At 41.9% G+C, this 288,358-nt stretch overlaps 5 protein-coding genes across 22 annotated transcripts in view; 1 reads left to right on the forward strand and 4 right to left on the reverse strand.

Annotated features, from left to right (window-relative positions):
• Nucleotides 1–23,694: 23,694 nt before the first annotated feature.
• nme2a (NME/NM23 nucleoside diphosphate kinase 2a) lies at nt 23,695–27,723 on the forward strand. Of its 4 annotated transcripts, none has more exons than XM_026177604.2 (5): nt 23,695–23,961; nt 25,764–25,896; nt 26,911–27,012; nt 27,088–27,200; nt 27,287–27,723. In XM_026177604.2, the coding sequence occupies exons 2-5, from the start codon at nt 25,768–25,770 to the stop codon at nt 27,399–27,401; spliced, it is 459 nt and encodes a 152-aa protein (XP_026033389.1). In that variant the 5' UTR covers nt 23,695–23,961; nt 25,764–25,767; the 3' UTR covers nt 27,402–27,723. The 4 variants fall into 4 exon arrangements, with proteins under 4 accessions (XP_026033389.1, XP_026033388.1, XP_080161369.1 ...); XM_026177603.2 differs by having other exon boundaries at nt 23,838–24,002; XM_080305243.1 differs by having other exon boundaries at nt 23,937–24,031.
• Nucleotides 27,724–32,744: 5,021 nt separating this feature from the next.
• mbtd1 (mbt domain containing 1) lies at nt 32,745–69,210 on the reverse strand. 2 transcript variants are annotated; one of them, XM_026177598.2, is made up of 17 exons: nt 69,052–69,210; nt 66,892–67,096; nt 66,133–66,266; nt 65,931–66,045; nt 65,759–65,841; nt 65,562–65,679; nt 60,086–60,220; nt 59,926–60,014; nt 59,522–59,756; nt 59,267–59,322; nt 57,112–57,216; nt 54,793–54,940; nt 54,618–54,700; nt 50,846–51,080; nt 49,375–49,446; nt 34,657–34,812; nt 32,745–34,261 (listed from the first exon to the last, which is right to left on the reverse strand). In XM_026177598.2, exons 1-17 carry the CDS (start codon nt 69,070–69,072, stop codon nt 34,143–34,145), a joined length of 2,109 nt encoding a protein of 702 aa, XP_026033383.1. In that variant the 5' UTR covers nt 69,073–69,210; the 3' UTR covers nt 32,745–34,142. The 2 variants fall into 2 exon arrangements, with proteins under 2 accessions (XP_026033383.1, XP_080161366.1); XM_080305240.1 differs by having other exon boundaries at nt 65,562–65,700.
• Nucleotides 69,211–69,474: 264 nt separating this feature from the next.
• On the reverse strand, nt 69,475–104,518 carry tdrkh (tudor and KH domain containing). Of its 6 annotated transcripts, none has more exons than XM_026177601.2 (14): nt 104,394–104,518; nt 101,757–101,917; nt 101,558–101,649; nt 88,988–89,189; nt 86,658–86,797; nt 86,243–86,558; nt 85,991–86,157; nt 85,181–85,356; nt 75,013–75,077; nt 72,596–72,747; nt 72,382–72,492; nt 71,209–71,263; nt 70,118–70,200; nt 69,475–70,019 (listed from the first exon to the last, which is right to left on the reverse strand). In XM_026177601.2, the coding sequence occupies exons 2-13, from the start codon at nt 101,884–101,886 to the stop codon at nt 70,145–70,147; spliced, it is 1,662 nt and encodes a 553-aa protein (XP_026033386.1). In that variant the 5' UTR covers nt 101,887–101,917; nt 104,394–104,518; the 3' UTR covers nt 69,475–70,019; nt 70,118–70,144. The 6 variants fall into 6 exon arrangements, 4 of the variants coding, with proteins under 4 accessions (XP_026033386.1, XP_026033385.1, XP_080161367.1 ...); XM_026177600.2 differs by having other exon boundaries at nt 69,475–70,022; XR_013910847.1 differs by lacking the exon at nt 69,475–70,019 and adding an exon at nt 72,125–72,290 and having other exon boundaries at nt 89,132–89,189.
• A 7,848-nt stretch (nt 104,519–112,366) lies between these two features.
• On the reverse strand, nt 112,367–151,264 carry tmem94 (transmembrane protein 94). 9 transcript variants are annotated; one of them, XM_026177593.2, is made up of 31 exons: nt 146,126–146,209; nt 144,205–144,324; nt 142,739–142,866; nt 142,306–142,442; nt 141,877–142,082; nt 141,007–141,158; nt 140,081–140,183; nt 139,893–139,979; nt 139,545–139,661; nt 136,909–136,965; nt 135,059–135,163; nt 130,511–130,684; nt 130,187–130,408; nt 129,544–129,856; nt 128,442–128,615; nt 128,150–128,252; nt 127,831–128,039; nt 127,314–127,495; nt 126,780–126,912; nt 124,722–124,837; nt 124,517–124,616; nt 124,280–124,388; nt 123,607–123,796; nt 123,438–123,515; nt 123,245–123,330; nt 123,069–123,150; nt 122,014–122,183; nt 121,773–121,867; nt 118,711–118,804; nt 114,829–114,999; nt 112,367–114,038 (listed from the first exon to the last, which is right to left on the reverse strand). In XM_026177593.2, exons 1-31 carry the CDS (start codon nt 146,192–146,194, stop codon nt 113,966–113,968), a joined length of 4,155 nt encoding a protein of 1,384 aa, XP_026033378.2. In that variant the 5' UTR covers nt 146,195–146,209; the 3' UTR covers nt 112,367–113,965. The 9 variants fall into 9 exon arrangements, with proteins under 9 accessions (XP_026033378.2, XP_026033377.2, XP_080161377.1 ...); XM_026177592.2 differs by having other exon boundaries at nt 135,059–135,166; XM_080305251.1 differs by lacking the exon at nt 114,829–114,999 and having other exon boundaries at nt 135,059–135,166.
• Nucleotides 151,265–166,118: 14,854 nt separating this feature from the next.
• myo15b (myosin XVB) overlaps nt 166,119–288,358 on the reverse strand; it is a 133,042-nt gene continuing 10,802 nt past the window's right edge. The window contains exons 5-64 of the mRNA XM_080305252.1: nt 280,351–280,460; nt 279,587–279,661; nt 274,259–274,352; nt 274,082–274,185; nt 273,910–273,973; nt 271,857–272,222; nt 271,668–271,781; nt 268,738–268,796; nt 265,038–265,353; nt 263,910–264,041; nt 250,531–250,656; nt 250,380–250,457; nt 231,746–231,894; nt 231,348–231,393; nt 230,389–230,513; nt 228,817–228,931; nt 228,548–228,723; nt 219,211–219,304; nt 206,918–206,980; nt 206,776–206,833; nt 206,516–206,640; nt 205,952–206,047; nt 205,619–205,854; nt 199,851–200,020; nt 199,661–199,733; nt 199,370–199,555; nt 199,152–199,261; nt 196,493–196,560; nt 195,962–196,046; nt 193,982–194,014; nt 193,072–193,152; nt 192,150–192,253; nt 191,785–192,057; nt 188,480–188,555; nt 187,873–188,001; nt 185,421–185,589; nt 184,256–184,346; nt 183,912–184,152; nt 183,642–183,751; nt 181,906–181,965; nt 181,726–181,801; nt 181,489–181,607; nt 180,131–180,246; nt 178,652–178,793; nt 178,415–178,526; nt 178,006–178,312; nt 177,836–177,899; nt 173,736–173,808; nt 173,571–173,647; nt 173,415–173,491; nt 170,577–170,707; nt 170,395–170,489; nt 169,671–169,748; nt 169,474–169,570; nt 168,690–168,838; nt 168,481–168,611; nt 167,558–167,691; nt 167,344–167,477; nt 166,981–167,121; nt 166,119–166,531 (exon numbers count right to left, since the gene is read on the reverse strand). Of these exons, the coding sequence (XP_080161378.1) occupies nt 166,451–166,531; nt 166,981–167,121; nt 167,344–167,477; nt 167,558–167,691; nt 168,481–168,611; nt 168,690–168,838; nt 169,474–169,570; nt 169,671–169,748; nt 170,395–170,489; nt 170,577–170,707; nt 173,415–173,491; nt 173,571–173,647; nt 173,736–173,808; nt 177,836–177,899; nt 178,006–178,312; nt 178,415–178,526; nt 178,652–178,793; nt 180,131–180,246; nt 181,489–181,607; nt 181,726–181,801; nt 181,906–181,965; nt 183,642–183,751; nt 183,912–184,152; nt 184,256–184,346; nt 185,421–185,589; nt 187,873–188,001; nt 188,480–188,555; nt 191,785–192,057; nt 192,150–192,253; nt 193,072–193,152; nt 193,982–194,014; nt 195,962–196,046; nt 196,493–196,560; nt 199,152–199,261; nt 199,370–199,555; nt 199,661–199,733; nt 199,851–200,020; nt 205,619–205,854; nt 205,952–206,047; nt 206,516–206,640; nt 206,776–206,833; nt 206,918–206,980; nt 219,211–219,304; nt 228,548–228,723; nt 228,817–228,931; nt 230,389–230,513; nt 231,348–231,393; nt 231,746–231,894; nt 250,380–250,457; nt 250,531–250,656; nt 263,910–264,041; nt 265,038–265,353; nt 268,738–268,796; nt 271,668–271,781; nt 271,857–272,222; nt 273,910–273,973; nt 274,082–274,185; nt 274,259–274,352; nt 279,587–279,661; nt 280,351–280,460 (7,314 nt within the window). The 3' untranslated portion in view covers nt 166,119–166,450. The remainder of the gene's footprint in view (nt 166,532–166,980; nt 167,122–167,343; nt 167,478–167,557; nt 167,692–168,480; nt 168,612–168,689; nt 168,839–169,473; nt 169,571–169,670; nt 169,749–170,394; nt 170,490–170,576; nt 170,708–173,414; nt 173,492–173,570; nt 173,648–173,735; nt 173,809–177,835; nt 177,900–178,005; nt 178,313–178,414; nt 178,527–178,651; nt 178,794–180,130; nt 180,247–181,488; nt 181,608–181,725; nt 181,802–181,905; nt 181,966–183,641; nt 183,752–183,911; nt 184,153–184,255; nt 184,347–185,420; nt 185,590–187,872; nt 188,002–188,479; nt 188,556–191,784; nt 192,058–192,149; nt 192,254–193,071; nt 193,153–193,981; nt 194,015–195,961; nt 196,047–196,492; nt 196,561–199,151; nt 199,262–199,369; nt 199,556–199,660; nt 199,734–199,850; nt 200,021–205,618; nt 205,855–205,951; nt 206,048–206,515; nt 206,641–206,775; nt 206,834–206,917; nt 206,981–219,210; nt 219,305–228,547; nt 228,724–228,816; nt 228,932–230,388; nt 230,514–231,347; nt 231,394–231,745; nt 231,895–250,379; nt 250,458–250,530; nt 250,657–263,909; nt 264,042–265,037; nt 265,354–268,737; nt 268,797–271,667; nt 271,782–271,856; nt 272,223–273,909; nt 273,974–274,081; nt 274,186–274,258; nt 274,353–279,586; nt 279,662–280,350; nt 280,461–288,358) is intronic.

A 288,358-nucleotide genomic window follows, 5' to 3' on the forward strand; every position in this document is an offset into this window, starting at 1 on the left:
ATAAGATAAAGCCATAAACATGTGTATCCGAGTCTTCTATCAAAAGTTACAGCTATTCATATGAAGTTGTACAAAAACGCTTTCTTTCGCCAAGACAGTGCGTTTCTCACTGTTACATGCATTTGAATGGGGAACTCGACCGAAACAAAGTATAGGTTTTCATTATGTGAATAACTTGGAAATCTTAGCTCAAACAGCTGCAAAACCTGTTTTCCCAGCACGGAGACCTTGAGTTCTATAATATAAGGCCATAAACATGTTTGTCTGAGTCTTCTATCAAAAGTTACAGCTATTTCTATGAAGTTGTACAAAAACGCTTTCTTTCGCCAAGACAGTGCGTTTCTCACTGTTACATGCATTTGAATGGGGAACTCGACCGAAACAAAGTATAGGTTTTCATTATGTGAATAACTTGGAAATCTTAGCTCAAACAGCTGCAAAACCTGTTTTCCCAGCACGGGAACCTTGAGTTCTATAAGATAAAGCCATAAACATGTGTATCCGAGTCTTCTATCAAAAGTTACAGCTATTCATATGAAGTTGTACAAAAATGCTTTCTTTCGCCAAGACAGTGCGTTTCTCACTGTTACATGCATTTGAATGGGGAACTCGATCGAAACAAAGTATAGGTTTTCATTATGTGAATAACTTGGAAATCTTAGCTCAAACAGCTGCAAAACCTGTTTTCCCAGCACGGAGACCTTGAGTTCTATAATATAAGGCCATAAACATGTTTGTCTGAGTCTTCTATCAAAAGTTACAGCTATTTCTATGAAGTTGTACAAAAACGCTTTCTTTCGCCAAGACAGTGCATTTCTCACTGTTACATGCATTTGAATGGGGAACTCGACCGAAACAAAGTATAGGTTTTCATTATGTGAATAACTTGGAAATCTTAGCTCAAACAGCTGCAAAACCTGTTTTCCCAGCACGGGAACCTTGAGTTCTATAAGATAAAGCCATAAACATGTGTATCCGAGTCTTCTATCAAAAGTTACAGCTATTCATATGAAGTTGTACAAAAATGCTTTCTTTCGCCAAGACAGTGCGTTTCTCACTGTTACATGCATTTGAATGGGGAACTCGACCGAAACAAAGTATAGGTTTTCATTATGTGAATAACTTGGAAATCTTAGCTCAAACAGCTGCAAAACCTGTTTTCCCAGCACGGAGACCTTGAGTTCTATAATATAAGGCCATAAACATGTTTGTCTGAGTCTTCTATCAAAAGTTACAGCTATTTATATGAAGTTGTACAAAAACGCTTTCTTTCGCCAAGACAGTGCGTTTCTCACTGTTACATGCATTTGAATGGGGAACTCGACCGAAACAAAGTATAGGTTTTCATTATGTGAATAACTTGGAAATCTTAGCTCAAACAGCTGCAAAACCTGTTTTCCCAGCACGGGAACCTTGAGTTCTATAAGATAAAGCCATAAACATGTGTATCCGAGTCTTCTATCAAAAGTTACAGCTATTCATATGAAGTTGTACAAAAACGCTTTCTTTCGCCAAGACAGTGCGTTTCTCACTGTTACATGCATTTGAATGGGGAACTCGACCGAAACAAAGTATAGGTTTTCATTATGTGAATAACTTGGAAATCTTAGCTCAAACAGCTGCAAAACCTGTTTTCCCAGCACGGAGACCTTGAGTTCTATAATATAAGGCCATAAACATGTTTGTCTGAGTCTTCTATCAAAAGTTACAGCTATTTCTATGAAGTTGTACAAAAACGCTTTCTTTCGCCAAGACAGTGCGTTTCTCACTGTTACATGCATTTGAATGGGGAACTCGACCGAAACAAAGTATAGGTTTTCATTATGTGAATAACTTGGAAATCTTAGCTCAAACAGCTGCAAAACCTGTTTTCCCAGCACGGAGACCTTGAGTTCTATAATATAACGCCATAAACATGTGTATCCGAGTCTTCTATCAAAAGTTACAGCTATTCATATGAAGTTGTACAAAAACGCTTTCTTTCGCCAAGACAGTGCGTTTCTCACTGTTACATGCATTTGAATGGGGAACTCGACCGAAACAAAGTATAGGTTTTCATTATGTGAATAACTTGGAAATCTTAGCTCAAACAGCTGCAAAACCTGTTTTCCCAGCACGGAGACCTTGAGTTCTATAATATAAGGCCATAAACATGTTTGTCTGAGTCTTCTATCAAAAGTTACAGCTATTTCTATGAAGTTGTACAAAAACGCTTTCTTTCGCCAAGACAGTGCGTTTCTCACTGTTACATGCATTTGAATGGGGAACTCGACCGAAACAAAGTATAGGTTTTCATTATGTGAATAACTTGGAAATCTTAGCTCAAACAGCTGCAAAACCTGTTTTCCCAGCACGGAGACCTTGAGTTCTATAATATAAGGCCATAAACATGTTTGTCTGAGTCTTCTATCAAAAGTTACAGCTATTTCTATGAAGTTGTACAAAAATGCTTTCTGTCGCCAAGACAGTGCGTTTCTCACTGTTACATGCATTTGAATGGGGAACTCGACCGAAACAAAGTATAGGTTTTCATTATGTGAATAACTTGGAAATCTTAGCTCAAACAGCTGCAAAACCTGTTTTCCCAGCACGGGAACCTTGAGTTCTATAAGATAAAGCCATAAACATGTGTATCCGAGTCTTCTATCAAAAGTTACAGCTATTCATATGAAGTTGTACAAAAACGCTTTCTTTCGCCAAGACAGTGCGTTTCTCACTGTTACATGCATTTGAATGGGGAACTCGACCGAAACAAAGTATAGGTTTTCATTATGTGAATAACTTGGAAATCTTAGCTCAAACAGCTGCAAAACCTGTTTTCCCAGCACGGGAACCTTGAGTTCTATAAGATAAAGCCATAAACATGTGTATCCGAGTCTTCTATCAAAAGTTACAGCTATTCATATGAAGTTGTACAAAAACGCTTTCTTTCGCCAAGACAGTGCGTTTCTCACTGTTACATGCATTTGAATGGGGAACTCGATCGAAACAAAGTATAGGTTTTCATTATGTGAATAACTTGGAAATCTTAGCTCAAACAGCTGCAAAACCTGTTTTCCCAGCACGGAGACCTTGAGTTCTATAATATAAGGCCATAAACATGTTTGTCTGAGTCTTCTATCAAAAGTTACAGCTATTTCTATGAAGTTGTACAAAAACGCTTTCTGTCGCCAAGACAGTGCGTTTCTCACTGTTACATGCATTTGAATGGGGAACTCGACCGAAACAAAGTATAGGTTTTCATTATGTGAATAACTTGGAAATCTTAGCTCAAACAGCTGCAAAACCTGTTTTCCCAGCACGGGAACCTTGAGTTCTATAAGATAAAGCCATAAACATGTGTATCCGAGTCTTCTATCAAAAGTTACAGCTATTCATATGAAGTTGTACAAAAATGCTTTCTTTCGCCAAGACAGTGCGTTTCTCACTGTTACATGCATTTGAATGGGGAACTCGACCGAAACAAAGTATAGGTTTTCATTATGTGAATAACTTGGAAATCTTAGCTCAAACAGCTGCAAAACCTGTTTTCCCAGCACGGAGACCTTGAGTTCTATAATATAAGGCCATAAACATGTTTGTCTGAGTCTTCTATCAAAAGTTACAGCTATTTCTATGAAGTTGTACAAAAACGCTTTCTTTCGCCAAGACAGTGCGTTTCTCACTGTTACATGCATTTGAATGGGGAACTCGACCGAAACAAAGTATAGGTTTTCATTATGTGAATAACTTGGAAATCTTAGCTCAAACAGCTGCAAAACCTGTTTTCCCAGCACGGGAACCTTGAGTTCTATAAGATAAAGCCATAAACATGTGTATCCGAGTCTTCTATCAAAAGTTACAGCTATTCATATGAAGTTGTACAAAAACGCTTTCTTTCGCCAAGACAGTGCGTTTCTCACTGTTACATGCATTTGAATGGGGAACTCGACCGAAACAAAGTATAGGTTTTCATTATGTGAATAACTTGGAAATCTTAGCTCAAACAGCTGCAAAACCTGTTTTCCCAGCACGGGAACCTTGAGTTCTATAAGATAAAGCCATAAACATGTGTATCCGAGTCTTCTATCAAAAGTTACAGCTATTCATATGAAGTTGTACAAAAATGCTTTCTTTCGCCAAGACAGTGCGTTTCTCACTGTTACATGCATTTGAATGGGGAACTCGACCGAAACAAAGTATAGGTTTTCATTATGTGAATAACTTGGAAATCTTAGCTCAAACAGCTGCAAAACCTGTTTTCCCAGCACGGAGACCTTGAGTTCTATAATATAAGGCCATAAACATGTTTGTCTGAGTCTTCTATCAAAAGTTACAGCTATTTCTATGAAGTTGTACAAAAACGCTTTCTTTCGCCAAGACAGTGCGTTTCTCACTGTTACATGCATTTGAATGGGGAACTCGACCGAAACAAAGTATAGGTTTTCATTATGTGAATAACTTGGAAATCTTAGCTCAAACAGCTGCAAAACCTGTTTTCCCAGCACGGGAACCTTGAGTTCTATAAGATAAAGCCATAAACATGTGTATCTGAGTCTTCTATCAAAAGTTACAGCTATTCATATGAAGTTGTACAAAAACGCTTTCTTTCGCCAAGACAGTGCGTTTCTCACTGTTACATGCATTTGAATGGGGAACTCGACCGAAACAAAGTATAGGTTTTCATTATGTGAATAACTTGGAAATCTTAGCTCAAACAGCTGCAAAACCTGTTTTCCCAGCACGGGAACCTTGAGTTCTATAAGATAAAGCCATAAACATGTGTATCCGAGTCTTCTATCAAAAGTTACAGCTATTCATATGAAGTTGTACAAAAATGCTTTCTTTCGCCAAGACAGTGCGTTTCTCACTGTTACATGCATTTGAATGGGGAACTCGACCGAAACAAAGTATAGGTTTTCATTATGTGAATAACTTGGAAATCTTAGCTCAAACAGCTGCAAAACCTGTTTTCCCAGCACGGGAACCTTGAGTTCTATAAGATAAAGCCATAAACATGTGTATCCGAGTCTTCTATCAAAAGTTACAGCTATTCATATGAAGTTGTACAAAAATGCTTTCTTTCGCCAAGACAGTGCGTTTCTCACTGTTACATGCATTTGAATGGGGAACTCGACCGAAACAAAGTATAGGTTTTCATTATGTGAATAACTTGGAAATCTTAGCTCAAACAGCTGCAAAACCTGTTTTCCCAGCACGGAGACCTTGAGTTCTATAATATAAGGCCATAAACATGTTTGTCTGAGTCTTCTATCAAAAGTTACAGCTATTTATATGAAGTTGTACAAAAACGCTTTATTTCGCCAAGACAGTGCGTTTCTCACTGTTATATGCATTTGAATGGGGAACTCGACCGAAACAAAGTATAGGTTTTCATTATGTGAATAACTTGGAAATCTTAGCTCAAACAGCTGCAAAACCTGTTTTCCCAGCACGGGGACCTTGAGTTCTATAAGATAAAGCCATAAACATGTGTATCCGAGTCTTCTATCAAAAGTTACAGCTATTCATATGAAGTTGTACAAAAACGCTTTCTTTCGCCAAGACAGTGCGTTTCTCACTGTTACATGCATTTGAATGGGGAACTCGACCGAAACAAAGTATAGGTTTTCATTATGTGAATAACTTGGAAATCTTAGCTCAAACAGCTGCAAAACCTGTTTTCCCAGCACGGGAACCTTGAGTTCTATAAGATAAAGCCATAAACATGTGTATCCGAGTCTTCTATCAAAAGTTACAGCTATTTATATGAAGTTGTACAAAAACGCTTTATTTCGCCAAGACAGTGCGTTTCTCACTGTTACATGCATTTGAATGGGGAACTCGACCGAAACAAAGTATAGGTTTTCATTATGTGAATAACTTGGAAATCTTAGCTCAAACAGCTGCAAAACCTGTTTTCCCAGCACGGGGACCTTGAGTTCTATAAGATAAAGCCATAAACATGTGTATCCGAGTCTTCTATCAAAAGTTACAGCTATTTATATGAAGTTGTACAAAAACGCTTTATTTCGCCAAGACAGTGCGTTTCTCACTGTTATATGCATTTGAATGGGGAACTCGACCGAAACAAAGTATAGGTTTTCATTATGTGTCTTTATGAAGACCATTAAAAACGCTTTATTTCACCACGTTAGTGCGTTTCTCGCTATTATATGCATTTGAATGGAGTTCTCGCACGACACAAAGTAGTTTTCATTTTGTGAATAACTTGAAAATGTTAGCTCAAACAGCTGCAAAACCTGTTTGCCCAGCACGGGGATATTGAATTCTATAAGATAAAGCCATGAATATGTGAGTCTGAATCTTCTATCAAAAGTTACAGCTATTTATATGAAGTTGTACAAAAACGCTTTCTTTCGCCAAGACAGTGCGTTTCTGACAATTACATGCATTTGAATGGGGAACTCGCCCGAAACAAAGTATAAGTTTTCATTATGTGAATAACTTGAAAATATTAGCTCAAACAGCTGCAAAACCTTTTTGCCCAGCACGGGGATATTGAATTCTATAAGATAAAGCCATAAATATGTATTTCTGAGTCTTCTATCAAAAGTTACAGATGTCTTTATGAAGACCATTAAAAACGCTTTATTTCACCACGTTAGTGCGTTTCTCGCTATTACATGCATTTGAATGGAGTTCTCGCACGACACAAAGTAGTTTTCATTTTGTGAATAACTTGAAAATGTTAGCTCAAACAGCTGCAAAACCTGTTTGCCCAGCACGGGGATATTGAATTCTATAAGATAAAGCCATAAATATGTGAGTCTGAATCTTCTATCAAAAGTTACAGCTATTTATATGAAGTTGTACAAAAACACTTTCTTTCGCCAAGACAGTGCATTTCTGACGATTACATGCATTTGAATGGGGAACTCACCCGAAACAAAGTATAAGTTTTCATTATGTGAATAACTTTAACATCTTAGCTCAAACAGCTGCAAAACTTGTTTGCCCAGCACGGGGATATGGAATTCTATAAGATGAAGCCATAAACATGTGTGTCTGAGTCGTCTATCAAAAGTTACACCGATTTATATGAAGATGTGCAAAAACGCTTTATTTTGCCAAGACAGTGCGTTTCTGACTGTTACATGCATTTGAATGGGGAACTCGCACGAAACAAAGTATAGGTTTTCATTATGTGAATAACTTGAAAATCTTAGCTCAAACAGCCGCAAAACCTGTTTGCCCAGAACGGGGATATTGAATTCTATAAGATAAAGCCATGAATATGTATTTCTGAGTCTTCTATCAAAAGTTACAGCTGTCTTTATGAAGACCATGAAAAACGCTTTATTTCACCACGTTAGTGCGTTTCTCGCTATTACATGCATTTGAATGGAGTTCTCGCCCGACACAAAGTACTTTTCATTTTGTGAATAACTTGAAAATCTTAGTTCAAACAGCTGCAAAACCTGTTTGCCCAGCACGGGGATATTGAATTCTATAAGATAAAGCCATAAATATGTGAGTCTGAATCTTCTATCAAAAGTTACAGCTATTTATATGAAGTTGTACAAAAACGCTTTCTTTCGCCAAGACAGTGCGTTTCTCACTGTTACATGCATTTGAATGTTGAGCTCGAACGAAACAAAGTATAGGTTTTCATTATGTGAATAACTTGGAAATCTTAGCTCAAACAGCTGCAAAACCTGTTTTCCCAGCACGGGGACCTTGAGTTCTATAAGTTAAAGCCATAAACATGTGTATCCGAGTCTTCTATCAAAAGTTACAGCTATTTATATGAAGTTGTACAAAAACGCTTTATTTCGCCAAGACAGTGCGTTTCTCACTGTTATATGCATTTGAATGGGGAACTCGACCGAAACAAAGTATAGGTTTTCATTATGTGAATAACTTTGAAATCTTAGCTCAAACAGCTGCAAAACCTGTTTTCCCAGCACGGGAACCTTGAGTTCTATAAGATAAAGCCATAAACATGTTTGTCTGAGTCTTCTATCAAAAGTTACAGCTATTTATATGAAGTTGTACAAAAACGCTTTCTGTCGCCAAGACAGTGCGTTTCTCACTGTTACATGCATTTGAATGGGGAACTCGCCCGAAACAAAGTATAGGTTTTCATTATGTGAATAACTTTAAAATCTTAGCTCAAACAGCTGCAAAACCTGTTTGTCCAGCACGGGGATATTGAATTGTATAAGATAAAGCCATGAATACGTATATCTGAGTCTTCTATCAAAAGTTACAGATGTCTTTATGAAGACCATTAAAAACGCTTTATTTCACCACGTTAGTGCGTTTCTCGCTATTACATGCATTTGAATGGAGTTCTTGCACGACAAACTGCAAAACCTGTTTGCCCAGCACGGGGATATTGAATTCTGTAAGATGAAGCCATGAATACGTATATCTGAATCTTCTATCAAAAGTTACAGCTATTTATATGAAGTTGTACAAAAACGCTTTCTTTCGCCAAGACAGTGCATTTCTGACAATTACATGCATTTGAATGGGGAACTCGCCCGAAACAAAGTATAGGTTTTCATTATGTGAATAACTTTAAAATCTTAGCTCAAACAGCTGCAAAACCTGTTTGCCCAGCACGGGGATATTGAATTCTATAAGATAAAGCCATGAATACGTATATCTGAGTCTTCTATCAAAACTTACAGATGTCTTTATGAAGACCATTAAAAACGCTTTATTTCACCACGTTATTGCGTTTCTCGCTATTACATGCATTTGAATGGAGTTCTCGCACGACAAACTGCAAAACCTATTTGCCCAGCACAGGGATATTGAATTCTATAAGATAAAACCATAAGTATGTATTTCTGAGTCTTCTATCAAAAGTTACAGCTGTCTTTACGAAGACCATTAAAAACGCTTTATTTCACCACGTTAGTGCGTTTCTCGCTATTACATGCATTTGAATGGAGTTCTCGTACGACACAAAGTATAGGTTTTCATTATGTGAATAACTTTAACATCTTAGCTCAAACAGCTGCAAAACCTGTTTGCCCAGCACGGGGATATTGAATTCTATAAGATAAAGCCATAAATATGTATTACTGAGTCTTCTATCAAAAGTTACAGCTGTCTTTATGAAGACCATTAAAAACGCTTTATTTCATCACGTTAGTGCGTTTCTCGCTATTACATGCATTTGAATGGAGTTCTCGCCCGACACAAAGTACTTTTCATTATGTGAATAACTTGATAATCTTAGCTCACACAGCTGCAAAACCTGTTTGCCCAGCACGGGGATATTGAATTCTATAAGATAAAGCCATGAATACGTATATCTGAATCTTCTATCAAAAGTTACACCGATTTATATGAAGTTGTGCAAAAACGCTTTATTTCGCCAAGACAGTGCGTTTCTGACGATTACATGAATTTGAATGGGGAACTCGCACGAAACAAAGTATAGGTTTGATGCCAAATTCACCACACCAGGGCCTGCGTTGCTTGCTCAAGCCATCCACATTACACCGGGGCCTGTGCTATTCGTTGATGCAATCCACATTACGCCAGGGCAAGTGGTTTTGGCTGAGGACATTCAAATTACACCTGGGCCTTTGGTGCTGGCCAATACCATCCACATTTCACCAGTGCCAGTGTTGTTGGCTTAGGCCATCCACATTACACCACTGCCCGTGCTTCCTGTGAGGCCATCATCACCACACCAGGGCCTGTTGTGTTGCTTTCTGATGCGATCCACAATATACAAGGTTTCTGTACTACCGGCTGAGGCCATCCACATTACACCAGGGCCAGTGGTGCTGGCCAATACCATCCACATTTCACCAGGGCCACTGTTTTTGGCTGAGGCCATACATTTTACACCAGGGAGAGTGCTTCCTGAGAGGCGATCTTCACCACACAAGGGCCTTTGCCCTGGGTTGAGGCCATCCACATTACACCTGGGCCTGTGGTGCTGACCGATATCATGCACATTTCCCAGGGCCAGTGGTGTTGGCTAAGGCCATTCACATTACACCAGAGACAGTGCTTCCTGTGAGGCCATCTTCACCAAACCAGGGACTGTGCTTTTGGCTGAGGCCATCCGCATTACATCAGGGCCTGTGATGCCGACTTCTACCATACACATTACACCAGGGACAGTGCTTCCTGTGAGGCCATCTTCACCCCACCAGGGCCTCTGCTGCTCGTTGATGCCATCCACATTACACCAGGGCCTTTGCTACTGGCTTAGGACATTTACATTACACCAGGGTGTGGTCATGGCTGGGGCAAACTACATTTCACCAGTGCCTGTCTTGGTGGCTGATCCAATCCACAATATACAAAGGCCTGTGCTACTGGCTGATCCCATCCACATTACACCTGGGCCAGTGCTCCCTGTGAGACCATATTCACCACACCAGGGCCTGTGCTGCTGGCTTTTACCATTCTCCTTTCACCAGGGCCTGCGTTGCTGGCTGAGGCCAACTACATTTGACCAGGGACTGTGCTACTCGTTGATTGCATCCACATTACACCCGGGCCTGTTTTGCTGTCCGAAACCATCCACATTTCACAGGGCTTGTGTTGCTGGCTGATGACATTCACAAAACACAAGGGCCTTTGATACTGGCTGATGCCATCCACATTACACCAGGGCCAGTGGTGTTGGCTGAGGACATTCACATTACACCAGGGCCTGTGCCAATACCATCCACATTTCACCAGGGCCAGTGTTGTTGGTTGAGGCCATCCACATTACACCAGTGCCTGGGCTACTCGTTGATTCCATTCACATTACACCAGGGCCTGTGGTGCTGGCCAATACCATCCACATTTCACCAGGGCCAGTGTTGTTGGCTGAGGCCATCCAGATTACACCCCTGCCAGTGCTTCCTGTGATGCCATCATCACCACATCAGGGCCTGTGCTACTCGTTGATACCATACACATTTCACCAGGGCTTGTGTTCCTGGCTGATGCGATCCACAATACACAAGGGCCTCTGCGACTGGCTGAAGACATTCACATTACACCAGGGCCTGTGGTGCTGGCCAATACCATCGATATTTCACCAGGGCCACTGTTGTTGGCTGAGGCCATAAACTTTACATCAGGGACAGTACTTCCTGTGAGGGCATCTTCACCACACCAGGGCCTGTACTGTTGGCTGAGGCCATCCACATCACACCAGGGCCTTTGGTGCTGGCCAATACCATCCACATTTCACCAGGGCCACTGTTGTTGGCTTAGGCCGTACATTTTACACCAGGGAGAGTGCTTCCTGTGAGGCGATCTTCACCACACAAGGTTCTTTGCTGTTCGCTGAGGCCATCCATATTACAACAGGGCCTGTCCTACTGGGTGAGGACATTTACATTTCACCAGGGCCTGTGGTGATAGCTGATTCCATCCACATTACGCCTGGGCCTGTGGTGTTGACCGATATCATGCACATTTCACCAGGGCCAGTGGTGTTGGCTAAGGTCATTCACATTACACCAGGGCCTTTGCTACTGGCTTAGGACATTTACATTACACCAGGGTGTGGTCATGGCTGGGGCCAACTACATATCACCAGGGCCTGTATTGGTGGCTGATCCCATCCACAATATAAAAAGGCCTGTGCTACTGGATGATGCCATCCACATTGCAACAGGGCCACTGCTCCCTGTGAGGCCATATTCACAACACCAGGGCCTTTGCTGCTTGCTGATACCATCCTCATTTCACCAGGGCCTGCGTTGCTTGGTCATGCCATCCACATTACACCAGATCATGTGCTACTGGCTGATGCCATCCACATTACACCAGGGCCAGTGCTCCCTGTGAGACCATACTCACCACACCAGGGCCTGCGTTGCTGGCTGAGGCCATCCACATTGCACCAGGGCTAATTCAATTCAATTCAATTCAATTTTATTTATATAGCGCCAAATCACAACAAAAGTCGCCTCAAGGCGCTTCATAGATACAGAGAAAAACCCAACAATCATATGACCCCCTATGAGCAAGCACTTTGGCGACAGTGGGAAGGAAAAACTCCCTTTTAACAGGAAGAAACCTCCGGCAGAACCAGGCTCAGGGAGGGGCGGCCATCTGCTGCGACCGGTTGGGGTGAGAGAAGGAAGACAGGATAAAGACATGCTGTGGAAGAGAGACAGAGGTTAATAACAGATATGATTCGATGCAGAGAGGTCTATTAATACATAGTGAGTGAGAAAGGTGACTGGAAAGGAAAAACTCAATGCATCATGGGAATCCCCCGGCAGCCTACATCTATTGCAGCATAACAAAGGGAGGATTCAGGGTCACCTGGTCCAGCCCTAACTATATGCTTTAGAAAAAAGGAAAGTTTTAAGCCTAATCTTAAAAGTAGAGATAGTGTCTGTCTCCCGAATCCAAACTGGAAGCTGGTTCCACAGAAGAGGGGCCTGAAAACTGAAGGCTCTGCCTCCCATTCTACTTTTAAATACTCTAGGAACAACAAGTAGGCCTGCAGAGCGAGAGCGGAGTGCTCTAATAGGGTGATATGGTACTACAAGGTCATTAAGATAAGATGGGGCCTGATTATTTAAGACCTTGTATGTGAGGAGCAGGATTTTGAATTCAATTCTGGATTTAACAGGAAGCCAATGAAGGGAAGCCAAAACAGGAGAAATATGCTCTCTCTTTCTAGTCCCTGTCAGGACTCTTGCTGCAGCATTTTGGATTAGCTGAAGGCTTTTCAGTGAGTTTTTTGGACATCCTGATAATAATGAATTACAGTAGTCCAGCCTGGAAGTAATAAATGCATGAACTAGTTTTTCAGCGTCACTCTGAGACAGGATATTTCTAATTTTAGAGATGTTGCGCAAATGGAAGAAAGCAGTCTTACATATTTGTTTAATATGTGCGTTGAAGGACATGTCCTGGTCAAAAATGACTCCAAGGTTCCTCACCGCGTTACTGGAGGCCAAGGTAATGCCATCCAGAGTAAGAATCTGATTAGATACCATATTTCTAAGATTTTCAGGGCCGAGTACAATAACCTCAGTTTTATCTGAATTAAGAAGCAGAAAGTTAGCGGCCATCCAGGTCTTTATGTCTTTAAGACATTCCTGCAGTTTAACTAATTGGTGTGTGTTATCTGGCTTCATGGACAGATAGAGCTGGGTGTCATCGGCATAGCAGTGAAAATGTATGCTATGTCTTCTAATGATACTGCCTAAGGGAAGCATGTATAATGTAAACAGAATTGGTCCTAGCACTGAACCCTGTGGAACTCCATAATTAACCTCAGTGTGTGAAGAGGACTCTCCATTTACATGCACGAATTGGAGTCTATTAGATAGATATGATACAAACCACTGCAGCGCAGTACTTGTAATACCTACAGCATGTTCTAATCGCTCTAATAGGATATTATGATCAACAGTATCGAACGCTGCACTGAGGTCTAGCAGGACAAGCACAGAGATGAGTCCACTGTCAGAGGCCATAAGAAGATCATTTGTAACCTTCACTAAAGCTGTTTCTGTGCTGTGCTGAGCTCTGAAACCTGACTGAAACTCTTCAAATAAACCATTCCTCTGCAGATGATCTGTTAGCTGTTTGACAACTACTCTTTCAAGGATTTTTGATATGAAAGGAAGGTTGGAGATTGGCCTATAATTAGCTAAGACTGCTGGGTCTAGAGATGGCTTTTTGAGTAAAGGTTTAACTACAGCCAGCTTGAAGGCCTGTGGTACATAGCCGATTATTAGAGATAGGTTGATCATATTTAAGATCGAAGAATTAATTAATGGCAGGACTTCTTTGAGCAGTTTTGTAGGAATGGGGTCTAAAAGACACGTTGATGGTTTGGAGGAAGTAATTATTGAAGTTAACTCAGAAAGATCAATTGGAGAAAAAGAGTCTAACTTAATATCAATGGTACTAAGAGTAGCTGTAGATAATATTACATCTGTGGGATGATTATTGGTAATTTTTTCTCTAATGATAAAAATTTTATTTGTGAAGAAGTTCATGAAGTCATTACTAGTTAACGTTAAAGGGATGGTTGGCTCAAAAGAGCTCTGACTTTTTGTCAGCCTGGCTACAGTGCTGAAGAGAAACCTAGGGTTGTTCTTATTTTCTTCAATCAGTGATGAATAGTAAGATGTTCTGGCTTTGCGGAGGGCTTTCTTATAAAGCAGCAAACTATTTCTCCAGGCTAAATGATGATCCTCTAGATTTGTGACACGCCATTTCCTCTCCAGATTACGAGTCATCTGCTTTAGGGTACGTGTTTCAGAATTATACCACGGAGTCAGGTACTTCTGATTTGAGGCCTTAGTTTTCACAGGAGCTACAGTATCCAGAGTCGTACGTAGTGAGGAGGTGAAATTATTAACAAGATAATCGACCTAGTGTTGGGGTAGCGTTCAGATAGCTGCTTTGCTCTGTGTTGGTACAGGGCATTGGAGATGATAACAGTGGGTGGATTATATTCTTAAACTTAGTTACAGTGCTTTCAGAAAGACATCTACTTTGATAAAGTCTACTCTTCACCGCTGTGTAATCAATTATTGTAAAAGTAAATGTTATCAGGAAATGATCAGACAGGAGAGGGTTTTCAGGAGACACTGTTAAATGTTCAGGTTCGATGCCATATGTTAAAACAAGATCTAGAGTGTGATTAAAGTGGTGGGTGGGTTCTTTTACATTTTGAGAGAAACCAATTGAGTCTAATAACAGATTAAATGCCATGTTGAGGCTGTCATTTTTAGCATCTACATGGATGTTAAAATCACCCACAATAATTATTTTATCTGAGCTCAGAACTAAATTAGATATAAAGTCTGAGAAATCAGACAGAAACTCTGTGTAAGGCCCAGGTGGACGATAGATGATAACAAGTAAGACTGGTTTCTGAGTTTCACAGCTGGGGTGGACAATGTTAAGCATCAGGCTTTCAAATGAATTAAAAGTCTGTCTTGGTCTTTCATTAATTAATAGGCTGGTGTGAAAAATTGCTGCCACACCGCCCCCTCGGCCTGTGCTTCGAGATTTCTGGTAGTTAGAATGGCTCGGGGGTGTTGATTCATTTAAACTAACATAATCATCCTGCTGCAACCAGGTTTCTGTAAGGCAGAGTAAATCAATTTGTTGATCAATTATTAAGTCATGTACTAACAGAGACTTGGAGGAGAGAGACCTAATATTTAATAATCCACATTTCACTGTTTTACTCTTTGGTTCAGATGTGGATACTGTATTGTTCTTTCTTTGTGATTGTTTATGTTTAAGTTGTTTGTTGCTGGTTTTTAGTTTGTTTTTTGTCTTTTTGGAAGCTGACACAGTCTCTATGGAGATGGGTTTTTGGGGGGGTAGCAGGAGGAGAGAAGCTGCAGAGAAGCGTGTAAGACTGCAACTCTGCTTCCTGGTCCCAACTCTGGATAGTCATATTTTGGGGGGTTTAATAAATTTGTCCATATTTCTAGAAATGAGAGCTGCTCCATCCAAAGTGGGATGGATGCCGTCTCTCCTAACAAGACCAGGTTTCCTCCAGAAGGTTTGCCAATTATCTATGAAGCCCACATCGTTTCTGGGACACCACTCAGACAGCCAGCAATTTAAGGAGAACATGCGGCTAAACATGTCACTCCTGGTCTGATTGGGGAGGGGACCAGAGAAAACTACAGAGTCCGACATTGTTTTGGCAAAGTTGCACACCGATTCAATATTGATTTTAGTGACCTCCGATTGGCGTAACCGGGTGTCATTACTGCCGACGTGAATTATGATTTTACTGAATTTACGTTTACCCTTAGCCAGCAGTTTTAAATTTCCTTCAATGTCGCCTGCTCTGGCCCCTGGAAGACAATTGACTATGGTTGCCGGTGTCTCTAGCTTCACATGTCTGAGAACAGAATCGCCAATTACCAGAGTTTGACCCCCGGCGGGTGTGTCGCCGAGTGGGGAAAAACGGTTAGACACATTAACGGGTTGGTGGTGTACCTGGGGCTTCTGTTTAGGACTATGCTTCCTCCTCACCGTGACCCAGCCGCCCTGATTCCCCAGCTGCTTGGGACCTGCCGGGGAACAGCTAGCGGGGCCTACGCTATTTTCGGCTGCACCAGCTACAGGGGCCTGGCTAGCTGCGGGTGAATGAAGGGTGCGAAGGCGAGTCTCCAATTCAGTAATCCTGGCCTCCAGAGCTGCAAATATGCTACATTTGTTACAGATATCATTACTGCTAAAGGAGGCCGAGGAGTAACTAAACATCTGACACAATGAGCAAGAAAGTGCAGGAGGGACAGGTGAAGTAGCCATGGTGCTAATGAGTCGGCTACGAGCTAGGCTAGGCTAGCGAGACAGTACAGAGACAGTGAGTGAATACTTTGGCTATAAATTAGGTAGTGAGTACACAGAAAGTGTGCTTCGGAGGAAGCACGTGAAGATTATACTATGAAAGAAGAATGTATTTAACAGTTGTTAATTAAATCGCTAAGCAAATAAGCTACTCAGAAACACCACTGTGTTTGAGCAGGAACAGGAAGTGATACTCTACCACAGAGCGAGCGAACACCAAGTGACAGCGCCTAATGCTCCCTGTGATGCCATATTCACCACACCAGGGCCTGCGTTGCTTGCTCAAGCCATCCACATTACACCGGGGCCTGTGCTATTCGTTGATGCCTGCACATCACGCCAGGGCCAGTGGTTTTGGCTGAGGACATTCAAATTACACCTGGGCCTTTGGTGCTGGCCAATACCATCCACATTTCACCAGTGCCAGTGTTGTTGGCTTAGGCCATCCACATTACACCACTGCCAGTGCTTCCTGTGAGGCCATCATCACCACACCAGGGCTTGTGTTGCTTTCTGATGCGATCCACAATATACAAGGTTTCTGTACCACTGGCTGAGGCATCCACATAACACCAGGGCCAGTGGTGCTGGCCAATACCATCCACATTTCACCAGGGCCACTGTTGTTGGCTGAGGCCATACATTTTACACCAGGGAGAGTGCTTCCTGTGAGGTGATCTTCACCACACAAGGGCCTTTGCCCTGGGCTGAGAGCATCCACATTACACCTGGGCCTGTGGTGCTGACCGATATCATGCACATTTCCCAGGGCCAGTGGTGTTGGCTAAGGCCATTCACATTACACAAGTGTATGTGGTGCTGACTCATGCCATCCACATCAATACAGTGCCTGTGCTACTGGCTGAGGCCATCCACATTACATCAAGGCCACTGCTTCCTGTGAGGCCATCTTCACCACACCAGGGCCTGTATTGCTTTCTGAGGCCATGTAAACTTGACCAGAACCTGCGTTACTAGCTGATGTCATCTACATTGCACCTGGGCCTGTGGTGCTGACCGATATCATGCACATTTCACCAGGGCCAGTGATGTTGGCTAAGTCCATTCACATTACACCAGGGTGTGTGGTGCTGGCTGAGGCCATCCTCATTTCACCAGGGCCTGCGTTGCTGGCTCATCCCATCCACATTACACCAGGTCATGTGATACTGGCTGAGGCCAACTACGTTTCACCAAGGCCTGTGCTACTCGTTGATACCATTCACATTTCATCAAGGCTTGTGTTGATGGCTGATGCGATCCACAATACACAAGGGTCTGTGCTACTGGCTTACGACATTCACATTACACCAGGGCCTTTGGTGCTGGCCAGTACCATCCACATTTCATCAGGGCGACTGTTGTCGGATGAGGCCATCCGCATTACACCAGGGACAGTGCTTCCTGTGAAACCATCATCACCACACCAGGGCCTGTGGTGCTGGATGAGGCCATCAACATTACACCAGGGCCTTGTGTTGCTGGCTGATGCGATCTACAATACACAAGGGCCTTTGCAACTGGCTGAAGACATTCACATTACATCACGGCCTGTGATGCCGGCTTGTACCATCCACATTACACCAGGGAAAGTGCTTCATGTGAGGCCATCTTCACCCCACCAGGGCCTCTGCTGCTCGTTGATGCCATCCACATTACACCTCGGCCTGTGGTGTTAACCGATATCATGCACATTTCACCAGGGCCAGTGGTGTTGGCTAAGGCCATCCACATTACCTGTTCTACTGGCTGAGGACATTTACATTTCACCAGGGACTGTGTTTGTGGCTGATCCCATCCACAATATACAAAGGCCTGTGCTACTTGCTGATGCCATCCACATTACACCAGGGCCAGTGTTGTCGGATGAGACCATCCACATTACACCACTGCCAGTGCATCCTGTGAGGCCATCATCACCACACCAGGACCTGCGTTGCTGGCTGAGGCCATCCACATTGCACCATGGCTAATGCTCCCTGTGAGGCCGTCTTCACCACACCGGGGCCTGTCCTTTCTGTCTGAGACCATCTTCACCAGACCAGGGTCTGTGCTACTGCCTGATGCCATCAACATTACACCAGATCCAGTGCTTCCTGTGCGGTCATCATCACCACATCAGGGCCTGTGCTTCTGGCTGATGCCATCAACATTACACCAGGGCCAGTGCTCCCTGTGAGGCCATCTTCACCACACCAGGGCCTGTACTGCTTTCTGAGGCCATCTACTATTTCACCAGAACCTGCTTTTCTGGCTGATGCCATCCACTTTACACCAGGGCATGTGTTGCTGGCTTAGACCAACTAAATTTCACCAGGGCCTGTGCTACTCGTTGATGCCATGCACATTAAACCAGGGCCTTTGGTTTTGGCCGTTACCATCCACATTTTTACCAGATTGTGTGCTACTTGCGGATTCAATCCACATTGCTGCAGGGCCAGTGCTCACTGTGAGGCCATCTTCACCACACCAGGGCCTGTGCTGCTGGCCAATGCCATCCACATTTCACCAGGGCCAGTGTTGTTTGCTGTGGCCATCCACATTACACCACTACCAGTGCTTCCTGTGAGGCCATCTTCACAACACCAGGGCCTGTGCTAATACCTGAGACCATCCACATTTCACCAGGCCCTGTGCTACTCGTTGATGCAATGCACATTACACCAGGGCCTGTGGTTTTGGTCGTTACCATCCACATTTTTACCAGAGCCTGTGCTATTTGCTGATGCAATCCACATTGCACCAGGGCCTTTGCTGTGCCAATAACATCCACATTACACCTGGGCTTGTTGTGCTGACCGATATCATGCACATTTCACCAGGGCCAGTGATGTTGGCTGAAGCCATACACATTACACCAGGGCCTGCGTTGCTGGCTGAGGCCAACTACATTATACCAGGGACAGTGCTTCCTGTGAGGCCATCTTCACTCCACTTCAGCAGGGCCAGTGGTGTAGACTAAGGCTATTCACATTACACCAGGGTGTGTGGTGCTGACCAATGCCATCCATGCTTCACCAGGGACAGTAATGTTAAATGAGGAAATCCACATTACAATAGGGCCAGTGCTCCTTGTGAGGCCATATTCACCACACCAAGGCCTGTGCTGCTGGCTGATACCATCCTCATTTCACAAGGGTCTGTTCTGCTGGCTGATACCATCCTCATTTCACCAGGGCCTGCGTTGCTGGCTGAGGCCATCCACGTATATATACTGTTTCGCCCGAAACAAAGTATATTCCCCAGCACGGGGATATTGAATTCTATAAGATAAAGCCATAAATATGTGTATCTGAGTTTTCTATCAAAAGTTACACCTATTTATATGAAGTTGTACAAAAACGCTTTATTTCGTCAAGACAGTGCATTTCTTGCAATTTCCATGCATTTGAATGGGGAACTCGCCCGAAACCAAGTATAGGTTTCATTATGTGAATAACTTTAAAATCTTAGCTCAAACAGCTGCAAAACCTGTTTGCCCAGCACGGGGATATTGAATTCTATAAGGCAAAGCCATAAATATGTGTGTCTGAGTCTTCTATAAAAAGTTACAGCTGTCTTTATGAAGTTGATCAAAAACGCTTTATTTCACCACGTTAGTGCATTTCTTACAATCCCATGCATTTGAATGGAGTTCTCGCCCGACACAAAGTACAGGTTTTCATTTTGTGAGTAACTTTATGCTTTATTTCACCACGTTAGTGCGGTTTTCGCAATTACATGCATTTAAATGGAGTTCTCGCCTGACACAAAGTATAGGTTTTCATTATGTGAATAACTTGAAAATCTTAGCTCACACAGCTGGAAAACCTGTTTCCCCAGATGCTGAATTCTATGAGGCAAAGTGCGGTTTTCGCAATTACATGCATTTGAATGAAGTTCTCGCCGGACACAAAGTATAGGTTTTCATTTTATGAATAACTTGAAAATCTTAGCTCAAACAGCTGCATAACCTGCTTGCCCAGCACGGGGATATTGAAATCTACGTATAAGGTAAAGCCATAAATATGTGTCTGAGTCTTCTTTTAATAAGAATCAAATCAAAGCGTCTATTGTCATTCAAAGCTTTTTTTTGTCATATGTCACAATTATATGAAATATAATTTCTCTGTTCAATGACATTCTTCCTTTGCTGTCCATCTACAAATGCCATGGATAAGGGTTAAAAGAACAGGATAAATAAAGATATAAAATAAGCATAAAAATAGTGGAAGATAAATAAATAAGTCCAAAAATAAATAAGTTAAGATAAGTGAGGTATGCAGATGTCGATGTATAAAGGAGCTCAATGTGCAAAATGAACTTAGTGTGCAAATTGTCCTGATGTGCAAATTGCAGTTGAGGTATGTCATCTGTTCAGGAGTGGGGAAGAAGGAGTTTTGAGTCGGGATGTTCTGGATTTCACACTTCTAAACCTTCGTCTCAAGGACTTAAGTGTGAACAGTCCATTTTGGGGGTGTGTGGGGTCTTTGAGGATGGAGGCAGCTCTCCTCTGGACTCTTCATTGGCAGATGCTCTGCAGAGAGGGCAGCGGAGCCCTGATGATCTTCTCCCCACAGTTATTATCACGCTCTGCAACTGTTTGCAATCCATAGCACCAGAGATGGTGATTACCAGATCACCATCTCTGGTTATCTGTAATCTGATTACTTTTTTCAAGTAACGAGTGAAGTAAGGGATTACTATTGCAAAAACGGTAATTAGATTACCGTTACTTTCCCATAGGAACGCTGCATTACTGCGTTACTAAAACCGTGATTTTTTGCGAGAATGTCTCACGACAGTGACGTAAGCGAGTGCACCGTTAGTGACAACAGCTGTGTGCAGATCAACAATGGATCATGTATCGATTGTGGGAGAGAGTATGAGGGTGCAGCGTTTAAAGCGTGGAAGTACTGACCTTACTTTGAGTTTGATTCCATAAAAAGTGACAAAAACATTAGTGTCCATTGTGCGTGGGAAGAAAACTTCTTTTTACAGCGAAAAAAACCCCTAAACTTCCGAGCAAGCACCGAGTGCGCAACGACGTAATGGGAAACTCACAGAGAAAGTCGCGGATTCTTCAACTGACCGCGGCACACCTGCACCAGGGTAAACCTCCGCCTACCGCAGTCCTGCTTTACAGGTGAAAATGGAGCAACAGGACCACTGAGTCTTTGACTTTATTTATTTTCTGCACAAAAAATATTTTATTTTATGTGCTGGAATGTGCAGAAAATAGGTTTAAATGTTAAACTAATTTATTCAAGTCAGAGAATGCTGCATATAATTAAATTTTTGCTTGATGCATAAAGTTAAAAGATTAAAACTAATAAAACAAGTTTTAAAAAGAGACTTTTCCATTTGATTACATTTTATATGATGGATTATGCAGAAAAAGTAGAATTGGGGTGAAAGATCTATCGCTTTATCACCTCTTCAGGTTGTAAATCGTGTTTTTTAAAAAGTAACTAAGTAACTAAGTAATTAATTACTTTTGAAAATAAGTAATCAGTAAAGTAACGGGATTACTTTTTTGGGGAAGTAATCAGTAATTAGTTACTGATTACTTTTTTCAAGTAACTTGACCAACACTGCATAGCACCATGCAGTGATGCAGCTGGTCAATGTGCTCTCCACAGTGCAGCTGTAGAAGCTGCTGAGGATCTTGGCCGACATACCAAATTTCCTCAGCCTCCTCAGAAAATACAGCCGCTGCTGAGCCTTCTTGACCAGCTGTGTGTCCAGGTGAGGTCCTCACTGATGTACAGCTATCTTTATAAAGTTGTACCCAAACACCTATATCACAGAGACAATGCGTTTCTCACCATTACATGCACTCTCAGTGGGTCATACGTTATCTTTCTCGCCTAAAGAAAAACGCTTCTTCATTTTGTGAATAACTTGAAAATCTTAGATCAAACAGCTGCAAATCCTGATAGCAAACAACAGGGATACTGAATTCTATAGTATTCATGCAGAAATATGTTTGTCTGTGTCTTCTTTTAAAAATTACAGTTATCTTTATGAAGTTGTACCGAAACACCTCATTTCGCCCAGACGACGCGATTCTTAGTGTTACAGTAAGTTACGTTGGAATTTGTGTTAGACTTCGTTCTTTTTTTTCCTTTTTCTTCTTTATAATTTAACTGACACTGAAAAATTCTGATCATCATGATTGAGCTTCAGGAAAGCAATGTTATACCCAATAAAGGAGGGCTGGTTAATAGTGGTTAAAGGTTGGTTTTGATATACAAGTAAAATGGCCATGTCTCTATTCAGTTTAAAGTCTGACCCATAACTGACTTTATCTAAGTTTTAGCCACCACTGGTCTATATTTTCATTAAAATAATTTGAATAATTTTGTTCTAGCTGATTATAACAAAACTTGAAGTACAAAAAAACCCCAAACCAGCTATTCCAGATTGAAAGGATCTATGCTGACACAGTGGTTTATATGAATCTACCTCTCATACATGATACAACGTGATAATGTAAATGTGACAATGTGGCAGGTTAAGTCAGGGATGTCAAACATAAGGCCCGGGGGCCAGACTCCAATCCACCTTACTAGATGGCACTATTGGAAGGAAAATGTGAAGAACAGAAATGTTGAACTTTTAATTGTTTTTTCATGAGTTTTAAAGGTTTTCCTACTGACAAAGATTTTCTTGGCCCTTCAAGCTACACCTGAGTAATCAAATAATAGATTTCTGTAATATTACAAAATTACTTTTTAAAATTTGAAACACAAAGACTAGCACTTCATTTATTTATTTTTAATATAAACTATCTCAGGATTACATGTGTAATTGAAACATTACTTTCACTGGTCCCATCCACATAAACTCAAAGTGGGCTGTATGTGGCCTGTGATGTAAAATTAGGTTGTTGTTTTGTTTTTTTTTTTGCCTGTCCCATTTGGTTCTTTAGTCGTCAGAATTGTTGTCTGAAGACCAACAAGGATACCCAATGGATTTACTTTGCCAAATGGATCATCGTGGCATTGCCGTATTGGTCCATTTGATCGACCTTTGTTTTTATTGTTTATTATATTTTATTTTCAGATGTTACAGACGGGACAGACATGAGTGAGGGATAGGAAAGGGAGAAAGAAAGAGGAAGGAAAAGAAAAACAGAAGGGGAGAGGGACAGTGAGAAAGGGAGAGAAAAAAATCTCCTGGATCACCTGTTGAGAGAAGAAGAATAGAAAACAAGCAAAAAAAAACAAACCCAAAGCAACATACTAAACACAACACCATCGCATTAATCTAGCTAAGTGTAAACAGCAGTAAATACTGAATATTCAATGTTGTTGTGCAGCACGCAGGACAGACAGCGCACAATGTGCTTTGAAGTAGCAGCCAAGAAAGGTGTAATTTAAGTCTATGAGCAGTGAACACCCGTGTGCATACCTGTGTGGGTCAGCGTGCTTGTATTCAAATGGTTTCCCCATGTAATGGTCTGCAAGAGGATGTAGCAAAAAAAAAAAACGCGCACGCTTTAGCTCGGATTTTCACCATTTTGTCTTGACTTGTGATATTGTTATTCATATGGGTTTTTGAAGAGGTACTTCTAGCAACCACAAGGAGGAGTATTGTACATACACTTGACATATTTGTCCTAGTGTCTCGCCGTCGTACGAAGTCTCCGCCTTCGTGGATAAGAATCCGCTGCGCACCCTCTGTAGGTCTTTGCAGACGTCAACCGTGGTAACTGCTGTTTGTCCCCTACCCGGATTCTACGTGTTACGGTATTGTTAGCGTATGGGTACATGCACTGGTATGACAAATCGGTGTTAACATCGGTCGGTTGTTTTCTCAATACCGATGGTAAAATGTCTGAAGTGAGCTTTTATTAAAGTGATGTTAAATTGATGGTTTTTTTGTTTGTTTTACGCTCAGTACAGTCAAAGGTCCAGGTGAAATTTGTAAATTGCTATACTTAACAAAGTAGTATAGCACGCGGTTTCGGTACGATCCTGGAACGTAACGTGGCTTTTTAAGGTACTGCGCTGTACTGCGAACAAAAGAAACCATGTGTATATGAAGGCTTGGGCCTACTCGTGAAAAGGTGCGCGGGTTAGGTGTTCAGCTCGCTGTTTTGACATAAACTGGATGCTCAGGCATGAAGGCAACTAGTAGTTAACAGGGTGCAGTTCGCTCCTCTTAAACTTGCTTGTGAAACCGCGTCGACATGCCAATAGAGCGCCTTCCGCGTGTCGTTTTACCATTGTCTAAATTATGGCAGACATCTCGATTCGTCAAATAAAGGAGTGACATATGTGAAGCTCGAAAATTTATCAAGGAATTTTGATTTGTCAGTAGCCTATAGGAGTTAACTGTATTGTGCCAAAAGAGATTTCCGGTATTTTCCTAAAAGCGATTGCGGGAATTTAAGCTGTTAGAAGTCTCTTGCTGACCTACAATCTGTCAAAAAATAGTTTAATCCTATCTCTCACTTAGAATGTCACGTAATTTGGAGCCATAAAGAGCCGTCCTATCACAAAGTAGCTGATGCAATGAGCTTTTAGCAAAGTCATTTTTATATATCCGGGTGAAGGGTGTCATTCTTATGTCTAATATTTTTTACTTAGATTAGTAAATAGACGGTAGTCAACGGGATATTCTTAAATATTTAACATTTATTCTTATAAATGTTAAATACTTAAGAATATCAAGACATGGCCCAGAGATTATCTTGAATGGCAAAACACAGAAATGACATTAAATACAACTGTTTTAGGTTACATTCTTTTTAAAGTAATTGTATACATTTCAGTATTTAGAAAGTGTGCAGGAACGATGTATGTTTAGTTGTGTGAAACAGACAACCTCAAATACTAAGCTAACATTCAGGGGACATTGTCAGTTTTACCTGCAGAAATAATAATGAGCCTGCTGCAAATAGGCTTGAACTTGACCCTGCATTGTAGAATAAATGAATGGATCTCATTGGGTAATACTGCTCACATGAAGAGGTGGCACTGGGAGACGGAGATTAGCCCTCGATTTAGAGTTGAGCTTTAAAGCTTGAATGTGTGTCTTTGACCTGTCACACATTGTTGTAGCAGTTAACAGTCAAAACTAATATTATCTTAATTTGGTGTTATATCCAAAATAATATTTTCCCTGTAATTTATCTCCAATTATTAAAAAAAATAAAAATAAATCCCTAAGCAGTGAGTCGCTGTCACATTTTTATTCTGGCACATTCAGAGTCTTGACAGCATGATGAAGATCAATGTGTTCACTGTGTGGGCGGGGCTGCTAGTTCAAGTTTCTGTCCTCTTTAAATGATCACAGCAAGATGCATACTAAGCCAGGTTGCAAGCTGTACTAGCATTTTCTTTACAATGGGGTCCATGCCCTCAGCATCTTGTCCTCTCATAGTCAGCCCCGCTGCTGACTGTGTCAAATACAGTAAAGTGCTGTGAGTAACTTATCAGACGTGTTCTTTCTGCAGCACATAGGCTGCCTGTTTGTCTTCATCATTCTTGTCTATTTTCTTTCAGAGTCATGGCTGAGCTAAAGGAACGCACATTCATTGCCATTAAGCCTGATGGCGTGCAGAGGGCCATCATTGGTGAGGTCATCAAAAGGTTTGAGATGAAGGGCTTCAAGTTGGTGGGCATGAAGATGCTCCATGTAAGTATAGACTGAAAGAATCCAACCCTTACAGGTGAAACTGTATCATAGTGGTCAACATTTTTGCCCTTAAAACATTTTAACCATCTGCAACATATGCACAGATATTGTAAGTGTGCCAAGTAATGGGTAAGCCTGATTAGCCTACTCATCTGTTCCTGAGTGAAGCACAGCCAATTAGCTGTTAAGGTCTACTGATCCTGTAACATTTAACCTGATATGGTAAGGTGCTGCTTTATGTGAACATCAAGTTTGCTTAAGTTATAAACCTGCAACACTTAAATATTTCTGTTTAAACATCTGTCCTGTTAGCGTTGGTGTGATAAACATGTTCTGATGATATGGTACTGGCCTAAATTTCCATGCAATTTCTGAGAAATTGGTGTGATTGTTTCTACACCCAGACTTCGTCTGTTGCTTGCGGCTAAAAAGCTGGGGGTAAACATGTTGATAAAGTTGCCAATTATATGCAGTAGCGAATGGGTACTAATGCAGTTTCTAGAGCTGCATCAGTACACATATGGTGACAACACAGTTACTGTGATACTACAACAGAGGTCTCGAACTCCAGTCCTCGAGGTCTGGTGTCTTAAAACATGTGTCCCTGTTGCAACACACCTGAATTAGGTCATTATAGAACTTGACTACATGCTGAAATGGCAACCCCTAACCCTACTCGAGTAAATTTAAGTAAATGTAAGTGTTTGGAAAAGTGTACTTCTAACAGTACTTTGATTGCACCATGTTCATTCACTCATGAGCTGCTGTAACATGAATCAAATGGCTGCATTGTATGCTACTAATTGTGTGTTGCAGCAGGGGCACATGGAAAAGTTTCAGGACACCGGCCCTTGAGGACTGGAGTTCGAGACCCCTACACTACAATTAGAGTGCTTCATCTGAAATTACAAGTATTACAGCAAAGCAGCGAGTGAAATGAAGTACAAATGATGACTCACAAATTAGGATGTGAAAGTGAACATTTACGAAACTGCCTTGTTTTCTTTGCTGCAGGCCTCTGAGGACCTCCTGATGAAGCATTATGTTGACCTAAAGGACAGACCATTCTTTCCTACTCTCATCAACTATATGAGGTCTGGTCCAGTGGTTGCCATGGTAAGACTCTGTATGTATGCATGTCAACAGTTCAAGGTCAGATCTTAACCTCATTATCTGTCATGGTTGCTTCAGGTGTGGGAAGGCAAGGGTGTGGTGAAGACAGGCAGGGTGATGCTGGGAGAGACTAACCCTGCTGATTCTAAGCCTGGAACCATCAGAGGAGACTTCTGTATTGATGTCAGCAAGTGAGTTATCTTCGCATGATGGCAGATGTGAAACAATAGCGTGTATGAAGTGTATAGTCACTTTCTGACTCTGTCCTCTTCTTAAGGAACATCATCCATGGCAGTGACTCGGTGGAGAGTGCCAACAAGGAAATTTCCTTGTGGTTTAAAGATGATGAGCTTGTCAACTACACTAGTTGTGCCTTCAGCTGGCTCTACTGAGCTGCTCTGGGTCTGGAGCTCCCACCTCACCACTGCTTGGGCACAAAGTGAAACTCTTGCCTCAGATTTCCTGTGGTAAGCTGTAGCCTGGAGGGAGAAGAACTTGTGTAAATCCTTTGTCTTTCACAATTCACCCCTCTTGTCCTTTACATTACCACTGTGCTCTGATTTGGTCTCTGTGGGGCCACGTGTAGTCCGAATTCATTCCTGAGCAAGGACCATCTAGTCCTTCAATGTACATCGTTTAATGATTCCAAACCTGTCTTTGACTGTCTGTTTTGTTAACGGTAATTTGCTTTACAATAAAATAAAATAGCTGGCATCCTGTCTGTGTCATTGGTACTTATGTTCCTGTGTGTGTGGGGGGGGGAGGGGGGGTTAAAATGTGGTGACTTTAGGCAGGATTAGTGTTAATTAGCCTGACAGTCTGTATTAGCAACTTCCTAATCTGACTAGATTAGGAAACTGCTTTCATACTGTCAATAGTTTAAAGCAACTTTATCATCCTTCCAGACATTGATGACTAATAAGAAAAATCTTTTAAGACTTCCAACTATTAAATGAACCATGTCAGTTTGCTGAGGAAAGGGGATTGGGTTTTTGCAATTGGCAGTGATCATTAAAAAACTTGAATTGGGTTCACAGTTCATCTTCCAGGTCTGAAAGTGAAGCTGATCATCTCACAGTGTTTTATGGCTATTATATCCCACCGGGTCAGCCAGCAGCATTGATTCGATGATTCAGATTTTCAAATTGACAGAATCTAGAGGTACAAAGACAGATTTTTAGTAGATAGAGGTAAACTTTTCTGAAAATCTTGAGAATGAGGCAGTGCAGTTCATCTCTAATGATCAGTCTGTGCTGTGCACTTCGCTGCAGATCAGTGCCAGAACTAGTTTGTGATGGTGCTGGTAAATTGAGTTTCTGGTGTAGTTCTTCACGGTTAAGTCTGATGCAAAATAGTACGTTTCATTATGAGGCACACTAACATGCTATGGTCTATTTTGATTCTCTGTGCATGTTCAAAGATGTATTGTCCAATGGTGAAGCAGAGAGGATTGGCAGTGTTACACTGAATACAAGTTTAATAATTCAAAAAAGTAATCTTTTTATAAAAGTCACCAGAAACTTTCACAGCCATGCAGAAACAGTTGGCAACGCTTGTAAACAAAGACAACCAAATTGTAATCCAAACTTCTGGCTTTATTTACATGGTCAAAGCTTAGTCACAGCACAAATTAATCATATAAACAGAAACGTGTATACACTATCAAAAAGATGTACAAACTTGAAACTGCAATTTTGAAAATGTACCTCTAGGGTTATTGTTAATATCAATAGATTTATAACTGACAGATACTCCCTCCCCCCACCTCAATTTGTATCGAAAATAAATTTTTCACTATAACTCAATTTACCAGACAATCTCTCTCCCCATATATATCTATCTATATATATATATATATACACACACACACATAGCACCACAATATAATCAGGAGGGGAAGTGATCGCATACAAAAGACCCGTGTTAGAAGCCAGGAAAGAGGATCAAAACAAAACAACTTCAGCATTTACCTAATTATTCTCATCTAGAAGAACCAGATCAGCTGCAAGACCTCCATAACCAAACGGTTTCTATGGAAGGCTATCAGTGCCAGGAAAAGGCAAAAACAAAACTGGATTACACAAATATTCAGCAAACGCAATAAAGCTGCAAGTCTGATTTTATTTTGTTTCAATTTTGGCTTAACACCAAAATTAGGAAAATTCTGACTTGGCATACCCAACTTATTTTACCACATAGAAATTTAATTCAAAATGAAATTTGTCACGTTTGTCTTACTTGGAAAATGAAATAATATAAATTGTTATCAGGTAATGTTATTCCTGATATTATGACATATTGTTCTCACTATTACTGTTTTGGTAGAGTAACATTTTTATTATTACTGTTACGTGCCACCAAAATCAAAATCATCAACCTGCTTTCATCTCAAGCTACTGAGATTCAAAATCTTTAAATATATAAGCAACTGTGGATGGAGCATTAGGAAAGAAGGTAAATCAAAAAGTACATTTTCTACAAGAAAATATTAGGAACTGGAGATCTGAAATAACATTTGATTACTTGGGGTTTAATCTAAAGGAGGCCAGAAACAGAACAGTCATTTTGTTTTTGTACAAATACGTTTTGCTGATCAGGTATTTTAATGTTTCCTTTTGCCTTCATACATTACAGGAACATGAGCACCTTCTCAAAGGGCTCATGTCAATGAGTCTTGCACTTATTGTAAGACAATCATTTATTGTTTCACAATCAAAAACCTTTGCATTTCTTGTACAAGTTTCTCTTAAAAGGAAAACAATTGTTTTCCTTTTAAAACAATTGTTTTCAAATCTCAGGAGATGAACTTAAACATGAATGCAGAATGGTTCATCTTGAGTGTTCGGAAGCAAAAGAGTTCTAATTAAGGAATCATAACTTAATTCTTAAATGAATTTTGTTTTTAAACACAGCTTAATACCAAATGTTGATATTTAACTATCATTTTAAAGGATAGTGATGATGATCTTTTAGCAACAGTCTTCCTCATTCATATATATATTTATTGTGTGTGTGTTATTTTTATATGTGTATATGTAAGTCCAAAAGGTTTGACTATTGCTCTCAAAAGACATTCTGTAATTAAGCAACAATGGGATCTATGACTGACGGGGGGGGGGGAATCAAACAAAAAAAACATTTACATACTTTTATGATGCTGGAGATGCAAATTTCTGTTATGTCAATTAACATAAATTTATGCCCCTCCATTTTTATGTTTTACATGAATTTTTAATTTCTGGGAAGTAAGTTTTGACAGTTCTGTTTCTTGAAAATTCTGAAATAAATTAAAAAATGTACTAAATATGCCATCACAAATCAGAATCACAATTCTGGGGAGGCTTCAGCGTTCAAATATCACGACCTGCTTCAAAATTTGTCGTTTTAAAACCTTGTTTGCTTCCATACAATAAATCTACAAGATCAAAATGCCTTTGGGGTTTTCAAACCCTGCTGATTCACACAACCTTTACAAAGGATCAAAACTTCCTGAGAATTGAACCATTCAATTGAATCTTTGAATCTGAAACTTGTTAGTTTACCTTTACTGAGAAGTTTACAGATTCTCTGCATTTAAAAGCATCCTTTGGCCATAAAGTGAGCATTCTTTTTAAACCCTTTGACCATAAAAGTCACAGTTATACAACACCCTATTGTTAATTTTTCTTACATGCTAATGATAACAGTGTAGTGATCGTGAAATTTGCAGGCGCTATAAATTTTACTTAGTATAGCAAAATAAGATTGGATCTATTAATATTGCATTACATTCAAAATAGAAGACTTCCTCATGTGTTGCAATAATATTATTCCACGTTTGAAGTCTAGCCTTCAAGTGGATTATTTTCAGGTTGTTGATTTTTTTCCATTTGCATAACACACTGCAATAGTCTATTTCATGCTCTCGCTTTAGCTAAACATAGCTAGCATCAGGAGGTAGTAGATAAACGGTTGCAAAAATCGAGCTCTAAGAATAATCAAAGGTGGTCTGTTGTCTTTTCCATTTTCTGGCTAAAGATGATTTCTTTGTTTGATTCCATCACAGTGGTGGAGTATAAATATATGTATTTACATACAATATATGTTTTTATGCCACTATGCTATGTGAATGCTGCCTTCAGAGACGATAGGAAAAGCAGTGCATTGTTTAATTATCAAGAACAACCTGTCATTCTGTGGCTCAGATGAATCATAAACTAGCTTGCATACATGGCTTTATCACTCGTACGCACACCCACACACACAAACCCATATTGCATATTACTTGAAGACCTGTTTGGTTATAAGTTTGCTGTAACCAAGGTAGATTCTCCCACTTTGTCTTAACATGGGAGTCCAGCCACCTATATTGAGTGACAGAAACTAAATGGAGTATGTAGTCTCAAGTATGCCACATACAGTATTTAATCATATTCCATTAACTAAAGAATAAACCAACAACAGCCATGAAGTGAATTTACATTTCTGCCATCAACCTCCTTAACTTTCTATCCAGCAGATTAGGGTTGGTGGGGCGTTTAAAATGTAATTTTCTAATAAACTTTTGTATACATTTAATATTTTTAAGTGATTCATATGTATTTAATACTACTACTACTACTACTCAATGAATTCTATAATTCCCATTTCATTATGTCATACGTTACATTTCTTCAGAATAAGGACATTTTTTTTTCCTTTCAAGATTTTCTGTATTGCATATTATTTTTTAAAAATTAAATAATAGATTGAATATAATTGTGGCACACTGCAGATGCAGATTTGGGTAAAATTACAACTGAAATCAAAAGAAAAAGGACATGACATGTATATTGATAAACCTTTAACAGAATACCAAGATTATTATGATTATGTCCAGGGACCAAGTGATAAGACAAGTCTCTGATAAGACTGAAGTTCATCTTTTACAGCAGCTACAATCAGAGAGTAAAGCTCAAAGCATATTGTATGGCCGGGCAGTGGGGACATGTCATCATATCCTATCATAACAGTGCGATTTTTCATTTAAACTTTGCGACCTGCTGCTTACTTACACTTCCTGTTTCTTCTGAAATATTCTCATATCATCAAAATGTGGAGCTTTTTTTTTTCTTTTTCTTTTTTAAAAAAAAAACCAAACAAACAAAAAAAGCCATTTTCATTTCCACAGCTTCAGTAATCCTTTTTTTTTATCAGTACAGCACACAGAATCTGAAGCTACCCCAGTGATAACTGCTTCAACAACTGCTCATTCACAGAGGTACTGCAGGACCAAAAACTCAAGCTTAGCTCCAAAAGCAAGTCATAACCCCTACATACAATGTTCAGCTTTACAGCATTAAAAGAAAAATGTGCTTATATCCCAGTATATGGCCAAGTTGTGGTGTGAGACACACTACCACAGGCAGCTGTGGTGTGGCTGGCAACAGGCCACACCTCCATTAACTGGCGTCACTGAACTAGACTTCTGGACTATACTTGTGTTGTTGATGCCTTTTGGCATCTATTTATCTGACAAATTATCAGCCCTGCTGGTGGAAAATAACATTCAAGATGTTTGTGCTTCACCCTTGGTGAGTGAAAACCTGAGTGTTTTATTAGCAGTAATTAGGCGGTATGTGGCTGCTAACCACCTAGCTAGCATTTGCTGGTAACTTAGCCACCTGTTGTTCAATTATGTTCATTTCTGGCTCCAAGAAACAAAACAAAAAGGGTCAAAACTTAAATGTTGACAGTTAAAAATTGAAAACCAATGGTTCGTGGTAGCCATGTCCATATTTTATATATTGTCTATACAAGCTCAGTGGAATGTGAAAAAAGTGTTTTTGTTTGTTAATATAAAAAAAAAAAGAAAAAAGAAGAAAAAAAAAAAAAAAGCAACAGCTGCATAAGATGTGTTTTTGTATAAAGCTGCACCAGAAAGTGGGAAAACCCTGTAAATGTGGATTAAAAAAAAGAAAATCTACTAACAAAAAATAAGTGATAAGATACCCTAAAAGGTCAATGAAGAACTTGGCTTCTCAAATGGGCTCAAAAAGACTTCTTAGTTTAAAACATTGCAAAGTTAGTGAAAGGTTAATAATAATAATAATAATAATAATAATAATAATAATAATATGATTAGTAGGACATTGAAAAAGAATCTATTATAAAACTACTTTTGTAATGGACTCTGTCAAACTGGTCATCATTTTGTTGAGTCTGGAAAAAAAAAGAGCAACAGATTTTGGTTCTGTAATAACTAAATGAGGAATAAATGTAGCTGTGGAAATCTTCTGTTCAATACTATAAGGAAAAAGAACAAAAGGAGGGAACGACCATCATTAATGCTGAGCAGCATGGCAAGAACTCTTTGTGTAGCTCTATCTGAATAGGCCTACACTTACTAGTGAATAGTCACTTTATAAAACAACACGTTACTCAAACAGCCACCAAAACATGAAAAAAGGACATAAAAAAAATCAACCTGAAAATCAAAACAAAATGAAATAAGGAAAAATTCAAGTACTATTATTAAAATTAAAGTCCACCTGGCAATACTGCAAAAATATACACAACTCTGCTCATCTTTCTGACAGCCTTACTTTGCTCATGCAGCTGCTAAACGGCTGACTCTGACATTTTCATACAAAAACAAAAAAAAATAAACAAAAAACCCCCACCACCAACAACCCCCCACCCCTTCCCATACAACAAACGCAAGAAAACCTAAAGACCTGGCTCAATAAATTGTTGTCACAGTTTCTCCAGGTCTCTGTATGTGGCCCACATTATGGCTGAGGCTGGATGGGCTTGCAAGACATAAAATCATCCAAATAGCTCATCTGGTTCAGATAGCCAAAGAAAGGGAGAAAAAGCTGCAGGTCGTAGAAAGAGAATGCCCAAACATCTATGACCCAGGCCTGACTCTGGGTGCTTTCTATGATTAGACAGGACTTTCTGAGTGATTATGTGGACACACCCCTACAAGGTTAGAAAATTGTTTTAAGTGATGTTGAGGAATGTTATTCCTCATGTGCTGACATTACAGGTGGCCTGTGGCATCACTCTTCAAGTATCCTCTCAGGTGAGTTTGACTCTCCCCATTCCTGATTGTTGGTTTGGTGTTTCCAGAGATGTCCTTTTGTGGTTTCCTCCTCCTCGATTTTGTCACATCAGGGTTCCTGTCTAATGTAGTAACTGCCCGAGCCATTGCTCTCTTGGTCTGAGGTGCCCTGCGAGAAGGTGAATTCATCCACTTCAGCGGTCTCCTCTTTCATTCGCAGGAGAGACTCTAGAGGCAGGAACAGAATGCAGAAGAGAAGAGTAGCAAAGATGAGCCCCTTGTGTTCATGCACTTTGAACAAAAATGCAAGGAGCCTTTGCTTCGGAAGTTAATTTTAAAACCACCTGACAGGCATCAAAATAAATGACCCAGTCCCTACTGTAAAGCACCACTCTACTCTTTACTGACATGAAATATTCATGTTGATAACGAACAGAGAAAGGTTGATTGAATCAGCAGCTTCCAGCCCCACAGTGTAGCCTGGTGACCAGGACTGTCTTCATAGACAGTCCTTCATACACCACACACACACACACACACACACACACACACACACACACACGAAAACAACCCAGGATACTTGCAGTGCAGTGCAGGTTTTGTTTTTAAAAGAGTGCCATTACCTGATTTGTGGGTTAGGTGGAAATGGGTGCGGGGTCTGGGCCGAGCTGGCCCCTGGGCAGGGTAAGGGGGTGGACTCTGCTCTTCGTCCCCTGAGAAGCTGCTCCTCCTCCTGCCTGCCTGACTGAAGGGCCGTCGACCAACAGGAATCTTCCTCTCTAAACACCAAGCCAGATGCGGGTAAGCTACCAGGGGGCTCATTACAAATATGGGATGACTTTACGTTTAGATGACTTAGCACTATGAAGTTAAATAAAACCTGCTGTCTGATCATTCCTTTCTGCTAACACTGATATGCCCATCTGAATAAGCCCCTGGTAAGCTGTACTCTGAGTGCTAGACACAAGTAAGCAGATGTACAATTAGCATGATGTTATATTTATGCCATATGTGGCAAGCCATATAATACATAATCACAAGCAAATTATAGTATTACATAGTTGCACAACAGAAGTCCTGGTGCACAAATTTAACACTGCATGAAGCGGGAGCTGAAATTAAAGTTTATGAATTAACAATAACTAAGGTGACTCTGCTCTCAGACAAATTTCCCATAGGATAACATCCCTGTGCCCTACATGCAAGGGCTTGTAAAGACTATGTGGGAGTGAAACAATAATTATAATTTGCTTGTGACTATGATTTATCATGGTTGTGACATATGACATAATTATGAATCCACGGTAAACCAAGATGAATGCTACAGGAACTGTCAGTATTTAAAATAATAACTTTTCGTGTTCCATCTGAGCATCCATGAAGTATGGCAAAGCCATACTTGAAGAGTATCCAGTGCTGATATTGCTGATTTGCCAAAATCTGCAGTTTCTCAAACAACTACTTGAAGCAAACTCCAAAAGGAAGTCAATCCCCATAGACTTCCATAAAAATGTAAAATCTACAGCAGAAATAAACATGTTCAAAGCCTTGTATTAAAAAAAAGAAAGAAAAAAAGCAGGTGCTTCTCTAACTAATTCATGACAATTTTTGGGGTGTGGGAGGGGAGTTAGAGAACTTACCTGGTGAGACTGTATTAAAGCTTAAAGTTATGAACAATATTTTACACAATATCTCAATTCCTTTGGGTCACTTGGTGTTCGCACTTCCTGCAGTAGAGTATCGCTTCCTGGTCCAACACATAATGGTGTTTTTGTGTAGCGATTTAATTAAAAACTTATAGATAACGTCTTATTTCATAGTGTAATCGTCACATGCTTCATCCGAAGCAAACTCACTGTGTCTTTAGGGATTCCCCAGCTTAGCTCGCAGCCGACTTAACAGCAGGGCCTCTTCACCTGTCCCACCTACACTTTCCCACTCATTGTGTCAGATGTTCAGTTATTCCTTGACCTCCTTTAGTAATAATTATTCTTAAAATAAATATAGCCTATTTGCCAGGCCAGGATCACTGAATTGGAGACTGTTTTGCACCCTTGAAATACCTTTAGCTAGCCCAGCCCCTGTAGCTGGTGCAGCCGAAGGTAGTGTAGTGTAGTTCGCTCTCCCCAAGCAGCGGGGAAAACAGGATGGCTGGGTGACGGTGATGAGGAAGCACAGTCTTAAACAGAAGCCCCAGGTACACCACCAACCTGTTCATGTGTCAAACTGCTTTTTCTCCACTCTGCAACACACCCACCAGAGATCAAAATCTTGAAAGTGGCGATTCTGTTCTTAAACATGTGAAGCGAGAGACATCAGCAACCATAGTAATGGTCTTCTAGGGGCCAGAACAGGTGACATTGAGGGAAATTTAAAACTGCTGCCTAAGAGTGAACGTACATTCAGTAAAATTATAATTCACGTCGGTAGTAATGACACCCGGTTATGTCAGTCAGAGATCAGTAAAATTAATATTGAATCGGTGTATAACTTTGACAAAATAATGTCCAGTGCTGGCTGTCCAAAAAGATATCAAGACATCAAGATTTACAGACAATTGGGAAACTTTCAGGTGGAAACCTGGTCTTGTTAGGAGAGATGGCATCCTCCCTGCCAGATTTGTAGAAATAAGAGCTGCTCCATCCAAATTTAACCCACCAAAACGTGACTATCTGGAGCTGGGACCAGGAAGCAGAGTTACAGTCTTACACGCCTCTCTGCAGCTTCTCTCCTCCTGTTATCCCCCCAAAACCCCATCCCCTTAGAGGCTATGTCAGCTCCCAAACAGGCAAAAAACAAAAACAAAAAACCAAACAACAAATCAGCCAAAACAACATTTAAAGATAACAACAACATTTAAACAACATTTTTTAAACATAAAAAAACAAAGAAAGAACAATACAGTATTCTAAACAGCACTGGAGAGTAAAACAGTGAAATGTGGATTATTAAATATTAGGTCTCTCTCTTCCAAGTCTCTGTTAGTACATGAGTTAGTAATTTATCAATAAATCAATTTACTTTGACTTACAGAAACCTGGTTACAGCAGGATGATTATGTTAGTTTGAATGAATCAACACCCCCCGAGTCATAGTAACGATCAGAAACCTCGAGGCACAGGCCGAGGGGGAGGTGTGGCAGCAATCTTCAAGACTGAGAGTTTTAACTCATTTGAAAGACTGATGCTCAGCCTTGTCCACCCCAGCTGTAAAACTCAAAAAACAGTCTTACTTGTTATCATCTATCGTCTACCTAAGCCTTACACAGAGTTTCTGTCTGATTTCTCAGACTTTATATCTGATTTAGTTCTGAGCTCAGATAAAATAATTATTGTGGATGATTTTTAACATCCATGTAGATGCTAAAAATGACAGCCTCAACATGGCATTTAATCTGTTATTAGACTCAATTGGCTTCTCTAAAAATGTAAAAGAACCCACCCACCACTTTAATCACTCTCTAGATCTTGTTTTAACATACGGCATAGAAACTGAACATTTAACAGTGTTTCCTGAAATCCGTCTCTAGTTTGATCATTTCCTGATAACATTTAAACTTACAATAATTGATTACACAGCAGTAGGGAGTAGATTTCATCACAATAGATGCCTTTCTGAAAGTGCTGTAACTAAGTTTAAGAATATAATTCATCCGCTGTTATCGTTTTCAATGCCCTGTACCAACACAGAGCAGAGCAGCTACCTAAACACTACTTAACACTAGGGCTGGGCTATATCATACCGTTCACGGTAATACCGGTGTAATTTTGGGCAACGATAGGAAAATGAAATATCGCGATAGAATATGGGTAAAACGCGCATGCGCAGTGCCTAGGTTTACATACGCACATGGCGGCGACGCAGAATGAGAAGAGCGAACACGGATCGTTAAATGAAACGGATGAACCAGAATTGGTTTGTAAAAATGCTGCAACTTCAGTGGTGTGGAACTGGTTTGGCTTTCGTCCGTCAGATACACAACAAAGCACTATTTTTGGTAGAGCATGCTAGCGGGCCATCGTTATTACCGTGTTGTTTGGAAAATACGGCACACTTAAAATCAATCCTTTGATATTTTTTTTTTTCTGAAAATCGACAGTGCCCCTTATAATCCCGTGTGCCTTATGCATGAATTCTGGTTGTGTTTACTGACCTCGAAACGATTTTATGTACACGGCGCTCGAAAATCTGTCAAATGTTTTAGTACGACTTTGCTAAGCTACGAACCCGCACCGCTTGATGGATTGGGAGCATTACGGCTATATTAGGCAGGAGCCTCGCGGAGTGATATGTATGATATGTACTGTGCTTCAACATAATATTACCATATTGTGTGTGTGTGTGTGTGTGTAACCTCTTTTTAAGTTGTGGATATTATACATGGTTATGCTGAGGATATGTCGGCCAATTTCCACTGGAAATACCTTTTGGTTAAAATGTCAGCAAGGAATTTGCACTGTAAATTTTTTATATGACTTCAATGCACATAAAAAAAACAGCTGCTTGTTTAAGTGAAAATACATTAATGGGTTTTTTTGCACTAAAGTTGTGGAGTTGTAAAGTATTTTGTCTAGTGTCAATTATATCGTCAGTTATATCGTTATCGCAAATTTTAAAATTTATATCGTGATAGATATTTTTGGTCATATCGCCCTGCTCTACTTAACACAGGTCGATTATCTTTTTAATAATTTTAATAATTATGACTGTGGATACTGTAGCTCTTGTGAAAAAGAGAGTCTCAAATCCGAAGTACCTGACTCCATGGTATAATTCTCAAACACGTAGCCTAAAGCAGATAACTCGTAAGCTGGAGAGGAAATAGCGTGTCACAAATCTAGAAGATCATTTAGCCAATCAACTATTTATCACTGATTGAAGAAAATAAGAACAACCCCAGGTTTCTCTTCAGCTCTGTAGCCAGGGTAACAAAAAGTCAGAGCTCTGTTGAGCCAACCATTCCATTAACGTTAAGTAACGATTTCATGAATTTCTTCATAAATAAAATTTTAATCATTGGAGAAAAAATTACTCATTACTGTCTCACAGGCATAACATTTTCTACAGATGCTTTTAGTACCATTGATATTTATTTAAAGTCTTTTTCTCCCATTGACTCTTCTAAGTTAACTTCAGTAATTACTTCCGAACCATCCATGTGACTTTTAGAACCCATTCCTTGCTATGTACCACAGGCCTTCAAACTGGCTGTAGTTAAACAGTTACTTAAAAAGCCATCTCTTGACCCACCTGTCTTACCTAATTATAGGCCAATCTCCAACCTTCCTTTCATCTCAAAAATTCAAGTTGAGTAGAGTAGTTGTCAAACACTGCTTGACCTCAGTGAAGCATGTTTGATACTGTCGACCATAATATCCTGTGATTACAGTGATTACATCATGCTTTAGATTTGAATCATATCTATGTAATAGACTCCAATTTGTGCATGTAAATGGAGAGTCCTCTTCACACAATGAGGTTAATCATGGAGTCCCACAGGGTTCAGTGCTAGGACCAATTCTGTTTACATTATACATGCTTCCCTTAGGCAGCATCATCAAATTCAATCTTTATTGGCAGACTTCATGTCCATAAAAACAAAACACACACACACACACACACACACACACACACACACACACACACACACACACACCCCCCCCAAAACACATGGTATAGACATATATATTAGGGGTGCAACGATATTCGTATCGATATTGAACTGTTCGGTACAGTGCTTTCGGTTCGGTACGCATATGTATCGAACAATACAACATTTTTAATTTATTTTATCAACTTTCCTTCTGACGATGCTGTCTGTGTTGAGCGCTCAGTGGATCTGCGCTCGACAGTGCAGCCTAGGCGGAGCAGTCGAGTGCAGATTCACTGAGCGCAGGGCAAGCTAGCGAGACAGAAGCTAAGCTCCCGTTGCAACATGGCAAATTGAACCTCCCCAACCCTCATTCAGATCTGGCGTTTGGATTTTGGTTTTCATGTGACGTATGACCCTGAAGGTAAGCGCGTCATGGACAAAAGTGAAACAGTGTCGGATGTGCCACGCAATGCTCAATTACATGGGTGGGAACTAGTGCGTTAGCGTAGTTTGCTCGTTATGGTGTTGGCCGTCCAGCCCCACACACGGGGCGATCCGCGGTAGCTCGTTAAAGGAGATTTGCCGTGTTGTGGCATTAACGTCATTTCAGATTAACGCTGACAGCACTAGTGGGAACACAACGAATATGACTGCACATTTACGTCGACATCATCCAAGTGCAAAGACAAGTGGAAGCAGACGCAAAACAACAAGCACGCATGCTACAAACTTTACCAGAGTCATTTAGACAGCCGTTAGCACAGGATTCTCCTTATGGGGACCTGTTATGTTTAATATGCTGCTGAGAATATAGCCCAGAAGAAGCGGATAGTATAGCTTTTATTTTGGAAAGAGACATTTCTCTGTAATAAACTCTCTTTTCCAAAGATGAGTGATTCCTCAATCAGAGATATATATATATATATATATTTTTTTTTTTTTTTTTTTTTAATTACTTTTTTGTTTCAGCAACATTAAATTTAAAAACTGTACTTTTGAGTTAAAATATATATATATTTCTAATTTTGATAAATGACAAATTAAAAAGGCATGTATCGAAAAAAATATCGAACCGTGACCGAACCAAACCGTGAATTTTGTGTATCGTTGCACCGATACACAAAATTCACGGTTTGGTTCGCTACTTTGGTGTCACAGTTCGATATGTTTTCGATACACAAAAAAAAAAAAAATGTTCATGCCTTTTTGATTTTGTCATTTATTAAATTTTCACGGCACATTCCGCACCACATCTCTGTGCGTTCATCATTTGTTTGAAGCCAGCTCACCTCCTGCAACTACTTTTCTGAGAATACGTGCTTCTTTTGTGGTTTGGACTCCTGACATTTCTTTGGAGGTGGAGGAATATCACAGTAATTGCTTAAAGGAGCTTCTTCGATATCTTTAAGAGTTCTAAACAAATGTCTGTCCTCCTCCTGAAAATCTTATGTATGCAAACACATGTTGCAACTTCTTATCTTGTGTGCGTTTTTTATTTTGACAGCGAATGTGCACCTGCGGACCACTTATGTGCAGCCCTGGTTATTTAGCTCGTCATATTGCAGCCACACAAATTCTTTTGTCCATGAAACCATAAAGCTGCACTTTCTTTTTGCCTTATAGTCTGATTTGTCATTACTTTTCCGTTTTGTGGTAAGCTTTTCTTTGGCTGTCACTTCTTCACCCTGACCTGTCTTATTTGGCTCAGCAGAACTAAAATATATATATCCTGCTGCTTTTACACACGTACTCACATAAGCTCAGCGATTCTCTGCATGATCAACCTCTCACATGTTTAAGCTGCGGGAGATTTCACTTGTCGTGTTTGCATAGTAAGCTAACGATTGATAAGACGATGTCAGAGGAATTGGTGCGCAAATTATCATCACTCACCAATCAGTGCTGTCGCTCTCTATACACAGTTCGGTGCTGTCATTGCAAAGTGAAAGCAAAAAACAAGCGCAAATTCAAACTCAATTTCAATATGTCACATATTGACAGTAGCTCACCGATGCCAATGACATAATTACCCAGCTACATTTCCGAAAGAATGCAAAAGCATTGACATATATTTTTCCTTCCTGCGATAGCCCGACGGGCAGGGAAGAGATAGATTTTGGTAACCCGACTGGAAAAAAAAAAAAAAAAATCGCTAGCCCGGGGACGTCACTCATCTTTGGAAAAGAGAGTTTATTACAGAGAAATGTCTCTTTCCAAAATAAAAGCTATACTATACGCTTCTTCTGGAGTATACTCTCAGCAGCATATTAAACATATCAGGTCCCCATAAGGAGAATCCTGTGCTAACGGCTGTCTAAATGACTCGGGTAAAGTTTGTAGCATGCGTGCTTGTTGTTTTGCGTCTGCTTCCACTTGTCTTTGCACTTGGAAAATAAGTATTTGGTCAATAACAAAAATACAACTCAATACTAACATGTAAAATAACCTTTGTTGGCAATAACAGAGGTCAAACGTTTACTATAGGTCTTTACCAGGTTTGCACACACAGTAGCTGGTATTTTGGCCCATTCCTCCATGCAGATCTTCTCGAGAGCAGTGATGTTTTGGGGCTGTCGCCGAGCAACACGGACTTTCAACTCCCGCCACAGATTTTCTATGGGGTTGAGGTCTGGAGACTGGCTAGGCCACTCCAGGACTTTCAAATGCTTCTTACGGAGCCACTCCTTTGTTGCCCGGGCGGTGTGTTTTGGATCATTGTCATGTTGGAAGACCCAGCCTCGTTTCATCTTCAAAGTTCTCACTGATGGAAGGAGGTTTTGGCTCAAAATCTCACGATACATGGCCCCATTCATTCTGTCCTTAACACGGATCAGTCGTCCTGTCCCCTTGGCAGAAAAACAGCCCCATAGCATGATGTTTCCACCCCCATGCTTCACAGTAGGTATGGTGTTCTTGGGATGCAACTCAGTATTCTTCTTCCTCCAAACACGACGAGTTGAGTTTATACCAAAAAGTTCTACTTTGGTTTCATCTGACCACATGACATTCTCCCAATCCTCTGCTGTATCATCCATGTGCTCTCTGGCAAACTCCAGACGGGCCTGGACATGCACTGGCTTCAGCAGCGGAACACGTCTGGCACTGCGGGATTTGATTCCCTGCCGTTGTAGTGTGTTACTGATGGTGACCTTTGTTACTTTGGTCCCAGCTCTCTGCAGGTCATTCACCAGGTCCCCCCGTGTGGTTCTGGGATCTTTGCTCACCGTTCTCATGATCATTTTGACCCCACGGGATGAGATCTTGTGTGGAGCCACAGACCGAGGGAGATTATCAGTGGTCTTGTATGTCTTCCATTTTCTGATGATTGCTCCCACAGTTGATTTTTTCACACCAAGCTGCTTGCCTATTGTAGATTCACTCTTCCCAGTCTGGTGCAGGTCTACAATACTTTTCCTGGTGTCCTTCGAAAACTCTTTGGTCTTGGCCATGGCGGAGTTTGGAGTCTGACTGTTTGAGGCTGTGGACAGGTGTCTTTTATACAGATGATGAGTTCAAACAGGTGCCATTCATACAGGTAACGAGTGGGGAACAGAAAAGCTTCTTACAGAAGACGTTACAGGTCTGTGAGAGCCAGAGATTTTCCTTGTTTGAGGTGACCAAATACTTATTTTCCACCCTAATTTACGAATAAATTCTTTACAAATCCTACCATGTGAATTCATGGATTTTTTTTTCCACATTCTGTCTCTCACAGTTGAAGTGTACCTCTGGTGCAAATTACTGACCTCTGTCATCATTTTAAGTGGGGGAACTTGCACAATCGGTGGCTGACTAAATACTTTTTTGCCCCACTGTACGTCACATGAAAACCAAAATAGTTCCAAACGCCAGATCTGAATGAGGGTTGGGGAGGTTCAATTTGCCATGTTGCAACGGGAGCTTAGCTTCTGTCTCGCTAGCTTGCCCTGCGCTCAGTGAATCTGCACTCGACTGCTCCGCCTAGGCTGCACTGTCGAGCGCAGATCCACTGAGCGCTCAACACAGACAGCATCGTCAGAAGGAAAGTTGATAAAATAAATTACAAATGTTGTATTGTTCGATACATATGCGTACCGAACCGAAAGCACTGTATCGAACGGTTCAATATCGATACGAGTATCGTTGCACCCCTAATTTTTTTTCTTTTTTAAATCTCTCTCTCTCTCTGATCTGTGAGTGCTAAAGGCATAGGATATATTTTCACTGCTATACAAATGACACCCAACTCGATCTATACATGAAGCCAGATAACACACACCAATTAGTTAAACTGCACAATTGTCTTAAAGACACGAAGACCTAGATGACCTCTAACTTTCTGCTTCTAAAATTCGTACCTGCTATTAATCTCTGTCTCTCTTCCACAGCATGTCTTTATCCTGTTTTCCTTCTCTCACCCCAACCAGTTGCAGCAGATAGCCCCGCCCCTCCCTGAGCCGGGTTCTGCCAGAGGTTTCTGTTAAAAGGAGTTTTTCCTTCCCACTGTCACCAAAGTGCTTGCTCATAGGGGGTCATATGATTGTTGGGTTTTTCTCTATATCTATTATTGTAGGATCTACTGTGCAATATAAAGCACCTTGAGGCGACTGTTGTGATTTGGCGCTATATAAATAAAACTGAATTGAATTAAATTCAGATCAAACTGAGTTTATTGTACTCGGCCCTGAAAATCTTAGAAATATGGTATTTAAAAGGATACTAAAATATGTAGGACTGCTTTCTTCCATTTGTGCAATATTTCTAAAATTAGAAATATCCTGTCTTAGAGTGTCGCTGAAAAACTAGGTCATGCATTTATTACCTCTAACCTGGACTACTGTAATTTGTTATAATCAGGACATCCTAGACTAGAAAGAGAAAGCGTATATCTCCTATATTGGCTCCCTGTTAAATCCAAACTGAATTCAAAATCCTGCTCCTCACATACAAGGTCTTGAATAATCATCCCCCATCTTATCGTAATGACTTTAAAGTACTATATCGCCCCATTAGAGCACGTCTGCAGGCTTACTTGTGATATTTGACCTCCTAAGACCTGAACTCTTCCATGGAAAGCATTTTAATTTCTCTTTGATATTTGGGCATATTGGGACCCGATGAAAGAAAGAATCACCAGATTTTTTTTATTTTTATTTTTTACCCAATATTTGTTTCTAAGAAAAATTAGAGCCACATGTGAAGACATTTGTTTTAAATTTTGATAAAACAGAGGCAGTATAATATTCTCGTAAGTGGATATCAGGCCCCTTTAGAGCAAAATTTTGTATTTTGTCTAGACAACCCAAAATGTGATGTCCACATATGTGGACACCAGGGGTCCGTTCTTCGTACCTCGCTTACTACATCCAAGATCAAATGACACATCCAAGATCAAATCATCGCGCTAACTTTGAGCTCCCTATTCCGGTTCTTCGAACACACCTGTTATTGACGCTTAGTACAGCTGGATGAAGTAATGTGAGATCACCGGGTGGCTTAACAGGGGCTACGCATCGATAGTAGAAACATTGATCGGCAACCCTTTGATTGGTCGGCGAAAATGTCGAAGGAGCGCGCTCGATATTTTTCGGCAGCAGAGCAAGAACTCTTGATTGACGGATTTCAGGAGTTTCAGAGTTTAATTAAAACGTAAGGGAACACTGCAAATGCTGCAAAAGCAAGGAGAGAGGGCTGGCAGAAAGTTGCTGACAAATTAAACTCGTAAGTAATTTAATAATAATAATAATAATAATAATAATAATAATAATAATAATAATAATAATAATGGATTGGATTTATATAGCGTTTTTCAAGGCACCCAAAGCGCTTTACAATGCCACTATTCATCCACTCTCACATTCACACACTGGTGGAGGCAGCTACGGTTGTAGCCACAGCTGCCCTGGGGCAGACTGACAGAAGCCAGGCTGCCATATCGCGCCATCGGCCCCTCTGGCCAACACCAGTAGGCGGTAGGGTAAATTTATTATATTATTTTATATTACATTATATCATATTATATTATATTACATTATATCCTCTTTCACATTAGAGCCACGACAGGACCCACTAGAACATGGGAACAAGTAAAAGTGAAATATTAGAATATTCTACAGAATGGTAATATTTATCACTTATATTGGTTTTCGTCTCTTGAAAAGAGACCCTGAAATAATCTGTTTGTTTGTTCATAACAGCAACCAAGAAAAGGGCAAAGCAACAAAAGACAGGTGGTGGTCCTGCACCCCCTCGTCAACAAGTTGGTTAAGTAAATAATACCCTCACGGGAATATCGATATCTCTCTATGAGCACACTGTCGCGCTGAGCTAAAGGATCCTGTCTATCCCGCAATATACGCTGAATTCTGAAAACTCTCCTTATCAATCTTGCACCTTCCGCAATGGGTGGCTCGCGTATACGGACAGGACATGGCTGCGACAGACTTCCCAAATCCACCTTCGCTTTTATAGCCGTGGTCTCTCATCTTGATTACACGAAGTAATAGAATGATTAATAGTACATTTCCCTTTTTTAGGAAATGACCTGTATGTATCTGTATGGAATCAATAAAAGGATCAAGTGCTGCATTATCTTTAGTTACATTGATGTTATTTATTTATGGTGAAACAGTGGTAAAATATCGCTGTTGCTTTCGTATAAATGAAGCGGACATACCTGCGTGGCCGCGATCTAATCCTGTTTACATAAAGTAAACCTGCTCCCGAGCAGGTTTACGCTTACGGATATGTTGCTATGACAGCAAGTCCCGGATGAGCTTCGGGGAACCGAACGATCCAGGATCATGCGAAATCGTCAACAATCAAATCCAGCTAACTTACTTAGCGAGGTACGAAAAACGGGCCCCTGGGCCCTATTTCAGGAAGCCGGTTTAGAAAACTCAGAGTGAAAAACGATACTCAGGGTTGAGTAACCCCGAACTGTCCAACTCGGAATATTCGGTTTCAGAAAGGCTGATAACAATTAGTTCAGTCAACGCGGAGTTGCTTTAACCCCAAGTTAAGCGCGCGCACGAGGATACATAAAGCCCTGATTAGTGGAGCACAGATTAAGCGAGTCACCATGGAGACGGAGGGAAAGAAGGCGCGGACAATGTATCTTACAGCGCTTGAGGCCGAAATTCTGATGGCAGCATATGCCGATAACATGCAAATTCCGCGGAAAAAAAGTAACACAGCCTCAGCTGCAAAAGAAAGAGAGCATGCATGGCAAAACATAGCCGACAGAGTCAATGCGTGAGTGTTAATTTAAACATTGATCTAGGGATTTCCACCCATTTAACACGTTATTTTATTATATTTTATTTTTTATTTCATACATTTTATTTTGTGATGTGATTTGAGCGCAGGTGCAACCCAACAGGCCCCAAACGTTCCTGGCAGCAAGTAAAAATGAAATATAAAAATATAGTCCAAACAGGTAAGGTGTAATTGTATTATGAGCCATAGTGCTTGATCTGTTTGTCCGATGTCAATCAATTGCAGTTAGAGGCTACATTAATTTTCTTTCTGTAAGCACTTATTGAAATTATCTGAGCACGTTACAAGTACATATTTGCTTACTCTGTATGCTCAAATGTGACCCGTTATAGCCAACAGAAAAAAAGCGGAGGCCCGAAAAATAGGTGGGGGTCCTCCACCACCACCACCACTCACAGAGGCTGAGCAGTTGGCTTCCACATTTGTGATAATGTTGGTAGCATCACATATGATCTTCACAGTGCAGAGAACACAAATTAGCATCCATTACTATAATGAAATAATTTGTTAGTTTGAAATGCTACAGGGAACTATGTACCTGTACATTAATGCTGTGGAAAGACTTCCTGTTCACATAGTCTCCTTCATTTACTGAAGGAGCAATGATTGGAATGTGAGTGCCATCTATACAGCCAATCACGCCTGGGAACCGTGAAAATAAATGTAAAATTTAAGTAGTAGTTCAAGTGTCACCACATCATGAATTAAGTTTCGTTCATCCTGATACCTGCAATTTTGTGGCATCCCTCTTTGATAAATCTTGTGGGTCCATGACCGGGGAACACCACAAACGAGTACAGGAGACGTTTCAGTGCAACTGTAACATTCCTGACTGTCCGACAGACGGTAGCCTTGGAAACGTGCTCAACGTCACCATTATACAGAAAGCTCCCGTTTGCAAAAAACTGAAGTGCAATACAAATAATATGTACAGAACTGAGAGAATGTCCGCGATGTGTCACATGAGCAATATTAGGCCTGAGGATGTTATTCAAATAAATTATAGATTGTGCTGAAAAACGGTAACGTTCACACAGGAAATCATCAGGAAATGATAAAATGTCCGAACGCGCTCTAATCACTCTCTCCCGGTGGAGAGCTCTGCGGAGAATTTGGGCTTCAACATCTACTGGCTCTTCAAGGAAGGAGCACGCCATGTCTGACACTTCCTACAGTCAGGTTTCCGACAAAGAGGCGGAGAAAGTCAGGGTTAGTTGAAGTAAACCTGCTAGGTCCTAGGAGGTTAAAAATAGAATGGGAGGCAGAGGCTTCAGTTTTCATGCCCCTTTTCTTTGGAAACAGCTTCCAAATTTAATTTGGGAGACAGACACCATCTCTACCTTTAAGACTAGGCTTAAAAATTCAGAGAAAATTCTTTTTTTTTAAATTACATTTTTTATTGTAAAAGCCACAAACATGTTTAACGAATCATTTTCATAACTTGAAATGCAAATAGAAATTGTACATTTACTACACTACACACTAACTACAGCCTCCAAGCACGCTAAACGTCACTAATGTCTCACATATGAAAACTCGCTCTCTCTCTCTCTTTCGTTCGCCCGCTTTCTCTCGCAGGTGTCACTCCTAAAACTTCCCCCTCTTCCTAAAAACCAAGTGCCACATGTTGCCATATCATTTTTTTGATTGGCTGACACAGTAAATTTTAACACCAATAGGGAAGGGGTGTTTTTTCTTTTTTCACTCGCAAGCGCAGTGTTTGCTAGCGCTGTCCTTAGAAAATGCCGTTTTTAACCATTTCTTCTCGCTGTAAACACCACTGTTTTGTTCAGAAAAAAAACATTGCGTGTATTTTTTATCATAACTCTGGTTTTACGTGGCCAAACGACACAATTTAAAAACTGGTATGTGCCTTGCAGTCCGCACTTCCGAACCAAGTTGAATTGGAGACTCTGTGTCGCTGCATCTTGTTGCTGTGTCATCTTAAATTGGTCATGTGATTTTGACGCACCGGCGCGTCTGTCGACCCCAGAGGATTAAAGCATATAGTTAGGGCTGGATCAGGTGACCCTGAATCCTCCTTTAGTTATGCTGCAATAGGCTGCCGGGGATGCTGTGTTAAGTATTTCTTCTTCAGTCACCTTTCTCACTCACTATGTGTTAATAGACCTTTTTGCATTAAATCAGAGTGTGTGTGTGTGTGTGTGTGTGTGTGTGTGTTCCTGTCTAGCTATCTTTGTGAGGACCGAAATCTCCATTCTACTACTACTACTATACTTGTGAGAACCAACAGTCACTTGTGAGGACACACACACACACCGGTCCTCACATATTTGAAGGCCTTTTTGAGGCTCAAAATGTGGTTTTAGTGTCAGGGTTACAATTAGGTTATGGTTAGGTTTAGGGTAAGGGTTAGGCATTCATTTTTAATGGTTAGGGTAAGGGGCCCCCTTACTAAGATAGCTGATAACAAAAGGAGAACAAGTAGATAAAGCAGAGAAACTCTGATGCTAAAGAAGGGAATACTCACTTTTCTTTTGGCCTTTATACTGCTGGGCCTTTTTCTTCTGCTTGGGAACAGACTGGGACATTTCTCTGTTACCTAAAAAAGAAACAAGAAAGGACATTCAAGCATACAATGAGAGGAAAGCACATCCATACGACTGTCTTCCTCTTATCCAATTCAGTGTCGCGGGACGAGGAGGGGGGCCGGAGCCTTTTCCAGCTTTGGCAGGATACATAATTATCTTTTTGGCAGTTGTGAGGCAGAGGCACATGCGCAAACATTCTCCAAATGATATAGGTTATGGTTGGAGAGAAGTTCAAGAGCCCTAGGTAAGATAGTTCAGGATGTCATCCTACTGCAAGGTGGCAGACTTGAGACAGCCACCACAGCAACATGCTCATATTACTATCTTCTAGTTCCAGGTGGTTTGCAGTGACTGAACAGTCAAAACAAAAAGAGAATGTTTTAAAAGACCTACATATGAAGAGGAACGGTTAATTTGAAGATTTACATTAAGGCTGCGAAGGATATTTAGTTTTCATTATGTTGACTGCAGAGAAAATTGCCTTGCTTTTGTGTGTGGAGCAAGACATGGTCAAGATACACGGGGCTAATTTCCTTATATCTGAGAAATTTCTTTCAGTACAAACTGCTCTTTTGGGTCCACATCATCTTAGAGATCAACAAATTGCATCTGGAGAGGCCCAGCATTTAGCCACTGCTCAACTTTCACAGCACCAGTTTGTTCCTTATCTTTTCTCTCCTTTCGCCGTGTCACCCATTTGCTTTTTCAGCTTTCTCAGGCATAGTCTTCTGTATTTTTCCCTTTTTTCTATATTGCTTTCTTTCTACTGTCTTTTCTTGTGTATCTTACTAACTCTCAGTGGTCAGGACAAACACCACTGAAACAAAACAAACAAACAAACAAACAGAAAAAAACAAAACGTAATGATCAATTGAACTGCTGAAATAAATGCAGTACGAGAAATAGACCTGAAATAAGCTCACTGTAAATCTATAAATTCTAAGCAGGCATTCCTGATTGGTGGCAGTTTATAAACACCCCTATGAGACAAACAAACACATATGCACATCCCTACCTCACAATGTTTACAGGTCTAGATGTGCGCACACTCAACCGCACAGGTGGTCTGTGGGATAACAAACGATTCTCTATTTCTCAGTTATATATTGGCAAGAAAACACCTATTCTTCCTCTGGAAATGCAGCAATACCCCCTTGCACATTCAATGGCTGCGTGATGTAATGTCCTTTCTTAAACTTGATAAGCTCAACCATTTTCTCTGAGGCAGATCCCAAAAGTTTTTGGTCAAGTGACAGCTATTCGTGACCTACTGTAGTTCATTATAACCGTCTCATGTAGTGATCCCATTCTCTGCCCTACTATCTTGTCTGATCCTTGATATTAATAATTCTCTAAACGTTTTGCACTAAGACACTAGAGGAAGAAGTATGAACAGCATTATGGCATTACTCTGTGAGGCAGGCGGTTGGAGCTGGTAGCCTGTTAGCTGACACCAGCCCACTGGATAGAGGTCAGGCGACTCGCAGTCCACCCACTGATCATACTCGTCTTCCCAACCATCAAAGTGGATCCTCAGTAGGCGGTGCACAATCCTTGTCACCGTGGCGACACACACCAGCCTTGGTTCCATCAGATCAACAGCTTCCAGCTTCATGCCTAGCCGAAACCCATGATTGGGAACCTCCTAGGACATGAAAGGATCAAGGACAGTGGAAAAAGAGAAATTTAACAAACAAAACCCGGATCTTAAAAGTACTGCAGCCTGTATTTATCCTTCAGTAAAAGCTTGTGAGAAACTTTACAAATCCTGTCAGTCATAACATGAATATGACCAATAATGACATGAGTTTTTACTGCTACTGTTTAAATGGATGGGGCACGGTGACATGGAGATTAGCACTGTTGCCTCACAGCAAGACGGTCCTGAGTTCAATCCCGACCACCTGGCCGGGGCCTTTCTGTGTGGAGTTTGTGTGGGTTCTCTCCAGGTACTCCAGCTTCCTCTCACCGTCCAAAGACATGCAATTAGTGGGGTGGGGTTAGGTTAATTGGTGATTCTAAGGCTATATCTACACTAGCCCGGATAAATATGAAAACAGTGTATACGTCTGAAAACGCTCCGCGTCCACACTATAATTTTCATAGAGTTGTTCATCCACATTTAAATCAAGTTCAAGTTCAAAGTTTATTCGCCACATGCAGTGGCAGGTTGCCCTGCAGTGGAATGAACCCGCCCCCCGACCTTACACATACAACACAGACATCACATGGGGATACAAGTCAGAGAACGGTTGCATTACAGAAAAAAAAAAACACTGAAATGTACACTACAATGGGAAAGGTACAAGAGGAAAAAAAGAGACCTCTACTCATGCTGGGCTACAGGAGGACAGCATGAGAGCAGGAAACAAAAAAAACTCCTCTGCACAGAAAGCACATAAATGTCCACAGTACAACATTATAGAGCACGTGAACAGCAACAGGGTTGGGGATAAGGAGTAATCCCAGGCAACACAGCAGCCATCCTGCCACTGCGCCGACTCTCCAGCGCGGGCCCAGACCCGTCCCCAGGAGGCAACAAGCATCGAAGGCATTGGAAGGGGAAGGGAAATGTGTGAGTGCTTATCAGTGTAAGTGTATGTGTGTGCGTGTCCATAGTTCAGCTGAGACAGTGTCCTTCGCCCTATCAGGCTAAGTAAACAGTCTGCTAGCCAATCCAGGTGGCCTTGCATGGGATGGGAAGAATAGTCATCACACAGTCGTTATCAGGGAGTTTTTGTTCGGCTCCAGCCCCAGCTGGCGCCATGGTGTCCGCATGTTGAGGTTGTCAATTTTCTTTTTATGCGAGCAGCTCAGAGGAGGAGAATTTCAAGCTGTTCCTAACACTCCGACACTGGTCCCTCAATCTCCCGTTGGAGAGCCGCAAGCCTCCCCATGATGGTATCAAACTTCTGTTCCATGGTGTTATCATTCTTTTGATTCTGAGACCCCACAACTGCAGTGAGCCATTCTGCGATGTGATCCAACTTTCACTCAAGGGTCTCATTTTGAGCAGGCCTCTCTTTGATGTATCCCAACATACGCTCAATGGTGTTGTTTTGAGTCTTCACGGCAGCTGTAAGCGTCTCCAAGGTGTTAACCACACTGCGTTCGTTGTGAGAGGTCGCGCCTCATCCAGTTGCTTCGATTCCAGCGGGCAGCTTTGGGGGGGGGGGGGGGGTTGAACAGCCGGTTCCGCTCTCATATTTCTCCAATAAGTCAGGGCCAAGCCAGCTCCAATCAGCAAGAACCCTGTTATCATGGTTCCGAATAGGTAGATATCTTCAGCGTCCTCGATCGACAGTCCCGCCAGGCACATGATCTTCCAGTTCTGCCACCCATCCATCATGTATCCGGCAGGGAAAGTCCCTCCAGGGCACTCGGGCTCTCCCGAGCCCAGACTCCTCGTTGAGAAAAGGGTGTCAATAGCATTCAGAGACCAGTTGATCAAATCCATAATTCTCTTTTAGGTTTTAGAGAACGACAGTGAGAGACTGTTCGAGGGAAAGTAATACACACGAGACAAGACAAGGACACAAGAGGCTAAGCAGGGAAGATAAGGGGAAGGAGGAGAGGAGAAAAAGTGCGACCGCCTTCGCCGAGAGCCAAGAGAGAGAGCCAAATAACCGAAAACGCTTACGTTCCAGTACTGCACATGCGTAAAACCCAAGACGATTCGACCTGCCTCATTTCTGTCTGCCGTTTATTTACTTTCCGGCTCTTTGAAACGTCGCGGAAAAAAGTTTTTTTTAAATGGACTCTGACCTGGACCTTGAGGTCAAGGTCACTGATATTCAAACTTGTCCACAATTTTTAGTAGATGCACCTATGGTATCAATTTTAAAATAATAAATGGCCACTCATTCTTGGATCCCCGTGGAACTCTGTGACCAACTTTTGAGCATGAATAAGAGAAATTTAAATCTAGTAGAGATATCAAATTCAGACCACACTGACTGATACTACCGTTGTATTCTAATCGCCTTAGTAAAATACTGTTGTCAGTGGTAATTGAATTGATCATTGATCATCAATTGATCATTGATCATTTGTTACCTTACCAGTGCCGTGTCTGTGCTATGGCGCAAATCTGGACTGAATCTTTGCAAATTATCTGTTCTTTTGCAATGATTATTTAACTGATTGACAGTTAACATCTCCAAATGTTTTGAAATAAAAGTAGCTAGTAAGAACTTTTCAAGTAATAATTTAATTACAGCCATCTTAATGAGGACAGATTAATCATACTTGTGTAACACTTGTAACAACAATTTTTCGAGGACAAACAAAGATGGAGAGTGGAAAGTCATTTTCAGTCTCCATCATGTTAACAGTGAAGGAATCACTTCCTTAAACTTAGTTATCACACATGTTTTGATTGTAGTTATACACAGACAAAAGTACTGGGTCAGCTAGACTGACAAACCGATATCATGAAGCTCCCAGCATAGTGCTAATGTTAATGCTAGAGAACGTTTGTAACTCTACAGCATATAACTGACAACCGACTACATGGCTCAGGACTCAGCAACCCTGCACTGCAAATTTACGTGGTCTGTCACTTCATGGCTGAGTTGCTGTGGTTCCCAAATGCTTTTCCTCTGCAATAATACTGCTTACAGTTGATCATGGAATATCTAGGAGTTAAGCAATTTTTTAGATGTGTCCTTGATCCAACACAGCTTATTTAAATGGCTAAATTACCTCCTCAACATGTCTTGAATGTCTCCAGAGGCCTGGTAATGAACTAATCATCATATTCAGGTGTGTTGACCCAGGGTGATATCCTGCAGGACACCGGCCTTTGAGGCCTGGAGTTCCCCACCCCTGGTCTATATAGTGTAGATCAGGGGTGTCGAACTCCAGGCCTTGAGGGCCGGTGTCCTGCAGGTTTTAGATATCACTGTGGGTCAACACACCTGAATGAAATGATTAGTTCATTACCAGGCTTCTGGAGAACTTCATAACATGTTGAGGAGGTAATTTAGCCATTTAAATCAGCTGTGTTGGATCAAGGACACATCAAAATCCTGCAGGATACCGGCCCTCGAGGCCTGGAGTTCGACACCTGTGGTGTAGATAATTGCAGATGGTGTTTTTATTGCAAGTTATGGGATTTTGATTAGCAGAAGATTTTTAAACTGTTTAAAAACCACACAGGATATACATCAATAAACCTTACCTTGTTAAAGAGCCTGACAGGAGCAGCTACTGAACCTGTTTCTCTGAGGTAGTCAAACCATTTGAATGGGAGTTTAGTGTACCCTGAGAAACACAGTATGTGTCAAGGTCAGAACATAAACAACCCCAAATTTTAAGGTTCCAAAGTGAAGAAAAAAAATATAACTGTAGAGTACCTCTAGGGGGTGTGAGTTCAATGTTATTGATTTCACAGAAGCCAACAGGGAAGATGGAAGGGGAGGTGCCATGGTAGCAGAACCAGTCTGATCCATCGACTGCCTCTGAGCCATCTACCCCAATCATGAGATATCCATCTGCCAACACCTATATAGCAGAGAGTTATGTCATGTCAACTTTAATGTACAACCTAAATTCCAAAAATGTAGATGCTTTTCGGGAGGAGGTTTTCTGGACTTTGAACAAGGCCACCGGCCTGAAACTAGCTCTCAACCCCCTACTTGCTCTCTTTGGTACAGCGGGAGAGGATGATAAGCATATTCCAAAAGCAAAGCGCAGGGTGCTGTCCTTTGGTTCCCTCTTGGCTAGGCGTGCCATTTTGATTGGCGGAAGGTTGCTGCCTCGCCCTCCCATGTTCGGTGGCTTTCTTTTTTCTTTTTTTCCCCCTCTTTTTGTTTTCTTTCTGTCTTTTTTTCCCTTGTTGCTTGTTTGCTAAATAATAAGAAAGGAAAACTGTTCCAACATGAGAAGTTCTCTTTTGTATTCATTGTAAAGTTTGTGTTTTCCGTCTTTTTTTCTTTGTAAACTATATCCACAAATACTCAATAAAAATATTTAGAAAAAAAAATGTAGATGCAACTAGAAACAGAACACAATCAAATCTCATAAATCTATAATCTCTTGACACCTGAGGACAAAAAAACAAAAACAAAAACAAAACAAAAAACAACAGATTGAAGGTTTAAACTGAGAAAATATACCATTTAAAACATTTTTTTCATTTTACAGCAGGAACCCCCACTCCTCACCCCTCACCCCTACCAATTACACCCCAAAAACATTTGGCTGCTCCATTGTTCATAAGGGGTGACTCTTCACATATTTGATTTGGCAGACTTAGTTAGATTTAGTTAACAAGAGTGCTCTCATGACTCATCAAGTGATGCTACTGGCCAGGTATTCGGTGGCATGCAGTTTGATAACTTTAGATTTTTTAACCTGCTTGGATTGCTTGGAACCACTACCAAGCATACTGGTGGTACGTAACCACCACTTAATATAGTGGATGAGAAATAAATAAATTATTAGTGGTATTGAAAGTAGGTGTACACAAAGTTACATCAGTAACAGTAATTTTTTCTCTAATGATATTTTAACCTTAAGTAGTGATGACTTCTTGAATTTCTTTATAAATAAAGGAATCCTAGGCTTAACAGAGCTGACTTTTGGTCAGCCTGGCTACAGTGCTGAAGAGAAACCCATCATTCTTATTACCTTTAGTCAGTGATGAGTAGTACGATGTTCTACCTTTACGGAGGGCTTTGTTATAGAGCAATAATCTACTTTTGCAGGCTAAATGATGATCTGCCAAATTAGTTAGATGCCATTTCCTCTGCAGCTTATAAGTTATCTGTTTTAAGGTGCACGTTTGAGAGTTCTAGTCAACTACTTTGGATTTCAGGCTGTATTTTTCAGAGGTGCTACTATATCTAGAATCATATACAGAAAGGAAGTACATTTAATAACAAGACAATGTACTTCTGTGGAAATAAAGTTCAGGTAGCTGCTCTCCACTGTATTGGCACATCACATTGAAGATAACAGTGGTGCAATTATAGCCTTAATTTTACAGCAATCACAAAGATATTCACTGTGTTGAAACATTGATTCTGTTCATCTGGACGTAGTATTTTCAGTGGAAGAAACATTTCATCACTCATCCACCAAGTGACTTCTTCTATCATTAATATGCAAATTGTCATAACCATTGATCAACATATATTCAAATTTCAATTTGTTTGACCACAAAACAGTTTTCCACCTTGTGTAAGTCTATTTCAAATGACTTTTGACCCAGTGAAGATGGTAGTATTTCTATATCATGTTTCCATTTGGCTTTGCCGTTTCTTAATAGCCAACACAATGTTACTTAATAGCCTACCTGCATTTGTGTATGCATTAGTGAACCCCTTGAGAATTCTGAGAAACACTGGTTATACTGGTTACACTGATAATCATCTTAACCTGTTAAGATCAGGTTAGGGTTAGTGGCAAAATCTTCCTAAATCCGTTTCTTTTTAGTACCACTTCCTTTACCAGCCTTTTGTTGCCCCTGTCCCAAATTTGCCATGTTGCTGCCATGAAATTCAAAGTGAGCTAATATATTTCATCAAATAGTAAAATATTTAAGTTCAGACATCTGTTTTCTATGTTTTATTGTGAATAAAATAAGGGTTCAGGAGATTTGTAAATCATTGCATTCTGTTTTATTTACATTTTACACCATCCTGACTTTTGCAAAATCAAAACTGGCTTACCTTTCTTACAGTAGCTACACATATAGCTGAGAGATTGAGGGGGTCAATGGCTTCTAACTTCATCCCATCTTTGAACCAGTCCCCACTCTGGTCCACTTCCTTCGTCTGTAAAATAAAAGGCAGACAAGTGAAAAGAAAATAAGAAAGAAAAATTTATGAAAAGAATGCAGACAGTTAGGGTCATCCCCTTAGTGAACTTGATTAGAGTGACGGTACAGTAAGCGGGCCTGTTAGGTTGAAATTGTTAAATGTTGTCATTGTTTTACTTAAATTTGTAAGTTTTGTAAGTTTCTGTCCTCCTCCCCGGACTACATCTATGTGGGGGATGCAATAGCTATAGTGTTTAATTGTAGGGACATCCTATGTGAGAGTTCTGCTTTCTTATTTAGTGAGGATGTTTTACTTCCTGCGCTTGTGTATGGTGAGACTGTTAAAACGGGGTTGAGCCATATACAGGGGGAGGGGAGATGACCCTTTGTGATCAGCAGGAAGTCACACAAACACATCCACACACAGTCACTCACGTTCACGTGCACACACACAACCGAGCACACCGGTTAAAGCTGTTCGTCTTGCTTTCTTCATGAGTTATGAGTCTCTGAACTACCTCCTGAGCTACGGGGGTGGCTGTAGCTCAGGAGGTAGAGGTAGAGCAGGTCACCTACTGATCGGAAGGTTGGTGATTCAATCCGTGGCTCCTCCAGTCTTATTTATAAACCGTATTTCTATTTATACTTCAATGCAACCAACATCCCTACCTCTTTAAACTGTATTTATTATAACCTTATTTAGTATAGTTGCAACTGCACCCCCCCACTCTGTCTGTCTGTGTGTGTGTGTGTGTGTGTGTGTGTGTGTGTGTGTGTGTGTGTGTGTGTGTGTGTGTGTGTATATATATATATAAATAAATAAAAGCTATTCTAATTCAATTAAGGGTGATACATATGTGATGTTCATGGTTAAGCAACAGTTTGTGTATGTAAATGATCTGTGTACACAAACGTTTCTGGAGCTTGAAAAGGACTGTGTGCCAATGTCATGCACCAGGATGAAATGATAATTGAAAAGTCAAATGACAGAAATGTAGTATCCATCTCCATTTTACGAAGTTCCAAATGGAGTAGTCAACATCAGACACACAGAAACAGACAGACAAATCCATGCATGTATGAGCAAGAGCACAGAACACCACTGTTGGATTAAATGCTTTTATGAGGATTAACTTCAGATTTGTTAAACTACACAATAACATTTTGAATAAATAGCTCTTTCCCACCGAATCTACTACATAAGTATGAAACTTAAATTTTGGTACCCTTATAACACAGGGCTACCACGAGGCAACAAAACAAATTTTGCTCGAGAGTGGAAGAGACATATTTCTTATTATATTAACAGGGACCCCCAAGCACTTAAAAAATTAGGTTAAAGTTTTTTTTCTAAAAATAAAAAACAAAACTATATACCATAAAGGGTTATAACTTTCAATGTTTGTTATGTTTGGAATTGACAACTCACATTGAAACTGCAACATTTTATAATAGGATTGACTTGGGAATGCACCTGTAAAGGTTTGTGCCTCCAGGATCAAGGAGTAGAAAAGTAGACACTATGGGGACATGTTTAAAGTCTCAGACAATAAATAAGTATTTAGTAACGTTTAAAGCCTTATTTGTGCCATTTCAGTTAAAAGCAACACAGTATTATTTGATTGCGAGCTTTCTTTCAAAATATTGGTTAACAAATAATGTTTTAAACTTGCTTTTTTGATGCCAAAAAAAAATCCAGTTCATTAAAGGGGACATTAAAGTAAAGAAAAAGATGTTTTCAGGTCTTATTCCCCACTTGGATTTGAATTTAAGTGGAGTTTAAAGATTCATTAATCCTGTATTTATTCATTTTGATGAAAGGAGTGCTTTAATTTTTTTAATATAAATCCAAACCAGTCGCAGCACTGTTATGCCTGGCTGAATACTCATCATGCATGTACACACACATACAGTACATCACGTCTGTGTGTTGAAAATCTTCCTAGCTGAAGTGTGAAATCTGCTTTTCAAAGGGGGAAGCTTGCAAGGGAACAGGGACTTTTAGTGGTGGTTCACATGTGGGATAATAAGGATGAAATATATTCTGTTCTTTTGCCAAGTCTTACCTTCTGGAAGAGCTGTGGAGGAGCATCGACTTGACCATCTAATTTCCTTGTTATATCTAGAATATGAATACATGAAAATGACTGGTTACACATAAAGTGGGCATTGTTGTAGTCACGTGTGTCAATGAAGATTTCAAGTAAATATTGACACACGTGACCCACATTCACACCGGACTGTTACTTGATCAACTATAACAATTTTCAAAATTCACAAGTTTTGATTCCTCAGACTCCTTACAAAGTGAGTGTGCCTACCAGATCGTTTGAAGCGGTGTCCAATGCTTCTTGACCAGCCTATATTATGGATAAGAGGGCTATACATGTGGCACCAGAAGTCATCAGCTCCACCCTGGCTCTCCTCATAGACCAACCTCAGGCGACCTCCAATCACTTGCTCTACCAGCGCCACCCGTGTCCGGCTGAGATAGTTCTTATCAACCACCTCAACTCGCATTAGCTTCTTAAAGGGAAATTGCATGTTTTGCTGTACCTTCAGTGAAAAATGAGTGACAGGTTTACTAAACCAAGATGAAATTTAACAGCCAAGGATGAACAGAAACAACAACAATGTTTTATTGTAATTTTAGGTTCAGCAAGAACACTTAAAAATAAAATAAATATATAAAATGCAGCTTTACAATACTGGGCTGATGCCTTACCATATCATTAAAGTTAGGTGGCAGTGTTTTAGCTCCAGTGAGGCGCTTCACAAGAAACGTTTTCCAGTTAGAGTACTTATGTTGTATGCCTGTAGAGAGCAGCAATAATTAACCATAGTGCTAAAGAAAACTTAAGTGATTTGTTTGTCAAAACACTCACTTTTTGGAGGTACGAGGGGTTTGCCACTTGAAGCACACCATCCCACAGGGCGAACTTCAGGTATGCAGAGGTTACACCAGAAGTCTTTACTTGTGTCACTGTCAAAGCCCTCATAACGCAGGAGAGCCTTGAACCCTGAAGAACAAGAGGAAACACTGTTAATGTGCGCACTAATTCTTGACATCAGAAACAGTAGATTGAAAAATTAACCACTATCCGCGGTCAGTTTGCTTATTCTATATTCAGCTTCTTGACTAGTTGGAGAAAAAAAATTTGATACAAAGACCGTATTCACATGTGGTATAAACAGTGTTGGGACTAACGCGTTATTAAGTAACGCGTTACAGTAACTACGTTATTATTGTGGTAACGAGCACGGTAACTAGTTATTATGCCAAAACCGGGAACGCGTTACTCGTTACTGGGATTTAAATAGGCTCGTTATTCGTTACTTCGTGTGGTGGCTATCGCGGAGCTTCCACAGATTCAATAACATTAGCAAGTGGTGGAGGCCAGCAGGTGGATGAAGGAAAAGGGAGGCAAGAGGAGAGACCCGAAGCGGCCGCTGGTCCGAGAGTGTCAGGTGAACTGAACTTCAGGTAAGAAGTTATGACCTGCAGTTCATCTGGGTCAGATATAAACCAAGTTTAGGTGGAGTTTATTTTTGTTATGCTGACTTTTTCGTACTGCATGCTAGCTAGCATGACGGAGTTTCTATACAGCTGGGTGGTGCTATGTTACTGATGTTGAACTTTATTTTGTTCATAAGGTTAATTATTAGAGTTGCCAACCGTCCCGTAAAAAACGGAATCGTCTCGTATTCAGAGAAAATATTACACGTTTCGTATTGAGGTGAAAAGGAACACGGTTTGTCCCGGACTTCAGCTACAATGAAAAAGACACAAAGCTGGAGTTATTCTGTGTCTTTGCTGCACAGCTGCCTCTTCTCCCCTCTCTCTCCTGTTGCTACTTCAATCATGAAACTGATCAATGATCAGCTGATCGGCTTTTCTCTCGTGTTTATTTATCGCCCACTTTGCGCCAGAAAGAGGAAACCAGCGGATGTCGCGCTAAACAACAGCAGCACGTTTAAGCTTGATCAGCTAGAATTTATTTAAAATTACTTTCTAGTATCAGCTGATGTTTGCTGGAGCCACAGCTGTAAAGCTGCTGGTCATGATGTCGGTTTGGATATGTGGTGAGAGGGAAACATGAAGATGAAACCAGGAGATGTCCTTACTGAATCATCAGAGCTGTGATGGAGAAACAGGTTTACCTTTTAGTTAACATGAATGAGTTGAAGGGAAGTTATGAAGTAAACTAGTAAGTAAGTAAGTAAACTTTATTTATTAAGTGCTTTTCACAGCGCTTAATAAATAAGCGCTGTGAAAAGCGCTTATTTATTAATACTTAATAAATGAACTGTTTCTGAGAGACAAATAACACCAGGATCCTTTTCTAAGTAGCTGACAGCTGGTAACTGTGCAGGGGCGGGTCTAGCAAAGTGTTGCCAGGGGGCCAGGTAGAGCATTAAAAGGGAAAGGGGGGCACAAGGAAATACTTTCTTATTCTCATTTAAAATGTCTCCCTTTAAAAAAAATAATTATCTGAGTCTTACAACAAACAATTGATAGATTGATGCATGTATACCATCAGAACAGTGTACATCACTGTCACAACAGTGTTTATTTTCATTCAAAGGCTTTATGATTTTTCCTATAATGCCCGGGACGATTTTTTTGTCCCAGTCCAGCTCTGTATGCAGCTCATCTGCAGTCTGGTGTTACCTACATCTTCCTATTCAGAAGGCAGAATTTCCGAGTTCTGAGTACAATCGAAAGCACCACGACTGCAGTTTTTGTGTTGGATGTAAAAAGCAGGCTAGGATAGAATCAGGCGTGGGATTTCTCTCGTGGAAATGTGCACATTATTTTTTCCTTTCTATTGGTAGGTGGCACAGTGCACTTGTGGCAAGTAAGCAAGCTAGAAGACTGACAATCTTGCTGGGTTACGGAAGCAACACATTAACAAGAGAATTTTGAGTAAAACCAAAGTTACTTTCCCTAGTAACTAGTTACTCTGAAAGTAACGAGTAACTTGAAGTAACTGAGTTACTTTTGATAGAAGTAACTAGTAATGTAACTAAGTTACTAACTTAAAGTAACTTACCCAACACTGGGTATAAATAATGTGTTATTTCTCCTCACTGTTGGTGAGAAAACTATTTATACTGTATCGATTCCCTTCCAAAGGTTTCTTTCTAAACAATCTCAGAAAATCACTTCTGTTTCAGTGCTGAATTTCTTTAACAGCTCATAACAAAGATGTCTGAAGTGAAGCCTTAGTGAAGGAATGGAAATCAGAGTGTCCTGTACTTTACACATAGATGATAAATACATGTGACAGCTAAACATACCAATGAATGTAAACATCTTATTTTTAAGGTTTTTTCCCCCTCTGATGTCAACTTGCACATTTTATTTGTTGGGATGTGGACTGTCACATGTGGAATGGGAGAAGGGGTTTGTTGCTTATTTCTTTGTTTATGGTAAAACAAAAATCAAATACAGACTTTTATTAGCTCAGGTAGAGGGATACATCTGGTACTTTCATCTATGTGTAGGTTTGTTGTCAGTATTGTCATCAACACAATTGCTGCCAGGACAAAGCAATAAACCTTGACAGATATGGGTCTGACTAATGAGGATGATATTGGCTCAATTGAGAATGAATTTTTAAACTATTTTAGTACTGTAATTAAAAAAAAAAATAAATACAACTATTCTTGCAGCATGTCAGTGTGTAGTATTAAGACCTAGAAAAACTTAAGGCTACAACTTTACAAGGTTGGGCGATATGTAGGATTTTTCCAACCGGCATTCGTCAGTCCAATAAATGACGATAGGTGATATATTTGCACAGGTGACTTTTTGAATTTATACGTTTTTTGGAGGGAATATTTCACTTTCTTTTCTTGTTTGTTTCAGTATTAATATAGGTACGTTCTTGATTAGTCATTTGTTTATTTGAGAGGCACCAAATCGCACAAAAGACAACTTTACGTCAAAGATTTTTTTTATGTTCGCTGGAAGAAACATTTTTTAACATACGTTTTGTATCTTGTTGTTTGGTCGAGTGTGTAAGACAGATAAACATTGGAAGAGCCTGTAAACACTAGGGGTGCAACGATACACAAAATTCACGGTTCGGTTCGATACTTTGGTGTCACGGTTCGATATTTTTTCAATACAAAAAAAATGTTCATGCCTTTTTAATTTGTCATTTATTAAAATTATAAATATATATTTTAACTCAAAAGTACAGTTTTTAAATTTAACCCTAACCCTTGTGCGTGTTTTTTATTTTGACAGCGAATGCACACCTGCAGACCACTTATGTGCAGCCCTGGTTATTTAGCTCGTCATATTGCAGCCACAGAAATTCTTTTGTCCATGAAACCATAAAGCTGCACTTTCTTTTTGCCTTATAGTCTGATTTGTCATAACTTCTCCGTTTTGTGGTAAGCTTTTCTTTGGCTGTCACTTCTTCACCCTGACCTGTCTTATTTGGCTCAGCAGAACTAAAATATATATCCTGCTGCTTTTACACACGCACTCATATAAGCTCAGCGATTCTCTGCGCGATCAACCTCTCACATGTTTAAGCTGCGGGAGATTTCACTTGTCATGTTTGCATAGTAAGCTAACGATTAATAAGACGATGTCAGAGGAATTGGTGCACAAATTATCATCACTCACAGATCAGTGCTGTCGCTCTCTATACACAGTTCGCACGATTGCAAAGTGAAAGCAAAAAAACAAGCACAAATTCAAACGCGATTTCAATATGTCACATATTGACAGTGGCTCGCCGATGCCAATGACATAATTACCCAGCTACATTTCTGAAAGAATGCAAAAGCATTGAAATATTTTTCCTTCCTACAATAGCCCGACGGGCAGGGTAGCCCGTCTGAAAAAAATCGCTAGCCCCAGGACGTCGGGCTAGCGATTTTGCGAGCCCTGTATCTGATTGAGGAATCACTCATCTTTGGAAAAGAGAGTTTATTACAGAGAAATGTCTCTTTCCAAAATAAAAGCTATACTATCCGCTTCTTCTGGGCTATATTCTCAGCAGCATAAGGAGAATCATGTGCTAACAGCTGTCTAAATGACTTGGCTAAAGTTAGTAGCATGCTTGTTGTTTTTGTCTTTGCACTAGGATGATGTCGGCGTAAATGTGCAGTCATATTCGTTGTGTTCCCACTAGTGCTTTCAGGTTAATCTCGTTGAAATGACCTTAACGCCACAACACGGCAAATCTCCGTTAACGAGCTACCGCCGATCGCCCCGTGCATGGGGCTAGACGGCCAGCTAACTGCGCTAACACACTAGTTCCCACCCATGTAATTGAGCATTGCATGGCACATCCAACATACTGTTTTACTTTAGTCCATGACTCGCTTACCTTCAGGGTCATACGTCACATGAAAACCAAAATAATTCCAAACGCCAGATCTGAATGAGAGTGGGGGAGGTCCATGTTGCAAGGAGAGCTGAACTTCTGTCTTGCTAGCTTGCCCTGCGCTCTTCCTTCTGACTATGCTGTCTGTGTTGAGCGCTCAGTGGATCTGCGCTCGACAGTGCAGCCTAGGCGGAGTAGTCGAACGCAGATTCACTGAGCGCTCAACACAGACAGCATCGTCAGAAGGAAAGTTGATAAAATAAATTACAAATGTATTGTTCGATACATATGCGTACCGAACCGAAAGCACTGTATTGAACAATTCAATATCGATACGAATATCGTTGCACCCCTAGTAAACACGGTTAAAGTGGAAAAAAGAAACCAGTTTTTCTTTGTTTCCCTGCCCAACATTGTATTTTTTTATTTAAATAAAATGTTTTTGTTTTTTACTGAACATAGGATACTGTCTTTCTTTCTTTCTGTTATGACTTTGTGTAAATTGATCGCTGCATTTGGGGGCACACTGAGGAGGGTGCCGTTAAAACAGCGCTATTATTGTTTTTGTTGACTTTTCTCTTAGCTTCAACCAACATTATTAGCAAACTTACTAACGGGCAAATAAATAAATTGCTCTTGTAAAAACGATTGGCGAAAGGCTCAGCCTATCGTTGATCGTTGATAAATTCGTCCAATCACCCAACCTTACTACACCGATTCTGAGTCAACTAGCAGCTGCAAGTTCTCTTTTATGTAAAGCCAAATGCCTCTCTTGTGGTTCACTGTCTCATCAACAACAACTACTTGTTGTGGAAACAGCGAAACTAACTGTTCAAATGTTCAGTGTGACTTTTACATTGGACTTTGCATACATTTGCTATGTCGTGATGTACTTATTCAGCATTAACACTTACTCCTAACAGAGTTCACAAAAATGAAAAGACACAAACACAATTAAAAACACCCCAAGGGTTGTGTGAGAGATTTTACCTTAATTACTTGTAGTGTTTACCTGCTAGCTTTATGATTTCTGCTATCCAGTACACCTTGGTGGAGAAGTTGGTATCAGAGTTGGGCACTTCAATCCTCACACCTACTTCAATATCTCCCCAACATGTTCCCATGGGGGCCTGAGGCACAGAAGTTATCAGCTATGATAATCATAGTATCATATCAGTGGTGACCATATTCTCAGCTCCAGCTACTTACATGCTTGAAACAGCTGACAGGAGCCCCCACCGTGTTACTGCTACAGATATACTGCCCCCAGTCAAAACTCTCTCCAGCGACCACTGACGGAAACAACAATTAGTTTGTTGCTTGTGTACATCAAAAAGAGCAGAAATATGAGCCCCATCATGATTGCTTTTTCATAGCCTACCCGCTTTCAGTTTGGCCTGGTTCTGTTGACTTGCTTGGTACTGGGCATAAGCTGCCAACTTTGCCATGAGAGGCTGTTTCTGTAAGACTTTAGCCTTTTTTGTTGGTGGTTTGCCCTTGTAAAAACCAAAGCAGATGTTAATATTTACATAATACAAAATTATGAAACTACTATACTTGTTTATCAAAGATAATGCATTTACCTGGAGTCTTGCCAAGATGCTAGCTTTTTTAGAATTTGAGGAATAACTCCTAGAACAGGACACACTGCAGAAACGCTTGGTTTTGGAGTAAAAAGCATCTCGTACACCGACCATCCCACACATCTCACAGGTGGCTGTGAAAACAAACCGAAATAGATCAGCAGTCTACAAATGGTAAATGGCATTTATAGTTATCCCCATAAGTATTTGGAAATTGACACAATTGCAATTTTTGCTCTGTACGTGGTAAATAGACTGGTTTTTATATAGCGCCTTTCTACTCTGAATACTAAAAGCTCTTTATACATCTTTCCTCATTCACTCATTCACATGCAATCGCACAAGCACTTTTTTATAGGCACTTTCTACCCAACAGTCATACACATTCATTGTCCGGTGGATGCATCGGAGAACAACTTGGGGTTATTATCTTGGCCAAGGATATTTGGCATGTAGAATGGAGCAGAAGGGGACCGAGCCACCCAATCACTACAGTGGATTTTAAATTAACCAAATGTGATACAAATGAAAAATTTCAGCTTTAATTCAAAGGGTATACCAAAAGTAATGCATTAACTGTTTAGGTAATTCAATATCTTGGCCAAGGATATTTGCACATATGAATGTTGAGGAGCTGAGAATCAAACTAATAATCGTTCTACTTCCTGAGCCACAGCAGCTAAACGTAAACACTATTATTGTTCACTCACAGATTATTATTTAAGCAATACACACAAAAAATAAGCCTCATGTACTGACCCATTCCAGCCTTTCCATCAGGGTAGGTGTAGACTTGTCCATTGTTCTTGATGATGGGCAGACTAGCAGGGATAGAGGGTACCACCTCATCCTCACTGTCGTCTGAGCTAGAGCTGCTGGTGGACTCCTCGCTGCAGCTGTCATAGCCATCAAACATCCCGAATGAGTCTCGTCGCTTACGATCTGAACGTGGGGTACGCTCAGCCTTTACAGAGGACACAACAGAGAAACACTGAATGAATTCATATGGATGCTTTTAGGGGTGTCTGTAGCTCAGGAGGTTCTCCTCTCCATTTCTCCGTATAATGTAACACGTTTACTTTGGCATTGGTCATGGAGAAAGCAGTGAAATTGGTCTAAGACATAGGTGTCAAACTCTGGCCCGTGGGCCTAATTTGGCCCGCAGCCTAATTACATTTGGCCCGCAAAGCCATACCAAATTATTATTAGAGCTGGCCTACTGGTATTATACAGCTAATATATATATTCTTTAGTATTAAGCTTTGCTTGTTCCATATTCAGTTTTTCAGCAAAACTTGTTTGAGTCCATAAGAAGAGATTCATTCTTAAATCTGGAGGAAGATTTTTTTTTTTCAATAAATATTAACGTTAGCCCGCGACCTTGTTCCAGTTTTGAATTTTGGCCCACTGTGTATTTGAGTTTGACACCCCTGGTCTAAGAGAAGGTAACTGTTCAGAAAAACATATTTCATTCAAATCATTTTATTTTACTCCATTCCTTTTGAGTTATTTTACTTTAGTAAAACTCAATAAAAGAAAAATAATTCTTTTGAGCTATTGCACTTTATTTTAACGGCTCCTTACAAATGTCCTTGTTCTGTGGTTCTGGAGTTTAGCCACACAAACTAGCCAAAAATTTGTCTTTAGTGCAGAAGAGATGCCCAGTTTATTTATTTATTTATTTTTTAACAGCGGCGCTCTTATTCAAATTAAATATACCATGGTTTTTAATATTAATAAAATTAACCTTTTCTTTGAACATATAATTAATGGTAAAAGCACAGCAATAATAGTGCCTTAAAATAATTCTTATTACTGTTAATCTCAATCTCTGTGCGAATCAATACAAAAAAACGAAGATACTTAAAACAACAACTTCTGTGAGGAGGCTAGAAAGGGAATATTGCTCTAAGGCATTCTTGGGAGGTAGAAAGGGGAAGAATGGGGGAGCAGACACAGTCTGCAATAGTTGCAAAAGAAATAGTTTGATTGCAAGGTTGATGCAAAATATAATAATGGACCAGAAGAAAATAAAGATTCAAATCTTTTTAGTTCACATTTTTATTATTTTTGTAATCAATATTATTTCCTTTTTTGAGCATTTGTAAGATGTTTTAGACAAATGTCAACAAAAATCAAGTCCCTAAGCTAAATTTTAGTATTGAAGTGAAGCTGAACTTATTTTAGTTGAAAGATGCAGTTTTACAGTTCGCCTTTCATCATTAATGCATCATTTAGATTCAGGTAGGAAAATATCAGCGAACCATATCTGAGTCAGCATGACTTTGTTCGAAACGCCCAAACATCTAAATAAATAAATTCTACGTGAAAATATGGAAGTCTGATCACAGGATCCGGAACAATGCGTACATGTTGTCAAAGCTAGTTTACTTCCTCTTCACAGCATCTCAGCTCAAACATTACACTACGCACAACTGTTTAACTTAAAAAATATATATATATATATATATATATATATATATATATATATCTCAAGACACCCATTTCCAAAGACATCCTTCGTAAGCTACATTTTGCATACATATATATTAAAAAGTAAACTAATACCGAAACTAAAACAAGGGACGGCCTTATTACAAACACCTCCTAAAGCTAAACAGCACTAGCATAGCTAGCTAGCAGAACCTGTTTCTCCAGGGTTTTTTTTTTTTTTTCAGAGCAAAGCCTTTTTACGTTCGTCTATTATATAGTTGCAATAGTTAGACTTGTAAGAAAACTCTACTTGTTTTTTTTTTTCAGAGAGAGAAAGAGACGAAAGAAAGAGCTTTAGTATTATGTGTAGATGGGTGAGCCACTAGCTGGCTATCGTAAACAGATAACAACAAAGGAGGCGTACTAGCCTGAACAATCCACTGGAAACGGAGGCTCGCGGCCCAAAAATGTTTCAAACCAACTCACCAAATCCCTTGCGTTTTCCATCAGCCCTTCATATAGATGCTCTTCCAGTTACCTGCACTTCCTAATTCAAACAAATCCCCTCACCTGGGGTATAACCTAGCTTTGAATTTTAGTCTAAATACTACCAAGCAGGATATCAACAAATTACTCTGCAGCCTCTGCGCATGAGCGACCGTAACCTACTTTCGTGTGATTGGTGGATCTGCAATGGAGGTCATCGACCGATGCAGACACAAAATAGACTTCGCAGAGTAACTGAATGAAAGGGGCCTTCAGAACAACTACAGATTATTAGTCGGTGTAAGTACAGTAACGTTACAGTAATTTCAATGGTTTTGTTTTGTTTATAACTAGCTCCTGACTTTCGTTTGAAATTTTTCCATATAAAAAGAACTTCAAAATAAAATACACAAGTATTACATGTGAAGTAAAATAAATATTTTATTAGGATATAGTGACATTATTACATTTTCAAAGACAATCTTTCTTGTGAAAGATTTCTACAGTAGATGTAATATGTTCACACTGAACAAAATCTGAGAACCACATTCAACAACACTTTAGCTTTTAACTTCCAAAATATATTCACTTAAGCCTGATAATGGGCATAGTTTTTTTTGATATACATACAAGTATAGCAAGAAACTAAACAATATTAACCACAAACCAACTGAACTTTGCTCCAGTAATTCCAATCACAGTGCTTTTCAGTAATAATACTGGCATTCTAGATTTATTCCTTTCCCTATTCCTTGAACACAAAATTTAGCAAAGCAGAACAAAACATTAAACAAAAAACAAAGAATTATTTGCTGAAGTAACAACAACAAATGGATAATGGCTGGAAGAACTGTGGCACACTCATCAAGTAGGTAAGGCTTCAGGAAGAGGGTTTATGTAATCAAGTTTAGGTTAGGCAAAGCTCTATATCATCATTAGGGCTGATGCTGAGGAGTAGATGTTGAGGGCTGCTAAAGAAAAGTTAATCATTTTTAGACATAATGGTTCACACAAGAGCGTTCACTAGCAAATGTTCAGAATCAGACATCAAACTGGGAGAAGATACCTTGGTTTTTTTTAAATATCTTTGGTCTCACAGCAACTCGTCCTCCACAACATCATCAACACTTCCTGATATAGAGGCAGCTTCTGAGGTGCAAGAAGGAAACACTCAAGTTAACAATGACTGTAACAGCAGCTTCAACTCTTTTTGTTTATCCACCATGGTACAAAAGCTTGACTGAGAGTCATAGTGACACCGTTCCTTTGTTTCACTATGTTATCTTTATTTTCACTGTATTGCTTTTTCTTACGGATTTAAACCTCCCCCAGATAGGAAACTGCTTTATGATAAGAACATGTAGGATTTTCCTCTCTAAAATAAGACAAATCTTTCACGATCTTTGCTAATTCTAGTCACAAAGCAAACAACTAGAAACATTAACATAAGGGTGGCTGTAGCTCAGGTGGCAGAGCAGGTCAGCCACTAATCAGAAGGTCGGCGGTTCGATCCCAGGCTGCACCCTGGCTGCATGCCAAATATCCTTGGGCAAGATACTAACCCCGTGTTTGCCTACTGGTGGTGGTCAGAGGGCCCGGTGGCGCCAGTGTCCGGCAGCCTCGCCTCTGTCAGTGCGCCCCAGGGCAGCTGTGGCTACAATGTAGCTTGCTATCGCCAGTGTGTGAATGGGTGAATGACTGAATGTAGTGTAAAGCGCTTTGGGGTCCTATGGACTAGAAAAGCGCTATACAAATGCAGGCCATTTACCATTTCCTGATTTGTTAGAGATAAACTACAAATTGCACTGAATACAAGTATTTGGAGTATTAGGGTCAAGTTAATTGATCATAATCAAAATGTATATTGTTGTGTTCATTTCTTCTTGAGACACTTTAGAAAGTTGATTTAACAGAACTGCATTCCTGTTAATTTTCCACCACATGGGGGCATACACTACCTCTCTGTAGGTGTAAGAAGTGTCCCAAGTCAAGTATCTGATCCAATGTGGACATCACTTGGATATTCTGTTGTATTTAGAAACCTAGATAACATTTTTACTTCAACATACAATCCCAGTAACATCAGGGTATGAGGGTTACTTTATGATCGCTTAAACATAGTCACTGGCAAATCTACAGTTCCATGACAGAACTCACCTGATAAACTAATACAGGAAAGACTGAGCTCTGATGATGCTCCTATTACATCATCCTGTTGGAAGAATAAAAGTGATTAGCCGCTGTTAAACAGTCCTCCAAACTTTCAGAACAGAAGTAAGGGGATTACCTAATCTCTCAGGCATAAAGATAAATTAAAATAATAATAATAAAAAATGACAGAGTACCTTGTCGGATACAGTTGGACAGAGATTAATATACCTGACAAGCACACCCAAGAAAACTAGGATGCTAGAATTGCATACCAATAATAAGAAGCAAGATTCTTTATTATTCTTTTATTAATGTCTTCCTTCACATACAGAAGTTCATATAAACTCATCATGTGCATGAATGCCATTGTAATTCTGGACTTGACTGATGATTTCTTTTAGCTGTTCTTTTTACAAGGGTGGAATAATCATACAGCATATATATTTTATGACATTAAAAAACAAAAATTGGGTCCATCATTTGGAAATCATTTTGGATATTCTCTAATCTGCAAAAGGTAAGAATTATACATATAGTGTCAAATATAAACATACACTCTCACTAATATTTGGTTAACTGTCTCTTAGCAAGTTGTACCTCGTTTAATAGCCATCAATAAGCTTCTGGCATTTAGTTGCTGATTTGAGTCAAAGAATTTGAAGTTAACCCTTATTTTCAACATTCAATCCAATTTGTGCAACAGTACCACTGGCACAGTGCAGTATAAAGGTACATCAGACCAAGATGAAGTCCCTGTTGCAGGAACCTACAGTGCAGCACTAAGGATCTGGATTTGATCCTGATGAGATGCATGAGGAGCCTAGTCCGGAATTACCCAGTAGTAATAGTCCAAATGGTACAGGTGGAATGGGCCCAGCCAGCTAGAAGACTAAATGGTATCAGTCTTGCAGCCATGACTCACCTGCAAATCATGGCTGCAAGTCAGGGTTGTTGTCAGTCAGTGGAGGTTAACTGAGGGAGTCTGGATTCCCAAAAATGAGAATTCCACAATCATCCAGCAGTTTTGATCTATCTCTCTGTTCAGTGTTGATTTTTCCAGGATTTTTTCCCGCTGGCTTACAGACGTCCTGTTCAAGATTAAGTATATTGATACCCTATTTTTGTCCAGGAAGAAGTAAGAGACGCTGGAAGACACGAAAAGCAGAATGAGTAACTTACCAGCATCATCTGCAGACAGCCAAGATTGCAGCCCTCTTTTTTTCCATTCAAATCTTCATGGAAGATAACGGCATAGCCCAATCGTATAAGCTCCTCTCCAACATTCACAGCCTTTTTTACATGATATGCACATGGAAAGAGGAGACAGGGTAAAGGACAAACCAAACACAGGCTTATTAAAGTCTTATTATTAAGAAATAAAATCCTATCTAACCTTGCCCTCACTGTTGTCATAGAGCTTGACACTGGGCCATGAGGAGATTTCCGAGTGAGAGTAGCTGCACAGTTTGGCCTGCAGGGGTCTCCAAGAGGCACAATATGTCAGCCTCTCAAACTGATCCAGGGCTTCCTCAGTCCAAACCCCTCCTGCATGACAAGTTGGTGGAGGAAAGAAACTGAAATAATCAAGAATTCAAGAATAATGCACTGCAGAATACTAAAAGACCTAAGGGCGTCAGTATATCCTCTGCATTGATTGTGCCACCGTAACATCATCGCACAGTCAGTTTTATTTATGTTCCCCAGTAAGATGAGTCTGAGTGATATAGCAAATGTAGTTTTTTCAATTATGATGGTTAAAATGGCTCTACTGTAACCATCGAGTATAAATTGCCATGGTAATAATAAGCTGTCTGCAGTTTTTTTTCTCCCACATGCTATAAATGCATCACTAATCCCACCCCCCAACCACAAATTTTTCTACCTGGCACACTGCGCTGAGCATGCGTGTTTATATACTACCAAATAGGGAAAAATATGGTGACAGTGAGAGTCTCAGACAAGCAAGGAAATGAGACTGTAACTGAACAGGAGCCAGACAAGATGGTTCCAAAGAGAAACAGCACTGGATCAATCATCTGGCAGTGGTTTGGATTTCCCAAAGAGGATGTCGAACCTAAATGCGGAACGTGGTATTTAGTACTAGTGGTAATGTGGTCACATGTCACATGGCTTCACTCAAACCTGGAGCTTGTGTTTTTGGCACAGAACTTACACACCTTAAACACAGATGACAGTGTTCTTGTTCAGGAGTAATAAAGTCACAATTCTTGATTATACGTTAGCTTCTGTGAATTTTTTTACCGCTTTGCGTGGTGTGTTTTGTTGTTTAAATTCTAGAACAGGTAGCGCGATCATTATTTAGATGGTTTTGAGATGCTCTAATACCTGTGATATGACTGTTCTTGTTCCGTTTTTTTTGAAGGCACTGTCTGAACTTGGAACCGTTTTCCATTTTACCACTTTTTGCTGTTTAAACTTCTTAGCACATATAGAGACAATAGTTCTGAGATGCTCTGATACCTGTGACAGTTTTTGGTCAATGGTTTTTATAGACACTAACTACACTTTTGTTTCTGTAGGTCATCACATTTTACAGTTTTTATATGTTATAAGCACAGAGAACACCTTTTTAATTACAATTGTTTTAAATTTGACTTTTGCTTTCTTTTTTTTGTTAAAGGGTTAGTGTTGACCACAGAAAGACTGTGAGAATATTGTCATTTGTGAAAAACCTCTGTGTGCAACTGATGGTTAAAAAATGGTTAAAATAAAACATATTTTTTGGCTATATCGCAACACATCATGTGTTGTGATATACAATACACGACCAGACGAAAGAAATGGCCAAAATGGTAATGCCAGTTGATGTGATATGACACAGCGTGACAGGAGGTAAGCAGTGGCCATAAAAGTGCCCTTATGTCCTCATGTACCAGCAAGTGTGTGACAAAGTGTGTATAAGTATATGTGTGTGTGTGTGCGTTTGGGAAAGAGTGTGTATGTAATGCTGGGCATACACTGTGCGATTTTTGGCTCATTTTGAGCCGATTTTTCAGTCGTGCGACCGTTTTGGTGATTGGTCCGAGTTTCGCCTTCATCGTGTGTCATGTAGTATACATGGGGTAACGAGAAGCGATTAACACCTCAGGAGCAGCTCCCGATCATCAATCGCTTGGTCGTAAGAAAATCAAACCTGTTTGAAATCCTGTCAGCCGTCGTGAGGGTGTCACCGCAGCCTCTCACACTGCGCACGCGCAAACACAGAAATGAAAGTGAAAAGATGGAGCAGCACGGCTGTGCAGCGTGTGATCTGGACACAAGTGATGGAGGCACAACTTGTAGAACTTTGGCTCATCCGAGCCTTTTCGATGTGGCCTCACAAAATTATCACGACCACAACATCCGTGAAAATAATTGGATGGACATTGCTGCTCAATCACAGCTGCCTGATCAACGTTTTTCATTAGCAATTTAGCAAAGTTGATGGTGGTGGTGTGTCTGTGTGACTGAAAGACAGAGAGAGAGAGTGAGAGCGACAGATTTTCTATTATAACCTTCATGTTATGGAGGCACAGTCTGAGCACTCAGGTCGCATCAGAGCATCGGGTCATATAGTGTGACCCTGCATCGTGACCTACAAACTTCTAACCCCTGCGAGTCAATCGTGCAGTTTGAGCAGAAGCTGAATAACGCAACTGAAAAAAATCACACAGTGTCTGCCCAGATTAAGAGAGAGGAGCAAGAGTGTGTAAGAGAGAGGAACAGGGAGTGAAAGGGTAAGAGACAGTGAGTAAATGAGCAAGTGAGAGAGAGAGAGAAAGACAGTCATTGTTAAGATGAGAGCTTTACCTTTTGGCTTCACTCCTGCTAAGCTGCACTCAATAGCTTGAAATGGTAAACTGAGGAAGTCGCTCCTGAAAATTGCAGCATATGCAAAAGCTGTTAATAAGTCGTGTCCTTTTTTTATCCATATTACATTCAACATTATACAGTGTGCAGTAGCAGTATGTCACATCAAGTTCTTCGAAAGTTAGATGAAGAAGTGTACAAAGCAACACTCACTGCATGAGCTAACATAGAAATGCAGAATTTAAAATTGTGTGCTCTTCAAAATCAGTAACTCACCAGCCTCCTCCGAAGACAGCCAGAAACATTTGTCTCATGCTGATATGATGGTCACAAACAACAAAACTGCTCTTGTGCAAGGTTATCTTGTTTCTTTGTAATACTTCAATAAAAGCATTGCTGATTGTAACCAATTTCAAAGTAACGTGTTACTCTTATCATTATAATCATCACATTTGTCTGTAAAGCAGTATTATTTTTGCATTCTTGTACTAAATCCCTTGATCACGCTAAAACTACTAATCAATTTATTTTGTTTTTACTTGCAAGTGAAAACGAAATAGTTTGATAATTGTAAAATTCATAATAATCATAATAATTTAAGACTCCCATCCTGCATTTTAGTCTGCTGTTCTGGAGTTACACCTTCTAATTTTAATGCTGTGGTGTTTCCCATCTCAGATCACAAGCTTGTATTGTTTGACATTATCAAAATCTCACCTACAGCTGTCATGTCCTTTTGGAATCTCAAGTGTTAATCCCCTCATTGGTTTATTACCCATTCATATTATCCTCACTGCTGACCTGCTACATCACTACAATGATAATTTATCCTGTGGCTGCTCCACTCTTAACACTCTTAACAAAATCAAGCCTGCAGAAACCACTTCTCATCACACTTCCACGACACAGTGCACAGCATTCCTGGACTTCTCCAACAAAACAAACATATCCTACAACTGAATTCTTCAAGGTTATCATTCTTTCAGCTATCTTAAGTGGAAAACATCACCAAACTCATGATGTCCAAAACTTCTGCGTGTTCACTGGACCCCCTTCCAACTGCCTTGGTCAAAGACTCCATTCCTACCCCGTCTCCAATTATAACTGCCATACATCATTTTACACTGCTGCTGTCCCCGTGTCCCTCAAGACAGTCTCTAACATCCCCATTCTTAAAAAAACCTGGTCTAGACTCCAAAAGTCTTAACAACTACAATGGTGTGAAAAAGTATTTGCCTCTTCCTGATTTCCTATCTATTTGTATGTTTGTCACATTTTAATGTTTCAGATAATCAAACAAATTTTAATATTAGTCAAAGATAACACAAGTAAACACAAAATACAATTTCTAAATGAAGGTATTTATTATTAAGGTGAAAAGGGGGGAGGGGGATCCAAGCCTACATGGCCCTGTGTGGACAAAGTGATCACTTGCCCAGTTATAAAATAAATTACCTGTGGTATGTCATATCTTCAGGAAGCTTCTGTAGCTTCACCCAGGCCCGATTACCACCTGATTACCAAGGATCGCCACCCTTAGCAGCAACAACTGCAATAAAGTGTTTGCGATAACTGGCAATGAGTGTTTTACAGCGCTTTGGAGGAGTTTTGGCCCACTCATCTTTGCAGAATGGTAATTTGTACAATGACAAGACACTTTATTGTTGGTTTATGTGGAATAGATGTAGTAGACTATTGCATAATTTCAAGAATTAGATTTTTCAGGGACTTTTCCACCACTATATGATCATATGACCTGCTCTAAAAAAAAAAAAGAGGCTGGAGAATAATGTGAAAGAAATGTGTTAAGTCTAACTGTTGAATGTTGTCATTGTGTTTCTTAAATTTGTAAAGTCTTAGTTCAAGCAGTAGGATCAAAGCCATTCCTTTGATCCTGACCACTAGGCCTGGGTATCGTCACTCATTTCTAGAATCGATTCAATTCCGATTCACAAGGTCCCGAATCGATTCGATCCACGACTCGATTTGAATCTGGGAAATTTTGACAGTCAGAAATATTATAATTCAGATCAGTACATTTACATATGTTTGTATCTATAAAAAGGAAGCTGACACACACAAGACTTTATCACAGGCGTAAGCGTCACAGCAGATGCCTTTGTGTCAAAGTAGCTGAGGATAAAACACATTTAAACATGAAGGCGATTTTCCTGGCCTGGGATTTTATAAAAATATTCTGCAGTACATCAAAAATGAAAGAAAACCATTAATCAACACATGAACATTACCTCTGACGTTACAGCGGTTTTATTAGAGACACGGTTAAGCGTTTTGCATTTTGCATAATTTTAAAAAGTTTAAATTTGTTCAGTGTTGAACGGCAGAAATTAGGTTTTCTTTCGGAAGAATATAAAACGGAAAAAAAATGTCGGCCGACAGCGCTGTAAACTTGTGCGTAACAAGAAAGCGAATAACGAAGAAAACAGATTTTTAGACGGGAAACTGCTCTTGAAGTACAGAGAGAGAGAGAGAGAGGGAGAGAGAGAGCTGTGCATCGTGGTCGAAGCAAAACCGTAAGTCAGAGTGAATCCATGTGAAGTGTAGTTTGGATTTTCTTTTGCTGCTGGTTCGGTCAATATTGTTTGGAGAGAGATCAAACTAACAGCTTTAGAATCGGCTCATAAAGGGCGTGAACACAAAGCTCGGACCTGCCGACAGATCAGAATCAGCGAGCTGTCGGCTTTCAGCCCCGACTGTGAGAAAGGCGACATCTAACTGATTCTGATCCGCGGGTCGCGCTGTGTGTTTAAGTCTATGTGCAGAATCCGTGTACCTGCTCTCATTTACTGTCTTAGCTGTTTGGTGGTTGTTGAAATTTTGTGAGGTTTCACCAGAGATTCTGGCATTTCGGGCAAAATAAATTTATATTAAAAAATCGATTCAGGATTTTAATGAATCGATTTTACGTTATCCAAGCCAGAATCGATTTTAATCGATAAATCGATTATAAAAACCCACCCCTACTGACCACCTCTCCAGCCACTCTGTGCTGGGGGAGGTTTTATTGTAGATACATCTTATCTGACAGATCTGTTTCTTGTGTTGTAAGCTTCCTGCTTCTATGACCCTTTTGGTCAGCAGGAGGTCACACAAACGCACCCCATGACAGTGCCTTGTCTTTGTAACCAAGGGGGGTTTTACGGTGGGAGGTTCTTTTGCTGTGATGTGTATTGTAACTGTCCTGTCAATAAAAAGGCTACGAGGACAGCTACTCTTTGAAGGATTTGGGCTAGAGACAGGTGAGGAGCGTGAGCTCCAAGAGCTGGTTCTGACCAAAGCTTCCCTCGTTAGCGAGTAAAAAGCCGGTTGAAGATGTTCTGTCTTGTTTTTCCGTTCTTCATGAGGAATAAGTCTCTAAACTAGCGGGGCTTGTGGAAACACAGACCCAACAAAATGTCTTTTTCTTTCTTTAATGCCCAAACCTTTTGCCCTACATGTAAAATATATACACCAAGACATAACCATCTTGTCCTCTTTCATTCAGTGTCAATTTCTCTGAGATTTGGATCTTATTGGATTTACTTATTGGATTTGCCATTGATGTGCAGCCTCCTCCATCTCCCTCTCCTGTAGAGAACAACGTTACAACATCTCCCAAAATTCAGCTGAAAACCATGGCTGCAATCACAGCATTGTAAGATGGCGAAAGATGTAACCTTAGGCCCCCACCTCGATTCAGAGATTGTCTTTCCCTTTTCACGTAAATGGCCTTCTTGACTCTGTGCTCAAACCAGCGTTCCTCCCTGTCCAAGATGTTACATCCTCATCCTTGAAAGAGTGTCCACTGGCCTGTAGGTGTGAACAGACTGCAGAGTCCTGGCCGACGAGGCAGCTCTTCTGTGTTGTGCCATCCGCTTCGCCAGAGGTTGTTTGGTTTCTCCGATGTATAAATCCTGGCAATCCTCCTGGCACTTAACAGCGTACACTATGTTACTCTGTCTGTGTCGGGGGACCCGATCCTTGGGGTGGACCAGTTTTTGGCGCAGCGTGTTTTGGGGTTTAAAAGCCAAAGAGACCCAGTGTTTAGAAAAAATGCATCTCAACTGCTCTGATACTCCTGACACATATGGGATCACTACAGGTTTTTGCTTGGGCAGCGGTTGTCCTGGCCATTGATCAGTGGTCTTTGATCAGTGGGTTTTGGTCAGTGGTTGTAGATCAATGGTTATGAGAATTTGCATAATTAAGATTAAGGAACTGACTTCCCAGCCCTTTGTTCCTTCAGTGGGCTGGTTTCAGTCATTATGCAAATGTACTGTTTATAAGATTGGGGAAACCTGCAGTCAGCTGAGACTGAAGAAGTCACTTGGATGAGTGATGAAACGTTTCTCCCACAAAACGCTACGTCCAGATGAACAGAATCAACTTTTTGGAGATTTACTTTCCTGGATGATTGAAAATGCATCAAGGAGAAACAGCAAGTATACAGAATGAAATGGAATGGGCCATCTGCGACGCTACAGACAGATTAACAGCCTTAGAAAAAGATCATGAGACTCTAAAGAAAGATTACAACAAACTACACGACAAACGCCTGGATTTAGAAAACAGAAGCCGCAGAAAAAATCTGCGTGTGGTGGGCATTAATGAGGGGGGAAACCCCAGCCATTTCATGGCAGAGTTTTTCTCAGAAGTGCTCGCGAAAGAAAACGGTGATTCATTTACTATAACAGACCGAACCCACAGGACCCTCGCCCCGAAACCACGGACAGGAGAGCGCCCAAGAGCCATGATAAGGGCAAGGGATAGATTCTGCAACTGTCCAAGGGAAAAGGCTGCCTCTTCTACAAAGGATCACCTGTACACATCTTCCCTGACATGAACCCCGAGGTCAGCAAACTTCGTGCGACATTTAACCCCGTGAAAGGGAAACTGCGGAATGCTGGCATCCTGTACAGTACTACTATCCCGCGAAGCTGATTATAACAGTGAACAACACCAAGCACTCATTCACAGATCCACGTGAAGCAGAGAAGTTCGTCAGTATCCACATCCAGAGCCCAGCCACATCTACTGACAAGGAGGGATAGTTGGTGCCATCTCTACAAACAACATGACCCAGGAGGGAATAGTATATAATAATAGACAATCTTAAGGAGTTTAGTGGTAAGTCTGATGTCTACAGCCCATAAAAAGCTGGACAAAAATTGTTTTTCTTTTCTTTTCCATTTGCAGCTCAGTTTCACTGCAAATAAAGAAGGTGTTCAGGTTTGAGTTCAAGGGGATGTTCTTTAGTTTAGTTCAAGAAAGTTGTGAATTTCAGAGGCTCACATCTAGAAAGGTCAGAGTAAGATCCATTAACCAATTACTAACAGTTAGTAACTATTGGCACCTCTACTGAAGGAATGCCACAAAATCTTGTCAGTTTTGTAACATGGAACTGTAGGGGACTCAGAGGACCAGTGAAACGATAAAACATTTTAGCTCACTTAACCTCCTAGGACCTGGCGTCCACATATGTGGACATCACATTTTGGGTTGTCTAGACCTAAAAACACAAATTTTTCTCTACAAAGGCTTGATATCCACTTACGAGGACATTCTACTGCCACTGTTCTATCAAAAATTTAAAATGAATATCCTCATACAGTATGTGGATCTCATTTTTGTCAGAAAAATAAATCAGGTAAAAAAAAAAAAAAAAAAAGAAAATCTGGCAATTCTTTGTTTTTACATTCATGAGGTGCCAATATGCCCAAATATCAAAGAGAAATTAAAAATGCATGCCATGGAAGAGTTCAGGTCTCAGGAGGTTAAAAAAAAGTAAATGCGGATATAATATTTTTGCAAGAAACGCATCTAAAAGTACAAGACCACAACAGATTACGTTGCAAATGGATAGAACAAATATTTCACTCGTTTAATGCAGGAAGCAGAGTCACAGCTATACTAATCCAAAAAACAGAACCATTTACTGCAGCAAAAATATTACCAGACGCTCAAGGTAGATATATTATTGTAACTGGCAAAGTTTATGGTCATTTAGTTACATTAGTAAACATTTACGCTCCAAATATTGGAGCGTAAATAGAAGTCTGGGCTCGGGAGAACCCGAGTGCCCTGGAGGGACTTTCCCTGCCGGATACACGATGGACGGGTGGCAGAGGATCGTGTGCCTGGCAGGACTGTCGATCGAGGACGCTGAAGATATCTACCTATTCGGAACCATGATAACAGGGTTCTTGCTGATCGGAGCTGGCTTGGCCCTGGCTTATCGGAGAATTAAGAGAGCGGAACCGGCTGTTCAAACCCCCACAAGGCTGCCCGCTGGGATTGGAACGACAGGTGCGACTTCTCAGAAAGGGCTCACTGAAGGCAGCATGGTTAAGAGCTTGGAGGCGCTTACGACTGCAGTGAATGCTCAGAATAACACCTTTGAGCGTATGTATGTTGGATTACATCAGGAAAGAATCAACTCAGAACAACATCTCTGGGCGGAGCTGGATTACACCTCAGATCAGTTGGCTGCGGTCGTGAGGTCTCAGAATCTGCTATGTGAGCAAAAAGAGTGACAAGACCACAGAATCGACGGCTAATAACATCACGGAGAAGCTCGCAGCTATTAACGGGAGACTGAGAGACCAGTGTCGGAGTGTTAAAAACATCTTGAAAGTCTCAATTACCATCATAATGCGGCTACCCCTTCGGCGCCAGCTGTGGGCTCAAGGCCAAGGCCAAGGCTCAAGGCTGGAGCCGAACAACAACTCCTTGATAACGACTGTGTTGAGTCTGTTCCTTCCCATTCCATGCAAGGCCACCTGGGTTGGCTGGAAGACTGTTTACTTAGCCTGGCAGGGCGAAGGACACTGTCTCAGCTGAACTATGGACACGCACACACATACATATACTGATACTGATAAGCACTCACTGACGCATCACCCTCCCTATGTATCCCTATTGTGATTAATAAAGCCTTTTTTAATAAATTAGTCTCCTTAATATCCTATTTCATATGGAACAGAAAGAACCCAAGAATCAAGAAGAGTAGAGACCGACATGTCAGGGAGGGATGGGGTTGCCATGCATCCGTCTTTATTATTGGTAAGGTAATGTTCGTTCCATGTCGTTTTGGTTGAGCACTCGGGGGGCCGACTGGACAACGATGGAAAGTGAAAGTTGTTATCCCTCCTCATTAGAAGCTATGATCTATTCAGCTCTCCCTATCCCTAGACACGACCTTAAGAATCCTGTAATCTCTCATACAATTAAAATCTGAACTCAGATAAGGAAACATTACGGGTGGAATGAAGCCTCCATACTATCTCCACTCATGAATAACGCAACATTCACACCATCACTTTCAAACATTTCATTTCTCCAATGTAACCTTAAGGGGCTGCACTCAATAAAGGATTTATTCATCAGTAAGGGTTCCAGCAATTGCAAGAAAAATGTAACTTGCACAGTAATGACTTCTTCAAATACTTACAGATCAGAAGCTCTGTAAGGAGTAATTTTCTATCCTTTCCAGATCAACCCCCAGACTCTATCTTAGATAACTTATTCCAGTTCGATCCACTCAAAAAAGGACTAATAACAAAAATTCACAATGCATGGTCACAACTGGATGGAACTACCACGCTTGATCATCTGAAAGAGGCCTGGCAGAATGACCTTGGTATGAGAATCACAGATAGTCAATGGACAAAAGCCCAAGAAAATGTAAACTCTTCCTCTGTTTGTATTCATCATGGACTCTTACAGTTTAAAGTGCTACATAGACTCCATTTATCAAAGTTGAAAGTGTCAAAAATGTTCCCCAATGTAAACTTGTCCTGCGAAAGATGTAAACAGCAACCTGCTTCACTGGCGCATATGTTTTGGAATTGTCCCTGTAAAGCAACATATTGGAATAATGTCTTTCAAACCTTGTCTAAGATTCTAAAACAAACACTGAAGCCAGACCCAATCTGTGCTTTATTTGGAGTGAAGCCAGTTGTTGTAGATTTGTCAGCCACCCAAAATAATGTAATACATTTTGTGACACTGCTAGCACACAGTTTAATTTTACTAAACTGGAAGCAAAAAGTGCCTCCTACCAAATCAGCGTTAATACAAGATATAATGAAACATTTGCAGCTGGAAAGAATTAAACTCCTACTAAGGGGGAAGTTGGAATAATTCTATCCAACCCGGCAGCCTTTTATAGATCAATACAGCACAGATATAAACAATCACTGAGCCTCATTGGTAGTCCGATAAATAACATCCTCTGTCCAACTTTCTTTTGTTGTTTGTCGTATTTTATTCTGTTCAACTTTTACCGTATATATGTAATCAGTTATATTTGAATCTTTGTCATCTTTATGGAAAAGGAAAACTGGGAAACCAAATGAAGAGATTTGGAAAAAAAAATGCAAAAAAAGGTGAAAATTGAAAAATTGAAAATCGTTTTTGTTTTGTTTTTTAACATATATTTCTAGTTAGAGAAATTTAAGAGGTTTATCCCTCAAAACTTTAAATACACAAAAGTTTATTTTGAGTGTCTTCATAGTTTTATTTTTGAGACACACCAATTTTTATATACTGCAGAAAAAACAAAAATAAATATTAGAATGCAAATTTGCAAAAAAACAGCATGTGAATCAAAATAAACTATTTTCAGCAGTGCAATTTAAGTTCTAAGCATCCCAGAAACTATACAGAAAAGCATAAAGTCAAACATGACTTTTAAAAACACCAATGACAAAATGACGTCACTTCCGGTTTCGGCCAGGTAATGGCGGATATGCGATAGTTCGCGCTGACGTCTATTCCAAGGTAGGAAGTGTTATGAACAGCTGATCAGATCGTCAAAGCATGTTTCTGGAATATTATGTTTTTGTTGCTGCAAGTGCTTTTTATGCAGTTTTTGCAAAGCTATATGTGGAAGGAAACGGTGACCGAGGACAAGCTGATGGCATAAGATGTAAGTACAACTCCTCCAGTTTCATATGCAAAAAAAAATTATTGCGCTAGCTTACGTGGTTGCAGTCCTACAGGGATTTAAAAATAGTTACGCAAAACGGAGCGTGCCCGTTTTGATCGGTTTTAAAGGGTTTAGAAAAAATAAAGTAACATAGAGAAACAGTATGTGTGCAGAAAAATAAATAAATAAATAAAATACTCTGGAGGAGTCACACAAAGCCTGCTTGGTTGGGGGATATAAATTTGATCCATTTATCCCAAATTTGGTAAAACTTGTCTTTCTGGATTCCAAGAGAGTACATCAATTTTTCCATTCTAAAAATTTCAAGAATAGTTTCATACCAATCATCTAATGTTGGTGGGACTCGGTTCATCCACCTTCTTGTAATAGATTTTTTGCTAGCAGCTAGAAGAGCCTGCAGCAGCTTTATATCCGTCCTCCGTTCTAGAATTATAACATGACCCACGTATAAATTTACAAAGTCAAACGGAATCTGTACCTCAATGTTTTATGAATCCCACTCCAGTACAGGTACCGCCTGGGACAGTCCCAAAACACGTGATAATGGTTTGCCTCCACTGAACCACACTGCCTCCAACACTCTGAATTCGTATTGCTAAATTTACCCTGGACTAGAATCTTAAAGTATCTTATGATATTTTTCCAGCAATGTTCTCTCCATTCTAATGAATTAGTGGAGGACCACTGTGAGCAACATATTTCTTCCCAATCTTTTTCCAAAATGCTAATTCCAGCTTCACTCTCCCACTTTTCCTTTATATATAGAATACTGTCTTTCTTGCATAGAGTAGTGCATTGTATAACCTTGAAATAGATGTATTTATAGTTGAACTATGGGCAAGTTTCAGGATTTTGAGAAAGTTAGTTTCATTCTACGTTAAATTTATAATTTTCCATTGTTTATTAAAGGAATCTTGCATTTGAAGGAACCAAAGGTTACTTTTTCACGTTTACTTAAGGAAAGAAGACGACTCAGTAAAAGAAAGAAACCAAAGAAACCAGACTATACTCCAAACACATTACACCACACAGTAATGTGTTTGGAGTCCAAACACGCTACAGGTTATGTATTCTTAAAATCTAAAAACTTGGTATGGATATCGCTAGCTGTCTTAACCACCATCACTCACTCCCACAGCTTTTCCCTCTCCTCAGCAACCAAATACTACTGTATATTAGTACAGTCACGTCTTCCTCTTTTATCCTGAATTCACCTACCTCATCCTGCGGAGGCTGCTCCTTGGGAGTTCCCCATTGTCCCCAAAGTCAACGTAATAAAGGTCCACCAGTCCAGAGCCTAGGACTCCCAGCACCCTTGCCCTGTTCCATGTGCCATGGTCTCTGTATGGAGCAGCCACAATGTCCCCTACAACAATGGTTTCCACTCGCTGATCCTACAGATCAGAAAAGCAGATGAGTTCAAACACAAATCAGACACTGGGTTGCAGAAGGTGCTGCAGGGATAGAGGTGCCCCTATGGGCTGTGTGAGCTTATTGTTAACATACTTTTTATTCACACGCAGGATCTCAGATATTTTTCTATATCTACTCGATGAATAGTTGCAGGCCTGCTTCTTATCATCAGAGCCTGGCTTTTAGCGTTCTCTAAATCACATTTTAAATGCCATTACTACAAGTTACCCAGCTTTCTGAACTGTTGTAAGATCTGCAGCACATAATCAAGACTCTTAAAAAAAGTCAGTTCTACCAGGGTAAAGAAAAAAAATACTGGCAACCGTCAGTATTACCTGTCAGCCTCCTGGTAGGCACACCGACGGCATCAATTTCAAAATCCTATATCACTGCATTCCCGAGTTATCGCTGAGAAATCAGTGATGGTAACAGATTCTAACCCATCCAAGACTTTTGTAGATTCACCTATAGTATCAATTTAAAAAAGGGAAAATACTTGGATCTTTGCAGTTTCAAGTGTGTGGAAGTATATCGGAACTCTCAACTCTCATTCTGGCCCACAAGGGAACTCTTGTGGAACAAGAGAGACACAAGGAGAGCAAGATATGTCCTTACTGTAGAGTTTCCATTGTTGTAGAAGTGGTTCATCTCCTCTGTTAGTTTGTCCAGCTGAATGGATCGAACCCCCAGGATCTGAATCCAGAAGTGGTTTGGGTTCTCTGATGCAGAAACATACACCTCAAGGTGTTCGTCAGGCTGGAAGCTCAAGTCTGGGCTTGCAACTGGAAAACACAGAGAAAATATGAAATTACTACACTTAAAGACACATTACATGGCTGCTCTGGGGTGACTGAAATCTGAACTCACTTTCAAACTTGGACACTTCAGAGAAGGTCTTAGTAGTTGTACTGCCCTCCTTCTTGCTGGCTTTTTTGATTTTTGACTCTCCCACCTGGTCAAAAAATGTTTCTGGTTCTCCTGTGGTCCCGTTGGCAAAGACAAGCACATTCTCCTCTATGTGGGAGAAGGGACTGTTGTTGTTCAAGAACAATAGAGGTTCAGTCTCTGTGTCGTTTGACTTCTGACTCACGACATTATGGCCACGTTTCTGGCGCCGGGCTGATGACTGTGAGATTGTTGTCCTCACCATCATGTCCTCGGTGACTTTTTCTAGAATCATATCCTTTGAACAGGTTTCAAAAGCAGGAGTTAGATGTCCCCTCAACTAAAATTAAAGGATGTGGTACACACAGGAGATCCAAATCAAGGCACTGTGCGTTACCTGTGCCTTTTTCACCTCCTGCCTGGTCCCTGTAATCGTCACCATGCCCTTTGCCTGTACACCGTGTGCTGGCTCTTTGGAACACGCCACTTTGGCTCCTGTAGTTCGGGTGATCTGTTTCAAACTCTCTCCACCACGGCCTGCAATACACAGATAATCATGTTCTCCTAACAATTATTGCATATAGGGGTGAGATAAAATGGGGACTTTTTTTTCACGGGGTTCGAATGTTAGCCATTAAAACCTCATACATAAAGATAACTCAGATAAAGAGAAATATGATTAATGGTAAATTCACTTTTACTTATATAGCGCCAAATCACAACAACAGTAACCTCAAGGCACTTTATATTGTAAGGTAGACCCTACAATAATACATACAGAGAAATTCACTTTTCACACAAATTTAGTATAAGACTTTCTGGTTATGTTTACAAAGCTCACAGTGCAAAGAAGCCAAGGGACCATTTTCCCCATAAACTCTACACAAACAGTTTTTTTTTTGTTGTTTGTTTTTTTGCAATCCAAGAAGTTGCCCCATGCTAATCAACAGAAAGAATGCAGGTTAAAGTAACTTCTGCTTTGGCTTCATTTTCACAGCCAGAACCTACAGCTTTCTAACATTATTTATGAACTACAGGGAGTGCAGAATTATTAGGCAAATGAGTATTTTGTCCACATCATCCTCTTCATGCATGTTGTCTTACTCCAAGCTGTATAGGCTTGAAAGCCTACTACCAATTAAGCATATTAGGTGATGTGCATCGCTGTAATGAGAAGGGGTGTGGTCTAATGACATCAACACCCTATATCAGGTGTGCATAATTATTAGGCAACGTCCTTTCCTTTGGCAAAATGGGTCAAAAGAAGGACTTGACAGGCTCAGAAAAGTCAAAAATAGTGAGATATCTTGCAGAGGGATGCAGCAGTCTCAAAATTGCAAAGCTTCTGAAGCGTGATCATCGAACAATCAAGCGTTTCATTCAAAATAGTCAACAGGGTCGCAAGAAGCGTGTGGAAAAACCAAGGCGCAAAATAACTGCCCATGAACTGAGAAAAGTCAAGCGTGCAGCTGCCAAGATGCCACTTGCCACCAGTTTGGTCATATTTCAGAGCTGCAACATCACTGGAGTGCCCAAAAGCACAAGGTGTGCAATACTCAGAGACATGGCCAAGGTAAGAAAGGCTGAAAGACGACCACCACTGAACAAGACACACAAGCTGAAACGTCAAGACTGGGCCAAGAAATATCTCAAGACTGGTTTTTCTAAGGTTTTATGGACTGATGAAATGAGAGTGAGTCTTGATGGGCCAGATGGATGGGCCCGTGGCTGGATTGGTAAAGGGCAGAGAGCTCCAGTCCCACTCAGACGCCAGCAAGGTGGAGGTGGAGTACTGGTTTGGGCTGGTATCATCAAAGATGAGCTTGTGGGGTCTTTTCGGGTTGAGGATGGAGTCAAGCTCAACTCCCAGTCCTACTGCCAGTTTCTGGAAGACACCTTCTTCAAGCAGTGGTACAGGAAGAAGTCTGCATCCTTCAAGAAAAACATGATTTTCATGCAGGACAATGCTCCATCACACGCGTCCAAGTACTCCACAGCGTGGCTGGCAAGAAAGGGTATAAAAGAAGAAAAACTAATGACATGGCCTCCTTGTTCACCTGATCTGAACCCCATTGAGAACCTGTGGTCCATCATCAAATGTGATATTTACAAGGAGGGAAAACAGTACACCTCTCTGAACAGTGTCTGGGAGGCTGTGGTTGCTGCTGCACGCAATGTTGATGGTGAACAGATCAAAACACTGACAGAATCCATGGATGGCAGGCTTTTGAGTGTCCTTGCAAAGAAAGGTGGCTATATTGGTCGCTGATTTGTTTTTGTTTTTGAATGTCAGAAATGTATATTTGTGAATGTGGAGATGTTATATTGGTTTCACTGGTAAAAATAAATAATTGAAATGGGTATATATTTGTTTTTTGTTAAGTTGCCTAATAATTATGCACAGTAATAGTCACCTGCACGCACAGATATCCCCCTAAAATAGCTAAAACTAAAAACAAACTAAAAACTACTTCCAAAAACATTCAGCTTTGATATTAATGAGTTTTTTGGGTTCATTGAGAACATTGTTGTTGTTCAATAATAAAATTATTCCTCAAAAATACAACTTGCCTAATAATTCTGCACTCCCTGTATAATAAAAGAGATACTCTGCCCTCCCTCCTGGCCAGCTGATCTGCTTGTCACTTACTGGAACTTTTAGTTTTGAAAATGATGCCTGGTAATGAAAAAAAAAAAACAATTGACATGATCAAAGATTCAGTCTACCTATTATGCGTCCAAAAGAGGACTGTGGAACCTCCAAAATCTCTGAGACAAGTTCACATTCTGTGAGCAGGTTCTCCAGGACACAGCGGGCCAGTAAGACCTGCTCCTTAGAGCCCTGAAGCAGGAAACATACGGTCGTCTTACATTCATGATCTCCTGAATCTGACATGACCCTCACTTGAGCTCCAGACTTCTCAGTCACCTGAAAAGTTAGCATACAAAGAGAAAGAAAGACTAGCTCAATCTGTGAAACTAATTTAAGACCTGCTTGTAAAACGTGGAACTCCAAAATTGCAATTGAGAAGTAGCAATGGCATACTGAAAAATAGAAAAAATCTTATATAGGTATGCAGGGGTGAGGCATTAATTCAAGAGAGAATTTCCTCAGTGTAAATATATTCAGCTGCATACACACAGGGACACTTAGACGTTATCATATCTTCATGGTGCTAACAATCAGACTGAACTCTAAACTTGAGCTGGGAGGCAACTGAATACAGCTAAAATACAACTGAGTGAAAAAAATAAAAATCCATCTCACTTCAATACTTTATCTAACACATTAAGTAACTAAGAAATGAATCTAAGAATACATATTTACTGAATAGTATTTTAGGAAAATAAAAATTACATTAACAAAGTAAATGTCCAATTCATGGTCACTGGGGGGCTGGAACCTATCCCAGCTGCCTTGGGATGAGAGGCAGGGTTCACCCTGAACAGGTTGCCAGTCTCTCACAGAAAAACATTCACACCTATTAGCAATTTAGAATCATCAATTAACCACCCCCACTAATAATAATAATAATAATAATAACAACAACAAATTTTATTTATAAAGCGCCTTTCAAGACACCAAAGGACACTGTACAATAGGATAAAACACATAATAGAACAATGACACAATGAAGAACAATAAAAGAAAAGCACAAGATACAGTGGGTTCACAGTGAATATGCAGACTTGAACAGATGGGTTTTGAATTGAGATTTAAACTGGGGGAGAGAACCAATGTTTCTTACATCAGGGAGTAGAGAGTTCTACAGCCTGGCAGCAGAGCAGCTAAAAGCTCTGCTTCACATGGTGGTGAGGTGGAAGGAAGGCACAGAAAGCTGGATAGAAGAAGATCAAAGTGAGCAGGCAGAAAAAGTAGTGCTTAACAGGTCACAAAGGTAAGGAGGAGCGAGGTTATGAATGGCCTTGAAGGTGAGCAGAAGAAGTTTGTATATTATCTGGAATTTCACTGGGAGCCAGTGAAGTTCCTGAAGAACAGGGGTGATGTAGGAGGGGGTTCTGGTGATAATGCGAGCAGCAGAGTTCTGAACCAGTTGAAGCTTATGGAGGGATTTTTGGGGAAGACCATGCAAGAGAGAGTTGCAGTAGTCAATGCGGGAGGTAACAAGACTGTGGACAAGAGTGGAAAGAGAAGGACGTAATCTGTTAATATTGCTTAGATGGAAGTAGCCAGAACAGGTGAGATTATTGATGTGAGATTATAGGAAAGTGAAATGTCTAGGATGACACCAAGGCTCTTCACCTGAGGAGAAGGGAAAACTGTGGAGTTATTGATAGTGAGTGAGAAATGGTTCGCCTTCAGAAGGTCAGATTTGGTGCCAATAAGGAGGATTTCAGTTTTATCCTCATTGAGCTTTAGAAAATTAGAGGACGGTGATGTCATCAGAGAAGGACCGGCGCTCAGCATTGCAGAGTGAGCACAAGGAAAGCGGCGGGGCCAGACAGCATCACCGGCCGTCTGCTGCGCTGCTGTGCTGACCAGCTAGCAGGTGTGTTCACTTCGATTTTAACGAGTACCTGGCTAAGTCTGTGGTCCCCACATGCTTCAAGAGATCTACCATCATCCCTGTCCCCAAGAACAACAAGCCCTCATGCCTGAATGACTACCGGCCAGTTGCACTGACCTGAAGAAAACCATCTCCTCTTCCATCCCAGACACCACAGATCCGCTCCAGTTCGCCTACTGACCCAACAGATCCACGGAGGACGCCATCGCCCACGTCTTGCACACAACCCTTAGCCACGTGAACAAGAAACAGGGTAACTATGTGAGAATGCCATCTCCAACAACGATGGATGAAGTGAAGAATCTGCTCAATGACGGCAAGACCAAGGAGCTGGTGGTGGACTTAAGAAGGAGTCAGCACAGAGACTACAAGCCCATTATCATTAATGGAGCTCCAGTAGAGTGTGCAGTCCTTCAAGTATCTCGGTGTCCACATCTCCTCAGACCTGACATGGGCTGACCACATTCAGGTCCAGACCAAAAAGGCTAGGCAGCGCCTGTATCACCTACGACAACTGAGGAAGTTCAGAGTCTCTCCAGTGATTCTCAGGACTTTCTATACAGGCACTGTGGAGAGCATCCTCACACAGAACATCACATGCTGGTATGAAAACAGCGGTGTCAAGGATAAAAAAAAAACTCTCCAGAAAGTAATCCATATGGCAGAACGCTGCTGCAGGACTGCTCTCCCTTCCCTACAGGAAATTTACATCAAGAGATGCTGAACTAGAGCAACTGAGATTTTGAAGGACCTGTCCCATCCCAGCAACAAACTGTTCCCGCTTCTGAAATCAGGCAGAAGGTTCTCCACCATCTGAACAAAAACAGAGAGGCTCAAGAGGAGTTTTTATCCTCAGGCCATTCGTGTGTCGAATCAGCAATCACCCTTAAGTGACTGAGACAGGACTCATTACCACATTCTCATATCATCCTGATCTTTCTGGCCTCACTATAGCACAGGAGACTTTAACACCCTTCCCACGCAATGTACACAAGCTGTAAATTTCCAGATTGTTTTATTTTATTTCTATTTATATAATGTACATAACTCACCCACTTGCTGCACATTATGTCCTCTTTGCATATACTCATTCACTGTATACAAAGTTCTGTCTGTCTCGCTCTTTTTTCTTTGCACAGTCGAGGAACGTATCAGGTCACATTTCACTGCGTGTTACACCTGTATAACCATGCACGTGACAAATAAAGAATATTGAATCTTGAATCTGAATCTGAGATAAACCAGGATTTTAATTCGGATAGACATTCTGTAAGGGAAGAAGGTGGGAGGGAGGAATCAGGTCTGCAGGAAAGATTTAACTGGGTGTCATCAGCAAAACAGTGAAAGTGAAGATCAAATTCTAGAGGGAGGATGTATATTATGAAGAGATGAGGGCCTAAGACTGAACCTTGGGGGTACACCAGAAGTGACCGGGAATAGACGAGAGCGGAATGATTTCAGTTGAATAAACTGGGAGCGGTCAAGGAGATATGATTGAAACCAGGCTAGGGGTGTGTCAGAGATGCCGAGAGAGGAAAGTCTGCTTAGAAGGACGGAGTGAGAGATGGTGTCGAAGGCTGAGTTCAGATCCAAAAGGGCGAGAATGTCAAGAAGACCAGTGATCTTCTCGACATTAGTGACTTTAGGTAAAGCAGTTTCTGTACTGTGACATGAACGAAAACCAGATTGAAATCTCTCGTAGATGTTATTATTAACCAGTTGTGAATAAAGTTCCAACTACTTTTCCGAGTATTTTAGAGATGAAGGGTAGATTAGAAATCAGATGGAGGTTGTTAAAGTTGTTAGGATCCAAAGAACGTTTTATCAGTATAGACTGTCCTGTATTTGGCTCCATCCATCTTCCCATCAACTCTGACCAGCTTCCCTGTCCCTGCTGAAGAGAAGCACCCCCAGAGCATGATGCTGCCACCACCATATCTGACAGTGGGGATGGTGTGTTCAGAGTGATGTGCAGTGTTAGTTTTCTGCCACACATAGCGTTTTGCATTTTGGCCAAAAAGTTCCATTTTGGTCTCATCTGACCAGAGTAGCTTCTTCCACATGTTTGCTGTGTCCCCCACATGGCTTGTGGCAAACTGCAAAGGGACTTCTTATGGTTTTCTGTTAACAATGGCTTTCTTCTTGCCACTCTTCCATAAAGGCCAACTTTGTGCAGTGCACGACTAATTAGAATTAGAATTAGAATTCAACTTTATTGTCATTGCACATTCACAGGTACAGGGCAACGAAATGCAGTTTGCATCCATCCAGAAGTGCTTTAGTGATATAGATATATTACAATATATATTAGCAATAATATAGATATGTGAGTATATTACAGAAATGGGTCTATTATGGTATGTTATAATGTACACGGTATGAAGTATGTTGTGAATATTCTATAACTATAAGTATGTACAGGCTGTAGTGAGTACAAGCTATGTACAGGCTATGAACAGGATATAAATATGAAAAACTATACAGAATATGAAATAAATAACTTTACAGAAATCTGAGATATACAGCTATACAGAAATGGGAACTATGCAAGTTGTAAACAGTTGTAGGGTTAAAAATTATCGAATGTACAGAATGATTATTTACACAGAGCTATACAGTAGTTCAGTTAAGATAAGTGAGATATAATTCCTACAGAGGCTATATAAAGTGCTAGTGGTTGTGAGTGGTGGTTCAGTCCATGTTATTATTGTGTGTTTGAGGGTACGGTTGTCCATTGTGGGTGTGTGTGTGTTCAGTCCATGTGTTAACGTGGGTCAGATGTCAGGAGGCAGAGTTCAGGAGTCTGACAGCTGTGGGGAAGAAGCTGTTCCGGTACCTGGTGGTCTTAGTCCGGAGGCTCCTGTAGCGCCTCCCAGAGGGCAGGAGGGTGAAGAGTCCATGTGATGGGTGACTGGGGTCTTTGATGATTTTCCCAGCCCTTTTCAGACACCGCTTCCTGTAGATGTCTTTCATGGCAGGAAGTGGTGCTCCGGCGATGCGCTGGGCAGTTTTCACGACCCTCTGCAACGCCTTCTGGTCCGAGGCAGAGCAGTTCCAATACCAGACTGTTATACAGTTGGTCAGGATGCTCTCGATGGTGCAACGATAGAAGTTCACCAGGATGTCTGAGGACAGGTGGTTCTTCCTCAGAGTCCTCAAGAAGAAGAGGCCCTGGTGAGCCTTCTTGACCAGCTTGGAGCAGTTGGTTGTCCAGGTGAGATCCTCGGAGATGTGGACTCCCAGGAACTTGAAGCTGCTCACACGCTCCACAGCCGTCCCCTTAATGTGGATGGGTGGATGTGGGTCAGCATTCCTCCTGTAGTCCACGATGAGCTCCTTGGTCTTCTCGGTGTTAAGCAGCAGGTTGTTTCTGTCGCACCACTCAGCCAGACGATCCACCTCCTCCCTGTAGGCGGCCTCATCATTGTCACTGATGAGGCCAATCACCGTGGTGTCATCTGCAAACTTAATGATGGTGTTGGAACCATCAGCAGGTCTGCAGTCGTGGGTGAAGAGGGAGTAGAGGAAAGGGCTCATCACACAGCCTTGTGGTACACGGTGTTCATCGTGACTGTAGATGAACAGTGGTTATCCAGCCGGACATGTTGGGGGCGGTTGGTCAGGAAGTTCAGTAACCATTTGCAGATGAGGGAACTGATGCCCAGGTCTGTCAGTTTCCTGATGAGTTGTGAGGGGTGGATTGTATTGAATGCTGAACTGAAGTCTATAAACAGCATTCTGGCGTAGGTGTTGTTGATGTCCAGGTGTGAGAGGACAGAGTGCAGTGCGATGGAGACTGCATCCTCTGTGCTCCTGTTCTGGCGGTATGCGAATTGGTGGGGGTCCAGGGTGGGGGGGAGACAGGATTTGAAGTGTGCTAGGACCAGCTGCTCTAAGCACTTAGTGATGATGGGGGTGAGTGCTACTGGGCGGTAGTCATTGAGGCAAGATGGGTTGGAGTTTTTGGGTATCGGGACGATGGAGGTGGATTTGAAGCAGGCCGGTACCACAGCGTGGGCCAAGGACAGGTTGAATATGTCTGTGAGCACTCCTGCAAGCTCCCCAGAACACGCTCTGAGAACACGCCCGGGGATGCCATCAGGACCTGCAGCCTTGTGGACATTGATCCTGCTCAGCACCGCTCCTACATCAGTAGGGGAGAGAGTCAGAGGTTGGTGGTCTGGCGTCACGTCTGCTTTGGTTGTGGTTGTAGGGTTCCCTCGCTCAAAACGAGCATAAAAGTTGTTGAGCTCGTTGAGGAAGGAGACATCAGAGGATGCGGGGGAGGGTTTGGTGGTCCTGTACTCTTGTAATGGTCTGGAGTCCTTGCCACATGCGTCGGGGGTTGGAGTTGGAGAAGTGTTCTTCTACCTTCTTTTTGTAATGGTGTTTGGCTTTTTTGATGCCCTTCTTTAGATTAGCCCTGGCTGTACTGTAGGCGTGTGCATCTCCTGACCTAAAGGCGGTGTTGCGGGCCTTCAGGAGAAGACGAACATCCCGGTTCATCCAAGGCTTCTGGTTGGGGTACATGGTGATCCGTTTCTGGGTGGTGACACTGTCTGTGGTTTCGGAGATGTAATCCAGTACAGATGAGGCGTACTGGTCCAGGTCTGTGTGGGTGAACATATTCCAGTCTGTGTTTTTAAATCTGTCCTGGAGCACTGCGTCTGTCCCCTCTGTCCCCTCTGGCCACACTTTAATTGTCTTCACAGCAGGTTTCACACGTTGGATGAGTGGTGTGAGGAACAGGGAGAGATGGTCCGATTGTCCAATGTGGGGGAGGGGTGTTGCTTTGTAGGCTCCAGCCAGGTTGGAATACACATGGTCTAAAGTCTTGTCTCCTCTGGTGTGGCAGGAGACATGTTGGTGGAATCTGGAGAGGACTGTCTTTAAGTTGGTGTGGTTGAAGTCGCCAGCAACAATAAAAGCAGCCTCGGGGTGTTTATTCTGGTGTTTGTTAATGGCTGCAGAAAGTTCTTTCATGGCCAACCTAGCATTAGCGTCGGGGGGTATACAGTGGGGCAAAAAAGTATTTAGTCAGCCACCGACTGTGCAAGTTCCCCCACCTAAAATGATGACAGAGGTCAGTAATTTGCACCAGAGGTACACTTCAACTGTGAGAGACAGAATGTGAAAAAAAAAATCCATGAATCCACATGGTAGGATTTGTAAAGAATTTATTCGTAAATCAGGGTGGAAAATAAGTATTTGGTCAATAACAAAAATACAACTCAATACTTTGTAACATAACCTTTGTTGGCAATAACAGAGGTCAAACGTTTACTATAGGTCTTTACCAGGTTTGCACACACAGTAGCTGGTATTTTGGCCCATTCCTCCATGCAGATCTTCTCGAGAGCAGTGATGTTTTGGGGCTGTCGCCGAGCAACACGGACTTTCAACTCCCGCCACAGATTTTCTATGGGGTTGAGGTCTGGAGACTGGCTAGGCCACTCCAGGACTTTCAAATGCTTCTTACGGAGCCACTCCTTTGTTGCCCGGGTGGTGTGTTTTGGATCATTGTCATGTTGGAAGACCCAGCCTCGTTTCATCTTCAAAGTTCTCACTGATGGAAGGAGGTTTTGGCTCAAAATCTCACAATACATGGCCCCATTCATTCTGTCCTTAACACGGATCAGTCGTCCTGTCCCCTTGGCAGAAAAACAGCCCCATAGCATGATGTTTCCACCCCCATGCTTCACAGTAGGTATGGTGTTCTTGGGATGCAACTCAGTATTCTTCTTCCTCCAAACACGACGAGTTGAGTTTATACCAAAAAGTTCTACTTTGGTTTCATCTGACCACATGACATTCTCCCAATCCTCTGCTGTATCATCCATGTGCTCTCTGGCAAACTTCAGACGGGCCTGGACATGCACTGGCTTCAGCAGCGGAACACGTCTGGCACTGCGGGATTTGATTCCCTGCCGTTGTAGTGTGTTACTGATGGTGACCTTTGTTACTTTGGTCCCAGCTCTCTGCAGGTCATTCACCAGGTCCCCCCGTGTGGTTCTGGGATCTTTGCTCACCGTTCTCATGATCATTTTGACCCCACGGGATGAGATCTTGCGTTGAGCCCCAGATCGAGGGAGATTATCAGTGGTCTTGTATGTCTCCCATTTTCTGATGATTGCTCCCACAGTTGATTTTTTCACACCAAGCTGCTTGCCTATTGTAGATTCACTCTTCCCAGTCTGGTGCAGGTCTACAATACTTTTCCTGGTGTCCTTCGAAAGCTCTTTGGTCTTGGCCATGGCGGAGTTTGGAGTCTGACTGTTTGAGGCTGTGGACAGGTGTCTTTTATACAGATGATGAGTTCAAACAGGTGCCATTCATACAGGTAACGAGTGGGGGACAGAAAAGCTTCTTACAGAAGACGTTACAGGTCTGTGAGAGCCAGAGATTTTCCTTGTTTGAGGTGACCAAATACTTATTTTCCACCCTGATTTACGAATAAATTCTTTACAAATCCTACCATGTGGATTCATGGATTTTTTTTTCACATTCTGTCTCTCACAGTTGAAGTGTACCTCTGGTGCAAATTACTGACCTCTGTCATCATTTTAAGTGGGGGAACTTGCACAATCGGTGGCTGACTAAATACTTTTTTGCCCCACTGTATACACGGCAGTGAGTATGATAGAAGTGAGTTCTCTGGGGAGGTAATAAGTAGGGGTGCAACGATACACAAAATTCACGGTTCGGTTCGATACTTTGGTGTCACGGTTCGATATTTTTTCGATACAAAAAAAATGTTCATGCCTTTTTAATTTGTCATTTATTAAAATTATAAATATATATTTTAACTCAAAAGTACAGTTTTTAAATTTAACCCTAACCCTTGTGCGCGTTTTTTATTTTGACAGCGAATGCGCACCTGCGGACCACTTATGTGCACCCCTGGTTATTTAGCTCGTCATATTGCAGCCACAGAAATTCTTTTGTCCATGAAACCATAAAGCTGCACTTTCTTTTTGCCTTATAGTCTGATTTGTCATAACTTCTCCGTTTTGTGGTAAGCTTTTCTTTGGCTGTCACTTCTTCACCCCGACCTGTCTTATTTGGCTCAGCAGAACTAAAATATATATACTGGTACTTTTACACACGGACTCACATAAGCTCAGCGATTCTCTGCGCGATCAACCTCTCACATGTTTAAGCTTGCTGCGGGAGATTTCACTTGTCATGTTTGCATAGTAAGCTAACGATTAATAAGACGATGTCAGAGGAATTGGTGCACAAATTATCATCACTCACAGATCAGTGCTGTCATTGCAAAGTGAAAGCAAAAAAACAAGCGCAAATTCAAACGCGATTTCAATATGTCACATATTGACAGTGGCTCACCGATGCCAATGACATAATTACCCAGCTACATTTCTGAAAGAATGCAAAAGCATTGACATATATTTTTCCTACAATAGCCCGACGGGCAGGGCAGAGAGATTTTTGTAGCCCGACTGGAAAGATCGCTAGCTCCGGGACGTCGGGCTAGCGATTTTGCGAGCCCTGTATCTGATTGAGGAATCACTCATCTTTGGAAAAGAGAGTTTATTACAGAGAAATGTCTCTTTCCAAAATAAAAGCTATACTATCTGCTTCTTCTGGGCTATATTCTCAGCAGCATAAGGAGAATCACGTGCTAACAGCTGTCTAAATGACTCGGCTAAAGTTAGTAGCATGCTTGTTGTTTTTGTCTTTGCACTAGGATGATGATGTCGGCGTAAATGTGCAGTCATATTCGTTGTGTTCCCACTAGTGCTTTCAGGTTAATCTCGTTGAAATGACCTTAACGCCACAACACGGCAAATCTCCGTTAACGAGCTACCGCCGATCGCCCCGTGCATGGGGCTAGACGGCCAACACGTTAACGAGCTAACTGCGCTAACACACTAGTTCACACCAATGTAATTAAGCATTGCATGGCACATCCAACATACTGTTTTACTTTAGTCCATGACTCGCTTACCTTCAGGGTCATACGTCACATGAAAACCAAAATAATTCCAAACGCCAGATCTGAATGAGGGTGGGGGAGGTCCATCTTGCAAGGAGAGCTTAACTTCTGTCTCGCTAGCTTGCCCTGCGCTCTTCCTCCTGACTATGCTGTCTGTGTTGAGCGCTCAGTGGATCTGCGCTCGACAGTGCAGCCTAGGCGGAGTAGTCGAACGCAGATTCACTGAGCGCTCAACACAGACAGCATCGTCAGAAGGAAAGTTGATAAAATAAATTACAAATGTTGTATTGTTCGATACATATGCGTACCGAACCGAAAGCACTGTATCGAACGGTTCAATATCGATACGAATATCGTTGCACCCCTAGTAATAAGGTCTGCATTTGCCCATTAAAAACTCCGCATTAGGTGAGCAGTGACTCTCAGTAGTAGTGGAGTTCATGCACCAAGCATTGTTAATATAAATGCACAAACCTCCACCTCTGGTCTTGCCGGAGTCATCTGCTAGCCTGTCGGCTCGGTGTGTGTAGTGTCCTGCTAACTCGATAGCATTGTCCGGGCAGCTGTTGTTCAACCATGTTTCGGTGAAAAACATGACATTTGAGTCCATAATCCGTCTGTTGTTAGTGATGGAGAGCCGTATCTCATCCATTTTGTTTGCCAGAGAACGGACATTGGCGAGGAAAATACTGGGTAAAGGCAGCCGGTGTGGTGTTAGCTTTAGCTTATCCCGTAGCCCTCCGCGCCTACCTCGCCTTTGTTTACGATCTCGGCGCCGTCTGCGCGCACTTCCGCCCGGCCGGGAAGAATGGGCAGCCTCCGGTGTTCTGGAGATCTCTGGGATGAGTCGGAGATCGGCGACAAAACTGTTGGAGTTATGAGTCCAGATGTCCAGAAGCTCTTGTCTGCTGTAGGTCAGCAACGCACAGCAATTCTGGACGAATAATCCGGTTAAAAGTAGATAAAAAACCGCTAAATAGCAGATTCTGGAGAGACACTGAGCCTCGCGTTGTTCACGCGCCGCCATCTTGGATGTCCTATGGACAGATTCCCCCACCTGAGCTGTAGATCTCTGCAGCTCGTCCAGAGTCACCATGGGCCTCTTGGCTGCATTTCTGATCAGTGCTCTCCTTGTTCGGCCTGTGAGTTTAGGTGGACGGCCTTGTCTTGGTAGGTTTACAGTTGTGCCATACTCCTTCCATTTCTGAATGATCGCTTAAACAGTGCTCCGTGGGATGTTCAAGGCTTGGGAAATCTTTTTGTAGCATAAGTCTGCTTTAAATTTCTCAATAACTTTATCCCTGACCTGTCTGGTGTGTTCTTTGGACTTCATGGTGTTGTTGCTCCCAGTATTCTCTTAGACAACCTCTGAGGCCAACCTCAGGGCAGTTGTGGAGCTGTTTTGCAAAGAAGAATGGGCAAGGATTTCAGTCTGTAGATGTGCAAAGCTGGTAGAGACAGACCCTAAAAGACTGGCAGCTGTAATTGCAGCAAAAGGTGGTTCTACAAAGTATTGACTCAGGGGGCTGAATAATTACGCACACCCCACTTTGCAGTTATTTATTTGTAAAAAATGTTTGGAATCATGTATGATTTTCGTTCCACTTCTCACGTGTGCACCACTTTGTGTTGGTCTTTCACGTGGAATTCCAATAAAATTGATTAATGTTTGTGGCTGTAATGTGACAAAATGTGGGAAAGTTCAAGGGGGCCGAATACTTTTGCAAGCCACTGTATCTATGCTCTAGCTGCGCAAGCTTTGGCCTTCAATGCTCGGAGTTCATAGGTAAAACCAGGGAGCAGAGCGAGTGAAGGAAACAGAGTGAGTTTTTACAGGAGCCAGAGAATCAAGGACATTGAGTAAACAATTTTTATAATATAATAACAAATCATCAGGAGCAGAATAGAAGTCCGGAATCTGAATATTGTCCAGTCTGGTAGTGAGAATGTCCATACAATGTTCTTGATGTTGTGGAATGAGATGAGACGGTTTGGTTTGGTAGAAGAGCAGCTGAGACTGAGGTTAAATGAAAGGAGGAAATGGTCAGTTATGGGAATTTTAGAGGCAGAAAGATTCGAGGGAGTAAGACCAGAACAGCAAATCAAGTCCAAGGTGTGCCCTTTGGAGTGAGTGGGAAAAGTCAATAAATTGTTTAAATTCAAAGCCCTCGAGACAGGGGGAAAGGTCTCTGGTGACCAGAAGGTCATTATTATATATTCATATTATTATATATGAATGTTGAAATCTCCCACCAAGATAACATTTGGGGAGAGAGATGAAGGATGGGTTAGCAGATTAGCAAAGTCACTGAGGAAGTCAGGGTTAGGTTTTGGGGGGGGGGGGGACGGACAGTAGCTATCATGGTGGGAATGGGTCCAGTCAGCTCACATGCAAGGCACTCTAGGGAGCTAAAGGTATGAACATTAACTGGCAGGACCTTCAAGTGCTGACGAAAAATGATCGCGAGACCACCCCCACGACCTGAGCAGCGAGGTTTAGAAAAGCAAACAAACCCCAGAGGAGTAGATTCATTTAGCGGAGAAAAGTCATCAGGTTGTTGCCAGGTTTCAGTTAAACAGAAAAAGTCAGACTTATTGCAGAGTACCAAGAGAGAACCCACACAAACACAAAGTCCCCAGCCAGTTGGTGGATTTGAACTCAGGACCTTCGTGCTGTAAGATAACAGTGCTAACCACCATGTTGCCACAAAATAAATGCATTCCGGTTATTTCCACTCATTTACAATAAACGTTCAACCACACGGAACAAGCAACAAAGAAGCAGACAGTGAAAAGGTCTGAACAACTCACCATGTCTAAAAATGTGGCTTGGCATCGGTACATGTTCCTGTACACCTCTATAGGAAGCGTCATCTTGGACACCTCAGTGTTGGGACCCTGATCTGTTAATATCAATCATATACAGATAAGCTCATAATAAAATAAAATCTATTAATTATCATACACAAATTAGGTTTGGAATGATACCTGTTCAATGAGAGATACTTACTGCTCTTGGTGCCGTTTATGTGGCGATAGATGATGTAGCCCAGAGTGGCCCCGACGGAAAGCCCTGCAGCCAGAGCCACTATTTTCCCAGAGCTCAAGCTGGTCTTATGACCTTCCTTCACTGCATCCATGACACCTTGTGCACCCTGCAGGATGCTTTACCTAAACACACACACGACACAAGTCTCCATCCATTGGTACTATCAGCCTTATTAATGATCTACTCCTCCTTCTTCCATCCATGTTGCCAGCTACAGTTTATAGAATGTTTTTATTTGGACATCTTATTGCTTCGTCCTGAGAATGACCCCTTATTGCAACACAGAAACTGTGGCTCTCAAGAATAGTCATCAGCACACATTGTGCCACATCTACTTTGAGCTAGGTAAACATTCATAAATAATATGATTAAGAGCAAAGAGAATTTAAATATCAGTTATTTTTATAAAGATATCTTTGTTTCAATTAACAATAAATAAAACATCAAAAAGAACATTTAAACAGAAAAAATATATACTGTATCAGATGTTGCTCAAATTCAAACTCAAAAGCCCAGGACCTTTGAATTAGTTAAACAAAAGATTCAGGTCAGGCCACTACAAATATTCTTTGGTTTTTTTAAGAGGTGGACTTTCTGGTGTTTTGGATCATTGTGCAGCTCCAGAACCCAAGTGCACTTCAGCTTGAGGTCATGAACAGATGGCCAAACATTTCCCTTCAGAAAAACAACTTCATTTTGTGTTTACTTGCGTTATCTTTGTCTAATATTTACATTTGTTTGATGATCTGAAACAGTCAAGCGTGACGAGGAGGAAGGAAGGAAGGAAATCAGGAATGGGTCAAACACTTTTTTTTTCTTTTTACACCACTATGTATATACATACACAATGCAGTACTGAGGGTTTCTATTAAATTCAGATTTAGATAAAACTGTACTTTCAAATATGGACCATCTCATTCAAAAGATAAAAATGATTACATTGGTGTGGCTCCCAAAAATCAACTGTCTCAATGATGTTGCCTGTTGGAATAACCTCACAGGTACTTGGCCAATTTGACCAAAAAATGTAAGACTTTCTGTAAGATAAAAATAAACCGAGGATCAGTAGAAAGAAAACATGGACATTGAGACAGAGGAAGAAATATAAATATATAAACATAAAATGTGATTTTTCATATCTGAGACTATCTATACATCTTTATGTGATGTGTGTATCGGAAACATTGGCTTGAAAAAGGAATATGTACAATGAGCAATGTTTATTTGGATGGAGTGGTTTGTCATATGAAATTATTCAGAAAAGCGTTTTGAAAAGAGACTTTCTGGCAATACTTACAAATGAGAGAAAATATTTTTAAAGTCCAATTTATCATGAACAAGAACCAAGTGAGTGACTTTTTGGATCTTTATGAAGTTGCACATAAGGCAGCTGTGCTTTATAAACTGTTAAACAAATAGAAAAAGGACACCTTCAATACTCTGAGGATTTGGCAAAAGGACCTTGGATGTGCAATGAGCAAGAAGAACTGGTCTGGAGTACTCTCCAATACTAATAAATACCTTTTAAAAAGGCCCATGGAAAATTCATGCCATTTCTAAAGTAATACGTGGGTTTTATTTTACCCACTTATAGTTTGGATGTAATGTGCAACAATTTCTGTTGGAAATGTAAATCAGAAAAGGAACATTTATTCATGTTATTTGGGAATTTAAACAAGTGTATCCCTTTTGGGAAAAAAAAAATCTAGATCGTGTAGTGGACTGGTTAAGTTTGATAATACCCAAATCACCAAGGTTATGTTTTTTCTGAGACCAGTCGGTCTTACCCACTGCATCCAAATACTGCTTTGTGGTGGCAAAAGCAGGTGCTTTTACAGCCACAAGAATAACCCGAAGAGTATGGAAAGACACATCCTCCCCAAATTTCAAAAACTGGACAGAAGCTATGTAAGAAATTGGATCATACAGAAAATGTTGGCAAGAATTGACTATGATACTAAAAACTTTAGGAGATCTTTGAGAGGGCAGTTTGTAGAAATGGTTGTAGGTTAGAATCTCAAGCCCAGCCTTTCTTTGTCTTTCTGTTTTTATCCCAGTTTTCTTCCACTCTCTTTTTACATAGGCATGTAGTTATGATCAGCACATTCACGGAAAATCAAATAATGACCCCGTCTGATCTCGTTAAACAAAAATTTTAAGAACGACTTTCATGACTCACACCATTGAGTGTAGGCTTCAACCCAGCTGCCTTCTAATGAGAATCGTACTTAAAAACCCATTGAATGTGGCATGTCTTCCTAAATATAACACAACGTGATAATTGCACCCTGCATGCATTTGCTCAGGAGTGTATATATTTTGGGCATTTGATAGTTCTGTTTAGCAGCAGCTTACCACTTTAGGACAATAATATAGAACAAATATTACATTTAGATTCGAATACTGCATGCAGTCTCCTCAGACCTGCTCATACAAGATAAGCTAGCTGCTGCTTTCAGCACTGACACAAGGTAACTAAACGCCACTAGCATGCTCAGATACATGATATCACAGCCTTTATATGTTTTCGACGCTAATACGATTTAGAATCAACGGCATTTTGGAAAGAGTTTCCACTCCCTTCCCACTCGACCTTACCTGTCGATTTGTTAACCTCCTAGGAGGAAGTTCTCAATAAACCGGAAACAATATTTAGTATTTAATTTTCGAATATTGAATTTTCTAATGTGCAGCAGCAAATTAGCTATTAACACTAAAAAAAACACTTTATAAATAATTCACTATGAAAAATCTATTAACCACAAACGTGATTATTTAAATGAAACATTTTATTTTAAGCCGTCAACCGGAAGCCCACTTCTCGCTGCGCAAGCTGCGTGCAAGCTCTCTCAGCCCAGTGACTGTGAAGAAGAGGCGTTCCCCTCAGAATCAGACCTCAGCACCACCCGGTGGCAACAGACAGACATCACAGACAACCTGTGTGTCAACTCTTGTGCTGAATACATTCATTTGTTTTAATATTTGAGCAAATTTGTCGCAATTCCAATATTCAAACAAAATTTAAAAAGTACAACTGCTGACCATAATTTGTACTGTCAGTGAAACCAGGTGTTTTACTGAAAAAGGTACAGGCAAAACTTTAGTTTTCTAGAACCTTACCTGAAGGTTACAATTTGGAGAGTGATCTAGGATTATTTCCTGAAGGTAAGTTATGTAGAACCTTAAGAGAACTTGTTTAAACTGTTGATGTTATGGGAGAACCTCAGAGGACCTCCAGGGAATATTGCCTTCTATTAGTGCCTCAGAGAACATATTGCAACCACTACAGCTGTCTGGAAACGTCAGTCATATTTAAGGGCATTGCCTATAGTGATAGCTACAAAAAACAAAAAAAGATGTGATTTTTTTTTTCAGATAAAATGTAAAACTGTACGAACACACAATATCATTCTTCTCTTAGGATGGAAAAGAGAGCTTTAAACAGACTGATGTTTTTCAGGTAAGTAGGCATAATAGAATAGAATAGAATAGAATAGAATAGAATAGAATACTTTTATTTGTCAATTTCTTCAAATGTACTTGCCATACAAAGGAATTGAAATTACGTTTCACACTGTCCCATGCGTAGACATTGACAACAATAAGGTGCAGATGCACAACAAAAACAGCCCTAACAATAAAGTAATAAATAGTAATATAATAATATAAATAGTGCTAAAAGAAATACTAAAAATATATATATAGCAGCAGGTGTGTGCAATTGCAATGCAAGTCAGGAATGTTTTCAGTTCTTGGTTCAGAGAGTGTTTCCTTGTTGGAGAGTGTGCGTGGGTGAGTGGGGGGGGGGGGGGGGGGTAGAGTCCAATTCTGTCTTCCTATACTTCTGCCAATCTGGTGATTCTGCTGGCTGGGAGCCGGGAGGGAAAAGAGTTCAGCAGTCTCACAGCCTGGTGGATGAAGCTGTTGGTGAGCCTGGTAGTGCGGGAGCGGAGACTTCTGTATCTCTTTCCAGAGGCCAGGAGGCTGAACAGACAGTGTGGGTGGGTTGCATCGTTGACAATTGTGATGGCTTTGCGGGTGAGGCGAGTGGTGTAAATGTCTTGCAGGGAGGGGAGTGGTACACCAGCTATCCTCTCAGCTGTTCTCACAATGTGTTGTAGAGCTTTTCTGTTATAGTCAGTGCAGCTACCGCCCCACACAGTGATGCAGCTGGAGAGGATACTTTCAATAGTTCCTCTGTAGAATGTAGTCAGGATGGGTGGTGGAGCACTTGCCCGCTTGAGTTTGTGCAGGAAGTAGAGGCGCTGTTGTGCTTTCTTGGCCAGTGATGCTGTGTTGGTGGTCCAAGAGAGGTCCTCACTGATGTGCACCCCCAGGAACTTGGTGCTGCTCACCCTCTCCACCGCAGCGCCGTCGATGGTCAATGGGGGGTGACAGGTGTGGCCTCTCTGGAAGTTGACAATAATCTCCTTGGTCTTACTGACATTTAGCAGGAGGTTGTTGTCTCTACACCACGTGGTCAGGAGCTCAACCTCTTTCCTGTAGTGATGTAGTGTTGGTGATGAGCCCCACCAGCGTTGTGTCGTCCGCAAACTTCACAAGGTGGTTGGAGCTGTAGGTTGGTGTGCAGTCATGTGTCAACAGGGTGAAGAGCAGAGGACTGAGCACACAGCCTTGTGGAGCCCCCGTGCTCAGGGTGATGCTGTTTGAGACCTTGTTGCCCACACGCACCGCTTGAGGCCTCTGGCTGAGGAAATCCAGCAGCCAGTTGCAGAGGGAGGTGCTGAGGCCCAGTCTGTCCAGTTTACAGATGAGTTGTTGTGGTATTATGGTGTTGAATGCTGAGCTAAAGTCTATGAACAGCATTCTCACATATGAGTCTTTCTTGTCCAGATGAGTTAGGGCCGGGTGGAGGGCAGAGCAGATTGCATCCTCTGTGGATCGTTTCGCTCTGTATGCAAACTGGTGTGGGTCCAGGGTGGGAGGTAGGGTGGATTTGATGTGTGACATGACTAGTCGTTCAAAGCACTTCATAATAATGGGTGTCAGTGCCACGGGGCGGTAGTCATTGAAACAGGCTGGGGGGGGAGAGAGATGATACAGGAATATAAACATCCTTATAAATTGTCAAAGGAGCTTGCAAAGAAAAGCGTCTGGACTTCTTTAAGTTACTTGAAGACGTTTCACCTCTCATCCGAGAAGCTTCTTCAGTTCTAAGGTCAAATGGTGGCGAGTCCCAGATATAAACCTAGTGGGAGTGACCCCCCACAGAGGGACAAAAGGACCCCCTGATGATCCTCTAATCGCCTGAGCCAAGGTGTGTAACTGGGTGTGGGTCCCAATCAGCCAGAGTTTCGGGTGTGTTCATTGTGAAACCTGGCCCCACCTTATCATGCGAATTCCTGAGGTCAGATGGCCCAGGATGTGAGTGGGCGTTAAGGCGTCTGGGAAGGGATCTCAAAACTGGATTATAGATGGCAGAGAGTTGGTGTCGTAAACCCCCGCCTCTGTTCAAAGATGGTCGCTCACAGTGGACATACAGTAGATGGCTTCTTTCACTCCTCTTTCAAACCATCTGTCCTCTCTGTCCAAAATGTGAACATTGGCATCCTCAAAGAGTGTCCTTTATCCTTAAGATGCAGATGGACTGCTGAGTCTTGTCCTGTGGAGGTGGCTCTTCTGTGTTGTGCCATGCGCTTGTGAAGTGGCTGTTTGGTCTCTCCAATGTAGAGGTCTGAGCATTCCTCGCTGCACTGTACAGCATACACCACATTGTTAAGTTTGTGTTTTGGCGTTTTGTCTTTCGGGTGAACCAGTTTCTGTCTGAGCGTGTTGCTGGGTCTGAAATACACTGGGATGTCATGCTTGGAGAAAACTCTCCTGAGTTTCTCTGATACACCGGCTACATAGGGGATGACAATGTTGTTGCGTCTGTCCTTCTTATCCTCCCTCGCTGGTGTCTGGTCTTCTTTTCTGTGCCTCTTTGCTGACTTTAAGAACGCCCATTTAGGATAGCCGCACGTTTTGAGTGCTTCCTTTACATGTGTGTGTTCCTTCTTTTTCCCTTCAGGCTTAGAGGGAACACGTTCTGCCCGGTGGTGTAGGGTCCTGATTACTCCAAGTTTGTGTTCCAAAGGGTGATGGGAGTCAAAGAGGAGGTACTGGTCCGTGTGTGTGGGCTTCCGGTAAACTTCGATGTTGAGTTTGCCGTTCTCTTCAATGTGCACGGCGCAATCCAGGAAAGGCAAACAGTCGTCCTTTGTGTCTTCCCTGGTGAACTTGATGTTTTTATCCACAGCGTTAATGTGCGCAGTGAAGGATTCCACTTCTTGTGTCTTGATTTTGACCCAGGTGTCGTCCACATATCTGTACCAGTGGCTGGGTACTCTTCCTTTGAAAGAGCCAAGAGCCTTCCTTTCCACTTCCTCCATGTAAAGGTTGGCTACAATAGGTGACACGGGGGAGCCCATGGCACAACCATGTTTTTGTCTGTAGAAGCCTTCGTTGTACTTGAAATATGTAGTGGTGAGGCAGAGGTCTAACAGTGTGCAGATCTGATCGGGTGTGAAGTTGGTCCTGTCCTCCAAGGAGCTGTCTTCTTGTAGTCGTTTTCTGACAGTCTCCACGGCCTCCGTGGTGGGTATGCAAGTGAAGAGAGAGACTACATCAAAGGACACCATGGTTTCATCTGGATCCAGGGTAAGTTTCTGGCCCTTGTCAGGGCTGGGATAGCTCAGTAGGTAGAGTGGTGGCCCCTTGATCGGAAGGTCGGGGGTTCGATTCCCCTGAACAGCTACCCTGAGGTACCCCTGAGCAAGGTACCGTCCCTACACACTGCTCCCCGGGCGCCCAGTGGCTGCCCACTGCTTCACTGAGTGAATGGGTTAAATGTAGAGAGGGATTTTCCCCACGGGGACCAATAAAGTACACTTTCTTCTGAAGTCGGTGGAGTTCTTGATGTGGTGTGGGGTGTTCCCCACGAGAGGCGCAAGGATGGTAGCAAGGTGTTTAGCAATGTTGTAAGTGGCTGAGTTTATGGGTCTGAGGGGGGTGGGGGGGTTACTCCCACTAGGTTTATATCTGGGACTCTCCACCATTTGACCTTAGAACTGAAGAAGCTTCTCGGATGAGAGGTCAAATGTCTTCAAGCAACTTAAAGAAGTCCAGACGCTTTTCTTTGCAAGCTCCTTTGACTACGATGACCTGGATGACTGAGAACCTTCACAGACAGAGCCTTATAAATTATGTAATGCTGTAGGTGAACTCACTCACCAAAATATATAACACATAAAAAACTATAGCAGTAATATGCAACAAACACATTATGTAGCAGTGTTATTCGTAAAAGAAAAAAAAAAGCACACCACAATGTGTTTCACATAAAAAAATACATTGACACAACTATTTGTTTGACATTTGTTTTCAAGTACATTTTGGTGTTGATACTCACACACTGAGGTTATGAATGTACAACGTTTTGCAGCTCTTGATACTTTTTTCACTGGAACTAGCACAATCCCATTCGGATGAAAAAATATTTCACTAAACACATTATGGATAAATCAAAGCTGTCCACAGTTCCCTTTATTTTTCCTTTTTCCCTAACAGAAACCACCCTTTCTTTCAGGATAAACCTCAGTGATTAACCACATATTTGTTATTTCTCTATACGCAGCAGTTATATTTGTGTTGAAAATACCTCTGCAAATACAGGAAACAAATATTAAACAATCGTTTTAAATGTTTCCACCAGAAACTTAACTAGAGGATGCAACACCGCAGGGACTTAATTTAGTTGTACTTGTTACAACAATAAAGATATTCTGATTCTATTCTCCCCATTCTCTCAACCTCTCAGCTGGTGCTTGGCTGGTTCCTCTTGGTCCACCTTATCCTCACGCTGCTGAATTTGTCCTGCCCTATCATCAAATGTGGAAAACAACAGTTGATGATAATCACCTGTCACCTTGCAGGAGGGCACTTTTCAGTCTCTCCCAAATCTGGATTCAATCAGTAAATCAACCACGGCAGTTAACAAAAATAACAACAAAATGTATCAAAAGTTTATTAAACATCTGTTAACTTGCCAGATGAAAACACAATTTTGACATGGACATACTTTATAAAATAAGAGAGAGAGGAAATGGGAAAAGAAAATTGCACGTACATACAAAGAATTTTTTTATTTTTTATTTTTGGGGGGGGGGGGGGGGGGGGCACATGTGATATGCATTTAAGCTTTAAAACATTGCAATATCTAAAATGGAAACCAAAGAGCAGTTCATTCTGAAGCCAGATACAAGAACATCTTAGAAGACATAAAGACCTGGATGACCTCTAATTAGCTGCTTTAAAAAATTCAGATCAAACTGATGTTGTTGTACTCTGCCCTAAAAAGCTTCGAAATATGGTATTTAGACAGATGCTTACTCTGGATGGCATTACCTTGGCCTCCAGTAACAATGAGAAATCTTAGTTTTTTGACCAAGACATGTCCCTCTGTGCATATAATACACAAATATATAGGACTACCTTTTTAAAAATTTGCATTTTCATCTTTAAAATGAGAAATATCCTGTTTCAGAGTGATGCTGGAAAATTTACTTTATGCATTTATTATCTCTAGGCTGGACTACTGTAATTCTTTATTATCAGGATGTCCTAAAAACTCCCTGAAAAACCTTCAGTTAATCCAAAATGCTGAAGCAAGAGTCCTGACAGGGACCAGAAAGAGAGAGCATATTTTGCTCATACTGGCCTCTCTTCATTAGTTCCTTGTTAAATTCAGAATAAAAATTTTAAAATCCTTCTCATCTTCTAATCAGAAGATGGTTCAATCCCTGGCTTCTCCAGTCTCCATGCTAAATAGCCTTGGGCAAGATATTAACCCCAAGAGTATGGATGTGTGTAAATATTTCACTTACAGTGAAAAAGGGCTTGTATGAATTAGTGAATGAGGCATGTTGTATAAAGAGCTTTGATTGCTCAGAGAGTAGAAAAAAAGTGCTATATCAAAACCAGTCAATTTACCATATACCGCTGTATATAATTTAAGTACAGCACCACTTCCTGAGTCATCTGACGGTTTGCCAGAATCGTTTTGAGGCTGACTGAAGGTATTGTTCCATGGTCTCACTGAAATCCTCCCATAACACAGTTTTTGCATCAGCCACTGCTTGAACTGCACTCTGCTTGGTATGCCAGTACCTTTCAGCTGCCTTTGTTATCCTACATGCTAGCCAAGCCTGATAAGACTCCTTCAGTCTGACAGCTCTCTTTAGGTTGGGTGTCCACCACCTGGTTCTGGGATTACCACCACTACAGGCACCAACAACCTTCCAGCTGCAATTCCTTGCAGTAGCTTAGGCAAGGAAGTTGTGGAACATTCTCACTTGGACTCAATGACCCCAGCCTCTTTTAGAATGGAATAAAAGCCAGGGAAGGCTGGAGGGGAGCTGGGATAATTCCTTAATCATGCTCTTCCTACTTCAGTAACAACAGGACCTGGAGGGAAAGGATAGATGAGCAGGAGACCCGATGGCTGTAAAGCTGTCTGGAGCAGAGCACAGGTTTGTTGGTGTAATCATACTGTAAAATAATCAGTTCCCTGCAACACAGACTGTGTACACACAGTGTTATTGCAGTGGAAGGCGGGAAGGTGCAGCCACAGATGGAGAAAATGACAACCATCACAGCCTGCACATGTCCAAGACCAAACAAAAAAACAAAACAAAAAAGAGATGAGGTGGTTTTGGGGCTGACTGGATATTACCACTGGTTCATTCTGAACTTTGTAGAGCTGACCAGCCCCTAACGGACCTCTCTGAAAAGGTGTCCAAGATCTGCTACAGTGGATGGAGGAGTGCCAGGTGGCATTTGTGCAGGTTAAAAAGGCTCTCTGTGGGGAACCTGTGCTGCACACCCCTAACTTTTTCCTGTTAGAACGGGAAAGGTGGTACTATTGAAAAAGAGTTCTTGGCAATACAGTGGCTTCCTGAAATGCCCATTCACTTTGTTTGGATCACGTCCCACTGGCTCCAGTGTATGAAGGATGCCATTGCCTGGATCACCTGGGATTAGCTCTCCAGCCTTTTAAGTTAAAGGTGGCCCATAAGCCAGGGGCACAGATAATCGTGGCTGCTTTCTCCAGCTTGTGGGAAAATGGGTGGGAGGTAGAACTGGCCAGATGGCTCCGCTTGCCTAAGTCGGGCAGTGGGGTATTTAGAGAGGATGGGTGGGGCAGCAGGTTCAGGGAGCAATGCTAAGGAGGCTGGCTGGTCAGCTGAAACTAATTCCCTAATCATTCTCTCTCTTCATTTAAGTAATGCTGCGATTGAGCAAAAATCCTGTGGGATTTTTCCTGTGGGATAAACAAACTGGTGATAGCTAACCAACCACAAATTGTAGTGGTAGACAAGTAGAGGAAGAAGGCTGTAGTAACATATTGATAAGATTAGGAGGGTGAAGGCAACAGTGATACCTGTGGTAACAGGAGAACAATGGGCAGACGGGGAGATGATCACAGGTTGAAGGATAAATACCGCCCACAGGGTGGTGTGTGTGTGTGTGTGTGTGTGTGTGTGATCTGTGCCCTTCACTGGACAATAGTCTAACTGCATGTCTTCTTTATTCATGTGATTGTCTGCAAGAGAATATAATCCTTACATTTTGCGGTACTCTGACAAAATGGACGAATATGGGAAAAAAATGGATGAAACAATCTGTCAATATTACTTATTACAATGACAAATATTTACAAAATTCCAAAAACCTAGGACACACATGGAATAAAGTGAGGTTTTTAATCACAACTACTGTGACAGCCAATGAATATTGCAAACTTTGCAACCTGCACATGCCATATGTGAATTCAACTTTATTCCCATACATATAAAAAAAAACAAAAAAAAACAAAACAATATTATATATACACAATTCCAACTCAAAACAAAGGTTTTGGGGGGATTTTTACATTTTCTGAAAAACAATTTTAATTCTCGATCACTCACAGGGTTAACATGCCCCTGGCAAAATTTATTTTGAGGCTGTTGAGGAACGTGTTCTCAACTAATAGTATTCTGAAGATTTTCAGAGAACTTGACCTGTGACCTTAAGGTTAAGGCCACTGAGATTCAAACTCATTCGATATTTTTAGTAGATACACCCACGTAGCAATTAAAAAAATTAAATAAAATCCTGTGTCGCTACATTCTCTAGCTATTACATTCCCAAACTTGGGTGTCCACATTGATCCCCTTGACGACAATACCCCATCAACCTTTTATGTCTCAGGGGTAAAAAAAATGACTCATTGTCAGGTTGTATTGCATAATGTCTCTCTTCATGACTCTAGACTTATTCTCTGTTACAAGCTCAACAACCTAAATAGTTCCTGTTCCTGTCAACTAACAAACTACACAGTGCAGTAAATAAACCCAAACACATCAGCAAATATGAGAGAACCTGAGTGGCACTTCATGCTTTAGTTTCCTTTTTAACTCTAAATGGGAAAACCTCCTTTACAAAATAAATTAGCCATTTTTAATAAAAACACATTCAAGTGTGCATCTTACCTCCTCAAATGTTTTCACAAACAACGTTTATTCGACTGTTTGTTTCTGTATTCAGTGAAATAGAACTAAGTTCTTCAAAAGTACTCATGCCTATATTTATAATTATTACAAACTTTGGGGCTCCACGGGTACCTTTTTTTTTTTCCAGTGTTCCCACTTGACTTGTTAAAAAAAAAAAAAAATCATCAAAGCTAGTCAGATGATATGCAACAATTCAACATGTCTCAGTGGATGTCACATTAAGATCCTCTGAAAGTGAAGTAGCATTTAGCGGAACGTTTCTGGAGTGGACCCCATGTAAAACTTTTCTCAGATGTAGAACAGATGTGAAGAAGATGAAGCAGGAGCTTCTTCAGAAATTATTCTTCATGTCTTTCAAGAGTTCAGACAACAAACTCTTCTGACATCATTTAAATGTTTGTAATTAAATTGGATTCTTTGGAGTCTTTCTTTTCCCTGCCTTTTTTGTCATGAATCAACTGTTAAAAAACGGTCCCAGAAGCTCGAACAAATGTGTCAAACTGCCCTCATGGTTGTTCGACTTTTGCTTCGCCTGGCCGCAGTGCAGTTAGGCTTAAATTGTCTGCTACAGCATGTGCACCAAGCTGGCTCCTGGTATTGCCCCACCAACCGACTTCAGAACGGAGAGTTCATTCCAAGCTTCGTTTCAAACTGCAACTTCTGTCTCTTCTGGTACCGAACTCGCACCCTTTGAAAGGACACAGAGGACAAACCAGAGCTTATAATCAACAAACGCACAAAAAAAACAATTTAGCAGCAATTCAGTGCTCTGAGGAGTGTAAGAGAAAAACAAAGACTGACCTGAAATCTAAAAAATTAATAATCATCATCATCATCATCATCATCATCATATTATTATTTAATTAATCAATGGCTAATATCATTATTATTATTAATATCATTATTATCATCATCATCATCATTATTATCATTATTATTATTATTCCACCACCACATGTTCATGCTACCCTCTTTCTGTTTCTAACATTTGTACAGAACATATTGTCCATCCATCCATTCGCTTCCGCTTCTCCTTTCCAGGGTCGCGGGGGGCGCTGGAGCCTATCCCAGCTGTCATAGGGCGAGAGGCGGGATACACCCTGGACAGGTCGCCAGTCTGTCGCAAGGCTAACACAGAGACACAGACAACCAGTCGCACTCACATTCACACCTATGGGCAATTTAGATTGATCAATTAACCTATCCCCACTAACTGCATGTCTTTGGACTGTGGGAGGAAGCCGGAGTACCTGGGGAGAACATGCAAACTCCACACAGAAAGACCCCGGCCTGATGGTGGAATTGAACTCAGGACCTTCTTACTGTGCAGCAAAAGTGCTAACCACCGTGGTGCCCGTGCAACGTGAATCAGAATCATATTGCTTCTAATCGTTTTCCAACTATTTTATACTATCCCTTCTCCCCCCCCCCCCCCCAACACTACTGATGTATTTCTAACAGCTTCTTCTATTTCGTACCGTATCTCATGTAGCTTCACCACTTCATTGACTACAACCACCAGCAGCAGGGAGACAGACACTAGCAGCCAGGCCTCCAGCGGTATGTCAGCCAGTTTAAAGCACAGGACAGTAGTCTTGTCACACCACAACTGGTAATCCACTGTGGCTTGAACAATTTGGCTGACCAGTCTGGTGAAAAGTACAGACAAGAGGATTTCATACATATACATACCCTTTTCCATTAGTACCTACTCGTGTCGGCTTGGTATGGCTTAACAAGGGTTTTTAGGGTTCGCCATGGGACGATAGTAGTGACTGGTAGCAGGTACCTTTTTAGTACCTGCTTGGCCACAGTCTCAAGCGGTCCAACCAGGTACTAAAATGTGACATCAAACCGCATGCCACCGATTGGCTAATCGGTGGCGTCACTTGATGATTCACGAGAGCGTCTCCTTATCGAAAATCATAACCGCCATTTTTGAAACACGACAACGAGGTAAATGGGTACACAACAAATAATACTGTGGTCTTCAAGTCTGACAAAACGCCACCGACTGAGGAATGGGAATAGCATCGGTCTGATATCCTCCTCTACTGTCTTGATGCATGCTCAATCATCCTGCTAAGTAAATCCCAAAGAGTTAATTCTGTTCATCTGGATGTTTTTAGTTTTCAAGTGATTTTCTTCAGTCACAGATGACTGCAGGTCTCTGCAACCTTATAAACAGTACCTTTGCACAATGACAAGCCCAATGTGCTGTGAGGTCAGACCACACTGATCAACAACCACAGATCAAAGACCACTGATCAATGCCCATGAGTACTATTCATAGAGTTGGGGAATGGTTGCAATCACAGCATTGTATGATGGTGAAAGATGTCCCCTCCTCGATTCAGAGGAGCTCTTTCCCTTTTCACATAAATGGCCTCCTTGACTCCCCACTCAAACTAGCAAACTAGTGTTTAAACACAACGTCCACAGATGAACACAATCAACTCCTTGGGGCTCTCCTTGTGTTGTGGTGTCATGTGTCGCATGCAAATGATGTAACCGGAGACTCTGCTGCGTTACTATTAAGACTTCACGCACGTTCGTGGTATATTGATTGTAACGAGCCGATCCAAGTAGGTACTAATAAAAAAAATTGCTAACAAAGACTCAAAAACAAAGGCAATCCCAACTGATTTTACTGTAACGTATAAAGTATCATAAGACAAGATCTTATTATGGTCATGACTACATTTTACATTCTGCCAACTCTGAGGTAAACAGCAGAACTACAGTTCTGTGCAGAAGTCTTGAGCCACCCACCTGTTTTATATTTTGTTTCGAAGAATTCAGAATTTGTATTTTTAAATATCTATAGGCAATAGTTTTACAGACATTATTAAGCTCTTTCAAAGTTTTTCTTTGGACATTAGGTGCTTTTTTTTTCCAGTTTTCAGTCCAGTCCTTGTACCTAATCATTTTCAGAAGAATGTTTTAACACTGGCCAATGACTCATGCAGGCATAAAAAGGCACCCAACTCAACCAATGAAGGATAATGATAACAATGTTATAAAAACTGACAAAACACAATTTTAGAAATAAGAAGGAAAAATCCAGCGAAGACCTAAAAGTCCTCCTTTGAAATGCATCTGATCTTTCAGTCATTTACTGTTTGACCACGACTCAGTAATGACTTCCATGGAGTGTGGCTATCAAGAAGCCATTCTTAAGAAAGGGAAACAAGAAGAAGAGCTTGAGGTAAGCCAAATTGCACAAGAACGGGACTGAAAATCAGGGGTATCAGGACTTATATACAGCTGGACAGAATTGTTAGCCCGCTATGTAAATATAATTTTTAAGCACACGTTTTAACAGTACTTGGAAAATACTTGAATTTTTTCCCCCCAGTACCATCACTTTGGTCTTCTGGAGGTAGTTCTTCACCACGAGTTATATATGATTTGGCTCCTTGTCAGGTTGGAAGACAAAGCAACAACCCAGAACCACTTTTACTATGGACTGCATGAGTTTTTCTGTTAAAATCTTCACATTTCCCTCTTTCTTCATGATTTCATCGACCATGATGAGTTTTCCCACTTCCACACTTGCTGCAGCATCCCCATAGTTTGGTGTGAGGACAGTATGCTTTGGGTTGCACACATCTCCCTTCTTTCTACAAACATAACCAATGTCTTTGGCCAAAGAGCTAGAATTTTGTCTCATTTGATCAAAGGACACATTTCCTACCTCTGCCAGTATGATGGCTGCATGCAGCCACACAACTGAAATACTCTGTTACCTGGAGCTGGTTTAAGTGCAGAGGCAACAGAATGGACTTAACCATCTGTTGTGACGATTCAGGGGGGGAATGGGGTTTCTTCTTGTATTATGTTTAGCTATTGCTTTGTGGTTTTCCCCTTTTATTTATACAATAGTTCATTCAGTCACTATATAAGTGGAGCTGTCTCTCATTTGGGGAAGTCTGTTTGTTGAATTATGATATTTTGTACTTTTTTTGAGTATAATTTTGTTTAGTTAACCTCTTTTATGGGCCCACTTAATTATTAATATGGCTTGTTTCTGTCATTTAATTTTTGTAATAATTTTGTCTTTTTTGGAGGGTATAGTAAAACCTATTTCTTGAAGTGCATGTATGTTCTCATAGCCAGGTTTGCTCTGTACTGGGTGGCTCACTTCCTCATGTTCCTCAAACTTGGAAATGTTACAACTTTTTATATTCAACTGCTTTGTGGGCATCAATAAGTCTTTTTCTAAAGTCTAAATTGATTTTATTTCTTTCTGGCCTGATGCTTTCTCAAGTGACAGCTCAGACATTTTTTCTACTGTATAAATAAGATAAATCCCAGTTTTAACTCGAAGCTTTGGTCATTTTAAAGTCAAAGCACATCATTGCACAGCAGTGGTTTGGGCTACGGCTCAATGGAAAAGGTCAATTTTTCAGAGGGATAATAATACTGACCCCAGGCATTTTTGGGTTTTTTTCTGAAATTATTCTTTCAATATGTGCAAATAAAAATATTTTGTGCTTTCTAAAGAAACCTAATGTATTTAGAAATGCTCGTTTGAAAATCTCTTCTGTTAAAAAAAAAAAAAAAAAAAAGTACTTGGGAAATTTTGACATCAACTTGAAATTTCGTAGTGGGAGTAATCATTTTGTTCTTATCTGTACGCAGAATAAGAACAAAAGCAATCTATAAAACACGGTGAAGACTGTAATGGTTTAGGTCTGCATGGCTCTTCAGTGGAGTTATGAACATGGAAATGTACAATTAGATTTTTATCCACCATCCACTACCACCTGGAAAGCAACTGATTGGCAATGGCTTCATTTTTTAGCATGACAATGGTCACAAATATGACACCGATGCTGTAAAAATAACAAGGTTTCTACACGTACCAAGATAGAAAATGTCTAAACTATTTGCTGCACATATACTTTCCTAGCAAAAAATCTAAATGAAGCATGGATCAAGACTTTTGCACGGTACTGAGTTTTCTCTCAGGTGGTAACGTTGCAGCAACATAACCACAATGTTCAAAGTTTGATTCTAGCTTTGTGAGTGCAGTATGTCAACACAACATTGCATTCACTTTGAAAGTTGTCTTGCAATCTCATTAGTAAATATGTCTCTAAACATTGCTTAACATCTTTAATAGACAAACACATGAACTCCAGCACCAATCTGTTCATTTTAACCCTGTTGTAAGTACAGTATCTAAAGCTAAATGTACTGGTGTTTATACACTGCAATTTTCTAGTCTTACTGATCACTCAAAACAGGGCTGCTGAAATCTATTATAAAACCAGCGTTAATCTTAGTCCTTGATGTTTGCAAAGATGTTGATAAACACTGGGCTTTAACATTATCTAAAGAACATAATTACTTACACCACAGGTACAGTGACACACCACCAGGTATTGCTGAATGGGCTCTTTTTCCATAAAGGCTGCGAGCGATGGACATAGCTCAGGGAGATTACCACTGGTAAATGACAGAACAACAATAAGAAAAGTTCGATTTTAAAAAAGAAAACACAATCACTCATCTTTAACATGGGAGTTTTACTGATCATCTCGTGATTATCAAAACAATCTGTGTTCAAAATCCATCCATCCATCCATCTTCATCCGCTTTATCCGGGGCCGGGTCGCGGGGGCAGCAGCCTAAGCAAAGAAGCCCAGACCTCCCTCTCCCAGCCACCTCCTCCAGCTTATCCGGGGGAACACCAAGGCGTTCCCAGGCCAGCTGAGAGATATAATCTCTCCAGCGTGTCCTGGGTCTGCCCCGGGGCCTCCTCCCGGTGGGACATGCCTGGAACACCTCACCCATCCTTGTCAGATGCCCGAACCACCTCAGCTGGCTCCTTTCGATGTGGAGCAGCAGCAGCTCTACTCTGAGCCCCTCCCGGACGGCCGAACTTCTCACCCTATCTTTAAGGGACAGGCCAGCCACCCTTCGGAGGAAGCTCATTTCTGCCGCTTGTATCCGCGATCTCGTTCTTTCGGTCACTACCCACAGCTCGTGGCCATAGGTGAGGGTAGGGACGTAGATCGACCGGTAAATTGAGAGCTTCGCTTTTACACTCAGCTCCCTCTTCACCACGACGGACCGGTGCAGCGTCTGCATTACTGCAGCTGCAGCCCCAATCCGTCTGTCGATCTCCGGTTTCCTTCTCCCATCACTCACAAACAAGACCCCGAGATACTTGAACTCCTCCACTTGGGGCAGGAACTCATCCCCGACCCGGAGTGGGCACTCCACCCTTTTCCGGCTGAGAACCATGGCCTCAGATTTGGAGGTGCTGATCCTCATTCCCGCTGCTTCACACTCGGCTGCGAACCGTTCCAGTGCGAGCTGGAGGCCCTCACCCGATGAAGCCAACAGAACCACATCATCTGCAAAAATCAGAGATGAGATTCTGAGGCCACCAAAGCGAAAGCCCTCCGCCACTTGGCTGCGCCTAGAAATCCTGTCCATAAAAATTATGAACAGAACCGGAGACAAAGGGCAGCCCTGGCGGAGCCCATCACCCACCGGGAACGAGTCCGACTTATTGCCGGCAATGCGAACCAAGCTCTTGCAACGGTTGTATTGGGATCGAATGGCCCGTAGCAATGGGCCAGACACCCCATACATTTTGAACACACACCAAGTATGGGTGAGTTCAAAATGTTCTTTTTTTTTTTTCAAACTACCTCTCTGAAAATGGGCCACGTCCACATGTACATGGGTATTTTTGAAAACGCAGGATTTTCTATGTGTTTGCACCTTTCGTCCACATGTGTACGGTGTTTTTGATCACTGAAAACTAAGATTTCTAAAAAACTCCTGCCAGGGTGGAGGTTTTCAAAAACTCAGTTTTTGCGTTTGTGTGGACGAGGAAAACTGAGATTTAGTCATGCAACGTCAGAGGTGTGAGCCTCTTTTGACGTGACGTTATTGTTTACATGAGATTAATTTCTACAATTGCGGATATAGACAAAATACTATTGGTGTTAATCTATGTGCAGTTTTTACACACTTACATATACACACACACTTACTGTCCCTCCGTTTAGAAAGGCAGAGGCGTCAGAGTGAACTTCGCACATGGCTTATACATTCAACCAGTGTTGGGAAGGTTACATTTTAAAATGTATTCCACTACAGATTACAGATTACATGCCCCAAAATGTATTTTGTAACATATTCCGTTACGTTACTCAATGAGAGTAACATATTCAGAATACTTTGGATTACTTAATATATTATCATGCTTTAGAACTACATGAATGTACTATTGCTGTGATTTATTACTATCACTGAAGGTTACTCGCCATACCAATACCAACTAGATATTTAAATCTTAATATAAATGAGTAACAGTAGGTGGACATTAGGTAAGGCTGCACTTTTTGCAGCGATCTCGTATAGAAAACTATTCCGCGTGTATATAAAACAGGTCCGCGGCTTTGAACCGTAGTAAAGGGACCTCTGGCTAATACGGGCTTGTAGCTGAAAACTAGCTTTACTTTGTTGTCTGGGTCAACTTTGCAAGCGAAAGACAGAGAGAGGCGTTGAAAGACTGCTTCAACGGAACTTATTGTTTCGGAGGAAAACACGAACACGGTGTACAGTCGAGTCTTAACAGCTTACTTACAACTGGGCTCGTCAGGCACTCTTCTTGGCTGCAGTGGTTATTATTATATTTACATGCTCACAGACACATAACGGATATGACAGTCCATTCTCGCTGCAGCACGGACTACACTACCCATGAGGCTACATTCTTTAAGGCTATGCCTGTAACACTCTGCCTATTGCCTTCATTTTAAATACTTTTTTGAATAATAAAATTTTTTTTTTTTTAAATTCCGTAAGTAGAGGTGACATGGGCCGTGAGATTGAGACACAGGCATTAGAGCCTCTTAATGGTTGTATTCTGAGTACCACCCTTTTAAACAGTAAATGTAATACAGTTACTCATATTTTGTATTTTAAATACGTAACGGTGGTACATGTAATCCGTTAATCCCCAACACTGCATAAAACACAGCCGCTTAATGTATGTATGCTGTATCCATTTTGTTCATTCCTAAGCTGTGAGTCTACACCAACCTGTCTTTAGTTATTAGCATTTGAAATGTTGAAGGCACCCCCCCCAAGAAGACGGAGGGAAGCCCTATCCCTAGCAGAGCACAGTGTGGGTAAAAAAAAAAAAAAAAAAAAAAGGGGAAAAAAAAGCAGTTTCAGGTGATTTGGGCAAACCTAAGCTCCGAGAACAGAATAAAAATTGTTTTATGGTCCCGCAAATTGACCAGAGGGAGGAAAGGGGTTTTCATTTACTAAAGACGCGCTCCAGTGGAATACTCTAAGATCCTGACTGCCGTTGTCATAGAGCTCACAAACTGCTTTAAGACATCATAAAAATCTAAAGGACACTTGTACATATCTATGAAGGCGCTCTTACCTGTGTGCAAGACAAGAAACCCTGCCATGATCTTCTGCGTCATCAGCAGACCGTTAGACAGTTCAAAGAACCACTGAGGTGCACTAGGTGAAACGCTGCAGATATATGGAAATATATTTGTTTTTAACATGTTGCTTACTTGTTCTTCATTATTGCTAATCTAACTGCATTGTAATTAATTTTAGCATTAAGTCTATGAGTGGAACAGCTATGGACTGTTGCAGGTTATTGTTACTCCTACCTCTTTGCAAATATATTACAGGAGGCAGTGGTGTTGTCTGAGGAGTTCAGGTTGCAGTGTGACAAACTGCTCAGGCAGACCGCTTGTAGGCTAAACCCAAAGGCCAACAGGTAGGCACACATAGTCAGGCCAAACTTCAACAGGAAACAGCCAAGGAAGTAGTTCTGAGTCTGGTTAAAGAGGTTGGCAAACAGACATACACAAATTCATCCAAGATTTCAGTAGCTGATCTGGTAATGTAGCTGTTCCTTTTCAAATCACTTTATCAGCTAATGTTACAAAATAGCCATCAGATTCATGTATGGCTAATTGTATCTTGCTTGCCAAGGTTATTGCTAGTAAGACAGCAAATACTAGCCTAGCCTGCCAAATGACTTCAATAGTTAATGTGATCCTTCATATGAACTTACCCATAAATTCTAAAGTCAAATGACTGAACAAAACAAAGATTTATAACCACTTTCTTCAGTAGTACCGCAAAATATAGAATGGCTAGTTATTACTAGCTGTTGTAACTCTTTTATTCAGTGTGATTGTTTTTTAATGTTACTCTTAATTGATCTGTTATTGTATATTTTTCACATGTTCGTATGGGATATTGTATTTGTTTTAAATGTTATGTACATGTATTTTGACTTTAGTTGCCATGATGCCAGGTTTCTCTTGGAAATGAGATTTTTAATCTCAATGAGATTTTTTTACCTGGATAAATAAAGGACTAGTAAAATAAAAAATAAAAACCAAGCTATGCAACATGTATTTTGCAATAGTAGCTGCAACTTTGTTGTCATATGACTGATGCTGAGGAAAACAGTAGACGAAATAGTCCACCATTACAGTGCAGGACATTTTTGTGCATGTCTTGTAATTTGCCAGTTGTAACTGTTATGGTCGTGTCTATAATTAATTCTTTCTCTGAGGTTGAGCAGAGTTTCTTTAAGTAGATTTTATTAAGCATTCATTTGAGTGGATACAGGAAATAGATACACTGTGTGAACAATAAAAACCTGAATAATATCACATGAGTATACTCTATTTCTCATACTTGATACTACCTTCTTTGGGATTGCGTCCAGGTTCTTCCCTGTGGCAACTGTCATAACTGTACTATCAGGTGGCTTTCCCAAAAGTGACACACTGCCAACAGAGAACAAATTAGAACCAGTTTCTTCACGAAACAACAAAATAACAATGAATTATTAGTTTCTAGATATTTACAGTATGTATGTACCTTAGCAGAGGGCAGCTGAAGCATGACACCCAGAGGATGTCAGTGGTGTTCATGGGAGGAGGAAGTTGAGCTAAGCAGGCTAAGAACTGTAACACCAGAAGCACATCATGCAGTAAATTACACAGAAATAGGAAGATGTTTAATGCAGTGTAAACAGGCACATCTTCAGAATTTATGAATCTTCCCTTCTCACCTGGATGATAACCAGACTGAGTTGACACTGCAGCAGAAAGAGGAAGCACTTGCGAATGCCGTAGGTTGTGTGTCGTGCCTGCAACACATTCAGCCAAAGGCAGATACATTTATAAATGTAACATTACTCTTAGACTGATCGGGTACACAAGGGCCTGTGTGCATCTAACCTGTTCTATGAGTTTGACCATGCTCACACTCTCTCCTTGGTGGAAGGTAACAGAACAGCCCATGCTGTTGAGCTGTCCAGACAGCCTCAATGGAGACAGTCCTTCGACCTCTCCATTAAATCCTCCCCCAGTGGCATAGCCAAAAGTCTCCCACAAACACTGAGATGGATACAAAGGGTCCAAAGCAATGCTGTAAAACAGAGGTCAGGTGGCGCGATTAAGTCTCAGCTTTGACTGGACAATTCAAAGAAACAGAGTACTGAAGCAATTACAAGCTCATTTTTTTGCTGATGAGTAAACCATCATCTCCAGCACACTGCAGCTGGAGTCTGATTAAGAGACTTGTCCATTCATTCTTCCAACTTTGCATTGGATTTCTAAAACTATAAGTCACTTGCTTAAAGGAGACCTGTTTTATTCTAGTTTGGCCAGGTGCAGTATACAGGATACACTGTGGCATGAAAGTGTTTTTGAATTAATCTGCAAATATTCCAAATGATTTATTATCTCTTTGGTAGTCCTTGTTCTGCTTTGCAGCCTCAGTTAGCCCCATATTAGAAAAAGAATTACTGTAGCTAACTGCAGTCAGTGACAGAGTTGTGACAACCTACTGCAGAGGCAGTTGATTCTATGTTATGATTGCGCATATTCATATATTTTATTATTAGCATACCTTAGGTCACTCTGAAGGAACAGGCGGCTATTGCGGAAATTGCCAGCGCTCCCCAGACAGCACGTAACCTCCCTGTTTTCCTGCATGATCGTGATCATCTCACACATGGCTGAAAGGAAGTGATACAGGCATGTGGATCGTTGGTTCACTTTTGTTAAACTTTACTCAGAATACTAAGTAGTAATGTACTGGACATCTTGTACACAATATGGTACCCATATGTAAGATAAGACTTACTTTCAGGCGTACAGTCTGTGAAGAGTGGCACCAAAAGAGGCACATTATCAATGTTCTTCAAATGAGGACGAACCTGGTGGATCCCACGAGGTAACTTGGCCTTTACAAAATATATGGAAGCAATACATAAAACACAAGACTGAGCAGACTTTGCTTTTGCCTCTGTGGGCTAGAACAGTAGTTTCACTGGTTAAGAGCAAATTACCCTGTTACAGTCCTCCAGGAAGCTGGGGACATCGCTATCTGTGGGCTGGAAACTGGCCAGGTCAGAGTGAGCTTCCTCTTCTGGTAGCAGGGGACCTTCTGCTTCATCCCGAGAATCTGTGTTACAGAAAAAATATAGTGTGGCTTCCTCTACACTTATTAAGAAGCATTACTGAAAAAAAACAAAAAAAACAACGAAAAACACCAAAAGATAAGATAAGATAAGATAAGATAAGATAGAACTTTATTAATCCCTCGGGTGGGTTCCTCTGGGAAATTCGACTTCCAAAAAAAAAAAGCACAGCAACGACCGAAGTACATTTACTCATACACTCTTAAGATACACAGTATATTGCATACAGTATGTTGTATACAGCAGCGGTCCCCAACCTTTTTTGCGCCACGGACCGGTTTATGCCCGACAATATTTTCACGGACCGGCCTTTAAGGTGTCGCGGATAAATACAACAAAATAAAACTAGTACCGGTACCGAAAAAAAAGAAGATTTATTCATAACACACGTGAAAAGACCCAGGAAAACGGAGTTAACGATAAAAACGATAAAAACGATAACAAACTAATGCTGAAAACCGATAAAAACCCTGAAAACTATACATTTCACACCTGAGCCTCAACTCTCGCGGCCCGGTACCAAACGACTCACGGACCGGTACCGGTCTGAGACCCGGGGGTTGAGGACCGCTGATATACAGTACTAAACTGATTTTTTGCTGAGAAGGAACCCAATACTTCGAGAAAGGAGACTGTAAGTGGTTTTATAGATATAACAGAGATACGGCTGGGCTGCCATAAATTGCTTTACCTCATAGGAAAACACGCATTGCCAGCTATTTTTCCCTCCCACTGAGTTAGGGAGGGGACATTTAGTGTGTATGTGGCAGAGTGTGAAGCACTGAGAATTAAAAGTAGCACCTCATGGTTCTCAGCCAGAAAAGGGTGGAGGACCCACTCTGGGTCAGGGATGAGTTGCTGACCCAGGTAGAGAAGTTTAATTATCTCAGGGTCTTGTTCACGAGTGAGGAAAGAGGGGAGCAGAGATTAACAGACAGACTAGTGCTTTAGCTGCAGTGATGCAGACACTACTGGTGCATCACGGTGAAGAGAGAGCAGAGTGGAAGTGCACAGCTCTTGATCTACCTTCATGAAGTGTTTGACAGTTTGGGTAATTGTGTTCTTTCAGATGTGGTTGTACATTTAGATATTAGTTGCTTTTTGCATTACCTCGTTCTGGGTGGATATTATGTTGTTGTATCCTGTTACGACAGTACCTAATAATTCTGTTTCTAGCGACATGAGAGACCTCACATTGGTTAATTGGAACGTAAAAGGTCTTGGACACGTGGTTAAGAAGGGTCATGTCCTTTCACACCTTAAATTTTTGGAAGAAGAAATTATCTTCCTCAAAGAAACGCATGCTAGTGCAGCTGAACAGCACAGGTTGAGAGCAAATTAGGTTTCTCAGGTTTTTCAGGCTCCATTTACTTATAAATCTAGAGGTGTGCCAATCCTCAGTTGTACAAATATTCTCTTTAGAGTGGAGGCCACAAAGTCTGATCCATATCATAGATACTTTTGGTTACTCTACCAAATGCTTTTCTAATTATTTATGCTCCTGATGTTGATGCTCTTTTTTTTGAGTTTTGATATTATTCCTTCATCTAATTCCAACATTGCATTTGGAAGTAGAGTCAACTGTTATCTTGAGCCCATTCTTGACAGCCTACCCACTCCCAATCATTTTCCAGAACAGATTTTAAATGAGTTAATTAAATCAAAATATTTGGTGGATATTTGGAGATTTCCAATTATTCCAACTTTTGAAAGAGCCATGTTTTTTTCCCTTTTGAATATTTATTGTAAATAAGACAGAAATACTTCCTATTCGATTACTTGTTGGAATAATCAACAGTTTACTTGATTACTAAAATAATTGATAGCTGCTACACTATTAATGACTAAATATATAATCAGCCTTTAAAATTGTTCCCATTACTAATAACACGAATATTAACTCAAACTTGTCAGAAACACCGGTACCTTGGTTCAAATCCTCATGCAGGGAGCCATGACTGGGGCTTGATGGAGCTCCATCACAGGGACCGTCTCCGTTTGGTGTCAGAGAGATATGACAGTTCCAGCCTGTCTCTAAACCCATCTTCTCTGCAAACACCTGCACAAATCCAAAGGAGCCGTCTCAAATTTATAGTAGATTATAGCAGTATACTAGACTATATATAGACACTACTATATAGTAGTATCCAGTATTTTAGTAGGTTTTTCCAAACAAATCTGAAAATTTTCTTCAGGTCATAAACTGTGACCTTGTGTGAGAGCACACCTGCCTAAAGTGAAACACGCAATGTCATTTGCTGTTAGACCCTCATCAAATCTTTTTAGATGACGGAGAACAGTAATTAGCAGTAATTAAATAAGTTACCACCTTTGTCCTATTTGTCTGTAAATGAGCAAAAACTTATAGATACTTATAGATAATAGAAATACTAAATAAATAAGTTAAAACTAAATAAGTAAGCTTTTAGTTGCAATGATTAAGAGCTTGACTGTACTCACCTTGCTGCGGAGCTCATCCTCCATGGAAAAGTAAACAAAGCGGATGCAAGCAGTGACGAGGGCATCAATGAGACGGACCGTGTCTAGCCTTGCCTGGAACTGGGATGACACCATTCCCATAAAGATCTGCCCGCTTAGGGCCTGAACACAGTCGTCACGCTCCACACCCTCACCTATACCTTCTGTGAGCACGACGGGAAAGAGGAAAGAGAGGGTAACTAAACAATGTAACATCTGTCTAAAGTCAGAGAAATCTCTTTATCCATACAATTTTGCAATTTACAGTCACTTCCAAGACATGTAGAATCAAAACTTACTAACTCACTTGTATGCAGTGATTGCCAAGTAAGTAAAAAGCATCTGTCCAAGTCATGGTCTTTGATAAACAAGTCAAACTACTGAACCTTGGATAACAGCAATTGAGCTTTGCAGTGACAACATATTTCCTTTAATTCTTGTACAGTTTTGTCTTGCTCAAATGCAAAACCACCCATTTCATCAGTGTCACAGTCCATACCATCTGAGCTCCAGCTGTTCCTGCAGGAGTTGTGTTTGATGGGAGTCGTGGAGGGCAACTCTAGTCCAGAAAACAGACAGGGACCAGGAGCCAGTTCCATACATTTCCCATTCAGCTGGCTAGACAGAGATACTTGCATGGGTTTATACGCAAAAGCTGAGCAGTAACCTGATAGACAGGCACGTTGGTAGAAGTCCAGGACCTTCTTTCTGTGACACAGGAACCAAAGGATGAAATGAAAACTTTCCAAATTCACTGTGTGCATTTGGAAAGTGTAACTATGTTGACTTCAAGCACAAACAAAAAGCCAAAGACAGACCTGTCTGAGCCTGAGAGGGGGTAGATATCAGTTCCATCCCAGAAGTCAGTGCAGGCCTCCAGGATAAGGTCAGCTGAACCATGTGACAGCATCTGGACATTATCTAACAGTGCATAAAAGCATTATCAAGAAAGAAAACAGCAAAACATTATGGTACTGTTTGGCCAAAGGGAGGATTGGAGAGAAACATATACAGGAACATGGATTATGTGCAGGGAATAAAGAGATGGTGCTGAACATTTTATTAAAACTGCATCATAAAACCCAAAACAATAATAGTGTGCTGACTCACTGGATGAAGAGTCTCGTACGAACAGAGAGATGAGATGGGAGATGGGAGGCTGGCGTTTGGTGAAGTAATGAAGGCGGTGGGATGTGAACTCCTTGGTCTTCTCTCCAGATGGCAGCTGGTAGAGGGTCAAGTGGTTCTCCTGTTTAAACAACTCTCTCGCACCAGGGGTGAACCCTGACAAACAGACAAAAAGAAGAAAACAATGCTTCTGAATTGTTCTCTGATAGATTTTAATATCGCACTCAATCGATTCGTATGCAGTGATTTAGTTAAAATTATATACCAGTGAATGAGAACATAACGTCTTGAGAAAGCTAATTTTTTGTAATTTAATTTGGTAAAGTAAAGTAAAACATATATTCTTTGTTCATTACGAGTAATGAACAAAGAATATATAATAATAGAATATATTATTTGTATAAAATCTCTCTTTTAACCCCTGTCGTGTAATATGTGCTTTTAATGCTTCTATTACTGCTGGGAGCACTTTGCACTTTACCTACATAATAATTTAGCCTACATAATCATACCACACACTCGTTACAAATTAAACACACAGATTCGACATTTGGATTTAGTGGTAAAATAAAAAATAAACCCTGGCTTGTCAGACACAGCAGGGTTAAATCAGTGGTTTTCATTTTTCCTGTTGGGTTGATAAAGGCATGTTGCTGTCGCATCATAGACTACTTGTTTCATTTGTAGAGATATGTTTACAACAATGCACTGCGGTCTGAATATTACTAGGCTATTAGGAGTGTTGCGTTTAACCATCTACATTATGCTGTAGAAATTTCAGTTTGAAATTTTTTTCCTCCCGTCTTACTCTGCATTTCTGGCAGGATCATTGACAGGGCCACTCAGAGGTTGCTTCTGGCCACATGTGGCCTGTAGGCCATTGCTTGAGTAGGCTGGGCGTAGAGGATCTGTAAAATCCTCTGTGCCACAGGATAACCATTGTTAAATAGGTTTATATCAGCATGTAACCTGTAACTTATACATTGTGTTAAATAGCGACCCACAGGCTGTTGGATATAACCAAAAGATTCAGGGAAGTCATTACTTGTTTAGTTTATATAAGAATCAGTTCTGACATGCTCACCTATAAGTCTGGAAAGCTCACAGAGCCCCCATGGAACATATACTGGCAGCACCGTGCCGTGGCTCTCCTGCAGAGCCAGGTTTGATAGATGGTCAGAGAAGCGACAGAGCTGCTTGGTGACACTGGCATTGCAGAGGTTTAGCATGATATTCAGGCCCAGTGGCTTTAGGGAGGGCAGGTGGCACTGCCAGGATTGGTCATCAAACTGGATGCTGGCAGGGTTCTGCTGGTCTTGTGACAGGCTCAGCATCTCCAGGTGGTAGTCACACACAAAGTCATCAGCCTCCACTTCAGGACAGCCCAGTGAAAAATCCTTGAGATAAGAGAAAAAAACCTGAAGCCACATACCAACTTCCTGAGTTCCTACACTTTATTTGTACTGTGCTGGTTAGTTCCCTGTCATTTTAAGTTATTTCTTATTGGTTAGCTTAAATATGTAGGCCATAGCAGCAGCAGTGAAAATTCAAACTGACAAAAAAAATTTTAATACAACATTTACATTAATACATCTCAGATAACCCAAAATTTCAGTATTAATGGGACTTACTAACGTTTTCACCATCTGTTTTTAAAATTTTATGTATTAATTTTTTTTTTTTTTTTAAAAGAGCTCAATATTAGAAATTTCAGTTGCAGTTTGTACCGGTGTCTGGGCATCCTCGCCTCCCTCAGTGTCATGGCTGAAGCTCACATTCGATCCAGAGTGGTGTTTAGTGCAAGTGGGTACAGGCTGGCAGTGCTGCTGAATCTGGAGAGTGTCAGATGAGAGTGCTGTTTCGTGCGACATCTCGCTGGGATCTGGCCCCACTCCCGGCTGAGGGGGGGGCTCTTTCTGCAGACAAAGCAGAGCCTCTGCCTCCTGGCCCTACCAGACAATAAAAGGTTTTCTTGTTTTTTGTTGTTTTTTTATTAAACTCTAAAATTAATTTTGGGGGGCTAAAAGCTTTGCCTAAGAGAACAAACAAACCTCTTCCCTGTCATCATCCATCTCCATTTGGCAGTATGAGTTAACAGACATGTTGTCTCTGAGGTCATCTTGACTGTTGTGTGATGGTTCCACTCGTCCACTAAAGAACAGCACAGTCTCCGGACTGGGATTTGGCCACGAAAGAATACCCTGCTTGTCCACACAACATAGAACCTGCACGCAAAACAAAAGTACAGATTATATAAACACACACTTACAGAACAAAAAGCTTCCTGAGAAAATAGCTTTCAGTGATAAGAAGAGTTCTAGGCTTTTTAACCTCTATAAAGCGCTGGCTCAGGGAAGCATTGTTTGGTCACTACTTTAGGAATTCCAAAACAGTTCCAAATATCCACACAGAAGAGTTACACACACACACACACTGTAGTATAGGACCCATGTGCCTAAATACGTACAATTTGAAATTGCATAAGGTCCACGTCCTCGAAAATATTTTAACAGTGCTGTGAGAAAGTATTTCACCCATTCATGATTTTGTATTGGTTTTTGCAATTTCATCACACTTACATGTTTCAGATCATCAACCAAGTTTAAATGTATTGGGCAAAGATAACCTAAGTTATTAAGGGAAAAAAGCTATCCAAACCTACCTAGTAATTGGTCTTAACTTAATAATAACTGGTTGTGCCATCCTTGGAAGCAATAACTATAATTATTGTATCCAAAAGATATTATTTAGAATCTGTTCATTATGTAGAGAGACAACACTGGTTCATCCCTTGCATTAGGTGGTTTTTTATGCTTGAATGATTCATAGGTCAGTGTTAATTGGCAAAAAACAAACAAACAAAAATATTCCTCTGAAAATGGTACAAGGACTGAAAAAGAAGAAAAAGTTTGAAAGACAATTTCTTCGGCGAAACAACTAGTAGCTCAGTGTTCCAACATTCGAAAGAAGGGACTGCTCTCACAGCTAGAGATTGACGAGGTACAACACAAATGCTACGGCAAGGAGGAGTCAGGACGCCAGGTCAGGGGGGAGATATCATCACCCCCACCCGAGATTGGGTACATAGCCCCAAGTGCGATAGGAGAAGGATCGTTGAGTGCGAGAGGAACTGACCTGAAAAATAGGATCATGGCCAAGCTTGAAACCTGGATCCCCCGTAGCCGGTTACCAAGATTACGTGAAGTACCCTCAGAAGGTCTGCTAGATGATGTTAATGCAGCACTACGGGCAATACCTACAACCACGATTACCGACACTAACAAGCTGATCTACAATACGGCAACAGTGATCAGTGAGATGCTTGGCTACAAGTTGAACAGCGACAAGGGGCAGTAACCTCCATGGAGAAGGAGGCTAGAGGGCAAGATCAAAGTAGCACGGAGGGAGGTTAGCCAACTAACGGAGTTGCAGAAAGGTGCGACAAATAAGGTGCCTAAGAAATACAGCAAGCTGTCCATACCTGAGGCCTTGGAAACTGCCAAGCAAAGACTCACAGCCTTGGCCAGCCGCTTGAGGAGGTACACCAGAGAGATAGAAGGCAGGAGAATAAACCAGCTGTTCTCCACAGAACCAGCAAAGGTGTACTCTCAGTGGCAAGGGAACAATAAGAGAACAGCACCACCAAGGCTGGAGACGGAGCAATACTGGAAGAGCATATGGGAGAAGGATGCAACCCATAACGGCAATGCTCAGTGGCTAGAGGATCTGAGGGCTGACCACAGCGACCTCCCTGAACAGGGTCCAGTAACCATCACAGTGGCAGATATCCAAGAAAGGGTCTCCAGTATGAAGAGTTGGACAGCACCAGGGCCCGACATGGTTCACGCCTACTGGCTGAAGAAGCTGACTGCACTCCACGAGCGTCTGGCAGCACAAATGAACCAGCTGCTAGTTAACGAGAGACACCCGGAATGGCTAACTGAAGGCCGGACGGTCCTGATCCCCAAGGACCCCAAGAAGGGACCGGTCCCCTCCAACTACCAACCAATAACCTGCCTCAGTACTACATGGAAGCTCCTGTCAGGCATCATATCGGCTAAGATGAACAGGCACATGGGTCAATACATGAGCGGGACACAGAAAGGGATTGGCAAGAATACCAGAGGCGCAAAACACCAGCTACTGGTAGACAGAACAGTCAGCCGAGACTGCAAGACCAGACTGACCAACCTGTGCACTGCCTGGATTGATTACAAGAAGGCCTTTGACTCAATGCCCCACAGCTGGATATTGGAATGCCTAGAATTGTACAAGATCAATGGGACCCTAAGAGCCTTCATCAGGAACTCAATGGGGATGTGGCGTACAACACTAGAGGCCAACTCCAAGCCCATAGCACAAGTCACCATCAAGTGCGGGATCTACCAAGGAGATGCTCTGTCCCCACTGCTGTTCTGCATAGGCCTGAACCCCCTCAGTGAGATCATTAACAAGACTGGCTACGGATACCGACTACGGAACGGAGTAGTTGTCAGCCACCTCCTGTACATGGATGACATCAAGCTGTATGCCAAGAGTGAACGAGACATCGATTCACTGATCCACACTACCAGGCTATACAGCAATGACATTGGAATGTCGTTGGGACTGGAGAAGTGTAGTCTGATGGTAACAAAGAGAGGGAAGGTAGTCAGAACTGAGGGGATTGAACTACCAGAAGGCAACATTGCAGACATAGAGGACAGTTACAAGTACTTGGGGATCCCACAGGCGAATGGGAACCATGAAGAGGCCGCTAGAAAAGCTGCAACCACCAAGTACCTGCAGAGGGTCAGGCAAGTCCTGAGGAGTCAGCTGAATGGTAAGAACAAGATCCGGGCCATCAACACGTACGCCCTGCCCGTGATCAGGTACCCTGCTGGGGTAATAGGCTGGCCAAAGGAGGAGATAGAAGCCACTGACATAAAGACAAGAAAGCTCCTTACCATGCATGGAGGGTTTCACCCCAAATCCAGCACCCTGAGGCTGTACGCTAAGCGGAAGGAAGGGGGCCGGGGACTGGTGAGTGTCAGCACCACAGTCCAGGATGAGACAACGAACATCCAAGAATACATTGGGAAGATGGCCCCAACTGACCGAGTGCTCAGTGAATACCTCAGGCAGCAGAAACCCAAGAAAGAGGAGGGAGACGAGGAACCATCATGGAAGGACAGGCCCCTGCACGGTATGTACCACCGGCAGATAGAGGAGGTGGCTGATATCCAGAAATCCTACCAGTGGCTGGACAAAGCTGGACTGAAAGACAGCACAGAGGCACTAATCATGGCAGCACAAGAACAAGCTCTGAGCACAAGATCCATAGAGGCTGGGGTCTATCACACCAGGCAAGACCCCAGGTGCAGGCTGTGTAAAGATGCCCCAGAGACAATCCAGCACATAACAGCAGGGTGCAAGATGCTAGCAGGCAAGGAACGCCATAACCAAGTGGCCGGCATAGTGTACAGGAACATCTGTGCCGAGTATAACCTGGAAGTCCCGAGGTCAAAATGGGAGATGCCCCCAAGGGTGGTGGAGAATGACCGAGCTAAGATCCTGTGGGACTTCCAGATACAGACGGACAAAATGGTGGTGGCTAACCAACCGGACATAGTGGTGGTAGACAAACAGAAGAAGACGGCCGTAGTGATCGATGTAGCGGTTCCGAATGACAGCAATATCAGGAAGAAGGAACACGAGAAGCTGGAGAAATACCAAGGGCTCAGAGAAGAGCTCGAGAGGATGTGGAGGGTGAAGGTAACGGTGGTCCCCGTGGTAATCGGAGCACTAGGTGCGGTCACTCCCAAGCTAGGCGAGTGGCTCCAGCAGATCCCGGGAACAACATCGGAGATCTCTGTCCAGAAGAGCGCAGTCCTGGGAACAGCTAAGATACTGCGCAGGACCCTCAAGCTCCCAGGCCTCTGGTAGAGGACCCGAGCTTGAAGGATAAACCGCCCGCAGGGGCGTGCTGGGTGTTTTTTTATTTTTTTATATATATATATATATATATATATATATATATATATATATATATATATATATATATATATATATATATATATATATATATATATATATATATATATATATATATATATATAAAATATATAAAAATATATATATATATATATATATATATAAAAATATATAAAAATATATAAAAATATATAAAAATATAAAAGTCACTCATTAATAAATAGCTGGAAAAGAAACGTGTAGTTGTAGCAGTAAACAGTGTGTTAAGTGGATGCATTGTTACTTGGATTCGGGTCAGGTAACTGGATGGTACCACACCTGAGAGCAGTTACTGTGTTCAGATCTGCACAAATGAACTGCATCAAGCAGGAAAACTAACCCGAGTTTGATTTAAATGGACTTAATACTGCAGGTATGAAAATACCCTAAGTTTACATAGAAATTTGATATGAGGTTAGCCAGCACAGATTAGGTGTTCTGTTCTATGATCATATATCAAAAGCTTACAGAACAGAGCTGCATATAATTTTATTCTATTTTTAATTTGATCTAGACGCAACATGAAATGCATTTTGGGTAGCATTTTTTTACCTAGATGTATTTGTCTAATGGCCTACAATACTCACTGTGACAGATCCCAGTGTATGTAAAAGGCTGGAAGTACAGCAGAGTGTCTGAGATTTTCCCTTCAGGACAGCAACCAGGTGTCTCCATACACATCGGAGCATCTCCTGCTTAAGTGAAAACACACACACAGACACACAGTTATCAAGAGAACTACTAGGGGCAGGGATAGCTCAGTAGGTAAAGTGGTCGCCCCATGATCGGAAGGTCGGCGGTTCGAATCCACTTAACGGCTACCCTGAGGTACCCCTGAGCAAGGTACCGTCCCTACACACTGCTCCCCGGGCGCCTGCTTAGTGGGCTGCCCACTGCTTCACTGAGTGAATGGGTCAAATGCAGAGAAAAACAAGTAATTTCCCCATGGGGATCAATAAAGTATCCATTATTATTATTATTATTACTTACTACTAGATATCAAAAACCTAAATGCTTAAATACATGACTAAAATGTATGAGTCTTATGAGGAGGGGCAATATACATGTAGGAACACCAATCGCCTTTGGACCTCAGGTCGGGTGCTCCACTCCTGACTAGGGTGCCTGTATCCAGTAAGAAATACATAACAGACCTGCCTTTTCTCTATGCATAAATACCCCCACCCCCCCCCCCCCCGTATCCCACCCACTAACCCAGATGCCAATATGAAGAGATAATCACTTTATTATTATTGTCAGTGGTCATAAACTTTATGCCTGATCACTGCATGTCAGAGAACTGAAGTGTATTGCAGAGATCTGAAGTGTCATTAGGTTCAGATCAGGAGCATGTTTAACAGAGAAACCTTCCTCTTGATGAATCTTCCTCTTCTACTAAGCTGTCAGATACCGTAATTAGATTGTCAGCAGAAGTAGCCACCCCAGTTCTCTTTCGTGAATGCAAATTTGTCCACTACACTTCCCTTTTCTATAGACATGTTCCCTACAAGTTTAAATAACAGATTGAGCTGCTAATGTGCAGGATTGACAGCCACAGAGGAGTTCAAAGTCTTTCATTGAACTCCCCTGCAGCTCACTGACCAGCATGTCTTCCAAACACAAAGTCAAACTTTATTTCATGAAATTAGGTGGAAAATATTTTCATGGTTCACTGTTGATAAGGAGAGGACACAAGGAGAGGAAACCTAATTTCCAGTCATGCAGTATAAGCAAAAAAGCAGAGGTGAAAGGTCCAACAAAGAGTCAGTGCCTCTCTTATCCTCAACACTTTCTATCATTTTCTCTGATTCAAACGCCAAATACTAAATGTTTGCAAAAAGACAGACTGGTGGCAGTTGTTACTGTCCAGTTATAACAGAAGACAATGACTGAGTTTGGTTAGAAGCTGTGTTAGGTGGTGGGAACAGAAGTAGTAACCATGGACATGAACACATAATCTTAAACACACAGGATAGATTATTGAAGGTAACTATTCGATGACAAAACAAATTTCCCACGTGTGGGACTAATAAAGGTTATCTTATCTTATAACGGGAGGCATCTGAGTGTAAAATCACATGAAGAGTTGCTTGGTCAAATTGTGTTGACTAATAATGTCCAAACAAAACCATTCAAAGAGAGGGAAATCACATGTACAGCATTTACAAACAGAAAGCAAAGTCAAGTATTTGGATGAAAGCAAAAAGCAAACAAAAAGGACACCGAATCTAATGTCTATGTAAGACATTCAGATGTAAGTGGGACTGAGGGTGAGAGGGGAAGGTGGAAAAGTAGCAAGAGCTATGTACAATGGTTCCACAGAAGGGTTGCAAACAAACGGGTAAAGACAGTGAGTGGGTTCGTTCAGGTGGATTTGGGAGCCAAGCAAGTTTAGGCGGGGGGAGAGAATGGGGTGTCAAACAGCATGAGGTTATACCTGGGAGGAAACCATCTCGGTGTAGCTGCTTAGAGTGTCCTCAGAGAACTTAGCAAGCTAGGGCAAGAGAAGAGTCTAGTTAAAACACAGAAGGAGGCTCTCACTGTGCCTCCTCTGTGTGGGATATGGTGTGTGTGTGTTTGTGTGTGCATGTGCACTGTTATTACTGAACTGAAGAAGAAAAACATCTGAAACAGTGTGCAGTGCAGACGATCAGAAGTTAGCAAACAGCAGACACAAAAACACTGGATAACCTATATTTGATGAGACGCCATGAACACTGGTCTGGGCCCTAAAGTGATGCCTTCACCTTTATCGTGCAATTTGCAGCAGACTAAATTCGAATTTTTACATTTTTACCAACACTTACATGCATTGCTCCTAATTAGATTCAGAATATGGGGCTGGTGGGGCTGCTCTGGCTTTGTGAGTTAGAAGTCCAACTTGAAGTCCAAATTCTGACATCTGATGCACCAACACTCAGCCAACATTCCTTTGACAGGTTCAACTACTGAAACCTTCAAAGGCACATTACTTCCATCTTTATGACCAAAGCCTGGTATTGTTATTGCTGTTTAATCACAAACATTTCACCACAAAAAAGCCTGATATCGCATTTTGAAAGGAAAAAATAAACTATATATGACCTAGACATCTACCAAATATTGACTTTAGAAAGATTTAATCTGTGTACCATTTAGATCTATTTTAGAACCTTTGTCAGAAGAAAATTTGGTGAATGGTTGAAATTAGCTTCAAAGCCTCAAAAGATGATTTTTCACCTTTTCAAACAAATTTACACTTAAAGGGTATGTTTTTAAAGGCTATGACTGGCCACCCAGAGTTGTTGTCAGCCATTAGATATTACCCTTACTGTGACGGATAAACTTTTGTCAATACAGGTAAGAGTGTAAGAAAAAGTGTGATCTCATTGACTATTTACTGTGATAGAATTTGTCAGCCATTATGTCACCACAAGACTGTTTATATATTCCTATTTCTTAGTATTTACCCTCAAAACCACCGACTGAGTTGCAGTGCTGCTAGTAGAAGCAACATTTTGACAATAAAAAGGTGAGAAAATCATCCATTAACAGAAAATTAACTCATGCTCAAGTTTAATGCAGACAATAAGAAGTTATACTACGTCCACTATAACTTCACAGATGAAATAATGTTCATTTATACTAAACAGCTGTATTTGGGTCCCATCCGTGCACAAACACATGTATCAACAGTGGGGTCATTGAGCAAACTACTGTTGTCAGCCATTACTGAAACTGCTAAAGACAGCGTTCTCCATCACAAAAGCTATTGATGAAATTGATTTTGGAAGAATGAAGTCCATTCCTTCAGTAGAATTTGGAGAAGGAATCCGAAGGTGCATTAAAGTTATTCTTGACACACATGACTGAATTTCATTTAGTCATTTATCGCTATCTAAAAGCATTACTCCAACAGTTTTACACTGTAGTTCTACTCAGTGTGTCTGTGTCCCTGAAGGACTTGTTGAGAAAAAAGCATTGGTGTTATTATCAGGGTTTGAAGAGTTCTAGAAATAATAGTTATAGATTTATTCACCTTTGAAATCCGATGTGTCTGCTTCTTTGCAACCTCTGTTCAACTGTCTGCATGAAGTTAAAATTTGGTTATCACATAATTTTCTTACACTGAATGAGAATAAGACCGAAATCATTGTTTTTGATAGTCACACTCCGCCAGACCAGTTAGCTGATGGCCTAGAGGTCCTCTTGCTAGCCATTTCTCGCTCACTGTAAGAAACCTCCGAGTGTTCCTGGATGGCGCTTTTAAACTTGAGAAACAGGTCTCCACTGTGGTAAACAACAGCTTTCACCAGTTGCGTCAGATATCCAAAGCAAAGCTGTTCCTACCTCTAAAGGACCTTGAAAAGCTTATCCACGCATTTATCACATCCAGACTGGACTACTGTAACTCCCTCTACAGCCTCCAACATGCTTCAGTTAGTTCAGAATGCAGCTGCGCGCCTCTTAACAGGTACGAGAATCTATGAACACATCACTCCAATTTTAGCCAGCTTACATTGGCTCTCTGTTAAATATCGTATAGATTTTAAAATTCTTTTGTTCACTTTTAAAATTCTAAATAATTTAGCACACAGCTATCTTTCCGAACTCCTCCACTTGTACAATCCCAATAGAGCACTAAGATCGTCCAATCAGATGCTCCTAGCACAACCTAGGTCTCGACTGACGTTGAGAGGCGACCGGGCCTTTGCAACCATAGCACCTAGACTCTGGAATAACCTCCCTGTTCATATTCGTACCATCTTTTTACTTTGGCTTTTGATTCTAACTAGTTGGTTGTTATCTGGCTTGTTGTGTTGTCACCTATTGTTTCCTGCCCTGTTTTCTTATTGTTTATTTTAATTGTCTCATGCTTTTACTGACTGTGAAGCACTATGGTCAGCTTTGTTGTTTTTAATATGTGCTATATAAATACATTTTGATTTGATGTGTTCTTTTAGACCTGTTACTAAAAGTAAAAAAAAAAAATTAAAAAAAAATCCACTGATAATAACTGAAGCCTTTTCTCCTGTCATTGCATGTCACATTTGTGTGTGTGTTTGACCGTGTCCCTGTGTGCATGTCCCTTACCAGGCCAGCTGGTGACACACGGCTGAACTCGGCGAGGACCCTGGCCTCTCCGTAAGCATTCACCAGCACCCACATAATAGGAAAGAGCAGGGGCAAAATGGGCAGAACACCCATTAGCTGAAAAAACAAGTCATACACACATTTCTGTCCAGTCTTTTTCGCTTTCAAGAATATTCTTAGTACAATCATTATGTTTGGTGCCAACACAGAACAAACTGTTAGGAAAGTTTATTATCAATAGTAATCACAAAAAACACCTTTACATACACACTGGTTGGCTGTGTCCCTACATCACTAATACATTACAGTCTTTGCTGTCTGCACATTTACTGCTTTGAATTATTTTACCTGAAGCTGAACAAAATTGTAGCATCTAGGAGTGAGGCTGGGGGCAGTAAGAAGAAAGCGAACAGTGTTAACAAGCAGGAATGCCACCTAGAAGAGGGGAGCAAAACACACATAAGACTGCACATATTTACATGTTCATGTTCAAATACAATGCAGAATACATTAGGAAGAACACACCAACTACTCACCAGAACAACAGGACAGACTAGCTTGGTGATAACCGACTGTACTGTAAATCTCTCATTATCGAGCACAGTGACTGGGCGAGACAGGGCCAACTCCAAATTGTTCCTGTTGGATAAAAGACAGACAGAAATACAAATGATTTTACCAAAGTTTAACAACTTTTTTCCATTACCATTCATTCCCATTGATACTCTTCTTATGTTCATCATCATTCTTCATCTGTGAGATGTTATGGTTTCTTTTCATTACATCATAGTCACATGACAGCAGTATAGCCAATTAACTTTTGTCAATATGGGTACGAGCGCAAGCTAATGTTCAAATAAAATGTCACAATTGAGAAAAAGTGTGATTTCTTAATATTTACTTTCCAAAAGCCACAGACTGAGTTGCAGTACTGTTTCCTGAAGCAACGTTTTGATAATAAAATGGTCAGAAGAAAATTAACTCAAGTTTGATGCAGATCCAGGATAACAGGATCAAAGTTATACTTACCTCCACTATAATTTCACAGATGAAATAATGTCCATTTATACTAAACAGCTGTATTGTGGTCTCATTCGGGCACAAACAAATTTATCATCAGTCTTCTGGGTTATCTAGCAAACTGCAAATGGGAAGCATTGCTCCTTTTGGAGAACAGTAACTTTGCTGTTTATTTTTCTGTTATGGTGGGCAGATGAAGATTTGCCCTTTTGACCTTTTAAACAGCACACTGGTGCATTAATGTGCATAACCTAATGTTAACCTAAGGTGAATGTCATGTATGTATGTTTTGCTTCCATCCCACCAAAAAAATGCATATGTACATGAAAGACTGTATAATACTTTTAACATTCATTTTTAATATTTGAGGATATTAGAAGTAATTCCAATATTTGGTTTAAAAAACAAAAAACAAAAAAATAAACATGGCTATGTTCCCTACCTTATCGTGTCCAGGACTGGAGTACAGACCACTCTGAAGAGGCGGTGTTGCTGGGGGCTCTGGGGTCCTCTTTTCTCATTGGCCCGTGGTGAAGGAGGAGGGGAGAATGGTGGGAATAAATCTCCTGGTTCAAGCACAATGTGCTCATCATCCTGAGGAGGAAAAATGAAAAGAAAAAAAAAAAAAGAACAATTATAATTTCTGAGATACCAGATACCGGTCTTACTGACAGGTTAAGGACCTTCTATGGCCCTGTCAGCTCTCCTAGATTTAACCACCTGTCTGCTGCACTGTCAATCATAGTCTCAAGACTATGCTGCGAGACACAGCAAACCTTTTAGCAAAAGAAAGTACTGATGTGGCATCCTAGAGGAGTTGGACCTCCTGTGAAACATGTGTATGGTGCAGGTATCGTCTCGTGCTTCCAGTAGAAAAGATGAAAACTCAGCAAAGCATCCAGTCAGAAAATGATGATGAGGGGAAAAAAGGTCAGAGGTCTCCACCTGTAAAACTATTTATTTTTTTGCCTCCATTTTCATAAACAGTGTAAAAAACAATGTATTAAATAGAATTTTTTACACAAACTAATAACAAAAATATCCTGTCCATCCTTTTTACCACATATCATACAACAATGCATTAGTTTTGTCTAAATGTGGCTGATAAACTTCCAGTTGATGTATTTGTTATTCCTACCAGCAGAGGAAATACCAGGTGAGATTGTGTCTAATACCTAAATACAGGCTTAAGCTGCCGATACAAATTGTGATACGTGTTGCTTTTTAAAGCTTTTGAAAATTGTTATTTACTCAAAAAAATAGATACTATCTTACAAAAGTATACTACAGCTTACAGTAAATGCAGACTAACCTTAATGCCTCTAAGTGATGCAAAGGCCTCTTGACCAGGTCTCAAAGCAATGATATCGCCTTCCACCAGTAGACTAACAGGCAGGTTAACCAGCTGAGAGTCACGATAGGTCCAGTGAAGGGACCACGATGGGGATGAGGGTGTGTAAAGGTCAGGGTAGAGAGATGAAGGCCATTTCACTTCACCAACACAGGCTGACAAGTAATCTAGGATAATGAATTACAAAATTGAGGATTTATTTAGAGAACAAAAGAAGAACTAACATGACAGACTAACTCTTGTTAATGAAATAGGATTTGAAGAAGGTAAAACAAAAAACAATTACAACAACAACAAACAAAACTAAACAAACAAATGCGACTTTTACAGAGAATACAAGTTCCTCAATTCTTCTGTGTTTGCAGTAATGCAGTCATGAGCCTTACTCACCACTGAGCTGTGTGATGATGGCCTTTAGGCGCCATATCATCTCATTTCGCTTCAGTCTCTCCTGGCGTCCACCCAGACACAGGTTCAGCACCAAGAGGAGAAGGAGAGCAGCGGCATTCAGGAGCTCTATACCAGCACTGTGGAGGTGAAGACAGAAGACCACAGCTATGAATGAAAGATCAAAGAATACAGTGATGAAATATCTCTCATCATGGTGGACGAGGGAGATGCATTTCTCAATTACCTGGCTGTGCTAAACATTTTTAATGCAAACTAACTAGAATTTCAACCAGTGCTTTTTTTTTGGAAAGGATGCTATCTTGTAGAGAATCCCTCATGTGCCGAGAAGAAAGCTCTCAAAGCACTGACAGCTATGTGGACTTACCACCGTGTGGAGGTGAAGAATAAGACATCCCAAAAAGAGGTTACATACCTCCCCTTCGGCTGGCTACCATGGCAACAGACGAGTCCCACCACCACCAGCAGAGTGAGAGCAGCACCCGGCCAATGGACACAAGAGTGACGATTACCATGGTAAAGGAAGCTATTTTGCCACTGTTCCTATGGAAATGTCCCCAAAACAAAAGCAAGTAAGCACAACAATATACAACATGTTACATTACAAAGTAGTGTGCCTACACAGAGCACATGTGTATGTACACAGAGCCTCACAAGTATGTAAGGCTTATAAATAAATAAATAAATATTTATTTATTAGGGGCGCAACGATACTCGTATCGATATTGAACCGTTCGATACAGTGCTTTCGGTTCGGTACGCATATGTATCGAACAATACAACATTTTAAATTTATTTTATCAACTTTCCTTCTGACAATGCTGTAAGTGGATCTGCGTTCGACTACTCCGCCTAGGCTGCACTGTCCAGTGCAGATCCACTGAGTGCAGCACATGCTAGCAAGACGGAAGCTAAGCTCGTTGCAACATGGCAACTGCCTCAACGCTACCCGAAATTGAACCTCCCTCACCCTCATTCAGATCTGGCCTTTGGAACTATTTTGGTCTTCAAGTTAAGTATGACCCTGAAGGTAAGCGCGTCATGGACTAAAGTAAAACAGTATGTTGGATGTGCCACGCAATGCTCAATTACATGGGTGGGAGCTAGTGTGTTAGCGCAGTTAGCTCGTTAACGTGTTGGCTGTCCAGCCCCACGCACGGGGCGATCCGCGGTAGCTCGTTAACGGAGATTTGCCGTGTTGTGGCGTTGACGTCATTTTAACGAGATTAACGCTGACAGCACTAGTGGGAACACAACGAATATGACTGCACATTTACGCCGACATCATCCTAGTGCAAAGACAAGTGGAAGCAGACAAAAACAACAAGCACGCATGCTACAAACTTTACCCGAGTCATTTAGACAGCCGTTAGCACAGGATTCTCTTCATGGGGACCTGATATGTTTATTATGCTGCTGAGAATATAGCCCAGAAGAAGCGTATAGTATAGCTTTTATTTTGGAAAGAGCCATTTCTCTGTAATAAACTCTTTTCCAAAGATGAGGGATTCCTCCATCAGATAGATTTATTTTTTATCCCTTTGTTGTTTCAGCAACATTAAATTTAAAAACTGTACTTTTCAGTTAAAATATATATTTATAATTTTAATAAATGACAAATTAAAAAAGCATGAACATTTTTTTGTATCGAAAAAATATCGAACCGTGACACCGAGTCACCGTGACAGCTCCTTTTTGGCACGAACAGAAAACAGCAGTGAAGTTGTTAACCTCACCAGGTACCGCCATCCAAGGAATAGTGCATACATATGTAGCATAATTTACAGATATAGCCACATATATGGAAAATCCAAAACGGGGAAATAAGGTTCTAAAGTAAGGACCACTGGTTTAAAAGTGTAGACACAAGTGTGTGCGTACCAGCACAGATGTTCGTCTGCATGCAACTCTCTGATGCTGTTCCAGCAAGCTGCTTAACTGGTCCCGGAGCTTCTCAAGAGCCTGGCCAGTTGAAAGGCCCAGAGCCACAGCATCCTCCTCCTGGAAGAACAACAACAAAATAAAACAATCCAGTCATTTTACTGGTCGATTTTAAAAAAGAAAAAAAAAATCCTTTGTTTCACCATTAGTCTTGATGCTGGGTATCAAAAATTCTAGAAGTCCCACAGGTAGGCTTGATTAGCCTTGGGGGAGTCGGGGAGTGGGCAGAGGGAAGGGTTAGGAGCAGTGTGTGAATAAAGAGTTTACAACATTAAACCTATGCAGCCCGCAATTGTTCAGTAAAAAGCATGATAAAACAACAGTGGCAGTGATAATAACATTGGCATAGTTGAATATGGAGCTGGAGTCTGTTTACACAGCATGAGGCGCAAAGAGGCAGCACCCTTACTGAGATGGTGAGCTCAGGTAGATGGAAGAAAGCATGTTTCTAGCGTCCAAAACAGCAGCGCTGTTCCTGTAGCCAACTTTAAAACCTTTAATTTGAAACAGCTAGCGGGAATCCTTCATCAAATCACCTGATCAACAAAGTCCGACTTGGGAAAAAAAACAAAATTTTTTGCTGCTTCATACACTGCTGTTTGTTTTACACAGCAGTAAACCAGTTGTATTAAAATATGCAGATTAACCAAGTCTGACACCATGTTTAAATTATACAGCTTCCAGGCTGACGGCCGACAGCAGAAAGTATGAGGGTAAATATGCTGCAAAATGCCAGAGCTTATAGAATAAAGAAAAAATTGAGAATTTCAAAAACCACAATTATTAGCACAATTATAACCACTGGACATGGGAGTATAGAGGGTGTCTGGGGAGCGTGAGTGTGTGTACGGTGTTCATTTCTGTGTCTCTACATGTTGGATGAGTGTGTGAGCATTTGTATATGTGTGCATGAGGGAGTGAATGCATTCTTGTGTGCCTGTTTGTCCGTGTCAGGTCTTACACTCCACCTCTCTTACAACATATCTTAGAATATCTCAGGCGCCCTGGGGGTGAGGGCCTATGAGGTGTACAAACAGGTATTCACAGACACACCATATTATTTGGCTGCTGCCTCTAAATATATTTTGCATTATTAGTACTGTGTGCTGTTCAGTAACATTTATTATTTATTGTTATTTATGCATATGTCGGTTCTTGCTGTTGTTTCTCTGCTGTGTTATTTTTTCCAGCAGTTGTTGAAGCAGATTGTGATTACAATAACACTAAATAAAAAAGATCCTAACAAAATATCACCATCAAGTGGACCATTAAAGTAAATGTCATGATGGTCCACTAGGGAAAGTAAATCTGTTGGCCATTTTTTGGTCTTCAGACAACAATTCTGCCAGACAGGACAGAATAAACACAATTATTCCACTATTGATTGAAAATTAGCTCTTCTTTATTTGAAAGTTTCAAACTCTCAAAAACATGTTTAGCCCCATTTTCTGTCAGTACGGAACGTTATGACACCAGGTGGGTTGGTTGCAGTCAATAGACACTTTTGTGTTGTCTCTTGCTGCAACAATCAGTTTTATGTTAAAACCAAGGACATACTCTGCACTGAAACAGGGAAATCCACCTGTTAACCATAATGTTCGGGCTTGTAATGCACCTTATAAATGAAGACTGTGTGGAGAAGAGCCTGTTTGAGTCAGGTGACAGGTGGTTCACCGGACCGACAACCCTGATTAAGAAAATTATTTTTCCTCATCTAGTCGATTGTACCAATCAGCTGATGCAATCAGTTCTATTTTATGCAATAAAATTGTCTCTCTTTTCCTACGCACATCAATCTAGTTGACAACAAAACAGCTTTAATACATGCACATCACACCATAAACATGACTATCTTTCTTACCAAAGCACGGTCAGGAATCCCATAAGCACGTGTGCTGGGAAAATTAGAGCTTTTTTCCTCTCGTGTCATCTCACTGACTGGATTGCTTCATTTTAGAAATGAGGAAAAGCGAAATGGAAGTGAAGGATAGAAGGATCGATGTGGAGATTTTGTTTGTTTTCCTGCAGACAGCATGTTCGAACGTGTTTCTGCAAGAAACATTCTTGTGGTGTGATGCACTGGTAGAGAGACTATTTTACTGCATAAAATAGTGCTGAACAGATTTTGCACTCATTTTTGAAGCCAGGGGCAGCACAAAAGTGATCCCTTTAGACTGATTTTTTTTTGTCTTTAATTTCCCCTGAGTTATTGGTTCTGTTACTAGCTAGCTAAAATAAACTAATGTGAGTCTTGACATCAACAACCACCCAATCCGGTGACATGACGTTCCATGCTAACAGAAGATGGCACTAAACATGTTTTTAAAAAGTTGACTTCAAGCACTTATTTCTTATATCCAGCTACAGACAGTGTTACATCTATGTCTGTTTCTGAAAGCAGGGCTATATTGTGCCTTTATACAATTTGTGTTTTGTTTTCACTTTAATGCAAAAATGTTATCACTTACTCCGAGTTAGCAAAATTCTAATATTTTATTAGCCTGTTACACATATACATCTCTGTGTTGTATCCAACACACTTCTGGTATCACAGTGGTTTCTGTTTATAGGTCTGCAGAAAAATTGCTCTCTCTGAAGAAGCAAAAAACCTTGGAAAAACAAGACCCCATGGTAGATGATGTTACAGCAAGGCAGTTAATCTCCTGAGGTCACTCTAAACACCAAGGTAGCTGTCTATTAAAACAGCATCCACACAGGAAACATTTACGTTCCAAAGGCATTTGCTAATCTAAGCAACCAGACTCACCTGTCTCTTATCCCTTGGCTCCATGGCAACCACAACCACTCTACATGCTCTGCTCCTTGTTAGGCAAAGATGTGGCAAATTCTGTCAGTTCTGCCACACAAAGTCCAGCTCTAGATGCTACACATCTTTGATTCCAGCAGCTGTAGATCAAGTGGCTAAGATGCGCACAGAGAAAGCAGTTCTCTGCCTGTTAAGACCTCCTGCACTGCGTCCTTTGCCAGTGTGACAGAAGAAAAGTGGAGAACTCTCTCTGGGATATCTGGTTTTGTTTACTTCCTCAGGTGCTGCACAGGAATCGCGTCATAACGTTGATGCAGAGCCCTGTGAATAAAATGCAAAGCACATGAACAAAAATGTATATCTAACTGGAATGTCATCAACATAGATGACATGAATAACACCTTGGTGTCATTTGGTGTATAAAGTCCAGGAAACATCACCCAGTGTTAGCATAACAGCAGTACTGACAATCAGACTGCACCATAGAATCTACTCACCTTGAACACAAGCAGTTTCAACTGACACAAAACCCCAGAGTCAGCAATCTCCTTGGCAAAGAGTTGAGAGTGGTGAGCCAATCGAACAGGCAGACAGACTGAAGGGTGGAGGGAGGAATGCCCAATATATTCCCTGGACTTGGACAGCAACAGTCTTTCTGACACCGCCATCAGAGAGTCTAGCTCCACAGCCACATTACTGGCCTCGTGGATTAGTTTATGAGTGTGTTGGTGTTGGTTGATTGGTTGTAAGGTGAATAAAGTGCTTTAAGTGTACATAATAAAGCCCTGTAGTCTAAACCTCTTTGAGTGGTCAGTATGAGTAGAAAAGCAGTGTATAAATGTGAGAACATTGTATCTCTGGAAACTAATGGGAAGAGAAGAAACATGCTAGTAGAGCTGGGTGATATGAGAAAAATCTAATATCACGATATTTTTTTGGCTACACCACGACACATATAGCAATATGTTTAAATAAACTTCAAAAATAAATATTATTTTCAACAATATAGTGCCTAAAATTACACTCATTCAAATCGACCATCCAAGGTTTTCTTCTACTTTTAAATTGATTCAAATGTTTTGTATTCAATGTTTTATCCTAACCATTTTTTAACCATCAGTTTTTCACAAATGACAATACTGTCACAGTAAGTCTCTTTCTGTGGTCAACACCAGACCTTTAACAAACTAAAGATCATAGCAACAAAAAAGGACATCAAGCAATAATTGAATAAAACAACTGAAAATAAACGGATGCTCTTTTGTGCTTGTAACATATAAAAATTGTAAAATAAAACACGCGATGACCTCAATTTACAGTAACTATAGTAACTATTAAAACGACTGAACAAGAATAGTCCAGGGTATCACAGCTGGTTTGTTTAACGTTTTCTTTGGTTTACGGGAGATGGTGACATGCAGAGTTTAAAACATTCTTCATTTGGATGACTTTTCAGCTGGTAGAATAATTTCGTGATATTGCTCTCTTTTTATAAATAATAAATAGTTTTACGGCATGTTTTGCAAATTATTGCATTTTGTTCTGCATCATCCCCGTGAAATCCAAATGACAGCAAGTGTCAGTCCCCCGCTCGTCTGACGCTCCCACTGACGCCAAATTTTTCCCAATCTGGTAGCATATAAACAGGCATGCTCAGCACAGTGTGCCAGGTAGAAAACTTTCCAATTGGGACGGGGGAATTAATGATGCATTCCCAGCGTGTGAGAGAGAAAAAAAATTTCACAGTGGCAATGGCAATTTATCCTCGATGGTTACGATAAAGCCAACTTAACCATTGTACGTGGAAAAAATTTGATATATCGCCCACCCCTACATGCTAGTGAAGGCATCTACGTGTTTATCAGAGAACCTCTTTTAAACATTTCTGCCTTGCCAAGTAGCTGTGAAATAACTCCTGCTACTTATACTGCATCTCCTTGATACTGACATCATCATACTTTTTGGTATAGTTTATTTTTATTCTTAGGCTTGATGTGAAACTTAACATGTAAACAAATGACAAAAGTGAACACTCATCTCTGCACGCATGCCAAATATCTATGATTGTGCAAACTTGTCTCCATAGACGTTATGGATAAACAATGGAAAGACTGTTCATCTGTATGTCCACATCCACAGCAATGCATAATCTCTGCATACTACTGCTGAAATGGTCGCCCCCTCGGCCTTTACCTAAACAACCACTTTCAGCAGCGACCATTTAAGGGGTCACCACAGTAATTATCTGCCTCTTTGCATTCTCTACTGTCACCAGAGCCCTTTTCGTGTCTTCCTCCACTACATCCATGAACTCTCTTACCTAGCAAATCCAAATTCAACATCCCTTGTCCAGTATATTAATAATCCCTCATCTGTACATCTTCAAACCATCTCAACCTTGCCTCTCTTAACTTTGTCCCAAAACTGCTCAATCTGAGTCGTCCCTCTAATATACTCATTTCTAATGCTGTCAATACTTGCACTGAAAATGTTAACATCTTCAGTTCTGCCTGGGTGATAGACTGGCTACTTGTCCTGGGTGTACCTTGCTACATACCCAAAGTCAACTGGGATAGGCTCCAGTCGACTTTACTCCACAAGCCGTGGCAATGAGGCATTGCTAAACAGAATTCTGCCAACATTTTCCCCCTATGCATTCATCTTTAGTAGGCTTGATTACTGTAACAGCATCTTTACAGGTCTACCTAAAAAATCAGTCAGACAACTACAGCTCATTCAGAACTCTGCTGCTCGAGTCCTCACTAAGACCAAAAAGGTGGACCACATCAGTCCAGCTCTGAGGTCTTTACACTGGCTGCCTGTCCGTCAGAGGATAGACTTTAAAGTTCTGATGCTGGCCTATAAAGCTCTGAATGGTTTAGGACCAAAATACATCAATGACCTCCTGACCCAGTATGAACCATCCAGATCCCTCAGGTCATCTGGATCCGGTCTTTTATCAGTTCCCAGAGTCAGAACCAGACACGGAGAAGCTGCATTCAGCTTTTATGCTCCTTATATCTGGAACAAACTCCCAGAAAGCCTCAGATCAGCTGAAACACTCAGTTTATTTAAATCCAGGTTGAAGACTCACCTGTTCTCAGCTGCATTTGAATAAAGCACCAAATCCACACTTTTAAGCTTAAATTTCAAAACTTACATTTAACTACTGATTTTATCTACTGTTCTGATTTTATCTGTTTTGATTTTATATACTGTTGTTTGTTTGTTTGTTTGTTTGTTAATTAGTTAGTTAGTTTATTTGCTTGTTTTAATCAATTTTAAATCCTGCTTTTTATTTGTTCTTGTTTCTAATGTCTCTGTAAAGCACTTTGAATCACCTTGTTGTTGAATTGTGCTATACAAATAAACTTGCCTTGCCTTGCCTTGCCTATTTGTGAAGTAAATCGTAAACCGTAGCTGGCGGTTTCAAAGACTTTTGGTAGATTTTATCCACACATAACGATCGTGTTGACACAAATATGACCAAAAGAGAAAGACGGAAAAATACAAAAGTCAGAATTCTGAATTTGACTTAAAGTAAAATCGTCGCAAAACAAGTGAAAACTCTTATTTGTCGTATGGCTTTACGGGCTCTAGCAACTTTACAGAATGGGTATGAATAAGCTCACGTACACCTTGAGAGCTGTACTTAAAGCATAACCCCTAACACTAACCCAGCCTACAGCTCCAGCATGAAAGCTGTAAAAGCATGTCAATTTGTCAAATCACAATACTTCGCACCAATGAAAATCTTATCGCGGAGAACGACAATAGTCGGTGTTTTCACAAGCACCTCTCAAAGGTCAACAAAGCGACATGTCGTGAGTCACATTAGCTATAAATGAAATGTTCTGCTGTAAACAGCAGCTATCACAAGACTAGTCTCGATTTGAGCTTTTAATCGATCTATCTTCTTTAAAAGCAAAGCTGTTGTCAGGCCACATATCTCCTTACCTCCATCTCAGAGGCAGATGCTACCGCAACACAGGCGTTGTTTAAACTACACTTCACCGCTGCAATATTCATCATATCACACTGAGTGGGTGTACATTATTAATATATAAGCACTCACCTTTCCTCATTTTCGAGTCTCTCTGCACATCCTGAAAAAACACCTTTTTCTCTCCATATAAACACACTTCAGATGCTTCACTGTGCAGCAGCAGCCATGTTGGAAAGCGTTCAGCTAGGAGGAAGGAAATAATGTGTACGTGCGCGCGTGCGTGCGTGTTCTTCTTCTTCTTTTGTTTTTAAAGGCAGCTTGCATCCAACAATGTTGCACTATTGCCATCTCTTGGGCTATACTGCTACGTCACTTTTATTTCCTTAATAAGCAGCTCTGCACATTAGGAGAGTCCAGGTCTTACAGTATAATACTCATGTATTACTGTAATCCTTATACAGTAACGTTAGTTAGTGACTGAGCATCCCGGTGACTTTCTCTTGATTCCTGTAATCAGGGTGAATTAGTTACGGATTAGAGTAATTTACCGAAAAAGTACGGCGGGATGCTCGGGTCCTTCGGTGGGTTTGTCCAGTTTACCGAAAAACACCTCAGCTATAATTTTGAAACAGTCGGTCGTGGTTTTGGAAAGTAAACACTTGACCTCTCAGCATCCCCGCTCTATCTGCCATTAGATAGGCAGGTTTCTCCGTGACTGCAGCTGTCAGTTATGTTGACGTTGGACCCCAATTTAACAGCATTATGGTAGTAATTAGAATCAAACTTATGAGAAAGGACACCCCTTGAACACAAATCAGCGTGATGAAAACTACTGATAATGCAAAACAAAATCTTTGGGAACTTTTTTCTTTTATTTTTATTTTAGTCTGACCCCAGTGCCCTCCGCTAACCTAGAGAAGGCGAGGTTTTAGACCTATACTGAAGCCAGACACCAGGGGGCGATAGAGATGTTTTGGCTTCATTTTCGGGGATCTATTAGGTAGTCCATGTTTTCTGCAGTCATTGGTAATAACTAACTCATAAATTACAGCAACTATTTATTTAAATGAATCTAATTCAGCTACTTTTAAACTTTTACACTTCTTCCAAAGACCAGACTATTATAAGAAGAGGGTAATTCTTGAAAATCCCTGGCCCCATTTAATCCTCTGTTGTTTTGCCATGATGCTGACAGAGAAAGTGTGTGTGTGTGTGTGTGTGTGTGTGTGTGTGTGTGTGTGTGTGTGTGTGTGTGAGAGAGAGAGAGAGAGAGAGAGAGAGCGAGAGAGAGAGAACGACAAAAAGCTTGTGTAGGTTTCAACAGGGTAAATGAATGAGAACATAAGGCTTCGGTTTTATTACCCAAATTAAGTTCTGGAAAGTTAAAGTTTGCTACGTGTCATCACTAACTATGAAGTTGTATAAGTAACACATGCTTGGTGTTGTATATAATGGATTTATACTAAAAGCCTTTTGCCGTGTTATTCAAATTTTAAACGTTATTGTATTGTAGGGGCGACCATGGCTCAGGGGGTTGGGAAGCGTATCTGTAACCGGAAGGTCGCCGGTTCGATCCCCGGTCTCTCTGTCCTGGTCGTTGTGTCCTTGGGCAAGACACTTTACCCTACCGCCTACTGGTGTTGGCCGATGGCGCGATATGGCAGCCTCGCTTCTGTCAGTCTGCCCCAGGGCAGCTGTGGCTACAACCGTAGCTGCTTCCACCAGTGTGTGTGAATGAATAGTGGCATTGTAAAGCGCTTTGGGTGCCTTGAAAAGCGCTATATAAATCCAATCCATTATTATTATAGTCTTGGCCTCATTTTGGTCAGCACCTTCACTCTGCATTTAAAATATAATATATAAAAAAGAAACAGAAAAGAGAAGTCGGTGTGGATTTAAAAAAGGTAGAATACTGTGCAAGAATTCCTGTACCAAAAATATATTTTGAACATTTAGATTTTATTTTTTATTATGGTCAATAACATTGAGATTTACTGATTTAATGCAGGCTTTTACAGGCTGGGGGTTTTAACAGAAATGCCCATTAATTTTTGATTATACTTGATGATGATGTAGAACCATCTCTTTCTGATCACCTCCTTACACTGAGGAGCTCCTCTGAGTTTTCACTGAATGAGAAGAAGGAGACCATCCAGTACTTCTTTTATTTCAGCTGAAATCATCTCTGAAAGCACAGCACCAGATACCCAGATTACGATTTCATTCTACAGTTTGGAGCTAAATTAACTGTACCTGACTGGACGCTCACTTGTCTGAGTAAAGCTAGCCAACTGACTTACAAACAAGGGAAGAATTGAACCTCAGGAATGAATTAAAGAAAATTACAAACTTAAACATACCAGAGACAATTTCCTGGATTACCAGATATGTAATGATTTATTGAATTGTGATTACCTTATTCATATTTTAACTACCTTAATGTCAGTATTCTGCAAACTTCAGGTGGGTTATGTTTGCATCTGGCAATAATTATTTGTATGTTCTCTATCTCTTTGTGCTTTGTCCATGTCAGTTTTCTATTGTAAAGATAGCCCATACTTGTTTGAATTTTGAGTACTTTCATTTTCATTTATAAAGGCACAAATAGTCCTCATTTTAGATGATCACACAAAATATTTAACTTACAACTGCCTGAATTAACTGTGAATTACACTATGAAATAAGTATTTCTAAAATCTCTATTAATACAATCACAATGATCTTATTACTCATTACATCTATAAATGTGCATCTGAATACTTTACTAATCACCTATTTAGACTTTCTAAATTATACCAAGAGTTTATCAATCAAGAATAAACATCTGTATCTAAAAAAAATACCAAGGAGGAGTAATGCTTTATAAATGATGAATTAAGCACTTACTAATACCTTACGAATGGTTAATAGTGTAACATTTTAAAAAAATGTACCTCACTTCACTACCTACCTTTCCTTGGACTCAATGAAAACTTCAGTGAGGTCAAGGCTAAAAGATTATGAACAGACTAGGACGCACTTTTGCAACACAACCATTGTCTATTGGACTGAATGCAGAAGATGTGACTGTCATGGTCCACAGTCCGTGCCAGTTGATCTGCCATGTCTATGTTGTGTTTTGTTGTTGTTCTCTCCCGGTCACTCATTTCTACCTTTACTTGTTGGCGTGTGTGTCCGGGTTTTCCTGTGACACCAGGCCTGGCGAGTTATTCCCGCCATGGGGTCACCTGCAGCTGATCAGCCTCGTAAGGGCAGAGACTTAACAGAGGAGCTGAGCTTCAGTCGATGCTGGATCATTGTGAGAAACTCTGTCAGTGCCTAGTTAACACTGTGAAAGTGTTGTGTTAGTCATAGGAGCATAGGAAGGTACATAGGTAGATAGGAAGTCCTGCCTTTGCATTCCTGACAGAACGATCCAGAGTGGGGAGGAGAATGCCCTCTGAAGGCTTTTCTCAACAGCCTCAATGAGGATTTGAAGCGTGAATTGTCCGCTGAAGTCATTAGATGCCTTAATCTCCATGTGTGTTAGTACAAATGTATTATCATGGTTGAGATTCTACCTGTGTGGGAGATCTCAGACTGTTAGTTTTTAAATTTGATCTCTCTGAGACCTGTGCTGTGAGGCATGGGTTCCCTGAAGGGTCTGTACTTGGCCCATTGCTGTTTTCTTTGTATCTGCTGCCTCTTTGTCTTCTTCTACGTTTTTTAAAAGTAACCTTTCATTGTTACGCTGATCACCTGCAGCTTTATGTTCCTTAAACATTGGAAACTATGCTGATTTGTCTAAATTAGAAATTTGTCCATTTGCAATTAAGGACTTGTTATCTGATAATTTCCTGCTTCTTAATACTGATAAGACAGATTTGATGGTCAATCGATCACAAAAATTGATGACATTGTCATAAATTGCAGGGACTTGGATGTGTGGTTTGACTCGGAGCTCTCCTTCAAGTCTCATGTAAAAGAGACAAGGACTACCTTTCATCACCTTAGGAACATCAATATCAAACAAGTTTTATCACTTGACACTGCAGAGGTTCTTGTCCATGCATTTGTGTCTTTGCACATTTATTATTGTAACACTCTTCTTTCTGGGTTACCAACAAAAAGTTTTAGAGGTTTACAAATGATACAAAATGCAGCTGCTGGCATTTGAACCAAAACTGGGAAATTTGAGCACATTTTCCCAGTACTGAAATCTCAAAGAATGGAGATGCCGGTAAACGTAGGGGTGCTGGTGGGCACAATTACAGACGCCTCCCTACTTGGTCATCAGTGTTCTGCAAAACTCATACTCAGCACCCATACTCACCAGTGTAATGCTCTCATTGATTCGAGTGTTTGATCAATCAAGTGTTTAATCAATGAAATTATTTTCATTGATCAAACACTCAATAGGAAATTCAAACTCCCATTGACACCTCTTACTGAGCCTCTACAGGTTTCTGCCTTAAAACAGCACTAAGCTCACACAAATCACCCATCGCACTAAGGCCATTCAGCTCTCCCTTTGAGGCAGTCATGTAATTTTTGATTTGTCCTCTGTTCCTACAGTTTACCATGACCTAGCTGAAGTGTTTAGCAAGGACTTGGCTCTCTCACTTCCTCCGCAGAGACCATATGACTGTGGAATTGATCTGCTCTTGGGGGCACCACTCCCCACCAGTCGCCTGTACAGTCTTTGTAAGCCATGGAACCCTACATCACTGATTCTCTGACAGCTGGAATAATCCGCTCTTCCAAGTTCAAGCAGGGTTCTTCTTTGTGGAGAAAAAGGACAAGTCCCTCCATCTATGCATTTACTTTCAGGGGCTGAACAAAATAACCCTAAAGAACAAGTATCTCCTGCCACCACTATCTTCCGCTTTTGAACGGTTACGGGGGCCACCATTTTCATAAAAGTGGATTTAAGGAATGCCTATCAATTGTCCTTGGTGAATGTCTTCTTGAAAGATTTCATTAACCACTGTGTTTTTGTGTACCTTGACAATATTTTGATTTTTCAAGATGTCCATAGCTGAACACGAGAGGCATGTTCACCAGGTGGCACAGCAAGCATTCTCCCAAGTCAAACAGAAGTTTGCCTCTGCGCCCATCTTGGTGCAACTAGACTTCTCTCAGCCATTCGTCTTAGAAGTGGATGCTTTGTGTTATCCCAGGACTCCGGGGGTAAGCTTCACCCATGTGCATATTTCTCTTGTCATCTCTCACAGGCTAAGCAGGAACTGCGACGTGGGACATTGGGAATTGCTGGCAATAAAGCTCACCTTGGAGGAATAGAGGCACTGTCTAGAAGGGATGGCGCAGCCACTCTTCATCTGGACGGACCATAAAAACATCCGTACCTGTAAATGGCAAAGTGCCTCAACTCCCTTCAAGCCAGGTTCTTTACTCAGTTCAATCTAACCATCACGTACAGACCCAACTCTCGTAATGTGAAGCTGGATGTGCTCTCTCTGCAAATTTCCTCACTGGACGAGGCCTCCGAATATGATGAGACGATCCTGCCTGCAGCCTGCATCATCGTGGCCCTCAGATGGGAGATCGAGGGTATAATCAGAAACACTCACCCTGGTCACACATCGCCCTGAATTTCATAGCTAGACCACCACCATCCTCAGGTAATACCACCATACTCACTATTGTGGATCCTTTTTGTTTTAAAGCTACCCATTTCATTGCTCTGCCCAAGTTTCCCACCGCCTTGGAGACAGCGAAGCTGTTGACTGATCATGTGTTCCACCTACATGGCGGAACACATGATCAATCGGACACAATTAGTCAAAACTGTCAGGTTTTGTAGATCGGACTCACGCGCAGACCACTAGTGTCTTCAAAAGGTGCATTTATTTACAGTGTTCCTCTACAGTGGAATTCATATATACATATAGTGATGTCAAGGGGAAAAGGGGCCGGGGTTCCAGGGTCCAGGAGTGAAAGAGGCAGGAGTCCAGGAAGGGAAGGTTTTCATTCAGCCCTCGCACATCTCCTCTCCTTTCCTTTATCTCTCTTGCTTCCGTTCAGTCGCCATGCACAGGGAAAGAACATGTCCAGAGGCGATCTATACACAGGCAGAAAAAAACCATTAGTTTCCTGGTTCAGACAGGCTCACAAACTGACTTTACAAAATACAGGACGACTGACGCTGAAGGCTCAACGATCCAGCGACGAGTAGAGCAGACTCGCCCTCTTAAGAAGGGTTCCAATCTCTTATGATCAGCAACAGATGTGCTGCTCACCTCCAGGTGTGTAGGCCAGGGGCAGGAGCCCATACTGAGCTCCGCCCCGGCAGGAGAAAGAGAGAATGGAAGAGGGCGAGAGAGAAAGGGAAACAAAAACAAAGCACCTGACAGCTGTCAGCTGTCGAGGAGCGGAGACCATGACAAAAACACTGTGTCCGATCGGGGTCTGCATTTCACATCGCGGGTTTGGAAGGAGTTTTGCTCCATTCTGAGCTTCACGCTGGATTGTTGTGAGAAACTCCGTCAGTCCCTAGCTAGCATTGTGAAAGTGTTTGTGTTATTCGCTCGTGTGGATTGTAGTAATGGCTGCCTTTGTGGTTTCCAGAAGAATTGCGGAAACAAGTGGAGAGAGGTGTTTGACCTATTGGACTGCTGTCACACATTTTGTAGTGACTAGGGCTCAAGCTATGAAGCCAGCGGAAACTGACCTTGTGTGGGTGTGTCCTGCTATCCCCCCTACCTTAAGTGCCAGCTTTTTTGTACAGCTGACTCCCATCAGCAATTAAGAGTACTTAGGGCCAGAGAAAGGTGAGCTTTAGTGCCAGAGAGCCTTGTTGGTTTTTGCAGCTAGTGAGCTGTGTGTATATGGTGCCTGATTGTTCCTGCTCTGTGGAGAGGAGTGTGTTTTAGTGACTAAACCTTTTTTTAATTAACTTTTCCGTTTATTGACCAACATCTGGATTTTGTTCTCTTCTTTCTTCAAGAGGTGATAGCGGCTTGTACGTCTCTTTTGGTTTAGCTGGTAATAGGAACATTAATAAAACCATTTAACCATTTTGCCTCCCTGTCTCCTTTTTTTTTTTTTTACCCGGACACCTTTGTTACTTTCCCTCATCTCCTGGACATCACCCAGGAAGTTGCAGAAGTCCCACAGGCAGAAAAGGTGAAAGAAATTTTTGAAACCACCTTTTGTCTTTTAGCCTGAGAGGCCTTTGGATTTTAAAAACCCTGGTAAGCCAAGAAGCAGGAACAATTAAACCAGATGTCAACAGCAATGTGGGTTTCTTCCTGAAAGACAGCATTCTTTATCGCCGGCAGGTTTCCTAGAAGAGGAAAGAGGATGTGGTATAAATTTGGGGAACTCTGTGCCATGAGGGTCATTTGGGGAAGCATAAAACCATTGCACACACATTAGGATGCATTTGCACTGGCCAGGCCTGTGTGCAGATGTGGCCTAACATCAATAATCCCCTCCAGAGCCTTTACCAATTATTAGCACCCCATTTGAATGGCTGGGAACGGACATCGTCAGACCTGTTGAGAAAAGCAAATCAGGCAACCGTTATTTGCTGGTCATATAATGGTTGCCTGCTTTGCTTGCAGATTAAATTTCAAGTATCTTGAAGTCTTTCCTCTGAAGTGTATAAAAGCAAAATCTGTGGCTTTTTGTCCGGTGCAGTTTTTTTCAAGGTTGGGATTCCCTCATGAGATCCTGATAAACTGTGGAACTAATTTTATGCCATCTTTATTAGAGCAGGTCTACCAGCTTGTTGGTATCAAAAGCCTTAAAACCACTCCTTACCACCCTCAAACAGATTGCCTGACTAAGCCCTTCAAACAGACCCTGAAGCAAATGTTACGCAAATTGTTACATGACAACTGATATGTGGTCATAAATTAAGGGGCTCTCTCTCTTTACTAAAAGAGACACGGGACGGTGACCAGAGAGCGGCAGAGGCTACTGATTTTATCTCTTATGATGAAAGAGTGACTTGGAGAAGATGACTGAGCTAGCTCCAAGCTTGTATGGCAGATGCCCACCAACATCAGAAAGTGTGATATGATTGGTCAGCCCGGGAGAGGTAATTTAATCTTGGACAAAAGGTACTTGTACTCCTTCCAAGTAACGATAGCAAACTGCTAGCTAAATGGCAAGGACCTTTTCAGATCCAGTAGAAACTTGGAGCTAGCAGGTATAAGATGGCAACATTCATACCCGACACCTAGAATTAATGATATGATTGAGCGCCTTGGAAAGCCTGATATCTCACAACTCTAGTTCTCTGCAAGGGCTATTGGCAGGTGATAATGTGTTCCTTTATCTACCTTGAGAAATCACCAGTACAACACTTCTTCCTTCAATTATTATTTAGTAAAGCATAGTAAAAAAAATTATCATGCCCATGGATCTCTTTTGCTCAATAACCACAGGCTGTAGAACAGTTTGCTGCGGTCCATCTTCCCAAAAGAGTACCTCAAATTAACAGTATACAAAGTTTTATATGAGAATGTGCGTCTATGTGATTGGTTAAAACTGATAGGGAGAAATCATAATTTACACTTAATTCTTCCTTCGTTGGTGCCCCAAGCTGGTCCCAGCCTCTCAGCACTCAGCCTTGTCCAATTCAGGGGAGCAGCACCTGTTACGGCCCGTGGCCATAGGAAATCTGTGTTAGCTGCTGTGTTGTGTTTCTTTACTGTGTTTTAAGAATCTCTGCAGGTCTTTCCTCTAATAAAGAGCAGTAGGCTGCTGATTGGACCATGGATCATTGGACTGGGTTAAAAAAAAGCTGTTCTGCCAGCTGCCGGAAGAGAGAGAGAGAAGCGAGCGAGAGTGAACCGATTTGACAGCAGACTCAGACCTGGCCCTTTGTGTAATTTTGTATATGTGTAAGTGAGCTCCTTGAGAGCCGCCAAATGTGAGTATACAGGGAGTGCAGAATTATTAGGCAAATGAGTATTTTGTCCACATCATCCTCTTCATGCATGTTGTCTTACTCCAAGCTGTATAGGCTCGAAAGCCTACTACCAATTAAGCATGTTAGGTGATGTGCATCTGTGTAATGAGAAGGGGTGTGGTCTAATGACATCAACACCCTATATCAGGTGTGCATAATTATTAGGCAACGTCCTTTCCTTTGGCAAAATGGGTCAAAAGAAGGACTTGACAGGCTCAGAAAAGTCAAAAATAGTGAGATATCTTGCAGAGGGATGCAGCAGTCTCAAAATTGCAAAGCTTCTGAAGCGTGATCATCGAACAATCAAGCGTTTCATTCAAAATAGTCAACAGGGTCGCAAGAAGCGTGTGGAAAAACCAAGGCGCAAAATAACTGCCCATGAACTGAGAAAAGTCAAGCGTGCAGCTGCCAAGATGCCACTTGCCACCAGTTTGGCCATATTTCAGAGCTGCAACATCACTGGAGTGCCCAAAAGCACAAGGTGTGCAATACTCAGAGACATGGCCAAGGTAAGAAAGGCTGAAAGACGACCACCACTGAACAAGACACACAAGCTGAAACGTCAAGACTGGGCCAAGAAATATCTCAAGACTGGTTTTTCTAAGGTTTTATGGACTGATGAAATGAGAGTGAGTCTTGATGGGCCAGATGGATGGGCCCGTGGCTGGATTGGTAAAGGGCAGAGAGCTCCAGTCCCACTCAGACGCCAGCATGGTGGAGGTGGAGTACTGGTTTGGGCTGGTATCATCAAAGATGAGCTTGTGGGGCCTTTTCGGGTTGAGGATGGAGTCAAGCTCAACTCCCAGTCCTACTGCCAGTTTCTGGAAGACACCTTCTTCAAGCAGTGGTACAGGAAGAAGTCTGCATCCTTCAAGAAAAACATGATTTTCATGCAGGACAATGCTCCATCACACGCGTCCAAGTACTCCACAGCGTGGCTGCAAGAAAGGGTATAAAAGAAGAAAAACTAATGACATGGCCTCCTTGTTCACCTGATCTGAACCCCATTGAGAACCTGTGGTCCATCATCAAATGTGAGATTTACAAGGAGGGAAAACAGTACACCTCTCTGAACAGTGTCTGGGAGGCTGTGGTTGCTGCTGCACGCAATGTTGATGGTGAACAGATCAAAACACTGACAGAATCCATGGATGGCAGGCTTTTGAGTGTCCTTGCAAAGAAAGGTGGCTATATTGGTCGCTGATTTGTTTTTGTTTTGTTTTTGAATGTCAGAAATGTATATTTGTGAATGTGGAGATGTTATATTGGTTTCACTGGTAAAAATAAATAATTGAAATGGGTATATATTTGTTTTTTGTTAAGTTGCCTAATAATTATGCACAGTAATAGTCACCTGCACACACAGATATCCCCCTAAAATAGCTAAAACTAAAAACAAACTAAAAACTACTTCCAAAAACATTCAGCTTTGATATTAATGAGTTTTTTGGGTTCATTGAGAACATGGTTGTTGTTCAATAATAAAATTATTCCTCAAAAATACAACTTGCCTAATAATTCTGCACTCCCTGTATGAGTCCAGTGCTTATGTGTGCATAGGCTGAAGCCGAAGGGGTGTGTCGCCTTTTTGTTTTGAACTGTTTTCTTCTGTTTCTGGTCCAGGAAGCGAGGGATAGTTACTGTCATTTGTTTGTTTTGTTTCTTTCTTAGGGTTTAGTTAGTTTTCTCTGGTGGGACTTAGTTGGTTTTGTTTATTATTTTGGCCTGGGCTCACCTTGGAGTTGTGCTTCTTGTCACTTAATAAAATCACCTTTGTTTTTTGTTTTTTTGTTTTTTTTTTGCCTGTCCCGTTTGGCTCTTTTGCCATCAGAATTGTTGTCTAAAGGCAAAGAAAGATGCCCAACGGATTTACTTTACCAAACTGACCATCCCAGCCTTGCCGTAATGGTCCATTTGATTCACCTTTTATTGTTTATTTTATTTTCATTTACTGAATACGGGACAGACTTGACTGGGGGAAAGAAGGGGAGAAAGAAAGAGGGAAAGAGAAACAGCTGAGAAGAGGGACGGGGGAGAAGGGCAAAAGACAAAAACCAACAGAATGAGCAGAAAAGAAAAAAAAAAGAAATAAAAAATGCATATATCGATCACCTGGATCACCTGCTGAGAAAGAAAAAAGAAAACAAGCAGAAGAGAACAAGAGTAATAGAATAAACAACATCACAATGATATATGGGAATATGACAGTAAATACTAAATATTAAACATTATTGTGCAGCACATAAGATCAACAGAACACAGTGTGCTTTGAGGTAGGAGCCAAAAAGGGTGTAGTTTGTGGGTGTGATCACCCGTGTGTACACCTGTGAGCATGGACGCGCTTGTTTTTTTTAAAAGGTTCCTTCATGTAATGATCTGCTAGAGGTGTGGGGGGGCCACAGCCCCGTCCTCCAGGGCATGAAGCAGGTATGGAGGAGATCAAGACTCCAGACATCCAGAGGCCCCCAGAACACAAGAGACCAAGGAAGACCAACAGAGGGGCAGCCGCGCCACTGTCCCAGAAAGAGCTGAGGAGAGTCCCAGATGAGGGCTCACTCAGCAGCCGCGGAGCAGAAGCCAGGGGGAGTTGCAGTGACGCGCCCGTGAGCTCCGCTGGCAGCCAGCCGTGCCTGAGTGACCGAGCCCTAGGCCGAGAGGCCGGGGGCACCCCACCTCCGAAGTGGCCCGAGCGAGCCCCAGGCTCCAGGCCCCGATAAGCGGCCGCCAAGGAGTGAGCCGGTGTGTACCCGGACGCCCATTCCCAGACACAAAGAACCACCAACGCACCGATGTCTGAGGGAGTCCGCCACTGGCAGGGGAAGTGGTGGTAGGGGGAGATAGGCCTCCAAACCTTGGAGGGCCTGAGGTGTCCCCAGAGAGGTGGCGCCTGACACCCAACCTGACATATAGACACAGACATACAGGCACACACATATACAAACATCCATTCCCACCCTCATGCTCTCATATGCACTTACTCCACACTCAACCAACGTGGAGACAGACATAAAGAGACGCTGTACACACGATCACACTCCCCAAGCGTACTCTACAAACCGGGTCTAGGTACCCTTGCCCCTGGAGGGGGAACTGCACCCAGACCCAGGTGGTGTTACCCTTTTCCCTGCGGTGGGGGGAGGCAGACCGCCCCGACTCCGCAGCAGCAGGGAGGCCCCACACTCCAGACCGCAGTCGGACGGCCAACTTCTCCTCCTAGCCACCCCGCTCCAGCAGGTCGCAGAGAATGGGGGTGAGAGAAGACTCCAAACCTCCCTCCACCCGCTCATTGTAGTGTTGATGCATGTGTGTTCTAAGGTGCATTTAAAACCCAGGGGGGCATGGAGCTACCTGCCAGAGAGCAGCAGGTAAGCGCATGGTCCCTCCTGCTAGCCCTCAATGTCTACGTGTATTTAACCTTGAGAGGTGGGCAACGACGCCAGGGGTGAGGTATACACCCTGATGGTACTTTGGATTCCGTGTATCGTGCCAACCCCCAAGATCCTATATGTATGTGTAATGAGAGTGTGAGTAATGTGAATGTCTAAGTTGTGGGATAAAATTGAGGCAGAGGCAGCCAGAAGGGGACAGAGGGGGGGGGGGGGGTAGCCTCCTCTGCACCCTGGTGACATACCCCTACTCCAAGGTCCTGCATGTGTGGGTGGTTGTGGTGGAGCGGGAAGAGAGAGGCAGCTGGAGATGGGGAGGGAAGGAAGGGAGGGGCAAGTGACCCCTCCCTGGGGCCAGCTCCCCCGCTGACCCCAGTAGGCACTCCCATACTCCGCGACCCGCCAGGGAAAGGGGGCCCAGACCCATCCAGACCGGGGACCAGTGCAGCAGCGCCTCGCGGCCCCACAGAGCCCGGGACAGTCCACCCAACCCCACCACAGAGAAAACTGCACCCACCCCACCATCCACTCATCTTCCAGACTACATAAGACAGTAAACACCCAGGCTGAGATCTTCCTCCACCTCTCCTGTATCTCCCCCTCCTGCAGAGAGAGCTCCCGAGGAGAGGAAAGCTCCTGCAAGATGTGACAATCTCCCCCACCAGTTGAAGAGCCCCCCAGGTGGCTCGATGCACCGGCGGCACCCTGCTCCAGGGCTGGGCCCCCATGCACCCACCCGCCCACAACTCCGGCAACACACCAACCAGGACCCAAGCCCCCGAGGCCCGGCCCGGGCCCCAGCCCAGAGACGGAGCGCCCCCAGAACCTCACGCCCATCCCGGACCCACCCAGGGGCAGCCAGGCTACCAGGTCAGTAACCCACGTTCGTCAGCACAGACCCTCCCCTAGCCCCACTGCACGTAGCCGCGAGGAAACAGTCACCTGAGAGCCACCTTTGTATTTTTACTCATAACCGGGTTCGTTGTTTGGCTTGGGAACCAGGGAGGGTACTTGCTTCTCTCTCCTCAGAATCTTATGTGCGTCTCTACACGCCTAGACTAGCGGCGTAACAGCACCTAAAAAGGGAAGTCTGCTACATGAGTACTAAATGCTTTTCCCTATTCTCTCATCTTTCACCCAATAACATGCTGTCCTAGTGACCGTAAAAGCAACCCTGACTGAGACTCCAGATATTGTTTTGTCTCAAGTAGTCCCAATGACCCACCTTATCATCTGTATTTAGACAGAAAGTGTAGAGGTTTAAAGGTGAAGGGACACTGTCTGCATGTCTAAATTCACAAGCTATTGTTCATTATTATACCTAACATAGGTACCACTCACTCAACGCTCAGGGGAGCTGACCACCTGCTGGACACCATGAAGGCTATTCCAATTCACAGTCCTGCCTTTTGGATTACGTAGAGCCCCTGCAACATTTCAGAGGCTGATGGATGAGGTACTGTGTGTTTCACTGCAGCGTATCTTGATGATATTATGACATATAGCTATACCTGAGACGAACCCCTCAAACATCTAGCAAAGGTATGAGGGCATCTCCAAGCAACTGTGCTAACTGTTAATCCATCAAAATGTGTCTTTGTCGAAGATGAAACTGAATATCTGGGATTTGTCATAGGAAATGGGGTGATAAAACCGCAAGTAAGAAAAATTGGTGCTATTGAGCCCTGCCCTTTGCCACAGACAAGAAAACTTACATCTTTTCTTGGCATGGCAGGGTTCTACCACCGATGTATCCCTATTTATCCCTCTCTGCCAGGGCGTCTCCCCCTCACCAATGTAATAGGCTCTAGGTGTCCTAACTAGATTTGGTGGACGGACGAGACAGAGGCAATGCTCCAGTCACTGAATAAGAGTACAGACTTGTATAGCCCAAATTTTGTTTTAATCTTCAAACTGATGCTTCGGATAAGGGTCCGGGGGCTGTTTTTCTACAGGGACCACTGGATGAATGACACCGAGTGGCTTTCGTTAGCCGCAAGATGTTCCCAAGAGAGATGAGCTATTCGACGGTTTCTGTCATTTTGAATTATTTTTGTAGTAACTTTGTTTTGCAGTATAATAAAACCCATTTCTTGAAGATTAAACCTGTACCTGTATGTTCTTGGCTGCTTGCTCCTTGATAGTTATAGATTGAAGAAGGCTCTTGGATGAGAAGTAAAATGTCTTCAGAAACTTGAAGTCCAGCAGCCCTCTTTTTTCAAGCTCTTAAGAGTGTTAGATGTATTATTTGTGAATTTTACTGAAATTATCAAAATTAAAAAAAATCTAAATTCAATGAATATGCAGTAGTAAAATGTTAAACATTTTATATGTTTTCTATTTTCTATTGTGAATTATGAGTTTATGAGATTTGCAAATAAAATATTCGGTTTTTATTTATATTTTACTTTTTTTCTGGAATTGGGGTTGGTCTTGGTCTGACTTGGAGATGCCTGGATCACCTCATCTAGCTCCTTTTGATGTGGAGCAGCGCCTCTGCTCAGAGTCCCTCCCGAATGACCAAGCTCCTCACCCCATCTCTAAGCGAGAGCCCAGCCACATTATGTCTTCCTAAATACGTATCACATTGAAATAAGAATAACTGAGAAAGCTTGTCTTGATGTATACTTAAGTAAAGCTCAGTAGGTGTGCAGTCATGGAGTACTCATTTGTGAATTGTCATAAAGTAAAATATTTATTGCTTTGATTAACTGCAGAGTTGTAAATTTGATCAGAATTACAGCTTTCAGGTTGCATCTGTGATCATTATACTTCATTTATGGAAGTCTACTAGTGAAAGAAGATAGGAAAAAAAATGCACATACGATTTATTAAGCAGGTAATGTAAATCTTTAATGATGCTAATTTACTTAAATGACATCAGCATTCATTCCAATAATTAATCAACTTTGCATTCCAACAACAGTTTATAGTTCAGATTATGATCAAATTTAAGGCTTACGTTTATTCTAACACTTTACTGTCTCTAACTTAGTATGCTCCTTAATGAGTGTTACGTGTTGCAGGTTTCCATTCATATAACACAGCACACATATCAGGATCATTTCTGCATGTTTCTACTCAGTTTGTTTCAACAATAGCAACAATAAAACAACAATAACAATAAAAAGAACAAAACCTGTCTTTTCTCTCTGTATCTACTGAATCTACTTTGAAATGGAACTGGAGATTGCCGGTCGAATCAGCTCTTCCATTAATAGAGCAAGGGTGTGGCACAACTGTTTAGCCTGAAACAGATATTTAAAAATTAAATTAGACTTGAATGCAAAAATCTTTTGACAACTTCTTTGGTGATGTGTGTCCCTGACACCAAATTAGAAGTTAACCCACTGCACAAAATCATTGACAAGCATTTTGACATGTGAGTAATCATTTATTGAAAAAGTCTTTAAAGGAGAGGATTTATAACACTGGAGAAAGTGAATGGATGTTTTTTTTAATGTATTAAGGGATGCTTTGGTCAAATGTTAAAACAACTGATTGAATAAAAGATTAATTGGAAATGCCAAATTATGGAAAACAAATAGTATGAAAAACCAGCAGAAGTATCAGGACATTTTTATCCTCTAATACGACTGTGGAACACACCAAGATGCCAAACGAGGAAAATGCCTTTTTGTTCCAGAAAAATACAGAACACACACAGTGAAATAAAAACAGATCAAAAAGTCATTACCTGTTTGAGACGAATGGTGATTTTTTTGGGAGCAGCTGGATTGCCATAGTCAATGTCCACGGCTGGCACCTTGCCTTTTTTATTGGGGTGAATGGTGCGCATGAACTGAACATCAGTCAGAGGAATCCGAAACACTTGCTCCTGCATCAAACAGAGACAACAACAAAACAGCTGATATGATGTATCATACACCTTTTGGTTAGCATTAGCAGAGAGATTTGTGGCTTGACACAGGACAAATTATGCTTCAGACTGGATCTTAGACTTATTTAATGAAAAAAAAAACACTAAACTCTATGAAAAAATCATCAAGTTCAGAAAAGAAGAACAGAAGGCAAGAGACACTCTTTAAAAGACCAGCACCTGTGTTTTGGAGTGTAGGAACAGCACTCCTTCCTGGTTGATGCAGACCACACACGGAGAAGGACAACCACGCTGGCTTACCTTCTCAGCCAGGAAAGTGTTGGATCCAAACAGGGGCAGAGAACTCAGAACCTCTGAAAAATACAGAATTTAGACAAATATTATCAACAGAGGAGGAAGAGAAAAGATGAGCTAGAGAAGAGATACTACCTACCAATGAATTGTACTTTGGCATGTTGAGGGCTAAGGGACTGCATGGCAGCAATCCGACCCTGACAGAAAGTGAGGATCTCCTCCACTTTGTTACGGAGCCCAGTCTGTGAAGGCAGGTACCCCTTTATTTCTGACCTTAAAGAGAAATGCACAAATCAGTATATACATACTGTACATTTACTAACATTACATACATGATGTTAGTGACATGTTTCAAAGAATAAAATTTGCCAGAAAGTTTTTCAAAAGTGTTTCTCTTTATTGTCCGGGAACACTGTATTCAGTGCTTACAATACAAATCAGGACACACCTACTCATTTAGTCATCAAAACTGGATAAAACCCTTTGATGGATACCAGCACAACCCTGGCAAAATCAAGTGGCCAGCATTGAACTTGGAAACGAAAACAGTGCAGTTCCTCTACTGTCTACTTGAGGCTCTAAATATGTGTCATTGCCCCCGGACTATATTACTTCTGTGTCTGTAATTTGCCACGATAAAGTTATGAATATAACTTGCTAGCCTCAATTGCTAACGTAGCACCCCACCTTCTGTCTTGACCATTTTAAGTGATGACTGCATGATATTTCTTGAGATATTTGCAATAGTTCAAATCACTGAAAAATGTAAAATATAAAACTTTTTTTTTACCCAATTATGTGTTATCAGATGGCTGTTCTAAAAAATAATAATAAATAAATTAAGTATCATCAAGTATCACACCTCTGTAAAGGAAAAACAACTTTTTATTTGTATTTTTATATTTTGAATTTAACCAAACAAAAATATGTTAATTAGTCAGATTTTTAAAGAAAGCAGAAACACACACAAGATGGAGCTCTTTGAGGCAACAACAGGTGATTAAAGGTAGTCTTTTATAAACAGTCCACTCTTAAACTGATTATTGTGACTGTGTAACTCACAGTGAGGGCTGGTCCTGCAGGCCCAGAGCCAGATGCTGCAGGGCTGACAGCATTGCTATCTGCTGGATTGTTGATGACCCTCCTGTGACAGGAGGAAGCATCAGTTGTCCGCTCAGATAGTCTGCAAGAAGCTACACACAAACACACACAAGCAGTAATGGTTAGATTAGAATAAGATTATTCAAGCTACATTCAAGTCATTATGTTACCTGTTGGTAGTGGAAATCCACATAAAGGTCATTGATAAAAGAAAGAGGCATTCTCCACATCACTCTTCTCAGCAACAAGGAGCTTGAGTTGTCCTCCACCAGAAAGTCAAACAGGTACTCCTCAAAATGAAGGGGACGCACCATCCCATCTAAGAAGTGGGGAGCAGAGGAGTAAGGAAGGGGGCAAAAATCTGTTCATCTTTTTCTTAAGTATCCACAAACATCTACACTGAAGGGACAACATAAAAGAAAAACTTGAATGCTTGAACCCTGTAGTGAGGAATCCCGTGCTTGTGCTGTTTTGTTGGGAAATGGTTGGGTTCAGTTGTTCTGCACTGTATTGGGTTTTTTTTTATATACCTTGGTGTTAAGACAATGCCTTTTTTAGGAAAAATATTTCTCATTTCAGGCAACCATGACTTTACAGTAAAAGCACCATGTGGGTACTAATATAGTGAAAACAAACAAGCATTATGAAACATTATTTTAATAATGAAAAAAAGTAAGCAACAGTAGTAAATGTGAGCCTGTTCTACCCTTCTTTTAATTTTAATAAAATTCTTCAAATTTTAATATTATTAATATTATACATACATGCACAAATATTTATACATGAAGGTGATATGCTATGTATAGTTTTTCAAAGATTTACAAATTACCTTTTAGAAATAGGATTGCAGATGTTTTGATATATTTGCACATAATAGCTTTAAAGACACAGTACTTTAATTTGAGTTGAACTTTTTTTTCTGTGTCAGACAGAGATGTCATTATTCTGGTTTACCTTGTTGTCTAATGACAAGGATGGAGAACTCTTTGATTTCTTTGAGTTGGGTGATGCCCATTTCTTTACACAACTCCATTACCACATCTTCAGTGACCTATGTGAAGCAATAAAAATTACAGCATAGAATATTAATAATTAATAATATAAAGATGGTTTTACTGATGGATAAATAAATATGTATAAATAAATCTTACACTGAAGTTTTTTATTTGTATGGGAAATTCCACTCCTCCTGGCAGGTGGATAGGAATATAGATAGAAGTTTTGCCAGCCTGAAGAAAATGAAAACAAACTCAAAATGAGATCTGCTGAATTAATTACATTCAGTTCATTTAAGGCTTTTCTTTTTTAGCTGGGTCAGGACCCTACAACCAAGAACAGGGAGAGACCTCTGGCAGAGCCAGTATCAAGGAGGCACAGTCATCTACTGTGGCTGGATTGGGTGTCAACGGAAAGAGAAGAAAAACAAAAACAAAAAAAGAACATAGAGAGAACAAGAACGACAAATGGAACAAAACATATAAACACATAGAGAGACTAAGCAAAAGTTAATGACATGCAATATTGGAGCATAAACACATGGGGAGTGAAAAAAGGGAGTGTCCAAAAAAAGCACTCCCCCAGCACTCTAAATGAATAGTAGCCTAAATAATGGCTGATTCACCTAATCAAAGTCTAAATAACAGTTTTCATATAATGAAAGCTTAATCTTAAAAGAAAAGAAAAGAAGGCATCTGTCTCCCAAAAGCCCGAGCTGGCCCTGATAGCTGAAAGCTCTGCATCTTATTCTACTTTTACAAAGTGTCAGAATCACAAATAAGTCTATAGTCTGAGAGCAAAGTCTGAAATATTCATTATTATATGATGAGGCCAGATCAATCAGAACTTTGTATTGTTTGAGTGAGTAAGTCAACTTGCCAGTATTGCTTCTATCTCGGGATATGAGGGGATATTGCGGCGACCACCAAAGCGAAGAGAGCGCTGGAGGTTATCATGACTCAAAGATGCCAGTTCTGAGGAGGACATCATATTAGTGAAGAAGCTATTGAAACATTAAATTGACATATAAGTTTTTTCCTCATCAAAACAACTTCCTCTACCATGGTATGGGTGCACATAATCCTGAGAGATGTCATCGAGGTAGCGTGTGATATAAGGCTGCAGTGTAGCAGAGCAAGGGAAAAAGCCAGCCACCACACTGAGTAGTTGCCAACCTAAGGAACAGCTGGATCTGCAGATTCAAGATCAGATAATAATTGCAAAGAATACATCAAAGAAAGAAAAATCAACGTTGAATTTTTTTGTAAATAGTGCACTGTAATTATTGCAGATATGTAGCGGTTAGTGGAAGTGAGAAGCATGAATGATCCTGAATCTGTAAGGGATTTTTAAACACTAAAGATGATGCTAAAGAGCCAATTAAAAGAAATAATAAATAAATAAAAAATAATAAAAAGGCACTATTCTCTTTTTAGCTCTTATATATTACAATCTTGCAAAACATGTAAAAGTAGAAGATGTAAAAGATGGAGGCATGTGCACTTATTATTTCCCTCGGCTTACTGTATCTATAAGGTGAACTGCCATGGCATTCACCTTTGTGAGGTCAGTGCTGTGTTGGGATGAGCCTGAGACACTGCACTTTTTTCCCACTTTAGATTGAGGTGTAATGTAACTGTAGTGTGAAACTGTACATGCCCCAAGTACAAGTACAAGAGACTGCCTAAAGCCTTTACCTTTCTTTATTTTCATCTAAAAGATAAAGACAAAACCTCCTTTATCTCTCTATGAATGTGGATTGCAAGTTATTTTTCCTTTTATGCCTGCAGAAATCATTAATTAATAAGGAATTTTATCATAATATAATCCTCAAAACAGCAATATTACCGAAGTCTCTTACTTTGTTTGTATTCCTGCTTTACTATTTGAATTACTTTTATTATTTATATTACTTATGAAAGAAAAATGACAAATTGTCCCACAAAGCATAAAAATACATCTAAGCATGACATTAATGTAAGAAAATACAAAGCTGTCATCAAATTAATAAGTTGAGAATGAAAAGCAAATAAACAATAAACACCACCTCTCGACTGAAACAATATTCTTTTTAAATATTCAATTGCAGATAAACAGAACTTACATTTATATAAAAAAATTAAACACTGCATGGTTTTCAACAATTATAGTGTTTAAGCTTTTCTCAGATCCAACATTTCACAAAGAATCTCTTATCTTACTAACACTTTTTTTGCCTTTCCATATTTGTTATTTGTTCCAGGAAAAGAAACAGCAGGTGCATTTTGATCTTTATTTAATGGGGATAGTTTTCTGTGATATTGCTTAACAGCAAGACAGCTTGTTTAAGATGTGTCGTTGTTTTGTATTTTTCCGTATGTTTTTGTCTAAACCTTTTTGATGAACTTGGTGTTTCGGTGGTATTTATCAGAGCCGTCTTTCTAGTCGGCTCCAATAACAAGTCCCAAAGTGCTATCTTGTTGCTGTCTTGGAGGAAGACTAATAAGAGACTAATAAGACTAATAATTCATATTTTGGATTTCTAACTGACTCATAATGAAAGCATCCAGTTGTTCTTCAAGTTGACTTTTATTTTGCTAATAATGTGCTAATGTTGAAGTTGAAGCTTTGGATAACTTGTTAAAGTTCTACACTTCTGGTTAATCTTTGTCAAAATCTGATTCCATTCCACAGTTAGCACTGCAATCCTATAATTCACAATCAATAGTTTAAAAATATATTATTTACCATCTTAAAACACGGTTTTAGGAAATAGTAGAAGATGCAATATAATGTAAGCTCAGTGTCATGGTCCCTGTGCCTCCCCGGCCAGCCCAGTGTGGCCACAAGTGTTTGTTGTTTCACTCTCTCTCTGCTCTCCTCGCCTTGTGCTCTCTCTCTCTCTATCACTCTCTCCTACCTGTCTGCCTGGGCGGAGCTCAGATTGGGCTCCCGCCCTTGGCCCACGCACCTGCAGCTGATCACGGGTGATTTGCAGTTGATCTCTGGCTCTTCTTAAGGCAGGGGCTCTGAGCTACTCGTCACTGGAATATTGAGTAACTCTTGTTAGTATCGCCTGGCTTCTTTGCGATTCTGCTGTTCCCGTGCTTGCCTTCGACTTACCCTCGTCTGTGTAAATACGTTTACCTGGATCAGCCCTTTTGTGACCCCTGGACCCCGTGAGTGAGAGTGAGCTGCTTGTGTGGAGACTGTTTGGACGAGGAGCAGAGCGAGTGCGAAGAAGTGTGTCTCCCCAGCCTGTTGATCCCCGGGACCCTGGTGTTTCCCCCCACCCCCCCTTCATGTGTATATAGCGCACCAGTGTGATTAATAAAGAGTTGTTGAACCGTGCTTTCTCAGTCTGCGCCTGAGTCCGTTCCACCGCCGTGACACTCAGTATGTATAATATTATTTATACCTGAGAATAATACCTTAAAAAGATGATTTCTGGGTTATACAGCACATGATAACTGGCTAGTGTTATGGTAGTTGAAAAGAAACATTAGAAGTTAAAGTAACTTCAAGTAACATCAGTAAATTGCATGCATTGAATAAACTTATTAATAAATGTATCATAATGTAACACAGTTATTTAAGCTATTATCAAAGCTCATCAGTTATAAGTGTAGGTAAAGCATAAGACGTGATTACTGAAAATCATGGTAAGTCTTTAATCACCTACCATTCAATGTTACTTAAGTAAAACAGAAAGTGGCAGAAAGGGCAGTGCTGGACAATCTGCCTGAACAGGTATGAATGAGCACAGTACAGTACAGCACATAACTTCATGCAAGCTCAGTCAATGTGCAATTTGTAAACAAAAGTTAAATTTGAAAAATTTAAAATCTCTTTAAGAACCCAAATCTGTTCAATCGCAGTTTACGGCTTTTAAATAGACTCTTTACTTTTGATAGGCTTACTTTTTTGGGTTGTTGGTAGTTTGCTTGATAACCTGGCAGAATATTTCATCCCTCAGCAGTTCCTTTTCCTTCCCTAGCTGAACAGAAGTGAGAGAGTCATTACTATTAAAACAAAAGTCCACCCAACTTACAGAAACTGTTTGAATATGCACTCACCAGAAGAATCTGCCTCAGACACTCTGGCTGGCTGCTGTTCTTCCTCATTGGCATGTCTCCCATGTACTCCATCATGTCTGAAAGGACAGACAAATGCGTGGATGAAGAAAGAACAGAAAAAAAGTTTCAATGTATAATACCATGTGTTATTGTGGGTACACTCACTTGTGAAACACTGAATAGATAACTCCTTGATTTCAAGGTCATTATAGAGAATGAGAGATTCCTGGATGGGAGTCTGTGTGAAAAAGACACACATCACAGTTAGCTTTTAGTTTTATTATTTCACAAAGCTTCATTAACACTGACTAGATTCAAATATGTATAATAAACATCTTGGAAATGCCATACAGTCTGAATTCATCATGTTCAACAGTTATTTTTGCCAAAGCACGGGAGTTACTCATTTGATCCACACAAAGTCTCTATAATATCCCTCAGTGTTAGAGCCATCGATGGCTTTGGAGTGGACAACGCCAAAGAATTTGTTGATTCTGGATAGAACTAGGTGTGATGATTCTAGATCATATCTATTTTATTTGTTAAAATTATGTGTCAATTACTTCTCCTCCCTTCAGAAGATTAAGACACTGTTTTGAAGTAACAAACTTCTTTGACACAATTAACGATCCACATGAATTAACTGATGCATTACATCATATATACAATTTCATGAGAAATCTGTGATTCAAACTAGAAAATTTACTATGTTCACAAATAATAAGCTGTGGCTGACAAAAGAGCTCAAGGTTTGTCTCAGTAAGAGAAAGATTGCATTTCTAAATGAAAGAAAATCATTAATAGCTTTAAATATTTGAGAACATACATCATTTAGTTTCATGGTTAATATTAACTCTATTTGCGAGAAAGTTAATCAGAGATTGTTATTAGGATGTTAAGAGGCTTTGGAGATAAAGTCTTTCCAAAACGTTGTGGCTATGTAACCTTGACTGATAAACTTGATCCTTATGTTCAGTTTCAGTCTGGTATAGCAACCTGACTGTGGCCATCAAAAACAAAGCGATTATCAGAACTGTTGTATAGCTTTATCATTGGGCCGTTTTGAGGAAAGTCTGATCTATCATTGCTGACTGTGAACACTAGAGCAGGGCGATATGACCAAAAATATTTATCACGATATACATCTGAAAATTTGCGATAACGATATAACTGATGATATAATTGACACTAGACAAACACTTTACAACTCCACAACTTTATTTGTGCAAAAAAACAAAACAAAAAACCATAAATGTATTTTCACTTCAACAAGCAGCTGTTTTTTATGTGCATTAAAGTTATATAAAAATGTAACAGTGCAAATGCAAATTCCTTGCTGACAGTTTAACCAAAAGGCATTTCCAGTGGAAACTGGCCGACATATCCTCAGCATAACCATGTAGAATATCCACAAAACTTAAAAACAGTTATACACACACAGAGCAGAGTACGTATCACTCCGCGGATTGTCGAAGCCCTAATGCTTCGACAATCCATCAAGCGGTGCGGGTTCGTAGCTTAGCAAAGTCGTACTGAAACATTTGACAGATTTTCGAGCGCCGTGCACATAAAATCGTTTCGAGGTCAGTAAACACAACCAGAGTTCATACATAAGGCACACGGGATTATAAGGGGCGCTGTCGACTTTCAGGAAAATCAAAGGATTGATTTTAAGTGTGCCGTATTTTCCAAAAAACACGGTAATAACGACGGCCCGCTAGCATGCTCTACCAAAAAAAGTGCTTTGTTGTGTATCTGACGGACGAAAGCTAAACCAGTTCCACATCAGTGAAGCTGCAGCATTTTTACAAACCAGTTCTGGTTCATCTGTTTCACTCAACGCTCCGCTTTCACCCTTCTCATTCTCCGTTGCCACCATGCTTTTTCCGCCATGTGCGTATGAAAACAAAGGCACTGTGCATGCACGTTTTACCCATATTCTATCGCCATATTTCATTTTCTTATCGTTACCCAACATTATACCGGTATTACCGTGAACGGTATGATATGGCCCAGCCCTAGTGAACACCCTCTTTATCTGGACATTGTAGGACACCTTTAGCTAGCAAAAAGATGTAGCCTATAAGGAATCATTTGTCCCAAGCATAGCTGGACTGGCCATCGGGCCCAATGGTGATTTTCCGTTTTTATGGGCTGATGGGTTTTTTTCCCATTTTTTCCCGTAACGGTATAAACACTGAAAGGTGGTGGATTGGCCAGATGAAGGGAGATGTGAAAAAATAACTCAGTTGTTTGGTGGTGGCTATTGCGGAGCTTCTACAGATTCAGTAACATTAGCAAGTGGTGGAGGCCAGCAGGCGCAACACGCTGGCAGGTGGATGACGGAAAGGCAGAAGGAGCAGAGACCGGAGGCGGTGAACTGAACTTCAGGTAAGAAGTTATGACCTGCAGTCTATCTGGGTCAGATATGAACCAAGTTTATTTTATTTTCGTTGTGCTGACTTTTTACAGTCAGTTACAATAACTCGTGCTGCGTACTAGCTAGCATGACGGATTTTATATACTGCTGGGCGGGTGCTATGATATTATTGATGTTGAACTTGTTTTATCTTATTTTATTTATAAGGTTAGTTATTAGAGTTTCCAACCGTCCTGTAAAAACGGAATCGTCTGGTATTCAGAGAAAATATTGCGCGTTTGGTATTGAGCTGAAAAGGAACACGGTTTGTCCCGGACTTCAGCTACAATGAAAAAGACACAAAGCTGGAGTTATTCTGTGTCTTTGCTGCACAGCTGCCTCTTCTCCTCTCTCTCTCCTGTTTCTACTTCAATCATGAAACTAAATCAGTGATCAGCTGATTGGCTTTTCTCTCGTGTTTGTTTATCGTCCACCAGAAAGAGGAAACCAGTGGATGTCGCGCTAAACAACAGCAGCACGTTTAAGCTTGATCAGCTAGAATTTATTTAATATTACTTTCTAGTATCAGCTGATGTTTGCTGGAGCCACAGCTGTAAAGCTGCTGGTCATGATGTCGGTTTGGATATGTGGTGAGAGGGAAACATGAAGATGAAACCAGGAGATGTCCTTACTGAATCATCAGAGCTGAACAGGTGATGGAGAAACAGGTTTACCTTTTAGGTGACATGAATCAGTTGAAGGAAAGTTATGAACTGTTTCTGAGAGACAAATAACACCAGGATCCTTTTTTTAAGTAGCTACCAGCTGGTAACTGTGCAGGGGCGGGTCTAGCAAAGTGTTGCCAGGGGGCCAAGTAGGGCATTAACAGGGAAAGGGGGGCACAAGGAAATACTTTTCTTCCTTATTCTCATTTAAAATGTCTCACTTTTAACAAATAATTATCTGAATCTTACTACAAACGTTTTCATCTGATGTAAAATGTATAGAAATCCATTATTGTACATAGTAATTTTTTTTAGGGTCCCATCATAATTTCTTCAGAAGTAGCTAAGTACTGTATATGATTCCAGTATTTTCCCACATTTTCTAGATACTGCACCAGTACTGTGTGTAAAATGCCATCAAAAAGTCAATTAAGTTTTATTCTTTCTCACCTGTCTTTCTGTCTCCTTTCACTTTTTAAAGGTTGCCATGTTAGAAAAAATATTTTGCCCTGCCATGCTGTTTATTGATGTGGAAAATGAATGGTTTATGAAAATATATCTAAATCTGTCATCAGTAATGATCATGTCTCACCTCTAGTCTTCTCTGTCTTAATTTCAGGTTTTCACCATGTGTTCTAGATGGTTTAGGAGGTTAACTCGACCAAGCAGTCTACTTTCGGGTACTGTTTTGAATACCAGAATAGGGAGGATGGTGTAGGTTTAGGTTTATTAGACTGATACATATATACCAACAAGACAGTGTACATCACTGTGACAACAGCGTTTGTTTTCATTCAAAGGCTTCATGGTTTTTCCTATAATACCTGGTGGGCCCGTCTCTAGTCAAAATGCCCGGGCCGATTTTTTGTCCCAGTACAGCCCTTGTCCCAAGACCAATCAGGCATGCTGTGATGTGTTTGTTCTGTTGTATTTGTATGTGTATGTATGAATGTGCGATGATATAAAGTGATTTGACTAATTTGTTCATGGCTTGGTGAATGAAAAACAATTTTCCATTGATGTGGATAATAAAGTTATTCTATTCTATTTTCAGAGGCATATTTTACTGCAGGAAGGCATCTATTATAGGTGTGCATTAACTATTGGTTATAGCATTAGATCTAACTAATTTCGCACTAAAACATGTGGTCATATGACATCAGAGGGACTGCAACACTTACCTCTGTGTATTCAATCACTTGTGAAAAATTCCTTCCGTTGGCTGGCAGACCTGTTGTCCCCAGTCTTCGATAAACAAAGAAGGGTGGAACAAAGTTATACTTTCCATGTTATATGACCCCAAACCACTTCAGCATAGTTCACAATAATACTTAGCATACTTTTATCCTACCTGAAGTACTTCATGGCAAAGTCAGCCATCGGTGAGTTCACCTCTAAGTTGAGGACTGAGCCCTGCATTGAGCTCTGTTGTGATCTCTGGAGAGATCCATGCACCAAACCGTGGGGTGAAGCCTCTCTTCCAGGCTGCTTTGAATTACTGCTGCCCATGTGTTTGTTGATGAGAGTCTTCCTCATGCTTTTCCTCTTCTCATCTCTGTGGTTTAGATTGAGACAGTGGTAGTCTGGGGCTGCAGATGGCTTGGTGAGGTCTTCTGGAAAAAGACCAGAACGTCCTCCCTTGTTGCCAAAACGCCAGCCTGGTGAAACAGACAAATCTAATTAGACTGGAAACAATGAAAATAATATTTGTCTTAGTAACTAACATAAACATATGACTACAATTCAAGTCATGACTTTACCTGGCTCTAGCCCTTCCATTGGCAGCAGTTTGATTATATCACCCTTATTGAAGCTGAGTAGACTCTTGTCATCTGTTACAAAACTCTTCAGGGCAACTACATGGTTTGAGTCCTAAAGGGAGGAGTGAGAGATGAACTAAAATTAAAGAGGCTCTAAAGACAAGGAGACTGTGAATATAAGCTGAAAACCTTTAAAATTATAGACCATGGAATGAACTATGATTATAAAAAGAGTACCTTGATGAGTTCCTGGATGAATGACTGAATCATAGCAATGATCTGAGGAGCCCTGCGTGACTGCAACACCAGTTTTTCACTCTTCAGCTTCAGTGCCACTGTGTCTTCACCCTGAAGTTCAGCTGACAGCACCTCTGCAAAACTTTATTCATGAAGACCCACGTTAACATTTAATGCAATAACCAACAGCAACAATGAATTAAAATATCAAAGATGTAGCAAAAACGTCCATAAGGAATAGCACACGAGACCTGTGATAGTTATTACCATAGCAACTTAATCTAGCTGATGAAAACAGTGGAACAATATAGCTGCTGATATCTTGGGAGCATGAACTTTGGACTGTACTTGAAAGCCACATTATGAAAACGACTGACAGGCAAAGTTAACAATGTTTGTTTTCGTGGCCATGAGGTGTGTTTTTCGCTGAGCTGCAGGGGGAGAGGTGGTGTTGGCCAATTTAGGGGGCAGTTCCAGGTCAGCTTGGCATATTTTGCTAATGAGGATGATAAATAAATAAATAATATTTTAGGACAGTGATTCTCAAACTTTTCACAACAAGTACCACCTCATAAAATATATCGCTTTTAAAGTTATGGAACTTATGATCGACATAAAAGTACAGTAGTATAGGCCTATTTAAACCCATATCCAGTTTACATGAGACAATTTTATTTCTTATATGAATGTTATTCATTTTAATTGTCATAAACAGGATGTGACAAATGATAATAATAACAACTGTAGGTGGGATGTCTGGTCTTTAAGTGATGACGTATAACCCTGCTTCCGGGTCCAAACTACTGTGTTTATTAAGGCTGTTGTGTTTTTAACATGTTTTAATGCTTTGTATCTTGTTCTATTTAATCTGAACAAGCCCCTAAAAAAAGGCAGTGATCACTGTCGGCCTCTCTCAGATTTTATTACCACTATTCATTTTAAAGCCCAGTTTTTAAACCCTTACGATCTAACTACAGCCCAGCCCATGCAGCAGTATATTAATGACTAACCTCATATTGTGGATGGATTATCTCAGTTGTTCTCCTGACTGAAGTTTGGTCTGTTTACAGCACCCTGCCATGTGATTGCATTTGTCCCTAACCATCGGGAATCCTTACGTTAACTTTTATCGAGTGGAAAAAAAAGCGTATGTGGCCGAGCTGTGCATTTTAATTTTTCAGAAATCCCTCAGTCAGAACATGGTATAATTATTTAATCTTAAATATTTTTCAGAGACTTCCTGTGTACCACTAGAGGGAGCCTGCAGTTTGAGAATGACTGTTTTAGGATAATAAATAATGAACTTTACGTAGAGATAATTACGTTTTATATCATTTATTTAGCATGTATATTATGGATCCAGATGAGATTTTTTATTTTAATATTAAAAATGGATAGTATGTAGAATGTACATACACAGTGAGAAAGTATTTCAAATAAATACCCTTACTCTGTGAATTTGTGCATGCAAATGCTTACCTGTAACCTCTGAGTAGCCGGAGATGTTTGGGGTTTATCCCCAATGCCCTCACCATCTTAAGGAGACGAATCCCGCGATGAGAGACACCCAACACCTGGGCATCCCCACTGTCTGGCTGCGTACAAACAGGAGATGCTTGCAAATAAATATCTGTAAGAAGTGTAAAGTGCAATAGATTCTACTGTATTGCACTTTAAACTACACAGCTCATGACTTTAGTGTCTCAATCAAGACCCAATATCTCAATCATATACCCCTGAACATACTGTATATGTTATTATAATAAAAACATCAAAATGGGCAGAAACAATCCAGAGTAATGTTGAATCTGAATTTATCAATTGACAATCTTATTTTTCATATGGTGCAATCTTCCAGCTGATACCATGGAGATACTCAACCAATCAGAGTAATATAACCTCATGGTGAACCCTGCATACTCTACACACATTTTTCCCCATCCAATCTGTTAGGTTGAAATTGTTAAATGTTGTAATTGTGTTACTTAAATTTGTAAATCTTAGTTCAATTACTATGGGTGTTTGTGTAAACTGTGTCACAGAATAAAAGGCTGCAGGGGAAGCTCTTTCACCAAACGGACAACTTTTCTGTGCAGTTTGATACATAATCTGTCTGTGCTGCATCCGTTTGAATCATATCTATCAAACAAACTCCAATTTGTTCATGTAACAGGGAAGTCCTCTTCACACATAATGTTAATGTTAAATGTTAATTATGGAAATCCAAGGGTTTAGTGCTAGGACTAATTATGTTTTTAATGTAGCTAATTACATGGAGTATAATTGGAAGGCACAGCATAAGTTTTCATTGCTTTGCAGACGATACCCAGCTTTATCTATCCAGAATGCAGGAATTTCTTGAACACATGACGACCTGGATGACCTTAAATTTCTGGCTAGTTAGATGCCCTATTCATATGATCAATGAGGCTGACTGCTAGAATAAGATCTTATCTTAATCACATACAAAACTGTGTGTGATTGACAAAGGCTGTGTGGGAAAATCCTGGTAGATTTGCAGCTACTGAAATATTAAAACATATATAAATATATGTTGAAATATCTGCAGGACCTCTTGGTCCTCTTGGACCTCTACATGCCTGAATGCATTGAGTTGCTGCTATTTGATTGGTTGCTTAGATAGAATAACCTGAATCTGTACCTGTTTTTGAATAGTTATACTAAATAAAGGTGTGGAAGAGTGTATATTGTAGAATACAGCTGGCTAAACACACAAAGAGCAGTGAAGCTCAGAGAAGCAGCAACCGAACTCGACTGATCACAGAACGGACAGTACAGTTTGGATGTTTTTTACTTTGATTTTTTGGTCTGCTCACCTTCACAGGGAACAGACGAGTAAAGTAGTTTTCCCAGTTGTCTCGAGCTGCAATGACAATCCTCTTCTTCATGTTGTTGTCCTGGATGGTGTTTATAGTTGTTCCTATGTTGAAATTTGCTATTGTGGGTGGCAAAAATGGTGTAACTGAGTCATATTCTTTCAAGCCACTGGCGGATAATGATTGGAAAAGCAGCATTGTCGCATTAAGGTTTATGATAAACTGTCAAAATCTTACCCAGCAGATCTTTCATCTTCCTTCTCTCCTCTTTGCTGATCTTCTCGCAGCTGTCAGAGTAAGTGTCCTTGATTATCTAAAAAAAAAAAAAAAAGTAAAAATAGAGTATTACAGAATTCCAAACTCTGTGTGTCTACCATGTCTATCAGATATATAGATGAACAAAAGAAATATACAGACCTGTTCACACAACAGATTAAGAATATAGGGCTGGTTAAACATCTCTCTGGGGTAAAAAACCTGCACATAAAACTTGCAGTTACTAACATGGACTTACAACAACATCCATCCATCCATCCATTCGCTTCCGCTTATCTTTTTCAGGGTCGCGGGGGTGCTGGATCCTATCCCAGCTGTCATAGGGCAAGAGGCGGGGTACACCCTGGACAGGTCACCAGTCTGTCGCAGGGCTAACACACTTATAACAGCAGTACTTCAAATTCCAAGTGTAGTGAAATGCCGTTTTTACACCTGGTTCCAATCAAGTCACCAGCATATAAGACCAGCATTCACAACAGACCAGATCTTCTGCTAACTCACGACCCACCTGGCAGTCACACTTCCCAAACTAAACTACTCACATCTCCGCCTGGATGCTGGTTCTGTCATCTGGTTGCTTCCTTTCCATCATTGGACTACACCTGCCTGCCTCCCTGCCAAGTCCCTCACTCCAAGTATATTCTGGACACTCCTCACCCAGAACCCCTTGGACACCCCCTCCTCGCATGACACTTGAACCTGCAACGCGTAAGCCCTAACCACCATAGTCTAATCCTTCAGCTGTGATTCACTAGACTGCCACTGACTACTTGTCTCCTCTCATTATAGTGACTGCGTACCTCCATCCAAGCCGCTGCCCCTTTTTCCATTCCCAGGATCCATCCATGAAATCTAGCACCTAGTCATAGCACTCAGTTTCATGCTCATAGTTTGACCTCATGGTTCTCAGTTCATAGCATTCATAGTTTCCTGCTTTGTAAGTTAACTAGGCACTGTAAATAAAGCCCGTTTTGCCTCCCTCTGTGTCTGCATTTGAGTCCACACCCACAGCCTGGCCCTCTCGGCCGTAACACATTGTCCGCTTAAATATTAACACATTTTTTACTTTTAGGCTGGACTGCTATAACAATTATTTTCTGGCTTTCTTAAAAAACGCAAATGCGTTCAATTGCTCCAGAATTGTGCAGTGAGCGTAATGACAGCAGTTGTCAGACTGCTGGCTTACTTGTGGTTCCTGAGAACAACAAGAATGGTAAGTAGAATGGGAGGCCGAGCCTTCAGCTTTTAGGCCCATCTTCTGTGGAACCAGCTACTATTCAGGAGCCAGACAGACTCTTCTGCTTTCAACATTAGGCTTAAAACTTTCCTTTTTGATAAAGCAGGTCTGGATCAGGGGACCCTAAATCCTCCCATAGTTACACTGCAATAGGCCTAGTCTGCTGGCGGCTACCCTACTGCACTGAGTGTTTTTTGTGCTTACACACCACTCTATATTTTCAGTAGTTATTATAAATGTCTGACTCTCTTGCACATTGATTATTTTGTCCTGTCTTCCGTCCATCACCCCCACCTTAATTTCGGTTCTGCTGAAGATTTCTTCCTGTTTAAAGGAAGCTTTTCCCTTCCACTGTCGTGAAGTGTTTGGTTAAAGGGGGCATATTATTGTATTACTGCGTTTTACCTTAAACACCTTGAGGCAACTGCCTGAAGGCGCTTGGGATTTGGCAGAAACAAAATTGAATTTTATGAAAGACCTTGGTCTTTCAAGAAAGGAGTTTCTCCTCTTATAACAATCTTGTTTCCACAAAACCCACTGCATCCCTATTTGATGGGTCCTTCACGATGGTAAGAAGGACCCAAAACAGTATCCATATAAGTGAACCTCCTAATTGTTTTTGTGTGCATGCAAATCTTACTTCTTTTCGCAGGAACAGTTTTCCTGGCATGTTGTAGTATGAGAAGTAAACCCCAGCAGAGAAGCGGTGGAGTTTGGACTGAATGCCTTCGTCCTCTGGCATATCATCATCTATAGTTAATACACAGTAAACTAAAGTTACTGACAAAGATACATACCCTCAGCTATATGAGGGCATATAGAGCTGTTGTCGGCCGATGCTATTTATCAGCCAAATATGTCACAGAATAATGCTGATGTATGGGGAAACATGAAGTCAGGGGACACCCACTTATTGATGGAGCAGCCATTGATGGTGGCTCAGGGATGTCCTGAAAGCCTGGGGAAGGTGGTGGGGAGTCAGGGGGAGAAGGAGGAGGGTGCTGGGGCTGCTGGGAGCTGAACAGGTCCTCCAGGGAGCGCTGTTTCTGTCTCATGCTGTTGGAGATGACTCTGCGACCCCTTGTTGATGGTGGAGATTTCTGTGGTGAATGGGTCTTTGGAGAAGGGGGTGGAGGAGGCAGCCACTGTTTCTATATACAGGAAGGATGTCAAACTGTTAAAGAATTACCTAATTAAGAGTGTAATTGCATAAACAAACAAAAAAGATTTCTAGTTATTTGTTTGTATTCTGACCTTCTGTTGTGCCACTGGTGCTTTGTTTTTAAGCTTAGCCAGAGCTTCCTCTTTGGGGTTACTCTTCTTTACAAATGATTTTGCAGGGTGTCTGCAAAGAGGAGAAAAAAGATATGTAGAAAACAAGACAATTCTATTAAGGTTTCATTTACATGCACGCTCTCAACAAGTTTTATTATGAACTGATAGAATATGAGTAAAACGAGCTAGCTTAAGATGTAAAATCTGATAAAAGGAAACAAAAAAAACATTTAAACATTTAAACATTAGTTTTACATTTTTTTTTTAAATTCCAGGGAAAAGATACCTAAATCTCTGACTCATAATTAATACTGGCGTACAAACAAAGAGAGCAGGAGGCCTAACATCACCACCAATGCTATAGAGTGGGAAGAAGAAAACCACTGTGTGTAAGGTGGGAGACGGACAACCACTGGGCAATCTGCAGAGAACAAAAGAGCTAAATAATATCTTTAACAGGGTTAGGTTAGTTTATACCATTGTGGTGCTTCCTCCATCACACATCCTGGATTCCATAAACTTCGACTACTTTCAGCACTTTTCCCTTTTCCTCAACTTCCCCATAAAATGAACCCCTTCCCTATTGTAATTTTTGGCTAGGTTAAGTGACAGCAGGAGAAACTACACGAGAGCAAGGCTGCAGTCCCCGATGACATCATCCCCAAAGTTCTAAGGACCTGGGATGGTGACCCTTTTACAACCTGAGTCTGTACACAAAAAGGGAATAAACTGGCTCTATGTCCTTAGGACGCAGAGATGCAAGTGAACAGCAAAATGTCAGGGATTTTCTCTCAGTCTGTTTTAGAGAGTGCAATGTACCTCCTATGGTCTGTTAGAGGAGTAACATCAGAGCTGGCGACATCAACAGACTGAATTGGTCAGGATAGCCATGTGACTGGCTGCAAACTGGACACATTCACCAAAATTTGGTTAAAGCTCCAATTATGTTTAAAGTGATACTCAAACCTCTGACGATCTAAAATGCCTTTCCATTTTCCCCCCAACATTTATGCTGACTCATCTTTGGTAGTTTTTCATCACATGTAAGATATAAAGAATGCTCAAGCAGTATCCAGATGATTAAAGGAAACTTCAATTTCAGGCTTTAATGGAAATGTGTACACAGAGGATGAAGTGCTCAGACCTGACGGGCTGAAAGGGTTCGGGTTCTGGTTGTGGTCGGCTGTTGAACTGTTTGATGATTTCCCGAATGTTGGAAGTGGGTTCAGGTTGAGGCTTAGTGAGGGGAGTTGGGGTTGGTTTTTCTTTTGGGGGGTCAACTTCCCTTGCAGGTGGGCTTTGTGGATGTTTCACTATGGGAGACAAAACGCAGGAAATGTAAGATATAAACACTAGCAAGCCTTCCTAATATGCTGCTGATCCATAGTGGCACCAAAACAGCCTGCTGAGGTCAGAATTCTGCAGTAAAGATGCCCTGTGCCATCAGTTACCAAGTCATTAGCAGCAGATTGTATTACGGATCTTTTCACATGTAAGTTTTTGGCTCGGACTATTATCTGAACCGAACCCACTTTCTTTGATGGTTCAGTATTTTGGCCAATTTTCATTAAGTATGAAAGGTCATCACTGAAGCTATTGACAGGAACAATGAATTACAGTAACACATCAGTGAAGGAGGAGTTAGAGTTTGTAATTAAAATATGCTGCAACAATACTGTAAAAAGTTCAAATGCAAGTGTACAGGAGAGCAAAGAATCCTGATTAAAAAAGAAACAGCAGTATTGTAACACTGTTGCATATAAGGAGAGGTAGCCCAAATAGTAAATAATGTAAGAATAATATTATGTTATGTCAAGTTCTTAGCTGCATGATAAAAATGCTTAAGCAAAATTAAAAACAAACAATGTAACATGCAAACAACATAAGTCTTCACTAAAATCTTCAACCTTTCCTTGTCATCAAACACCGTCCCGCCCTGCCTCAAAATCTCCACCATCATCCCCATCGCCAAGAAGACAGCTGTGGCCAGCCCAAATGACTACAGGCCTGTTGCACTTACGCCTGTAGTGATGAAGTGCTTTGAGAGACTGGTCTGTCAGCACATCAGGGCCGGTCTGCCTCCCACTCTGGACCCCCACCAATTTGCCTACAGGACAAATCGATCCACCGAGGACGCTATCACCATAGCGCTCCACACTGCGCTGAGTCACCTGGAGCACCGAGGAAGCTATGTGAGAATGCTCTTTCTGGACTTCAGCTCAGCATTCAATCATATCATCTCGGAGATCCTGGTCCAGAAACTGTCTCACCTGGGACTCTCCACCCCCATCTGCCTCTGGATCAAGGACTTCCTGACAAATAGACCACAGTCTGTCAGACTCGGCCCCCACCGGTCCAGCACCATCACGCTCAGCACCGGGTCTCCACAAGGATGTGTTTTGAGTCCCCTCCTGTTTACGCTCTCCGACTGCTCCCCTACCCATCTCTCAAACACCATCATAAAGTTCGCGGATGACACCACAGTGGTTGGACTCATCGCAAGGGGGGATGAGTCGGACTACAGAGATGAGGTCAACAGACTGACTGAGTGGTGTTCAGTTAACAACCTCCAACTGAACACCACGAAAGCTAAAGAACTTATCTTGGACTTCAGGAAGGGCAGAGCAGACCCGGTCCCACTCTACATCCACGGGAACGTGTGGATGGGGGAACACTCCATGAGGTTTCTGGGCGTGCAGATATCTGATGACCTCTCCTGGACTGCAAATACTACGGCGGTGGTAAAAAAGGCCCAGCAGCATCTCCACTTTCTGAGAGTGCTCAGGAGGAACAACCTGGAGGAGAGGCTGCTGGTGACATTTTACAGAGCCACCATAGAGAGCATCCTAACGTACGGCATAACAACATGGTATGCAGGGTGCTCAGCTGCGGACAGGAAAGTACTGCAGAGGGTCATCAACACAGCCCAGAAGATCACTGGCTGCTCTCTGCCCAGCCTGGAGGTCACTGCAAACTCTCGGTACCTCAGCAGAGCTGGCAATATCATCAAGGACCACTCTCACCCCAGCAACCAACTGTTTGAACTATTACCGTCAGGCCGACGGTACAGGTCACATAAAACCAGGACAAACAGATTCAGGGATAGCTTCTTTCCCAGAGCTATCACCGTAGTAAATAAGCACAAAAACAATTGAACCTATTCCATACCGTCACTGTCATTATATTAAGCTGCTATTCATACTGTCATTATATTAATGCTGCTATCCTGTATATATTGTACATACTATTGTTTGAGTACTTACGATTGTTTTTTTTTTTTGTACTTTTTATATTTTACATTTATATTTATTATTGAAACTTGCACCAAGGGAGTGGCACTCCAATTTCGTTGTACTCTGTACAATGACAATAAAGGCTATTCTATTCTATTCTATTCTATAAACCTTGGCTCAGACTTTCACGTGTAAAAAGACTTGAATCCATAATGTTTTTGGTACAAAATATTATTATTTGCTATCATTTTACCATTTATTTGGTAGTTAGTTTGGAGATTACCCTAAATGATCTGAATTAAAATGAGCTTTTTAGAGGAAGGATCAGTTCAGAGAACCCTTGAACTTGTAAAATCCTCTTACCTTCTGGCTTAGCTGCTACAGGTGGGGGCAAAGGAGAAGTTAATGGAGGTGAGTGCTGTTGCTGTCTGGTTGTGCTTGGGGCTTGACGTGTCTTTAGGGTTTTAGGGTCTTTAGGGTTGGGCTGAGTGGCTGTAGGACAGCACAAGAAAATGGGATTAAGAAAAACCATGACTTAAAAAAAACACTACAGGAGCAATCACTGAAAATGCAAATTGAATTCTATAAATAGAAAAACAATATTTAAACCTCCTGTAAAACATAAAAACATCACAACATGGACCGACTAGTCAAAATCAACTCCATAAAGATTGCAGCCTAAAATCATTTAATTTGTATATTTTGACTTGAGGACCTTCTTAACAAAAATAAACAATAGGCTAAACCCCTGGCTTTACAAAGTCATGAATCAAGCATTCAAGAAAATATGGAATCAAGAAAAATTCTTGGGCATGAATCTGACCAATACATTAGAGATAAAAGCGTGGTGAAAGGGAAAAGGTTATTGCAGAAATTTATAAATGTTATACATGACTTGAATAATCTGTCAAACATATATCTTGTGAATGATACATTTGAGGAAGAAAGAACATTTTGCTGTTGAACTCACCAATCTTCTGGAAGAAGTCCCTCTTATCTTTGACAGAGTATAGCTCATCTGCATCTAAGTTTACTTCTGTTTCTGGCTGTAAAAGTAACATTTAAACGATAAGGAGAAGGAAGTGCATAATGACATGACACTATTGTTTCACATTCACAGAGTTTGAGGTAAAAAATCCAAATTGAAAGACTAAAGCAAACACTGTCTGTATCCTACGTTGTAAGTGTATTGACCAGCTGTTTTCAGAAACAAGTCAGTCATCATTTCAATTGAATAATATGTATGTATTTGCAAGTCATTTAAAAAAGATTGTACACTAAAAATTTTGGGGGGATTTTTGATTAACAATCTGCGAGCTCCAATTCAGTCACATCTATGCGTATGTTGTAGAGAATCCCTCACATTACACTGCTCCCAGGATCAATAGTTTCAAAGTACGGACAGCTACCTGTAATTTCAGTCTGGACGGGCAAACAATGCTGCCATGTAGGAGGTAAAGAACAAGAAACAGTTCATAGTTAAAGCAAAGGAAAGCAGTACATAACTAGCTCAAATAAACTACCACATGGAAAAAGTATGTTTTGTTCATTTTGACATTTACAGTGTAGGACCAGAAAAGTATTCATTTGTCACTTTAATGTTGTGTCATAACAGTAAAGTTTTCACAATGTCAGTGAATCATTCCTACAGTTTAAAATGCAGGCGGGGTTAATGTGGAGAAGCAGGGATTGGTGTGATTAGGTCATTCCCTAAGGTGGGGTTAGGAGAGGCGTGTTGGCGCAATACTTTACGCTCTTCTGGCAGCTGTAAATAAATGTCGATTTGTGCATTCGACAGCACAGCAACTATCTGGCGGTTTGTTAAACTGTGATTGATGGCAAAGGAGTGCAAAGGACTGCAGTACTGTTTTTCCCTCTAGGTGGATGCATCCCCCTAGCTCTGACGCCATGTGAAAACTATGAGTCTGTGGGTGTGGGCAGGACTGGATACAAATATTGCGGGAGCGGGTGGATGTGACAGAGAGGGAAAGTGGGAGTGGGCAGTAATGCTCAGAAATTCAAGGGGGCAAGGATTTTTTAAAAAAATGTCACAGCAAGTAACCAACTGAATACAAGTACCACACTGACAGTGTTTTGAAAAGTAGTTGCTCACACAATATGCTATAAACTATACTATATATATATATATATATATATGGCTGTTCAACTAGTTAACGAAAGACACCCGGAATGGCTAACTGAAGGCCGGACGGTCCTGATCCCCAAGAAGGGACCGGTCCCCTCCAACTACCGACCAATAACCTGCCTCAGTACTACATGGAAGCTCCTGTCAGGCATCATATCGGCTAAGATGAACAGGCACATGGGTCAATACATGAGCGGGACACAGAAAGGAATTGGCAAGAATACCAGAGGTGCAAAACACCAGCTACTGGTAGACAGAACAATCAGCCGAGACTGCAAGACCAGACTGACCAACCTGTGCACTGCCTGGATTGATTACAAGAAGGCCTATGACTCAATGCCCCACAGCTGGATACTGGAATGCCTAGAATTGTACAAGATCAATGGGACCCTAAGAGCCTTCATCAGGAACTCAATGGGGATGTGGCGTACAACACTAGAGGCCAACTCCAAGCCCATAGCACAAGTCACCATCAAGTGCGGGATCTACCAAGGAGATGCTCTGTCCCCACTGCTGTTCTGCATAGGCCTGAACCCCCTCAGTGAGATCATTAACAAGACTGGCTACGGATACCGACTACGGAACGGAGTAGTTGTCAGCCACCTCCTGTACATGGATGACATCAAGCTGTATGCCAAGAGTGAACGAGACATCGATTCACTGATCCACACTACCAGGCTATACAGCAATGACATTGGAATGTCGTTGGGACTGGAGAAGTGTAGTCGGATGGTAACAAAGAGAGGGAAGGTAGTCAGAACTGAGGGGATTGAACTACCAGAAGGCAACATTGCAGACATAGAGGACAGTTACAAGTACTTGGGGATCCCGCAGGCAAATGGGAACCATGAAGAGGCCGCTAGAAAGGCTGCAACCACCAAGTACCTGCAGAGGGTCAGGCAAGTCCTGAGGAGTCAGCTGAATGGTAAGAACAAGATTCGGGCCATCAACACATACGCCCTGCCCGTGATCAGGTACCCTGCTGGGGTAATAAGCTGGCCAAAGGAGGAGATAGAAGCCACTGACATAAAGACAAGAAAGCTCCTGACCATGCATGGAGGGTTTCACCCCAAGTCCAGCACCCTGAGGCTGTACGCTAAGCGGAAGGAAGGGGGCCAGGGACTGGTGAGTGTCAGCACCACAGTCCAGGATGAGACAACGAACATCCAAGAATACATTGGGAAGATGGCCCCAACTGACCGAGTGCTCAGTGAATACCTCAGGCAGCAGAAACCCAAGAAAGAGGAGGGAGACGAGGAACCATCATGGAAGGACAGGCCCCTGCACGGTATGTACCACCGGCAGATAGAGGAGGTGGCTGATATCCAGAAATCCTACCAGTGGCTGGACAAAGCTGGACTGAAAGACAGCACAGAGGCACTAATCATGGCAGCACAAGAACAAGCTCTGAGTACAAGATCCATAGAGGCTGGGGTCTATCACACCAGGCAAGACCCCAGGTGCAGGCTGTGTAAAGATGCCCCAGAGACAATCCAGCACATAACAGCAGGGTGCAAGATGCTAGCAGGCAAGGCATACATGGAACGCCATAACCAAGTGGCCGGCATAGTGTACAGGAACATCTGTGCCGAGTATAACCTAGAAGTCCCAAGGTCAAAATGGGAGATGCCCCCAAGGGTGGTGGAGAATGACCGAGCTAAGATCCTGTGGGACTTCCAGATACAGACGGACAAAATGGTGGTGGCTAACCAACCGGACATAGTGGTGGTAGACAAACAGAAGAAGACGGCCGTAGTGATCGATGTAGCGGTTCCGAATGACAGCAATATCAGGAAGAAGGAACACGAGAAGCTGGAGAAATACCAAGGGCTCAGAGAAGAGCTCGAGAGGATGTGGAGGGTGAAGGTAACGGTGGTCCCCGTGGTAATCGGAGCACTAGGTGCGGTGACTCCCAAGCTAGGCGAGTGGCTCCAGCAGATCCCGGGAAAAACATCGGAAATCTCTGTCCAGAAGAGCGCAGTCCTGGGAACAGCTAAGATACTGCGCAGGACCCTCAAGCTCCCAGGCCTCTGGTAGAGGACCCGAGCTTGAAGGATAAACCGCCCGCAGGGGCGTGCTGGGTGTTTTTTATATATATATATATATATATATATATTTAATATAAATACCTCTGCCTCAGGCTGACTGTAGTTTTGGGTGATTTTAGGCGCAGATGCTTTGGACTGGACAGGTGGGGGTGAGCGAGACTGAGGAGGAGGTGAACTTGAACGGTCCTTAGAACGCCGTTCTGATCTACGCCTCCGTTCCCTCTCATCCTCCTGCCTTCTTTCCTGTTCCCTCTGCCTTTGTTCCTCCCTCTTCAGTCTCTCCTGCTCCTTCTTCTGCTGCTCCTGTGCCTGCTGCTGGGACAGAGTCATTGCCTGCATGGTCATCTGCTGGGCCTGAGAGGACAGGGGAGAAATTTAAACTTTGGCCTTACGAGGGATGAAGGGGTGATAAAGGATGTGACCAAAATGATCATCATAGTGCTGACCATGAGAAGGGCTTGCTGGTTGATTAGAGCCTGTTGCGTTGCTGCTGCCATCTGCATGGGGTCAGCAGCAGGAGCAGGCATGGGAGCCTGAGGCATCATCATGGCTGTGTATGATCAATTATGACAAATTGTTACACATATTTAAATACATATATAAAACTCTGCAAACACAGTGCTTATAAACTATTTCATGCATATATAATTTTGTTTTTTTGCACTTCCAGTTATTTGCCCCACCAGAGCAGTCTTGTGATGACAAATGTTGGACTTTGACCACAAATGTTGATGGTCAAAGTGCGACCTGACGTAGCGTTGGCATTTAATTATTTTGTGATGATTATGGAAAGATTATGCAGAGTGAGTCATGACAATCCCATGCAGGAAGAATGCACACAGTTGTTGGTACCAGTTGTTTGGGGGGGGCATTTCACTGGAGTGCATGGGGATATCACTTTGTATTCGTTCTGATGCAGGTTAATGCAACACAATATCCCAAAGCAGTGCTGCATTTCAGCAAAGAGTGCACTGTTTCAAGTCATATCCTGAGTCGGGATCCCAGGGTAGAGATACCGACTGACCAGGGCACTTTGTTCATGTCTTGCACACAAGAAGAACTACTGGGCATTAAACCTTTTGGACCAGCGTTTACCACCCTCAGACTAATGAGTTGGTGGACTGCCTGAATGAGACTTTAAGGGGTGAGTAGGCTAAGACTCCCTAGACTAAGTCAGGACATGGGGTTACGTTGCGGAGTGTCATGTGCTAGAGGGGGGGTGGGGTGGGGATGCAGTGGGTCCAGGAGGCAGTGTCAGAGGAGGCTGGTTGGCTGTCCCTTAGGAGGTGGTAGTTGACCTACCAATAATCTGTGTCATCATATGAGCCCAGGTCTGAAAAAAATGAATAAGAAATGTTGGAGAATTACCTGGCATGGTTGGCATGGCTGGCATGGCTGGCATCATGGGATTTGCACCATAACTGGGCATTGCGGGGTTGACTGGTGCTCCTATACATACAGAAAGCAACATATGGAGAATTGAAACATTTTCTGTAATTTATTTGAATCCATAACTTAAAAAAATCCAAAACATAAAAATTAAACTGCATATGAGTATTCTAAAAGATAACCAGTATAAGCGATATACATATATATTATACATACACAGATATGAGATATAAAACTCCACATGGAATAAACCAAGAAACAGCATTAACCAAATCAGCTTTAAAATGGCTTTAAAAACAACAACAAACAGAACAACAATGTTTATTTTAACTGCTTAATATATACAGCAGGTACGTTTAGGCCCAACCTGACCCCTGATCAAAATTGTCACCTATTAGATATCTCCAAATTGAAATCAGACAGCACTAGACCTATAAAAGATATTTTCTAGTTTGTGAAACTATGCTTGTTTAGTGTATGTCTACAAAGTAAGCTAATGATATCCCCCTTTTTAAGAGGTTAAAAAGATCAAGAATTATCAAGAATTACTAAAATTATAAACAGAATGTGAAAAAACTACAAATTCAACACTACATATATCATGTTGTATGTCAAGAAGGGATAATGGTTCACCGCTTTTCAATGTTGAAGGATAGGCAGTAAACTAATGAGGCTTGCAGTACTGTGTTCGGTTATATTAGTTAACTATACTGAAGTGTGCCTTCTACAGGGCCCCCTAACTGCATATCAAATGGAGATCTTAGAACAAACCTGGCTGGCCTAAAGACATTCATAATCAATGGCATGACAAAAAGTGAATATTTTCTCAATGATGAAAGAAGAAGTGAAGGCTTGATTCTTTATATCAGAAATGTAATAAATTACTTACCCAAAGGATAGCTTGGCATTGTCATAGGCATACCTGTAAAAATGGTGTTTTAGTGTGCAGTTGAAATGGCACATAACAAGCTAAAATCCTGTCTTTCAAAAATGTGTATAAGATATATGACGAGCAGCAATACAATTTCAGTTCGTGTGTCCTAGTAATCCCAGGTGCCAGGGGCGTCTGTTGCCCCCTAGTCTCCCAAACCAAATTGTTCCTGGGTGAGGGGTCAGACAAAGAGTAATTCAATCAACCCTTATGAAAAGAACTAAAACAAGGGACCAGGCATCTTGGATGAGAGATGAAATGTCTTCATGAAACTTAAAAAAGGCCAGTTACTTTCTTTCCAAGCTCCTTCAACTGGTTACATATAGTAGATCTCATCTCAACTCACTTACTTGGGCTCCATAACCAATCTCCTGGAGAGGGTTTGGACTCTATTCCAGTCTGGAGTTGCCCTTGAGGAATTGGCCTTTTGTTCTTTTCTTCTCTTTTTTTGCCTTTCCCATCTGGCAGTGTAGCAATCAGAATTATTGTCTGAAGGCCAAGAAAAATGCCCAACAGATTCAACATGACTTTCTGTTAGTCTTGAATCAATTTTGGCACCATTCGGGATCTCATTAAGGGAAAGCATTGCTCTACTCACAGGGTGTGTGGTGGGGTGGGGGGCTGCTGAACTCAACTGAGGATATGGTCAAGTGGTAAAAGGAAAACGTTGAGGACCTCTTTAACCACACTGACATGCCTTCTGTAGAGGAAGCAGAGTCGCCCATCACACTGCTACCCACCTGGCAAGATGAGTAATTCATGCCCCCCAGGGGGGCGGAGCAGAAAGGAAAGCTCTTCCATTTGTTGAACCCTGGTCAATGCAGTTTTTTTTGTCCTGGATGCAGAACACTCAACCAGCTCTTTGTCCTGTTTTTTTTTTTTTTTTTTTTTGCATACTCAGGAGTATGGGGTGTTCTAGCCTGTTGTTGTGAGCCAAAGGAGAAATGTGAGCTTGGTCCACATTTCTGGCAATAGGTTTGACTCATTTCCAGTGGTTGTTGGACTCTGCCACAGCTGCCACTAGTCAATGATTCTTTTTATAATTTTATGGACATAATTTCTAGGTGTAGGTGGATGTGGATCTGCTGGCTTCATCAGGCTTCATTGCAAGTAGAGTTGGCCTCCAGCTTGCACTGGAGTTGTTTGCAACCTAGTGTGAAGCACCTCCAAATCTGAGGCCATGGTCCTCAGTCAGAAAAGGCTGGAGCGCCCACGCAGGGTCATCAATGAATTGCTGCTCCAAGTGGAGTAGTTTAGGTATCTTGTGGTCTTGTTCACGAGTGAGGAGAGAGGGGAGGAAGTGAGTGATAGAAGGATTGGGACCAAAGATGGATGGATGCAAACGATGTACCGCTTCATCATGGTGAAGAGAGCTGAGCATAAAAGCAAAGCTCTCAATTTACTGGTCAAGCTACGTCCCCTGTCTCACTTATGGTCACGAGCTTTGCGTAGTGACTGAAAGAATGAGGGTGCGGATACAAGCAGTAGAAATAAGCTTTATCCTAAGGGTAGCTGGTCTCTCTTTTAGAGATAGGGTGAGGAGTTCAGTCATTTGAGAGGGGCTAAGAGTTGAGCTGCTGCTCCTCTACATTCAAAGGAGCCAGCGAGATGGTTCAGATATCTGACTAGATGCCTTCTGGTCACCTCCTGTGTGAGGTGCTCTGGATATGTCCCACCTGGAGGAGCCACTGGGCCAGACCCAGGATACACTGGCAAGATTACATCTCTTAGCTGGCTTGAGAATGCCTGGGGTTACCCTGGATAAGCTGGAGGTGACTTGGCAGAGGGAGGTTTGGCTTTGTCTGCGTAGGCTGCTGCCCCTACCCCTAAGCAGATCGATTTTACCTTTTAGTGTGAACATTATGAACAATCTACACGTTTAAGAATGTTTTGTAGTTCAACTACGAAGTAAATACATGTGGCGTGTGAATTTCCTACCTGCTCCATACATGCCAGAGTGCATCGGTCCAATCCCCCCTCCCCCTCTCATCCTGCGATTCAGAATAGCTACTCTTTCCATGTCCTACACACACAAACACACAAAAATGAGCTGTGTATCACATTATAAGTGACACGGCAGCCACAACTACACGTGGAGTTGCTGGAAATAAGCCTTAACAAATTCAGTAACAACATAATAATGTTCTACAATATATAAGCATATCTCTGAACTAAACACTAAAAATGCATACTACACAGTTTAGCCTGCACATACTGTCTAGTATAAATTACATCGTTATATACAAGCATTAAATTTCTAATTTATCAAATGAGCAGTCTTTACCTTAAAGCATCTCTCTTTTTCTCTTTATATCTTTCCTTTCTTACATTGTTTTTCGTATCAGAGAAAGTAAAGTTATCATGCATGAACATTTTTTTCTCTGGGAAATACTAGCCTAGTAGTCACTGTGCCCTCAGCTAGAAGACAAAATTATAAGCCAAACTGCAAAGAAACACAACACAACTCACTGGAGGTCCATTGTCCAGTACGGGTTCAAATATGTCATCAACATAGGCCTCCATCTGTCGACTGCGCCCTGAAGATGGAAAGAATTTCTCATTAGTTAGAGTAAAAAAAAGGACCTTTGTGTTGTCTTTGCTGGTTGCCTGTACGACTACTCCTTTATTTTTTCAACCAAGAACTAAATATCAACATAATATTTTTTATACTACTTTTTGACACAATCATAATCATAATAGTATTTTTATTTTGTTTTTATTTTGTTATTCAAGTTCATTCATGAGGATGAAAGGAATTGGGCTTGCTGGATAGACCCTTTGTTGTTTGCAGTGTGGGAGGCTCCCCAGGCCTTCATTGTGTTTTCCCCCTTTCCCCCCAAGCCCAGTTAAAATCAGAATCAGAATCAGAATGGGTTTATTGCCAGATGTTGAGGTTTACAACATTAGGAAATTGCTGCGGTAAAAATGAGATTTAGTATGTCCTGGACCTGAAAGCAAAGCTGCAATCATTGTCAAGGTTGTCAAGGGAGAATTTATTCCAGGCCCAGGAATGTCAACAGCACCTGTATAACAGAGGGGTTAGACTCAGGCAATTTTCAATGGGAGACAAAGTGCTTGTATTATGCCCTTCTTCAAGCGTAAAGACACTCGCCAAGTGGCAAGGACTCTTTGTGGCCACACGGTGAGTTGGCGATGTTGACTATGAGGTGGTATGGCTGGTGAATGAGGTGTCATGGTCTGATGCCTATCTCATGGCCTGGGTTGGGGCTGCTGGACTCCTTAACTGGAAAGATCCGGCTTAATTTTTCACAACACTGGATTTAACCGAGGGCTACTGGCAGATTCCCTTGTCTGCAGTATCCAAGGAAAAAACAGCCTTCTCCATGATGTTATCATCCATAGTAACAACCGGCATGTGTACTGGGTAGCTGTGGTCCTGGAGTCCCTGATGTAGGCGGGGCTCATAGCCAACCCAAAGAAGTCTGCGTTTGGATCAAGGGAGGCACAGTGTTAGCGTACCATTTGGGAGGCGGGCAGGTGTGCCTACAGGTGGAGAAAACAGTAGCCATTGCATCTTGGGGCTGGCTCAAGGTTCAAGGTTCAAGGTTCTTTATTTGTCACATGCATAGTTATACAAGTATAACACACAGTGAAATGTAGCCTGACACGCTGGTTACTACCGCTGGTTCGTGCCTGGATTTGGGGAATGGACCAGACCCTTGACTGACCTCACGTGAAAGGGTGCCCCAGATCTGGGCCAGGGGATAAAGCAGTGCAAGGCGGCATTTGTACAGATAAAAACGGCCCTTCACTGGGAGCCACTGTTTCACACACCTAACTTTTCTGAATGTATTTTGGTTTGTAGTGTATAGATTAGTGCTGTCAGCGTTAATCTTGTTAATGCCATAACCGCATGTGGCAAATCTCTGTTAGTGAGTTAATGCGGATCACCCCGTGCGTGGGGCTGCACGGCGTCAACGTGTTAGCATGTTTAGCTAATTAACGCGTTAGCACCGTGCAGCCCCAGCACTAGTATAGATCTTTTTGCAGTGTGATGTCTATTAATAATAATAATAATAATAATAATGGATACTTTATCATCAATTGATTTCCCCATGGGGAAATTACTTGTTTTTTCTCTGCATTTGACCCATTCACTCAGTGAAGCAGTGGGCAGCCCACTAAGCAGGCGCCCGGGGAGCAGTGTGTAGGGACGGTACCTTGCTCAGGGGTACCTCAGGGTAGCCGTTAAGTGGATTCGAACCGCCGACCTTCCGATCATGGGGCGACCACTTTACCTACTGAGCTATCCCTGCCCCTAATATTCAATATTAAATAATTAGTGTGGACATACTTGTTATCCCCCAGCCATAATAGATATAGATAGAGACAGAGGGAGGACAACCTATCTGCTGGTTTAAAGTTATGGTTGCAAAATAAAGCTTACTATCTCACTTGTATTTTTTGTGGCAGTTTTTTGTTGTCGTCAGTTCTTTTATATATCATTATCATGTTTAGTGAAACATTTTCTGAAATGCTATGTGGACACATTTAGAGCTAGATGGACTGCATGGTCTAGAAAATAAAAAATCTTTCTGGTGAGACAAGTAATGAACTGTGCCTGTGTGCACTTGCAGACAGCCGTTCCTTGCATGATCTGATATTATCATGTTGCTGCCATTACTGGAAGCAGCCAATCACATGTGAAGTCATAGTGGGAAACACAACAAAACATAAATTAAAATTATAGGTCTTTTTTTGTAGAATGTTTCTCTAACTGATATCTTTGTCCTGTCTTACCCCCTTCAACCAGAAATGGTTGTAGCAGATAGCCGCCCCTCCCTGAGCCTGGTTCTGACAGAGGTTTCTTCTGGTTAAAAGGGAGTTTTTCCTTCACACTGTTGCCAAAGTGCTTGCTCATAGGGAGTCATCTGTTGTTGGAATTGCCTCCGTTTTCTTGTAGGGTATTAACCTTACAATATAAAGCACCTTGATTCAGCTGTTGTGATTTGGTACTATATAAATAAATAACATTAAACTGAAAGTGGTTAATTCCTAAGAGACAAACTATAGCTAAATATTTACATTAGTAGATGGCTCTGTTTGGTCTTCCTGACGGTGTTAATTAGATAACTAGTGTACTAAAATTTCACCATATAATACTTACCTTCCTGTGGATAATCTCTTCTCCACTGGTTTCCTTCAAAAGGAGGTAGACCAGGAGCTTGTATGGGTGGTGCTGGTGGTATAAAGTCATCTTGATCGGTTGTTAACATCCTATAGAAAAACAGTTGTCATAAGTGCCACTGGATTCTTTAAAAGATGCCCCCGACCCTCCAAGAAAATGAAACAAACAAACCCCCAAACAATTGTTCACTATTTTACCTATCTCCCTGGTTGCTGAACAGGTAATCAGAGTAAGTAGAGGTGGGAGTCCCTTCTGGTGGGAGCACTTCAGCTTCAGCTCCAGCCAGCAGATCCATGACAAAATCTGAGCCAGCTAAATCAGACCAGCCGTCATCGATTGAAAAAAGAGACACTGACCAGCCCTGTACCACTTCCGAAACACCTCTATGGCACAAAACAACACATTACACAAAATTTTAAGGAAGATGCATGTAAATGCAAACATTAGTTAGCAAAGTGGGGGAAATCACATATGTTTACAACTTATACCTGAAATGAAGAATCCACGACGCTAGCTGCTCTCCTGTGGTCCAAGACTCCACTTCAGTTACAAACTTCTCATCTGAAATAAAACGCCAAATGGTGTTGTGAGTTTATTAAAGCTGATATTTTTGCACTGCCTTTAGGCCCACTGATCCAGTTTCATGGTACAAAAATGGAAATGTTCAGTTAGTCTCACCATTGTAGGTGTGAACGTCTACCAACATGGTTCCCTTTCTCTGGTTGGATGTCCATTCCAGCTCGGTGGGTGGGTACATCCGGCAGGTTGGAGATGGAAGCTTCATAGATGTCAGCAGTTTATGTTGGCACAGTGAACGGTACTCCCCTGGACCATAGTCAGATACATACCTGCAGGGGTTAAAGTGGGTCGTAACAATCTAGAACACCATTCAGTGACTGAGTAACAAAATCTGACAGTTTAATAAAAAGTACTGGGAAGCAAGTTTATTTGTCATGTGCTGCAGTCTCATAGTCGTTTAAGCTGATGCGACAGAGGAAGTTATGATTATGGTCTGAAGTTTAAATACCTTCATCATCATGGACGTGAATGACATCATAATTTTAGGCTTTTAATGATTTCTTTGAACTGTTCTTTGATTTAAAAAAAATAAAAATCAGGTGCAAAAATGTGTTCCAGTTTTATTTGGTATTTTCTTAAATCAACACAGAGTCAAAATTATACAATCAGGCTCAAATAATTTATCCGAGCATGTTCGTCAGTTGTAAATAAGATGTGCCACCACTTTGCAAAAGTCTGAAGAAGATCCAAACTGTCACCCTCAGATGAACAAAAAATGGTTAGGATGTTCAGGAACAACCAAAGCTCAAACCTGTCATGAACAAGAAAGTACTTGATGATCAGAATCACTGTCCAAAGTGAAGCGAGTTTTACTCTGTGAGTATGGTGCTAACACAGCTTCTTGCTGTGTTAGCACCATACTCAGCACGCTCAACTGAAATTGCAAATGCGTCCTGGATAAATTTTTCACAAATTCATTCACACACACATGAAATTGAGTGACATCCCATTCTTAATTCATTGAGTTTAATATGATCTCGGCACATCTTTTGCAGCTTTAAACTGCTCTGGGAAGGCTTTCCACAAGGTTTATAAATGTGTTAATGAGAATTTTCTGACCATTCTTCCAAAAGTGCATTTGTGAGGTCAGACATTGATGTTGGATGAGAAGGCCTGGCTTGCACTCTCTGCTCTAATTCATCCTTTTGGTGTTCTATAGGGTTGAGATCAGGACTCTGTGCAGGCCAGTGCAGTTCTTCCACACCAAACTCACCCTTGTCTATATGGACCTTGCATGGTACACTGGTGCGCAGACATGTTGGAACAGGAAGGGTCTATCCCCAAAGTGTTCCCATGCACAATGCGTTTAGACAAATACTGTTTTTCTGGCATCTCATTCATCAGATTGTCAGACACAGTGTCATTCATCATTTCAGAGAACATGTATCCACTGCTGTAGAGTCCAGTGGCAGTGTGCTTTGAAGCACTGCATCTAATGCTGGGAATTGTGCTCTGTGATGTAAGGCTTAGATTCCAGCATAGGAATCCATTCCATGAAGTTATGGAATGAGTTGCTTATGGCATGCTTAAATATATATATAAGGGGCTGGAGCCATCTGGAGCAAGAGGCAAGGTACACCATGGACATATTGCTAGTTAATTTATTCAAGTTTTGTTCTAACAAAGCTATATTGATGTTTTCTTACATATGCAACAGCATGACTTATAATATTATGTGTTGTTGTACACTACCTAGCGGACACAGTAAGTGGGAAGTAACTTGTTTTTGCTACAGCCACATTAGAAGACAGGGTGCAAGACATCCCAGTGACTACAGGAAATGCCTCAACTCTACCAACCCCATACTGCAGTATACCTTAAGATCTGCCAAGGGCCCTATTATTGCTTATTATTCTTAATATTGCCATTTTATTTAATTTTTTACAAAAACGAATCCCTTATTAGAGGGCTACAATATGCTCAAGAACTACAAAAATTTGGCAGAGGCATCAGGTCTGGTGAAAATGAACATATTTTATAACACTAACAAAGTCACCAACGATTGACTTAAATTTAGTTAATTTTATTTATATAGCTTCTCTCTAGGTGCTTTTTATTGTAAGGTAAAGACTGTACAATATTAGAATGAAGCCTCAAAGTCAAATGAAATCTTTACCCAGAAAGAAGAAACTGAAACTTACTGTGCAATGGGTGTGAACTGTCAAGGAAAATTGAACCAGCCAACCACTAACTGTGTGGTATACAGAGATGCTTGGTTCAGCTGTGGTTTGACAATCAGGCTGTTAACAATTTGATTGTTTCTGTTCTTTACAGATAAGTATCATAAAGGAAAGAACGATCAAATTAAATCATCACAGTTTTATCAAGGCAGCACGGTGGCACGGTGGTTAGCACTGTTGCCTCACAGCAAGAAGGTCCTGAGTTCAATTCCACCATCAGACCGGGGTCTTTCTGTGTGGAGTTTGCATGTTCTCCCCGTGTTTGCGTGGGTTCTCTCCGGGTACTCCGGCTTCCTCCCACCGTCCAAAGACATGCAGCTTGTGGGGATAGGTTAATTGGATAATCCAAATTGCCACTAGGTGTGAATGTGAGTGTGAATGGTTGTTTGTCCTTGTGTGTTAGCCTTGCGACAGACTGGCGACCTGTCCAGGGTGTACCCCGCCTTTCGCCCTATGACAGCTGGGATAGGCTCCAGCGCCCCCCGCGACCCTGAAAAGGATAAGCGGAAGCGAATGGATGGATGTTGTTGTAAGTCCATGTTAGTAACTGCAAGTTTTATGTGCAGGTTTTTTCCAAGAGATTTATAACTTTGAACATATTCTGCAATGTGAATTTTAATAAAAATAAAATCTCCTGAAATCACTCTTTAGTCTTAGATATATTCATTTGAAGGCAAGGCTCATAAAAACATTTGACAAAATCAGCAGAAGTGGGACATCGTTATCCTGGAGCAGACTGACAATAACAGAGTCAATTCAATTTTATTTCTACAGCTACAAATCCCGACTGTTTTCTTGAGTTTTCCAACTAGCGTGGAAAAAGCTAAGCAAGCATCAGGCTTTCAAATGAATTAACCCTTTCATGCACGAATTATGACAAGCTAATTCAGGAATATTTTTCTTAAGTAGTTTTATTTATCTTTAGGCATGAAAAAAGATTTTTGAACTTCATTTCTTTTTTAAAATATGTACTTTTCAAACAATTTTTTACATGTCCACTTAGGTGGACAACATACGTTTTGACTGGGTGGCAGGTATAAAGTGTCACATCAGTGTCCAATGCAGTGGTTCATGTGCTCTTTCGGCTCCGAACCGGCTCTTCAGATTGTTTTGTTGCTTTAATTAATTTATTATTAGCAATAATATAAATTTATGCACAAAAGGAATTACTAATGTAGAAAGAAAGTGGTTTTATTTATATATATTTATATATAAATATATGCGGTGGCCCCTAGAGACAAAACACGTACAAACTCCAAAACACATTTCTAGCATGAACTGAACTTCCAAAACAGAGCTACCTAGATCACTTAAATTACACAATTGAAAGCATGAAAGCATATGTGTATTGTTTGTGTATTTATACACAAGCATTCATATATAGTCAAATTTTTTTTAAAAAGTTCATTTACCTCTTACTACCACACACCAAATCCGGTCGTTGGTACTTGCTGGCTTGTGTAGCCACTAGGTAACAAAAGCTCCACACTGCCCCCTAGCATCCTGGAGCACTTCTGTTGTCTTTTGTACGTGTTTTGAGTTTTTATGTGCTTCTGAGTTTTTACGTGTTTTGGAGTTTGTACGTGTATTTACGTGCTTTGGAGTTTTTACGTGTTTTTACGTGTTTTGGAGTTTGTACGTGCTTCAGGGTTCGTATGTGATTTGAAGTTCGTATGTGCTTTGTCTCTAGGGGCCACCATAAATATACTTTTATTTATTCACTCCACATGACATGTAATAAATAAATCATATAATACAAAAATCAACTATTCACATTTCAACTTTTAACTATTTAAATTTTCAGCTTTTTCCTTTTACAAATTTAAAGTGAACACAAAACACTGCAAACCACAACACAATTAAATATAAATTACAATATGAAAACAAAAAGAAGATGCACATTCTCTGTCATATGGGCCTGCCTGAATACACTTTCTGAATCCTTTATCATCTGCAACTGAAAATAGTTGTGGATGATTACTATACCTTTCTAATGGGACGTTGTTGTCCCTGGCTCTCTTTCTCTCTCTCTCCCCCTCCTGCTCTGTTCCTGTGCTACTGAGTGTAACTACCGCCCCTCTGCCCAGCGTAAAGCACAAGGCTCGCGTGCGGAGTGAAGCGGAAAAAAGTGCGAGAGAGAGAGAGAAAGAGAAAAAAACCCCACGGCTTGCGATAAGGAGCCGGCTCGCGTCGTTCACGTCAAAGACCCGGCTCTAAGAGCCATTTCGTTCACGACCGACCCATCACTAATACCATCAACACTGACACAAATACAAGAAAACAGCCTTTGAATAGCTGTCCACTGTAGTGACCAGTATGTGTGAAAGGGTTGAAAATCTGTCTTGGTCTTTGGTTGATTAGTTAGAATGACTCGGGGGTGTTGATTCATTTAAACTAACATAATCATCCTGCTGTAACCAGGTTTCTGTAAGGCAGAGTAAATCAACTTATTGATCAATTATTAACTCATGTACTAACAGAGACTTGGAAGAGAGAGGCCTAATGTTTAATAATCCACATTGTACTGTTTTACTCTTTGGCGCTGTTGAGGATGCTGTATTGTTCTTTCTTTGTAATTTTTTTTATGTTTAAGTCTCTTTTTTTGCTGGTTTTTAGTTTGTTTTTTGTCTGTTTGGAAGCTGACACAGTCTCTAAGGGGATGGGGTTTTAGGTGGATAACAGGAGAAGCTGAAGAGAGGCATGTAAGACTGCAACTCTGCTTCCTGGTTCCAACTCTGGATAGTCATGTTTTGGGGGTTTAATAAATCTGGCCAGATTTCTAGAAATGAGAGCTGCTCCATCCAAAGTGGGATGCATGTTGTATCTCCTAACAAGACCAGGTTTCCTCCGCAAAGCTTCCCACTTAACTATAAAGTTAAGTAAACCCCACCTAAACACCTTTCTCTATGTGATTATAGCAGCTACCCCAAGATTCAAACCTCAGCACCATCCACTGACAACAGACAAATTACCCTGCATGTTCACTCATTATAGTAACTCCAAAGTTAACTGATGAGTACAAAAGTACAAAGGCCGAAGTATCACATGATGTAGTGTCAGTGAAAGCTTTTGTGAAAGCTGTTTTTTTTCTTTTAAATAAAGGTAAAGAAATAACGTCAAAGGGATTAATGATCATTATATAACTTTGTCACTATATAGAGCATAAACGGTAACTCAGTTTGGTGTTTAGGAAAGCTGCTGATCTCAGACCTGCACAGCTTCAGCTGCATGAAGAGAACATTATAATTTCATACGACATCATTAAATAAAATCTGACGAACGGTTAAATATCCTCAAATTTATGTTGAACTAAAACATTTTAATGTGGAATCTTTCACATTATTTTTTTTGCCTATATTGTGTTATTTACCATAAAGTTATTTAGAGTCATTCATGCCAGAGTAGCCAGTAATGGCTAAGGGTAATGTGTATATTTTAAATACACAACTTTCCACAGGACTGAATGTGACATCATTATGCATAAAGTCAAGAGCCTATGTGTATTATCTAAAGATGATGTGAGTACTAACTCCAAATCACAACAACAGTCGCCTTGAGGTGACTTCAAACCAACAGATCTGTCCCTTCATTTGATAGGGTGATAGGGACATCAGCATGTCAACTCCCCCAAATTTTTCAAAACACAATATTCGAGTTACGGTTACTTTTCATTTTTGCATCGCCTACTTGAGTAGATGTTTGTCCAGTGATGGTGATGGTGTGAAAGCACTTAGGCAGCAGGCCATCAGCAACCAGCCCCTCAGGCTTTGCTGCTCCTCCTTCAGGCTCCAAGTATGGTAAACCAGCTGGACCAGGATCTCATCCCTCAAGGCTGGCAGGCTTTGGCCTTTCTCCACTATGTAGTTGCCTAAAATTTGCTCCTGCCAGCTGCTAATATCTACATCTCCTGTGAAATGCAAAATCTGTAAAGACACGATATGAAACAAAAAATTAAGTTAACGACAAAAGATCATATTTAATGTATTTAATGCCACATAGACTCTAATGAATTCAAAATACCAGTTTGTAAATCTCCAAAGCAGTTCTGGCATCTTCAGGTTCTTGAGCTGTAAGGGGTTTCTGAAGGGGATATCCCTGAGGCTGGCACCATGTATCCTGAGGGAGACACGAGTACGAACAATAAATGTAGCTAATGTTTTTTCAGTACATGCATGCACGAGTGGACTTCTTTGCATGGTAAATTTTTATAGAAGTGTGTCAAAAAATTTTTTTCTAATATTTGGCGATTACATCATAAAACTGGAGTTGTCCTGATTTATTTTATTATTTAAATACTTTTAACATGAGTATTCCTTTTTTTAAAAAAAAAAGGTCCCATTGTCTAAATATCCACAAGGTGTTCTATGTTTTAATTAAAAGAATTAACTGCTTTTGTAAACAATGACTGCCACAGAAAGGATGTCTTTAACTAAATATCTAGATACCTTGGTCCTGATAGATTGCTTGTTGCCTCCAGAGCCCAAGTCAGATGAGAGGATTTAAGACTGAGGTGAGGTGATTAAATTATTGTAAGTCAATGTAATGCTTTCGGATGTGATGTTAGGGAGCTCATATTTTACTCACCTTTAATACAGACTTGGCATAGCGTGAGAATGGGTAGCTGTCAACATCAAGAGGCAGGTTGAGCTTATGTTCTGCTTTCACCTGTGGAGGTGAGACCTCTGTGACTCCTGATCCCTGCTTCTGCCCTGTGAGAAAGAGGCACAAGTGCATTCACAAGCTTCATTGGATGAATGGATCCACCAAAATTGTTAGTACTGTTTATGTTCATATTGTGACTTCTTCATATAGATTCTGTAGTTTGATTTTTTTATGACTATAACCTGCTGTGCTGTGGAGTCTGGCGGACAGCTCAGCAGGGATCTCTAACATCCTCACATCCTACAAGGAAAGCAAAATGTCAGAGAAACAGTTATTATAGAATGGAATTTACAAAGTACGTGGGTCGTCTTTTTATTTTCTCACCATCTCTTGAGAGACAGACTTTGCCCTTGTCACGGCTTTCACTTGGCTTCTGTCATGTAATTCCTGAAATCAGCACACAGAGACAATGTCAGTTAGTTGTTAATGTGACCATGAACAAAAATAATTTCAGAACATACACCCAGAGTCATACTAAACAATAGCTTTCTTCACCTTAAGCTTGTTTCTGAGTTATCCAAGCAAAACTTAATAGCACTTCATTGCACCCACAGGCACACGTTCTGTCAAACCTATTCTTGGATACATGTCTGGTTATATACTCACTCCACACCCTGAGGGCTGTTGCTCCTCCTTGTACCAAAGGCCACACAGAGTCCAGTAAGTTCAACTTTTATCAGGAAGTTTACAGCTTAGTAGTCACTGTAACAGTATTGGTCCGAGAGGGTTCGTTTATGACATAAGCCAACCCATATCTCTGACTTTTCCAGTGTTTATAGATATGTTTGTACATTTTTATTTCACATCCCAACTGTTTATCCTGCTCTCCATCTAGCTTGAGACAACGGAATGCCTACTAATAAAATTAGGTGCGGTAATAGCCCATGGGTGTGGATATATATCAACTTGCAAACATGCTTTTTGTGTATATATGTGTATATATATACATGTATATATATATGATGTATAACAGTTTACTGTGCCATTCGACCGTTAACGAACCTTAAACTGTTGTTGAAGAAGATGATACATATTAAACAAATACTTGCAATCAGGCTAATAAAACAATTTATTACATTGTTTATTACATTTATTAAATCTTATAATCGGGGCTGGATCACTGATGGTTGTTTAACTGCTGTATCAGTGTGCATCTTGTCATACCCAGTACGACCAATACTCATATAGTGCCTTTCTAATCTCATTCAGATTTAACACTCAGATAATTTCAGACTAGACATACAGTATATTTTTCATACCCTACTGATAAATATAAATTCACATCTTTCTGATGCATTACTTTAATGAAAATGTTGATCTTTTGTCTTTACCTGACAGAAAACAGCATTAGCATTATTTAGCATCGGAACAGTGACTTAACAAGTGAGCACAATCCAGCTATTTGACGAGGTAACTGAGAGCCTTTGATGAATGAAAAATATATGATAAAAAGATTTATATCACAGAATGTTAAACTACAGTTTAATGGTACCAGGGGCCTTAGGGATCTTAAGCATAAAAAAAAAGTACATGTATGATTGGATGTGATTGGGTGAATGATGCATGTCATATAAAGCACTTTGAGCGTTCAGGTAGAGTTGAAAAGTGCTAAATAAGAACCAACCCATTTACCATCAGGGATGTCAAACTCAAATACCGCCCACTTTGATCTTAACTTAACTCATTATTTAATCACGGAGATATTTTAATATAAGTTAAAGAAGTGTACGTTTAACAATATGGCTCAGCATGTTAAAAGTGAGAAGAGTAAAAGAATAAAGACAAAGAATAATAACTTACAGTGAAAAAACGTTTTCAGATTAGTGTATCTATATGTACATATATATATATATCATGACAATAACCAAGCTTGAATTACTGGGAGCTCATCGCCTAATCCTGACAGCTCCACTGTTCATAGTCCAAAGCTCATAAAACACAAAGCAGCACGAGAGCAATATGACAGAAACAAAGACCAAAAAGAGGAAAAATATCAGCTTACTGCTATTCCAGGCAAGAAACAAAAGATGATCCACAGAAAGCAACAGCTGAGAGAGGCGTCTCAGCTGTTACGATAACAAGTAAACTGCCTGTATCAGATTTCCAAATTTTCCTGGTGTAAACTATGCCTTGAGGAAACAAAAATGCCAGTTACATTTGGCATCTGATCTAACTTACATGGTTAAAGAGAAAAACAGCCTACCTGTTAGAGATACGAAGCATGAAGTCTAAGAGACACGCTTCAAAGGCGGAAGGAGAGATGCAGTGCTGCTTCGAATTTCACTGAGAGGGTTTGAAGTCCAAGAACGGAGAGGGGCTGTAAGTGTAGGTGTGGTTGTGTACACGTGACAAGGCTATCACAAGATAAGAAAGCTAGTTAAAGGGAAGGAAAGAGACTGCTTTTTATGAGGAAAATATTGATAAGCTGAAATATATAAGCCAATGAGAAAATCCAATACAACCTTGTAAAGGCAGGTATTGTAAGCCATAGAGTTAACTATAAACCTTCCTTTTTTCAGAAATCCCCTATAATAATGTATCTAAAATTAAATACATGTATGGCATAATATAGGAAAACAAACATACACATTGACCATACATGGGATATAATATAGTCCATAAATGATTGAAAAATGACTTTGCCAGTAAACTGTTCCAGTATGCAGAATCGTGGTTGCGTCATGCCTCATTCCTGCCACAGTGGTGCTGAAACCCAGGAGGCAGCATGAGGCTAGAGCAGGGAGATATGACCAAAAATATTTATCACGATATACATTTGAAAATTTGCGATAACGATATAACTGACGATATAATTGACACTAGACAAAACACTTTACAACTCCACACAACTTTATTAGTGCAAAAAAAACAAAAAACCCATCAATGTATTTTCACAAAATACATTGAATCCACAAAACTTAAAAAACTTAAAAAGAGGTTATACACACACAATACGGTAACATTATGTTGAAGCACAGTACGTATCACTCCGCGAGGCTCCGCCTACGATAGCCGTAATGCTCCGACAATCCATCAAGCGGTGCAGCTTCGTAGCTTAGCAAAGTCGTACTAAAACACTTGACAGATTTTCGAGCGCCGTGCACATAAAATCGTTTCGAGGTCAGTAAACACAACCAGAATTCATACATAAGGCGCACGGGATTATAAGGGGCTCTGTCGATTTTCAGAAAAATCAAAGGATTGATTTTAAGTGTGCCGTATTTTCTAAAAAAACACGGTAATAACGACGGCCCGCTAGCACGCTCTACCAAAAAAAGTGCTTTGTTGTGTATCTGACGGACGAAAGCTAAACCAGTTCCACACCACTGAAGTTGCAGCATTTTTACAAACCAGTTCTGGTTCATCTGTTTCATTCAACAATCCGCTTTCACCCTTCTCATTCTCCGTCGCCGCCATGCTTTTTCCGCCATGTGTGTATGAAAACAAAGGCACTGCGCATGTGCGTTTAACCCATATTCTATCGCGATATTTCATTTTCTTATCATTGCCCAACATTATACCGGTATTACCGTGAACGGTATATGGCCCAGCCCTACATGAGGCGACCACAATTCTGCATACTGGAACATTTTACTTCATTAACCGGTTGCTGCTCACACACTTCTACAGCTGCAGCTCCCTAGCTGCCATCCACACGTAGCCACAACAACAACAACACAACACCCTACACCGCTTTTAAGCTGGCAAGGCGTGATTGCGATGCCGTCTAGATGCATCCGCCTTCTCTGCTACGGCACCGCTGACCACACCCGGCCACATTGTTCTTATAGGTTAGTCCAGCCTGTGGTGGATAGGCATAGCTTTGGGTCATGTGGTGTTGGTAGTGATTATTATATCACCTGTGAGCTTATGGAGGGAGTTTTTTGAGTGGGTGGGTGATGGGGGAAGTTGACTTTTGCTGACCACTCAAATCTTGAATGTTGTGATCACTGATGTTCGGGTGGATTTTTAAAGATTTTGATAACAAATAAAAGAGACTTAAACTGAAACTTGGATTTATGTTTGAACAGCGGGTGTGTCAAAATTAGTCCCCTATTCAGCTGTTCAGTGACTCAAAGGTTTGACAGTCGCCAGTATTTGTCAGCAAAAACGCCAGCGACAGAGCCTCCCGCACAGTGGCGGTCCTAGCCTGTTTGGTGCACTGGGCTGATTCTGATTGTTTCAGGATGCAGATGTGCCATTATCCAATGACACATCTGCTTACCTGTATCTTTTGCTCGTTTCTCCTCCTCTTCTTTTCTCTTTTTTCTAAACTGAGCACCTGATGGCTTTGAACTTTTCTAATCCATCTTCCATACAGGCAGGTTTTAATTTTGCACTCCAGCATGAACACCCATCCCCCAACCCGAGGATCACCACAACATAACCTAATAGACCTACACCTCAGTTCACAGATTCACTTTGTCTAGGGTTTATTTCTGGGATTTCACACAACCCAGGATTCAAATCGTGAATACATAATGGGCTTGGACTGACAACATTATGAATGAAATGTGCTCTATTTGGAATCAGGTTTGGTTAAACTGGCAGCAAGGAATTTGCATTTGCACTGTTAAATTTTTATATAACTTTAATGCACATAAAAAACAGCTGCTTGTTGAAGTGAAAATACATTGATGTTTTTTTGTTTTTGTTTTGCACAAATAAAGTTGTGGAGTTGTAAAGTATTTTGTCTGGTGTCAATTATATCGTCAGTTATATCGTTATCGCAAATTTTCAAATGTATATCGTGATAAATATTTTTGGTCATATCGCCCTGCTCTAATCACAAGCTGCATCTGTTGTTGGAAAACCTGAAAATTATAAAAGATTAATTGTTCTCACCGAGAAAGTTCTTGCAAACAAAATTGAAACTATCCAAACAGATCGGAAAAAGCATGTAAACAAAATGAAAAGGGTCATTATGTCTTTTAAAGAGCTAATGAAATAAATTTATAAATTATTCACAAGTTGAATCGTTTAATTTAACTATGAGTTAAGAGACCTGTTTAAGGATGGTAGGCATTGCATAAATCTCTTCTTTCATTAATCTCATTTGATTAGAAAGATAATTAAAATACATGGTTCTTAAGCATTGCTAAATACAATAAAGGGTTTATGGAGGGTGTTAAAATATGTCTGTCTGAAACTGACAAACGTTCAGGCAGGCCGTCACCTGACAGGGTACAGTCACAGGAAACACCCCTAGGAGAAGTGAGGGTTCAAGAGCACTTTGGAAAAGAACCTCAACTGTCTCTTAATCTCCAGCATGATGTCTATGATGATGTGTTGCCATCTGATAGTGTGTCAAACCAAGGCAGTAGGTTGAGCTCAAAAATATCATCTACTTCATCTGCATGTCTCAGAGCAGAAGCTAAAATGGCTGCCTTGTTACAGCCAGCATATGCTCAAAGAAAAACATTTTCTTGAAGAACAGGAGGAACAATTGAGGAGAAAGATGGAACAAGGTTTCCAAACAGCTTGAAGCAGATAATAGCTGCAATTGTTGCAAAAGTGAATGTGCTGAGAACTGGATCCACTGTGGAGAGCACTGGTTCATGGAAATCCAGTGGAATAGAATCATATTAAAAAAAAAAAAGAGTAACAGGCTTGAAATCAGTGCAGACACAGAGACTTTTGTTCCAGAGATGCTTATCTGAATAAAGTTCACTCATGGCCACTGATTAGATGAGAAGACAGAAAGGCTTTTCAGATGTATTGTTTGCTTATACATAGATGCTGCAATGCAATGGAAGAGGTTACGCTTGCCAATATGCTTGCTGTGATTATAAAACTGCCATGTAAATTAAAAGACAAATGGTGAACAGTAGCATGTGACATCCAGGAGAGGCAACATCACAGAGCTGCATTCACTGACATGGCTTCCTTCCTTGAGCGTCATGTTAAAATTGCTACAGATCCTGTCTTTGGAAATCTATGTGATGCTCCATCAACACATCTAACAGCCAAGGGCAGTGATGGAGGGAGACGTTCTCCACATCCAAGGGCTAAAGGAAGTAGCTTTGGCACAACTTTTTCTGAGAGAAAGAATCAAAAAGGGGCTCAAGATTGTCACAGTGCTGTGATGGCTTGTCTGTTCTGCAAAGGTGGACACACACTCTCCCTGATAAGAAACCTCATAAGGAGAAGATTTCGTTTCTTAAAAAGAATAGCATCTATTTGGAGTTGTATTGGACACACCACCCAAGAATGCAGAAAATGAATTTTGTGTAAAATCTGTGATTTCAGACATGTAAGTATGCTCCATATCCACCAAAAGGAGAAGAAAGAGGTCAAACTTCACAATGAGGCAGATCCTGTTACAATCCAGACTAATGGTCTTACTGGTTCCGGTGAACAAGACTGCAAGCTTGTAGAAACATATACCTTTCTGGACCTTTTGATCGGCATGAATATGCCCAGAGCCATAGAACCTTTAAAGGTCATCCAGAGTGTAGGTGATGGACCTTCCGCCATTAAGACCATGCTCGTTTGGACAGTGAATGGGCCACTTAGTCAAGAATGCTGTGAATTGGCCAGGATGGCTGTCAACAGTTACAGCCAACAGAGTTTTTGCTGTTACACTGGACAAGCTATGGAAACAGCAGTTCAAGATGGACTTCCCTCAGAGCAGTCTTGATGAGCAGATTGGGCTATCCAAGGAAGACTCAAAGTTCTTGGACTAATCAAATGGCATGGCTAGCGTGCTGACAAGGTTCAGAAAAGAGCCTGTTGTTTTGATGTCTGACATCAAAGTTGTTTCACCATGTATGTGCCAGAGGAAGATGCTGACCTATTGAGATTTACACTGATGGCTGTCATATACTGGGTTGCCTGTGTTGAGGGGGTGGGCATTGCGGCTTTATGCCACCCTGACATGGTTTGCGGCAGGGCTGTCTATGTGCTGTTCTACTCCTAGCTACCGCACCCGTTGTTGTGCTGTAATAACCCATGCTGGATATACGTTCAATAAAGCAGCATCATAAGAAAGCTACCGAGTGGTCATTCTACAATGGTGTCAGAACTCACCCGGACCATCGCCAGAATAACGTCATAAGGGAGGAAACAACGAATGGCTAAGTTTAATCCCCCGACAAGCTTCCCCTTCGATAAGCCAACGGAATGGCCCGACTGGAAACAGTGTTTCGAGCGCTACAGGATCGCAACGAAACTCCACAAAGACGAAGGACAAGTACAGGTGAGCTGTCTAATCTACGCGATGGGCAATGAAGCAGAGAACATTTACAAGTCACTCACCTTCGCCGCTGATGAAAGTCGTGATGTGTAATGAGGAAGTTCGACGAGTATTTTTTCTCGCAGAGGAACATTATACATGAGAGAGCATGTTTTCACCAGCGTGTCCAGCGGCCAGGCGAAACGGCGGAGAGTTTTATCCGAGCCCTGTATGACCTCTCAGGGCACTGTGAGTTTGGTGCATGTAAAGAGGAAGATATCCGCGACCGTATTGTGGTCGGGATACTAGACAAGGACCTCTCCCGCAGGCTACAGCTGATGAAGGACCTCATGTTGGCGCAAACAACCCAGACAGTCAGAGGAGGTCGCAGCGCAGGTCAGCTTGCAGGGAGATGCGGGAGGCTCAGTACAGGAGGTACGGGATAAACGGAAAATCATGGACTGGAAATCACAACAACAACAGCGAGGCAGGCTACCCACGGAAAAATAATTGGTCGGGGCGTGACAAGAAATGCGGTAAGTGTGGAAAGACACAGCATGCCAGGGACAAAAGGTGCCCAGCAGCAAAATCTGTTTGCCATGGCTGCCGAAAAATGGGACACTGGGCCAGGGTGTGTCGTAACACCAGATCAGTGAATGAGGTTACTGAGACAGAGAAAAGCAAGCAGGCCTCATACTTTCTAGGCTCAGTGTGTAATGCAAAAGGAAATAGTGAAGCATGGACTGTGCAGTTACGGCTAGACTCTGCCCCAATAGAATTTAAGATCGACACAGGAGCAGATGTCACTATCATAAATGAAGACACGTTCCACACACTTGCTCATAAGAGAACACTAGAGCCTTCTAATCTCCCTCTAGATAGCCCCGGAGGAGAGATGTTATGTCTCGGCTACTTCAAGGCCACAATAAGCTATAAAGGCAAAGACTACCTATCCAAGGTGTATGTGGTTCGTGGACGCAGAGTTAACAACCTTCTCAGCCGCTCCTTGTCAGTGCAGATGAACCTGGTGGGAAGAATTGATGAAGCAATGCTCATTGCTACCAGGAACCAACCACTTTATGGTGAACACGGAACACTAAAAAATGAGCCAGTCAAAATTCAGTAAAGGGACAATGCTGTGCCATTGGTGGTCCATACAGCATGCCGTGTGCCTTTCCCCATGCTGCAGAAAGTGAAGGAGGAACTACAAAGAATGGAGAATCATGGTGTCATTGAGAGGGTGACCCAACCTACCGAATGGTGTGCCCCAATGGTGCCTGTCTTGAAGAAGAACACTGTCAAAGCTGAATAAGTCTGTCAAAAGAGAGCGCTATATCTTGCCAGTGGATTTTGGCAGATCCCGTTGCACCACGAGAGCTGCAAACTAACGACATTCATCGCGCCGCAGGTATTGTTTTAAGAGGCTGCCCTTTGGAATAACAAGTGCACCAGAGATCTTTCAGCAAAAGATGTTGTTGACCTTAGAAGGGCTCGAGGGTGTGGAGGGGCTTGAGGGTGTGGAGGTCTTTATGGTTGACATCCCGGTCTATGGGGCCACCATAGAACAACACGACAACCGACTTGAGAAGGTGCTGCGAGTGTGTGGGCCTGCGAGAAGTTTGATAAGTATTTATGTGGCTTAGATCGCTTCAGGCTTGAGACTGACCATAGACCTTTGGTGCCCCTGGTCAACAGCCAGGACCTTGACAATGTTCCATTGAGGTGTCAACGCCTCCTGATGCGGCTCATGAGGTACAAGCCAGAGGCCATCTATGTTCCTGGCAAAACGCTTGTCATCGCCGATACGTTGTCACGGGCTGAGGATGACACTAGCACTCACAGTGAAGTGGACTGCTACATAGCCACCGTGTTACAGGGCATTCCAGCATCCCCAAGCCGAATGGAAAGCATTAAAGCAGCTACTGCAACTGATGTTGAACTACAGACTGTCATCATGTACATACGCAGGGGTTGGCCTGCATATGGAGCTAGTGTGCCACTGAACATCAAAGCGTACATGAAAGTGAAGAACGAGCTATCAGAGGCTGACAGCCTGGTCATACGAGGCTGCAGGATTGTCATTCCAAAGTCACAGAGAACAGCCATTCTACAAAAACTACATGAAGGGCACCAAGGCCTCACCAAGTGCAGGGATAGGGCTAATTCATCTGTGTGGTGGCTGGGGCTCTCCACTGAGCTAAAGAATGCAGTGCTGCAGTGCCACACCTGTCTGGCGCAGAGGCCAACACAGACAAGGGAGCCGCTCATCTCCACACCTTTGCCGGATCGTCCATGGCAAAGGATAGCCCTGAATCTCTGTGAACACGACCGGAATAATTACCTTGTTGTGTCAGACTACTACTCACGTTTTCTGGAAATACTGCATCTACCATCCACAACCAGTGGCCAGGTTGTTCAGAAACTGAAGTCGACCTTTGCTAGGTTTGGGATCCCTGACGAGGTGGTGAGTGACAATGGCCCTCAGTTCTCCAGCTCTGAGTTCCAGGCCTTCGCGAGGGAGATAGATTTCGCCCACATAACATCTAATCCCCACCACCCACAGGGAAATGGTCACGCGGAGAGGGCAGTACAGACCGCAAAGAAAATCCTCCAGCATGATGACCCACTAATAGCACTAATGTGCTGTAGGTCTACTCCCTGTGCCACTACAGGCTTCAGCCCAGCGGAACTTGGGAGGAAGATCAGGACAACCCTGCCCACCTTGGAGAAGAATCTTCAACCTAAATGGCCCACCAAAAGAGAGGTTAAACGAAGGGACGCTAGTCAGAAGGCCGAGCAGGCGTTCTACTACGACCACCGCCATGGTACTAAGCCCCTACCGCCACTCCATCCACAACTTCAAAACACATACAAACCCCGAAGCACGTACAAACTCCAAAACACGTAAAAACTCCAAAACACGTAAAAACTCCGAAGCACGTACAAACCCCAAAGCACGTAAAAACTCCAAAACACGTACAAACTCCAAAACACGTACAAACTCCGAAGCACGTACAAACTCCAAAACACGTACAAAACACAAGAGAAGTGCTCCAGGATGCTAGGCGCAGTGTTGAGCTTTTGTTACCTAGTGGCTACACAAGCCAGGAAGTACCAACAACCTAATTTGGTGTGTGGTAGTAACAGGTAAATGAACATTTTTTTTAAATTATTTGAATATATATGAGTGGTTGTGTATAAATACACAAACAATACACATATGCTTTAGTAATTCCTTTTGTGCATAATTTTATATTGTTGTTAATAATAAATTAAAGCAACAAAACAACCTGAAGAGCCGGTTGGGAGCTGAAGTGAGCCGAGCCGAAAGAGCTGGTTCTCTAAAAAGAGCCGGAGATCCCATCACTACCATCTGTCCTTACTAAGCTGGACAAGGAGAAGGCTTGGGCAACACCTGCCATTGTCTCCAAGGAGAACGTCACTCTGAGGTCCTATCTCATTGCCACACCCCAAGGTGCAGTGCTGCAACGGAACCACCGCCATCTCCTCCTCGAACCATCTCCACGGGCTATGCCACAACCCCTTCCACCACCCACTGTGGACACTGAGGGGCTGCCATCCCAGTGCGCTGGTGTCTCCACTTCAGAGACCCCACCCTTGGCCCCTAGTCCGGCCCCAATGCTTGCACCCACTCACCAGTGTTGCCAACTCCTCAGTAAGGAAAATCGCTATTGGTTGTCCTAAAAGTCGCTAGAAGTCGCTAAATGACGTCATCGCCTAATTTGCATGATTGATCATGCTAATCTAATTGTAACCTATGTTGTTGGAGAGAGAAATAACATCGTGGAAGAGACATAAAGTGAGTAAAAAATGTATTTAGAGTTTATTTAGAACTACAAATTAAATTTCTTTTAGCAATTATTGTTTTTTTAATGTCACAATTCCAACCCTGCTCCTTTACCCGGGCTTGGACCAGCAAGTGACCCGAAATAGGCACTCTGGTGGAGTTACTTTGTGTGTGTGTGTTTATAAGTAGTTTTAAACCTTGTGATCCACAAAACAGCATAAGAGTAAAAGAAGAACTGACTGCGTTACAGCACCCGCTGCTTGTTGAGAGTAAAAGCGATACGCGCTTTCACGTCTTTTTTTAGCGACTTTCTTTAGAAAAAAAGTCGCTAAGGGGTCTGAAAACTCGCTAAATATAGCGACAAAGTCGCTAAATTGGCAACACTGCCACTCACGCAGACGTCCCGGATCAGGTACGCACAAGGTGCGGCTGGGTACGCAGGCCAGTCAAGAGGCTGGATCTGTAGACACTGGGGTAATGGGAGGGAAGGAAGGACTGGGGAGTGGGAATGCTGTATTGTTGCTGTTTTGTACTTATGTTTTGAGCTGCAACCAATGCTGCTGTTACCTGGTTGAGTTAATTACCCTAAAGGTTTAACATGTTTAATAAGTCCTATTTTGTGGACACTGCCCTTCAGGCTGACAGCAATGTTCCCTCTAATTTTTAATGTGTCTGAGCGAACACACAAACTCCCTGAGCGATCCCTTGGGCCACTGTGACCGACATCAGACGTGTGCATTGTGGTCACGCCAGCATCTAATCCATCCAAGTTACATGGTTTATTAAAATAATCAAATTACAGCATTTACATTTATGTTAGACTACTTTTAATTAACTTCTTTGGCCCACTTACAATGAAAATGTAAAAATCATCAGCGGTTGATTTGTTCCATCAGAAAGGTCCTTCATTTCACCCTGGAGACTCAGCATTTGTATGAAGAAGGACTCCAAACTGCAGTCGCGAAGATATGCCTTCTTCAGGAGTCCAACTTCAGTAACCGTACAAACTTCACTGCTGTTCAGTTTTCTGTCTTCATTTAGGTCAGAAGTAATAGCAGAGCTGTATGTTTTACTATATATTTTCTTTAATTCCTCAATCAGTACAAGGTATATTGCGTTTAGGTCGAAACTAGCGAGTCAACTCCCTGCTAACTTCTAACTCACTAAATTTCATAAATTCTGTTTTCATGGTAACCTGAATTTTAAACTTAATTGGTACACCTGGTAGAGCAGCAACACTGATCATTTTATTAAATATTAAAGAGTTTTGACAGTTTGTAACAGTTTGCCACAGTGTTCGTTTGACTTTGGGACCTGAAGTGGAGTTTGGAACTGGAAACGACTAATGACATCAGATTTAAAGACCAGATTAGGGTGAGGACCCATTAGGTGATTAATGTATATGGTTTGTTTAAAGCCTGACCAATACTGTAGAGGAGTACTGATTCTTGTGAATTTTAGACAGACTGATGCCACACCAAGCCTAATTCTTTTGAGGCTGGTTTTGCATGAGAATTACGACAGATTATTCCATAAGAAAGTCAGAAATCATGAGACTGCCAACACACTCAGGCATGGCCTTCGGAGTGAGGACCTCTCTTTCTCTCTTTCACACTTTCTTTCTCTCATGTATACCTTTCTCCAGTGATGTCTCTTTATGGTGTTCCTGGTTATTAGCATCAAAGCCCAGAACTGAGTGAAGGACTGCTTCAAACGTTTGTAGTACTTCCTAAAAGCAGGAGAAGAGCAGCAGCACACAAGGGATTACATTTGTACATAACTGAAAGCAATGTCCTAAACCCCTTTAAGGACTATGCCCTTTCACTACCTCTATGAAATGCATCTTTACTGGTTTTCTGTACAGTGGGTTAGTGCAGTTTCAGAACTACTCTTCACTCAGTCTTCCTGTGAGAATGTCAATGTATTCAGAGACACAAAGCTCCTACAGTTAAATGAAGTTGAAAGGTTCTGTTCGGTTTCTTTAACCAGACCTGTATTTAAACATCCACACTGATATAGCTTCAAAATCAACCCACTAACAACTTAAAATATAAACAGTGGATCGCATGTTGACCTAGACTAGTTTTAATTTTTACACTGCTTCATAAAAATTTTTAGTGGACAGGTTTCCAAATCTTTTCCTCTTCTGCCTTAACAACAGGTTCTTTATTTCTAGCTCACACACGGTGTCAATGCGCTAACACGCAGTAGTGATGGGATTTCCGGCTCTTTTTAGAGAACCGGCTCTTTCGGCTCGGCTCACTAAAAAGAGTCCGCTCCCAACCGGCTCTTCAGGTTGTTTTGTTGCTTTAATTTATTATTAACAACAACATAAAATTATGCACCAAAGGAATTACTAATGTAAAAAAAACCTGTGGTTTTATTTATATATGTTTATATATAAATATATACGGTGGCCCCTAGAGACAAAGCATGTACAAACTCCAAAACACATTTCTAGCGTTAACTGAACTTCCAAAACAGAGCTACCTAGATCACTGTTACGGCCGCTGGCCTCAGGTGGCCCCGCCTTCCTCCATGGAAGCTACAGTGCTCCAGGACTCACGGATTGGCTGGCCCGGACATATGCCCGCCCCAACTTCATGCGGATCCGAGCCTGTCTGACTACGCACACCATTGGCTGCCGCAGGAGCCTGGAGTACGACGGACAAGTGACACAGCTGTCTGCAGTTATGACAAGTGACACAGCTGACTGCAGTTAACTGATAGTATAAAAGGCTGAGGAGTCTTCATTCGTCGAGGGACTTGTTGATTTGAACAGACTGTACAGAGAGTCCCTCCCTTTTGCCTTTTGCCTTCTGCCTGTGTTTTGTGTTGCCTCCTGCGAGACGTTTAGTAGAGCAGTGCTCTACTGGTGTTATTAATCGTGGTGTTTGCTTAAAGTTTCTCTGCTGCCTAGTGAGTTGTTTCACTAACGGATTTCAGTTGTGTTAATAAACCTTATGTTTGTCTTCCTATCTAACTCCTTGGTCTCTGGGCTCGTTTATGTTACGTCCGCTGCCGCCTAGCAGAGACGGGCCGTAACAATCACTTAAATTACACAATTGAAAGCATATGTGTATTGTTATCCCTGGCTCTCTTTCGTTTGGCTCTCAGCGAAGGCGGTCGCACTTTTCTCCTCTCCTCTCCCTTAGCTTCCCTGCTTAGCTTCTTATGTCCTTGTCTTGTCTCGTGCTTTTTTCTTCCCTGGAACACTCCCTCACAGTCTGTTCTCTAAAACCTAAAAGAGGAATTATGGATTTGATTAACTGGTCCCTAAATGCAACTGACACCCCTTTCTCAACGAGAAGTTTGGGCTTGGGTGAGCCTGAGTGCTGAAGATATCTACCTATTTGGAACCATGGTAACAGGGTTCTTGCTGATCGGAGCTGGCTTGGCCCTGACTTATCGAAGAATTAAGAAAGCGGAACCAGCTGTTCAAACCCCCACAAGGCTGCCCGCTGGGATTGAAACGATGGGAAGAGGCGTGAGTTTCTCAAAATGGGCTCATTGAGTGTAGCACAGATAAGATCTTGGAGAGGCTACGGCTGCTGTGAATATTCAGAATAAGACCTCTGACTGCAGACTGGATACAGACTGGGCTCGCTCGGAATAACATCTCTGGGCGCAAATTGGATGACATCTCGGGTAGGCACACTGCCGTGAGTTCTCAGACATCGGCTCCTTGAGCACAAGAAATGACAACATCACAGAACGCAAGTATGGGGAAGTTCGCGGCTCTCCAACTGAGAGACCAGTGTTGGACTGTAGAACTGCTTTGAAATTCATATGAGCTGTTCGCACTAAAGTAAAAAGCACCATCACTTCATGCGGATAGCCCCTTTGGCACCAGCGGCAAGGCTGGAGCTGAACAAAAACTCCCTGATAACGACTGTGTTTAGTCTGTTCCTTCCCATTCCATGCAAGGTCACCTGGGTTGGCTGGTAGACTGTTTACTTAGCCTGGCAGGGCGAAGGACACTGTCTCAGCTGAACTCTGGACACGCACACACATACACTTACACTGATAAGCACACACTCATCCCCCCTCCATTTCCAAACGCCTTCAATGCTTGTTTCCTGCGGGGGAACACGGCGGGTCCATGTGCCGCGCTGGAATGGTAGTGCTGTGCAGGGCGGCTGCTGTGTTCGCTTCGGATTACTCCTCACCCCCCACCCAATCCTGTGGCTTGTCATGTCTTTCACAATGTTGTGCTGTGGACATTTATGTGCTTTTTGTGCAGAGGAATTTTTTTGTTTCCTGTTCTCATGCTGTCCTACCATGGAAGCACAGCATGAGTAGAGGTCTCTTTTTTTCCTCTTGTACTTTCCTATTGTAGTGTATATTTCAGTGTTTTTCTGTAACGCTACCGATCTCCGACTTGTATCCCCATGTGATGTCTGTGTTGTGTGTGTAAGGTCGGGGGGGGGGGGGGGGGGTGTCCCATTTCACTGCAGGGCAACCTGCATGTTGCAAATAAAGCTGTTTGTGTATTTATACACAACCACTCATATATATTCAAATAATTTAAAAAAATGTTCATTTACCTCTTACTACCACACACCAAATCCGGTTGCTGGTACTTCCTGGCTTGTGTAGCCACTAGGTAACAAAAGCCCTAGCATCCTGGAGCACTTCTCTTGTGTTTTGTACGTGTTTTGGAGTTTGTACGTGTTTTGGAGTTTGTACGTGCTTTGTCTCTAGGGCCACTGTAAATATACTTCTATTTATTCACTCCACATAAAATGTAATAAATATATCATATAATATAAAAACCAACTTTTTACATTTCAACTTTTAACTATTTAAATTTTCAGCTTTTTCCTTTTAAACTAATTTTAAGTGAAACAACACAAAACACTGCAAACCACAACACAATTAAATATAAATTAAAATATGAAAACAAAAAGAAGATGCACATTCCCTGTCGCTAACAGGGATTTGGCACGTTAATGCGGTTATGGTATTAACATCATTTTAACGAGATTAATGCTGACAGCACTAGTACATATATGTGTATATATATATGTGTGTGCATATATATACATACATATATATATACATACATATATATGTATACATACATATACAGTGGGGCAAAAAAGTATTTAGTCAGCCACCGACTGTGCAAGTTCCCCCACCTAAAATGATGACAGAGGTCAGTAATTTGCACCAGAGGTACACTTCAACTGTGAGAGACAGAATGTGAAAAAAAAATCCATGAATCCACATGGTAGGATTTGTAAAGAATTTATTTGTAAATCAGGGTGGAAAATAAGTATTTGGTCAATAACAAAAATACAACTCAATACTTTGTAACATAACCTTTGTTGGCAATAACAGAGGTCAAATGTTTACTATAGGTCTTTACCAGGTTTGCACACACAGTAGCTGGTATTTTGGCCCATTCCTCCATGCAGATCTTCTCGAGAGTAGTGATGTTTTGGGGCTGTCGCCGAGCAACACGGACTTTCAACTTTTCTATGGGGTTGAGGTCTGGAGACTGGCTAGGCCACTCCAGGACTTTCAAATGCTTCTTACGGAGCCACTCCTTTGTTGCCCGGGCGGTGTGTTTTGGATCATTGTCATGTTGGAAGACCCAGCCTCGTTTCATCTTCAAAGTTCTCACTGATGGAAGGAGGTTTTGGCTCAAAATCTCACAATACATGGCCCCATTCATTCTGTCCTTAACACGGATCAGTCGTCCTGTCCCCTTGGCAGAAAAACAGCCCCATAGCATGATGTTTCCACCCCCATGCTTCACAGTAGGTATGGTGTTCTTGGGATGCAACTCAGTATTCTTCTTCCTCCAAACACGACGAGTTGAGTTTTCAGAATCAGAATACTTTATTGATCCCTGGGGGAAATTATTTTTTGTTACAGTGCTCCATTTTAAACCAACATTAAGACAAGACAGACAATACACTAACTAAGAATAGTACAATATATACATATATATACATACATACATACATAAGTCACTCATAAATAAATAGTTGGAAAAGAAACATGTGTAGTTGTAGCAGCAAACAGTGTGTTAAGTGGATGCGTTGTACAGGGAGATGGCCACAGGCAGGAATGATTTCCTGTGTCGTTCAGTGGTGCTTTTCGGTAATCTCAGTCTCTCACTGAACGTGCTCCTGTGACTGACCAGCATGTCATGGAGTGGGTGGGAGGTGTTATCCAACATTGTCTTTATCTTGGACAGCATCCGCCTCTCCGACACCACCTTGAGGGAGTCCAGCTCCATCCCCACAACATTGCTGGCCTTACAGATTAGTTTATTAAGTCTGTTGGCATCTGCGACCCTCAGCCTGCTCCCCCAGCATGCAACAGCATAGAGGATCACACTGGCCACAACAGACTCATAGAAAATCCTCAGCATTTTCTGGCAGATGTTGAAGGACCTCAGTCGCCTCAAAAAATAGAGACGACTCTGGCCCTTCCTGTAAAGTGCTGTGGTGTTTTTAGCCCAGTCCAGTTTATTGTCAATGTGTACTCCAAGGTATTTATAGTCCTCCACAATGTCAACACTGACCCCCTGAATTGAAACAGGGGTCAAGTGTTTCCTGGTCTTCCTGAAGTCCACGATCAGTTCCTTGGTCTTTGCCACGTTGAGCTGCAGATGATTCTGCTCACACCACGTGACAAAGGAGTCGACCACAGCCCGGTACTCTGTCTCATCATCCCTGCTGATGCATCCAACCACCGCAGAGTCATCAGAAAACTTCTGAAGATGGCATGTCTCTGTGCAGTGGCTGAAGTCTGTGGTGTAGAGGGTGAAGAGGAAGGGGGAGAGGACAGTCCCCTGTGGTGCCCCTGTGTTGCTGATCACCTTGTCAGACACACACTGTGGGAGACGTACATATTGTGGTCTTCCTGTCAGGTAATCAACAATCCAGGACACCAGAGAAGCATCCACCTGCATCGCTGCTAACTTATCACCCAGGAGGGTCGGCCTGATGGTGTTGAAAGCACTGGAAAAGTCAAAAAACATGACCCTCACAGTGCTCGCCGGCTGGTCCAGATGGGTGTAGACACGATTGAGCAGGTAGATGATGGCGTCCTCAGTTCCGAGACGAGGCTGATAAGCGAACTGAAGGGGATCCAGATGTGGTCTTACTATGGGTCGCAGCTGGTCCAGGATGAGCCTTTCCAGGGTCTTCATGATGTGGGAGGTCAATGCCACGGGCCTGTAATCCTGGGGGCCACTGGGACGTGGCGTCTTTGGTACAGGGACGAGGCATGATGTCTTCCACATCACCGGGACCCTCTGCAGACTCAGACTCAGCATAAACAGTTTATGAAAGACTCCACACAGCTGGGGGGCACAGGTCTTGAGGACAAGGGGACTCACTCCGTCTGGTCCAGCAGACTTGCCTGAGTGAAGTCTCCTCATTTGCATCTCAACCTGGTATTGAGTGAAGGTGATGGGTGGGGGAGGGGTGTCAGGAATCTCACAGGAGGCAACATGTGAAGAGAGAGGCTGGCACAGTGGTGTGGCTCTGGATTCCAGGCTGACTGCAGGTGAGGTTGTGGGGGTAGGAGCAGACACTGTGGTGTCGAATCTATTGAAAAACAGATTCAACTCATTGGCTCTATTCTCACCTCCCTCAGTTCCCCTGCTGTTGGTTGGCCTGAATCCAGTGATGGTCTTCATGCCCCTCCACACCTCTCTCATGCTGTTCTGCTGGAGTTTCCACTCCAGCTTCCTCCTGTAATTGTCCTTAGCCTCTCTGATCTTGTCCTTTAGTAACACCTGGATCTTCCTCATCTCCTCTTTGTTGCCCCCTCTGAAAGCCCTCTTCTTGTTGTTGAGGAGGGCTTTGATGTCCTTAGTCACCCACGGCTTGTTATTTGGGTAACAATGAACAGTCTGAGCTGGAACAATGGAGTCGGTGCAGAAAGTTATGTAGTCTGTGATACACTCAGTAAGCCCATTGATGTCCTCGGCGTGAGGCTCACAGAGTGTTTCCCAGTCGGTCACCTCGAAACAGCCCTGTAGTTCTGCTAAGGCCTCCTCTGACCACCTCCTGACAGTCCTGGTGGTCACAGGTTCCCTCCTCACAATTGGCACATAGCGGGGGGTGAGGTGAATCAGGTTATGATCTGACCTACCAAGTGGGGGGAGGGAGGAGGAGCTGTATGCATCCTTGACGTTAGCATACAGTAAGTCTAAAGTTTTCTCTCCCCTGGTGGGACAGTCCACATATTGTTTGAATGTTGGTAGTGTATTGTCCAGTGATACATGGTTGAAGTCACCCGAGATCACAATAAAGGCACTCGGGTGCTGAGTCTGTAGCCGAGCTATGGCAGAGTGGATAGTGTCACATGCAGCTGTGGGGTTAGCAGAGGGGGGTACATAAACAGCCACCAAGATGACGTGAGAGAATTCCCTGGGTAAATAATACGGCCTGAGTCCAACAGCACACAGTTCAGTGTCCGGGCAACAAATCCTTTCTTTGATTGTTATGTTGGCAGGGTTACACCACCGGTTGTTAACTAAAACAGCAAGCCCACCTCCTTTCCGCTTACCGCTAGCGATGCTGTCCCTGTCCGCCCGAACAGTGTGGAAGCCTTCCACGGAAGCATTCTCATCGGGAATGTCCTGGTGCATCCATGATTCGGTGAAACACATCAGGCTACACTCTCGGTATTCCCTCTGACTCCGTACCAGTGCTGAGAGCTCGTCGATTTTAATTGCCAACGATCGCACATTACCCATCACGATAGACGGCAGACACGGTTTAAACCTCCTCCTCGCTTCGAGCCTCCGCTGTCTCACCGTCACCTTTTTTCTTCTCTTCTGTCCTTGATCTCTGCATCCCCGATGTGTTTTCCTCCAAATTTCAGCTGGTACTTCTGCGGGCCTGGCCAGCGAACCTGCCGGCATCAGGGCGATCAGCTGATCTCTGGAGTAAACAGTCCGTGCGTGTAGGAGATGTGCCGCGGTCCCGTTCCTTGATAAAAGTAACAGTTCCACGGCCACCAGAAGAACAAAAACTCTCTCAATCCACATGATTGAGTAAGAGATAGAAAACGGAGGAAAATACAAGTCAGAAAAAAAAAAGAATACGTAGAAAAAAAAAGCTAAACTAAGAGAAAAGCAGGAGCGACTGTAACAGGCTGCACGCTGGTTGGCGCATGCGCACTTGAACCAAAAAGTTCTACTTTGGTTTCATCTGACCACATGACATTCTCCCAATCCTCTGCTGTATCATCCATGTGCTCTCTGGCAAACTTCAGACGGGCCTGGACATGCACTGGCTTCAGCAGCGGAACACGTCTGGCACTGCGGGATTTGATTCCCTGCCGTTGTAGTGTGTTACTGATGGTGACCTTTGTTACTTTGGTCCCAGCTCTCTGCAGGTCATTCACCAGGTCCCCCCGTGTGGTTCTGGGATCTTTGCTCACCGTTCTCATGATCATTTTGACCCCACGGGATGAGATCTTGCGTTGAGCCCCAGATCGAGGGAGATTATCAGTGGTCTTGTATGTCTCCCATTTTCTGATGATTGCTCCCACAGTTGATTTTTTCACACCAAGCTGCTTGCCTTGCTTGTAGATTCACTCTTCCCAGTCTGGTGCAGGTCTACAATACTTTTCCTGGTGTCCTTCGAAAGCTCTTTGGTCTTGGCCATGGCGGAGTTTGGAGTCTGACTGTTTGAGGCTGTGGACAGGTGTCTTTTATACAGATGATGAGTTCAAACAGGTGCCATTCATACAGGTAACGAGTGGGGGACAGAAAAGCTTCTTACAGAAGACGTTACAGGTCTGTGAGAGCCAGAGATTTTCCTTGTTTGAGGTGACCAAATACTTATTTTCCACCCTGATTTACCAATAAATTCTTTACAAATCCTACCATGTGGATTCATGGATTTTTTTTTCACATTCTGTCTCTCACAGTTGAAGTGTACCTCTGGTGCAAATTACTGACCTCTGTCATCATTTTAAGTGGGGGAACTTGCACAATCGGTGGCTGACTAAATACTTTTTTGCCCCACTGTATATACACATATATGATCGCTAGTATATAAACACACACGCACACACACACACAGAGCGGTGTGAAAAACTGTTTGCCCCCTTCCTGATTTCCTTTTTTTGTTTTTCACACTTGATTTATTTACACACAAATGTAAATATTAGACAAATATATCATTATGATTAATGGGGGAAAAAATTTAAACCTACATGGCCCTGTGTGAAAAAGTGAAAGCCCCCTAAACCTAATAACAGCTTGGACCATTGCTTAGCAGCAACAATTGCAATCAGGCACTTGCAATAACTGGCAATGAGTCTTTTAGAGTGCTGTAGAGAAATTTTGTTTTTTCTTGAGCCATGGACTTGCTGGTATGTTTTGGATCAATGGTAGCCAAACAGCCCCAGACAATCACACTACCACCACCATATTTTACTGTTGGTATGATGTTCCTTTTCTGAAATGCTGTTACTTCTACACCAAACATAATGGGACACACACCCTCCAAAAAGTTTAACTTTTGTCTTGTCAATTCATAGTGTATTTTCCCAAAAGTCTTGAAGATCATCAAGACGCTTTCTGGCAAAACTGAGACAAGCCTTTATGTTCCTTTTGCTTAGCATTGTTTTTGGTTCTTGGAACTCTGCCATGTAGGCCGTTTTTGCCCAGTCCCTTTCTTATGGTGGAGTCAGGAGCACTGACCTTAATTGAGGCAAGTGATGCCGGCAGTTCTAAGGTCTTTTACCACAATTGCCACAAGCGTTATAAGTGGGGTGGGGGTCACATTTTCACACATGGCCATGTAAGTTTGGATTTCCCCCCCTTAATATTAGACACCTTAATTTGGAAACTGATTTTTACTTAATTGTGTTACCTTTGTCTAATATTAACATACAAAAACGTATGACATCAGGAAGGGGCCAAACACCACTTTCTCAAACACCATTGAATGTCATAGATTGCATAGATTTCCCCTCTCCCTCAGTAGACCTGGCCTGGTGTCCTCGAATGTGGCTCTGGATGACAATGGCTTTCTGTTTGAAGAATCTAAAGTTCTTCCTGCAGAGGAAACCCCTTATGTTTCTCTGGATGGTGATGGCAGCCCATGTTTGAGTGCTGCTCCATTTTTCTTCCAGCTGCTGGTACAGTTGCTCCTTAAGGAACACCTAAATGTAGTTGCATATACAGTAAATGAAAATCTGCTTTACCTTTCTAATTAAAAACAAACTAAATGGTGAGATGATTGAACAATTTGTCACCTTGGTGAGTCCCAACTGGTACTGTCCCTCCTCAGCACCCAATATTTCCAGCAGAGCCACTGTCTGATCTCTGTCTGATATTTCATTTAACTCCTGGGCCTTCAGAACCCCATACCTGGATCAGAAAGACATGACACCTTTAAGACCTTTAAGCACCTTGTCCAACATTTGTGCACACACTCATAATGCAGTGGATGCCTACACTGCAAAAACTCAAAATCTTAACAAGTAGATTTGTCTTATTTCTAGTCAAAAAAAAAAATCTAATCACACTTAATATAAGACAAAATCAGGTAAAGAGTAACATCTAAGAGGAAAAATCTGTTGATGGAACAGTGAAAATTTTCTAGTTCAAGCTCCACAGTTTAAAAACAAGTTCATATATCTTACTGAGTTGTTACTCTTTAGCTGGTTTTGTCTTATTTTAAGTGTGATGAGATATTTTGACTAGAAATAAGACAAATATACTTGCTAAGACTTTGAGTTTTTGCAGTGTAGGGGGCAACTTGCAGTCAGTATCTTGCCCAAGGGTACTTGCAGATTAAAGAGCCAGAGAGTGAACCACCAATCTTCAGATTGGGAGACAACCCCCTCTACCACCTGAGCCACAGCCCTCCAGAACAGAACGTGATTTAAACATATCAGATTTAATTTGCCACCAATCCTTATCGATCATTTGATGCCAGTACCTAAAAAATGTTTACATTTTATTTCTCATGGAGACAGCAGGAACTTTCAAATTTGCTAAGATTTATGGAGAACCTTTGGTTCGAGGCAACCTGGAGGGAAATTAGTGTTTAAGGAAACTACAGTCATGGAATTTACATTCACTTAACACATGGAATTTAGTAGTTTATAATATTATATTAGATCATAACAAGAGAATAGCTGACACATGTCATCACTAAATATGTGGTATGAAAACAAAAAGATCAGAACTGATTAATAAAAAGGTTTAAAATAGGGACACAGCTTTTTAAAAAGTGATACCAAAATTGGGAGCGGCGGAAGACATTTTTAGATTATTTACGAGTACAACATTAATTAAAATAAAATACAAGTAATGATATGAGGAAGAGAATGGATGGATAGAAGTAACAGTCCTATAATAAAAATCCTACTTAAGTGCATGCCAAAGTTCTTATGATTAACAGACACTAAACAAAAAATTCAATGTCTTTAGTTTTAGTCTTTGACAAATGGATTAAATCTGTCAACAATAAGCTTTCTGCATATGTTTATGGCAGCGTTTCTCAAATTTTTTGTTATTCCCCATTTTGGAAGCCGAATAACATTCAGGACCCACTTCTCCCTTCACATTTTCTTTTGTTTGTTTATTTTTATTTTAAAAATACAGTCATTCATCTTAGATTCACTTGTGTTTTTTACTCTGGTTTTACACACCACTGTTTTATTGAAATTTTTGTTTTTTGTTTATAAATTTAAACTGAAAAGAGTGAATAGTTGCATGTAGTTTGAGCTACATTAACGTTCATGAATCTGCTTGGAGGAAAGTGAGAAGCAAACTATCTTTTAGCAATGAGCTCAGCACTGTATGTATGTTTGCAGCACCTTGAGACAAAGTAGGAGTACTGAATCCTTATTGGAAAACCTTCTTTCCGGATGTGGATGGTCTCCAGCAACCCCGCATGCCTCAGCTGTGCTGACACATAGTCCACATCAAAGATACCAGGAAGCTGATAAGAAACATGTGAGAAGTAACACATGGTTTTACATTGTCTTGTAATTAAAAAAAATCTTCAATTTCATGAATAGTAAGGGATGTCATAATACTACCGGTACTTTAAGAGATTTTTATCCATTGTACCAATGTTTTGTTCCGATTTGTGATCCTAAATCTGAATCCTTCTAGAAAAACAAAAAAGGTTCAGAACCCAATTTATCTGGCTCCCACTGGGAACCAAATATTAATAGAATCTGGAAAATGAACTGTGATGACATCTGTGATGTGATGGCATGTCTTGTGAATGAAAAACGGAAAAGGTCTATTTAAATTTTACTGTAAATGTAAACTATGTCCTTCAAAAAACCTATTTATTATGGTCATACAAGCATTACTGCTACATATTGGTAAACAGCAGAGTAGCTGACAAAAACTGGCATCTTGGTTTCATGGTCCCAGTTCTCAACATTTCAATCTAAGCATTACACACCTAGGAACAACTAGTGTAATTCCATGGCAACCCAATCCACAGGTTTCATCTTCAAATTGTTGACCTTCTTTAAACTTCTGAGCCCTGAGCTGTCAGTAATAATGATACCAACCCAAGTCTCTAACTCTAACATAAACCATTACTAGACAAGCAAATAGTACTTTTTGAGGGAAAAAAGTAAACCGAATTCAATTTTTTTGTTCATTATTCTAAATAGGGTTAGAATTAGGGTTAGGGTCCTCAGTGATTATTTAGACCTCATGACTTAGGGCAGTGTAGAAATTGTTCCACATTACACATATGTCACAAGTTAATGGAAAAGAAATATGTGTATTACTGTAAAATTGGTCTTGTTACCTTGACATAGTTTGGCTTCAGACAATGAATGAAGGAAGTTTTGCATCTAGAATATCAAAGAAAAATACAGTCACAGGTTATTCCTAAAGGCAGAGTTAAAATCAAGAAAGCCTGAACTGCAAATGTTTTTAATAATAAATCCTATGTTTTGTGTTGTCATCAGTGTTTACCATTTGTTTACTTGTCAAAAAAAGTTGCTATATAATCATAACTAAACTTGTATCAAATGAATCTGTCAAAACTATTTGACAGCACTATGAATGGAACCATTTGCTAAAACTGTATTTTCTACACAAGCAGTGAAAAAGTATCCCTTCTGATGATACTGAGCTGGTTTCCAAACAAATCCACAGATTTGATAATGATGCTCTGTATCAGCCAATTTCCTCTGTTGGTACCTCTCCAAGCGGGTGGTAAGTTCAGTCAAGGACTGGAGGAAATGCGAAGCCGCAGTAGTGGACTGTTGGCGCTGGCCCCTTCTTTTCCAGCCCAACTCTGTCTGCTGAACATAACTGTCTTGAACCTTCTGGAACAGCTCTGACACCATCTGTGGCCATATAAAAGTTATAATGTAAATATCCCTATAAAAATATGCAATTTATCTGTAGGTACTTGATTCTACATATGAAAAACAGTTTAAATCTTAGAACATTGTAATTCTCACCCATTCTGGTGAGAACTGTTATAAGAATAGGCTTTATATCTAAACACAAAGTGTTCCCTCAGTTGGAAAGCCACCTGTCTCATAACTTTTAGTTAGAGCCTACACCACCCACAGAACACCAAAGATGTCCTTTATTGGACTAAATTTGGTCAGCTCTATCAGTTATGCCCTTTAAAAAAGAATTTAAGACTTTGTTGATATTTGGTTATAAACTAAAAGGATCCTGGAATAATATCTAGCATCTGATGAAAAAGAAAGGTGGGCAGTGAGTGAGGATAGACAGTGATGAGCATCAGAACATTTGGATGTTGACCACTTTTAAGGGCGCATTGTCTCTTTTAAGGAACAATAAGGTAAATATCAAACTAGCAATAAGATTGTTTGCATTTATCTCTCAGTGCAGCCGACTTTAATCTGTTAAAATTAAATATCAGAAAACTGCTAATTTTATGGATGAATGTGTTGCAGCCAATTACTGTATAAAAGATGGAGGACACTGTTCCCATTACTCCCACTGTGCAAAAGCAAAGCCAAAATGTCCCCGCAATCTTGCATTTTTGTATGGACAGTAGTGACTGGGGATACACTCAGTGTCAAACTCTCACCCACACACCCACAGGATGTGACCGTGAACAATTCTTCACAGCTGTGTTACTGCCATAGTCAGTTTTTATGAATAGTAAGTCACTATCCTTATTTTAGACAAAGATATGCCATCAGCAGCCCAGTTATTGTAAATATCAGAATTATTAGCAAATTGATTTTTTTCTTTTGAATTTTTGATATGAAACTGAGGATGATATAAAACAAACTGAAGATTTGAACAATACATCCATCCATTACAAACTCATAGCCTGGTAACACAGAAGTGAATCAAGCTTTGTTCATTTTATTTAATAGCATCACTTAGAATCTCCATTACTATCAAAAGCTACATCCACCTTGGGGAAAACAAAATAAGAAATCATTACTTGGCTCCATCACATTATTAGAACAATGACTGCATAAAAGATGGACAACATAGTTCTACTTCCTCCCATGGCATAAAAATGATGGCAAAATGTCCCATTTTGGGGGAGTCTGTGGAGTAGTGACTTGGGGTGGAGTTGCTGCATTGAAGATGTCAGGGAGCTGCAAGTCAAATACTCTTAGAGCACAACTTGACAATGTTGTGCTGCAGGGTTATGGTATGGAACCAGCAGACCACAGAAAATGACATGGCACTTTAAATGGTGTAGTAGAAGGTCAGTAGGATGTTATTACTGACAGAGAAGGAGTTCAATTTTCTAAGGAGGTACATTGACTGGTGGAACTTTCTCAGGTTGACCTCAGAGTTGGGGAGAACCTCAGGTGGCTGTTGCAGATGGCCCCCAAGTACTTGTACTCCTTTATGATCCCTACAATGACCCATGGATAGTGATGAAGACAGCCACTACAGGCAGTAAGTTTGCCCACTAACAAAGAAATGATCAATTTATCATTTATGTATTTATTTTGCCTGTCCTGTCCAGCACTGTAGCAAACAGTATTATTGTCTGAAGGCCAAAAAAATGCCCAACAGATTTATTTTTCCAAGTGGACCAGAGGGAAAGAAAAAAAGAGGTAACGAGTTGAGAAGGCTCCCAGAATCAGCTCGTTACCTGTAAAAAACACTCATGGGAGCTAGTAAGCTTGCTCATTGATTGCAGATCAAACACATATTTCCTTCATGAAAATGAGAATTCATTTATAACTTTTCTGAAAAACATTTTGCTAGATTTATTTGATATTGTTCTGTCTCTCACTGTTCAACAAACCTACCATTAAAATTATAGACTGATCATTTCTTTGTTAGTGGGCAAACTTACAAAATCAGCAGGGGTTCAAATCATTTTTCCCTGACTGTATATATTTTAAATATATAAATTTTCTAAATCTAACTGGGACTCGTGGTGACCGCGGTGTTCCAAGCCGAGACAAAAATGGACGTGTCCTCCTTACTGCAGCTGAACAAGACCAATGATGGGTCGAACACTTCCGCGATACTCTGAACCAACCTGAGCCACCCCAACGGTTCGAGGCCGAAGACCTGGCACCTTCCATGGATCTTCTTCCTGTCGATATCGGACAAATCAGCATCACTGAAGTCAAGACAGCGATCCGACTCCTCAAGAGTGGAAAGGCAGCAGGCCTGGACGAAATCCTCGGCGAAATGCTGAAGCATGGCGGACCCCATCTTGAAGCCGCCCTTACAAGACTCCTAAACGCCTGCTGGTCAACATCACATGTACCCGATGACTGGACAAAAGGCACCATCATCAAACTTCAAAAAAAAGGTGATTTGGGTGACTGTAACAACTGGCGGGGCATCACGTTGCTGTCGGTACCCGGGAAAGTGTTTTGCCTCGCTCTTCTGAATCGGCTACAACACGCAGTGAACGAACGATTGCGAGAAGAGCAGGCTGGGTTTCGGAGTGGCCGGTCATGCGTCGAGCAAATCTTCACCCTCCGCATGATCATTGAACAAACATTGGAATACCAAAGGAAGATTTCTATTAATTTCATTGACTTCGAGAAGGCTTTTGACAGCGTCCACCGGCCGACTCTATGGGCTATCCTACGCCACTATGAAGTCCCTCAGCAGTTTGTAGATGCCTTTCGTTGTCTCTACTCAAACTCCCGTTGCTGCGTCCGGACGGAGGACGGCTGCACAGATTTCTTCAAGATCAATACTGGCGTCCGACAAGGATGCGTGCTATCCCCTTTCCTCTTCCTGTTGGTAATTGACTTCAAATCAAATCAAATCAAATCACTTTTATTGTCACATCACATGTGCAGGCACACTGGCACAGCACATGCGAGTGAAATTCTTGTGTGCAAGCCCCACAAGCAACAGAGATGTGCAAACACAACAACACAAACGAGCAAAATACAAGAATGGCCAACCTGAAACTAATAAATATATGTACAATATATAATAGTGTATGCATTTCTGGATGTGTATACTAAATATTTTCCTACGTGTGTGTGTGTGTGTGTGTGTGTGTATACACATTTTTACAAATTAAATAGTAAAAAAAAATAAAAATAATAATAATAATAATAATAATAATAAGATATATAAAATATACAGAGTTGAATATGTGCAGAACAAGTGGCATTTATATACAGTGTGGAGTGCATAATGTTGAAGTTCCAGTAGTGAAGCTGAGGTGTCTATGAAGTGTTCAGCAGTCTGATGGCCTGGTGGAAGAAGCTGTCTCTCAGTCTGCTGGTACGGGACCGGATGCTGCAGAACCTCCTTCCTGATGGAAGCAGTCTGAACAGTTTATGGCTGGGGTGACTGGAGTCCTTGATGATCCTCCACGCTTTCCTCAGGCACCGCTTCCTGTAGATGTCTTGGAGGGAGGGAAGCTCACCTCCAATTATCCGTTCAGAGCACCGCACTACTCGCTGGAGAGCTTTGCAGTTGTAGGCGGTGCTGTTGCCATACCAGGTGGTGATGGCACAGTGATAGAAGGTCCTGAGGATGCGGGGGCTCATGCCGAATCTTTTCAGTCTCCTGAGAAAGAAGAGGCGCTGCTGCGCCTTCTTCACTGTTTTGTTTGTGTGTACTGACCACGTAAGATCCTCAGCCAGATGTACTCCAAGGAACCGGAAGCTGCTCACTCTCTCCACAGCAGCGCCGTTGATGGTGATGGGGGTGTGTACTTCTCTGCACCTCCGGAAGTCCACTATCAACTCCTTTGTCTTTGCGACGTTGAGGGTGAGATGGTTGTCTTGACACCAGTGGGTCAGGGCGCTGACCTCCTCCCTGTAAGCCGTCTCATCACCGTTGGTGATAAGACCCACCACTGTAGTGTCGTCCGCAAACTTCACAATGATGTTGGAGCTGTTAGTGGCTGTGCAGTCGTAGGTGTAGAGTGAGTACAGGAGAGGGCTCAGTACACACCCCTGTGGAGCACCAGTGTTCAGTGTGATGGGGGATGAGGTGATGCTGCCCAGTCTGACCACCTGGCGTCTGTCAGACAGGAAGCTAAGGATCCAGCTGCAGAGGGAGCTGCTCAGTCCTAGATCCTGCAGTTTCCTGTCCAGCTTCGAGGGAACGATGGTATTGAATGCTGAGCTGTAATCTACAAACAGCATTCTCACATACGTGTCTCTCTTCTCCAGGTGTGACAGGGCAGTATGTAGTGTCAGGGCTATGGCATCATCAGTGGACCTGTTGTGGCGGTATGCAAACTGTAGAGGGTCCAGTGAGTCGGGTAGTGCAGAGCAGATGAAGTCCCTGACCAGCTTCTCGAAGCATTTGCTTACGATGGGGGTCAGGGCTACAGGTCGCCAGTCGTTCAATGAGGAGATGGTGGAGGATTTGGGTACAGGGACGATGGTGGCCATTTTGAAGCAGGCTGGGACTACAGACAGAGAGAGGGAAAGGTTGAAGATGTGCGTGAACACTCCAGCCAGCTGAGCCGCGCATGACTTGAGGACGCGGCCTGGGAATCCCGTCCAGACCAGTAGCTTTGCGTGCGTTCACCTTCCTGAAGCACCTCCGCACATCCTCCTCAGACACAGTGTGCGCACTGACGTCATCCGCGGTGCGCACACTGTCCGGTCTCATGGTGTTCGCTGTGTCGAATCTAGCGTAGAATACGTTTAGATCCTCACACAGAGAGGCCGTGGTCTGCGGTGTGCTGGTTTTCCCTCTAAAGTCTGTGATCGTGTTTAGTCCCTGCCACATACTCCGAGGGTTGTCAAACTGTTGCTCCACCCTGTCCCTGTACTCACGTTTGGCTGCTTTGATCGTCTTCCGGAGTTGGTAATGTGCGTGTTTGTAGTCCGATGTGTTCGCGGAGGCAAAGGCGGTGTTCCGTGCTGCCAGTGCCGCGCGAACATCTCCGTTAATCCAGGGTTTTTGATTTGGGAAGGATTTAACTGTTCTGGATGGGACGACATCTTCCACGCATTTCCTGATAAATCCACAGACTGAGTCTGTGTACTCATCAATGTCTCTGGCGGCCACGTGAAACATTTCCCAGTCCGCGTGATCAAAACAGTCCCACAGCGCGGACTCCGATTGGTCCGTCCAACAGTGCACCGCCCTCCGGGTTGGAGCTTCCTGTTTCAGCTTCTGCCTGTAGGCGGGCAGGAGCAGGATGGAGCAGTGATCTGATTGGCCGAATGGGGCGCGGGGGAGGGCTTTGTACGCATCCCGGAAAGAGGTGTAACAGTGGTCGAGTAGCCGGTTTCCACGTGTGTTAAAAAGGATGTGTTGATGGAGTTTTGGTGAGACTTTCTTCAGGTTTCCCTTATTAAAGTCTCCGGCTGTGATAAACGCTGCCTCTGGGTGTGCGGTTTCCTCACTGCTGATCGCGCTGTACAGTTCCCTGAGTGCACGGTCAGTGTCGGCTTGTGGGGGTATGTAAACAGCCGTAATAATCACTGCTGTAAATTCCCTCGGTAGCCAGAATGGCCGGCACTTAATCATCAGGTACTCCAGGTCCGGTGAGCAGAAGGATTTGACCGGGTGCACGTTCGCATAATCACACCAGCTGTTGTTGATCATGAAACACACACCACCGCCTCTGCTTTTCCCAGTAAGATCCTGTGACCTGTCCGCGCGGTGCACAGAGAACCCCGGCAGTTGTATTGCGGAGTCCGGTACTTTGTCCGATAGCCAGGTTTCTGTGAGGCAGATCACGCAGCAGTCCCGCATCTCTCGCTGGAATGAGATCCGTGCCCGAAGCTCGCACAGCTTGTTCTCCAGAGACTGCACATTAGCCAGTAATAAACTGGGTAACGGTGGTCTGTAAGTGCGCCGTCTCAGTCGAACCAGAACGCCAGATCTTCTCCCTCTGCGTCGGCGTTTGCGGCCTCCAGGGCCAGAGAACAAAGGCGTCTCAGGTGAGATGAATGGGGGGTCTGCAAACGGAGCGTCCGTGTTGCAAAACTTGAACTCTGGAAAGTTATAAGAAAGACCGTCTTTTATGTCCAGTAAGGTTTGTCGGTCGTACACAAGGAGACAAGTGCTGCTCGTGAAAAAATAAAGGAAAAGTAAAATTAAACACAGAAGAAAGCCGTTGCTTGGGGGAGCTCGCGACGAGGCTGCCATACTCGGCGCCATCTTATCTTATCTTCATCATGCGACGATCAGTTGACCAAGCTGGCATCGGTGTGCCCTGGCACGAAGCGCGTAATCTCACTGACTTGGACTTCGCAGATGACATCGGCCTGCTGGGCTCGACTCAGGAAGACCTCCAAAAGTTGACCGCGGCCCTGCAGAGGGAGGCGACGAAAGTTGGATTAAGAATCAGCGCCAAAAAAACCAAGGTACTCCGAGTTGGCTATGCATGTGCCCGCATTCCTGTCATGATCAACCAACAACGTGCTGTAGAGGTAGAGAATTTTACATATCTTGGCAGCATCATCTCGAATGACGGGGTCTCTGATCGGGATGTCGACGCCAGAGTAGGGAAGGCAGTTGGTGTCCTGCAACGTCTCCAACCTATTTGGACTACTGAACTCTATCGTCTTCCCTACTGCACTTTACGCTAGTGAAACCTGCCGCTCAACAAGTGCAATTATTCAACACCTGAACGTGCTTCAACAACGTGGCCTGCGGCGAATCCTGAGAATTTCCTACCGGGACCGAATAACAAATGAGGAGGTCCTACGAAGAGCAGGCACCCGCCCATTAGCCGATGTTGTTGCAGAAAGGCGTTTCCGCTTTGCGGGCCATATTTTACGCCTACCCCCTCATCGCCCAGCTAAGATTGCCATGACATGGCATCCACGCACTGGCAAGCGAAAGCAAGGCCGACCAAAGACCACATGGCGTCGAACATTCATGGACGATCTGAGAACTGTCGACATTGCCTGGGACGAAGCTGAAGCAGTTGCTGCTGACCGACATCGATGGAGAACACTAGCTGCCCGATGCACCGCCCGGCGTAGGAGGAACTAAGTCTAAGTCTAAGTCTAATTTTCTAAAGGACTGAAATAGCATCATTATGTAAAAGTCAAGAGCGTCCGTGCCTGTCCAGGGATAATCTGAAGTACTTCTAATATTACACAAAACGAGGTTTATTATCTTTATAAAGTTGTGGGCTTTTCTGGAGCGGGTATATGTTGGAGGTCTGAAGAAGATTGAACTTCAGTCCTCCAAATTTTTCTGACATGATGTCTGTCTCATTTGGTCAACAGAACATCTGGCACAGGACAAATGTGATGAAAGGAGGAGGTTTCTGCAAACATCTTGCTTCTCCCTTACTTGTCTTTCCTCAGGATGGATGTTGCTGTAATGTGATATAATAATATCTGCATCCTGTTGTTAAATGAAAAAGACAAATTACACTTCTATCATTTATAAATCGAACTCTTCATGTCACCAGGCTGGAGAATAGTCTGAATGTATAATGGATGTAAAACTGTTTAAATCTATTTTATATCCTGTTTTATAACTTTTTTTTTAAGTTCTGAGACAGAGTCCAGCCCCTCTTCTGGAGACTGGCCCCAGAGCCCAAGCCATGCGTTGAGGTGAGGCCAGTACCAGGAGAGGATGCTTTAAGTGCATATGGTTATGCATAGCAGATGTTGACAGATGTTTGATATATATATGTTTGATATATATATGTTTGATATATATATATATTCACCTTGGTTTCATCTGCAGTACTGACTGTAAAATGCTTCCACATAGCAACACTCTTTTCTATTTGATTGCCCAAATCCATGTGGGGAGTTTCAGCTAAGTTAATGAGTGACGGGAAGCTATGCTAATTAGTCTATAGCCTACATCTTGCTGTCTGCAAAACGAACTTAAACTAAGTTAAACGTACCATATAACTCCCACAAGTGCATAAAATTCGACACAACTACACAAACATCATTTTAGGTTTTTAAACCGAATGTAAACGTTACTCTGTCAACAGCCTATTTGTAAATTACTGAGCAACAGAGCTACGTAACAGAACGAACATGCGAGCACCCGACTGCAGTCGTCAGTGATGCAGGGCAATGGAAAAATCTCCCGATCTTTGCGAAAGTTATAAACTGCCTCCGGAACCCAGTTAAGGTACAAAAAAATCTATTCAACAAAAATAGTGATGCAGTTCAGCCTTTATTCGCTCAGCCGAGCCTCTCTGTTGCTGTGTGGAACAGCCCGTGTCAGTCACCTCTTTCACACGTCACTCACTCATCTGGGCATGCACTGCGGTCTCATAAGGAAACTCAGCTTTTTGATATAAAGTTTTTCTTGTTCCCGAATAGAAATATTTTTTAAAGTATTTGTTCGAAAGAACTATTTGTAAAAAACACGTTATTTGTGCTTTTCCAAATACCGTATTCGGGTTCGGCTCCACCCCTTCCTGGCTCACAATGCACCCGACCCCTACAGTGCCTCCTGGACAAACCAGATGCTCGCCCTTGAGCACCCTCCCCGGGCTTGGCTCCAGGGCAGGGCCCCGGTAACCCGATGTTCTTCTCAGAGGGGTCTTCTGAATCACTCTTTGTCTGGTCCCTCACCCAGGACCAATTTGGCATGGGAGATCCTACCAAAAGCCCTCAGCCCTTGTGTGTCCCTGGGATCCCTGGGACACACAAACCCATCCAGCACGATAAGGTAGCGATTCGCGGAGGGGAACTTAAGAGTCATACACTTTAAAGTCTTATTTTTTTAAATAATTCTTGTCTTTACATTTCCACATGTCCTGTCAAAACCAGACTAGCTCCTGTTTCAAAGTCGTCCCCCTGGATAAATGACAGCATTCTCTGTCTAAAGCGTTGTTGTCATAAAGTTGAGCGATCATTTAAAGGACCTTTTAGTTTCTTTTTACACTTTTACACTTCAGTTCGAGATGCGAGGCCTGCCTATTTCTCAGACCTAGTTTGAAAGAGCAGAGGTAACCCCAAGGTGTTATTTGACACCATTAGTGATATTGTTGCTAATGCTCCACCTGCTGTCCCAATTTCTTTCAAATGAAGATTGTGAAATTTTCTTTCTTTGTTGAAAAAAATCAGTAATGTGAGGAGCAATAGTTCTCCTTCTGTGTCTCTGTTCTCTGCTCCAACTCAAGCTAGACCTGTTATTTTAGAAAGACTTTTACCTGTGTCCTTAGTTAGACTGAGTTAGTCAAATTAGTTGATTTGATGAAAGCATCCTCCTGCTCTCTTGATATTTTACCTGGATCTTTGTTTAAAAATGTCTTTCAGTCTATCCGTCCCTGTGTGCTTACAGTTGTTACCTCATTGGTTTCTGGTCAGGTCCCTGCTCTCATTCACCCACTGTTAAAAAAACCCCAAGGTTGACGCTTCTCTGCTTAGCAGTTTTGGACCAATTTCAGAACTACCATTCATCGCTAAGATGTTAGAAAAGGTTGTGGCTAAGCAGCTTATAGCTGTTCTGGATGAAGCATTCTGGATAAATTCCCATCTGGCTTTCGTAGAGCTTATTCTACTGAAACTGCACTTCTTAGAGTCTCAAGCGACATCTTGATTAGACGTGTTGCAGGAGAATGCTCTGTTTTGCTGATGTTGGACCTGACCTCTGCCTTTGATACTGTTGACCATCACATTCTGCTAGATGGGCTGAGACACTGGGTGGTATTATCAGGGTCTGCTTTGGACTGGTTTGCATCTTATTTGTGTGAACCTCGGAGGAACCTCGTTGTGACTTTTGACTCAGCTCTGATTTTGGACGTGCGTGCTAAATCTCTGGTTTGCTCCTGTTTTTATCACTTGAGAAATACTGCTGACTCCCATTGTGTCACGCTCAGAACTGGAAATTGTCATACATGCATTTGTTTCATCTTGTTTGGAGTATTGTAATTCTTTGTTCACTTGTTTATGTAACCTCCTTGGAACGTCTGCAGGTTGTTCAGAATGCTGCTGCAAACCTTCTGGCCAAGTCTTCCTAGTACTCTCATGTCCCACCCCTGCTGATCCAGCTGCACTGGCTCCCCATTAAATTCAGAGTCCACGTTAATTAATGACTTTGCATGGACAAGCACTAACATACATCAGAGATCTTTTACAGCCATACATCCCCAGCAGGTCACTGAGATCATGTGATCAGGGCTTGCTGGTTTTCAAACATACAAGGCTGAAAACGAAAGTTGACAGAGCTTTTGTAACAGACTCTGGAACTCTCTCCCTTTGAGCCTGAAATCTGTGGACTCGGTGGTCTCTTTTCTTTTTTTTGGTTAATTTTCTTTCTTTTTTTTTTTTAAAAAAAACTACAAGTTTCTCTGGTGATAGATTCTTAAAATCTTCCAACAAGATTAACTGGCGAAGAGATTCTTGAAGTGAAGAGAGTCTCTCTTCACTTCTCTTGAAGTAGCCCACTTGTCTATAAGATCTCCCTTCTCAGATGTAAACTTAACATATGTTTGACCATTTGGTGTTCACTCACTCTGCGGTAGAGTATCACTTCCTGTTCCTGCTCAAACACAGTGGTGTTTCTGAGTAACTTATTTGCTTAGCAATTTAATTAACAACTTTCAAATACATTCTTCTTTCATAGTATAATCTTCACGTGCTTCATCCGAAGCACACTTTCTGTGTACTCACTACTTAATTTATAGCCAAAGCATTCACTCACTGTCTCTGTACTGTTTCGCTAGCTTAGCTTAGCTCGTAGCCGACTCGTTAGCACCATGGCCTCTTCACCTGTCCCTCCTGCACTTTCCTGCTCATTGTGTCAGATGTTTAGTTACTCCTCGCCCTCCTTTAGCAGTAATGATATCTGTAACAAATGTAGCATATTTGCAGCTCTGGAGGCCAGGATTACTGAATTGGAGACTCAGCTTCGCACCCTTCATTCACCCATAGCTAGCCAGGCCCCTGTAGCTGGTGCAGCCGAAGATAGCGTAGGCCCCGCTAGCTGTTCCCCGGCAGACCCCAAGCAGCTGGGGAAAGAGGGCTGCTTTCCCTGGGTCAACACACCTGAATCAAATGATTAGTTCATTACCAGCCTTCTGGAGAACTACAAGGCATGTTGAGGAGGTAATTTAGCCATTTGAATCAGCTGTGTTGGATCAAGGATGCATCTAAAACCGGCAGGACACCGGCCCTCGAGGCCTGGAGTTGCCCACCCCTGATGTAGGGTCTACCTTACAATATACAGGGAGTGCAGAATTATTAGGCAAGTTGTATTTTTGAGGAATAATTTTATTATTGAACAACAACAATGTTCTCAATGAACCCAAAAAACTCATTAATATCAAAGCTGAATGTTTTTGGAAGTAGTTTTTAGTTTGTTTTTAGTTTTAGCTATTTTAGGGGGATATCTGTGTGTGCAGGTGACTATTACTGTGCATAATTATTAGGCAACTTAACAAAAAACAAATATATACCCATTTCAATTATTTATTTTTACCAGTGACACCAATATAACATCTCCACATTCACAAATATACATTTCTGACATTCAAAAACAAAACAAAAACAAATCAGCGACCAATATAGCCACCTTTCTTTGCAAGGACACTCAAAAGCCTGCCATCCATGGATTCTGTCAGTGTTTTGATCTGTTCACCATCAACATTGCGTGCAGCAGCAACCACAGCCTCCCAGACACTGTTCAGAGAGGTGTACTGTTTTCCCTCCTTGTAAATCTCACATTTGATGATGGACCACAGGTTCTCAATGGGGTTCAGATCAGGTGAACAAGGAGGCCATGTCATTAGTTTTTCTTCTTTTATACCCTTTCTTGCCAGCCACGCTGTGGAGTACTTGGACACGTGTGATGGAGCATTGTCCTGCATGAAAATCATGTTTTTCTTGAAGGATGCAGACTTCTTCCTGTACCACTGCTTGAAGAAGGTGTCTTCCAGAAACTGGCAGTAGGACTGGGAGTTGAGCTTGACTCCATCCTCAACCCGAAAAGGCCCCACAAGCTCATCTTTGATGATACCAGCCCAAACCAGTACCTCCACCTTGCTGGCGTCTGAGTCGGACTGGAGCTCTCTGCCCTTTACCAATCCAGCCACGGGCCCATCCATCTGGCCCATCAAGACTCACTCTCATTTCATCAGTCCATAAAACCTTAGAAAAACCAGTCTTGAGATATTTCTTGGCCCAGTCTTGACGTTTCAGCTTGTGTATCTTGTTCAGTGGTGGTCGTCTTTCAGCCTTTCTTACCTTGGCCATGTCTCTGAGTATTGCACACCTTGTGCTTTTGGGCACTCCAGTGATGTTGCAGCTCTGAAATATGGCCAAACTGGTGGCAAGTGGCATCTTGGCAGCTGCACGCTTGACTTTTCTCAGTTCATGGGCAGTTATTTTGCGCCTTGGTTTTTCCACACGCTTCTTGCGACCCTGTTGACTATTTTGAATGAAACGCTTGATTGTTCGATGATCACTGTTGTGTTTACATACACTGCTAAGATGGTGAAGGGTTGCTTACAAGGGGGACTGAATATGAACATATACTCAGTTACCAGTAGGGGGCTCTGTGACTAAGGATGATGGAAGGAGAGAAGAAGTGAAGTGTATGGTGAGATATAAAATGGCGAACTACTGCTGAATATATACGTTCCATTACAAACCAAGCCGTCTCCGTTCTTCTGTCAAAACACCACAAATTGGCGACGAGGATGAGTGCATCAGTTCCGAGTCCACCATCTTTTCTTCCACATGTGGGTGAGCCGCCGATTCCATTTACTACATGGCGGAAAATATTCGACAATTACATGCTAGTAATCAATGCCACGGGAGACGCATGGCCGGATGCTAGGAAACGCGCTGTTTTGCTACACTGCTTGGGCCCGGAGGGACAGCGGTTATTCTACACGTTACCGGAGCAAGGTGATACATATGCTGACGCCATGAGCGCACTGGAGAAGCACTTTGTGCCGAACGTGAATGTCATGGCGTGCCGTCATACATTCAGACAGCGTATTCAACGAGCGGATGAGACTGTTTCTCAGTATGTGGTGGCTCTGAGAGCATTAGCTTCATCTTGTAACTTTGGACAAATGGAAAGTGAAATGATAAGAGATCAGTTGATCTCCAATGCTCATCTCAGCGCTGTGAAAGACAAACTGTTACTGGAGGATGAACTCACACTGGATAAGGCTCTAACTATTGCGAGCCAGGTAGAAGCAGCAGTCAAAAACGCTACTCTACTCTCCACACCCAGCTCGTGTCCGACCGCGCCTGTTCAGACAGTCGACGCGGAAAATTCCCACTCTCACCAGAGGAGAGGACCTCGCCCCGCTAAAGGCTGCACTCCAGACCAACGCAAACGGGGAGGTTCAAAGCAGCAGCAGCGGAAGTGCTTCAGGTGTGGTTCTCACAAGCACTTAGCTAATGATAAAAACTGCCCGGCTGCTTCTTCAAAATGCAATAACTGCGGGAAAAAGGGACATTTTGCCAAGGTATGTAAGTCGTCAGTCAGTGAAGTGAGAGAAGTAGTGGTTCCAGAATTGGCAGTACTGTGCGTGCAAGATGCTAAAATGATGGCAGCTATTCAAGATAAGCTTACCTGCACTGTCGACATTGAAACTGTACAAGGTGGCTCTAAGACAGTAGAGCTGATAGTAGACACTGGAGCTTCTGTGTCTATTCTGCCAGAAACTATCTACAGACAGTATTTTGCAGACTGTTCACTGGTGCGACCTAAAGTCAAACTAGTTACTTATGCTAAAGATGAGTTGGCTGTGATGGGTTGTCTGCCTGCATCAGTTGCACTGCATGCACAGAATGAAAAAGTTCCTGCTTCCTTCTACATTGTCAAAGCTGGTTCCCCACTATTAGGCCTCGACCTCATTAGAGCACTGAACGTCTGCATCGTCGGAGGCAAAGTGGACCGTATTCAGGATGAAACTGCAGATGAGCCGGATTCGTCTAACCAGAAGTCTGCTGTGTACAATGTTGATCCTATTCCACCAGCTCAACTTGGATGTGTTAAAGGGTTCATCCATAAAGTACAGGTAAACAACAATGTGCGGCCTGTACGCCAAAAGCTGAGACGCCTGCCATTAAGTGTACGTACAGAGGTGTCAGCAGAACTCTCTCGCTTACTCAAAGCTGGCATAATTGAAAGGATCGATGCAGCTGAGTGGGTGAGTCCTTTGGTCGTGGCCAGAAAGCGAAAAAAGGAGTTGAGACTGTGTGTTGACCTTCGTGAACCCAATAAGAGCATTATTGCTGACTGCCATCCTCTTCCTCATATGGAGGATCTGTTTTCTGACTTGGCAGGTGCCACTCACTACAGCCAGATTGACCTCAGCTCAGCATACCACCAATTACCTTTGCATCCGGAGAGCCGCAAGCTGACTGCTTTCATCACTCATGAGGGACTGTTCCAGTTCACACGTGTCCCATTTGGCCTAGCATCAGCACCTTCGGCGTTCCAGAAAATGATGCAAACGGTCCTGAAAGATCTGCCTGGTGTTCGCAACTACTTGGATGACATCATCGTCTACGGAACATCAAAGGAGGTGCATGATACACGCCTGCAAGCTGTTCTCCAACGTCTCAGAGATGTCGGCCTGCAGATTAATGCTGGGAAAAGTTCCTTCTGCCAGTCACACATCACATTCCTGGGCCATGTAATCTCAAAGGAAGGCCTACGTCCAAGCCAACATCACCTTACTGCTATTGCCGAGGCTCCTGCTCCAAAGGATATGGCTGCATTGCGCTCGTTCCTGGGTTTGTCATCCTGGTTCAGTAAATTTATTCCAGATTATGCTACACTGGTGGAACCACTGCGACAGTTGCTGAAAACAGACATCAAAGTTGAACTCCAGTGGAACGAGGCAGCGCGTGAGAGCTTCAGTGACCTGAAAAAACTCCTTCTGGAAAGTCCCGCACTTGCCGTCTATGACCCTGACTTACCTGCTTTTATCACCACAGACACATCAGACTATGGGCTAGGCGCTGTGTTGACACAGTTACACCCAGATCAAGTGGAGCGGGTTGTGGCGTTCGCCTCCCGAACACTGTCTCCTGCTGAAAGAAAGTACTCCACCACAGAAAAGGAGGCGTTAGCCTGTGTCTGGGCGGTGGAAAGATGGCGTACATATGTATGGGGCCGCAGATTCACACTTCGTACTGACCACCAAGCTCTTACTACCCTTCTCATCACCAAAGGTATGAACAGAGCGGGCATGAGAATCGCACGATGGTCTGCAAGGCTGATGTGTTTTCAGTATGATGTGCAGTACCGTCCTGGTGTTCAGAATGTCATCGCAGACTGCCTCTCACGGGTTCCCCTGATGTACTCCAGCACTGACATTGATGCTGAAAAAGACCTTCTCTTGGAGATAGCTGAAGTTTCTCCTCTCTTGACAGCGACACCGTTGACGGATTTTAAAGCTGAATGTGAGGACTGCCCTGACCTTTCTCTGCTGCAACAGGTTATCCGCTCAGGTTGGCCTAAGGTGAAAAGGTCTCTCCCACCTGAGATACAGCCGTATTTCCTGGTGCGACATGAACTTGCTGTGGAATCACCGTTGGTTTTCCGGGGGACACGTCTGGTGGTCCCAAGGTCCCTGCGGGAAAAGGTGATATGCCTCGCACACGAAGGTCACCAGGGCATAGTTCGCACAAAGCAGCAGCTCAGAGAGCTTTACTGGTGGCCATGCATGGATACTCAAGTCCATGCGATTCTGTCATCGTGCTCAGTCTGTCAATTGTGTGACAAAACGGCCAAAACTGCTCCTGCTCCCTTACAGCCGGTTCAGTTTCCAGATGGTCCCTTTCAGCATGTGGCCGTTGACATTGTTGGACCTTTTGACCGCGGGTCGCAGGACTGCAGGTTTGCCATCACACTGGTCGATTACTTCAGCAAATGGCCAGAAGTAGCCTTTACTTCATCAGCTACTACAGACACTGTGATTAGGTTCTTGTCTTCAGTTTTTGCACGGGAGGGAAACCCTTGTGAGCTTATCACAGATAATGGACCACAATTCACTTCATCTGCCTTTGCTGATTTCCTGAAGGAAAGGGGCATCAAGCACATCAGAACAAGTGTGTATCACCCTCAAGCGAACGGGTGTGTTGAAAGATTCAACAGAGTGCTGAAGGACTGTGTTCAGGCTGCACAGGTGTCCCAGAAGCTGTGGAAGCCCGCCGTGACAGAGATGCTACAGAATTACCGTGCTACAGCTCATGCAACGACTGGAGCAGCTCCGTTCCAGCTTCTCAGAGGGAGACCCATGAGAACAAAGCTAAATGTCCTGCCGTTTCCCAAAGACACAGGACAGTATGACCAATGCAGGGCCAGAGTCTCTCACCAGCAACGTAAGAGTAAACGCTACACTGATGCAAAGAGGGGGGCAAAACCTCCCCAGCTTGTGGTCGGTGACAGGGTGCGGATACGTAAACCTTTCCGAGTGGGGAAGGGAGAGAGACAGTTCACTGATCCACTGTCAGTGCAGCAACAGACTGGACTGAGCACCTTCATCTTGAGTGATGGAAAGAGATGGAATGCAGCCCGTCTCTCACTCTGCCGCGCAGAGAATGCTGAGCCGTTGCAGGCTGGTGACGAGGTTGAAAATAACACAAGAGAAACTCCTAAAAGACCTTCTGTTCCTAACAGACCGAGACAGTTACCAGCTTGGACCAAGGATTATGTTATGAAATGAGTTTAAAAAAAAAAAATGAAAAGAAAAAAAAGTGAAAAAAACACGCTTGAGCTGTTGGGTGCTAATGTTAAGTTCCATACTGCTAGTTCTGAGGTCCAAGTATAATAGAGGATTGATTTACTGTGATTTATTTGTGAGTTTTGTGACTTAAGGTTGTTAAGTTACTACAGTAACCTTAACGGTACAAGTATTCATTATAAAGGACTATTTAGGCACCATAACAAGATTGTATGTTAAGATCACGGGTATAGTTCAAACACCCAGTAATGTTATAAGTGAAATAGGTATTGAAAATGCTGTCTGGTTGCAAAGTTTACTACTGATAATGTTCTGTGCAAATAGTAATGTTGCCATGCTAAGTAAGTAATACTGAGGTAGTAGAATTCTGTGAGAATGAGGAGAGATGTTGTGTTTACATACACTGCTAAGATGGTGAAGGGTTGCTTACAAGGGGGACTGAATATGAACATATACTCAGTTACCAGTAGGGGGCTCTGTGACTAAGGATGATGGAAGGAGAGAAGAAGTGAAGTGTATGGTGAGATGTAAAATGGCGAACTACTGCTGAATATATACGTTCCATTACAAACCAAGCCGTCTCCGTTCTTCTGTCGAAACACCACAATCACGCTTCAGAAGCTTTGCAATTTTGAGACTGCTGCATCCCTCTGCAAGATATCTCACTATTTTTGACTTTTCTGAGCCTGTCAAGTCCTTCTTTTGACCCATTTTGCCAAAGGAAAGGACGTTGCCTAATAATTATGCACACCTGATATAGGGTGTTGATGTCATTAGACCACACCCCTTCTCATTACAGAGATGCACATCACCTAATATGCTTAATTGGTAGTAGGCTTTCGAGCCTATACAGCTTGGAGTAAGACAACATGCATGAAGAGGATGATGTGGACAAAATACTCATTTGCCTAATAATTCTGCACTCCCTGTAAAGCGCCTTGAGGCGACTGTTGTTGTGATTTGGCGCTATATAAATAAAATTGAATTGAATTGAAGAATTCGCTTCCTCCTTTAAATGTGAGACACCTAGCTCAACAGAAGGAGCATCATCATCACAAACATCAGGATCAGTCAGGATATTTAACTCAACTAATTTTTCTAAGATAGTACTCATAATTTTTTTCTTCACCGGAATATGAAAGTGGGCTTCAATGCTCAACAAGTCATCCTTACGACACAACTCCACTTTCTCATAACTTGGAGCATGAATGAAATCTTGTAAATCAAAACCAATACTTAAATACAAGGCACTATACAACATTGTATCAAACAAACGAGTTGTCCACAGCTCTGGAAAAGAGATCCTGGATGAGCCCCCACTTGTGTTACGCCTCCTCATTGACAGGAGGGGGTAACACAACAACTCCAATAAGTCAGTATAAGTGTTGTAGCAGATTAGAGTTATTTGTGAGAAATACGTAATTTCCCAAAAAACAGTATAATAACTATAATTCAGAATAATGGCATTTTACTAAAGTTCACATGCGTGTGAAGGCAGACAGACACACACACACAATGGAAAAATCAGGAAACATGGAACAGTACACAAACGACAGTGTCTCCAGGGTACCTTAAAAAGGAATGAGCATGACTATAAGCAGCCTATGTCGATCATTATGCAAAAATTAACTATGAGCCAGAATTTTCTTCTTTTTGTTAAAACTTTTTTTTTCATTTATATTCAACTTACTCTTAGCTGCTGTGTGATTTCTCTACAAGTAGAGAGTAGCCATACTTGGGTAGTATATACACCCTGTTTGACTCCAATGTCACGTGGTTTACCTTACTGCGACTCCTGGCAAATAGCTCCACCACTTCTGTCCTAAACTGGTCGTGGTTCTTATTCAGGAAATGATGAACCTAAAAGATGGTTACATTATTTTTTTAAATTAAACATTAATACGCACACTGTATATAACAGGGTGGTCAATACCTGATAAGTGACAGGTCCAGCATAGTGGTAAATAGTGAAGACTGGCAAAGGGTTCCTGGGCTTGGCATAGTAGGGGCTGTTTCCATGATGGTAGTGGCACTTCTGGAGGAATGTGTGGTCAGTGGCCTGTCAGGGACATACCCCCACAACCATCCCAGAAGAACAATTATGCTTTACTTTAAAGTTAAAACAACAACAACACAGAGATGTAGAGAAAAAGGAAAAAGCACTAGAGATTGTGTACAAAAGATAGGAGCACCTTGAAACATGAAGCTAATGTGAATGCCTTTTTACCTGGATTCTTTTTAACAGTCACCAGGGCAACTGCTCTGGTTGCAAAAAACTATCCCACAATTCACTGGTTATTCCAGGCAATTCTGTGGAATCTCTGCAGAGGCCCCTTTACAGCAGTGTTGATTGTATTAGCGTGCACCTCTTGCTTGCACACACTGTGCAAGCTAGCACCGGACAAAACAGTTATGAAGATAGCACTGTATGTGCTATATGTCATGTATCTTGTAGCCTTGTAGCCTGTTGCACTTGTAACTTGTTGTTGTTGTCACATTTAATTTGAATGGATTAGAATATTAATTTATGTTCCATATTACAGTTTGCAATATTATTATATAATTTTTGCATAATTGAGTTTATTATATAATTAAATGCTTCATTATTATTTTTCTCAGAATTTTATGTGTTATATTTAAGTTGCTTACTATGCCACGCTGTGAGAAGTAATTTTATTTCATACCTGGCTTTATTTACATTGGGATGTTTTTAAGAGTAACAAGCTCCTTCTTCCTCTTTCACCATGAATTGCAATGTGTCCACCAGACTTACATACCTCACTAGATGTGAGTGGGATGTGACTGGTTCTGTTTTGGTTAAGTCCTAAGTAGTCGTGATTTTGAACTGTTGTAGTCCTGTTTAATACTGGATCAGTTCTGGATTGGATTTAGGCCTGGAGACTAGTGGCTAGGCCACTGCAGAACCTTGATATCCTTCTTACAGGATAACCACTCCTTGGTTATCCTGGCTGTGTGCTTTGGGTCATTGTCAGTTGGAAGACCCAGCACGACCCATCTTCAATGCTCTGACCGACAGAAGGAGGTTGTGGCTCAAAATCTCACAATACATGGCCCCATTCATCCTCTCCTTAATACAGTGCAGTCACCCTGTCCCCTTCACTGAAAAGCACCCCCAAAGGATGATGTCATCCTTCTTTTTCCTCCAAACACAGCGAGTGAAGTTGAGACCAAAAAGTTCTATTTTGGTCTCATCTGACCACATGACTTTCTCCCAGAAGGGCCCTGGACATGTGATGACTTGAGAGGGGAACCTTCCATGCAAAGCATGACTTCAGCTGTGTCAAAACCACCCGGGGGATTAATAAAGTTTTATTTCATCTAATCTAATCTAATAACTTTAATGTCAGCCAAACCGATTTACTCACAAACAAATAAAATACTGAAAAAAGCCCAACAATAACATTTTTAGGTTATCTACGTGACTATATATTATGTTTAACTTGAGTAGCGAAAGACTGCAAAGAGCTGAAAATGATGTGCCGGGAGTTTCGTCGAGCCATTCTCGGCGGCTCCAGTGACCCTCAAGCTCCTGGCTAGCTATCGAGCTGGTGGGTAGCAGACGTCTCCGAAAATGTCGGAACACTTTTGCAAATGTGTGATATCTTGGTGAACCGAGCAGATATTTGAAGTTTACGTAGCTACATTCTCACCTGAAAATATGTTAAAACTTTATTTTGTGACCCAGAAAGAGTAATAAGAGTAATATTAAAAACTTAGTAGCAGCCGCCATTGTTGAAGACTGGAATTGGCTGGGCCGCGCTATGAATTCTGGGATATGGTGGACCACGAAGGACACACCCAACCCATCCTTCAAATTCGGGGAAAAGGAGGAGACATTTGTCGGCTGCATTCGGAGGAGCCTACGAATTTGGACAGCCTTCGTCACGTTGCTGTGACGTAATCGGCCTACAAATGCGGCCTCAGGACGATGCAGCCCATGAATTTGGACACTCCCATGACAGCGTAGTGTTCTACCGACACTGACCTTTGACACCGTGGTCCCAGTTCTCTTCATGTCATTGACCAGCTCCTCCAGTGCAGTTCTGGGCAGATTCCTCACCTTTCTAATCATCAGTGATACCCCAAAAGGTGAGATCTTCCATGGAGCCCCAGTCCGAGGGAGACTGACAGTCGTCTTTAGCCTCTTCCATTTTCTAACAATTGCACCAACAGTTGATATATTTTCACCAAGCTGCTTGGCAATTGCCACGTAGCCCTTTGCAGCCTTGTGGAGGTCCACAATTTTGTCTCTGATGTCTTTTGACAGCTCTTTGGTCTTGCCCATCGTAGTAGTTGGAGTCTGACTGACTGTTGGGTGGACAGGTGTCTTTAAAGAGCTCAGACAGTGGGGGGCGCTCGTGTGCAGCTATGGAGTAGACGTGTTTTCTGTGCTCTCCGTGCCTTCTCACTCATAAAGTTGCACTTTAAGTTTATTTCTAGCTGGGTAGTTTTAAAATCTGTTTCGCGGACTGTCGGAGCCGATCTTTTGTCATCATGCCGAAGAAAGATGAGAGCCAGAGGGATACGTCCAAGGCGAGCCAGTCGGCGGCAGGTAATGATGCCATATTAGCGGCTATCGCTAACCATGGAGCTGAGCTTTCCAAAATAACCTCGCTCGTGGACGGGTTGAAGAAGTCTGTTGAGGGCCGTCTCGATGCAATTGATGCAACGCTAACTTCTCTCCAGAAGAAATATCGTGGTCGTGTCCAAATTCATGGGCTACATTCTCCCGAGGACCCGGCCTTCGCGGTCTACGTGGGCCGGGTCCTCAGAAGATCGGGTAGGCCGGAAGTAAACGGCCGTGAAATTGGACGGTCTAGCCTTCTGATTAGCGTCACCGCTGTCTCGGTGGAGTTTAATAAACTCAGCCGTCTGCTCCTTGCTGTCTAAAATATAACAGGACACTGGAGTAAACTCTCGGCCATCTCACACTTCTGTTTAATCAGTTTTCTGTTTGACGTTTAGTCAGCTGTGTAAAAACCAAGGAGGAACCCACCCGGGGGATTAATAAAGTTTTATTTTATCTAATCTAATAACTTTAATCTCAGCCAAACCAATTTACTCACGAACAAACAAAACACTGAAAAAAAGCCCAACAATAACATTTTTAGGTTGTCTAAGTGACTTATATATTACGTTTGTCACGGCCGGGCGGGTTACACACAGTAATTCGGCGTGCCCGTGTGGCGTGTTGGCTAGACCCAAGCGCGGCGAAGGCTAGCGGTGGGTTTGGAGCAGGCACGCAGTTATTCTAGTAACGATCAGTGCACGAAGCGTGGCTTCGGAAGAGGTCGTTACCGACAGAGAGCGAGCGGAGCCGGGAAGAGAAAAAGGATTGAAGGGATAATCACTCACGGTTGCTGAATCAGGCGGAGACTGACGTCGGCAGAGTTTCGGAGCTCCTGACACGAAGAGAATGATGTCTGGCGTCTCTCTTTTAACCCCGGCCCCGTGATCAGCTGATCACAGCTGATCACCGGCTGACAACGTTTAACCCGAGCAGCGAAAGTCCGCGGTGATCTGAAAATGATGTGCCGGGAGTTGTGCCATTCTCGGCCGCATCAGTAACCCTCGAGCTCCCGGCTAGCTATCGAGCTGGTGGGTAGCAGACGTCTCCGAAAACGTCGAAGCACTTTAGCAAAGATGCGATATCTTGATAAACCGAGCAGATATTTGATGTTTACACAGCTACTTTCTCGCCTGAAAATATGTTAAAAGTTTATTTTGTGACCCAGAAAGATTAATAAGAGTAATTTTAAAACTTAGTAGCGGCCGCCATTAGCCGGAAACTGGAGCTTGGCTGGGCCGCGCTATGAATTCTGGGATATGGTGGGCCACGAAGGACACACCCGACCCATCCTTCAAATTCGGAAAAAGGAGCACGCATTTGTCGGCTGCATTCGGAGGGGTCTACGAATTTGGACAGCCTTCGGCGCGTCGCTGTGACGTAATCGGTCTACAAATGCGGCCTCAGGAGAATGCAGCCCATGAATTTGGACACGACACATGAGTCTGAGCGCCGGTTTGAAGACCTTGATGAAGCTATGTCCGCTAACGATAGCCGATTAGCAGCGCTGGAAGCATCGTGCAAAGAGCTACAGGTGGTTAACACTCTCCTCAAAGCTAAGATCAGCGATCTGGAGGGGCGCTCTTGCCGACTCAACGTGAGGATTGCTGGAGTTAAGGAAGGGGATGAGAAAGGCAGCCCTACCGACTTCGTTGCTAACCTACTTCCAGAGCTTTTGGGTCGTGAGAACTTCAGCAGGCCGATAAAAATAGACCGAGCCCACCGTAGCCTGAGACCGAAGCCACAGCCCAATGAACGGCCACGTGTCATCATCGCTAAAGTCCACAACAACCGTGATGTGTTTGACATACTATGACTCAGCAGGCAAAGGTCTCCTTTGCTGTACCGCGGAGACAGAGTTTCCATTTTTCCTGATTACACTGCGGAGGTCTCGGCGCAGCGGCAGGCCTTTGGTGGTGTGAGGAAGCGGCTGATCGACGCCGGTGCTAAGTGCTCTCTTCGCTTTCCCGCAAAGCTCCATGTCGAATATAACAACACATCGAAGACTTTTATGTCGCTGGAGGAAGCTGCACGGTTTGCTGACTCCATTGGCTCTGCAAATGAATAATAATTCACAAGTGACTTACTAATTTCACGACATGTTTACATATTTGCGCATTTTCTGCAGTAATGTTCTCTACCCAGCTATGTTGAATGTTTTGATCCAACATCTTTGTCCTCAGCTGATCAATGCGCAATATCAAGGTTTTTTTGGTTTGCATACTGTGATTTACATACTGTAGAGTACATGTCTTTCCCGCACTGAAACGGTGTACAGTGCCTATTTTGCCTATTGGGTTTTGCTTCTACAGTATTTGTGTTACGTTGTGATATTGGGAATATGCACATGTTTCTGTATGCTCTGTCTCATTTCTGCATATTTGCAGTTTTGTTGCAACGGTTAAAGTTTTATGTCCATCTAGATATTTGAGTTGGATCTTTCGTACTTGGTGCACAATTTTGTTTTTCAGGTTTGTTAAATAGATTATATGTGGGGCGCACGGGGCTCCATGGTATTTTTTTTTGAGTATTAGCGTTCAGTCAGGCTGGCCTTGGTCCCGGCTGCCTCCCTGTTGGATATTGGGGGTGTTCCGCTATCTTTTTTTCTGCGGTTTGTGGGGTGGGTGGGGGTGGGAGGGGGGGGTCTACATGTTTCTAAATATGTGTCGTTTTTGTTTTTTGATGTAAGTGCCAGCTCTTTATTTGTCAAACCTCAAAGCCTTCATTTTGTCCTTTCACATCGTCGTACACCATCCACTCACTTAAGCTGGGGATGAGCCACATCACTTTTACGACCTGGAATTGTCGGGGTATGGGCAAAGCTCTTAAACGTGGTAAAGTATTTTCGCATTTAAAATCTCTGTCTTCTGATATAATTTTTTTACAGGAGACCCATATCCAACCTTCAGAGCAGAGGCGATTAAGATCGGTATGGGTGTCACAGGTGTACCAGTCCGCCTTTTCTTCCAGGGCGAGAGGGGTTGCCATTCTTGTTCGCAGAACTATTTCTTTTATATTCAAAACTCAGATATGTGATCCAGGTGGGAGGTTCATACTTGTTACAGGTACAGTCAACTCCACCCCTGTAGTCCTCTTGAACATCTATGCCCCTAATTTTGACAACCCTGACTTCTTTAGTAAAATATTCAATCTTGTCTCACAATACAATGACCATAATATCATTATCGGTGGTGATTTTAATTGTTATTTCGATCCATTGTTGGATAGGTCCTCTGCGTCCCTGGCCCCAACCTTGAGAGCTGTTTCTGTACTCAATACTCTTACTAAATCTTTGGACTTGGTTGACATTTGGAGGCACCAGCATCCGTTAGAAAAGCAATACTCTTTCTTCTCCCCTGTCCATGGCAGTTTCAGTAGAATTGACTATTTTCTTATTGATTCCAGGCTTATTTCGAAAGTGGTTAGTTCCACTTATCACAGTATTTTAGTTTCGGACCACGCACCTCTCTCAACGGTAATTGACTTCAACCTACATACCCCCTAATACAATTGGAAATTTAACCCCTCTTTATATCTAAATAACTCTTTTACGGTTTACCTATCTACTAAAATCGCAGAATTTTTACAATTTAATGATAATGGTGCAGTTTCAGACTCGGTTTTGTGGGAGTCCTTTAAAGTCGTTATTAGAGGTCATATTATTGCTTATCAAGCTTCTCAGAAGAGGGACAAACTCAGGCTGCGTACTAATATTGAGGCAGAGCTGGCTGTGTTGGAGGAGAAGTATCGCGATACCGGGGCTGCTGACACACTTAATACCATTCTCAAATTGAAATATGACTACAACCACATGTTGGGGGAGCAGGTCATGAATTGTATTTGTCGATTAAAACAGAAGCATTTTGAGCTTGGTGAAAAGGCTGACAAGGTGCTTTCCAGACAGCTGAAGGGCATTCAAGCTGAAAGGGCAATACACAGAATTCTCTCTGCAACTGGCCAGTTGCTGTCTGATCACAAGCAGATAAATGACAGATTTCGCAGTTTTTATTGTCAGTTATACACATCTAGTACCATGGCCACAGTTGCTGAAATCACCAATTTTCTTAATGCTTTAGACATCCCGACTCTTCCTGAGGCTGCACGGGGCTTACTCGATGCAGACTTTACGCTGGAGGAAATTAGAAATGCAATCTGCTCCTTTCCTAATGGAAAAGCTTGTGGTCCGGACGGTTTCGGGATAGAGCTTTATAAGACACATATTGACGTTATCGCTCCCCTGCTACTTCGGATGGTAAATTGCGCAGTGTTAAACGGCTCATTCCCTCATTCTTTCTACGATGCCCATATATGTCTCCTCCTGAAAAAAGACAGAGACGAAACTAATGTTTCTTCCTATCGTCCCCTAAGTCTTCTCAACTCGGACCAAAAGATAATTGCTAAAGTCCTAACCAACCGGTTAAATAAGCATATAGGCTCTATAATTCATCCAGACCAATCTGGTTTTATCCCCAATAGATTCTCTTTTTCTAATACTAGATGTCTCTTAAATGCGATGTACTCAACGACACTGCCCAATTCTGCGGTGATTTCACTCGATGCCCAGCAGGCTTTTGACCAGGTGGAATGGATTTATTTGTTTGCTACTCTTGAAAAATTTGGTTTTGGGTCGAATTTTTTGAATATGATTAAGTTGCTTTACGCTTGCCCTCGTTCCTCGGTCCTTACCAACCATGAGAGGTCGCTCCCGTTCCTCTTACACCGTGGGACAAGGCAGGGTTGTTGCCTCTCTCCAATGCTTTTTGCTTTAGCTCTTGAGCCGTTGGCCATTGCCATCAGAGCCAATTCCCATATCTCTGGTATAAATTGTGGCACGTCAGAGTACACCATCGGTCTGTATGCAGATGATATCATATTGGCTCTTTCAGATTTAAAGATCTCCCTTCCTCCACTTCTTAAGCTGATTGACAGCTTTGGCCACCTATCAGGGTTCACCATAAATTGGAAGAAGTCTGTTCTTATGCCGCTGTCGTCTGGTCTGGGCCCTGATTTCCTGTCTAGTTTGCCCTTTAAGGTCTCCCAGGATTATTTTTCATACCTGGGTATTAACATCCCTAGGAACTCAAAACTCCTCTTCAGGCTTAATTATTCGGTTCTAACTGATGAGCTCAAGTGTATGATAGATAGGTGGAAACTTCTCCCACTTTCAATGATTGGCCGTATCAATATAATCAAAATGATTGTGCTCCCTAAATTCATGTACCTATTCCAGAACGTTCCTATTTTTCTCAGGTCTTCCTTTTTCAAAGTGTTGGATGCCATTATCATGCCTTTTGTTTGGGCCTACAAGCCCCCCCGCATCTCGAAGTCTCACTTGCAAAAGCCCTCGGACGAGGGTGGTCTGGGCCTTCCAGTTTTCAGACATTATTACTGGGCCTGTAATGCCAGAGCCTGGGTCTTCTGGAATCTGTCTGTTGGTGATACTGTGGGATGCAGGTCCAGCCCTAAATGGCTCGAATTGGAGCTTAGCACTGCTATCGACCACACTGGAGCATCCTTGCCAGCTATCTTATTTTCAAAATCGGTTATTAAAAGTGCATGTGATGACTTTATTCTTTGCAACTCCATAAAAATATTGAATCAAATTAAGAGAATCTTGAACCTCCCGGTAGTGTCAACTTTTGCCCCGATCTGCCACAATCCTAGCTTTACGCCTAGTACAATGGATGCTGCTTTCAAACAATGGCCTGTCAAAGGGTTAATTGCTATAAAGGATCTTTATATTGACAATCATTTTGCCTCTTTTGCTCAGCTTCAGACAAAGTACAATCTCCCTACAAGTCATTTTTTTCGGTACTTACAAATTAGGAATTATGTCAAGCAAGCATTCTCAAATTTAGATACCATCCCCATACAGCATGTCTTTTACAATATGATGAACGAACCTCCCACCTCAAAACACTTAATTTCTCGGCTTGTCAACCTTTTTTCTTCGGCAGCCCCCTCTTGCCATATTAAAGAGGCTTGGACAAGGGACACTGGTTTGGTTATCTCTGACGATCTATGGGCTGAAGTGTTAAGTCGGATAAAACTATGCTCTGTTAACGCCCGGCTTCAGTTAATTCAATTTAAGGTTGTCCATAGACTGCACTATTCCAAAACCAAATTGAACAAGATTTTTCCTAACGTTTCCCCCAAATGTGATAAATGTAAACTTGTGGACGGTACTCTTGGCCATCTTTTTTGGTCCTGTTCTACGCTTACAGCCTTTTGGACTAGTATTTTTAGTTTCTTTAGCACTGTTTATGATAGGCAACTGTATCCTGACTGTCTTATGGTGATCCTGGGCTGCTCCGACGACTCCTTGGCACTTCCCTTTGCTGTTCAACAGGCCCTCATGTTTGGTATGGTGATTGCCAAACGTCTGATTCTGGGGGAGTGGAAATCTGCCTCCCCTCCCTGCTTCAAGAGGTGGCTCGAGGAGATGGTCTCCTGTCTATACCTGGAAGAAATTCGGTTCTCTACGTCTGATTCCATGGAGAAGTTCAGGAAGATATGGGGGCCCTTTATAGACCACATTAAGAAGGACAGTCCACGCCCTGGGTCCTGACCACGTTGTTTTAACTGCTTGCATTCTGAGCTGTTGCCCATAACTGTTTTTGCATGATTGTTATCAGCTCCTCCTAGCGATCTTTGGATTTGATCTTGTGGATTGGACTCACTAGATTGTGAGTTGTTTGACATGTATACCAGTTGCTTTGTTTGCTTCTCTGCTGTTTTTAATAAGTGCTGGCCATGTACCCTGTTGTGTGGTTTGTTGCTCTGTTTTGTTTTTTTGTTTGTTTGTTTTTTGGTTGTTATTGTCTTTATTGTCTGTGTTCTTCTGTCCCGCTGTTTGTGAATGTGTAAAAAAATTTTGAAACTTGCATAAATAAATACATTAAAAAAAAAAGAAAAAAAAAAAGATGCAAAACCTGTATGCATGTCGTGGTCCTAATATCGGTTGGCTTTGTTGATCCCGTTTGTGTTTTGAGTGTAACAGCCCTCTCCCTTGGCCAGTTCCCGCTGTGTTTTTCCCCATGTGTCCCTGTGAGTTGTCTTGCAAGTTCCTGGTAGGCGGGGTTAATCAGTGCAACTGAAAGCACCTGACCAGTCTCCTTGAAGCATTTAAGAGCTGACTGTTTCAGCTCTTCTCCATTCAGGGAGACAATTCATTGTGTTATTTGTTCGGTCAGCTTTGGCCTGATTGTTTTAGATTTTATTCTATACAACATCAGGCATTCTTAGCATTCAATAACCCATCCAGATACTGATACACCAAGAACACTGATTAGCAAACCTCATGGAGTACTACAGTTTTCTACTTTATTTGGTTAATAATTTTGTACGTTTTGGTCCAAGTGGTGTCTTTTTAATTATTTGTCATGACCCTCAGGCTGGACTCTGACACTAAGTTCTTCATTTCCTCATGCCAACTGTATTGCCCTGTCTCAGTTTTCAGGGTTTTTTTTGGTTACTTCCTGTTATTAATGTTAAAGTCCTTATTCCCCATGGAAGTGCATCAGTGCCTATGGAATTGGCAACTTGCACATCTGAAAGGGCGCTATGAAAGCTGCAAAGTATATGCAGGTCCAGACGATGTCTTTTTCAGGGAAGGCTTTGCATATAAGAACAGTAGAAGAGTCTGGCTGCTAAAATTACTTGCCTGCAATCATAAAATGAAAATAGTGCATTTTCTCAGTTTAAATAGTTAATGTGTTGTCTATGTTCTGTTGTAAATAAAATATGGATTTGTGAGATAAAAAAAAAAAAAAAAAAAAAAAGAGCTCAGACAGTGGCTACTAATTTAGATTAATAAGTGGAGTAGGAGTGGACTTTTGAAAGACATATTAACAGGTCTTTGAGAGCCAGAATTCTTGCTGATTGCCAGGTTGTAAAGTACTTATGTGCAGCAGTGCAATATAAATAAATTCTTTAAAAATCAAACAAATAATTCTTGAATTTTTTTTAAATGCTGTCTCTCACAATGGGAATGCACCTACAATGTGAATTTCACACCCCTCCATGATTTCTAAGTGGGAGAAATTGCAAAATCGCAGGGTGTTCAAATACTTATGTTCCTCACTGTAAACCTCTAATTCAGACACAGACCATTTGTAAAAACAGTACAAGTGTGGACCGTGGAAGCCACCACAGCCCTACAGGACTGTTTTGACCACACGGTTTTGGGTATATGTGCAGAAGGATCAGACTTGGAGGGCCACACATCTGCCATACTCTCATACAACTTTTGTACTGAGAGTGTAACAACAACAAAGACTGTTAAAGTGTTCCCAAAACAGAAGCCATGTCTCAACAGCGAGGTGTGATCTCTATTAAGAGCATGTGACAATGCCTTCAAATCAGGAGATCAACAAGCCTACAAAGAGGCACGCCAATCTCTGCTAAAGGGCTGAAAAAAGCCAAGCACAAATGCAAACAGCATATCGAGGAACATTTCTGTCATGGAACGGACATATTATAGTTGTTTAGAAGTGTTACTACCACCTAGTGGTAACTAAGCAGGATGTCTTTTTTTGTAGAGGAAGTGGACTACAGGAAGTAGTGTGCTCTTCTGCTGCTGCAGTGAAAAAAATTGTAATCTGATGGCAATCTCTGCAATCCTGGTGTTAAAGTCCACAATATCGGCTTCATCCGTAAGTTCCTATACATATAATGTGTATTAGTAACTATTTTGGGTTAAATCATATGGAGGCAGGTATTTTTTCAGCAGATGCTTCATTTGTGGTCATGTATCTTTCACTAGAGCAATGTTATTCTCCAGTGTAATGGAACATGTCTTCATTGTGTATTTTGTATTCCTTTTTTTTGTACAGTTTTATAAAAAAAAGAGAGAGAGAGAGAGTTTATTTTCATTATTAAATCCTGCCAAACACAACAAGCGGCCTGTTTCTTGGAGGATGAAGTGCTGGGAATAAAGAATGTTAAGCTAGCTGTATAGCTGAAATTACTTTGCCTGCAACAAAATTTAGTGAGGACAGCATAATTTCAACAAAACAACTCCAGAAACTAGTGGCAGGGGATCAAGACACTTACTGGCTACACAGATAATCGCACACAAACAAACTCTCCGGATATCACCTTACCCGACACCCTAAACCAGTTCTTTGCTCGCTTTGAGCAAACTAAACAGTGATACCAGTAGCAGGAGGGACAATATCCCCATCCAGCTGGAGCAGCATCAGGTCAGAACCACACTGTGCAGAGTCAATGCGAGGAAAGCAGCTTGTCCAGACAGTGTAGCAGGAAGAGTGCTTAAAGCATGTGCAGACCAACTAGCAGAGGTTTTCACCACCATCTTCAACCTCTCACTGCTACAGTCTGTAGTACCACCCTGCTTTAAGTCAGCCACCATCGTTCCAGTGCCCAAGAAGAACACGGTGAGCTGCTTGAATGACTATCATCCAATTGCTTTAACACCAATAATCGCCAACATTTTTTGAGAAACTTATCATGTCACACATTAAGGCTGTCATTCCTGCAGACCTCAATTCATACCAGTTTGCATACAGGGCAAACAGGTCAACAGAGGTTGACATAACAGTTCTTCACACAACCCTCACACATCTGGACAGTAGTAACAGTTATATGAGGATGCTGTTTGTGGACTTCAGATCCTCCGTCAACACAGTTCAACCCTGCAAACTGGACACTGGACTTCCTGAGTGACAGACCCCGGGACGTCAGGATGGGAGAGCACACCTCCTCCACCCTCAATCTGAACGTAGGCATCCCACAGGGGTGTGTCTTCAGTCCCCTCTTATACTCATTTTTTACCCATGACTGTTCTCCAATTCACACCAGTAGCACCATTATAACATTTGCTGATGACACTACTATCATAGGATAGTCGAGAACAACAGTGATTCAGTCTGCAGAGAGGCGGTTCAGCACCTGGGCAACAACAATAACCTATATCTGAACACAGCCAAGACCAAGGAGATGATAATTGACTTGAGGAGAACCAAGCGATTGGAGCACTCTACCCTCTACATCGATGAGGAAGAGGTAGAAAGGGTAGAAAGCTTCAAGTTCCTCGTGGTCTCGGCCAACCTTACCTGGTCCACCTCAAAAACAGCTAATTAACTTCCACCACTCCACCATCAATAGCCTTCTGACCTACTGCTGTACACTCTGGTTTAACTGCTCTACCATGGAGGACAAGAAAAAACTGCAGCGGTAGCTGAGGGCGGCAGAGTGGGCAATAGGCACTGCACTAACCTTCCTCAGAGACTTTTATACTGGCAGACTTCAGCGGAAAGCCGGTATCATCATCAAGGACCCCTTACACCCTGGACACTCACTTTTTTCCCTCCTTCCCTCTGGTAAATTGCTACAGGTCGATCAGGTCAACAAACAGACGCAATAAACGTTTTTACCCACAGGCTGTCAAACATGCCTAACCTCCACCCTGATTGAAGGTTAACTGAGCTGTTAACCTTTTTGGATATTTTCACTGTATTTATAAATAACATTCCCACCTATTTATAAACCGTACTTATTATAGTATAATGCAACCTCTAGTCTTTACCTCTTAATCAGTGTGCACTACCACTGATTACATTGCACCTTATATTAAACTGATCACTTGCTCCTTGGACCTGATTCTTTATATTACACCTTACAGCTTATATAACTTGTATACAACTTGTCTATATCTGTGTGTGTGTGTGTGTGTGTGTGTGTGTGTGTGTGTGTGTGTGTACCTGCGGGAGGCAGGTCTGGTCATCCAGTATCCGGAGGATGCCATGTGGCTTGGAGGAGATTAGCTCCAGACAGGAGTGGAAGTGCTTAAGTGGTACATGATGCCAATGGATGTGTTCTGCACTGTACTCCTCCTGCAGGACACAGACACAGTGATACAAACTGACGTCAATTAAATGGCATGAAAACATTTATAAAAGATGCTCACCATGCTCACACATAAAAAGTTACAAATCCTGATTTTATTTTTAAAAAACATCAGGAACTAATTTCTGCTACATGGATGGCTGCCAATCCCTTGCTCCACTCTCACTGGTGAATAAAACCCCGAGATAAACCCATGCACTTGAGGCAACAACCTCTTCCAAGAGTTGAAGTTCGCATTCAACCCTTTTCTAGCTAAGAACCATGTTCTTGAACTTGAAGGTGCTCATTCCCCCTCCTCTACACTTTGGCTGCAAACCTTGTCAGAGAAAGCTGGGGGTCACCACCTGAAGAAGCCAACAGTACCACATTATCTTCTGAAATTCTTTGGGCCAACAACATGAAGAGCCTCCACCACTTGGCTATGCCTAAATATTTTGTCAATAAAAATTATGAATGTAATCAGTGACAAAGGGCAGTCCTGGCAGAGCCCAACACTCACCAAAAAAAATCCTATTTAATGCCAGCATTACAGACTATTCTCTTTCTGCAGATGTACAGGGTCCAAATAGCCTGTAATAATGGGCCAGACATCCCATACTCTTCCAGCAAACCCTATTGGACACTCCTCACCCCGGCAAATTGGTCCCAGGTGAGAGGCTAGACAAAGAGCAAATCGTACAACCCATCTATGATGTTGTAGGTAAAGCTCTTAAATTTTAAAGGCAAATCTTTTTTTTCTCCCAAAAGGTCAACTGAATTTAAATGTTACATTAAGTTGAAGCATTCAGCAAGTCTTGTGAAATATCTACCAGGGATTGGGGATTTTCTTTTTCCTTTTTTCTTTTGTAGTAATTCAATAATTTAATCAAGTTATAGCATATTATTATGATATTTCTAAATAATTTATTCAGAATACGTAGAACCCGCTTGTAATGGGTGACTCTGATGGTTGATAATTCATGGGCAGTATACAATACACTCACCTGTTCCTGAGTGATTACTGCCTTGTTGACAAAATGCTGCAGATGCTCATTGGCAAAGTTGATACACAGCTGCTCAAAGCTGTTCACTCCCAGGTTCTGCATAAGATCACAGGACCATTGTGAATTTATCTGCACAAGAATATGCTTAATTACTTGCACGTTTCCAGACCAAAGTCCAAACTGGACACTTACCTCAAATCCATAAATGTCAACTATGCCCACGGTGCTGTCCATTTCTGTGGGACTCAGCCATTCATTAATCTGCTCCACCAACCAGTCAAAAAGAACAGAATACAAGGCTTTAGCAATGGCATCTCTAGAGAGGAGAAAAGAAAGGAAAACAGAGATAAAAGTCACTTTACTGCTCTCAGATAGACTGACAAAAAAATTCAAGGCTATAGAATTGAAAGAAGTGGGTTTCAACCATGGATGGTATATTAAAAGAAAAACTACTTTTGAGTGAAATTATAGGAAAGATATTGTAATTTTTGAAGCTAGACCCACATCTTGATAGAGTTTAAATATATCTCTGTTCTCAGTTGCAAACATTTTGTCCAGATCTGTGCCCACATTGAAAGACCAAATTATCCTATAAACAGAAACTTAAATTAGTGATGTATAAACACCCTTGCATAAATACTAAATAGACTCAATGCGTCACTTTGCTTTACCTTGGTGATTGAAACTAAGATGGAATGCTTACGAAAATAAATAAATAAAATTAAAAAATATAAAAAGTGATTTCCCCCCCTGTTATAACATCAATTAACTCTTTGGAAAGCTGAGTTCAATTTCTCCAGCTACACCCAGGCCAGACTCCTGGAGTAGTCCAAAAGATCCTTAAAAGCCTAGACATCATGCCGCGATCCAAGGAAATTCAGGAACAAACGAGAAACAAAGTAATTGAGATCTCTCCATTTAGAAAACGTTATAAAGCCATTTCTAAAGCTGTGGGACTCCAGTGAATCAGTGAGAGACACTATCCATAAATGGCAAAAACATTGAACAGTGGGTGAGTCTTCCCAGGAGTGGCTGGCCAACCAAAATTATCCCAAAACCGCAGTGACCACTCATCCAAGAGGTCACAAAAGACCCCAGAACAAACTCCAAAGAGCTGCAGGCCTCAGTTGCCTCACTTAAAGTCAGTGTTCATGACTCCACCATAAGAAAGAGACTGGGTAAAAAAATGGCCTAAGACATTTGGGAAAATACTCTGTGGACTGATGAGACAAAAGTTTAATTTTTGTGCCATTACATTGGCAGGGACCAACAGTAAAATATGGTGGTGGTAGTGTGATGGTCTGGGGCTGTTTTGCTGCTCAGAAACTGGAAGACTTGCTGTGGTAAATGGAACGATGAGTTCTGCTGTCTACCAAAGCATTCCGAAGGAGCATGTCCGGACATCTGTTCATGACCTCAAGTTGAAGTGTACTTGGGTTCTGCAGCTGGACAAGAATCTAAAACACATCAGCAAGTCCACCTTTGAATGGCTTTTGAAAAAAAAAAGAAGACTAGTCAAAGTCCTGACCTGAATCCAATTAAGATTCTGTGGCATGACCTTAAATAGGTGGTAATGTTTGAAAACCCTCCAATGTTGCTGAATTACAACAATTCTGCAATGACGAGTCTGCCAAAATTCCTCCACAGTGCTGTTCAAGACTCATTAGTTATCATAAAAACTTGATTGCAGTTGTTGCTGCTAAAGGATGCCCAACCAGTTATTATGTTTAGGAAGCAATCACTTTTTTACCATGTAGGTCATGGGATGTTCACCTATCATGACCATTGTCCCTAGTCGTTACCAGACGTACTAGTCATTTAATCCAATTGTTTTACATTTTAATTGATACCCAATGCTAGTAAATTTTCATGTCCTAATGTTATGCAGTCATCGGCCATCAGATGCAGCATCGTTGTTGAGAAATGCATTAATTTGGTGATCTCAGCTTGATCTTTTTGTTAACACTAATATTCTTAGTTCTCTAAGTATTATTGCTAGTTAAAGAAGAAAAAAATCAGATTGCTGATACAAGTGACAGAAAGGTGTAACATGGTGGACTAGTGTTCCCTGTATTAATTCATCTCCATGTTATTGTGTGACGTTGCACTGGTTTGGGAGTGGTTGTGTGTGTCACAATTGCGGTGAGCCAATGGCTGTAATGGAGTTGGACTAATAGGCAGGTGTAACTGATTGCACTGATATGCTAGTCTACTTCAATTCAATTCAATTCAATTTTATTTATATAGCGCCAAATCACAACAAAAGTCGCCTCAAGGCGCTTCATAGATACAGAGAAAAACCCAACAATCATATGACCCCCTATGAGCAGCACTTTGGCGACAGTGGGAAGGAAAAACTCCCTTTTAACAGGAAGAAACCTCCGGCAGAACCAGGCTCAGGGAGGGGCGGCCATCTGCTGCGACCGGTTGGGGTGAGAGAAGGAAGACAGGATAAAGACATGCTGTGGAAGAGAGACAGAGGTTAATAACAGATATGATTCAATGCAGAGAGGTCTGTTAACACATAGTGAGTGAGAAAGGTGACTGGAAAGGAAAAACTCAGTGCATCATGGGAATCCCCGGCAGCCTACATCTATTGCAGCATAACTAAGGGAGGATTCAGGGTCACCTGGTCCAGCCCTAACTATATGCTTTAGCAAAAAGGAAAGTTTGAAGCCTAATCTTGAAAGTAGAGATAGTGTCTGTCTCCCGAATCCAAACTGGAAGCTTGGCCCACTTATGGCCCACACGACAAAACACTGTCGTGTTACTTTGTCTCTCTGTGCAGGTATGTGATGTGATGAAATCTAGGATGACCTGATATGTTTGGGATGGATGGTTTGTTGCACTGAGAATTGTATAGTGAAACTGGTCAAAGGAGCTTGCAAAGAAAAGCGTCTGGACTTCTTTAAGTTGCTTGAAGACGTTTCACCTCTCATCCGAGAAGCTTCTTCAGTTCTAAGGTCAAATGGTGGATCATCAGGGGGTCCTTTTGTCCCTCTGTGGGGGGATACTCCCACTAGGTTTATATCTGGGACTCTCCACCATTTGACCTTAGAACTGAAGAAGCTTCTCGGATGAGAGGTGAAACGTCTTCAAGCAACTTAAAGAAGTCCAGACGCTTTTCTTTCCAAGCTCCTTTGACTACGATGACCTGGATGACTGAGAACCTTCACAGACATATAGTGAAACTGGTGTTACTTTGTCTCTCTGTGCAGGCCAGGGCCTATTATATGCTGCAGCCTAAAGGTAGTTAAGTTATGGAGGCTGGAGTGATTACTGGCTGTCCTCTTACAGGTTGGTGGGTCTTAGAGGACAACTGCTACCCCTGCTAAAGTGATCGACGTCTGGACTGTGTGTGGTTTTTTTGTACTTTGTACTCAAATGGGACACTGGACTGTTTTATCTTTTATTTTTGGATTACTAAATTAATAAATTATGCTGCTCCTCTATATCTAAAGGAGACAGTTGTCTCCTGGGTAAGGTGTTCCAACCAGGCATGCCCTTCTGGGAGAACACTAGTTAGACACAGTAGATGCTGGAGAGATTATATCTATCAGATGGCCTGAAAACGCTTTGATGTTCCCCAGGTGGGCTGGAGGAGAAAGGGAAGTCTTGGAGGAAGAAAATGGATGGATGATTTTATTCTTTATTACTGAAGAATGTGATCAATCATGAAGAAATAGCTTAGTTTTCGTACCTTGATTCTATGGCACTTTCCACAGACAGGGGGCAGTAGATCCTGTCATATGTGGTCTCCTGTGGACAAAAAATTAATCAATAAAAACAAGCTAGTGATTTGTGGTTTAATTTCTCAGGGTGTTTTCCAAGAACAGAGGTTACCCAGGTAGCGGTATTTCTGCTATTAATTGTGTCACTGCCTAGCTACCACATTTTGAATATGGCCTTCATTAATTGAGATGCTATTGCTTCTGTAAAACCTGGATATTATTATCCCTGGCAACAGACAGCAGACAATAAACTGAGTCACTTGATTCCCTTTTTTCCTGGAAACTCTTTGTGGGGGAGCTGTCATTTCATGTTGTAAAGGACTTTTGTATGTATATTGGAATAATTAGGCATCATATCCATTTCTGCTTCGTCTGGACCTACCTCAATCCGCTGGAGCTCAGAGTGAGCCTCAGCTGCTGTGCCAGACCCCCGTCGAGCTGCCTGTAAGCTCCGACTCATGGCCGTGATTGCTGATTCAGCTTGACCGGATGGCTCACCGGCCTCATTCGGGGCATGGTCTGCAGTGACACTGCAGGGGAGGCAGATGCACCTACATGGCATCCACAATCACACCTCGCCGTCTTAAAGTCTATGAACTCTAACTGTTGTGGTTGTTTTTGTCAAAAGGGTGAACTGCGAGCTGAAAAGCTTCAGCTGGTGTGTAAGCAGTCGTGAATAAAATGAATGTATGGATGGGTCTGCCGTGTGTTCTTTTCAGTGGTGCTGAAACCCATTATTGGGGCACGGCAGACCCAGGATTGGGCCAGCTAGGGAAGGAGCTGGCCTAAATGGACTGGTTCTTATATAGCACTTTTCTACTCTATCTACTCACTCACTCACTCTCACTCACTCTATCTACTCACTCAAAGCGCTTTACACAACTCATTCATTCACCCAATCACACCCATTCACACAAGCACTTTTCTATGTTTTTAGCGCTGTCTAACTAACATTCATACACACATTCACACTCCAATGGATGCATTGGAGAGCAACCTGGGGTTAGTATCTTGCCCAAGGATATTTGGCATGCCGACTGGAGCAGACTAGGATCCAACCACCAACCTTCCGGTTAGTAGGTCTGCCACCTGAGCTTTAGCCACCCCACTGAGGGTGGTGAGCTAGCAGCTATGCAGAGGGAGCAGGCAGCGGGAAGAACTCCAGCACCGGATTGAGCACTGGATGCAGGTGATCGAGAGTCTGGCAACTCGGATCTGGTCCTCGCCGACACCACTGCCACGGCAACTGGTGTCACTCGACTGTGGGGGAGTGGCTGAGGCCCGGACTGCTCTGGTGCCAGTGCCGGTCTGCAGGGTGAGCCCAGCTAGGGCACAGCCTACCTCCGCACCTGTACCCACTCAATGGGTGAGACCGGCTGGTGCCTGGCAGGTGGATGCACCCACTCCCACTACCTGGAGGAAGGCAGCCGAGCTGGAGGTCGGGGCATGTGAGGGAGCTGCTCAGCCGGCGCCGGAGGTTGGGGACGAGGTGTGCGAGGTGTGCGAGGATCCTAAGCTGCCTGTAAGCTTTGATGTCTAAATTGCAACAGCTGTGAATAAAGATACTGAAAAGCATGCAAATGTGGACGGATCCACCGTGGTTCTGTTGTACTAATATTTAAATGTTATAATGTTATTATATTTAGTTATTATATTCTGACTGTGTAAATGAAACAGGTAAACCTCTTCGAGGGTTAGGAGAAAAGAAAGTACTGGCCAGAAGAAAGTGGTGCATCAGAACCGGTTCATGCTAGGGATTCTTCTTCCCTTGCTTAAAACTGCCTCCCAGTGGGAGATCAGTGCATCTGTGTTGTCCAGCCCAATGGGACTTGACGAAAAAGTCCTTAATGTAGCTATAGCTGTGAAGTACAGGACTGGCATATGTGGGCCCATCTTGCCTTCCAGCCAGGTGGACATGGACAATGCTAGTCAGTCCAGGAATTTTGATGCTGCTTGTGTTCCATCTACTGATGTCATGTTTCCTGAGACACTGGCTGACCAGTCCTGTCCAGTCCTGACCCATCAGGAGAGAACAAAAGTCACACTGTGTAAGAGAGCTAGATATTACTAATAATTAATGATTGAATACAAGGTGCTATATGATCACAGAGTGAAAAGATGTTAATGAAGAAATGCTCAATGCATCATGGGAAGCTTGCAGAATCCTAGGCCACTTGCAGCATAACTAAGGAAGGGTTCAGGTTCACTTGATCCAGCCCTTACTATAAGCTTTGTCTAAAAGGAAAGCTTTAAGCTTAATCTAAAGTAGAGAGGCTATCATGAAACCTTCAGGATAGGACACCTTCAGAAGTTGCAACCCTGAAACTTCTGAAGGTGTGCTGTGGAATGCTCTTTCCATGAGCATTAGATGGCCTGTTTGGGTAGGTGGTATACGTTAAAGTAACATCCACTTGGATGACAGGACCTAAGGTTTCTCATTGCCCAAAGCATTACACTGCTTCCGGCTGCTTACCTTCTTCCCATAGTAGATCCTGGTAGCAGGTGCTCCAAGGTTAAGTAACGCACATGCACACAGGCAGTTGCACTTGGGTATGCCAGTATCTTGACATTATTGCAATGTGGCTGGCTGCAATAAGGTTGTCCACTTTATCTTAAGTGAGTCATTACCTTTCTTCAGTTTTCTAATAGCCAGTCAAGTGCTAAATAATTTGATCTTGCTTCCTTTAAAGATACGCTATTGGTATCTAGTACTAGCAAAGGTACTGACAATAGATTGTGCTTCATCTTTCCAAAAATAATACTTTCTTGTTCTACTGTCCCTATATATTAAGTGTCAGAAAGAACCAATAAACACCAATAAGAACCAATGATGATGTTACAAGTTAAATTCAGAAGATGGGAGACAGAATAAATCTTATGTTGGTGTTTGGCTACTAACGGTAACTCTGTGAGTGATCACAGTCTGAAGAGCCTCAGAGGAAATCTGCAACAGTGAGCCCACCCTCCTGGCCTCGGCCTCACTGAAGAGTTGAGCCACCTCAAATGAATCACTCTGAAATGACAGGATTGGATGTATGACATTAATCTCTAATCTGTCTCTCATTCTCTCTCCTCCATGAATGCATACCTCATATGAGCTGAAGCAAATGTTGCCAAGCTGTAGGATAGAGGAGAGGATGGCCCAGACAGTGGAGACCTGCTCAGCATGGAGTCCTATGATGTCAAAGCATTGAATCAAAAGCTGAAAGTCCTGTTTGTCCTGCTTCTCCTTCAGCTCACAGGTACCACCCTTTAGGAGGACAGAGGAAAAAAGGCTAGCACATAATGATTGAAAAGATATGGAAAACTCATGAAAAACAAAGTATTCTGTGTGAAATACTTGGTTTAGGTAGTAATACGTCTCAGCTTCCTGCAGGTAGAGCTCTTGTTTGTCCCAGCCATTCATACCTGCCAGCAGTTCATAGAACACATGGTAATTCCTCTCCTCATTTGCCTACATGGAAAATGAGAAAACAACTAAGAATTAAAGTCATGACTTCTATGTGCTTACAAAAAAACCCCAACAACAACAACAACAAAAAAAAAAAAAACCAAAGTAAAACGCATTTTCACATGTTCACTTCATGTAAACAGGAAACACTGATGAAAGATAAATTATAATTTTAAATACTGAGTTAGTTAAATACTGAGAGCCAAGGCAAGATCAAAGGATGACAGACAAACAGGTGGGTGGCGCGATTGCCCTGCTGTCATCCTCCTTGGGCTCTGGGGAGGCATGTCCTGTGGGTCAGGGCTATATCTTCCCACACCCACTATTAGACATTTACATGGAGAAACCTTATGAACACAAGCGCACTCACACACACGAGTGTGCACACAGGTATACAAGCAGATACACACAGACGTCACTGTATCTTGGTCAGGTACTGGCTCTAAACATATATATACATATATATACATTTAATATTTATTATTTACTGTTTTGCATATGGTGGTTGTTACTGTGTTGTTTGTTGCTTATCTTTTTCAGCACATGGTGCAGCAGATTTTTAGTCCGTTTTCTCACTCTCTCAAACCGTCTTCTCCTCTATTTTTCTCTCCCTCTCCTTCTGTTAACTTTCTTCCCAATTTCTCTTTCACTTTTCTTTCTCTTTCCCATCCCCAGTCCTCTCTGTTCTGATAGTAATAACTTAAAATAATCCTAACAAAAGTCTAGTAAACTATGAAAACTATGTGGACCAGTATAGCAAAAGTGGTAACGGTCACTTGGGAAAGTAAGTCTGTTGGGCATTTTTCTTGGCCTTCAGACAGTAATTCTGATTTCTACACTGCCGGATAGGACAGGCAAAAGAAAGAAAGAAAGAAAAAACAGAAAAAAAGGAACACGCCTCCTAGGGTGGGGACTGACCAAGTAAGTTCCTGCGGGACTTCAAGACACAGACAGATAAACCAGTGATGGCCAACCAACTAGACAGTAATAGACAAGCAGAGGAAGACAGCCATAGTAATAGATGTAGCTGTACCAAGTGACAGGAAAATCAGGAAAAAGGAACACAGCTGGAGAAATACCAAGAAAAGAAAAGATATGAAGGGTGATCCCTGTGGTAATGTAAAGTTTCTAAAGACTCAAAATAAATACTGTCTAGTACATCTCATGTCCCGATATAGACTCAGGTATCTGTGCCTAAATAGACCCATTTCTTTTAAACTTCTGTAGCTTTACTCTAGATTTTCATAGTGTAGAATAAACAGCAGTGGGTGAGAACAAAGGTTGCTTTAATTCACATTTAAGCATGTTGAACAAGTGGTTTGATTAAGGATTCTTTAAGGAGATAATTTGTTTTTGTCCCATTACCCTTTAACATGAAAGTTAATTTATATAATGCTTCAAAATATCTGCAAATATAGTGCTCAGATTCAATTTGGCCAGAAAGAGAGGGGGACATACATCTTTAGGATTCCTTCTCTGGGAATCTTGGGAAATTTACTTCTGGCACTGGAGAAAATGTATTCCTTGTGTCATTAGAATTCTTTCTCTGGGCAGTCATAACAATTATTCAGATATTTAAGTCGGGATCAGAGTGGTTGACACACTGACCCATGGCTACTGTGACAGTTTCAATCTGATCAAAATTGTATCTCTTTGAAAAGTAACAACATACCTTAATTAATACTCTCACCTGAAAAACAACCCTGGACTTCTCAAGGAGATATTTGGAGAGTGAGGTCCCTACAACAATTCCTCTGCCAACCAAGAGGAGAGACAAATAAAACAGCTACAACCAGTCATCCCCAGGGCTAGTAACACCAGAAAAATGCAAATACACAAAGAGTTAAGTTGGGCAAACTCACTGAAGAATGTGGATGTGGAGGTACTTGCCAAAGCGGCTGGAGTTGCTGTTGAGGATTGTTTTGGCATTCCCAAAACTCTCTAGGATTGGAAAGACCTCCATGGGCTATTTAGGGAAGAGAAAGAAAATGGTAAGAAACAGACAAAAATAGCTGAAAGATGAACATACTTTGACCTACCTGTCGGAGGTTGTAATTTCTGCCCTTATACATCGAGCTGAGGTAGTGGACTATAAGTTTGGTAGCTTCAGTCTTCCCTGAACCACTTTGGCCACTACACAGAAAGGTTAGGACAAATTTACAGACAATTACATAATATGACAAAATCCTACTTTTGATGCTGAAGGAAAATCTGTAGACTATCAGCTGTTGGAACTATAAATGTCAGTATAAAACCTGAAAACATTCAATATCAGTCGAGATGCAGAATTGTAGCTGGAATGGAAGTGGATGACCTACTAACCATGACTCACACCACTACAGAGGCAGGTGTAGCTCAGGTGGCAGAGCAGGTCACCTACTAATCGGTGGTTTGATTCCTGGATTCTAGTCTGCATGCCAAATATCCTTGGGCAAGAGACTAATCCCAAGTTGCTATCCAGTACATCCAAAAAAATCTTAAAATAAAGGTCCTACAGGGTGGGCCATTTATATGGATACACCGTAATAACATGGGAATGGTTGGTGATATTAAAGTCCTGTTTGTGGCACATTAGTATATGTGAGGGGGCAAACTCCTCAAGATGGGTGGTGACCATGGTGGCCATTTAGAAGTCGGCCATCTTGGATACAACTTTTGTTTTTTCAATAGGAAGAGGGTCATGTGACACATCAGACTTATTGGTAATGTCACAAGAAAAACAATGGTGTGCTTGGTTTCAACGTAACTTTATTCTTTCATGAGTTATTTACAAGTTTCTCTTTGTTCACAGCCATTGACATGTCGAAGAGGTTAACACGTGAGGAGCGGATAGAAATTGTGTTGATATCTGGTGAACGCAGTAACCCTACGAGACCACCCATCTCCCATGCTACAGTTAGCAAACTGCTTGCTAAGTTTCGTGAAACTGGTTCAGTGTTGGATTTGCCAAAATGTGGACGCAAGAAAACTGTCACTAATGAAGAAACATCAGTGGCTGTCCTAGCTTCATTCAGCAAGAGCCCACAGAGTAGCACTCGCCGCATGTGACTGGAGAGTGGCATTAGTCGAACATCCCTTCGGCAGATATTAGCTACTCACAAATGGCAACCTTACAAACTCCAGCTACTGCAGCATCTCAACGAGGATGACCCAGATCGGTGCACAGAATTTGCAGAATGGCAAAACAAAAATTGGAACAGGACTATGTGTTAACAAACCTCTCTGCATTGAATCATATCTGTTATTAATCTCTGTCTCTCTTCCACAGCATGTCTTTTATCCTGTCTTCCTTCTCTCACCCCAACCGGTCGCAGCAGATGGCCGCCCCTCCCTGAGCCTGGTTCTGCCGGAGGTTTCTTCCTGTTAAAAGGGAGCTTTTCCTTCCCACTGTCGCCAAAGTGCTTGCTCATAGGGGGTCATATGATTGTTGGGTTTTTCTCTGTATCTATGAAGCGCCTTGAGGCGACTTTTGTTGTGATTTGGTGCTATATAAATAAAATTGAATTGAATTGAATTGAATTGAATTGAATTGACCCTCAGTTCACGCAGAAGATTTTGTTCAGTGATAAGGAAAACTTTTATGTGAATGGTGAAGTTAACAAACAAAACCACCGCTATTGGTCTGACACTAACCCACATTGGATGGATCCCTCCAAGACTGTTGGAACAACAAAAGTGATGGTTTGGTGTGGTATATGGGGTACAACGATAGTGGGTCCATTCTTCATCAATGGGAACCTCAAGGCCACTGGATATTTGAAATTGCTACATGATGATGTGTTTCCCTCTTTATGCACTGAAGCTGGCACGTTCCCTGAGTTTTTCCAGCAAGATGGTGCACCACCACATTATGGGTGCCAGGTCCGAGCATTCCTAGATGAACAGTTTCCTGGAAAGTGGATTGGTCGTCGTGGGCCAGTTGAATGGCCCACAAGGTCTCCCGATCTGACCCCCTTAGACTTTTATCTTTGGGGTCATCTGAAGGCAATTGTCTATGGTGTGAAGGTACGAGATGTGCAGCACCTGAAACTACGGATACTAGATGCCTGTGCTGGCATTTCTCCTGCGGTGTTGCTATCAGTGTGTGAAGAGTTGGAGAAGAGGGTTGCATTGACAATCCAACACAATGGGCAGCACATTGAACACATTTTCTAAGTGGTCAGAAACTTGTAAATAACTCATGAAAGAATAAAGTTACACTGAAACCAAGCACACCGTTGTTTTTCTTGTGACATTACCAATAAGTTTGATGTGTTACATGACCCTCTACCTATTGAAAAAACAAAAGTTGTATCCAAGATGGACTTCTGTGCTAATCACAGTTTGGCCATAACGAACACCCTGTTCGAACATAAGAGTGTCCATAAGTGCACGTGGCACCAGGACGCTCTAGGCCGTAGGTCGATGATCGATTTTGTAATCGTATCACCAGACCTGCGACCATATGTTCTGGACACTCGGGTAAAGAGAGGGGCTGAGCTGTCAACTGATCACCACCTGGTGGTGAGTTGGATCAGGTGGCGGGAGAGGACGCTGGACAGACCTGGTGCACCTAAACGGGTAGTGAGGGTGTGCTGGGAACATCTAGTAGTAGTTTTAATGACCCCAAACACACCACCAGGCTGTGTAAGGGTGGTCTGACTAAGAAGGAGAATGATGGAGTACTGTGCCAGGTGGCCTGGCCTCCACAGTAACCTGAGATGGACCGCAGAGTGAAGACAAAAGAGCCAACAAGTGCTCAGCATCTCTGGGAACTCCTTCAAGACTGTCTACCTGAGGGCACGAGTCAGAACAGGCCGTGGATGGAGTGTGAGGTGTGCCTGATAATGGTTTTTTTCCCTTGATGAGGAGAGTTGTTTGGCCAGTCCCTCAATATATGGCAGCATGACCCTAATAGTCCGCTCAGCGAACCTCACCACTCTTCTCAGCCCCTTTTTGTCTGAAGCACTGCTGTTCTTGTGCCAGAGAGAGACTGCTTGACAGCCTCTGTTGAAGCTGGTGAAAACGTCTAGACTCAGATGCGGCCTCTTCAGCCTCCTCAAAAAGCTGTTGGTTGGCTTTCTTGACCAGGGAGGAAGTGTGCTGGGATTCCCAGGAATTTCCAGTGCTGCAGGCTCTCTACTGCAGTGCTGTTGATGTAGAGTGCTGTGAACGTGGGTCACTTCTTCCTTAAGTTGATCACCTTGGCGTTATCCACATTCAGGAGCAAGTTGTTGGTACACCACTCCATGAAAAGCTCCACTGCTTCCTTATAGTAGGTCTCATTGTCGTCCTTGATGAGACCCACCACTGTTGTGTCGTATGCATACTTAATGATATGTCGTATGCATATCATTAAGTATGTTACAAATCATATTATTAAGTAATGATATGATTTGTACCAAATTTTGCACAACAGTCCTGCATCACATTGAAACAGCTTTAGTGAAATTTACAAATGATCTTCTTATGCTCTATAACAGCAGACTCATCTCTTTGGTTGTTGCTTGTTTTGCTAGACCTCAGTCCAGTGTTCAGTACTGTTGATCATAATATTTTATTACAGCGATTAGAACATGCTGTAGATATTAACCCTTTAAGACCGACCATAGAACCAAGTCCGCCAGAGCTTATATTATATTTTTACATGGTGTGATGCCATTTTTGGGAGCATTTCAAGTTGCTATACATCAATACAACAATTATAGCCCAGATTTTAATAATATGTATTCATTAAGTGCATAGTAATTACATAAATTGCAAAAACGTGCAATAAACTACAAAAAAATTGAAAATCGTTTTTGCTTTTTTAGCATATGTTTCTAGTTAGAGAAATTTAAGAGGCTTATCCCTCAAAACTGTAAATACAAAAAAGTTGCACAATATAGTTTCCTACCACAGGAAATTTATTTTGAGTATCTTCATAGTTTTATTTTTGAAATACACCAATTTTTATATGCTGCAGGAAAAACGAAAATAAATATTATACTGCAAATTTGCAAAAAAGCAGCATATGCATCAAAAGAAACTATTTCCAGCAGTGCAATATGAGTCCTAAGCATCCCAGAAACAACACAGAAAGTCATAAAGTCAAACCTAACTTTTAAAAACACCAGTATAGGCCCTGAGGCCCTGATGGTAAAAAAAAAAAAACTACATTTCCGCAAAAATGACGTCACTTCCGGTTTCGGGCAGGTCATGGCGGACATGCAAAAGTTCGCGCTGAGGTCTATTCCAACGTAGGAAGTGTTATGAACAGCTGATCAGATATGCAAAGCATGTTTCTGGAATATTATGTTTTTGTTGCTGAAAGTGCTTTTTATGCAGTTTTTGCAAAGCTATATGTGGAAGTAAACCGTGACCTAGGACAAGCTGATGGCATAAGGTACAACTCCTCCGGTTTCATATGCAAAAAAAAATTATTGCGCTAGCTTACGTGGTTGCAGAGCTACCGGGATTTAAAAATAGTTACGCAAAACAGAGCGTGCCCGCTCCGATCGGCTTTAAAGGGTTAAAGGTACTGCCCTGCAGTGGTTTGAGTCATATCTATCAAATATACTCTAATTTGTTCATGTAAATGGAGAGTCCTCTTCACACATTAAGGTTAATTATGGAGTTCCAGAGGGTTAGAACACATAGCATACATTTTCCTCCTTTGGTCAGCTTATTATCCCAGCGTGGTATCTGATAGCGGATTCTTCATGGTTCCCATTTGCCCGTGGGGTTCCAGCTCCCAGTACCTGGGATTCCCAAGTATGTGTAGCTGTCCTCAATGTCTGCAATGTTACCCTCTGGTAGTGGAATCCGCTCCATTCTTACTACCTCCCCTCTCTTTGTTACCATCTGACTACACTTCTGAAGTCAGAATGACTTTCCAAAATCATTTCTGTAGACCATAGTGGTGTGGTTCAGTGAGTTTATGTCTAGTTCACTCCTGGCATACAGGTTTATGTTATCCATGTCAAGGAGGTGGCTAACGATTGCTCCATTCCATAGTTGCTATCTGTAGCCAGTCTTATTTACGATGTTGGTCCCTTCTGGCGATCCTTGGGGATGAAGCCTGTCAGACCTTCAGTGCTACTAGTTGTTTCACCGTTGGTGTAGATGTTGAATATCAAGCAGCCCATAGGTCCCACATCTTCTTCATGTAACCCCTGGGATTACTTATACAGATATATTATATATTATAGTATATATATTTTTTGAAAATTCCCCTCTCTCCCCTGCAGGCGGTCTTTATCCTTCAAGCTTGGGTCCTCCACCAGAGGACTGGGAGCTTGAGGTCCCTGCACAGTATCTTTGCTATATATACATATACATACATACATATACACACAGTGTGTTATGTGTGTGAATGACCCAAGTGAAACTGGTATTTTTGTCAATACCTTATCATGATGCACTGTTCCTGTGTGGAGGTCTGAGAAAAGCTGAAGGCTGCGTCAGCTATGGCATAAACATGCCTGAAGCAGAGAAAAATAAAACATCCAAAACATTTTTTAGGAGGACAGAAGTTTACTGCAGTATGAGGAGTATTTGCTTGGTGTGGGCTATGGATCTTGGAAAGAAAGCAACTAGAATTCTTTAAGTTTTGCAAAAACATTTCTCGTCTCTCTCTCCAAGAGGCTTCTTCCATTCTAAACTCAAATAGTAGAGAGTTCCAGATATTTAACCCTAGTGGGGGTTGTCACTTAAAAAGGTTGTTGACCCATCATAATTACTCATTACGAGAGCCAAGGTGTGAAAAGAGCCATTGGTCATTACTACCAAAGCTTTTGTTAGAAACCACTGTGAGTGGTTTGATGCAAGATCTGAGTGGGGTTTCAAGTTCCTGGGAAGGGAACTCAACACTGCATTGTAGGTGGCTAACAGTTGGTGCTGCAAGCTACCCTGTCTATTTAGTGATGGTTGTTCACAGTGGACATCTCAAACTATTTGTATTCTCAGTCCAAATGTGAACACTGGCATCTTCAAAAGAGTAACCTTTATCCTTTAGGTAAAGATGTACAGCTGAGTCTTGTACGGTAGAGGTGTCTCTTCCATGTTATGCAATCCATTTACTGAATGGCTATTTGGTTTTTTCAATGTTGCTTTTTTCCAAGCTCCTTAGATGCCCTGGATGACTGAGAACCTACACAAATATATTGCTTACGGTGGATTTCTCTGCTGCTCTTTCCCCTGGTATTTCTGTCTCAGCTCCTCTGTGTAAATGTTAAGCGGCTTGAAGGGGTTCACGGACAATAACATGTTTCCAATGTAAGTCTGCAAAAAAAAAAGAAGGACAAAAACTAAATTACAGACATTTACAATTATTTTTAAGAGAAAAAACAATTTCATATAATTAGGCTTGCAGGTATTACTAAATGTTTAGAAAAATTAAGAACTAAAGCACTGAAAGATTCCAAGATAAGCTAATGGCTGCTTACTAACAAACTCCAGGTGGGCTGTCATGTGCCTTTTAATAAGGAGAAGCTTCCATCTGGCCACTCTACCATACAGGCCTGATTGGTGGAGTCCTAAAGAAATGTTTGTCTTTCTGGAAGTTTCTGGAAGCAAAGCTGGAGCTCTGTCAGAGTGACGATTGGGTTCTTGTTCACCTTCCTGACTAAGGCTCTTCTTCTATGCATGGATGATAGATCATGAATGTGCTCCCTGGGACCTTCAATGCTTCAAGAAATTTCTCCTGACCGTTCCCCAAATCTATGCCTCGATACAATGCTGTCTTGGAAAGCTCAGAATGTACTTGGAGTTGATGGCTCGATTTGTGACATACACTGTCACCTATGGGACCTTATAAAGATAGGTGTTTGCCTTTCCAGATCACGTCCAGTCAACTGAAGTTGCAACAGATGGACTCCAATCAAGTTATAGAAACATCTGTCAGATTATCAGCAGAAACAGGAAGCCCCTGAGCTCAATTTTGAGTTCCTCATTTTGAATACTTATATATAGGGATGGGTACCGGTATCCAGTGCCATTATGGCACCGGTTCTGACATAAACGGTAGTAACCAGACCGAAAAGCAGCGCACATTTCGGTGCTTTATTTCGGGGCTTTTTTTTCCTGAGATGTCATGCACTTTACATTCTAGCCAATCATTTTACGTTTCTGAGGATAGTAGGCGGGTCCAGGTACGTACGTTCTTTTAGAGCAGAGCTACAGATTAAAAATGCCCAAGGCGAAGCAGTCAAAAGTCTGGCTGTACTTCACAGCAAAATATGCAAACTCAGCAGCCTGCAACAAGTGCTTTAAGCTGATACTGTGATACTGTCAAAGGAGGTAACACCTCAAATCCCATGAAACACCTGGCGACGCATAGCGTTTTTTTTTAAAGCTGAGAAATGCGCCGTATTTGATAGCTTGCTGGGAGACCTCACACCGTGCACATCTACTGCGGGTGTGGTGCCTGTTATCAGACCTGGAGTTAGCAACATCCCCCAAAAACCCGAAGAGGAGAGTCCTGGCCCCTAGCCCTGCCAGTGTAGCAGAAATGATGACGGATGATGATGCAGCAGCAGCCGTTCTTCTCTGCGTGAGTAGCTTAATGTTGTTCCAGTGTAATTTACGCTGAGTAGGCTAACCACGTTATTACATTAATGCACGTAAGGTGAACTAGCAAACATCATCATAGCTACATGCGGCTGTCTTCTTGTTTGATGGCAGATACTCCCTTCACCCTGGCCAAAAAGGCTAAAATGACCAAAGAAAAAGTGGAAAACAGTTAAACATGAGAGGTTTTTGGACAAAGTTTGTGTTTTTTCCATTGATTAAGCACTGCTTCCAGCCAAGAGTGATGCCGTAAAAAAGGCTAACATTGTTATCTTTTTACAAAAAAACAGCTGAACATGAGAGGTTTTTGGACCAATTTTGTGTTCTCCATTCTTTAAGCACCTGTTTGAGCATCGTTTAAGCACCAGCACCATTTCAAAAGTACCGGTTTGGCACCGATATCGGATAAAACCTAAACGATACCCATCCCTACTTATATATAATAATTCCCCACTCTCCTCTGTGGGCGGTCAATCCTTCAAGCTCGGGTCCTCTACCAGAGGCCTGGGAGCTTGAGGGTCCTGCGCAGTATCTTAGCTGTTCCTAGGACTGCGCTCTTCTGGACAGAGATCTCTGATGTTGTTCCCGGGATCTGCTGGAGCCACTCGCTTAGCTTGGGAGTCACTGCACCTAGTGCTCCAATTACCACTGGGACCACCATCACCTTCACCCTCCACATCTTTTCAAGCTCTTCTCTGAGCCCTTGGTATTTCTCCAGCTTCTCGTGTTCCTTCTTCTTGATGTTGCTGTCATTCGGAACCGCTACATCGATCACTATGGCCGTCTTCTTCTATTTGTCTACCACCACTATGTCCGGTTGGTTAGCCACCACCATTTTGTCCGTCTGTATCTATGCACTATGTGATCCAATTACCACTGGGACCACTGTTACTGTCACCCTCCACATCTTCTCGAGCTTTTCTGACAGCCCTTGGTAATTTTCAAGCTTCTAATGAAGCTCAGGTGTGTCTCATCTACTAGCAGCTGGTTCATTTGTGCTGCCAGATGCTCATGGAAAGTGGTCAGCAGTGACTCATGTCAAAACCTGACAACTCTTCATAGTGGAGACCCTTTCTTGGTTGTCCACCACTGTGTTTACTGGAGCCTGTTCAGGGAGGTTGCTGTGGTCTGCTCTTTAATCGACTATTAGACTTGTAGTCAAGACCGCCCAAACCAAGACCAAGACAATACCAAGACCAAGACAGACAGACCGAGTCAAGACCAAGACAAAGTCAAGATGAGACCAAGACCGAGACCGAGGCAAAAAAGTCTTTAAACTGCAGCCAGATGCTGCTTCGTTTACGAGTGTCAGGCATATTTATGTGTTTTTGCGATGCACTCGCGCAGCCCTCCTCACCGCTGTCTCACTCACTTACTGAGAGGACAGACGCACGCTCCACTTGACTGTCACGTCCCTCACCCTCTCTGTTTTTCACATAATGATATTATCCTATATCCTCGCATGTGATTGGCCACAATATGGAGGGATTGGAGCATAGCTGAGCCACTGTGTGAGAGCTGAGCAGCGAAAGGAAATTAAGTGAGGAGACGGCTCTCGCTCAATGGGAGTCGACTCTTCTGATTCACTACAAAGCACTCTCTAAGCACGGCTCTTACCCATATGGAAAAGAAATAGTAAAAACTTATATGACTTAACTCATGAAAGTGGCCACTTTCATGAGTAAATCATATAAGGCTTACATGATTTACTCATGAAAGTGGCCACTTTCACATTACTTTCATATATTGTTTTAGTAAGTATCCAAAACATACAAGTTTCATTATATAATTCTTCAAGGGATCTTATATCTGTTTTTACTCTTGTATGCTTTTCATACAAGTTTCACACAAGACAGATACAAACCTTATAAGTTTTATATATATCTTTTCCATATGGGTAGAGCTGATGCTTTTGCACATGACACATTATCGAACGTTACGCTGTGTGTCATGGATACTGTTGACTCCAAATCTCCTGACCACTATGACCACTAAAAAGTTGGATCTGTTCATCTGGATGTAGCATTTTCAGTGGGAGAAACGTTGCATCACTCATCCAAGTGACTTCTTCAGTCTCAGGTTTCCCCACCCTTATAAACAGTACATTTGCAAGATGACTGAAACTAGCACCGCTGTTGAACAATGGGCTGTGAGGTTAGTTCCTTGATCATTAATATGCAAACTGTCATGACCACTAATCAATGACCAACGAAACATTTCTCCCACTGAAAACGCTAAGTCCAGATGAATACAATCAACTTTTGGGGATTTCCTTACCTGGATGATTCAGTATGCATCAGGACAGTATAGTTAATTAATTGCAAATGCAAACTGTGTGAGCTTGGGTGTAGCCAGAAGCCACTCCATTGACCAAAAGAACAAGCTTACACATACAAGCAGCAGAAATTAGCCTTTCGCTTAGAGATAGGCTGAGGAGTTCGGCCATCCACCCTTCGGAGAAAGCTAATGTCCACCTCTTGTATGACCACTGTTCTGTTCACTATTCTGTTCATGATTTCAATGGACAGAATTTCTAGACTCAGCCAAGTGGAGGAAGGCTTCCACTTGGGTGGTGTCAGAATTTCATCTCTACTTTTTGCAGATGATGTAGTTCTGTTGGCTTCATCCGGTGATGGCCTCCAGGTCATACTGGAGCAGTTTGCAACCGAATGTGAAGTAGCAGGAATGAAAATCAGCATCTCCAAATCTCAGGCCATAGTCCTCAACCGGAAAATAATGGAGTACCCACTTTGCGTCCGTGATAAGTTCCTGACCCAAGTGGAGGAGTTAAGTATATATAAGTATATATAAGTCTTTGGGTATCAAAGATACAGACCACAAAATGATGACGATATGTTACTTTTACTCAGGAACTCACAAACCTCGCTTATAAAGACAATCACACTTATAGATAAGCTCTCAAATAAACAGTCCTGCATCTGAATTGGAATTTTCAAAACACCACCACCACTCCACTTCAGTCAGGTAACATTAGATATCTAGGTATAATTTTTTCCACCAAGCACTCAGACCTGGTATGGTTGAATCAGATTCCCTTATTAAAAACCGTAGAGGATGAGCTCATACATTGGAGAACTCATGCGAAGAGTTGCCACCAGTAAAATGATGATTCTAGCAAAAATAAACTACTTATTTTCTACATTCACACAAGCTTTAACTGCTTTCTAGCTAACATTCACACACATTAATACTCCAATGGATGCATCAGAGAGCAACTTGGGGTTAGTATGTAACAAGGATATTTGGTGTAGAAAAGTGGTAGTTGGAACTACATTACCCAGGAGCCTCTGGGCAGTCTGACTTTGTTCCTGGGCTAACAATATAGGAGAGAGCTGCTGGGAAGGAAATCAAATAGCCCATCCTGTATTTGTTGTGGATGGTGTGCGTCACATAAACGTGAGTTAATCTTCCAGGTTTAAGATGTTTTACCATGTTACTTGTGTGTACTGGCATTAGTTACCTTTAGCATATGTGCTAGTTAGCACCATCCTGTGTACATCACCTATAAAACCAGGTGATTCGCAAGCCTTTAAAGCTTTTTCCCTGTTAGTTGCCAGTCCAGTGAGGATGCTTACCACGATGGACGGGGTGGCAGAGAGTGAACTCCACTGTGGATCCCACGTAGAACAATTACTTACCAAACTTCCTCTGAGTTATCGGGATAACTTTGCAGACTACTGCCTTAGCCGAGGGACCCTACGGTCTAGATCAAATCGCACTTATACCCTCTTCCACCTAGCAGAGTGGTTGGATCGCCCAAGACCCAAGCCATGCAGGTCTCCCGACGGGCCATGGAGCTGTATGCCTCAGAGAAGCCATGGTTGGAGGGGAAAGTCAGTAGGCACTTGGAAACCAAACAGAAACCCAAGTTTGCCTCTGTTTATTATGGACCTCAACCCACAGCCACAAAACCACCTGCTGTGGCCCATCCAGGTTCAAAGGCTGTTGCAATGCAGAAGAAAAGAGAACATTTCAAGCCTTACTGCCCTTTCTGTGAAAGGACAGAGCATTACTTGAGGGGATGTAATGAACTCTCCAGGCTAGATGTGGCTGTTGTTGTGGACTGGATCAAAGATAAGAATAAATGTTGGAGGTGTGGCCAGAACCATTCTGCTGACAACTGCACACTCAAGAAACCCTGTAGCACTTGTGGTGAGCAACACCTCCTTCTATTAAATGGCCTCGCCAAGGCTAAAGAACAGAATCCCAGTATCCTGACCATGTGTATGGTGGCTGTGGCTCAGTAGATCAGCTACTGACTGGAAGGTTGGTGGTTCGATCCTTGGCTTCCCCAGTCTGCATGCCAAATATCCTTGGGCAAGAAACTAACCCCACGTTGCCCTCCGATGCGTTCATCGGAGTGTGAATGTGTGTGAATGTTGGTTAGTTTGCACTTGAGTTTAGAAGTGCTTGTATGAGTGGGTGTGAATGGGTGAATGAGGCATGTTGGGACTCTCCCTGTGCTTTGGGAGAGTAGAAAAGCGCTATGTAAGAATCAGTCCATTTACCATGTGCACTGCATCCAGTGTCATCTATCTTGACCATCCCAGTCACTCTGGTAGAGTGATGTTGAAGGTGGTAAGAGTCCAACTCCATCATGGACACCTTTGCTGTGCTGGATGACGGTTCAGAGAGAACCATAATATTGCCTGCTGCTGTGAAGTTCCACGGCCTTGCCCAGACAGACGAAGCTCTGGCCCTGCGAACCATCAGACAGGATGTCCTGCAGCTGCATGGGTGAAGCATATCATTGGAGGTATCCACTAAAACTAAGCCAAAGGTGAGGCATCAAATACCGAATGCATTCACAGCAGAATAACTGGCTCTGGAGCAATCCTGCCCAGTGGAAACACTCAAAAAGAAGTAGAGTCAACTACAAAGACTTCCCCTCAAAGGTTTCAGTCGGGTGAAAGCTATGATCCTGATTGGATCAGATCACCTGCATCTTATCACTCCTGTATGCGCGGTGATCCGTGGCCCTTCTGGAGGGCCAGTACCTGTCTGTACTGAGCTGGGATGGGCACTGCAGGGACCTGCCAAAAGTCTTCCACATCCAGCGGCTGGACAGGCATGCTTGCAATCGTTGTTCATCCCACAGACACCAGAGCTCTACAAAGATGTTGAGAGGCTGTGGCAGACTGACATCCTGCCGTTTAGAAATGAAAAGGAAGTCATCAGGTCAATGGAGGACCAGCAGGCAATAGATATCCTTGAATCAAGGACAGTCCGGGTACAGGTAGAGGGGGTCGAACGATATGCTACTCCCTTGCTTCGCCGCAAAGAGTTTCCTCAGGTGAAGGTACCTCTAGAGGCTGTCATGGCTCTTCTGAGAGCCAGTGAGCGTCGACTACGCAAGGATCACAGCAGAGTGCAGACATACAACCAGGAGATCAAGAAACTGGAGAAGGCTGGTTATGAGGTAAAGTTGACTCCGGAGGAGGTAAATGGTTCCACTGAATTCTGGTACATTCCACACCATCTTGTGCATCACAACAACAAAGCCCGCCTAGGCTTCAACTGCTTCTTCCTGTACCAGCAAACTGCCCTTAATGACCTCTTTCTGCCAGGGCCCACGCGTAGCCCTTCACTCCTTGTCGTGTTAATCTGATTTCGCCAGCATCCTGATGCATAAGCTGTGATATAAAGGTCATGTTTCATCAGGTATGCCTGCTTCCTGAAGATCAGCCTCTGTTTCGCTTTCTTTGCAATGTGTACAAGGTGCTTGTCAGCCAATATGACCCTCTAGGGTTTATCATTCCCTATACCACTAGAGGGAAGATTCTTGAACAGTCTATGTGGCAAAAGGAGATGGGCTGGGATGAACCTGTCACCGGTGTCCTTCGTGCCGCATTACCTTACCAAGGTATTATGTGCCACTTGCTACAGTGTCTCCAAGTTGCACCTTTGAGCTGCACGTGTTCTGTGATACCTCAGAGAAAGTGTATGGATCTGTAGCTTATCTAAGGACCACAGATTGCCACAGACATGTCAGCACTTCATTCCTGATGGCCAGATCCTGAGTCGCTCCTCGGAAGAGATTGTCCATGCCTCGTCTCAAACTCAGTGCTGCTCTCACTGGAGTGCAGCTTCAAACCGAACTTACCCTACCACTGCAAAATACCATCTTGTGGACTGACTCTACTACTGTGCTGAGTTGGTTGCAGTCTGATTCCTGCTGGTACAAGGTCTTTGTTGGGACTCAAATTGCTGAAATCCAGGAGCTCACCAGTTCTCACCAGTGGAGGTATGTCACTTCACTCGGCTGATGACATCACAAGGGGGAAGAAACTCTGTAGTCTTTCATCAGGCAGTCGTTAAGCTCAGGGTCCCCAGTTCTTGCAACAAAGTTCGGCGCACTGGCCCTCCCAACCTACTGGTAGGGCTGAGACTACAGATGAGCTACACAAGGGGATGCTATGTGGGCTTGTCACAGTGGCAAAGTCTACTACTCCAGACCCTGGCAACTTCACATCTTGGGAGGAGCTTGTGAAAGCCACTTACCATGGTCATCACGGGGCGGCTTCTCCTCCAATGACCGCCACTGATCATGTGGAAGCAGAGAAAGCCATCTTAAAGTCAGCTCAATATGA

The sequence above is a fragment of the Astatotilapia calliptera genome, chromosome 8 (genome assembly GCF_964374335.1).
Source record: "Astatotilapia calliptera chromosome 8, fAstCal68.1, whole genome shotgun sequence".
Taxonomy (NCBI): Eukaryota; Metazoa; Chordata; class Actinopteri; order Cichliformes; family Cichlidae; genus Astatotilapia; species Astatotilapia calliptera.

Excerpts from the sequence above, each read along its gene's own strand:
- mbtd1 (XM_080305240.1), bottom strand. The coding sequence starts at position 69,072 with ATGGAAAACGCAAGGGATTTG. Across the intron at positions 54,701-54,792 it reads TGAACTCACACCCCCTAGAG|GGTACACTAAACTCCCATTC; the intron begins GTACTCTACAGT and ends TGTGTTTCTCAG. Across the intron at positions 49,447-50,845 it reads CCAACCGCCTGCCTCACAGA|GTAACAGAGAAATGTCCCAG; the intron begins GTAATGCCATAA and ends TTTCTTTTTTAG.
- tdrkh (XM_026177599.2), bottom strand. The coding sequence starts at position 101,886 with ATGGATGCAGTGAAGGAAGGTCATAAGACCAGCTTGAGCTCTGGGAAA. Across the intron at positions 86,559-86,657 it reads AGGAGGTGAAAAAGGCACAG|GATATGATTCTAGAAAAAGT; the intron begins GTAACGCACAGT and ends ACCTGTTCAAAG. Across the intron at positions 72,291-72,381 it reads GCTGTCTGCAGATGATGCTG|GACGTCTGTAAGCCAGCGGG; the intron begins GTAAGTTACTCA and ends AATCTTGAACAG.
- nme2a (XM_026177604.2), top strand. The coding sequence starts at position 25,768 with ATGGCTGAGCTAAAGGAACGCACATTCATTGCCATTAAGCCTGATGGC. Across the intron at positions 27,013-27,087 it reads CTGGTCCAGTGGTTGCCATG|GTGTGGGAAGGCAAGGGTGT; the intron begins GTAAGACTCTGT and ends TGGTTGCTTCAG. Across the intron at positions 27,201-27,286 it reads TTCTGTATTGATGTCAGCAA|GAACATCATCCATGGCAGTG; the intron begins GTGAGTTATCTT and ends CCTCTTCTTAAG.
- tmem94 (XM_080305244.1), bottom strand. The coding sequence starts at position 146,194 with ATGACACGAGAGGAAAAAAGCTCTAATTTTCCCAGCACACGTGCTTAT. Across the intron at positions 142,083-142,305 it reads CATCATCACACAGCTCAGTG|ATTACTTGTCAGCCTGTGTT; the intron begins GTGAGTAAGGCT and ends TCATTATCCTAG. Across the intron at positions 129,857-130,186 it reads GCGAGGATGCCCAGACACCG|GATTTTTCACTGGGCTGTCC; the intron begins GTACAAACTGCA and ends TCTTATCTCAAG.